Genomic DNA, 288,358 nt, shown 5'->3' with positions numbered 1-288,358 from the left:
TTGTAAAACATGGTTATTCATTGTTGCATTTAGTTACAAACATCAAGAAGCATGTTGTTGAAGCTCGTGCCTCTTAGAGCCCACCATTTGAGAGATGCAAAGGACTTGCTCACCGGTTATTAGCCTAGCTTTGGTGTGACCATCCTCAGCCTTGTAGAGCTCATAGGCTTCAATGGCTACCTTCTTGACCACATTGAGTCTTCTTGCTAGTAGAAGTTGAAGTGCATCACCATATGTACCCTCACGCCAATATCGCACACCATTGATGCGTAACTCCCCCTCCAAAAACTTGTTAATTCCCGATTCTGAGAGTGCTTTCACCACTTGAAGCCGTGGCTCATGAGGGAGTGATTTTACACTAGCCACAAAACACTCAACACAATGCTTTGACCTAGGGACTTGGTGACAGCAGGACTTCTCTTGAAGTAAAGAAGGGTGGATGAAATTAACCTTGGTGACAGCAGGACTTGGTGACAGCAGGACTTCTCTTGAAGTAAAGAAGGGTGGATGAAATTAACCTTCTTAACCCGCATACGTGCTGTTTGTCGATAAAGATGCTTCTTCTCTTGAGCTTCTTGGGGAGACCATAGCGGAAGTCTTGGATGATGAATTTCTTGACAAAAATTTGATGAAGACTCCTCCTTCTTGGTCTCTTGCTTAACAATTGTTGAAGAAGCGGACAATTCCTTCAATGGACCTTCCTTCATAGATTCGATAGAGCGTAGCTTGAGAAAGCCTCAGTGGGGGCACCAAAAATGAGAGCGAAAAAGTAATGCAATCGGGTTGCCTCACTACTCGTGCACTACTACCTCACCGTACTCATAGAACTATTGAAAGGGGCACCACCTAGCCAAGAGATAGGATGGGCTAGGACATCCATTGTCAAGATAACCAAGGAGAAAACCACCATCCTCGAGACATGAGAGAGTTGAAGAGGATGCAACCATTATATATATGTAATTACATAAGCACAGAGAAAGATATAGGATGCCCAAACTAGCATCTACACTAATCATAATTTAATCTACAAGAAAGGGGAAAGAGGGGATTGAGAGGAATGAGTGGGGGAAGCATTACATAGATTTTGGGAAGTAGAGACTTTTATTAAGAGAGTAGAACCATATGTACACATGGATTAATGGAGGGAGTAGAGAATTAGAGTGGTAGATGATGCTCAAGAGTCTCCTCATGTGGAGGGAATAAGGAGGCAATCAAGTGCTCAATGGAGAGAGGGGTGCATGCCATTAACACATGTATGAGTGGCGCATGGTATGCGTGATGGAGAGTGGTGGTGGTGAGGGAAATGGAGGTGTGGATGATTGAGAATTCTAGTGACTCTTGTGACTCTAACTAGCCCCCCCATTGCATGAAAAGGATGGGTGTTTATATAGGGGAATGGGTGATTACATTAGGCTTGGATTAGGCCATAAGCTTGATTAGGCATGGAATATTGGTGACACAGGCAGGCCCTAATAGGGGAGACATAGGAGTCCCACCTTGGGGCCAGCTCATGCTGTAGAAGCTCATGGTGTGGATATCGTAGAATGACAATGAGAGGAGCTAAAGAGGGAGAGAAATAGAAGAATGTGCAGGTTTTTGAATAGGAAAAGTAAGACAAAGGAGGTTATGTACATGGTTTGACACTAATTCACTTGCAGGGTAAGTGCAGTTTCACCTTTTACATTGTTTTTACCATAACTTTTGATCTGTAGATCAAATTGAGGAGCTATAAAAAGCTAAAGTTGATGGTTTTTCATGAACTAAAAGGTCCAAAGGTCAAATAAGGCATTTGGATGAGCTGATGCACGCTTTGGAGTCGAATTATGTGATTCCTTTTTGAAAGTGTCTCCAAAGAGAAAGTCTTCATAAGGGGTCCCTCCAAAAGATGTCATTAGAGATTCTTCCACACCAAACAAGTAAGGTGGATCTCATATGAAGTCATATACACATGGCTCAAGTAATTATAGCTTAATGGGAGCCAATGAAATGAAGCCACATAAAAATACACAAATGATGAATTTTGCATGTTGCATATTAAAATATAGTGAATAGGGAAAACAAAAACTAGTAGAATATATACATGGATATTTGTGATTGGTGTGCATATGTAATAAATATCATAAATATGAAGATAATAAAAGGAGTGCCAATAGGATTTTTTCTTTTTATTTTGTGAAAAGAGATGAGTATATTGACTACATTAAATAGGTATACTCAAGTGCATGATTCTCATATTTTTTAAGTAGTCTTAAATAAAAAAGGAAAATATATAATAAGAGGAAATAGGAGAATGATCTAGAAGCTTGGAAATAATATTTAAAATATGTTCACCCAATGCTATAAAAGTGAATGGTGAGAATAAGGCCCAAAACCCTTGTGTAGAATGGGTGCACACGACCAAGAGAATTCTTGTCGAGATTTATTGTGCAACCTAATGTGAGATCTTAATTGTGCACATAAGTGACTTAGGAAATATATTAAGGGCAAGGGAAGAATAGTATAATATAATAATAATAATAAAATAATGTGCAAGAGAGTGTATTGTGTAAGACTTCACAAAATGTGGGTAGTGAAGTGTGCTTAAAGGCACTTCCCTAATGTGTGGTGGTAGTGGAAAAGACTTGTGCAATGTGAAAGGTAGGTATAATGTACCCATACTAAGTGCATGTGAGTGTTGCAAAAAATCCCCTATCACCGCATCCAAGTGTGGCTTCCTTGGGGTCTGCATAAATTGACTCACCAATCTAATAACATAGCTCAAATCTGGCCTCGTCCTTCTTCACTTGAGGAAGGGCCCCTCTCACACCATGATGACCTCCTTTGAGGTGGCAACCCCACTCAGGTCAGCACTGTGCGAGGGAGCCCCCCCTCGTTTGTTCGGTCATCACGGTGCGAGAGAGGCCCTTCCTCAAAACTAGGCCGTGCACTCCTTGCACTGTGATGATATGTGCTGCAGCTCGGTTAGCACCGTGCGAGAGAGCCCCCCCAGCTTAGTTCAAGCACTTCTCGCACCGTTCTGACCTCGTTTGTGCGATCATCACAGTGCGAGAGAGGCCCTTCCTCAAGTGGGCCGTGCACTCCTTGCACCGTGATGATCTCCATTACTCTAATCTTCCACAATTCTTTGTTCTTATCCCCTCATTTTAACAACTATATTTTTTTCTTATATTTTCTCATAGATGCTGTGACGAAAAGGACAACCATAGTAGAATCGTAATCCATCTTCGGAGGGAGGAGAATCCTCAACACAGGTGCAGGCAAGGAGAAGAAGATACGACGCACACAAAGGTGTGCTCAATGAGCCTCTGCACTTCTTTGCCTTCAAGAGATTTCAGAGGACTTCATGATTGAATTCATGGTGGATGCTTACACCCTTGCTGCACATGCACACAGGGTTACTGTGATGCCAAGGGATTTTGACACAGTATAATGATTGTAATTGTGATTCTTTAGAGAATAATGATATGGATTTATATTCGAATTATGGTATAACTTCTTCAAAATGTCTGTCATCAAATTGTTTGTTTGTTCCCATTGAGAGTTATGTGATTTCTCTATTATGTGACTAGATGTGGTTGTGTTGGTAGTGTGTATCAATGTTCTTGTTTTGAGTAAAGAGTGTTTTTAGTATGAATAATTTCTATAACAAAGTGCATTATAACCTTATCCATTCAAAACCTTTCGCTGAATTAGAGTACAAGAAAGTAAGAGAGAACATTTCAAACAACTTGCTAAATAGATTACAAAACAGGACGTAGGTTACAAGAAAGACTTGATATCATAAAATTTGCAAAAATTTCAATTTCTTCTTAATGCCAATGGGCCAAAGGTTACAAGTTTTGGAGGCAAACATGTAGTAGAAGGGATGGTTTTCTCAACTCTGCTTCTTATAGTAACACCATCTACCTTAAACCTATATGCAGAGGTAGTGTCATTGAGAAACTCAAGTGCTTCTCTTACATCTTTTAAGGTCCAGTTTGCATTCACAATAAGCTTCCTAGGTTCTTCAAATGGACAACCTTGATCTCTAGTTCAAAGTGTGGACAATTCTCCTCTGAGTCAAGGGCCACCCATGTGCCAAGCCTTCTTTTCCATCTCCTATAGTCATACCCTAAAACCAATGATTGGCGGTGGATCTGGTATGAGATAGATAATGAGTTTGGACTGGCTTTACACCTTATAGTGTCACCAAGATGAAAACTTTCTTTTGCTTTCTAGGCATCTCCAAGTACAGAGTCCAAATCATCCTCAATCAACCGTCTGTTCAACCACATTGTCTTTGTCCTTTGCAACTCCATTGACCTAAAACAAGCCACAAAGACATGAATAGGAACAAACCATTGAATCCTTATTCTTCTTGAGATCCTTCTTGGGGTCATTACTTTTTGAATATCGTCTAAAATTTTGGCTTTGAAGCTTGATATTGTAGCTGGATCTGGAACCCGCCAATCTAGTGAATTCAAACATGGAACTGGTAGATCTTTAAGCTCTCCATAATCACCTTCTCTCAATGGAACCTTGTACTCTGCAAAGTACACAAACAAACTAGTTGTACTAAAAAATGATAGTGGTTGACTAGGGTACATTATATTTGCTAGTCCTTTATGAATGGCTTGGAATGTGTCACTCAAGCTCTCCACAGGTTGCCATTCCACAGCAGTTGATGGAAAAACATCTGTTAATCAAGTATTTTTAAAATTTCAATAAGCATTCTTTTAATGAGAGATTATACACATTTTGATAAAAGCACTTACAGTAAGAATGCAGAGGTGTATGTTGAGCAGCATCCAACACCATGTCCTTGGCTGAATAGACATGTTGTACTTTTGCTAGACAACCTTGGTCTGTCACCTTGAATGCAGTGATGCGACCTTTCCAATGGTTCTTCACATCTCCTCGTTTATTTCTCTTCACCTTGTGTGCGCCCTTGCATGATGGAAGCATAGTAAACTTGTCGCATGGAAAGGCTCTTCAAGGTGTTGTAATTCTGCAGCTTCGTGAGAAGAAGAATTAGCTTTAAGAATCTGCAGGTTGCGACAATTGCTGTGTCAGGAATGAAGTTCCAAGCCTCGAGAAGCTTCACAATAGTCGTCTGAAAAGCCGCCAAGGATGTGTGATCTTCATTTGGGAGCTGCGGAAAGTTATAAGATATCCTTGCATCCTTTTTGTTGAGGCTGCACCAATGATTCCAGGACCATCTCCTTGGTGTGGGGTAGAAGAGGGGGTCTTTTCTAATGTCTGGAGAGGCTGATTTGTAGAGCTTGTACATCTCCTCTTTCTACAAATATATCTTGCGCCAAGATGGTTGATGCTTAAGCATATTTTGCCAATCACTGGTCTGAAATAAGGACATATCTTGGGAGCCATCTGTGAGCGGGTCCCTGTGGTTTTTTCGCCAGTGCCTTGCTAGGTATTTGATTTCCTCTATCACCATTCAGATTTCAAGGAAATCTGTAAGATTTTGTGCGGCAAAGGCATCTTGCTTGAATCTGACCCATTCCTAGGTGAACCCTTCTTGCCTCAATTTGCTCTCAAGCCTTGGTTTAAGACCTTGAATGATCGGTATAAGTGGGTAAATCTGAAACCCTTTCTTGGTTGGCCAGTTGGTGTAAGGGATAGGAGCAATCTTTGCCATGCAATCATGGAGAATAAATGGATCGTTGGGAAGGTTCCATTCTTTTGCATAGCACTCCTTGAGCTGCGAAAAACTCTGCTCAAACTTGTCCACTAGGCTATCTCCAAATAGCTCATGAAGATGATTGATATGCTCCACCACCTATGTCTCCGATAAAAGCATTTGTATAGGGAAGTCTTGTCGAAGAAGACTTTTCTTTGGTGTGGGCGGGGTGTCCGAGCATCATGATGGCTTCTACAGCTTGTGGTGTATCATCTTCAATCCCTTCAATATGCGAGGTATCCTACAGTGGGACTTTGTATTCGAGCCCATTCCGGATCTTCAGGGATGTGAGGAAAGGTGCCACTGGGAATGAAATTTGGTGGTATGATTTTGAATCGTGCACTATGGCCCTGTAGTCCTGTTTTGTCATGTGGGAGCTGTGACGTCAGATTCAAAACATCAAAGGCCCTGCTCCCATATTGCTCTTTATATTCCTGTAGGTTGGAGCATATAGGCAGTTTTTCCCAACTATGATTTACTTCCCAATCTGTGCCCTGTTCGGTATGAAGGAGGGTTTCTTGAGGTTGGCTTGAGGGTGCAGCTGGTTGTACCTTCTCTACATACTCTTGTAGCATATCACGGACCTCCTTCATTTGTTTGAAAATTGTTCTATAGACGTTGGGCTCCTTGGAAAGGTGAATATGTGCCAAATTTTCTTCTTCAAACAAGCTGGTGAACCATTCTAAACCTTGGTCGAATACTCCTTGGATTTGTCACCAATCTTCTTCTTTGAGAGAGTACATGCTGAGCTCTACAATGGTGGCCGCCAATGAAGCATTAGAAGTGCAAAGTTCTTGGAGCTCATTTGAATTTGTAGTAGGAGTACTTTGTACCTCATGAGGAGTATTGGTTGTCTTTTGGATTTGGTGGCCTTTAGATCCTCGGGGAGTTGTGGGAAGAGAAGGTTGTCCTTGCTCTGCACCACCTGCAATGCTTGTGGTTGTGGTTGTGGTCTTCTTTTGCTGGAGACTACTTTGATGCCACTCTCTACTATCAGCAGGCTGTTGGTTGCCTCATTTATCTATGCATTTTGAGGCCTGATATTCAGTTTGCAGTCTCACAAATGAGCAGGTTTATGCATAGCCCAGGCACTAAGCATTGGCAGCAGGCAATTAAGCGACTCTTTCGCTACTTGAGTGGTACTAGGCACCTTGGGTTGTTTTATCCCAAGGGGAGATCATTGCCGCTAGATTTACATGCTTTTTTGGATTTTGATTGGGCTGGTTGCTATGACACTCGCGTGTCCACAAGTGGTTTTTGCTTCATGCTTGGCAACTCATGCATATCATGGTTGAGCAAGAAGTAGCCTACTGTGGCCACTTCCAGTTGTGAAGCTGAGTACAGGGCAACTTTCACAGCCAACGGTTGAGTGTGTTTGGCTCAGATGCCTTGTGACGGATTTGGGTGTTAACACCATATTAGTGAATTTGGGAATCTCCCAATTCCCATTTTTGAATACTTAAAAAAGGGTACATGGATAACATGTTTGTAAGTTTCTCAAAACCATATCATGTGACCTATCATTGGAAAGCGCTTGAAAACTAGGGTCTAAAGAGCTATAAAGCGCTCATTTTGGATTAGTGGTATTCAAGTTATGGTTAATCTAAACTTTTGACCATGTGTCCCAAACTTGTGGAAAATTCCCATATTCCCCAAGATGGTGTTTGTTGGACAACCATCTGCCACCACCATCTTCACTGACAGTCCAAGCGCATTGGCAGTGTTTGCGAGGAACCCAGTGTTCCATGCTCACACTAAGCACATTGAGGTTCACTATCATTATGTCAGGGAGAGACTCTCTGCGGGTGAGATCAATTTGGCATATGTGCCAACACAGGACAACCTTGCTGATCTTTTCACAAAGGCAATGCCTCGTGAGAAGTTCAAAGCTTTTCGCATTGCCTCGTGAGAAGTTCAAAGCTTTTCGCAAAGCTTTGGGCTTACTTCCCTTTGTGGATTGATCACAGTCCATATGGCCTAGCACTTCCCTATACATTGAGTGCCAGCTCATGTTCATAGCATCACTCCCAGGGGGGATTTGTTGCCATGTTATGGTAGTGATGTGTGTGAACACACTTAGGACCGCCGGGGCACTTTTTCCCTCACTGGTGTTTTTCCCTGTGCATTGTATATACGCCCAACACTCTAGGGCTACCTTATCTTTGTTCTTGCACACTTAGTAGCACTACTTTTGTGTTGTGTGCTCTTGAGCTTCTTCTTCTCCAAGCTGTGTGTGCATTCCTGCAACCCTAGTTTCAACAGAGTCCTACGGTAGGCAGTGAACTTCAAGAAAGGTAAGAATATGTACATGAAACACCCTGCAAAGTAAAGGACCCATTTACAAAAATTGAGATAGGTGTTAGTATGCATTTTGGAGGCAGTCCATAGTCCAAGTAAAGCATACATGATCATTCAAAGACTCCAAAACACACCCACATATAGCATAGACATACACAAACATAAGCCTTCCCGTGAACATGACACAAGAAAAGACATGCAAACAACATTGCTAAGCCCCGTGGGGGGCATGCACTTTGATCAAAAACCTGGCCCCAATGGGCTCCCATGTACAAGCATTGGCTCTCAAGCCATAGCCATGAGCTTGAAGCGTTATTGGTGGAGAAGAAGATCAAAAAAAGAAGAGCCCCCAAAAATACAAAGGAAAGTGACTTATATAGTCACTTATGGTGTTCACACTTGGGCGTCCGAACACTTATCGATTTTAGGCAACTTCACCGAGTGGAAACCCTCTTGTCTGGCCTCTTCCTGGCATTATCTGGCACCACATTCGGCCTCTCTTTTACTTGATGTTCGGCCTCAGAATAACACACTTACGTGCATTTGGGCATCCTTTTCACCTTCGTTGGGTGTATTTGGCGTGAACCAAATTACATCCCAACATCTAGTGTCCACAAGGGGTCCACAAGGGATAGGTCATCCCGATCGACGAACTCCATGGCCTTTTGCATTGTGTCCAATGGCAACCACTGTGCTACGTGGTCATACGTACATATCCGCATATATGCTAGCATAGGCATTCACACATCTGTACATGCCTGGCATCCTTGCTTCATGCAATTACCCTTCTCTTGGCCGATACCACTTCATCTTTTTTAATCTGGCTTGCATGCTAACGCGTTAGGATTGGATGATAACGTTCGTTATCATAGATCTATGTTAACGCGTTACGATGAATGCTAACGCCCGTTATCATAGCTCTATGTGAACGCGTTAGGATTCAATGATAACTTTCGTTATTATAGGATAATAACGTTCGTGATTTTCTGGCCTATGTGAACGCGTGAGAATCCGATGATAACGTTCGTGATTACAGCTCTATGTTAACGCGTTAGGATCTGATGCTAACGCGTTAGGATCCTATGTTAACGCGTGATGATCAGTGACTGACAGGTACACTGTCAGGGTCCCTTTGTCTAGTCGCACTCGTTCTGGCTCTCATGGTGCCTCTTATGCGTTAGATTGTTATGCATTGGCTGTTTCTTCTAGTATGTGCGATGAAAGTGAGCCTGTTTCATTTGATGAGGCACAAAGTTCAGAAAATTGGATGGCTGCTATGCAAGCAGAATATGATGCTATTATGAAGAATGGTACATGGTCTTTATGTGACTTGCCCCCTGGCAAGAAGGCCATTGGCACTAAATGGGTATACAAGTTGAAGCGTAAGCCTGATGGCATAGTGGATCGCTATAAGGCTAGGCTTGTTGCAAAAGGTTATGCTCAAGAGAAGGGCATTGATTTTGATGAGACTTTTGCTCCCACGTGTCGTATGACCACTGTTCGTAGCATCTGTACATTAGCAGCTCATCATGGTTGGAATGTACATCAGTTGGACATCAAAACTGCGTTTTTGAATGGTGATTTACATGAGGTGTATGTATCACAACCTCGTGGCTTTGTTCAAAAAGGGCAGGAAACCAAGGTATGCAGGTTAAAGAAAGCCTTGTATGGCTTAAAGCAAGCACCTCGTGCTTGGTATGAGAAGATACATGCATACTTGATTGCACATGGTTTCTGCAACAACAGTCCAACTGAGAGCACCCTATATGTAAAACGTGAGGGTGATGTACTTTTGATCATTGTTGTTTATGTGGATGACATGTTGCTCACTGGTCCTAATGAGAGGCATATTGCTGATTTTAAAGTTGAATTGAATTCAGCTTTTGAGATGTCAGATTTGGGCCTATTGCATCATTACTTGGGCATTCAGTTTAAGCAATGTGATGGAGGTGTTGCTTTGTGTCAGACAAAGTACATTGAGGCATTGCTACGTAGATTCGGTCTTGAGGATTGTAAGCCTATTGCTACACCTATGGAGACAGGCTTACATCTTAGCATTCATGATGCTGGAGACTACTTTGATGCCACCCTCTATTAGCAGGCTGTTGGTTGCCTCATATATCTATGCATTTTGAGGCCTGATATTCAGTTTGCAGTCTCTCAGATGAGAAGGTTTATGCATAGCCCAGGCATTAAGCATTGGCAGGCAGTGAAGCGTATCTTTTGCTATTTGAGTGGTACTTGGCATCTTGGGTTGTTTTATTCCAAGGGGGGATCATTGCCGCCAGATTTACATGCTTTTTTGGATTCTGACTGGGCTGGTTGCTATGACACACGCGTGTCCACAAGTGGTTTTTGCTTCATGCTTGGAAGTTCATGCATATCATGGTTGAGCAAGAAGCAGCCTACTGTGGCCACTTCTAGTTGTGAAGCTGAGTACAAGGCAGCTTTCACAGCTACGGTTGAGTGTGTGTGGCTCAGACGCCTTATGGCTGATTTGGGTGTTAGGCAGCCATCTGCCACCACCATCTTCATTGACAGTCAGAGCGCATTGGCAGTTGCGCGGAACCCAGTGTTCCATGCTCGTACGAAGCACATTGAGGTGCACTATCATTATGTCAGGGAGAGACTCTCTGCAGGAGAGATCAGTTTGGCTTATGTGCCAACACAGGACAACCTTGCAGACCTTTCACAAAGGCTCTGCCTCGTGAGAAGTTCGAAGCTTTTCGCAAAGCTTTGGGCTTACTCCCTTTTGTGGACTCGTCCACCTAGCTAGACACTTCCCTATACATGAGTGCTAGCTCTTGTTCACCGCATCACTCCAGGGGGGATTTGTTACCATATTATGGTAGTGATGTGTGTGAACACACTTAGGACCGCTGGGGCACTTTTTCCCTCACTAGGAGGTTTTTTCCCCCGTGCGTTGTATATACGCCCAACACTCTAGGGCTATCTTATCTTTGTTCTTGCCCACTTAGTAATACTACTTTGTGTTGTGTGCTTTTGAGCTTCTTCTTCTCCAAGCTGTGTGTACATTCCTGCAACCCTAACTCCAACAATACTAAGATCATGAACTGTGCATTTGTCATCAATGAACTTCACGACTAGTCCAATCCTAGTCAATGCAGAAACAGACAATAAGTTCTTTCTGATCCTAGGCACATACAATACATCAACAAGTGTGAAAGAGCTGCCGTTAGCTGCGGTCAACACAATCTTTCCAACTCCTCTTACTGGATATTCGGAGATGTTTGCGCATGTAACAAAATTACTCACCACAGGCGCAGACTCGAGGCAAGTAAACATGTCACGCTACGAAGTGATGTGCTTAGTAGCACCACTGTCAAAATACCATACATGTGAATCTGTGAAACAGACATACATGTATCGTGCAAAGATGGGTCATAACTGCACTGCACAGCAATGCCCATTCTGACTCTTACACAACATTAGCAGATTCAACTTTAGATGTGGAGGTATCTGCAAACAGCCATACTAGCCTCTTTCTTCTTTTCCTCCTTTGCAGCCACCTTAGGACATTCCTTAATGACATGACGAGGCTTCTTGCAGTAGTTACACCTGACCTTCTTCTCTTTCTTCTGCTCACCTTTATCAGAATTCTTTGCACCATCTGCACCTGTCCCAGATTTGGCTTAAATTTACCTTCGCCTTTATGGCTAGCAGAAAAAGCTTGATTTGCAACACACATAATATTCCTATTCTGCCTGGACTGTTCTTCCTATAGCAAAACAGAAACCAGCTCCTCAAACAGAAGGGCATTTGGATTACCCTTCATCATCAACCTGAGGGTGGATGCAAAACTCTTGTAAGAATCTGGAAGACCATTAAGAACTGTCTGCACAAGTGTACTATCTGGTAAAATCTCATCTGCAAATCAACTGCTCCTTGAGATCCTTGATCTTTGTCAGGAAACTGTCCATTGAATCACCTTCATTCATATGCTCACTTTCCAACTGCTTACGCAGGTAAGCTACACGAGCTTCATTCCGAACCTGATACAAATGTGCAAGCATATCCCATGCATCCTTCGCAGTCTTACATCCACGAATGTGGGGAATGATGGTACACTTAACAGATAGCACAATCAGGGTATGAGCCTGCGCATCTTTACCATCCCATTTAGTCTGCTCAGGAGTACATCCTGCTTCATCAGATTCTGTAGCAACAGAACCTGCAACATCATCCACTGCACCTTCTTCAACACCAGCAATAATGGTCCTTGCTGAAAGAGGATGATTATAATGACCCTGCATAATATTCCACAAGCCCTTTGCAACCAATACATGGCGCATCATATAAGACCATAGTGGGTAGTTGGTCCCATCCAACTTGTCCTCAGCAGGTAATATACGAAATACATCACTGTTATCAGCCATGGCCAGTGACTGTACTTGATGTAACTGTTGCCTGTATAGAGAGTAATCTGCACAAAACCAACCTGTGCTATCTAGCACAATCCAAAATAGACTAAGAGGCACCTGTCTTGCAGATCTGTACCCTAACAGAAATTCTACACAAAAGGACGAAATTGCCTGCACAGTGCTTGAAATGTAAAAATGGAGGGCGAAACGACCTCAGATTAAAATTCTGAAACAACCAAGTTCTATGAGCTTACCCGCAGAATATACTAACCTGTTGATGCCTGTGAAACCTCATCTCAAACGGAGGAGATAAAGTGGAGGGTCCTGGCGATGCTGCCTCGAAGCTCTTGCCTGCTCTGATACCAAATGTTGGAGCTAGGGTTGCAAGAATGCACACACAGCTTGGAGAAGAAGAAGCTCAAGAGCACACAACACAAAGTAGTATTACTAAGTGTGCAAGAACAAAGATAAGGTAGCCCTAGAGTGTTGGGCGTATATACAATGCACGGGGGAAAAAACCTCCTAGTGAGGGAAAAAGTTCCCCGGCGGTCCTAAGTGTGTTCACACACATCACTACCATAACATGTCAACAAGAGCTTGGTTCAAGCTAAGGGGCTGAGCGGCAACAAGCACGAGAAGAAGAGGAAGCGGTACGAGAGGGTAAGAGCTTCTCCATCTCTTTCCCCTTTGTCTTTAGTACTAAACCCTTGTCGGGAGCTCCTTGGGAGGCATCGACAACGATCTCCGATTGAGGAGCTGTCTTCACTGGCTAGGAGCGGTCGGGGAGTTATGCGACCAAAATCGCGCATTTTGACCTCCGTTTTTGAGTTGGTAGGCGTTCACATGCGTTGCGAGTAAGTTTTAATTTTTGCATATCACTGGTTTTGGTACTGGCATTCAAGGACTGGAACCAAGGTGCAAGAAAGGTGATGTATTGGTTGTCTGTCCACAGTGTTACAGACACTATGATTGGGCACATACATGATGCCCATACGCTAGCAACTGCATGGCAAAATTTGGTGCAAATGTTCCAGACGAACACAAAGGCAAGGAAGCTGCAGTAGCTAAAGCAAAAGCTGCATAATGTGGAGAAGAAAAACATGTCTATCAATTAGTATTCATTGAAGATAAAGGGTATTGTTGAATCCCTTAGATCTATAAATGTATCTGTGGAGGATGACGGCTTGGTAAGCGTCTATCTCAATGGGCTTGGAAAGGAATACAAGCCATTCAAGACATCTATTGCTATCAGGGAGAACGTTCCCAACTTTCAGGATCTTGTATCTATGCTGATAATAGAAGAGAAGACTCTGAGTGAAGACTCTTCTACACAAAGTAGGAACACATCAGAATATCCAGTTCAGGTAGAGGTCAAGGAAGAGGTCATGGTGGTCGAGGCTACGGTGGTGGCCAATTTAAAAATCAAAATTTTGGACAACAGCAGTCCAATGACTCGCAGCAACAACAATTATACACAGGTGGTGGAAGAGGCCAGTCTCAAGGCAGGGGAGTCAAAGAGGATGTGGCAATTGGAACAGACAACACTCTTAGGAGCAGACTCTAGAGACTGTCATTATTGTGGCAAACCGGGTCACTGGGCTAGAGAGTGTAGGAAGAAGCAAAGTGACATGAAGAATGGGAAATTGCAGCAAAATAATTATGTGTCCTCAAGCAAGCAGGCTGAGGAAAGATATAAGCATTTATTTGTTGTGTAGCACATGTTGAATTCAGTGACTGTAGATGTATCCACAGGTGCTGATAATGTATGGTATGTGGATTCGGGAGCCTCTAACCACATGACCTATCATGGTGAGTGGTTTAGATATGTAAAAAACTTGGACATACCATATTATGTAGAGATTAGAGAGATGACAAAGCTCATCCCATTGCTCATATCGGTAATGTGCCATTAGCTATGCAAAATGGCAAGATGAATTACCTGTCTGATGTACTTCATGTGCCCAACATCACAAAGAACTTGGTTTCTATTGGGCAGATGATTGAGCAAGGTTTGCAGGTTTGATTCAACCCTGATGGCTGCTATGTTGAAGACTTCAAGGAAAAATGCCGATTGGTTGCCAAGGGCAAAAGAGTGGGCAGAATGTTTACTTTAGATGTAAGCATGCCTGAGGTTAAAGCTGCTATGTATGCACAAAGTGCAGGTGTTGTGGCCGATATGGACATATGGCATAAGCGTATTGGTCATGTAAATGAGCAGCGAGATTAAAGTCTATGCATAATTCTGAAATTGTTATAGGTTTGCCAAAGCTTAAGGTAGATGGCATGCATAAGGTATGTGAAGCATGTCAATTTGGAAAACAAACAAAGAATGTGTTTCCACATGACAGAAATGTAAGCAAGAGGGCACTTGATGTGGTGCACTCAAATGTATGGGGGCCTACCAAGACGACGTCAATGGGAGGATGTCGCTATCATTCATTGACGACCACACTAGGAAAGTGTGGGTGTACTTCATGAAGGAGAAAAGTAAGGTGTTTACTCACGTTCAAAATTTCAAAATGTTGGCTAAAAAACAAACAAGTTTGCAGGTCAAGTGCCTAAGGTTAGATGGAGGGGGAGAATACTTCTCCAATGAGTTCTCGATGTATCTGAAAAAGCATGGAATTCAGAGGCAATTTACATGCAGGTACACTCCACAGCAAAATGGTGTTGCTGAGAGAAAGAACAGGCACGTTGCAGAGGTTGCTCGCGCATTGATGTGGCTGAAGAGAGCATGCCTCTTCATTATTGGCCTGAATCAATTTCGACTGCAGTTTACATCATGAACAGGACCCCCACAACAACAGTGCATGGTGTGACTCCAGAGGAGAAGTACACTGGTAGGAAACCAGATTTGTCACACTTGAAAGTGTTTGGATGCATTGCATATGTACATGTCCCTGATGAGCTACGTACAAAGCTGGATCCGAAGGCTGAAAAATGTATTTTCATTGGTACTCACTTGAGGAGCAGAAAGGGTACAGATGTTATAACCCTGTCACACGACGTGAGATGAGGGTGAGCAAGGATGTTGTGTTTGATGAGATGAGCAGCTGTGGTATGCTGATGTAAATGTAACACGCGGAAGCTCTGGGTAGTCTTCTTTCAGTCCTAAACACTCTTGGAAACCTTCTGATGCAAAACGCACCATCTAATGCAAAAACGCAGGTAGAGAGAGAGTAGAGAGAGAGAGTGAGAAGTGCTGGAATTTCAGTATATACTATGGTACAAAAAAGGTACAGATCTTTGCAGCCATGGGCTGCCTTCATAAAAAGGTGATAAACCCTAAAATCTGTCCCCTATGGGACCCCTAGTGACTCACACCCCTAGTGGGTGGAATGAATACAACATAGAGCAAAGGTGCCTTTATATAGGCCTTGGAGCATGTGGGCAACTGGCCGACTGCTGGTCGGCCAGTTATGGATTCATAAAATCAATAAAATACAGCCGACTGGTTCTCTTGGATGCGCCTGCTTCCAGCACCCTCTGTCCTGCAACCGACAGCCCCTTTGGTACTGCTGATGTCATCCTCCATGCAGCCGACAGCCCCTTCTGATCCATGCTTTGCTCCAAGTCCTGCTCCATGTCCATCTTCTACTTGTTCATAGTCTTTATCTGCTTGCCCCTTCTGGATTTAGTCTTGAGAAAGTCCATGGCATTGCTGATGCACATGACATCCCCCTCTGCTAAACTTGATGACGGGAATCCAACCTGCTCTTGGATGACTGTCATCATCCCAATCCTGTCCTGGAGTCCCTCTGTCATCATCCATCCCTGGCAAACCTTTTTCTCTGAAAATCCGGTCTGTTCTCCAATCCACTCTGTCTCTGATGAAGATCTATGCATCTGGTCTTCCTCTAGTCCACAATCCATTCCTGCCCTGACTCTGAACACCGTCTTGGTCTTCGTTCCTGGAACTGAGTCTGGCACTCTCACATCACCCTTGGAGGATCAACCTCCCTTGGGACCGTTCCCTTAGAACCTATCTGGCTCACGGAACTACCATCCCCATCTGGCACTGTGGAACACCACCAACAAACCTCCTGGGAGTTCTTCCCGATCTGTGTTCCCGCCTTGGGCTTCGAATCCGTGTACTTTCCTGTACTAAGAGGCAAGACGAGATAGGAGGAAGATTTTTTGGTTATACTCAACAGAAAGAGAGGAGACACTTTATCATCCATTGTAAATGAGAAGTTGGACAAGAATAACTTCCAAGCATGGAAGTTCAAAATGACAAATTTCCTTAATGGAAAAGACTAATGGGAGTTCATTTTAGGTGATGAGAAAGAGCCGGAACTTCCAGAAGAGAATCCCACTCCATAATAGGTGCAAGCCTTTAAAGCATGGCATGAGAGAGCTAGTAAGGTGATGTATTGGTTGTCAATCAGTGTAACAGATGCAATGATTGGACACATACAGGATGCAGAGACACCAAAGGCTGCTTGGGATACCTTGGTAAAGCTATACAACACAAACACCAAGACAAGGAAGATGCAATTGAAACAAGAGCTGCATAATGTAAAAAAGATGCAATTGTCTATGAATGATTACTCATTGAAAGTGAAAGGGCTTGCAAATGCCCTTGCATCTATTGGATCACCTGTGGAGGATGATGACTTGGTTTCAATCACGCTAAATGGTCTAAGCAAGAATATGACCAGTTTTGGACATCTATCCAAACTCGAGAGAATTTCCCAAACTTCCAGGATCTTATATCTCTATTGATTACAGAGGAGATGAATGTTGGGAGCAAGATGGCTTCTAGTAATGTGCAAGAGTAGGCCTTCTACTCAGACACAAGTAGAGGTAGAGGTAGATCGTCATCTAGAGGAGGCGAGGTGGTCGGTTTGGAAACCAAAATCAACAACAATCAAAAAACCAGTCTAGCAGTACAAGTGGAAGAGGCCAATCTCAAGGCAGGGGGAGCCAGAGAGGCCGTGGAGGATGGCAAAGGAATCAACAATAGATAACAACATGTAATGCTATTATTGTGGAAAACTAGGGCATATGGCAAGGAGCTGATATAAGAAATAGAATGACATAAAGAGTGGAAATTGCAGTAGGGCAACTATGCATCTTCAAGCAAATAGGCTGAAGATAGAAGTGAGCAGCTGTTTGTGATGTAGCACATGCTTAGCTCCATGACAGGGGATGTATCACAACCCAGTGATGCAGCACATGCTTAGCTCCATGACAGGGGATGTATCACAACCCAGTGATGCAGCACATGCTTAGCTCCATGACAGGGGATGTATCACAACCCAGTGATGTGTGGTATATGTAGATTCCAGAGCATCTAACCATATGACCAATCATGGTGAGTGGTTTCGAGATATGCAGAAATTGCAAAAACCAAGGTATGTGGAAACATGAGATGATAGTGCGCATCCCATTGCGCATGTTGAAAAAGAGACATTATCTATGCAGGATGGTAAAATGAAGTGCCTTGTAGATGTGCTTGTTCACCAAAACATGTGTCGCCGAGGAAGTTGCCAAACCGCCAAGCTCGAGCCACGCTCAAGAGCTTCACCGTCGCGTGTGGATAGCCGCTCGCGTCAGTTCTTCTCCCGCATCCGTTGTCACGCCGTATGCGGTTGTGATCTCCGATGGGTGGTGCAACCGTTCTCAACCAAGCTCCGTGTGTGAAGCTTGGCAAGAACCGATCGCCGGTGCAATGCCTAGATCTCAAGAGAGAGAGAAGGGAAGAGAAGAGAAGAGGGGAAGCAAGAGGGAACGAGCATCCATGGCAATGCACACCCCAAACCCTAACCCTAAACACATACACACATGCTAGATTAGAGTTGCAAGAGAGAGAGATGAGAGAACACCAAACTCTATTGCACAAATGGGGATTGTTCGTTACAAACATGAGAAATTGGCTTTTATACTTCCAAGCCTTTTCTCACTAGGGCGCCCGGGAGTAAGTGACTTGGGCGCCCGCAGCCTATAACTTGGCAATTACAAAGGAATGGCGTTCTTAGCCCAGTTCCTCATGATGTAACCTCGATGTACATGACCTAGGAGCGTCATACAAGCGCTTACAACGTCAAATGACATGAATTACAATAAAAGTAGAGTCGCTTGTTGAAGTAAAGTGCGGGATTGTCGGTGAAGTCCAAGTGTTAACCAAATGTGGTTAACATTCTCCCCTTCCTAATCGCGATCACGTCCTCGTGATCGGGAGGAAAAGTTGGTCGATCACGTCCTCATGATCGAGAGGAAAAGTTGTCGAGGGGGGGTAAGTTGTCGCACTTGTGAAGGCAGCAGTCGAGATGAAGTTGATTCGTTCCTTGTTCCTCCGAGGGAGATGGGTTGGGGGTGTTAGTGTGATGGAAAGAAGTTAGTGGGGTACCTGTAATTATATATCCCTCTAGTCTTTGTAGGCCTTGTGATTTTTCTTGGTATTTGGGCCTTTAATGTACTCTTTTCTTTTCTTTTCTTTTGCATCCTTTTGGATGTTTTATCCTCTTTTCAAGGAGTTAGAGTACAGTTGACTAGACTGGGACATATAATTACAAGCATCCCATCTCGTTGAGGATGATGATATGAGTTAGTAAAATGATGTTAGTATGAATGAGGCGAGGGTGGTGGCGGAGGAACAAGGACACTAGTGGTTGGCGTGACTGCATGCTCCGTTGTATGCCGAAGTTGATTCATTGGTTGGCATCTTTGTTGTAGTTGAAGATATAAAACTGTATCTTCTGCTCCTGTTGGTGGTCTTTCAGCTTGTTGGTGTTCTCTCCCTTTTTTTCTATTTTTTGCTGTACACTTGGTGTGCACATGTTGACTTCCCTTCTTCAGTTTGCTGTAGATGCTTGCAATGATATCATTGCAGAAAACCTTTGGTTTTTATTAGATGCTGGTAGTTGATGAAGAGGGTAATATGGGTCTAAATACCCACGATGAGGCATGAAGCTCCTTTATTGGTATGGCTGACATGGATGGATACTTCCTGTGAGGACATGTTAGCCGATGGTGAGGTTATCTTTTGTGGACCAGATGTCGATGACGATGGCTTTGGTAGAAGCCGCAATGTGTTCTTGGTCCTTGGATGAGGTTGTCGATGGCGAGGTTGTCGATGTGAGGCTGGGCATTTGGGTTTTTAGGGCAGGGAGTTGGTTTTCTCCAGTGGTGGTTGGGACAAGATCTCCAATCACAGCTTTAGTTTTGAATCTCCAACACATTCCTGCTTTCTTCTATTCTCTGCTTTCTTCATGCTCCAGCACTTTCTGCTTTCTTCGACTCTTATTCTGCTTTCCTCGACATTTTTCTTGTTTAGTATAGGCCTTTTTGGTTGACTTCATTGAGGCCTTTGATGTTGATGCAGCTGTCTCTCAAGCTAAGTGGACATTGGAGAGACTATTGTGGAAGTCCACCACTTGTTGGTGAAGTAGGAAGAAGAATTCTTCCAAGCTGCATGCCATGCTGCCATCTGTGGTATATTCCTGCCTTCTTTGGGATGGCTTGTTGAGGGGCAGGTTCCTGCGGTGCGATGGGTTCATCTTGATTTTGCACCTTTGATGAGGCAGGCTCTTGTGCTTCTGTCTTTGAGGGAAGACTCATGGAGTCTTCTTGCACCTTCTTAGGCCGCCATACCATTTTTTGAGATGGTTGTACAGGAGGTGATGGCTTTGGGGTCGTTTTCTTAGGGACCCAAATGATTGTGTTGCCATCGTAGAAGGCTTGAGCTTCTAATAGATTCTTTGGCAACCAGCATTGGCGTGTGTTACGGGTCCTTTCTTGGCGAGGTTTCTTTGTTGTTCGGGTGGTCCTCCTTGGCCTCTTGTGGGTAGTTTGGCGGTGATGAGGGAGCTTAGGAAGCCACAGCTTTGTGTTGCCTTCATGAAATTGTTGGGCTTCGAGTAGTCGTTTTGGTACCCAACGTCGTTGGCTTTGTTGAGCTTGAGGCTGTCGTATTGGTGGTGGTCGAGCCAACCTTTGACGAGGTTCTTTGGGGATTGGTTGATGAGGGCATGTGGCATGCTTTGGAAGCCAGATGTGAGTGTTACCCTCATAGAAACCTTGGGCTTGAAGCAGTCGATCTGGTACCAGCCATCTTTGCAAGATTGGCTTGTTGTTGACTCTTCTTTGCTTTGACTGCTTCCCTTTTTTCAATGATGGTCTCCGGGGGATCCAGAGTTCTGTGCATCCATCATAGTAGCCTTGGGCGGCTAGTATGTTGCTAGGTACCCACCAATGATTTGCATGGGAGTGGTGAGAAGTGGGGGCACCTGTTTGATGGGGCTTGTGGATAGTGGGCTGCTTTTTGGATGGTGAGGTGGTGGTGGTTGGTGTAGCAGCTTTTAAGTGGGGAGGAGACGTTGATGGCAAGGCATCACCTCTCTTTGGTGAGGTGGGTTGAGGGTTATGGATTGGAACTGCCGCCGATGGAGAAGATGGGAGTTCAATGCGAGTGGCAGTTGGAGGCGAGGGTGTGGATGCAGGCTCTTCTTCATCATCACAAAGGAGAATGGTGACCTCCTTTGTGCCTAGGTGTAAAGCAGCCGTGCGTTCTTGCCAGTCGAGTTGGCATTGAGTGGAGTCAATCCACTCCTTCCCGAGTATTACCATATCTTGGAGTGCACTTGCATCAATTACTTCAAATCGACACTCCACAAGGTTATTGCCAATATAGATCTTATGATTAAAGTATCCAACACTTTTTATCACTATTTCACGAGACATATTAATATAATAGTTTGCAGGAGAAAGTGTGGGTTGGCCAAGCAATTTCCAAGCTTCCAAGAACATAATGTTCGGCTCTGCATGTGGTTGTATGAGAGCTTGCCACCTGAGAAGAGTGTCATGGATTGGAAATCAAAGCCACAATCTCAGGTATATGAACTCTGGTTCTTCATGTCTTGGAGCTGTGCATGTGTTAGGTGACTTACCAGCTACTGTTGTCCTTGAGTCTTCATGTACTGCTGGTGTTGGTGATGCTGAGCTCTCCCCTTCCCATAGCATCATTATTGCTTCACCTCGGGGGAGCTTGAGTGTTGCCGTTTGGTTGTGCGTGTTGATCTTGCATGATTCATTGGTTATCAAAGTCCCACCGAGGATGATTTCCTCATTGGTTACCCCTGGGGAGACTACATGAAACTCACAAAGCAATGGGTTAGTCAATGTATGGATAGTTTGGATAAAAGATCCCAAGCTTTGGACTTTGTGTTGATCCTCCAGTTGGACATGGATCGTAGTTACTCTTAAAGAAGGTTGGCCCATGGATACCCAAGTGTCATGCGGCACGAGGTTATGGCTTGCTTGTGGGCTGAGTAATGCTCGCCTTCTTTGCACGTTTTTGCCATACTTTAAGTCTAGCCAGACTCTTATGGTTGGAGAGTCAGAGGAGGGGCCTTCTGCTACGTTCAAAGCGTAGAGAGTTGCACTACGTCCGTCCTCCCATTTGCCTCGGGGGAGCGGGATAGATATAGTTTTAAGAGCTGACAGCCAATTGTAGTGCTCTATGTCGTCTTCTCCTTCACTCTCACTCTCGCTTCCAATGAGCTTATGGCAAGCCTGACAGATATTGACAGGGACAGGCTTGGTTGGGGAGCAGGGTTCGTCCACGGGGCATATTTCACCCGTCTGGAGGTCAACTTCTTTGGTCTCTTCATCCTTGCGGATGTAGACATGATCGGTACCCCAGTCATGGATTAACTTTGCTTCGCGCAAGTATGGACCACCAAGGATGACATCATATGCATCCAGCTGCTTGTTAAAATCCATGACCATGAAGGTTTGTTGAAATTCAAGCCCTGCAGTCTTGATGTCAAGTGGTTGGGTTAGACCGAAGGGCATTGTGGCCGTGCTGTCAGCCAATTCGGCAATCAATGTAGTGCTGTTTAGGGGTGGCTATCCCCATTTCGTCCAACATTGTTTCGTTAGGACGTTTGCTCCTGCACCGCCATCTAAGATGGCTTTGGTCTTTCGACCTTTGTACTCGATGGGCAAGACAGGATGTGAGTCATCTTTGTCTATGTGATGCCCATGTTCTTTTGTGGGTGCTGTAGTTTTTGGCGCGGTGGCCATTGCAGTTTGTACAGGAGGAGCCGTAGTTTGAATTGCATCCACCATAGGATATTCTGCAAAGGGATTCTCCTCTACAGGTAGAATCCTTGCAAATCCATGGCAGGATTCTTTATGTTTAGGCTTCTGTTTGGGTTTTGGTTTAGTTTCCGTCCCGTTTTTCTTAATGTCTGGCTTGGGTAAGGGTGCAGGACTCATTGGAGCCTTTCCCTTGTCAACTATTACGGGCTTGGAGGGGGTTTCTTTGTGTGCATCACTCTTAGAAGAGGATGGCGTAGAGTCTGTGCTCTTTGCAGAGCTACTCGGTAAGATGACATTGGTGTCACCTTTACTGTCGTGTTTGGATCTTTGTTTCTTTTTGTCTCCTGTGGCAGCGGGCTCTTGCTTGCCTTAAGCAGGCTTGGACGTAGAAGCTTTGGTGGCTTCGTTGGCCGTAGCCTTTCGTTGCTTGTTTTGCAACTGTGTGAGCACAGGCAATGGAACTGTGGTTATTGCACCGCGCTGGACACTGAGCACATTGATGGATGCTTCTGGCAAGCCAGTGATTGTGGACAACCTCATTGCACGCAATGGGCAATCTTTGTAGAAGTGGTCTACTCCACAAGCATGACACGATGGTGTCAATGCTGCATCCGGGTTAGGTTTGTTTGGACATTCGGCCACTCGATGAGGGCCATGGCAGTAGAAGCACTGCAAGGGAGGCTTTCCTCCAGGTGCACCAATGTTGTGCACGAGCGGTGTAGGTTCAATGGGAGGTCTTGGCAATGGTAGATTGCTCTGGATGGGAGCAATGCTTGGATATGTGGTGCGTACGAGGGTGCGTACCTCCATGGTTTGTGCCTGGGGCGGGGTCAATGTTGGCGGAAGCAAGTGAGCTTGTTGAGGGTTAGCCAACAGTTGCATTGAAAATGGCTGCGGTTGAGCCATGTGTGGCCTAGGATTAGGTGCGAACACCATTGGTTCGGGCCATGTTGCAAGGGGCACTTGCTCGGGCTCATGGTGGCAGGACTCTAATTCCCGCAAATTATCTTCCAAGAAGATAGCCCATTTGCAACATTGTTCAAACAAGGCTGGGTCTTTGACCAATAGGTAATCGTGAAGCCTCATGCTGTGGAGTCCTTCTAGGAATCGTCCTAGAAGTTGCTGGTCACTCAACTTCTCATTCGCTTTGCAGCGTGAATCTAAGCACTTAGTGCGGACAATGTAATCGCGCACTGACTCGTTGGGGTGCTGTCGAATGTTATGAAGTTGGAGGGCATGACTCCATTTGGAACCTTGGGGTGCAAAGCCAATAGTAAAAGCCTGCTTGAGGTTCGTGTAGGTTGCTCTATGTTCCACAGGGATGGTGTGGAACCATTGGCTTGCTATGCCTTGGAGGGTCAATCCGAAGGCCTGGATGCGTACAGCATCGTTCAAATCTCCAAAAGCTTCGCAAATTTGCTCAAATAGCTCCAGGTGATGGAAGGGGTCTTCCGATCCAGTGAATTTGGTCATTAGCTTCGAGATTTGAATGGGAACGGGCTTTGTGAATGGCTCTGGTGCTATAGGGCGTATCCCGTGGGCCGCTCCCCTTCCTATAGCTTCAGCCAGGTGGAAGATTGAAGGTGGGGGGTGAAGAGGAGGTGATGTGTGTGGTGCGAACACAGATGGTTCACGTGAGAGAGGGCTATGCATGCGTGCATGATCAAAATGTGCATCCTCTCGCATGTGCATGAAGGGTGAAGCACCACTAGTGGAGGGTTTGACGTGGATAGTCTCACCCATGCGGCCAAGGAACGATTCATCTGGCCGGGGCATGTATGCATTAGATGTGGGCGGAGTCAAGGAAATTGTCCTAGACATCGCACGTGTGGGCATAACATGTATAGATGGAGCAACGACATGAGTCGTGCTCGTTTGGGTGGCCAAATGTGTATTTACGTTGGCCGGTGTGCTCTGGAGTGAAGTAGGCATCTCGGGAACAGTCCACCATGTCTTGAGGGCGTCCATGGTGTGCAGCGTGAAGTGGTTCGGCCTACTTTGGTGCCTATGCATCCAAATGTGCACGAATGTGCTTGGATTGGTCTGCGCGTGAACACACTCTAATAAAGAGTGGGTACCCTTGGCGGGGGTCGGACAAGGTCTCTTGACGTGTATGAACACGACTGTGAAGTCGATTTGTCAGTTCGGTTTGTTTCGGTCCATGATATGACATAGATCACATATTCTAACACCCTTCCTTGATCATGGCATATCATAATGCCCTTCTTTGCTTCAAACATTACATAAAAGAAAAAGCTTAACTCATAAGGAGCATAGCTCTACACTATCTGAAAGAAAATAGCATAGCTCTACTTTGCATGAAAGAAAATAGCATAGCTCATAGGGAGCATAGCTCTACTTTTCATGAAAGAAAACATTCCCATTCACAACATTCCCATTGTCTTCTCCACCCGGATCAAATGAAAATCCCCCATCCTCTTTTTATGAAAGAATGGTCTTTAAGTGACTCTCCATGTGCCTCTTCATTGCAATCTTCAAATTCTTCTCCATCATGAGAGTCATCATTCTCCTCCTCCTCATCCATGAGGATCATAGTGGCCACAACCTTCTTTGACTAGCAAATATGCATTTGAAGCATAGCCCTTTGCTTCTCAACTCCTCCTTTGCATCTTCTTGAAGGGTTGAAAGGGCTTCTTTTTAAAGTCATTACTCTTCTTAGCATCAAAATGCACTCCACTCTTGGGCTGTCCACCCTCATATGTTGTAGGAAATCTAGGACTAGAGGATGGTGGTGTTGAGATAGGGCCTTTCCCAACATTGAAAGAAGTGGTGGATGGCTTGAATGAATCCTTCGTGAATGCCATAGGCTGAAACCTTTTGTACTTTGGCTCATAGAGTTCCGCCAACCTCATAACTTCCTTGAGAGAAATTGGTGTTTGGGCCAAAACATCCGCCTTGATGAAGAGGTCTAGGCCATGCACAAACTTCTTTAACTTCATGTCGTCCTCTAGCTCTTCCACATACATAGATAGTCTCATGAACTTCTTGATGTATTCCCTCACCATCATGTCCTTTTGTAAGAGTTCATACCATTCTTCATAGTATCGAGATCATGCACCAAGGGAGATATGATGGTAGAATTCATTTCCCTTTTCAAATCTTTCCATGAGTGCGGTACCTTTCCATGCTTGACCATGTGTCTCCACCATTGGTGAGCAAAATCCTCCATGTGCAAGAAGCAAATTATACCTTGTCTTGCTCACTCTTAGGGTAGAGCTGAATTTAGGTATCCAACTTGGTAATCCACTCCTCCAATTCATGTAGAGCTGAACCATCTCCCTTAAACTTGGAAAGAGAGATCTTGTCCTTGATATCCTTTGAAGTATTTGAAGATGGATTCCCATGATGGATAGAGGGTTTGCCCTTTTGCATTTTGCGAGTAAGAATTCATGAATTGGGCAAAGTCTTTATACTCCTCTTTTATAAAAGAGGGCAACTCCATCCAATTATCATGTGCCACTCTTTGCCTTTGTGAAAAGAACATATGCTCCCAATCCTCTTCTTCCTCCCCACATACCCCACCAAAGCAAGAATCCATTATGAATGACATTTGTTGTTGTTGCTTACTATTCAATTGAGATGTACCGAGATGGAATGAAGATGGCCTTAGATCCTTCATGATAGGTCTTATACCATCCACCATGAATCCACCAAAGGAATAAGTCTTCATATAAGCTTCCCACCTAGCCTTCATGGGATCTTCATGCATAATTCTTTTGCCTTCCCTATGACCACCATAAGGAGTTTCATACAAAGCTTGCCCATGGGGTTGAGTCAATTTGTCCTTCATCGCTCCCATATTTGTGACCATAAATTCAAACTTGGAATTCAAAGTATGGTTGACGGTATCCAACCTTTACATGAGTGGTTGGAAATCAAGTCTCTGCACAAGTACTTGCAAGAGTGCATCATTGTCGATAGCTTGTGGAGCTTGAGATGCATGCTTGTGAGAACTCTCCACATTGGTTCCGTCTTGCACATTTCTTGAGGATGGGCCTAATGAGTGCGAGACATCCTTGTGAACACTCTCAATAATCACTTGCTCCTCCATATCATACACATGATCCATATTTTCCATATCTTTCAACTCTGGAAGTACCAAGGGTTGCTTTGGCGATCGACCCTTCGCCATGAAAGCTAAAAGTGAAGAATGGGTTGTATAGATGATCCAATACTTCTCAAAATTGAGAGATTTTTGTTTCTATAGGAAGCTAAGGATGTAATCTACCCAACCAAGCAAAAACAGTAAGAAGTGGACATGCCTAAGTACTCTCTATTTTAGGGTTAACAAGCGTATGAATGAAAATGAAGATTTGCTTGTAGAATGCACAAAACTTGTCCAAATTGAAAGATCTTTGGTTCTTTGGAATGATCTAAGGATGCACTAAATGATGGTAAAGGAGGTTTGACCTTGGTGAAAGTGCAACCATTCTTTGTTTTGACTTTTTGGTCAAAGTCAACCTTGGAGATTTGACCATGCAAATGACATTGAAATTGGGTGTACTTTGGCTTGTTAGAAAGCTCTAAAGTTGTAAACACCTTCTATGATATCAAATGTCCCAATTGACTCACTGTTTTTGACTAGGCCCAACTTTGACTTTTGATGAAGATTTGCGGGCGAGTAGGGTGATCAAACGGTGTCGAAAAAAGGTTGTTGACGGCTTGTTGAGCCTTTGGACCACTTGGTTAAGAATGCAAAGTCTACATCCATTTTTGAAGCAATAACCATGGCAAAAGACTTTGCAAAGGCCTTCCCCACCCCAATTGCACATCCAACTCCATCAAACCCTACCTCCTCAAAAAGATTTCTTGCTCCACCAATGAGATCCAAAGCCCCACAACCCAAGCGTAATTGAGGACCAACTCTTAGCTAAGATCAAGAGAAAAGAAACTTTAAGTCAGAAAGGACTCCTTACTCTCAAGCTACGACCTTCTCTACTCCTCCTAAGCTAACTCAAGAACAACACGATAGGCTAAGTAGAGAGAATAGATGTTTTCAATGCTTCTAACCTGGGAATTTAATAAGGGATTGCCCCAACTAGCACTCACTCTCTCATCTCTCCAAGATGTTTGCATAAGTTAACCTTGAATTAGAATGTATGTAAGCCCATGCAAGTAGAGTTAGCCAGTGGGAAACTCCTGTATACCCATCATGAATCCAACCAAGTGAAATTCCTTTTAGATGGCAATACCACACAGTGTACCTTCAAGGTACTACCTTTGGGACTCTACGATGGAATACTTGGCATGGACTGGCTAGTCAAAAACCAAGTGTTAACCACATTTGGTTAACACTTGGACTTCACCAACATTTTTGCACTTTAATTCAACAAACAACTTTAGTTTTAACGTAATTCACGTAATTTGACGTTGTAAGCGCTTGTATGATGCTCCTAGGTCATGTACATCAAGGTTACATCATAAGGAACTAGGCTAGAAATTCCTCTCCATTGTAATTGCCAAGCTATAGGCCATGGATGCCCAAGTCACTTACTCCCGAGCGGCCTAGTGGAAAAAGGCTTGGAAGTATAAAAGCCAATTTCTCATGTTTGTAACACAATTTCTCCATTTATGCAATAGAAGTCTGGTGTTCTCTCCTCTCTCTCTCTTGCAACTCTAATCTAGCATGTGTGTGTGTGCTTAGGGTTAGGGTTTGGGGTGTGCTTTGCCATTGATGCTTGTTCTCTCTTGCTTCCCTTCTTCTCTTCTCTTCCTCCTCTCTCTCTCTTAAGCATCTAGGCATTGTACCGGCGATTGATTCTTGCCAAGCTTTCCACACAAAGCTTGGCTGAGAACGATTGCACCACCCACCATCGAAGATCGCAACCGCATACGGTGTGACAACGGATGCGGAAGAAGAACGGACACGAGCGGCTATCCACAAGTGATGGTGAAGCTCTTGAGCTTGGCAGTTTGGCAAGTTCCTCGTCGACATTGTTGCATGATTTGGTGAACATATTTGGCGCTACTCTACCGGGGAGCACCTTACCACTTCTCGTGGAAGCTCTTCTCATTTCGACCCCTTCGGTGGAGTCTACCATTGCCCAGTATTGCTCAATGGAGTGCCATTCATGATGCTTGGATTTGAGTAAGTGATTTGATGTTTAATTTTGTTGCTTTTATTTAATTTTGTTTGGTTTTTGGTTGCTTTTTTTTTAAGCTTTCCATTAAAGCTTGTATGCATAAATAGGCTTGCATTAGACTTAAATCATTGCATTAGGCATCAAAAAATGAAGAAACATGTTAGCTTTTGTGTATACATTAGCCTAGAAGCATTAGAAATTGCATTAGGTTAGCATTTGTGTGATTTTTGCATCAATTAGTGTATAAAGTTAGTGAAAAAATTTGAGAAAAAACACCAAAATTACATGCTTGGTTGATGCCCCAAACGTGGTCATTTGGCATCATTAGAGAGCTCCATATGTAGCTTTAAGCAAGGACATCCACCCCATCAAAAAATAGTAGGAAAATCAACCCCCTAGCGCCTTCAAAAATTCAAAATTTGGAGCAAGGTGGCAAGACTCTTGAAATTTTAGTTTTTTTATTAAGAAAAAAATTACATTAATTTTGGTTAATCTTACTTAGCAATAATTAAACCAAAATTATTAGAGGGTTGGTCTATGACAAAAATTGATGGGCATTAATCAGGTACAATAAAAAATTCCTTACAAATGACAAAAAAAACGGATGAAAATTAAATTCTAACACTGTCATTCCACACGTATTTTTTGACGATACACACATACATCCTTGTCGTTGAATGCGTACATCCTCATCGTTGAACGCGTACATCCTCGTCGTTGAACGCGTTCATCCTTTTAAAAAAACTTGATACACGCATTCATCCTATAAAAAAAATAAAAAATTAAAAAAAAACTTGATACACGCGTTCATCCTTAGGATGAACGTTCGTGCATCCTTATCGATGAACACATAATTCCTCAGGAATTACGAATGTTCGTTCAAAAAAAAAACTTGATACACGCATTCATCCTCAAGATGAATGTTTGTGCATCCTTGTCATTGAACGTGTAATTCCTTAGGAATTACGAACATTCATCCTTATTAAAAAAAACTTGATACACGTGTTCATCCTCAGGGTGAACGTTCGTGCATCCTTGTCGATGAACGCATAATTTCTCAGGATTTACCAACGTTCATCCTTAAAAAAATATATTTTTTCATAATGTTAATGTTATAGGCCACTACTACCAACAAGTGCACCGCACCTTTTTTCATCGATCCTGACGATGCGATTGCCAATCGGAAGGGGAGAAGTGTGTTCGCACGCCAGTGTTCACACGCCAAGTGGTCTAAAACCAAAAAGGTACCCAAAACGCACACATCCAACAAACCGACTTCATAATTGTGTTCCAACACATCACGAGACCTTGTCCGACCTTCGCCAAGGGTGCCCACTCCTCATTAGAGTGTGAGAGTAGTCTCATGACTCGCACAACAACAACACATAGGTGAAAGAGGCTAGTTCAAAGGTAGAGGGAGTCAAAGAGGTCGTGCAAATCAGCAAAGGTAGTAAATAGATACAAGAGGTTATTTTTACAGTGGTAAGCTTGGGCATATGCAGGCAGATTACTTTAAGAAGCAAAATGATATGAAGAGTGGAAAAGTTCAGCAGAATAACTATGCATCCTCTAGCAAAAACAATGAGGACAATGAAAGGTTATTTGTTATGCAGCATGTGTTGAATTCTATGTCTGTGTTGTATCCACATGCAAAGATGATGTATAGTATATGGATTCAGGTGCTTCAAACCACATGACAAGTCATGGTGGTGAGTGGTTCAAGGAAATGAAAAATACTAAAAAACCAGGTTTTGTTAAAACAAGAGATGATGCAACTCATCCGATTGCCCATATTAGAAATGTGCCATTGTCCATGCAGGATGGTAAGGTGAAGTACCTTGCAGATCTACTTCATGTTTTGAAAATTACAAAGAATTTGGTTTCTATTGGCTAGATGATCGAGCAGGGTTTGTAAGTGCATTTTAACCCTGATGGGGTTGGGTGTTATGTTGAAGACTTCAAAGATAAGTGCAAGTTGGTTGCAAAAGGCAAGAGAGTGGGCAAAATGTTTACATTGGATGTAAACATACTTGAAGTGAAAGCTACAATGTTTGCACATGGTGTAGGAGTTGTTGCAAATACAGACATTTGGAATAAAAGAATTGGACATGTAATGCAAAAGCTATGTAGACTAAAGAGATTGTGATAGGGTTGCCTAAGTTTAAGGTTGATGGCATGCAAAAGCTATGTGAAGCATGTCAATTTGGAAAATAGACAAAGATTGTATTTTTGCATGATAGGAATGTGAGTAAGAATGTACTTGATGTTGTGCATTTAGATGTATGGGATCCTGAAAAAACTATGTCTATGGGTGGCTACAGGTATTATGCAACATTTATTGATCCACACGAGAAAAGTGTGGGTGTATTTCATGAAGGAGAAGAGTGGAGTTTTTAATCATTTTTAGAATTTCAGAATGATGGCTGAAAAACAAACAAGAAAGCATGTGAAGTGTGTAAGGTCAAATGGAGGGGGAGAGTATTTCTCCAATGAGTTCTCTAAATTTTTATGAAAGAATGGCATTTAGAGATAGTTTACATGTAGTACACTCCGTAGCAAAATGGAGTTGTTGAGTGGAAAAATAGGCACATTGCAGAGATAGGATGAGCATTGATGGGCAAAGAAGAATATTCTAATTAGCTAATGGGCTGAGGCTATTTCTATAGCTTTCTATATCATGAACAGGACTCCTACTATAGCCATACACCATGTGATGCTAGAAGAGAGGTTCACTAGCAAGAAACTTGATTTGTATCATTTGAAAGTTTTTGGATGTATAACATATGTGTATGTGCTAGATGATTTGCATACCAAGTTGGATCCAAAATCAAAAAAGTGTGTGTTTATTGGATACTCCCTTGAGCAAAAGGGATACAGGTGTTATAACCCTGCTACACGTGAGTTGAGAACAAGCAATGATGTGGTGTTTGATGAGATGAGCAGTTGGTATGCTGCAAAAAAATATGATGTTGGGGCTGATGTGAGTGATAATGTGGTTGTGCACAATGCAAGTCAACAATCACAAACATTGAGTGGACTTGGAGAGTCCTCTTCTATGAGGCCTATTGAAAGACCATGGAGTGGCAAGCTACGTACACATACCAGTTCTACCAGTAGATCTGGAAGAGTCAAAAATCTGGTGCATAAATTGACGTATGATGGTTATGTGACATGGCACTATACTTATATGGCCAAAGTTGTGTATGTTGTAGAGCCCACATGTGTTGAGAGGCTATTGGAAATGAACCATGGGAGAAAGCTATGGATGAAGAAATGGATGCACTTTATGGAAATGAAACTTGGGATTTGGTGCCATTATCTAAAGACAAAAAGGTAATTGGATGTAAGTGGGTATTCAAGGTGAAACACAATAGTAATGGTAGCATCAGCATTGGTACAAGGCTTGCTTGGTAGCCAAAGGTTATGCGACACAGACACATAGCATTGATTATGAGGAGATGTTTGCTCCTGTGCAAAAATGGTGACAGTGAGAGCTGTGATTGCAGGATGCACAATGAAAGGTTGGTTTTTACATAAAATGGATGTAAAGAATGCATTCTTGCATGGTAATTTTCAAGAAGAAGTGTACATGGTTTACCCACCTAGTTTTGAGGACACATCTCTCACCCTGAGTATGTGTGTAGGCTTTGTAAAGCCTTGTATAGGCTGAAGCAAGCACCACGAGCATGGCATGACAAGATAGTTGAATATCTTGTCACTATTGGTTTTCATATGGTTGATGCAAATCACTCTTTGTATGTGTGCAAGAATGATAAGGGCAAGATAGTTGAATATCTTGTCACTATTGGTTTTCATATGGTTGATGCAAATCACTCTTTGTATGTGTGCAAGAATGATAAGGGCATTGTGATCATTACCATTTATGTGGATGATCTTATTATTGGGGGTGACAATTTGGAAGAGATTGAGCATGTCAAAAACCTTCTCAAACAAAAGTTTGACATGAAAGATTTAAGGAATCTGCACTATTTTTTGGACATTGAGGTTATTCATACAGATGATGGTATTTGGCTCACATAGAGGTAGTATGCATTGGACATGTTGTCCAAATATGGTATGGCTGGTTATAAGCCCATTTCAGTGCCATTAGATTATAATGGCAAGACAAGTGCTGATGTAGGTTATGTGTTAGAGAACCCTACTATGTACGGAAAAATAGTGGGGAGTTTTATCTACATCATGACCAGGCCAGATTTGAGTTCCACTATTGGATTAGAGAGCTAGTTTATGCAGGTTCCATGTAAGCCACATCTTCATGGTTTGTGATGCACACTTTGGTATTTGGGGGCCACCATTATTGATTATGGGTTGTTTTATGAGGCAGGTGTACCATTAGAGTTATATGGTTACATAGATGCATATTGGGCATGTAGCATCTCTAATAGAAGATCTACCAATGGATTCATGTTCTCCTTTGGGAGTGTTGCTAACATTTAGCAGCAAGAAGCAACCAATAGTTGCCTTGTCGAGCATAGAGGCAGAGTATAGAGGAGCTACGGTGGTAGCATGCAAGGTTGCAAGCTACTTGGCTGATTTGGGGTTGCATGTGGAGCACAAGGTTGTCATATACTGTGATAATCTTAGCAACATACAGTTGGCCAGGAACCTAGTCCTGCATGCATGGACAAAACACATTGAGTTACATCACCATTTTATCAGGGAGAGAGTCTTGTCACTCAAGAGGAGACGTAGATTTGGCCTACATCAGCACAGAGGAGCAGATAGATGATATCTTTATGAAGGCATTGGGAACTGAGAAGCTTCACAGATTTTGGACCATGCTTGGAGTTCACGAGATGGAGTTGAGCTTGAGGAGGAGCGTTGAGATGTCAAACTCAACATGAGAGCAGGCACACGATGTGCCCAAGTTATTCGTTATGCATTTACATCACTAGCGTAGTTGGTAGATCTGACACTAGGATCTATGCCAGTGATACGCCAGTGATTCTATAGGTGGACTACACCACCGACTAGTCCACACCCATTACTTTATGTTAGCGTGTTCACATTACGAACCGCTTGTTGTACATACTCTAGTATTTGTATGTTGGTCATTTTTATCTTTTGTAGACCTCTTTTGTGAAGAAGAATAAGAACAATAGATTTTCAGCCTCTCATCTTGTGTGTTCTCTTCTAGGGTTTGTGTATGTGTGTGCTTGCAAGAGCTCAAGATCTTATCCCCCCTACATCTTTTTAGGTACCACTACCGAAGAAGGCCACATGCCCTCGTCTTGAATAAATCCCCTTAAATTCCCACCAAAGGTTGGCTAGACCACCAATAAGATAGCCATAGGGGCTCAACCAAGTCAATGTCATTGGGTGTCCAAATGACTACTCGAAGCCCAATAATTCATCCATGAAGGCAACGCTCAATTGTGGCTTTCTAAGCACCCCACTCAGCCTCATCACCAACAAGCCACAAAGAGGCCAAAGAGAAATCTACACAAGCCAAGGCAACCTCGCCCCAACAAACAATCCCTTGCACATGACAATGCTGGTTGCCAAAAAGTCTCTTAGAAGCTCAAAGCTTCTATGATGGTAACTCTATCATTTGGGTTCCCAAGAGGATAGCCCCAAAGCCATCACCAAGTGCACAAACATCTCAAAAGATGGTATGGTAGCCCAAGAAAGTGCAAAAAAACTCCAAGAGTCTCTCCTCTCCACCATCAAAGCCACAAGAACCTACCTACCCAAGGGTGCAACCTAAAGATGAACCCATAGCATCATAGGAACCTGCCCTTCAACAAGACATTCCAAAGATGGCGGGAGTTTCACCAATGGTAGCATGGCACACAACCTAGAAGAATTCATCATCCTACTTCAGCAAACAAGAAATGGTGGACTTACAAGATAGTACTTAGCTCTAAGAAAAATTGTATCAACATCAAAAGGCCTCAATGAAGTCAACTAAAAATTGTATCAGCATCAAAAGGCCTCAACGAAGTCAACTAAAAGTCCTATCAAAAATAAGAAAAATGTCAAGGAAAGAAGAAGAGAGTCGAAGAAAGCAGAAAGTGCTGGAGCATGAGGAAAGCAAAGAATATAAGAAAGTAGAATGAGTTGGAGAATAAAATCTTAATATTGTGTGTCAGGGATCTAGTCCCAGCCATGTGAAGAAAGCCAACTCCCAACTGCCCAGCCTCGCCACCATCCATCGACAACCTCACCAAGGACCAAGTATACATTGTGGCTTCTTTTGAAGCCACCATCAACAACTGGTCAACCATCATCAACAACTGGTCAACCAAGTATCAACCTCACCACCCCGCTAACATGTCCTCACTATCATTATCAATCCATGTTAGCCATAACAATAATGAAGTCTCAAGCCTCATGATGGGTAATTAGACCCGCATCATCCTCTTCTTCGAATACCAGCCAATCATGAAAACCAAAGGTTTTCTGTAATGAAATCATTACAATGATCTACCCACATGACCGAAGAACAGGAAGTTTTATTCTAGTCTACTGTACTCAAACTTCTCAAAAGAGGATAAAAACATCCAAAAGGATGCAAAAGAAAAAGACAAATGAACAGAAAGGAGTAAACACCATATTAGAGAATTTGGAAAAATATCAATACTTTGGGAATTAGTTTTCAATCTAATTTTTGGTGTATCTTGACCATATCAACTCCAAAGTTGTCAAAGAATGTGCATTTAGAACCTACTCTTCAAGATCTTTCCAATGATATGTCATATGGGGGGTTTTTAACAAAACCTTCAAAGGGCTCACCATGCTCCCCACTTTTATGATCTTGCAAAATGGGAATTGGGATTTTTCCAAATTCTCTAATATAGTGTTAGTACATAAAAGGCCCGACACCAAAGAAAAATCAATCAGGCCTACATATGACTAGAGGGATATATAATTACAAGCACTTCACTAACTTATTTCCATCATACTAATCCCCCCACCCCATCTCTTTTAGAGGAACAAGGGACAACATTAACTACATATCTACTGCTACCTTCAAGTGTAATACCTTACCCCCCTTGACCAACTTCTCCTACCAATTCATGAGGACACGATTGCCACCAAGAAGGGGAGAATGTTAACCACATTTGGTTAACACTAGGCTTCACTGACAAAACCACACTTTAATTCAACAAGTGCCTTTATTTTAAATATAATTCACATCATTTGACGTTGTAGTGCTTGTATGACACTCTAGGATATTGTACTTAATGGTCACAACATGAGAAACTGGCTAGAAAAGCCATGCACATGTAATTGCCAAGTTATGGGCCATGGACACCTCGGGTCACTTACTCCCGGGTGGCCTAGTGGGAAAAGGCTTGGAAGTATAAAGGCCAATTTCTCATGTTTGTAACACAAAATTCCTCATCTGTGCAATAGAATATTGGTGTTCTCTCCCTCTTGTAACTCTAATCTAGCATGTGTGTGTGTGCTTAGGGTTAGGATTTGGGGTGTGCATGTCCATTGATTCTCATTTCCTCTTGCTTCCATCCTCCTCTCTTCCCCCTCTCTCTCTTGAGCGTCTTGGCATTGCACCACAATTGGTTCTCATCGCGCAAAGCTTTCCACACAAATCTTGGCGGAGAACGGCTGCACCACCCATCGGAGATTGCAAAACCGCTTTTGGAGTGACAACGGCGGTGGATGTAAGAGAAGAACAGATGTGCGCAACTATCCACATGCGACGGTGAAGCTCAGCGCAGCTCGAGCTTGGAGGTTTGGTAAGTTCCTCATTTGATGATTGTTGCTCAATTTTGGCATACACCTTTCTCATTGCAGAATTGTGTACCACTAGGCTCCGGAAGTGTATTCAGAGTTTCTAAGATGTGCATCCAATTCTCTTTGTCATCTAAGTCTGGGATAGAGGCTTGTTCCTCTTTGGTTTTCTCCACGGTCTTGAAGAGGTTGAGCTCTTGGCTTGCTATCATGATCTCACTTGCAGTTGAGCATAGAGTCATGTCTGATTTAAGGTTGTCTATGTGGGGATCCTAGCTACCTCTCTAAAAGGATTGGGTTTTGAGGTCCACATTTAGAGTTTTACCTTCATTTTGCAAACATAAATCTTATCACTTCTCTAGTCATCTTGTGAATCATTCTCAAATTCCTCATGAATGGTCTACCCAATATGACATCATAATTGGTGGACCTTCCAAAGTGCATAACCACAATTGGATGTACAAACTCAATTTCATAGGAGGAAACCGTGACCTCCTTGAGAATGGGTCGGTCCAAGTCTCCTTCTGCTAGTTTGATGACTAGATTTGTGGTCTCCAATGGTTTACTTCCCCACATTTTCCACATTTTCTTTATAGCAATGCTCATGCTTACTCCACCATCTAGGATAGCGAGTGTAGAGACTCCATTCATTTACAATGGAATAGTCGTATTCATGTCGTCTCCTTTGAAGTATACTTTCCCATCTTTTTGATTAGTGCATCTCTATATTGCATCTCTATACTTCTTTTTGAGGTTTTCTTCTTCTTCATCTAAGGATTTAGATCCTTCTATTGGGTCTTCCTGAGCTCCTAGCCACTTTTCTAAGTCTGTCCATGCACCAAGGCTTGTTTTTAGATACTCCACCATAGTCATCTACATAGGAGACGATAGAATGGTGGTTAAGGCCATTGAATCAAGTCTCCTGGTCTAGCTAGGTTTACCTCCTTGACCTCTGCAAGTCCATCATAAGGTGCGTTTGGTTGACCCTCTTTGCTGCGTTTTGCTTTTTCGAATCGTACCCATCTCTCTCTTGTTTTGTACTCTTTGTAGTGATCGGGTACCTGTCGAAGATCTTCCTTACGATCTTCTTCGAGTCTCTTTGCCTTGGCTTCGCGCTTGGCTGCTGCCAAGGTTTTGTTTCTCGCTCTTCTGGCAGAGCGTGTCAATTTGGGCTCCATTTGTTCCTTTTCAATGCCCACTAACCTCACAGGAATATCCTCGCCTTGCTCACTCTGCCAATCCTGGAGGAATGTTTCTTTGGAGTTGACCGCTCCAACATACTTGAGCCAATGTTCTTCTTCTCCCAGGGAGAAGATATAGGGCTCGTCTCTCTTCCCTTTTTTTGTTTCTGTTTTTATGCGTTGGTTTTGTCTCTTGGCTCGCTCAAGTCTCTCATCCATGTGTGTGGTCACCTCTTCAGGCAACTCGAGCGCAGTAGCCGTTCTCAACATGTATAAGGATGCGACAGGGTCAGGCTTTCCTTCTAATTGATATCTTGTCCCCTGCCCACGAGGCATTATGTCCATTGTGGCCAAAATATGCATCCAATTCTCAGAGTCATCAGGCTCTGGGAGTGGCGCAACTTCTTGGTCCTCTTCTCTGACAGGAATTGCCTCTTGGCACATCCTTAAGAAGGACTGGCTATCAGTCGTCATGGATCCTTCAGCGAGAGGTTCTCCTATGACTAGGTGGGCTTTACCAGAATCTAGGTCTACCCTCAAGGTTTGATCCTTGTTCCGAAGATAAACTCTGTTGTTTCCCCAGTCATGGATTAACTTGGCTGCTCTCATCAATGGTCTCCCTATAATGCAATCATAAGTATTGGGCTGGTCGTTAAAGTTCATCACGACAAGTGAATGCCGGAAATGTAACCCGCATACTTTAATTCTTACATTATAGAGCAGACCCATGGGTCTTGTTGTGGCTCCATTTGCAAGCCTCACCACTAATGTTGTAGTCTCGAGTTTCGGTTTTCCCCATTTTTCCCAACATTTCCTGGTGATTATGCTCACTCCTGCCCCTCCATCAAGGATGGCGGTGACTTCATGCCCCTCATAGACAATAGGAAGTGTAGCATTGCCTGCGTCATTCTCGACATACTCTCCTAACTTGTTTACAGCTACGTTAGGGAGTTCCTCGTCATCTTCCTCTCTTTCTTCAATGAACTTTGGAAGCACTTCCTCCTCTTGAGGATTAGTTTCTTCCAAGCCCCCTTCCATACTGGTTCTTAGGGTTCCATCCACCCAATCCTTGAGGTCTTTCCAAAGCGCAGGGCAACTTTTTAAAAGCGACCCTATTGGCATTTGGACAGTCGTTGATAGGAAGGTGTGGAGTCCCATAGTGTCCCTAGGATGCTCTCGGTAAGATAGTGGTTCTTCAATCAGTTGTGCTCCCGGCGACACTGTGCATGGTATCTCTTCGACTAGGCTGGCTCGTTGAGTGCGAAATTCATCCCCAATGACTTTGGAGAGAATTGTGTCCATGCCCATGCCTAGTGGTTTAGAACCAGGTTCTGAATCTGGAACATCAGCGATGTCCTGTTTAGGTGTCACTGGTTCCTTGGGTGGGTTATTAATTGCTGGTTTGATTGGAATGTAAGTAGGGCTTAAGGATTCGAGCTCAGCTTGAGTTGCCCTCACAAGGTCTTGTGCGTCCAACACTCTTTGTTTCTCTAAGGGAGGGTTAGGAAACAATACCTGTGGTACCTTTTTTGCGCCTAGGGCATTTGAAACTTCATCCTCGTCTTCCGATCCGGTAGATGGGTTAGAAGATGTGTCTTTGTCCGTCCCATCTTGGATGATAACAGCATGGGCTCCCTTTCCTATTCGCCTAGCGCGTCTTTTTCTATGTTTCTTCCCACTCGTCTCCCCTTGTGAAGGTTCCGATTGTGTCGGTATAGGTTGTTTGGTTTGTGTTTCTTCTGGTTGATCTTTTTTTGCTTTTCTCAAGACGGCATCTGCCGCCCGGTTTTTGCTTTGCAACCTTGTTAACAACTAGCAAGAACGCACGGCTGCTTTACACCTAGGTACAAAGGAGGTCACCATTCTCCTTTGTGATGAAGAAGAGCTTGCATCTAAACCCTCTCCTCCAACTGTCATTCACACTAAACTTCCATCCTCTCCACCGGCAGTTTCAATCCATAAACCTCAACCCACCTTGCCACCAAAGTGAAATAAATCATGGACTCGCATATAAACACCATCTAGAGTTAGAGACATTGAAAAATAGAGCTTTGATGATTGTCTATTAATGTGATGTTGCATTAGCATCTACGGTTTACATAGGTGGAATAAAAAACACAATAAAGTTTTGATGATTGTCTATTAATGTGATGTTGCATTACCAAGTTTTCTATGTTTTGGTGGATGGCCTTTCTATGTGTGTTTTCTATGTTTTCTATACATATGATGTTGTATTACCATGATACCTATGGCTTCTATGTGTGTTTTCTATGTTCTATATGTGTGTTTTCTATGTTTTCTATACATGTATGATGTTGCATTACCATGATATCTATGTTTTCTATGTGTGTTTGTGGACAACATGCAAGAGAGAGAGAGAGAGTTCTCAATTTGTGTGGAGAGAGAGATAAAGAGCTTGCATCTTTACTAAAGAACAATTTTCTATTCAAGCTACAACTACCGTAAGGACCATACATAGAGAAGGTTTTACAATAAACACAATAGCATTTGACCATAAAGGTATTACATCTCATGGACTCACATATACAACACCATCTAGGATTAGAGACATTAAAAATTTATTCCTTTTAATTAATCCACTAACATAACATAATTTCAAAGTTGATGACAATAAATGCACAATGGAATCCAATAATACCAAATTACTTAGAATTAAATCTAAACTTCCTGCTCTTTTCATTAAATATAAGATCATGGTGAATATTACAAAGAAATAATAAGTATTGTACATTTTATGCAATTTCTAATCCTACAAGAAACAAACACAAATAATGCAACAAAACTCATATAAATAACTTTAAATCAATAAATATACATGGAAGCCATGAAGCAACATTATTATTCAAACATATACAATTGAAAACTTGTGAAATAGAAACATAGCAAGATATATAAGTAATTAATGTAAAATTTTCAATGGAAAACTCAAAATGAAATAACAAATAGTATATCATATAGACCACCACAACAAAACAAAAGTATATTCATGAGCCTACTACAAAAGTACCAAATCACTAAAACTATAATGAAGATGTTGATATGTTCAAGCTAAAGATAGAGGCAACAATTGGGTATTAGAGAACTTATGGAGTCATCACCAAAACGACATGTGATAAAAATGTGATGTTGCACTATTGTGATAGGGAGAGTGAGAGAGAGAGAGAAAGAGAAATATACAAAGAGTAAGAGAATGAAGTAAGAAATGAGAGAGAGAGAGAGAGAGTTCTCAATTTGTGTGTGCGTAGACAACATGTAAGAGAGACAGAGAGTTCTCAATTTGTGAGGAGAGAGAGAGATAAAGAGCGAGAGAGAGAGGGAGGGAGGGAAAGATTGGTAGAAAAAGAAGAAGAAGAGAGAGAGAGAGAGAGAGAGAGAGAGAGAGAGAGAGAGAGAGAGAGAGAGAGAGAGAGAGAAAACATTGGTAGAAAAAGAAGAGAGAGAGAGAGAGAGAGAGAGAGAGAGAGAGAGAGAGAGAGAGAGAGAGAGAAGTAATAGAGAGAGAGAGAGGGATAGAGAGACATAACTAATAGAGAGAGAAAGAGAGAGGGATAGAGAGAGAGGGATAGAGAGACATAACTAATAGAGAGAGAGAGAGAGAGAGAGAGAGAGAGAGAGAGAGAGAGAGAGAGAGAGAGAGAAGTAATAGAGAGAGAGAGAGAGAGAGAGAGAGAGAGAGAGAGAGAGAAGTAATAGAGAGAGAGAAAGAGAGGGATAGAGAGACATAACTAATAGAGAGAGAGAGAGAGAGAGGGGGGGGGAGAGAGAGAGAGAGAGAGATAAGGAAGAGATAGAGTAATAGAGAGAGAGAGAGAGATAGAGATAGAGAGAGAGAGAGAGAGAGAGAGAGAGAGAGAGAGAGAGAGAGAGAGAGAGAGAAAAGGAAGAGAGAGAGAGAGATAGAGAGAAAGAAGGAAGAGAGAGAGAGAGAGAGAGAGAGAGAGAGAGAGAGAGAGAGAGAGAGAAGGAGGAGGGAGAGAAAGAAGAGAGAGAGAAGAGAGAGAGGGGGAGGGGGAGGGGGAGGAGGAGGTGGTGGTGGTGGAGGAGGGGGGAGGGGGAGGAGGAGGAGGTGGTGGTGGTGGTGGTGGTGGTGGTGGTGGTGGAGAGGGAGGGGGAGGGGGAGGTGGTGGTGGTGGTGGTGGTGAAGGGGAGGAGCTGGGCCAGGTTGGTGGTGGTGGTGGAGGGGAGGGCTGGAGAGAGAATTTCAATTTTGAAGAGAGAGAGTTAGACACAAGAAGCTCCCTCAGAAAGTTTCCTCCATGATGCTTCCCCAAAAATCACACTCAATATCATACAACAAAGAGATAGAATGGCCACACAATTGGCAGGGTTGAATGACTTGGGGGCATCAAATGTGAAGCTGAAAAATGAACGGAATGTTACCCGCCAAGAAGTCATCAGTTTACAAAGGCAAGTACAAACCCTTGAGAGGGCCATAGAAGAAGCAAAAAGGGCATTTTTAGTCTCTCTGATAACAATTTGGCAAAGGCAGTAGATATATTGCAAAGGGCACAATGTGGTGGTGAATTCTACTATCCCGACTCCTCCGAACACTTGGGGCTAGGTAGTACAATTCATCAATAGTAATCTCAGGAGAGATAGAACACCATTACAACCCTGTATGGGATTGGTTCCTCCATTGGATGTACCACCATTGGATGTACCACCATTGAGTAGCACTGCACCTCTACTGTAGCATAAACTTTTTTCCCCCAATTGTGGGTTCAGTTTTGAATTCATATCCGATCCACCGGATGTGCCAAAGTGTTAATATAAGAACTACCCATGTAATTCTGAGTCAAAAAAACTACCCATGTAATTCTAAGTTTGGTAAAAAAGAACCAATCGTCTTCTGACAGTTAGTTAGGCACCGTCGGCTCTTGCAATATCAATTAGGCACCAGTTCTTGGAACATCATGACAATTACATTGTCTGTATATGTATCATGGTAGTTCGGGTTTTGGTATGGAATATAGAGGCATGCAAATTTTTTAGTTTCATTTGGCAAACTATCTATATGTGTCTCGTCTTGGCTTATACTATTGTTTACTTTAGAGTTACAGATGTGTTGTCTAGGTATTTTTCTATGTTTGTGTTGGCAAGACCACCGACAACCATACACATGAAGGCAACATACTAGCTATTCTCAACCACCCTATGATGATGCTCACATCTTGAAAAATGACTCCTAACATGAAAATGTACAAATGTGTATCTTATGTCAACATTAACAATATACTTACACACTAAGTGAAATGTTAACTCTAGCGTTACTATGTTATTGCAACGTTAACAATATACTTACACACTAAATGCAATGTTAACTCTAGCGTTAATATGTATGTTTACGTTAAGTTTAAATCCCGGAGGAGCTAGCAATATTATGATTGCTAGAAAACCTTGAAGCATTTCTAGACTTAGAAATAATCAAAATGTATGTTCTATGTTCAATTGTCACTTTTAAGCTATATAAATGATAAGATAAAAACTATTAAACACCGTATTAGGTAAAATGGGAAAAATCGCATTCCCAAGTTGGCCCTTTTTTACATTTTTTAGTGCTTCTATGTGCACATGGCTTGGCCCTAGGGCCCAAGCTATACACTTTTGTGTATATACAGGGCCATGCTATACATACATTGTTGAGTGTAGCTTGGCCCTAGGGCCAAGCTATGTGCACAAGAAGAGAAAGCTTCACCCCAAGGCTAAGCTAAACATTTATAAAACTCTTGCTTTTGAGATCTTATACTAAAATTTAAGGCGTATGCTTGGAGATGGGTGCACTTCAACTCAAGAGTCCCCTTAGAGTAGTGTGCACTCTCTTAATTCATAACTTACTCTTGTGGAAGAATGTGATATAAATGCCATACGGCCACTCTAAAGAATTTGATTTAGACATTATAAAGCTCTTAATTTTAAGATCATTGAGAGTAGATTGGCCCTAGGTCCAAGCTTCATGCACAAGAAGAGAAAGCTTGGTGCTAGTGCCAACCTATACTTTGTGCACAATAAATATTGATTTTGAGATCTTATACTCAAATTAAAGGTGTATGGTTGGTTTAGGGTACACTTCAACTCAAGATCAGTCCCTTTAGAGTGTAAGGTGCACGTCAACTCAAGATCAGTCCCTTTAGAGTGTAACTCTCTTCATTCCAAACTTATTCTAGTGAAAGAATGTGATAGAAATGCATACGGCCACTCTTCAAAATTTGAAACTATAAACATCTAAAGAGTCCCCTTAAAGTAGGGTGCACTCTCTTAATTTTGAACAAGAATTGCATAATTTGAAACTTAAACGTAAAGTAAGACATAGAGTATAAAGCTTTAAATATCTCTCAATTGAAGTTATATTTGAGTTACATTATATGAAAACAAACATAATATTGTTAGTTTAATACAGAATATAACAATGTAACAAAACAATCGATTTCTTGGAGAGTTTATAAAACAACAAACATTTTTTGCAAATAGCTTTTGTATGCGAGTGTCAATCACCTAGGGGTGAGAATCTTGACAAGAATAACTTCCATGCTTGGAAGTTCAGGATGACCAATTTCCTGATGGGTAAAGGATTTTGGGAATTTTTGGAAGGTGAGAATGAAGACCCTCCAGAGTTACCTAAGGAGAATGCCACTGCCGCAGCAGCAGAGATAAAGGCATTCAAGGACTAGAATCAAGGTGCAAGAAAGGTTATGTATTGGTTGTCTATCAGTGTTACAAACACTATGATTTGGCACATATAGGATGCTCATACGCTAGCAATTGCATGGCAGAATTTGGTGCAGATGTTCCAGATGAACACAAAGGCAAGGAAGCTGTAGAGCTAAAGCATGTATTTGAAAAAGCATGGAATCCAGAGGTAATTTACATGCAGGTACACTCCGCAGCAAAATGGTTTTGCTGAGAGAAAGAACAGGCACATTGCAGAGGTAGCTCGCACATTGATGGCTGAGAAGAGCATGCCTCATCATTATTGGGATGAAGCAATTTCAACTGCAATTTACATCATGAAAACATAACTATTTTCCTGGTCCTTTGTCAACTCTTCATCTTATGTGAGCATTTACTCATTTTTGGGGGAATTTCTTTTATTTTTCAATTTATCTCCTCCCTACATTTGGATGAATCCTATTGGCCACTCAAAACCTTAATTTAAAATTTTCAGAAAATCTTTACCCCCGGGTTAATGCCTCTAGAACAGATTATACTTAATTTCTAACGCACCTTCGGAAATTCTTTTTGAATTTCTGTTTCAGGGGAACTTATTTTAATAAGATGAGGAATTTTTATATCCAAAAATATTTAATATTTGAATATTATCTCTCTAGAATATTTTCTCTCTCTAGGCTAAAATTGGTAAAAACAAAATCCTTTATATTTCTGAAGAGGGATTTGATTACAAGGGAAGATGCTGGACATCTTAAGAGCCTGGGGAGGTATCTTACATTACCTTCCACCGCTTGTCACCCGCAATGTTTATGTTGATCTCCTTGGACTCCTTATCCTCATAGCTCCATGGCTATGGTGGTGCAACCTAATATCCTACAAGGCACAACTCACACACTCTCTCACTCTCACACACACACTAGCAAGAGGATAGAGAAGGAGAGGTACACAAGAGCTCTCAAATTGCACAAGGGAAGTGTGTGTTCTCATTTCATAAGTTTATATTTATACATAACTTATAAGTGGCCGAGCACCCAGACTTGGGCGGCACCCAGACTTGGCCGAGCACCCAGACTTGGGCGGCCATTATGTAAAAATGAGAAACTGTGTGTCTATTTCTACTAAAATACATGTGAATTTGATGTCGGCATTACACTTAGCTCGGTCATCCCTTGTTTTCACCATGCAAGCTCATTAGAGCAGGGAAAAAATCCATAAGTTATTTCATGAAGTGCGAAAAAACCCGCTCAGGCAGCGTAAAAATTACAAATGACTCAATTGAATTAATGAGTTGAAGCTAGTCACTTGCTATGCTTTAGGTGGCCTTTGAAAAATTAATTGGTGGGCCCGCCTAAGCCAATCGCCCAACTAACCATCGTAAATGTGGTCAACATCTCTCCCTGCCTGAAGTAGGTCCATCCTTGGACCTATGCAATGAAGCACATAATCCCGGGGTTTTGTGGAAGAGAAGTTGTTGAAGAGGCTAGAGATTCGTCGATGTAGAACGTCTTCAGTTTGGTTTGGTCACTGTGCTCTCCTAAGACTCGAATGATTTAGTCGATGTCGAAAGCCAAAGGAGAGCAAGATGCATCTATGAAGAGGTTTGGCCTTGTTTGTAGATACTCTTGTAGTGTTGATGAAGCCCATCTCAAATCCGGAGATTTATAACAATATTTCCAAGGCTTCAACATAATATGTTCCACTGTAGAAAGCCAAAAGAAATGTGTTACAACTATGTTGACTTTGAAAGTCAACTCAGCATGGATGTCATCGTATTGATTTGTTGATGAAGCGCGCAGGTCCAGTGCTATGCATGTGCATGGGTTAGAATAATAAAGAGTGCCTAATGCATGCACCCCAAAAATGCAAGTGCTTAAAATGCTTCATGAAATTCAAAAACATGAGTGCGAGAGAAGCTTTTGCAGGGTAATCCAGGCAATGGGTCGTATCTTGGGCCAAGAATATCTTGCCAAGATTTCGCCATCCAAAATGTACCTGGATGGCATACACAATTGAGGCAACTGTCCTAGAAGTGTGGTGCATTGTGCGTGTACGTAGTTACCATTGTTGTTTTTTAATTTTATGATTTTTTTGATTTTTTTAGTGAGATGATAGGTATGATGAATGCGTATGCATGACTCTCGAAGGACTATGCCCTTGACTAGAAAATCTTAGGTGACTTTTTGGCTCTTATGCCAATACCTAGATTGGCAACCCTTCTAGCATGCGAAAAGATATTTAGTTGAATGATGATGCATGGAGCTGGACTATGACAATGGCCAAAAAAACAGTAGACTCAATGAAAAGACTATGCCAATGTGATCAAAAAACCAATTGGGTGACACTGGACTTGAACTCTTATGCCTTTCATTTTTAGGTTAGGCGACACAAGGACTTACAAACTTACGATCAGCGTGTTGCCAATGCAAATGCCTCAACTCTAATGAGTACTAAGTTCTATTGAAAGCTTTGTAGGGAGGCCAAAATTCAGTATCTACCATCGTCTCAAAGTCATAAAAATCATGTATCCTGGTGAAAACTTGAGACGATAAAAATAAAAGGTCACCACATCTTCATTGGGTCCCTCATTTATATCATACAGCAGAGCTACTCCTTACCCCATCGTGTGCCTGTATGTGGTGCATCCAGTAGTGTTATGATTAGCTGGATGAATTTGACAGTAGCCACAAAAGCTAAATTTGGGACCTGTCTCCAAGCATAATACATTTTCTTTAAGTGGTCTCTCATTGCCTGCACATTACGAAAGCTAGATGGATTGAACCTGGGGTAGTTGAAGACACAGTGGGGATTTAAGTGGTCTCTCTATTACCTAAAAATAGTCCTTCCCGTGTCTCAAACAAGCCATGACCTGGTGTGCTTGTAAACCATTATAAATACTACACACAAACTAGTAGGCACCATAATATTATGAGAGGAAGTCATGTTTTTTGAAAAACGTGGGTATCAATTTAGGGGGTGATTTACCTTGCCTGAAACATGCTATTTTTACCTATTTCGACCCCCGTTGAGTTAGGTAGACCAATCGGATTTGAACCAAAGTTGGTAGGCTTGTTTTCCTTGATGGTTTGGTCAGCCACCAAGGTGCATGGACAAGAATAAGGGCTCCATTTTCCAAAAACATGGGTATCAGGAAACTGGTGCCCGGGACCCAATTTAGCAGTGGTGGAAACAGTGGCCTTCCATATCCTAGATTGGATTGAGACCTGGTATGCCTATAGACCAATATTTGGATAGCATATAGCCCAGAGGGGGAATAAAATTGATGAGGGGAAGACCTAATTTCTTCAAAATGTGGGTATCAATTTAGGGCCTGTTTGCGGAATTGTCCCCGACCTTGGTTTTGCATAGATTTCAATGCCATTTGATCCCCCAACAATCAGTAGGTGTGAGTATAACTTTGTGAGGTTGTAAAGGGACATATGTGAATGATTTGAGAGCATATTTTCAAGAAATTATTAGCATTTAGCCAACTTCTAGGCCTGATTCAGGCTTTTATTGACCCTGGCAGTGCTATGTAACAAACCCTTGTCTGGAAGCAACTTGGAGTGCTTCAAAACTACAATAGACCTTGCCAAAACACCTTGATATTTGATATGCATGTGATCTTTAGGTTTTTTTATGCACATGATAAATCTTGTCAGCATCAAGATGCCAGAAGAAGGAGTTTTTCCAAAACGTGGGTACTTGATAGCCCTTATAGGCTATTGTTGACTAATTTGACTTTTTGAGCAGTTTAGATGCCAGTTGACCTATCTAGGGTTTCTAGAATGTCTTGAAACTTCATAAGCATGTGAATGGGTATGGAATTAAGGTTCCTGCCAAAGCATATCATCTTTGAACAATTACAAGGTCTTCACTTGGTAAAATTACTAGCAAAACCAACTATACATGGCAAATAGGTAATGGCATAATCCGAGACCTGTTTTGAGCATTCAAAAAACATAACAAAACTCTCCGAAACCCCTGGATATTGGACATGCACTTAGTCCATAGTACCATGTTCACATATGCAAGGCCATGAAGGCATTTGACTAGATCTGACTGGAGGAGGGCTCCTTTTTTACCAAATGTGGGCATCGGTTGAGATGCTGCAAATCTTGTCATAAAACAGCTAAAATTTACTATTTCCTATTGCACCAATTATATTAGTCAGAATGCCACCCAAATTTGTAGGCATTGAGTATTGAGTTTATTGCATTTCCAGACAAGAGGACATGGTAAGTAGATGACCAAAAGGGGTGGATTTTACCAAACGTGGGCATCAGAGTAGATGAGGCCTTATCTAGTGTCCGAGACCTTGTTCAACAGCTCTAAACTTGTCCTTTACCTTGTCAATTTGTGTCGAGATGACCTGGTATGCATCTAGAACACCTTATAGGCTACCCGAATACCATAGGGCACTATAAATTGCTAAGGGGAAGGCCCTTTTTCTTCAAAATGTGGGCATCAGAGTAGGAGGTTTGAGCTTGACCAAAAAGCAACAAAAAATTACTATTTTTATCCCCTTTTGAGCTGTTACATTTGTCTGAATGTAAATCCCTTTTGTAGGCATCAAATACAATATGTAAAGCACAAGCACCTAGGAGGGCTAGGCAATCAAATGACCAGAAGGGGCTCATCCTCTCCTATTGCGTATTCTATCTTGCTATACATCTATAAAGCCTAAGATGAAAATGCAGCTCAAGTATTATTTACTAAGATCAAGCTTTGAGATACGTTTAAAAATTAGAGTCCATGACACTACATTTCATGTTGGCATGTGGTTGAACAATGACTGAGCATTCGCTAAGTTAATAAAAGTGATATACATAGAAATAAGAGCAGTTTCAACCACAACATCTGGGTCTAAGTCACTAGTCACAAGAGATGAGTGCAAGTGCTTGCCAAAAATTACAAAATCGTGAGAACAAACTGAAGACATAAGGTTAACAAGGGATGACCCCCTCCATGTGCATTTGCAAGAAAATTCTAAAGGCATCATGAATGCCACGACCACAATATTGGACATGTAAACCTATCACAATGTTCCAGTTTCTTCACGACATGTTAGAGAATAAAGCCCGAGCCTCATGCAAAGCATCGCATTTCCCATACATGTGAATGAGGTGATTTTTTATGAAGACATGCTGGTCAGGTGAACCCCTGGCACAAGGCATTGGCAAGCGCACAATGTTGCAAAAGGGAAGCATACGTTAAAGAGTCTAAATAGAGGTCCAATCACCAGTAGTTCAATAAAAGGAGTGGGAGTAGAATTTGAGTACTAAAGAGGATCTACAGTTGTCATTGTAAAGGTATAGAAGAGCTTGTTCCTAAAATGCTTCCTACTGGCTACTAGATAAGTTTCCTTGAAAGATAAGGGCCATGCCATGGGCTCACGAGTAATACCCTGGGTCCCAAAGAACTAGCACAAAATTTTGTTTACCATCATCACAAGCCCATCGTTGGACAGATGCATAGAGGTTTGCATAACATGTTCACAAAGAACTGCAAACCAAGGATCATCCAAAGCCATGTAAAGGGCTCATGAACCATGGTGTAATGAGCCATCAAACCTTGCTTGGTGAAATTCAAGTCTTACGACGAGAGGGGTCAGGTTGGTCTGATGAGAGTTCTCTCTCTCTCTCTCTCTCTCTTTTGATCAAAACCAGCTAAATTAAGTAATCAGATAAAACCTTAACCATACAGAATTCTGGCAAAATTAGGGCCACATGTACCTTGACAAGCCTAATTCAAAATGACAGTGGTAAGATGCCACATTGAGAATCCAAAATAAGAAAGCTAAGAGTGTCTGCGTTTCTCCATTCAGAAGAATGAAGAAGCAGATAGAGAGCTTAATGGTAGGACTTCTGGAAGCGGGCACGGGCACCTCTACCTTCTGGATGGCCCTGTGGGTAGACCGACCGTGAGCACGCGGGGGACAGCTCCTTGACATGCCGGGGAGGGGGGGGGGTTTGTTGCCTCGACACATGTTAAGGGGCTCAACACGGCATGTTGAGGATCTCAACACACATGTTAAGTAGGGACTCAACATGGCCAGTGAGGGGCACGTCAAGGAGAAGAGTCGACACGGCCATTGCGTGAGTTAGTCAACACACCAGAGTCGACACGGCCAGCAGCCAGCTGACTCAACACACGATCACGCTCAAGTCGACATGGGCGCTACGAGGGGGTTGACACGTCCGTATGGAGTGAACACGCTGTCTTCATAGTCGTCGACACGCCCACTTTTGATGGGGCTGCTCAACATTGCTATGAAGACTGGGTCAACACGCTGCAACTTGTGGACACGTCGGGCATCTCTTTTGTGAACACGCCGATTCCACCTGCGTAAACATGTCGACGAGAGTCTTCAACATGCCGGCTGCTAGCCTTTGATGATGAACACGCCAGCCCTTAATTCCAAAGTCGACATGCCGCCGGATTTTGCTTGATCAACACGCCGACTCTTGCTGAGGTCAACACGGGCACCTCTACCTCCACCTCCACGGCCGCTGTCATCACTGTTGCACCTGGCCGATCACGCACAAGCGCATAGAAAGTTTTAAACCCAAAAAGTACCCAGTTTATTTGCGTTTCGAAACGCAAATAAATTGGGTACTTTTTTTGGGTCTCATGTACCAAAAAAAGTACCCAATTTATTTGCGTTTCAAAACGCAAATAAATTAGGTACTTTTTTGGGAAGGAGATACGTGCGTGCATGGCAAAATTCAAGAGGGTCGAAGGATGCAAGGGTTCTACACACACATATGCGCATCGCACGCACAAATGTAAATTCGAGCTGGTGTGTGTGTGTGCACTCGCGCATAGCCTGGATAGCCCAAAAAAAGTACCAAAATAAGTACCTTACACCCACATTTTCCATTTGCGTTTCGAAACGCAAAAGGAAAAGGTTGGGGGAGAGAGTGGCCTTACACCCACCTTTTCCTTTTGCGTTTCGAAACGCAAAAGGAAAAGGTAGGGGGAGAGAGAGAGACATCACAAGAGAGAGAGAGAGAGAGGGGGGGAGAAAGAGAAGTTACATCTGATGCACTCACCGTTTCCTTTTGCATTTCAAAACGTAGCATGCAAGAGGTGTGGGGGAGAGCAGTCCACACCCTCATTGAGTTATTGCTCCATGACCCGACGTCGATCTAGAGGAGAGGCATCGGCCTGACCTGCTTGATTTTTGTAAGCAAGCATCTATTTTAATGAAGCTTGTGTGGAGAGCAAGGAGCCGAGATTTGAGCCAGCTCTGAGAGTGAGGTCTGCCAGCCCTAGGGGGCGCACGGTGGGCCTACTTGAAAGTAGATGGATCGGTATAGCTACAGACCCTAGGGGAGCATGGTCTACGGAAGCAGTGAGATGAGAGGCAAAGCGCGGAGAGCAGTGCATAACACATCATTGCTAGTAGATGATGAGATGATGGTGCTCGCTGAGATGGCACACAGCTTTATACTTTTGGATAATAAGAAGCAGAAGCGCAAGAAGGGGGGGAGAGGGAAGGTCGGACATCATGGGAGAGGCTCTCTGCAAGCGAGATCAGTTTGGCATATGTGCCAACACAGGACAACCTTGCTAATCTTTTCACAAAGGCATTGCCTCGTGAGAAGTTTGAAGCTTTTCACAAAGCTTTGGGCTTACTTCCCTTTGTGGATTGATCACAATCCATATGGCCTGGCACTTCCCTATACATTGAGTGCCAGCTCATGTTCACAACATCATTCCCAAGGGGGATTTGTTGCCATGTTAAAGTAGTGATGTGTGTGAACACACTTAGGAACATCGGGGCACTTTTTCGCGGAGGTTTTTTTCCACGTGCATTGTATATACGCCCAACACTCTAGGGCTACCTCATCTTTGTTCTCTGCACACTTAGTAATACTACTTTTGCATTGTGTGCTCTTAAGATTCTTCTTCTCCAAGCTGTATGTCGATTCCTACAACCCTAGTTCCAACAAACTCCCCACTATTTTCATGTACATAGTAGGATCCTCTAACACATAACCTACATCAACACTTATCTTGCCATTCAGATCTAATGGCACTGAAATAGTCTTACAACCAGCCATACCATATTTAGACAACATATCCAAGGCATACTGCCTCTGTGCTAGCCAAATACCATCATCTATCCAAATAACCTCAATGCCCAAAAAATAACGTAGATCCCCCAAATCTTTCATGTCAAACTTCTGTTTGAGAAAACTTTTGACATGCTCAAGCTCTTCCAAATTGTCACCCCCAACAATAAGATCGTCCACATAAATGGTAATGATCATAATGCCCTTATCACTCTTGCGTACATATAAAGAGTGATCTACATCAACCATATGAAAACCAATAGTGACAAGATATTCAGCTATCTTGTCATGCCATGCTTGTGGCGCTTGCTTCAACCCATACAAGGCTTTACAAAGCCTACACCATACTCGAGGTGAGATGTATCCTCAAAACCAAGTGGCTGAACCATGTATACTTCTTCTTGCAAATCACCATGTAAGAATGCATTCTTTATATCCATTTGATGTAAAAACCAGCCTGCTATTGCAATCACAGCTCTCACTATTGCCATTTTTATAACAGGAGCAAATGTCTCCTCATAATCAATGCCATGTGTCTACGCATAACCTTTGGCTACCAAGTGAGCTTTGTACCTGCTGCTGCTGATGCTACCCTCACTGTTGTGTTTCACCTTGAACACCCACTCACATCCAATTGCCTTTTTGTCTTTAGGCAATGGCACCAAATCCCAAGTTTCATTTCCATAAAGTGCATCCATTTCTTCATCCATAGCTTTCTTCCATGGTTCATTTCCAATAGCCTCTTCAACACATGTTGTTGAAAATATGGCAAACACCTTCACTAAAATGATGTGTGGGGCACATACCTTGTAACTAGCACTATGCACTAAAGTCATAGATTATGGGCAAATGGATACAAAGGTTATTATGCAACCTTACCATGATGTAAAAGAGTCATTTAGGAGCTCAAAATCAGCCAAAGGGGTCGCGATCCCTTGATTAGGTAGCATTGGTGTGATTAGCAAGATTCTAGGGTTGGTGCTCACTTTTAGGTGCTTGAATCTAGGAGGGAAGGTGGAGATGATTTAGATGATGATTAACACCTAATCTTGAGCTTAATCCTCATGTACTTCAGCCTATATAAAGAGGCTCTCATCTATTGAAATCAACACATTTTATCGCCCCTCACTTATGTTGTCATTATGCTCATCATTATGCTAATTACTTCTTGATTGGTAGCTTAACTTCATCTTCTTTATTTCTATTCAACTATGCAATGGAGCTAGTGTTTGATCCTCCTTGGGATGGTTTCTTAACATGGTATTAGAGCTAGGACTAGCCCATGCATCTAGACTCAAGCCCCATCTTATTTGTTTAGCAAGAGATTAGTGAAAATTAGGGTTTATTAGCTTTTATGGGTTTCCTAGAAAATAGGATCTAGAACAGCAGCTGAGTGGAGGCCTTGGTTCTCACAAACCACATAACCATTGCCAAAATCCTTTTGTGGACACATCACCAGAATTATTGCTAAGGGGCATGGCACCTCAATTGCACCATTCATAGCTCCATGTTGCAGGCAACTTCGTTTTTCCCAAAATAGGCACGTTTTTCACAGGCGACCACCAAAAGTGTTGCTGCAGCTCACACACATCAAATTGGTCTAATTCCTCTGAAGTGTGGCTTTATTGGGACATAAACTTACTCCCCCTAAGAGGGTTTTGCAAATGATTGAGTGTGCTTCACACACCAAGCAAAAAACAAGGGTGCTGACCAAAACTACCATAGCAGAAAAGATACTTTGGTAAATTTGAGATTACTCATTGATTATGTTGCTTAATCAAGTACTTGTGGGCTGTAAAATCATCTAGACATATTGCTATTTAATGCCCTTGAATATTTTTAGCTCATTCTTTGTGTAATTCCTTCAAATATTGGCTCCAAGTGAGCTCATTTCTCTACATAGTGAGCAGAATATTGAACTCCATTAATTAGTGATTAATCTATCCTAATCCTTATCATTTGGTGCAATAAGTGGTTCATACATGTCATTAGGGACTTGCTACATCCCCTTATCACTTCACACTTAATTTTTCCCTTAATTAAGGTGTGTCCTTTGCTTCCCACAAATCCATATATTTTTTGGTTTTATCTTTTTGGAAAGCATATGCTAATAACTTGATTTAGCACTATTCTTCGGTCTTAATCTCTCTTGTAAAAGGGTAGACACTGCCTCAATCATCAGAGGTAAGACCCCCTTCATTCCATATCATAATGGCTACCAAGGATTCTCCATCAATGCGCTTTAAAGGCCATGGGTTTCACACATGGCAAACCCGCATTAAATTGATGCTCATGAAGAAGGGGCTCTTCAACATAGTAAATGGAAATGAGAAGAAGCCAAGGACTCTTGCTAATGTTCCTTGTTGGGAAGTAAGAGATGGCAAAGCTCGTGCCATCATCACATTGGAGCTTGATGACACTTACATTCATTATGTGGATGGATGCGAAACTTCCAAGGAAGTTTGGGACCAACTCACAACTCTATTTGGGGCTCGATCTAAAAGTTCAAAGTTTGGTTTGCTCATTGAATTTTTTAAGCTAGAAATGAAGTCTGGCACATCCCTAGCCTCACATTTGAACTACATGAAAGGTCTATTAACACAACTTGCAGGAATAGCTCTTAAGATGGATGAAGATGTCTCCATTGGTGTATTACTTAAATCTTTACCTGAAGAATATGACCATGTGGTCACAACCTTGACCAATATGCCAATATCAAAGCTTGTGGACATTGAAGCATCTCTTCTTGAGGAGGAAAGAAAACTAAAGACCAAGAAAATGGAGTCTCCATCATCATCAACCTTGTCTATTGAAAATGCTTATTATGTAGGATCTAGCAAGTATGGCAAGAACAAAGGCAACTTCAACAAAGGCTACAACAACAAAATGCTAGTTTGTGACTTTTTTCACAAGCTTGGCCATGAAGAGAAGAATTATTTTGGCAAGAAGAAGATGCAACACATCTACATCATGGAAGAAGTGCAACAGGATGAAGACCAAGAGGAGAACAAAGATGAAGACAAGGGCCACCATCATGAGGCCCTCTCTATGACCAGATCCGATCATTTATTCTAAAGTGCTAAAGCAGGGACATGCCCTATACGCATGGGTGTCTGCTCCATTTATACATGTAGCCACCTCTTGTCACACTCTACTAAAGTCGTCCATACCACTTTTGTACGCATGACTAAAGCCTTTGAGTTCACACTGGGCATAACCTTTGTATGGCATTGCCAGTCACACCACGCTCATGCATGCTATCACTGAGCATTGGGTGGTTAGTTAGGCTCATGAGAGTCAACATGACCAACTGCATCATTGAGTGGATTCAGTGTTTGAGGAGGGGTGTTGAAAATATGGCAAACACCTTCACTAAAATGATGTGTGGGGCACATACCTTGTAACTAGCACTATGCACTAAAGTCATAGATTATGGGCAAATGGGTGCTCAGGCTCAGGTACCAAACTCATTGATCCCTTTTGCCTGGTTACACATCACAAGCTCAGATACCGATTCGTTGACCCTTTTGCCTGGTTACACATCACAGACTCAGATACCGATTCGTTGACCCTTTTGCTCGGCTACGGGTCTCAAAAGTATCACTGGTCCTTTTGTCGGCTCAACCCAGCAATACTGTGATACTTTTGCACGACTCAACCCAAAGTATCAACGGCCATATACCCAGCTCAGGTTACACATGATATATCGCCTTCTTGCCCGGCTACAGACGGCCCTCTGTTCGGCTCAGACACAATCCGGTCACGATTGGGATCACTGGGTAACCGGGAGCCCGTCCATCGTGGGTGACGGCGTAACTACGTTAGTGATGGCGTAACTACGTTAGTGATGGCGTAACTACATCACTATCCCACGGCCGCTTCGACGGCCCTCACACATACCACGTGATGGACGTACACCCCACGTTCCACCCAAGGGGGGTCTCTACCTCGGAACGTCTTCGTGCGGGGCATCCGGTGGATGGCACCCACACGGCAAATAAGCAGGGACGACGCACACTACGTCACCTGCAGGATGGCACATACTACATCCCAATCAATGGATATCCAATTCTCAATGCATGTGGTCATGTATGCAACATAAACACATGCTCTTGTACAAACTAAAGATGCACAAACAGTCTTTTCTCAATCAATGATAATTCCACAACAATTAATGTTTTCACAACAACAATAGCATTTTTCCAATAACAATAGAGTCCTTCCAACCATAACAAAACAGGCATGATCAAAGATCGTATACTGGCATGGGGGAGAGCTTCCCAAGAAGTATTCCCCTCCAACTTTTACCCTTCTTGGGCGACACTTGGCAACTCTAATTTGAACGGAAATTCCTAAGAATTATGAAAATCATTCCGCTAAATCCTTAGCATCTTTTGCTTACTACCGCTTTTCCTTAATTATCCTCTTCCCTTAACACGAGGGTTTTTATGTAATTAAATGCGTTAAATAGTTAAAATTAGCATTAATCGCTTAATATTTAATTAATTTAACTAATTAACATAATAATTTAATTAAAAATTTATGGAATAAGAATTGGAGTTCACTTACTTCACGAATTTGCAAACTCACGTGGAGAGTTGGGGCGGTTTCGCCCGTAGTTTCCCGGCGTGGTTTCCTCTTTGGTTCCCGAGCACCGTCCCGCTTTCCCGCCATGGAAGGGTTTCCAAAAGCTTCTCAAGATGAATTTTTGAGTTGATGAGTTGAAATCGGAGAAGACCTTAGAAGGCGGCACTTTCTCGGGGTCCCATCACTCTATCCTTTGAGTTAAATTTGATTCGGTTCGGTGATGAATTGGTGCCCTCTCCCAATTTCACGAGAAGTTGGTAGCTTTCCGTCATAGCAGCTTCAACATGGTTTCACTCAAGTTGGGAGAAGAGGGCTTGAGGAACTAGACGAGAGGAGAGGATGATCACTATGGCTATAAGCAATGATAAATTTTTAGAATTTTGGAACTTGAGAGTCTACTTGATTGCACAATGATGGGGAGGATTTTTGGGGCAATAATGAGCTTAGAGGAGGCCCATTTCCTACACCAAACGGCTTCTAGACGAAGGGGGATGAGAGGAGAATGGCCATGGCTACAAATTTAGTAGGGAAAAAAATACACAAGACTCATGAGCAAGTTCAAAATGAAGGGGAGATGAGGGAGGTAGCATACAAGCACAAGGAAGGCCAAAACTATATGCTCTAAAAGGCTCACAAACATGGTTTGAGCATAGTGAAAATGAGGAGAATAGATATCTTCCACTAGAAGGGTGCCTCTTTATATAGGCAAATACATAAGTAATTACATTGGGCTAATTTATAATTAGCTAGAAGATTGAGTCTTTTCTCCCATGTGAACATGAGAAATAGTTAGTCAAAAATAGAGGCTACATTAATTACTTGAGGAGGTGCACATGTCTATGTGATCTATTTAGGAGATTCTTTAACTAAGGCTTTTTTGACCAAAAAAAAATGCATAAGCTAGCATTTAATGTTTAGATCCATCCTCTATCCTATGAAAATAATAATATTTTTATGACATTCCTACTCTCATAGGATCTCTCATCCTTAAATGCTAGGGATTTTTTTCCATGTTTTTAATGTATCTCTTCTTACACCATTGAAGACTTTAATATTTCTAATGTATCTCTTCTTACACCATTCTTACACCATTGAAGACTTTAATATTTCTAATTTTCATATGAGGATGAAGTCAATGTTGGGGGCTATGCCCAATTATTTTTATGAAGTTTATAAATGCAGGGAGTCAAATTTGGTGGCTTAGAACATAATTTATATTTTAAAATTTTGTGGGCTCAAGGCAACCCATTTGAATATTTATTTTTGGGCTATACCAATTCACATTGACCATGGCTTTTTTTTTTTACAAGACACACATGGTAAAGCTCTTTTGAAAATTTACTTCTTCGTAATATTTTTATTTTCCAATATAGCCTTTATTTGACTTACTAAGGTTGGGCCCTTTATAAATTTTCCTAAGGTGGCCTTGAGAACCTTTCATTTAAATGTTTATCCTAAAGTTGGATCTCACACAATTTAATATTTGAGGAATCTTACATCCTTATCGATATTTTTCTATGTTTGACCTTTTTGAATATCTCATGTCCCATAAATGCTTGATATGCATAATATTATTTTATTTCACAAATTGAATAAATATTTTTCTTTTCTCACGTGAAATCTTAGAGTTTGATTTAATTCATTTGGGCTAACCTTAGAATCACATTACTTTTTGTGCATAGGATTGGGTGAATTTAACTAGTTTGAACTAGAATTGTTTCCAATTTTGATTGGATTGTTTCTCCAAGGTCTGGGACAATAATTTAATTCTCCAAATATATTCTGGGTCATGTACATAAGCAAGAGTTCTCATTATTAAATTTTATTACTCAATTACAAGGCATGTGTATGTGTAAGGGGACTTCCCTTGAATTTTCTAAGGGTGAAACACATATAATTCAACTAGACTAAAAATTTTATATCATCAATAAGAGGAATCTTACATCCTTCCCCCCTTGAAAAACCCGAGATGTCCTCATCTCGCAAATAGGGGGTAATCTTTTTCCAGGTTTTCCTCTTTCTCCCAAGTGGCAACTTTACACTCTGATAGTCAAACAAACCATATGCTCAAAGAGCCCAACAAACTTAAGCTCTGATACCAGGTGTGAGGTCCCCCGCCCGTCCCGTCCGGTCCTCAGAGGGGCACAGCAGCGGTAGGCTTCGGGACGCGGACGGACGGAGAAACTCCACTCGGGGCTCTTGCCCACACTGTCCCTCGTCGAGTTAACCTCAATGCAGTTTCCCGAACTATTGAGGGAAGGCCTTACGAGGGAAACGTGGACAAGTCCACCGGGGTTTTTACTTATTACTTCTATCCTTCCCCATCTACTTACTCAGAGAAGCAAGGCATCACGATAGCAGCTCCCCAAGGCAAGCTTCCAGTGGAAGTGCCAGGGCCAGACCTCTCGTGGTTACTTCCCTCGAAGGGGTTAACTAAACTTACTAGGGTTGGTCCTTGTAGAACCGGGGATTACTTGCTTCTAAGTCTCTTATCTTGGATTCCAGGAGCCTAACCCCATCCATCCCTTGGGTTAGCCAACCTCTCGACCACTCCATGGAGTCCAAGAATTCAATTTGGTTTTGGGGAAAGGGGGTTGTACCAGGGTGCTGAGGTAATCCTCAAGGTCTCCTAGCCGGTACGTATCGCAAGCAAATACATTCACACAGGCACACCACTCACACACCCGTGCATTACTCACACACCCATTGCCAAAGAAAACAATCCTTCTCAAGCAACACTATGAGTGTTCACAAGAAATTAATGGCCTTATTGCCCGGCTCGGGCGATACACTGGCCGATGGTGCTGGCCCAAAATTCAATTACATACTGGCCGATGAAGTTAGCCCATAGTTCCAAAATCTAGCCGATGAGGTTAGCCCATAGTTCCATCACATGACCCTGGTGCCCGGGCTCAGGTACCGAACTCGTTGATCCCTTTTGCTCGGTTACAGATCACAGGATCAGATACCGATTCGTTGACCCTTTTGCCCGACTAACGGGTCTCAAAAGTATCACTGGTCCTTTTGTCGGCTCAACCCAGCAACACTGCGGTACTTTTGCACGACTCAACCCAAAGTATCAACGGCCATATACCCGGCTCAGGTTACACATAAAATATCGCCTTCTTGCCCGGCTACAGGCGGCCCTCTGTCCGACTTAGACACAATCCGGTCACGATTGAGATCACTGGGTAACCGAGAGCCCGTCCACCATGGGTGACGGCACAACTACGTCAGTGATGGCGCAACTACATCACTATCCCACAGCCGCTTCGACGGCCCTCACACATACCACGTGACGGACGTACACTCCACGTTCCACCCGAGGGGGTCTCTACCTCAGAACGTCTTTGTGCGGGGCATCTGGCGGATGGTACCCACACGGCAAATACGCAGGGATGGCGCATACTATGTCACCTACGGGATGGTGCATACTACATCCCGATCCATGGATATTCAATTCTCAATGCATGTGGTAATGTATGCAACATAAACACATGCTCTTGTACAAACTAAAGATGCACAAACAGTCTTTTCTCAATCAATGATAATTCCACAATAAGTAATGTTTTCACAACAACAATAGCATTTTTCCAATAACAATAGAGTCCTTCCAACCATAACAAAACAGGCATGATCAAAGATCGTATACTGGCATGGGGGGAGAGCTTCCTAGGAAGTCTTCCCCTCTGACTTTTACCCTTCTTGGGCGACACTTGGCAACTCTAATTTGAACGAGAATTCCTAAGAATTATGAAAATCATTCCGCTAATTACTTAGCGTCTTTTGCTTACTACCGCTTTTCCTTAATTATCCTCTTCCCTTAATACGGGGGTTTTTATGTAATTAAATGCGGTAAATAATTAAAATTAGCATTAATCGCTTAATCTTTAATTAATTTAACTAATTAACGTAATAATTTAATTAAAAATTTGCAAAATAAGAATTGGAGTTCACTTACTTCACGAATTTGCAAACTTACGTGGAGAGTTGGGGCGGTTTCGCCCATAGCTTCCCGGCACGGTCTCCTCTTTGGTTCCCGAGCACCGTCCCACTTTCCCGCACGGAAGGGTTTCCAAAAGCTTCTCAAGATGAATTTTTGAGTTGATGAGTTGAATTTGGAGAAGACCTTAGAAGGCGGCACTTTCTTGGGGTCCCACCACTCTATCCTTCGAGTTAAATTTGATGAATTGGTGCCCTCTCCCAATTTCACGGGAAGTTGGTAGCTTTCCATCACAGCAGCTTCAACATGGTTTCACTCAAGTTGGGAGAAGAGGGCTTGAGGAACTAGACGAGAGGAGAGGATGATCACTATGGCTATAAGCAATGATAAATTTTTAGAATTTTGGAACTTGAGAGTCTACTTGATTGCACAATGATGGGGAGGATTTTTGGGGCAATAATGAGCTTAGAGGAGGCCCATTTTCTACACCAAACGGCTTCTAGACGAAGGGGGATGAGAGGAGAATGGCCATGGCTACAAATTTAGTAGGGAAAAAAATACACAAGACTCGTGAGCAAGTTCAAAATGAAGGGGAGATGAGGGAGGTAGCATACAAGCACAAGGAAGGCCAAAACTATATGCTCTAAAAGGCTCACAAACATGGTTTGAGCATAGTGAAAATGAGGAGAATAGATATCTTCCACTAGAAGGGTGCCTCTTTATATAGGCAAATACATAAGTAATTACATTAGGCTAATTTGTAATTAGCTAGAAGATTGAGTCTTTTCTCCCATGTGAACATGAGAAATAGTTAGTCAAAAATAGAGGCTACATTAATTACTTGAGGAGGTGCACATGTCTATGTGCTCTATTTAGGAGATTCTTTAACTAAGGCTTTTTTGACCAATAAAAATGCATAAGCTAGCATTTAATGTTTAGATCCATCCTCTATCCTATGAAAATAATAATATTTTTATGACATTCCTACTCTCATAGGATCTCTCATCCTTAAATGCTAGGGATTTTTTTCCATGTTTTTAATGTATCTCTTCTTACACCATTGAAGACTTTAATATTTCTAATGTATCTCTTCTTACACCATTGAAGACTCAACAAGGCAACTATAGGTTATTTCTTGCTGCTCCAACATACGACATCACTTCCAAAAGAGAAAACAAAATGACCTACGTCCATTCCAAGTCATTCTCTTTAGGGACAATGCCCCTAGGTCCATTCTACCGGCTTAGAATGGCCCTAGGTCCATTCTACCAGGTTAGAATGGCCCCATGTCCATTATAGGGCCATTTTACCTAAAGAGAATGGTCCTAAGTCCATTCTAGGTGTGGTCTAGAATGGCCCTAGGTCCATTCCAGGCATTAGTTAGTTCTTAGGCTTTAATGATGGGCTATAATGGACCTACAGCCATTCTCTTTAGGTAGAATGAACCTATGCTTTTGTGTTTTGGCTTAGAATGGCCCTAGATCCATTCCAAGCCATTCTATTTAGGTAGAATGGCCCTAGGTCTATTCCATGACCATTCGAGGCTTAGAATGGCCCTAGATCCATTCCAAGCCATTCTCATTAGGTAGAATGAAATGACCCTAGAATTGACATGGAGCCATTCTCTTTAGGTAGAGTGGCCCTGGCCTGGAGGTAGAAAGACCCTAGATTTGACATGGAGCCATTTGTAGGGCCATTCTACCTAAAGAGAATGGCTCCATGTCATGGAGCCATTTGTAGGGCCATTCTACCTAAAGAGATTTGACATGGAGCCATTTGTACGGCCATTCTACCTAAAGAGAATGGCTCCATGACATGGAGCCATTTGTAGGGCCATTCTACCTAAAGAGAATGGCTCCATGTCAAATCTAGGCTCATTCTACCTCCAGGCCAGGGCCACTCTGCCTAAAGAGAATGGCTCCATGTCAATTCTAGGGTCATTCTACCTCCAAGCCATTCTATTTAGGTAGAATGGCCCTAGGGCCATTCTACCCAAAGAGAATGGCCTTAGGTACTTTCCAAGCATTATTTAGTTTACTAGGCTTCAATGTTGGGCTTGAATGGACCTAGGGTCATTCTCTTTGGGTAGAATAACCCTAGGCTTTTGTGTTTTGGCTTAGAATGACCCTAGATCCATTCCACGCCATTCTCTTTAGGTAGAATGGCCCTAGGTTCATTCTAGGTCAATTCTAGGCTTAGAATGGCCATAGGTTCATTCGAGGCCATTATCTTTGGGTAGAATGACAGTAGGGCCATTCTAGGTCCATTCACCTAGAATTAACCTAGGGACATTATCTTTAAGTAGAATGGCCCTAGGACCATTCTACCCAAAGAGAATGGCCATAGGTTCATTTGATGCATTAGTTAGTTCCTATGCTTCAATGTTGGGCTAGAATGGAACTAGGGCCATTCTCTTTTTGGGTAGAATGACCCTAGGCTTTTGTGTTTTGGCTTAGAATGGCCCTAGGTACATTCCAGGCCATTCTCTTTAAGTATAATGGCCCCAAGTCCATTCTAGGTTCATTCCAAGCTTAGAATGGCCCTAGGTCCATTGCAAGCCATTCTCTTTAGGTAGAATGGCCCGAGGGCCATTCTACCTAAAGAGAATGGCCCCATATCCATTCTAGGATCATTCTACCTCTAGGCCATTCTCTTTAGGTAGAATGGCCCTAGATCCATTCCAAGTTGAATCCAGGCTTAGAATGGCCCTAGGTCCATTCCAAGCAATTCTCTTTAGGTACAATGGCCCCATGTCCATTCTAGGGTCATTCTACCTCCACACCATTCTCTTTAGGTAGAATGGCCCTAGGTCCATTCTAGGCATGGTCTAGAATGGCCCTAGGTCCATTCCAAGCATTAGTTAGTTTCTAGGCTTCAATGTTAGACTAGAATGGACTTAAGGCCATTTTCTTTGGGTAGAATGACCCTATGCTTTTGTGTTTTGGCTTAGAATGGCCCTAGGTCCATTCCAGGCTTACAATAGCCCTCCAATCTAGGCCGTTATCTTTAGCTAGAATGGCCCCAGGGCCATTCTACCTAAAAAGAATGGCTCCATGTCAATTCTAGGGTCATTCTACCTCCGAGCCATTCTAGGCCTGACCTAGAATGGCCCTAGGTCCATTCAAGGCATTAGTTAGTTCCTAGGATTCAATGTTGGGCTAGAATGGACCTAGGGCCATTCTCTTTGGGTAGAATGACCGTAGGCCTTTGTGTTGGCCCTAGGTCCATTCTAGATCATTCTCTTTAGGTAGAATGGCCCTAGGTCCATTCCATGCTTACAATGCCCCTAGGTCCATTCCAGGCCATTATCTTTGGGTAGAATGGCCCTAGGGCCATTCTAGGTCCATTCTAGGCCACACCTAGAATGGACTTAGGTCCATTCTCTTTAGTTAGAATGGCCATAGGACCATTATACCCAAAGAGAATGGCCCTAGGTCCATTGCAGGCATTACTTAGTTCCTAGGCTTCAATGTTGGGCTAGAATGGACCTAGGGCCATTCGCTTTGGGTAGAATGACCCTAGATTAGAATGGCCATATTTCCATTACAAGCCATTCTCTTTAGGTACAAAGGCCCTAGGTCCATTCTACCGGCTTAGAATGGCCCTAGGTCCATTCTATTGGCTTAGAATGGCCCCATGTCCATTCTAGGGCCATTCTACCCAAAGAGAATGGCCCTAGGTCCATTCTATTGGCTTAGAATGGCCCCATGTCCATTCTAGGGCCATTCTACCCAAAGAGAATGGTCCTAGGTCCATTCTAGGTGTGGTCTAGAATGGCCCTAGGTCCATTTTAGCCATTAGTTAGTTCTTAGGCTTCAATGCTGGGCTAGAATGGACCTAGGGCCATTCTCTTTAAGTAGAATGACCCTATGCTTCTATGTTTTGCCTTAGAATGGCCCTAGGTCCATTCCAAGAAATTATCTTTAGGTAGAATGGCCCTAGGTCCATTCTAGGACCATTCCAGGCTTAGAATGGCCCTAGGTCCATTAGAGGCCATTCTCATTAGGTACAATGGCCCTAGGGCCATTCTACCTAAAGAGAATGGCTTCATGTCAATTCCGGGGTCATTCTACCTCTAAGCCATTCTCTTTAGGTAGAATGGCCCTAGGTCCATTGTAGGCATGGCCTAGAATGGCCCTAGGTCCAATCCGGGCATTAGTTAGTTCCTAGGCTTCAATGTTGGGGTAGAATGGACCTAGGGCCATTCTCTTTGGCTAGAATGATCCTAGTCTTTTGTGTTTTGGCTTAATTTGGCCCTAGGTCCATTCTAGGCCATTCTCTTTAGGTAGAATGACCCTAGGTCCATTCTACGTCCATTCTAGGCTTAAAATGGCCCTATGTCCATTCCAAGCCATTTTGGGTAGAATGGCCCTAGGGCCATTCCAAGCCATTGTCTTTGGGTAGAATGGCCCTAGGGCCATTCTAGGTCCATTCTAGGCCACACCTATAGAATGGACCTAGGGCCATTCTACCTAAAGAGAATGGCTTCATGTCAATTCTGGGGTCATTCTACCTTTAAGCCATTCTCTTTAGGTAGAATGGCCCTAGGTCCATTGTAGGCGTGGCCTAGAATGGCCCTAGGTCCATTTGAGGCATTAGTTAGTTCCTAGGCTTCAATCTTGGGGGGTAGAATGGACCTAGGGCCATTATCTTTGGCTAGAATGATCCTAGTCTTTTGTGTTTTGGCTTAATTTGTCCCTAGGTCCATTCCAGGCCATTCTCTTTAGGTAGAATGGCCCTACATCCATTCCGGGCTTAAAATGGCCCTTTGTCGATTCCAAGCCATTGTCTTTGGGTATAATGGCCCTAGGGCCATTCTAGGTCCATTCTAGGCCACACCTATAGAATGGACCTAGGGCCATTCTCTTTAGGTAGAATGGCCCTAGGACCATTCTACCCAAAGCTAGGTCCATTTGAGGCATTAGATAGTTCCTAGGCTTCAATGTTAGGCTAGAATGGACTTAGGGCCATTTGTTTTTTGGGTAGAAGGACCCTAGGCTTTTGTGTTTTGGCTTAGAATGGCCCTAGGTCCATTCCAAGCCATTCTCTTTAGGTAGAATGGCCCGAGGTCCATTCCACGTCCATTCCAAGATTAGAATGGCCCTAGGTCCAATCTAGGCCATTCTCTTTAGGTAGAATGGCCCTAGGGCCATTCTACCTAAAGAGAAAGGCCCCATGTCTATTCTAGGGTCATTCTACCTCTAGGCCATTCTCTTTAGGTAGAATAGCCCTACGTCCATTTTAGGTCCATTCGAGGCTTAGAATGGCCGTAGGTCCATTCCAGGCCATTTGCTTTAGGTACAATGGTCTTAGGTCCATTCTAGTGGCATAGAATGGCCCCATGTCCATTCTAGGGTCATTCTACCTCCACGCCATTCTCTTTAGGAAGAATGGCCATATGTCCATTCTAGGCGTGGTCTAGAATGGCCCTAGGTCTATTCGAGGCATTAGTTAGTTCCTAGGCTTCAATGTTGGGCTAGAATGGACCTAGGGCCATTCTCTTTGGATAGAATGACCCTATACTTTTGTGTTTTACCTTAGAATGGCACTAGGTCCTATCCACACCATTCTCTTTAGGTAGAATGACCCTAGGTCCATTCCACACCATTCTCTTTAGGTAGAGTGGCCCTATGTCCATTCGAGGCTTAGAATGGCCCTAGGTCCATTCCAGGCCATTCGCTTTAGGTAGAATGGCCCTAGCCATGTCAATTCTAGGTTCATTCTACCTCCAGGTCATTCTAGGCATGGCCTAGAATGGCCCAAGGTCTATTTAAGGCATTAGTTAGCTCCTAGGCTTCAATGTTGGGCTAGAATGGACCTAGGTCCAATCTGTTTGGGTAGAATGGCCCTAGACTTTTGTGTTTTGGGTTGGAATGGCCCTAGGTCCATTCCAGGCCATTCTCTTTAGGTAGAATGGCACTAAGTCCATTCCAGGCTTACAATGGCCCTTTCCAAGCCATTGTCTATGGGTAGAATGTTGACATATCAAGCTCAACTCATGGTCCACCTGGCTGATTCCCCACCGACACTCGTCACTAGCACGTGCGAGGATCTTTGCCAGTGATACTACAGCTGTACTTCACCGACGGGTCTACCTACCGAGAGTGATGGCACACTTATCTTGCCAGCTCACTCACTAGCGGTTTCACATTGACCGTTGTACATATACTACTTATGTTGTAGCTCCTTTATGTTTTTGGTAGACCTATTATGTTATCTTGTATTGTGTGAAGAAGAAGAAGAAGAAGATTTCAGCCTCCATCTTTGTGTACTCTCTTGTGTGAGTGTGTGTGTGCTTGCAAGAGCTCAAGCTCTCTCCTCTCCTTCTCTTTACATGGTATCAGAGCTTGGTTGTGGCCTAGAGGAGCTGTGAGAAGCAAGCACGAGCAGCGGAAGAAGCATTGAGGGTTAGGGTTTCATCATTCTCCTCCCTCTCGTGTGTTGGTACTACACCCCGCAGGCTGTTCGGGAGTCGGCTCAAACGATCTCCGATTGAGGCTATCTTGGAGTCCAGGCGGAGCGGCTCAGGAACCTGCTCAGTCCTTTGGACCAATCCTTTGGACTAAAATTTTGCGGCCAGAAACGCGTTTCGGGCGCGTCTCGACCTCTGTTTTTCAGAAACAGTGCATTTTGGGCACTTCGGGTAAGTGACAATTTTCTGCATATCTACAGGTTTTGTGTTGCAGAAGTTGTACTTGGTTGTGCAGAACAGTGGTTGCTGCACATAGTGATACAGAGGTCATTGGGTGTATGTATGCAAATTGCGGTCACAGGTTGTGACAGATATTGGCTATTTTTAGCTCGCTGCAGATTTGTGCAGATTTTTGATTTTCTGCAAAATGTCTAACAATGATGGAATCAGTGGCATTATCTGTGATAAGCTGAATAAGAACAACTTCCATGCTTGGAAGTTTAGAATGACAAACTTCCTTATGGGTAAAGGCTACTGGGAGTACATAGATGGTGATCAAGAGGAGGCACCGGTTGTACCGGAAGAGAACCCTACAGCTGCAGAAGTAAAGGCACTCAAGGATTGGAACCAGGATGCAAGGAAGGTAATATATTGGCTGTCTGTCAGTGTACATGACACCATGATTGGGCATATTCAGGATGCCACATCACCAAAGGAGGCTTGGGACAGGTTGCTGTCATATGACACAACCAACACAAAGGCAAGAAAGCTGCAGCTAAAGAATGAACTGAACACAGTTGAGAAGAAGAACTTGTCAATGAATGAATATACTTTGAAGATAAAGAGTATATGCGAGTCTCTTGCCTCTATTGGTGTCATCGTTGAGGATGATGACAAGGTTGAGGTATGCTTGCGTGGCTTGACACCAGCATACAAGCAGTTTAAGACTTCCATTCAGACTCGGGAAAATATTCCCACTTTTACAAATCTGATCCCTATGCTGGTTGTTGAGGAGAAGAATCTTGGTGAAGATTCTTCATCATCATCACAGGGCAGAAATAGCTCTGAGCAGGCCTTCTACTCAAACAGAGGTAGAGGTAGAGGTCGTGGTGCAGGCCAAGGACGAGGTCGTGGTCGTGGTAACCAGAATCAAGGCCAGCAGTAGCAGCATCAGTCAAATGATGCACAAGGGTCAAATGCACGTGGAAGAGGAAATTATAGAGGCAGGGGGAGTCAAAGAGGTCGCAAAAATTTCCAAAGAAATAATGCAGGAAATGATAGCAGAGAATGCTGGAATTGTGGAGGAACAGGTCACTTTCAAAGTGAGTGTCCATCAAGAAATCAAGGGGACAGGAGACAGCAAAATAACTATGCGTCTACCAGCAATAATGTCAATGATTCAGAGAGGCTGTTTGTGATGCAGCACATGATAAATACTGTGTCTGAAAATGTATCAAAGTGTGGTGAAAATGAATGGTATGTGGATTCGGGTGCTTCGAATCACATGACCAGCCATGGAGAATGGTTCAAAGAATTGCAGACCTCGCAGAATCCTGGTTTTGTAGAGACTCGGGATGATACTGCGCATCCTATTGCGCATACAGGAAATGTGCCATTGTCATTACAGAATGGCAATGTGAAGTACTTGGCTGATGTACTTCATGTTCCCAACATCACAAAGAATTTAGTTTCTGTTGGGCAGATGGTTGAGCAGGGTTTGCAAGTTAGGTTTAATGCAGATGGGCTGTATGTAGAAGAATACAAGAAGAATGGAAAGCTAGTTGCGCAGGAAAAGAAAGTGGGCAGAATGTTCACTCTTGATGTAAATGTTCCTGAGTTGAATGCTGCAATGTTTGCACAGGGTTCAGGCATTGTTGCAGATATTGAAATCTGGCATAAACGGATTGGGCATGTAAATGTTCAAAGGTTAAAGACAATGCAAAGCAAAGAGATTGTAACAGGTTTGCCAGTGTTTAAAGTTGCTGATATGCAAAAGGTATGTGAAGCATGCCAGTTGGGGAAGCAAGCAAAAAGTGCTTTTCCACATGATAAACATGTAAGCAGGAATGTGTTGGAAGTGGTACACTCGAATGTATGGGGTCCAGCGAAGACTGCGTCTATGGGTGGATGTAGGTTTTATGTCACCTTCATTGATGACCATACTCGCAAAGTATGGGTGTACTTCATGAAGGAGAAGAGTGAGGTGTTTACTCACTTTCAAAATTTCAAAGCTATGGTTGAAAAACAAACAGGGAAGTATGTGCAGTGCCTAAGGTCAGATGGAGGGGGAGAGTACTTCTCCAATGAATTCAGTAATTTTCTGAAACAGCATGGAATTCAGAGGCAATTTTCATGCAGGTACACTCCGCAGCAAAATGGTGTTGCTGAGCGGAAGAACAGGCACATTGCAGAGGTTGCAAGAGCACTAATGGCTGAAAAGAACATGCCTCATTGTTATTGGGCTGAAGCTGTGTCTACAGCTGTATACATTATGAACAGGACCCCTACTACTGCAGTGCATGATGTGACACCCGAGGAGAAGTTTTCTAGCAGAAAACCTGATTTGTCGTACTTGAAAGTATTTGGATGCATTGCTTATGTGCATGTGCCAGATGAGCTGCGAACTAAGCTCGATCCAAAGGCTGAAAAGTGTGTTTTCATTGGGTACTCTCTTGAGCAAAAAGGGTACAAATGTTACAACCCTATCACACGTCAAGTGAGGGTGAGCAGGGATGTGGTTTTTGATGAGATGGCAAGTTGGTATGCTGAAGTAAAGCATGATATTGGGGCTGATGTAAAAGATAATGTGGTGACAGAAAATGCAGGTCCGTCTTCACAGGTTTTGAGTGGACCGCAAGGGTCACCTAGTACAAGTGCTGTTGAGAAGCCTTGGAGTGGCAGGTTGCGTGATAGGGAAAGTCCTGCTAGCTCATCAAATGTATCACGGAAAGGTAAAGAAAAGGTTGATGATGTAGCAAACCTGCCAAATTTGAGTGCAAGTTATGAAGATGTAGATGGAAATTCAAGTGGTTCTGAGCACAGTCTTGATGAGGAGTTTGGGATACCCTCTGTGAAGACACCAGGTGTCAAAAAGGCTTTGCAAGGCATGCATGAAAAGCTAAGAAGATCTGGGAGACATAGAGCTCCAGTTGACAGATTGACATATGATAGCTATGTGGCTCGCCATTATGCATACATGGCGAAGATTGTGCAGGATATAGAACCCACTTGTTTTGATGATGCTATTGGAGATGTAAAATGGGAAAAGGCCATGGATGAGGAGATGGCTGCACTTGATGGAAATGAAACATGGGACTTAGTGCCATTGCCTGAAGACAAGAATGCAATTGGCTGTAAATGGGTGTACAAGGTGAAGCATAACAGTGACGGTACTGTGAGCAGGTACAAGGCTAGATTGGTAGCCAAAGGTTATGCGCAGACGTATGGAATAGATTATGAGGAGACTTTCAGCCCCGTAGCTAAGATGGCTACAGTTCGTACCATTATTGCAGTGGCTGCATCAAAAGGATGGTTGTTGCATCAGATGGATGTGAAGAATGCATTCTTGCATGGTGACTTGCAAGAAGAGGTGTATATGGAGCAGCCACAGGGATGTGAGGATGTGAAGCATCCAAGTTATGTGTGTAAGCTTAAGAAAGCTTTGTATGGGCTGAAGCAAGCACCTAGAGCATGGCATGCAAGGATTGTAGCATGCTTGGTCTCCATTGGTTTCCATATGGCTGATGCCATCATTTTATCCATGGCATATTTCTCCCATTCCTCCATTTCCTTTGCACTAAATTCAAAATATTCTGCTTCTGGATCTATGGTTTGTTCTTGAGTATGGGAATCCTGGAGTAATTGTAGCTCTGCCCTATCCCTACTTGTATCATTCTCAATCCTGGTTATTGTATATTTCTATATATGTGCTTGTTTAGCCAATCGATCCTCATTTCTTTGACTTACTCCTTTGCAGTAAAAAATTTTCATTTCCAAGGGCATGTTTTTATCTTGTTGTGTTAATTGTTGCACATCTTTCAATTTCTTCCTGATTTCTCTACTCTTGCTGCTTAAACCTCTTTCCAATTGGGCATTCTTTGTCTTAATCTCTGACAGCTCTTGTTGCAGAGTGGCAACCCGTCCCTTAGATTTCATTTGTTTGCTGAATAAGCATGCTGCTCATCCTCCTCCTGCATGAATTTTTTTCTTAGCCAAGAGATATTCTAATGCCAATAACATCTATGGGCATTATGATGGTTGTAACTGTATCTGAAAAAGAGCGACATCTGTCACTCTTTCCAGATAGAGTTACAACAGTAGGAACTGATGTAGCATGTACAAACATTGGTATCAATTGAAAGGTAAGGAAAATTGTTACTCGTCCAATTGAGATTGCCAATACTATTGTGATAGTGCTTGTAGACTCTACATGCAACTTCTTGAACTTCTTGAATGGTGTTTTTGAATTGATTCGGATCGCAAAGATCTTGTCTGAGATTTCTTCTCCAAATATTCAAACTGTAGCCCACCTATTGGTGTGGGTGAAGCTGCATATGTGGGGGATGGTGCACTTATAGATAATTTTGTCGGAGTTGAAGAGTGTGTTGTTGTAGTACGTGTTTTCGGAATAGTTGCAGGTGTCATTCTGGCAGGCCAAAAGTCAAATTGGCTAGATTAATATGTTTTTAGTAGATACACCAATAGAAGCTAGGGAAGTTCTAGCACATACAGATGTGGTGGATGGCTGCAAGCCTTTGAACAGTGCTGCCAGTAGAGATGTGCCCCAATCTTTATCTTACCTCCTCCCTGTTTGACTAAATGTTTAATTTATTTTGCCAAATTATTGTATAAAATAATAGCCCTTGCCACTAGCTCTCATGCTGCCTATTTGATAAGACCAAAGGTCTTCTTGCTCATGTATGTGGGCTTATGTGTTAAGGCAAGCATCTCCACTAATACAAACATGTAATGCTTATGTTTAATTTCAATGGTGCAATTGGATATCTTCCACTCCTTACCTTTAGGATGAAAAACTTTATTTATGTTTGCATCTGCCTATTTTGAGACCTGTACACCAGACTGCTGAGCGACCGTCGATGGGGCCGCTCGAGCGGCAGCTTGAAGACTCTACTAGTAGTCGCTTCTTCATTGAAAGGAAGCTCTACACTGGGCTCGCCGGTGGACAACCTTGTGGGTAGTCTGCAGCCTCTGTAAATGCTTATGGGCAAACATGTTTGTTTGTAGAGAATCCCACTAGCATATTGCCTGCAACAATTGGCAACACCGCAACCATGATGCATTGTCAGAATGATTGGCTTGTAAAAATTGAGAGAGTGGTTTAAAATTTGGGATGGTTTGTGATTATGCCATATCTTGTAGAGAGTGAGATAAGAGATTTTGGTGATAGCATAAGAAAGGACACAGTGAGGGAATGTAGATGATGGTGAGTTGTTAAAGTGGGTTACCTCGACCTTTGTGTTTGCGTTATCTCCCTCGAGTTGCGAGCTTGATTGTGCTTCCTCCTCAGATTCTCAATTTGCTTCACTACCCTCAGATTCTTGATTATGGAAAAGCCTCATTTTTTGGAGGAAGTTATTAAAGTATTGATTAACCACAACACCTCAAAATAGAATGATATATTGGAAGTGACTATTTGGGACGTGTTAAATGTCACACATGGCTAAAAAATTAAAGTCTGAACTCCTCCATCATTCTGCATGAAGATTGGATAAATGGACACATCTGCTTCAGGTAAATTATCAAAATAGGGTTTGAGCTGAAAACCATTCACTGGCTTTGGAAATTTCACCCCATCCAGAGTTGTAAGTTCAAAGGTTCTGGATCCTGGTTGTTCAAAAATCTTGTATGGGCCTATCCATCAGAGTTTCAATTTTCCAGGATGTAGGCCCAATTTTGAATTAAATAGAAATATTGGATCAAGAGTACTGGTAGATATGAGCTTTATCTAGTTGAAATAATTATTCTGCCTTGTTCGGATGGAATCTTCTACTGGAGACAATCTTTCCTGCACCGCTATCCTTAAGCTTGAAACTAAAAATTCCATGGAAAAAATTACCTCCAAGCTATAAACTAATGACAATGGAGTTGCCCCACCTTGTATGAAGTTTGAAAAGTCCAGAGTGTGGAATGTAATTTTTAATCCCAATCAATCCGATTTTCATTCACTATCTTTGTCAAGATTCTTTTCAACACCTGATTTGTTGGCTCTACCTGACCATTGGCCTATGGATAATAAACAATAGATTTCTTATGAATAATTAGATGTTGACATAGTTAAAGCTCTTACCACCTTGTTGAATAGTTAAAGCTCTTACCACCTTATTTAGAAAGTGTGTGCCCTAATCACTAACTAACTCAATATTACAACCAAATTTGGTCATGATGTTTTCATATAGGAACTTAGCCCACCACTGACTCTGCATTATTGTTCTTCAGATATTTTGCCTCTACCCATTTGGTGTAGTAATCAGTTGCTAACAAAATATACTTGTAATTCCCCTTTGCTGTTGGTTTGAAGGGTCCCACAAAATCCAAACCCCATTTTTGAAAAGGTTCCAAAGGAAAATTTGGATTAAGTTGCATTCTGTTTGATGCATGGGGTTGATCGATGCTTTGACATGTATCACCTTGCTTCACAAATTTCCACGCATCTTTGGACACTGAAGGCCACCATAATCCTACCTGAAAGTTTTTCTCGTAGGGTCACTTCTCGTCGCACAGGGTGACTTCTCCAAAAAAAATGACCACCACTGATGTGCTTTCACTAAAATAGTGTGATGCTCATGATCCAGAACACATCTACGGATGATATGATTCTATCCCTTTGTCTAGCATGGTCTTTTCCTTGCCCTCTCTATGGCGTTCTAGGTTGACTTTGGGCATGCTCACAATGTGGCTCCCTTGGGCTAGTCATCTTATGAGTCCCCTTGTCACTTGTGTGCTTTCGCTGGTGCGCGTCTCTTTGCTTCATTTAGACCTTTTGTCCTGGGCTTGGTACCATTGCGTCCTTCCTGTCCCCTTTTGCATGGAATCCTTTGTTCTCCCTTGTTCTTTGCTGGTTTCAGCTCCTTGCTTCTACACTTTGCTTTCTATCCTGTTGAGCTCTGTAAACAGGCTATCATTGCCCTTTTCCCTCTTGATGGTTGTCAGGGTCTCATTGATTATGTTGCAACCCTTGTGCCTTAGTCAATCTTCCACACACCGCACTGGCAAGTACTATGTACACAAAATTATTGGTTGCCTTTAGCACCTGTGGCTCAATTTATCCACGAACTTCTTGTGTTCGGCCTAGGCATCCTGCATTCCATGCATTTTCCTTGATGGCTTCCTCTCGGCCTCCCTATGCAGCCTCCCTATTGGCCTCTTTCTTTGGCCATTCATCCTGTAATGCATCCCATTCTAATTGTACATCGTATTCTTTGTGGGATTGCATGTGCACATCCAGTAGCTCAACGTCCGCATCCATTTCTCTTTTGACCCATGTGAGCAACTGGGCATTTAGCTCTTGCGCCTGGCATCTTTGGACTTTGAGACTCCCGCCCTTCTTGTGTGGTGAGCAAGGCATCACCCATGATGTTGATTACATGCTTACTCCCCTCTTCCTTCAGCTCTTTGGGCATTGCTTTCAGCAAACACCCGCTGTTGGCACTTACCTCTTTCTCTATCTTCTCACTCTACCAGTACATTCCTTAAAGTTTATAAGTCTTCATCCTCTAGTAGGCTATCTAACCACTCTACATCTTCTTGCTACTCCTCAGACCTGGGCATGGCCTCTTCCTTGGGCACCTCTATGCAGATTCCTTTGCTCTTACCTCAACCTTTATTGGCTCACCCTTACCACATGTTAGCATGTCACTTGCAAATCTTTGATCTTCCAAGAGATCATCTAGTCAGTTTGGCATCCTCCTCATTGCTTTGATTTAAATGCAAGCATTGCCCTCCACTTTGATGGGATCCTCTTTGTCCATGCAGGGGTCACCTTCTGCTTTGTGTAGCTCTTAAACTTCTTCCCCTCTGCTGCTTACTTGAAGCACTCCATTTCTTTAAATAGGAAGTCCTCCTTCGTTGCCAGACTCTACTACAGACTCTTCCTCTAAGCTCTGGGCATCTATCTTCCATTGCACTGAGCTCCTCCTCACTTGTGCTCACTGGGTCCCTCTCTTTATGGATAGGCACCATCGCTTTGTTTTTTCCCCTTCCCAAGAGCAATCTTCCTTTAGGAAAATCCACTCACAACAGTTGGCCTCCACGATCCATGGGCAGCCCAAAAGAACGTCGAAGTGGTCAGGACTTTGTTGCTTGATGACATAGAAATCTACCAATGTCTTTTGCCTGCCACTTTGACTGGCACATCTATTACCACACCCCTTGGCTTTGCTAGCTTCCCATCTGTCATCCTCAAGGCAATATCAACCTTGGCATCCATGCATAGTCCTAATTCTTTGAATGCTGAGAGGGTCATCACATTCACAGATGATCTTGCATCTACCACGATGTTGTCTCGCAGGCATTCCCATGCACTTTGGCTGAGATCCTTGGTGGATCGTCCTCTGAGCCTACATCCACTACCTGCACCTCTGTTGCACTTCTCTTTCTTGTCAAAGAGCTCCTCAGCTCCTTCACCGCATATGGGTTAGCTCTGCAAGAAACTGTAAGACAGATAAATTTACCTTTAGCTGGCCCAAGTCTTCCACTAGCTTGTAGCTAGGCACGTTTGGGAACAACGGTGTCATCTTCCTTCGATGGGAGCTTCAGGCCCCTGCTCTTTGGCCTTTATAAGTCTTTTTCTTGGTTTTTGCCAGTGGCTTCACCCTGCTTTGAACTTTGAAGGATGTCCCACTTGGCTAGACCCTTTCCTCTACATTCGTGCTTTGATGTGGCACTCTCTTGCCTCTTTCTTTTGGCCCTTGTGACCACATGCACCTCAGCCTCTAGTGACTTTACTATTTCTATCAAAATTCACTACCCCCGAGGATGACATCGCTATGGGTTCACCAAATGTTATCTTCTTTGTATTAAGAAGAATTGTCCCAGGGACCGTGGCTTCTATGCCCTTGGCTTTCATCGTCCTTAGCTTGAGGTATCACCCCTTCTCTAGGTGTCCTCCTCTAGGTATCCCGCCCTTCCATAGTATATGCATTTGTTGATTGTCGGGAAGTCCTTGGCCATGTCCTTAGCCATGTGCCCACTCTCCTTGCATGCCCTGCAGATCACGGCCTTTTCTTAGCTTTCTTGGTCCCCTTGGGTTGTATCATCTTGCCTCTTCAGGTCCACCATCTCGTCAGTGTGAGGGTTCTCACTGCCTCATTCATTTGCTACACATAAAGTCTTTCATTATGTCTTTCATTGTAGAGACATCTCCTTCTGAGGATGGTTCCCATTCTCTCTGCCATTCTGTGTTGCAGGTGGACCATTGTCATTCAACCACTGCCATTTGCAATGGTTGTGGAGCCACTTCTAGACCTCCATATGCTACCACCACTGGCATGTGTCCTTGCATGGTCCCCACTGTTGGGTTCATGGTTGTTGTTGGCCGGAGCCGCTTGTGTAGCTGTTGAACTTGGAGTCCTTATTGGCATTGGATTCATCCCCTATGGGGTACTTGTGTTTTTGGCACATCCTATGGGATCCTGGGCCCTATATTGCATCTCCTGGGATGTTGGGCTTATGCTAGTTCGGCCCATGAGAATGGGATTCAACCCATCAATGAATAGCTCAATCCAAAAGACATCTGGGAGTTATACCCCCCGCTTCGTCCATCTTTTCAACACATTGCTGGAGCTTGTAAGCATAGTCCCAGATGAGTTACTCCCCCGACTCCTACCTTAGGTCTCTAAGTTGCATTGCAAATGCCCCCACACCCTGTGTTGGGCAAAATTCCTCTAGGAACACCCTTACCATGGCATTTCATGTCTGTATCAAATTCATTGGCTACTTCATCAGCCATGTCTTTGTTATCCTATAGAGGGATGTTGGAAAGAGGTTGGAAAGAGGGCCGGCTTTACAAGAGGGTCTCCCATGCCCTGCAGTGTGCATACGTACAAATATTTGTTGTTCACAAGAGGAAACTCCTACCTTGCAAAGAAAGCTAACTAATGAGAGGGAAGGAAGAAGGGTTGCAAGGGTTGTTACCTAGGATTAGAGTATGGCATCCACAATGGATAGCTCGTCTTTAGGACGTCACGAGCTACTACACCATTCCTATCCTCTTCTTGTGTCACTCAAGAAAGGGTTGAAAAAGCTATGGAGGTGTGAAGCTTTGATGGAGGTGAAGCTAGAAAGCTTCTCTCAACACCAAGCCTAGCATGTGTGATATGGCCTAAGCAATGAGAAGAGGGGAAGGAAAAAAGGGGAAGGAGCAAGCCAGGACACATACACCCACAAGGTATCAAAGCAAGAAGGCAAGCAAGCATGCAAGCATACTCAAGCTCAAGCTCTCTCACTCTATATCTCACTCAACACAAGCAATTATGGAATGGGAATACCTCCCTTTCATATTTCCTCAAATGACTTGTATACATGGACTCATATTTAAAATGTCCGGCCGCCCATGGCATGTCCAAGGGGCTCTAACTTACTAGTCTTGCTAGGTCATTGGCAATGCACATGTTGCAAGCTCAATGGTCAATGTTTTATTATCCTCTCATCACGGCTTTACACAAGTCGTAAGCTCGATGGTATTCCACTTAAAAAAAAGCTTGCTTAGGTATAAAAGTTGTTAAATTAGTGACTTAGCAGGTGTGTTAACCAAAAGTGGTTAACATTCCCCCCTTTCTGATGGTGGTTCCATCCTCGAAATCATGAGCGAGGGGCAAAGCAGGGAAATGGTGTGGGGATTCCATAGGCTTGCCATCCTTTGATGAAGCAGTAGTGGCCTTGTGCTGATGAGTATTCTCGGCTTTGAAGCTGCCCCAGAATCTTATGGTGAACATTTCTTTGAAGTCCAGAATCCTATGTCCTGGAAACCATTATATCCTTGGGAAGTAGCCGATGGTTTGTGCAAGTGTTGGCCCTTGGTTGATGTGAAAAGCTAACCCTTTGACCGGATCCGAGTGTGTGGTCCACTCTGGGAATGCGAGCAACATGTCGATGATGAGCTTGAAAAATTTGCGAGTGGCTAGTCTAGAACCTGTAGGTATTCTTGGTTGAAGCTTTCCATGACTTTGATCATCCATTGCTCTGTTACGAGTTGTTGATTTGGTGGGAGAGCAAAAGATGGGAAGTTGTAGAGCATGCTTTGGCATTTGGTTCTTCTGAGCTTCCAAAATTCCTCCCAGCTCTAGCGACAAGGGATGGAGAAGTATAATCCTGTGATCCGTATTTGCATTGGGTTTTGCAGTAGACCTCCCAGTATCGCCTTTGAAATAGCCATGGCTTGCGCCATTTTGGTCGGCCCTTGAGTTCTGCTCTGGTGCGTGGTACCTTTGCTTCCTTCAGGCGATGGTATCCTGCTCTTGTGGAATGGGTGGGGTGCTTGCGCGGGAGTATGTGTTGCGGTTGACTCTGAGAAGGTATAGCCGAAGCAGGCGGATATCCAGCTTTTGTGTGTTTTCTGGGTCTGTGTTGATGAAGAAGATGTCGGCGAGGGTATCCAGGACCTTATTGAACATACAAATGTTCAATGGGTCCTCCCATTGTGCTGTAGTTGTGGGCGGTAGTACTTCTGCTTCATTGGGAAGAAGCGAGAATCTTTGCGGAGCACGTGTCGGGAGTTGGGCCTTCTTCTGGTGGTGAGGCAGCCTCAGTGGGTGACGCGAGTGTAGGGGTTGGTGGTTGAGGTTGAGAGAGCAACAAGGAAGGTATGTCCACAGTTTGCGGGACATCCTTGGGTGGGATGATGATAGGGGGCGGTAAAGTGGTTCCAAGGCGGGCGAGGGTAAAGGTTAATGGTGAAGAGGGTAAGGGGTGGTTAGGAGATGATTGGGATGGTAGAGGAATGGGCTGTGGGGCGGTTGTGGTGCCTGTAGGGAAGATTTTTAGGGTTGCGGGCAACCACGAGAGGATTTTATGTTGTCAATAGGTGGTGCACTACCTTGGCGATTTAGGGGGGGTTGTGGGCTGTGTTGGCCATGCTGCTCCTCCGCTGGATCTGATTCTTCTCCAGCACCTGTTGAGTCCTCCGGGGTATCAGGGTCGTCAAAACCCTCAGCTTCCTCTTCATTCTAATCAAAGGTTGAGGGTGGAAAGAGTTCGGTGGCTTGTAGAAAATCATCTTCGCTCGGGTCTGGGTAGGCCACTTCCTTTGTTGTGAACTCAAGGATCCTGTGTTGGGTCTTCGCTGTATGGATGTCACCACTCTGTAGTAGAGGATGACAATCCCTTGTGCATGGTATGTCGGGCGGGGGAAATCAACGAGCCTGTTGTATGTGGAGATGACAACATCCTTCCCTTCAGGCTCCAGCCAATGCACTGTCTCCTGTAGGTCTTGCGTTGTAAGGAGGACAAGTGGCAGCTCTGCCGGCTTCTCGAGGTTAATGTAATCCTCGTCTACTTGGGTGGTGGCATCTAAGAGGACGTTGCACCAGGACTGGAGGTTAATGGCTATGGGGTGCCAAGGTAGCTTGTAGATTTCATCAAGATGTTGTAGCTCGACCTGGCCTTGAAAAATCCCCATAGCCATGGTGGCGAGAGCTGGTTCTCCTCGCTACTTCTCAAAGAGTGTGGTGATGGCTACCGTTGAGAGGGGTTTGTCGAGTTTGAAGTCAAATTGCAACATGATGATGGAGTTATGGACCGTGGCTCAGGAGGGGTAGGCCGGTTGCGGCGTCCATCAAGACATCGAGTTTGTCTTGGACCTTGTCGGAATGGTGGGGTGCTAGCGATGTCCCAGCTTTCTCTCTATTTTGTGCTGCTCGGAGTAGCTGTAGCTGGCGGTCTTGTTCTTTGAGCATGCTTCTCAGTTTCTTGATTTTATTGTCCTTGGCGGTGGCTAAGCTTCTGGCCACTTGCAGTGCGTGGGTGTTGGCTGCTTGTTCTTGTGCATGTAGCGTTGTGCTCCTTTTCAGCTCCTGCCTCATCTTTGTGATTTCTCGCTTGGCAGAATCCACCTAGTTTTGGGTCTCAAGCGTAAGGGTTCTCAACCTGGTTGCCTCAGCTTTGCTGGCCTGGCGTGCTTATTGGAGCTTTGTTAGTTCTGACTTGTGCTGTGTCAATTGGTCCACATAGTCCTCTGTTTGTATAGTGAGAGCTGTAATTGTCTGGTGGTGGGCCTTGTTCTTTGTCCACATAGTGAGAGCTGTAATTGTCTGGTGGTGGGCCTTGTTCTTTGTTGTGCTGGCCTCGAGTTGATTTAGCACATGTGTGTGTGTCCATTATAAATTCTCGTGATGTTGTTGGACTTCTTGAAGCTGTTTATGATCCTCAAATAACTGTTCGACGCGGCGCTCCATCAATAATTGGATGTTGCTAATGTTGCTCTGGAGGAGGCCAAGGATCCCTGTTTCCAAATCAGGCATCACTCCTTGTGACTGCTTGATGCCCTCTAAGAAGGCCTCTTTCAAGTAGAGCCTGTCGTCTTTTACCCACTGCATGCAAGCCATGGAGTTGGCTTGGCTGGTGGCGAGTTGATCCAGAGTTTGCTGGATATTCCTTGCAGTTGCCGAAGATGATGCTTCTCCTCACTGGGTTCCTGTGGCTCCAAAGAGATACTGCATATAATCTGGTGTGCCTGTTGAGGCCTCTGGTTGCTGTAACTGCTATGGGGTAGGGATTTCTGATGGTATCTCTATTGGGTCTTGCGAGAGGCTGCTTTTTGGTGTATTCACCTCCTGGTGCTCCTCCTCTGACTGTGTGCCTTGTACCTATTGCGGGTCAATGTGGTGCCTCTTCTGAGGTGGTTCCCTTGTACTTGTAGGTCCCCCATCTGCTTTTGTTGCCAGCTGTTCAATGTGGACGCTTGGCAGGATCTTGGCAAGGCCCTCTACTGGTGGTAGCATCCATCCAACTGATTGGTAAATCACCTTGGTTACCAAGTAGGGTGCCGCAAACCGCATCCTTGGATTTTTACATATTCCCTAGAGCTCAGTGTGCAAGTAGGACCCCCAGTTGACCGGTTTGCCTGATGCCCTCTAGGAAGGCCTCTTTCTTGTGAGTGAGTTGCATAGTGAGTGGCGCCAAAGATGTTCACAAAAAGGGAACTTCTACCTTGCAAAGAAAGCTAACTAATGAGAGGGAAGGAAGAAGGGTTGCAAGGGTTGTTACCTAGGATTAGAGTATGGCATCCACAATGGATAGCTCGTCTTTAGGACGTCACGAGCTACTACACCATTCCTATCCTCTTCTTGTGTCACTCAAGAAGGGGTTGAAGAAGCTATGGAGGTGTGAAGCTTTGATGGAGGTGAAGCTAGAGAGCTTCTCTCAACACCAAGCCTAGCATGTGTGATATGGCCTAAGCAATGAGAAGAGGGGAAGGAAGAAAGGGGAAGGAGCAAGCCAAGACACACACACCCACAAGATATCAAAGCAAGAAGGCAAGCAAGCATGCAAGCATACTCAAGCTCTGTCACTCTCTCTCTCACACACACCCACAAGATATCAAAGCAAGAAGGCAAGCAAGCATACTCAAGCTCAAGCTCTGTCACTCTCTCTCTCACTTACAAGAAATTGTGAAATGGGAATACCTCCTTTTCATATTTCCTCAAATGACTTATATACATTGACTCATATTTACAATGTCCGGCCACCCATGGCATGTCCAGGGGGCTCTAACTTACTAGACTTGCTGGCAATGCACATGTTGCAGGCTCAATGGTCAATGTTTTATTATCCTCTCACCGGCTTTACACAAGTTGTAAGCTCGGTGGTATTCCACTTACAAAAAAGCTTGCTTAGTTATAAAAGTTATTAAATTAGTGACTAAACAAGTGTGTTAACCAAAAGTGGTTAACATTCCTCCCTTTTTGATGGTCGTTTTGTCCTCGGAATCACGAGCGAGGGGCATGTTTGATTTGAGTGGATTAGATAAGGCTATGGAGGATCAAAAAGAACTAATGCCATGATTAAGGGCAAGAGAAATGCTAAGTAAAGAGAGGTTAATTAAGCATAGTTTAGGCTAATCATAAAAATTCGTACTCTTCTTCATTATGAGTGGCCTCTTATATAGGCAAAGAGTACAAGATGTCAATGACATCATCAGTGATGTAGCACAGGCATAATATGACATCTCCCCCATGTGGGCTTCTCATCAGTGATGTCAATGACATCATCAGTGATGTAGCACAGGCATAAGATGCCATCTCCCCCATGTGGGCTTCTCATAAATGACCTAGATGCCCTCCTAGACCTCTTGAAAATAGGCACCTCTTGGAAGATTCTCTTTGAGTAAATTCATCAAGGTAACACAGCCCCTTTTAACCTTAGAATGGTTTTGGGTGATGTTTCCAACAAACCCTCCTTCAACCAAATCCATGACAATACTACCTTTATGATGGCAATTCTAGGCTCTAGTTACAACTTACAAAAACTAGTTATGATGACCATGGTGGTGCCCGTAGGTCTTACTCCAGTTAGGTTTACAATGCTAGCAATGATGGATGATGCTAGAATACCATAGTAAAGCTTACAATGAGTAGTTATGTTTAGGATGGAGAGATTTCAAACATGGTAGGGGCTATCCCTTGATTTTACTCAAAAGGCCCATTCTTCTTGGATAAAATTGGCCTCGTCGGAGGCCTCTTCTTGAAGCTCTTCTTTGCCTTGACTTGCGAGGAGTGCCTTTTGTGCCTTTTGTTTGAAGAAACAATTTTCTTCAATGTGATTGTCCTTGCCGCAGAATCCACAAGCCTTCTTCTTTCCTTTGGTGTCGATGAAGTTCTTTTTCTTGAAGTGTGACTTGTTGTTGGAGAAGAATGCCCCTTCAATTATCCCTGTCATCTCTTGCTTCTTCTTGTACTCTTCAAGGAGTGCAGCTTCAATGATTTCTAAAGTAGGGTCCGGAAGATTCATAAGAGTTGACACTAAATGTCCATATTCATCATAAGGCATGCTTTTCAACAAAACTGCAATGGCATCTTCCTCATCTATTGGTGCTCCTATTGTTGCAAGTTGTGACATTAGGCTTTTCATTTGATTAAGATGAGAAGGTAGAGACTCAGAGGCTTTCATTTCAAGTTTGAAAAATTGGATTTTTAGCCCTATCTTGGAATGCTTCCCTTTTGCCCCAAATAATTTCTCTAAGATTTCCCATGCTTCTGCAGAGTTAGTTGCATTAGAGATATGATGAATGTAGTTATCGCTTAGACCTAATGCAATAATGGTAAAAGCCTTCTCATCCCTAGGTACCCATCCTTGCTCACCATCTATAGTGGTAGGTTTTTTCTCCTTTCCACTAGCAACTCCCCAAAGACCCTTTTTCATGAGAATAAATCTTACTCTAACTTGCCAGGTATGAAAGCCTACCCCATTAAACTTATCAACATGAAATGAGGATGTAGACATGATATAACGAAGCAAGGTCTTACCTCTTGAGTATCCCTCAAGGGCAGTGTCTAATGCTTTTACAATATTAGATACCTTCACCAAATAGATGAAGATTATTTATGAAAAATTCAGACCAGTCATATCCTCTTGATACATTGTTTGCTCTTGGGTTGTAGACATTGTTTCTAACCCATCTCCTTGGCTTCCTGCTCTTCCTCTTAGGCTTCAAATGTTGAATATTTGATGATTCAGCATCAGATGGTTCAGTCATTGTGATTAAACAATGATGTAAATTACAACATCATCAACATATAGAAATATCACCACATACATGAAGCTCAACAATTTCTGAAAAATTGTGTCACTAGATGTCCTTGAATGAGATAGAAGCCTAAGTCTAAACACCAAATGCCTTTAGCACCTTCAATAGCAATGACTTGAGGCCAGATTAAGCACTAATTACTAGTGATTAAGTGAGTTAATCATTCATGCTTTAACTGTTATCAAATGAGCTTTCTGAGATTATGTCAGACCTGAAGCCACCAAACCACTAAACCATTCAAGAAAATGACTGCACAGGCGTGTTTGCAGCTATTGAAAACCCCCAAAGCCAAGGCAAATTAGTGAATCTTGCACTGGTTCAATCGGTGGACTGATTTCCCCCAAAAAAATTGGCGCCGGTTTCGTCTGCAATGCTGGCGTCTTTGCGCAAGATCCGCCTAATTCCACCAAGCTGCAGCTTCTTTATGATGTTGAGAATGCATAGCTTGAATCCCGTACGAATTCGTGGAGGCGAGTGTGAGCTGTGGATGCTCCAAGGCAACCCTATATTTCAGGCTATGAAATAGGAAGGGATAAGCTTATGATTAAGCTAATTAAACACTAATGATGAGGCAAATTATGGCTTAATGAGAGGGATGAGGTTGTATTAACGTAGCTCTGATACCAAATGTTTGATTTGAGTGGATTAGATAAGGCTATGGAGGATCAAAAAGAACTAATGCCATGATTATGACATGATTAAGGGCAAGAGAAATGCTAAGTAAAGAGAGGTTAATTAAGCATAGTTTAGGCTAATCATAAAAATTCGTATTCTTCTTCATTATGAGTGGCCTCTTATATAGGCAAAGAGTACAAGATGTCAATGACATCATCAGTGATGTAGCACAGGCATAAGATGCCATCTCCCCCATGTGGGCTTCTCATAAATGACCTAGATGCCCTCCTAGACCTCTTGAAAATAGGCACCTCTTGGAAGATTCTCTTTGAGTAAATTCATCAAGGTAACACAGCCCCTTTTAACCTTAGAATGGTTCTGGGTGATGTTTCCAATAGGGCAAAGTGGGGAAATGGTGTGGGGATTCCATAGGCTCGCCATCCTTTGATGAAGTGGTAGCGGCCTTGTGTTGATGAGTACTCTCAGCTGAGAACTTTGTAGCTGCCCCAAAATCTTATAATGAACATTTCTTCGAAGTCCAGAATCCTGTGTCTTGGAAACCATTGTATCCTTTGGAAGTAGCCGATGGTTTGTGCAAGTGTTGGCCCTTGGTCGATGTGGAAAGCTAGCCCTTTGATCGGATCTGAGTGTGTGGTCCACTCTAGGAATGCCAGCAACATGTCGATGATGAGCTTGAAAAATCTGTGAGTGGCTACTATGGTAGGGTCTGGAACATGTATGTATTCTTGGTTGAAGCTTTCCATGACTTTGATCATCCATTGCTCTGTTACGGGTTGTTGATTTGGTGGGGGAGCAAAAGATGGGAAGTTGCAGAGCATGCTTTGGCATTTGGTTCTTCTGAGCTTCCAAAATTCCTCCCAGCTCTAGCGATGGGGGATGGAGAAGTATAATCCTATGATCCATATTTGCATCGGGGCTCTGTAGTAGACCTCCTAGTACCGCCTTTGAAATAGCCATGGCTTGTGCCATTTCGGTTGGCCCTTGAGTTCTGCTCTCGTGTGTGGTACCTTTGCTTCGTTCGGGCGATGGTATCCTGCTCTTGTGGAATGGGTGGGGTGCTTGCAGGAGTATGTGTTGCGGTTGACTCTGAGAAGGTATAGCCGAAGCAGGCGGATATCCAGCTTTTACGTGTTTTTTAGCTCCGTGTTGATGAAGAGTATGTCGATGGCGAGGGTATCCAGCACCTCATTAAACGTACAAATGTTCAATGGATCCTCCCATTGTGCTGTAGTTCTGCTTTGTTGGGAAGAAGCAGGAATCTTTGCGAAGTATCTGTTGGGATTTGGCCTTCTTCTGGTGGTGAGGCAGCCTTGGTGGGTGACGTGGGTGTAGGGGTTGGTGGTTAAGGTTAAGAGAGCAACAAGGAAGGTATGTCCGCGGTGTGTGGGAGACATCCTTGGGTGGGATGATGGTAGGGGGCAGTAAAGTGGTTCTAGGGGGGCGAGGGTAAAGATTAATGGTGGTGAAGAGGGTGGGGGTTGGTTAGGAGATGATTGGGATGGTAGAGGAATGGACTGTGGGGTGGTTGTGGTGCCTGTAGGGAAGAGTTTTAGGGTTTCGGGCACTTGCAGTGCGTGGGTGTTGGCTGCTTGTTCTTGTGCATGTAGCGTTGTGCTCCTTTTCAACTCTTGCCTCATCTTTGTGATTTCTTGCTTGGCGGAATCCACTTGGCTTTGGGTCTCAAGCGTAAGGGTTCTCCATCTGGTTGCCTCAGCTTTACTGGCCTGGCGTGCTTGTTGGAGCTTTGTCAATTCTGACTTGTGCTGTGTCAGTTGGTCCACATAGTCTTCTGTTTGTGTAGTGAGAGCTACAATTGTCTAGTGGTGGGCCCTGTTCTCTATTGTTCTAGCCTTGAGTTGATTTAGCACATGTGTGTGTGTCTGTTGTAAATCCCCATGCTGTTGTTGGACTTCTTGAAGCTATTTGTGATCCTCGAATAGCTGTTTGGTGCGGCGCTCCATCAATAATTGGATGTTGCTAATGTTGCTCTGGAGGAGGCCGAGGATCCTTGTTTCCAAATCAGGCATCACTCCTGGTGACTGCCTGATGCCCTCTAGGAAGGCCTCTTTCGATTAGAGCCTGCCGTCTTTTACCCACTGCATGCAAGCCATGGAGTTTGCTTGGCTAGTGGCGAGTTGATCCAGAGTTTGCTGGATATTCCTTGCAGTTGCCGAAGATGATGCTTCTCCTCGCTGGGTTTGTGTGGCTCCAAAGAGATACTGCATATAATTTGGTGTGCCTGTTGAGGCCTCTGGTTGCTGTAAGTGCTGCAGGGTAGGGATTTCTGATGGTATCTCTATTGGGTCTTGCGGGATGCTGCTTTCTGGTGTATTCACCTCCTGGTGCTCCTCCTCTGGCTGTGTGCCTTGTCCCTGCTGTTGCAGGTCAATGTGGTGCCTCTTCTGAGGTGGTTCCCCTGTACCTGTAGGTCCCCCAGCTGCTTTTGTTGCCAACTCTTCAATGTGGACGCTTGGCAAGGCTCTCTACTGGTGGTAGCATCCATCTGGCTGATTGGTAAATCACCCTGGTTAGCAAGTAGGGTGCCGCAAAACGCATCCTTGGGTTCTCGCATATTCCTTGGAGCTCAGTGTGCAAGTAGGACCCCCAGTTGACCGGTTTGCACTCAACTATCTGTCCTAGGATGGTGGTTTTGCATGTGTTGAATCTGTCTGGGTAGTGCTGGTGTGTGACCAAGGTCAAAACCTGTGCTGGTAGCACTAGCTCTGGTTGTTGAATGTCTTTCCACCACTGTACAAAAGCACCTTTGAGCCTTCTGATATCCACCACATTTTGGATGATGGGATGGACGTTCCTGTATTCTTTGTACTTCTCCTCCAGGAATGGTAAGTGTAGAGCTTTGCAGACATTCTGTTGTGACAGCTGAATGTGCACCTCCTCGTCCCCTTCTCCTTGTACCTTCTTGCACACCATGGTCCTGGAGTTGTAGGAGCTAATGAATTGGATGCAGCGTGGGATATCCATACCCCAGGGGGGCAGCTGTTCAAAAGCTCCCAAGCCTATGCTCTGCATGTAGGGAAGGACTCTGTAGTCCTATAGCAACCTGTGGCATTGGGGAGGGTGGCAACAATTTCTGAAGGTTGTGCCCATGGCGTTCTCCATACTGCTGTGGGTGACCATGCCGTCCACTAGCTCTAAGTCTTCCTTGCTGATCCACGACTTGTCCTTTTTGTCAAAGGAGTGTTTGACATATGGGGGAACAGTGGCTTTGCTCTTATAGGGAGATGGATGAGTCATGATTGTTGTGCGATAAGAGAACGTGAGAATGAAAGTTTGAAGAAGGCTCTATTGCATAAGGATCAAAATCTAGCAAAATTTTGCAAGAGTTTGGCTCCAGAGCAATAGAAAAGTAAGAAAATGAGTGTGGGACAGGGGTTTTTATAGTTGTTGAGGATGCACACGTACATCGGTGGAGGATGAGCGCATACATCATCAAGATGTGAACGATCGTAATTCATCAGGATGAGTGCATACATCGTCAAGATGAGTGCTTGTAATTCGTCAGGATGAGCACATACATCGTCAGGATGAATGGTCGTAATTTGTCAGGATGAGCGCGTACATCTTAAGATGAACGCTCATAATTTATCAGAATGAGCGTGTACATCGTCTGGATGAGCGCATACATCGTCAGGATGAACGGTCATAATTTGTCAGGATGAGCATGTACATTGTCAGGATGAACGGTCATAATTTGTCAGGATGAGAGCGTACATCGTTAGGATGAACACGTTCATCCTTACTTGTGGAAAAAATGAGATTTGCCTATTTTTTATTTTCTTTGATTTTTTGGTGCATACTGTGCTCTCATCTTGCCTGAAAGGATGCTTATGTACTCATTGATGCAACCTGGCGATGGGTTGTATTCTAGGCCAAGTCGAAACTCGCTAGAATCCCCCCATCTGAAAATGTACCAAGCCTAGCCTATGTGAGTGCTTAATGCAGTTTGGACAAAATATGCAAAGGGTAAATGTACTGAGGAGTTCACCTGCTCACCAATCTCCCTGCTTTCTTCAACATTTTTCTTGTCTGCTTTCTTCGACTCTCTTTGACCATTCCTTCACAATTTTGTGAGGGTGGCCGGTGAGGTTATTGATGTTTTTTGGCAAAGAGGTTTAACTTCTTCCATGCTGACATGAGTGTATTGCCTGCCTGTTCAAAGTTTGAAGGCACCAAGGATGGCTTGATGGAAGTGGAAGCATCATAGGGCGATTGTAGGGTTTTCACCTCTATGGTCATGTTCTTTGCCTTGGTATTCCTTTTGACCACCAAATCTTTTCCTTTTGCTATGCCTTTTTTTGAAGTTTCCAAGAGTACTTGTCTCGGAACAAAGCGTAGGGATGTTGCAAGTTTGGGTTCCTTGTTGAGGGACTTGGGAATCCATTTTTGTGTTTGTTTGGTAGCCTTTGGTGCCTTTGGTCGTGGTGTTGGTGGTTTGGACATTTTCGGGGGTGCGGCTTGCTATAGGTCGACTGGTGATGATTTTGGTTGCTTTGGCAGCCATATTTGTGTTCTGCCTTCGTAGTAGCCTTGAGCATTAAGGATAGCCTTGTGTACATGACGCTGGGTTATCAACCTGGTGGGTGCTGGCGTAGGCTGTCTAGCAGTTGTCTTCATCGCCTCCTTGGCTGGTCTCTTCCTTGGCATGGGTGGCTAGGGTACTTTTGGCCTCCGTGGAATCCATAGCTTGGTACACTTTCCTGTGTAACCTTATGACTTTAGAAGGTCCTTCTGTTAACCACATTTAGTTAACGCTTGGACTTCACCAACATTCCCGCACTTTAATTCAATAAGCAACTTTAGTTTTAACGTAATTCACATCATTTGATGTTGTTAACCACATTTGGTTAACGCTTGGACTTCACTGACATTCTCGCACTTTAATTCAACAAGCGACTTTAGTTTTAATGTGATTCACGTCATTTGACGTTGTAAGCACTTGTATGACGCTCCTAGGTCATGTACATCAAGGTTACATCATGAGGAACTGGGCTAGAAATGCCATTCCATTGTATAACCAACGAATCATCTTTGGCATAGAACGGGACCTTTCAGTCGTGCCAACACACTGGTGTCCTTGTTCCTCCACCACCACCGTCGCCTCATTCATTCTAACATCATTTCACTAAATAGGATGGGATGCTTGTAATTATATGTCTCAGTCTAGTCTACTATACTCAAACTCTTTGAAAAGAGGATAAAACATCCAAAAGGATGTAGAAGAAAAAGAAAAATGAAAAGAAAGGAGTACATCAATGGCCCCAATCCCAAGAAAAATCACCAGGCCTACATAGACTAGAGAGATCTATAATTACAAGTACCCCACTAACTTCTTTTCATCACACTAGCACACCCATCCCATCTCCCTCTCGGAGGAACAAGGGATAAAATCAACTACATCTCAACTGCCACCTTCAAGTGCAACACCTTACCCCCCTCAACCAACTTTTTCGCCCGATCACAAGGACGTGATCACCAACGGAAGGGGAGAATGTTAACCACATTTGGTTAACGCTTGGACTTCACCGTCTACATTCCCGCACTTTAATTCAACATACGACTTTAGTTTTAACGTAATTCATGTCATTTGACATTTTAAGCGCTTGTATGATGCTCCTAGGTCATGTACGTTAAGGTTACATCATGAGGAACTAGGCTAGAAATGTCATTCCATTGTAATTGCCAAGTTATAGGCCATGGGCGCCTAAGTCACTTACTCTCGGGCGGGCTAGTGGAAAAAGGCTTGGAAGTATAAAGGCCAATTTCTCATGTTTGTAACAAACAATCCCCCATTTGTGCAATAGAAGTTTGGTGTTCTCTCCTCTCTCTCTCTTGCAACTCTAATCTAGCATGTGTGTGTGTGTGTTTAGGGTTAGGGTTTAGGGTTTGGGGTGTGCTTTGCCATTGAAGCTCGTTCTCTCTTGCTTCCCTCCTTCTCCTCTCTTTCCCCTCTCTCTCTTGAGTGTCTAGGCATTGCACTGACAATCGATTTTTGTCAAGCTTTACACGCAAGGCTTGGTTGAGAAAGGTTGCACTACCCATCAGAGATCGCAACCGCATACGGCATGACAACAATGGATGCGGGAGAAGAATAGACACGAGCGGCTATCCACACGCGACGGTGAAGCTCTTGAGCTTGGCTTGAGCTTGGCGGTTTGGCAAGTTCCTCGTTTTGACAATTTTTACACACGATTTCGGTGAACACTTGCGGACCCACCATTGGTTTCCTTGGTGATGATAGACTGCTTTGCGGCTTTGGGGTTGAGTTCTTTCTCTTGACTCAACTGTTGGTACTTGTGGTGAAGACTTATCACCTTGAGGTTTGTGCAGTGGTTGGGGGACAGAGTTCATGTTGTTTTTTCCCTGTACCTTTGGGGTTTCATCTATCATGAGGATAGTGACTTTTCCCATGGCTAGTTGGAGGGTAGCCATTCTTGTTTCCCAATCGATTTGGCATTTGTTGTGGCCCATCCAATTCCTTCCTAAGAGTAATTCCTCTGTCATGGTACCTGCACTCATAACATAGAACTTCCTTTCCAAGGGATTATTTCCAATGTGAAATAGTACTGTGCAAGTGTCCAAACACGGTGTGGTGGTGGCATTTACTACTTGTACAAAGGCCTGCGTAGGGCACAATGTCGGTTTTCCCAGTGTTACCCATGTTTCGTATGACATTAAGTTATGACTTGCACCTATATCTAGCAATGCTAACTTTTAAATTAAGTGCTTAGGGTGTGGTGCAGGACTTCTTGATCAGGGGATTGAACTTGGTGGTTTGTGCTCCACCAAAGTTGAAAGTCCTCTTTTTCCCAGCTATAGTGGGCTTTGAGTCAGGCACCACTTCTGGGGGATCCATTATTGCCCCTTGTGTTGCTGTCTAGTACAGCTAGTTCAAGTGAGCTGCTATCTTCAATTTACCGCCTTTTCCTTATGTTTTCTTCAAAATTTTGTTGAGATTATTGTATAAAATTGATCCCCAGACCACCTGGTGACCTTGCTAGACTTCTTGAATTAGCCCATATGTGGAGCAGCCCATGTAATTGGACTTGACCAGCAGCATCACATTCTCTACCAGGAACCTGTACGGGTCCTTCTTGGCATCGTCTGGGCAAGTTCCGATGTTGAACTCCTTGTTCTTCTTTTCTTTGAATACCTTGAGCATCTCTTGCTCGGATGTCATTTTCACCTCAGTGACTCCCTCCAGAGGCAGGTTGAAAGCTTTTGCAACTAGCTCCTTGTTGAATGGAACAATGGTCCCATTTGGTCCTTCAAAGCCTTGCTTCTGTGCAAGCTCCTGTAGCATCAAGTCGGACCTCAAATTGTCCTGGAGCTTCTGCCATGGTAAAGCAGCTAGTCCTGTGAGTTTTGTCTTTCTCAACCAGGACCTGTGAGGGGATACATCAGATGGTAGGAGGTGTTGCTGTGGCTCAAAGCTAATCTCCTTAGCCATTTCAGTGGGTAAGATTGTGTGAGTAGAGGGCTTGTGAGAGCAAATGAGTAGGGCGATAGAAGTTGTGTGACAAAAGAGATAAGCAAAAGTGAGGTGATCTGGGCTGTGCTTCCTCTTTTGGCTTACGGGTTTCCCATTGGCATGATTTGACACCCTAGATTTGGGTGAATTGTGATGAGTGCATGGCGTAAAGCATGGCGGGCAATTGCAAATGAGTGGCCTGTGGTATTCAAAAAATGTGCTGAGTGTGGTATAAATGCCCACGTGACGTTCAAATTTTCCCGCCTCCCAGAATAGACAATGAGGATATATTAGGATATGCATAAATCTGGTAGTAGATTGTAATACAGAGCTTATTTTATATAAGTCATGTGCATTACTACGTGCTGACGGATCTAAGCCTACATGTAATGCATTTACCTCAATAGTCAAATGCTTCGTGTCGGATGACTAATGTCAGATTTGGTTGGATCAAACACTAGCAACATTGCCTTGTATGGATGTAGCTGGAAACCATTCATGGCTTTTTCCACGGTTTCTCCAGACAAGGTTTCCAGCCTAAATGTTCCTGTACCAATCTTTTCTGTGATCCTATATGGTCCGATCCATCAGAGTTTGAGCTTTTCGGAGTGAGGACCTATCTTGGAGTTAAACATTAGGATGTAATCTCCACTCCTGAAATTTTTGAACTTGGCGTCTCTGTCCAGCCACTTTTTCCTCCTTTTCTGCACTGCTTCTGCCATCCAAGCTGCTCGGATCCTTTGCTCATCCAGTTCCAATAGTTTTTGCATCCAATTATTAATGGATTCTTCCCAATTGAGTCTTTCAGATATTGCAATCTGTAGACTTGGCACTACAAACTCCATGGGTACTATTGCCTCTAACCTATAAACAAGTGAGAAGGGGGTTTGACCTATTGTTGCCTTATAAGCTGTCCGGAATGCCCACAAAGCTAAGTTCAACTTTTGGTCCCAATCCATTTGATTCTCACTAATGATCTTCTTTAGAATTTTTTGGGTCACCTGGTTAGTAGCTTCTGTTTGTCCATTGGCCTATGGATAATACACCGTGGATTTCTTGTGTATTATCATATGCCTCTGTGTGAGTTGTTGGACCACTTCATTGATGAAATGTTTGCCTTGGTCACTGACCAGCTCTATCGGACAGCCAAATCTTGTCATTACATTTTCATATGAGAACTTAGCCTCTGAATTGGCTGAATTATCCCTTAAAGCTTTGGCTTCTACCCACTTGGTGCAAAAATCTATTGCTACCAAGATATACTTGTTACCTATGTTCCTAGCACTTGGCTTAATTGGTCCAACAAATTCAAGACCCCATTTCTAAAATGGTTCTAGTGCTAGTATAGGTGTGTGTGGCATTCTATCCTTTGCTACAGGCTATCCTAGCCTTTGGCACACATCACATTTACCTGCAAAGTCATGCGCATCCTTCAACACAATCGGCCACCATAATCCGGCCTGTAGAATTTTCCTTCCAAGAATGTCGCCCCGAAAGTAGAATTTTCCTTCCAAGTGTCCTCCCGAGATGTTGTGATGTGCTTCTGTTAGCACTGCATTTTGCTCATGGTCTAGTACACACCTCCTCAGGATGTGATCAATCCCTTGTATGTACAATTGCTAGGCTATCTCCACAAACTTCTTGCTTTGTAGGGCCATCTTCTTCCTCTCGTCTCTTTTTATGTCCGTCAAAAAGACACCCTACATAATGAAATTACCAGTTGCCTTCCGATTTCAGACTTGTGATTACAGAGATATTTGCATCCGGTAGTTCATCGGACACACCCATTGGCTTCTCGCCATGTTCTATCCGAGATAGAAAGTCAGCAATTGCATGCTCATTACCTGGTGTGTGCACCACTGTGAAGTCAAACTCTTATAGGATTAGCATCCATCTTGCTAGCTTACTTCTCAGATTGGGCTTGTTCACTATGTATAGTAATGCTTGGTGATCTACATGAAACACAAACTTGTTACCTAAGAGATAGTGTCGGAACTTAGTTACAGAGTAAATGAGTCCCAAAGCTTCTCTTTCTGTGGTGTGGTAATTCCTTTCTATTGTGGACAGCATCCTACTGGCATAATAGATTGGTTGGAACCATCCTTCTATTTCCTGCATCAAAGCACTTTTGATGGCTAGATCGGATGCATCCATAAACACATGGAATTCCTTTTCCTAGTCCGATTCTTGTAGCACAGGTGCTACTGATAGTATCAGCTTCAAAGCTTGGAAAGCTTTGGCACATTGGTCGGACCACCTATACACTACTTCCTTTTTGGTTAATGCATATAATGGCTAAGCAATATGTGACAAATACCTCATGAATCGGGTATGCCACTTGATCTGACCAAGGAATCTGCTCAATTCCTTTATGTTGGTTGGTGATCTGAGCTTTCAGATCACTTCCACTTTCCTGGGGTCAACTACTAATCCATCCTTAGACACTATGTGTCTGAGTAGCACTCCACTAGTCACTGTAAATGCACACTTTGCCAATTGAGCTTTAGCTTTGTTTGTCTTCTGCACTTGTCCAAGCACAACATGCGTTGATGCAGGTGATTGGCTTGTTTTCCGAAGACACTGAAATCATCTACAAACACCCTCATGAAGGTTGTCAAATATTCATAGAATATCTCTTGAACCATCCTTTGGAATGTTGCAGGTGCATTATTCAAGCCAAGAATCATCACATTGGAGGTAAAGGCTCCCCATTCAGTGATAAAGGCTATTTTCTCCCTGTCTTCAGGTGCCATTCTTACCTGATTGTAGCCACTGAACCCGTCCAAGAATGAATACATCTCATGTCCTACAATAAATGCATCAAGCATCATGTCAGTGAATGGTGTCGAAAAAGGATCAGACACTGTTACTGCATTTAACTTCCGATAATCCACACAGACTCTGAGCTTCCCATTCTTCTTTGGCACGATTACGATTGGAGACAACCAATTTGCCTTCTCAATCGGATAGATGAATCCAACCACCAGCAGCTTATCGATTTCTTCTTTGACTTGCGCCTAGAATAGTTTGGATTCATCTAATACCTCTGTTGTTGGATCGGAGCTGCATCATCCTTAAGGTTGATCCAATGCTGGTAGAAGCTTGGATCTATACCTTCCATGTCCAAGTAGCTCCATGCAAACACATCTTTGTATGCCTTTAGCAGACTATGCAATTCTTCTCGGATCTTTCCTTTTAGCTTTGCACTCACCTTTAGTATTCTTGGATCATCAGTTGTTCCGATGTCCATGTCTGATAGCTCGTCTTCTTTGACTCTAATGCTATTTTTTGATAGCATCTATTTAGCCTCTCCAGATTCAATCCATCTTTGAAATTCTTGGAGGGATTGCTCTCCATAGCTTGGATCATCTGACTCTGTTTTTTGATGCTCTTCTTCCTTCACTGGCTGGATGTTCAGCATCATAGCTGGCACATACCTGGACATGATACTGTCCACATTCACCTCAAATAGAGGTACTAGGTCAGGGTTTTCTCTGAGGATTCTTTCTTCCTCATCCTCTTCTATGCCCTCCAGTAGGTTAAGTCCTTCTACGTATAGTGACCTATCCATCTATTTGACCTTTGTTGTCGGTTTAACAGAGATTCAAATTTTCTTCTTACCCTTTTGGATGGTGATCTCATCCGTTTGCCAATTTTGCTTGATTTTGCCATGTCTCATCCGTGGTCTTCCTAGCAGCATTTTGTATGCTCCAGCTATCTGTTCCATTTTGAGTACCACACAAAAGCCAGAAGGAACTTGCATCCTTCGATGCTAACTTTCTCCCATCGAACTATTCCTAGTGGTTTGACTCTTCTCTGATCAACCATCTTCACTGCAAATGGTGTTGGTTGCAATTCTGTGATGCCCAGCTCCTTGGCTATTGTCTCGGAGATAATACTTACTCCAGATCCTCCATCCAACAGTACACCTGGTACTCTGTGTCCTCTGATCTCCACTGTCACTTTTGTGACTATAGTGTCGACTTCCGATGCTGTCTCGCCCTTAACTGTCTGACACTCTACTTCCTTCACCTTGCTTGGCAGATTTTCCTTTGCCTCTTGATCTGATCTTGAAAGCTTTTGAATTAGTTGTTGCCTATAGTTTGGTACTAAGTTAAGCAACTGGTCTACAATTATGCTCAGCTTCAGATTGATCAACTCTTCCCACAAATCATATTCGAAAACTTTTGTGTTTCCTGATGAGCTTGTTGATGTTTATGGATCAAGCTCTCCATGGCTACAGAGCGGAAGAAGAAAGCCTAATCTACACTAATCCTATAGGTTTATGTTAAACACAAATTAACTTAACTAACCTACGGTGTGGATGGTGCCTAAGTGTGCTCATGATGTGTGTTACTCAAGTCAATTAGGTTTCAAGATGAGATTAGCTTGAACTCATAAAAAGACTCTTGAGTTGTGGAATTGTGTGTATTTTTCATTGATTGGAATGGCCCCCTTTTATATGAGGCAAGTACACTGTTTCCATGTTCCCTCATGTGGGATAGATACAACTAGGTGCTCCTGGCACTCTAGCATCACATTTTCAAAACTCCCCCTTGATGCTACATTAGGTACAATTTTAGAGATTTTGATTCTTTCCACTCTTCCTCTCTCCCCCTTTGTGCTAGGCTATTTTTTTGGCCCTTCCTATGCTACTTTGGCATGCTAGCTACTTTGGCTCTTCAGCTTGGGTACATCATTGGTCCCAGAGGCTAGATTACAAAACTTTTTATGAAGACGAGAGGGGTGAACACATACATTTCATACTCCTTTAGAAGAGTTGATCTTTGTCAAGCTCCGAGATGTCTTTGGCCTTGGTGTAGTTTGCTTGTTGGTTCCTTTTGTGGTAACATTGATCTTCTAGATGATCGACCTTTTGGCAATATCACATACAAGTTTTGGCTTGTCTTTGTTACGGCATTCATTCTTTGTATGCCCAAGTTTTCCACAATGAAAACATATTGGAGTTTGTTGACTTTGTTGTTTGTTCCTTTGAAATCTCCCACTTTTTGTGAATAGTGCTTGCTCCCCAAATTGTGAAGCGAAAGACCCTTTTTCCTTAATCTTTGACTCATGCTCAAGCAATGATGATTCTATGTCTTGAAGCTTGATATTAGGTACATTTTTAAGATTTGCCATAATAGATTCATATGGTTCCTTATCCACACTCTTAAGTAAAATTGCTAAAGACTCATCTTCTTCAATAACCTTTTTTAGTGCACTGAGTTGTTGCTTTATACCTTTGAATTTGTTGATGTGTTGAACCATGGTCTCTGTATCCTTCTTGTCAAGTTTGTAGAACTGCATGAGGAGGTTGATTTTGGAGCTCTTGGATTTGATGCCGAACACTCTATTTAGCTCAGTTTAGGCCTCCTTGGCATCCATGATGCCAGCAATGTGACTGATCACATCATCACTAAGACTTTGAGCTATTAGCCCCAACGCTTTGTGATTGTCGAGTGGTTCCATCTTCATATCATCATCTTCAATGAGATGCCACAAACCCTTTCGCATGACAAGTGGGAGCAAAGGTCTCATCAAATCAATGCTCTTTCGTTGAGCATAATCCTTTGCTACAAGCCTGGCCTTATAGCGATCAACGCTACCATCACGGTTACGCTTTAGCTTATACATCCACTTATACACCCACTTAGTGCCAATTGCCTTTTTACCACTTACGCTTTAGCTTATACACCCACTTAGTGCCAATTGCCTTTTTACCAGTAGGTAAATCACATAAAGACCATGTGCCATTCTTGACAATAGCATCATATTCCACACGCATTGCAGCCATCCAATTTTTTGAATTTTGTGCCTCTTCAAACAAAACAGGCTCTTCTTCATCATACATACTTGCAACAGCCAATGCAAAACAATCTGTTGCATATGATGCATGGTGAGAACCAAAACGAGTACGACTAGGCAAAGGTGCATCCAATTTGCTGTCATGCAAAGTTTGCACCAGCCATTTAGGCATTGACCTAGACTCCTCAATTTCTAATCTCTCCCCATTAAGTGCATCATGAACATCTGCATCAGAAATGGGCTGATCTGTAGACTCATTAGAAACTTGTATAGGCTGAATATTCGCCTCATTTGTTGGTACATGTGATTGACCAGCACTACCAAACAAAGGCAACAATGTCTCATACACATCTTGTGAGCGAACGTTGACGTCTCTGGTACATGAAAGCAAAGGTTGAACTGCATCTTCAACAAAAACAACATCTCAACTGACCAAGATATGTTTGGACTGTGGATGATACAAACGGTAGCCTTTACTTTCTGCATTGTACCCAACAAAAATGCATTTAACAACCTTGTCATCCAATTTCCTGCGATGTTGCTCTGGCACTAGAGCATAAGCTAGGCAACCAAAAACACGCAAATGAGCCACAGATGGCTTGCGACCATGCCAAGACTCATATGGAGTGACAGACTTCAACGCTTTAGTGGGACACCTGTTAAGTACATATGCAGCACACATTACAGCTTTCAACCAAAATGAATGTGGCAGGGCTTGGCTCTTAACCATACATCTTGCCATCTCCATAAGAGAACGATTCTTTCTCTCAGCAACGCCATTCTGTTGTGGTGTATAAGGCACTGTACATTGATGTTTTATCCCACGATCCGCCAAGAATGCATTGAACTCTTTAGACATATACTCCCCCCCTCGATCAGAACGGAGGGTGCCCACTTTACAGCTTGAAACATTTTCAGTCATAGAGACAAACTGTTTGAAGCACATAAACACTTCGGACTTTGCTTTCATAGGATACACCCATGCATGCCTGGAAAAGTCATCAATGAAAGTCACGAAGTACAAATGATTTCCAAATGATGGTGATTGCATTGGACCACATACATCACTATGTATAAGCTGCAATTTACCAACAGCTCGCACAGAACCATCCTTTGGAAATGAAGCATGCTGCATTTTGCCAAGAATACAGCCTTCACAAACATGCTTTGATGGCGCTTGCAAAGTAGGTAATGAAGAAACCATCTCAGATTTCTGCAAACGCATCAAACTAGCAAAATTCAGATGTCCAAAACGTGCATGTCACAGTTTTGCATCTGATACAGCCTGTGTATCCACAAGTGCACATGCCACATCTTCCACACATATGTCATAAGCATTGAGCTTATACAATCTACAACATAATGTACCTGATGCTACAATTGTATCACCTGTACTAAGATCATGAATTGTGCACTTGTCATCAATGAACTTCACGACTAGTCCAATCCTAGTCAATGTTGAAATAGACAATAAGTTCTTTCTGATCCCAGGCACATACAATACATCAACAAATGTGAAAGAGCTGCCATTAGCTGCGGTCAACACAATCTTTCCAACTCCTCTTACTGGATATTCGGAGTTGTTTGCGCATGTAACAAAGTTACCAATAGGCGCAGACTCGAGGCAAGTAAACATGTCACGCTGCGAAGTGATGTGCTTAGTAGCACCACTGTCAAAATACCATACATGTGAATCTGGAACAGACATACATGCATCGTGCAAAGATGGGTCATAACTGCACTGCACAACAAATGCCCATTCTGACTCCTGCACAACATTAGCAGATTCAACTTTGGATGTGGAGGTATCTGCAACAGCCATACGAGTCTCTTTCTTCTTTGCCTCCTTCGCAGCCACCTTAGGACATTCCTTAATCACATGACCAGGTTCCTTGCAGTAATTACACCTGATCTTCTTCTCTTTCTTCTGATCACCCTTATCTTGATTCTTTGCACCATCTGCACCTGTCGTTGATTTAGGCTTAAATTTGCCCTTGCCTTTATGGCTAGCAGCAAAAGCTTGATCTGCAACACGCATAATATTCCTGTTCTGCTTGGATTGTTCTTCCTGCAGAGCAAAACAGAAACCAGCTCCTCAAACAGAAGGGCATTTGGATTACCCTTCATCATCAACCTGAGGGTAGATGCAAAACTCTGGTAAGAATCTGGGAGACCATCAAAAACGGTCTGCACAAGTGTACTATCTGGCAAAATCTCATCTGCAGCTATTAACTACTCCTTGAGATCCTTGATCTTTGTGAGGAAACTGTTCATCGAATCACCTTCATTCATATGCTCACTTTCCAACTGCTTACGCAGGTAAGCTACACGAGCTTCATTCCGAACCTGATACAAACGTGCAAGCATATCCCATGCATCCTTCACAGTCTTACATCCACGAATGTGGGGAATGATGGTACGCTTAACAGATAGCGCAATCAAGGCATGAGCCTGCGCATCTTTACCATCCCATTTAACCTGCTCAGGAGTAGATCCTGCATCCTCAGAATCTGTAGCAACAGAACCTGCAGCATCATCCACTGCACCTTCTTCAACACCAGCAATAATAGTCCTTGCTGAAGTAGGACGAGTATAATGACCCTGCACAATATTTCATAAGCCTTTTGCAACCAATACATGGCGCATCATATAAGACCATAGTGGATAGTTGGTCCCATCCAACTTGTCCTCAGCAGGTAACATACGAAATACATCACTGTTATCAGCCATGGCCAGTGACTGTAATTGATGTAACTATTGCTTGTATAGAGAGTAAATCTGCACAAAACCAACCTGTGCTATCTAGCACAACCCAAAATAGACAAAGAGGCACCTGTCCTGCAGATCTGAACCTTAACAGAAAATCTGCTGATGCCTGTGAAACCTCGTCTCAAACGGAGGAGATGAAGCGGAGGGTGCCGGTGATGCTGCCTCGAAGCTCTTGCCTGCTCTGATACCAAATGTTGGAGCTAGGGTTGCAGGAATGCACACACAGCTTGTAGAAGAAGAAGCTCAAGAGCACACAACACAAAAGTAGTATTACTGAGTGTGCAAGAACAAAGATAAGGTAGCCTAGAGTGTTGGGCGTATATACAACGCACGGGGGAAAAAACCTCCTAGTGAGGGAAAAAGTGCCCCGGCGGTCCTAAGTGTGTTCACACACATCACTACCATAACATGTCAACACATGCTCTCATCATCCTTAGCCTGTCTTTGTAAGAAATTGGTAATGGGCTACTAGCGAGGTCCAAGGGGTGCTCTTGGGCAAAGCTCTTTAAGAAGGGACTCTTTGTGTCTGCGGAGCTCAAATAGAAAAAAACCCAAGCAGCGCTGGTCGGGATAATCAATGATCCGAGTCAATAGACCGAATCCCTCTTTAAAAAGGCAGTGAAATCTCTCGTATCTCATAATAGACTAGACAATGGCAGATGTAGTGCTTCGCAGCTTTACTCCTGTGCGGCAGAGTTTGCAAATCCGGCTCTCCTTGGGTATGTCCTTTGCTTTTTAGTCTCTAACTTTGAGGTGGTGGGAAGAGACACGTAGCTGGCTAATTGCTATCCTTAGCACGTGACATATGGACATCAAGGTAGCTTGCTCTCTACATAAACCCGTCGTGTGTCTCAAGAAGTGATCTCTGTAGAAGTGCATCTTCGTAGGTGGTCCATTTAGCATGAGTGTGCAAGCTGAGGATATCTATCTTGATAACCCGGTTCGTCTTCTCATGGGTGAGACAAGGTGATGGTGCATCGAGACTATACTTGCATAGTGAAGAGTGGGCCAATGAAGATGACCCCCCATGTAAGTGTAGGAACAAACAATGTCCAATGGATCACCCATGTACATAAAGCTCTCTATAGCAGCTACAATATGTGAGGTATTAAAGATCATTACCTTGGTCTTACCAAGGTTAACTAAGAGGCCTCGCTGTGAACAGGACTGTTGCAATGCATTCAAATGTCTATGGAGCCTCTCCATTGAGTAAAAAAGAACAATATCATCAGCATAAAGAAGGATATGATTCAAAATATTTGCTAGGGAATACCAATCCCACCTATTTGTAATATCCACACAAGAAATCCCCTAATACACAAGCCAAACAAGATTAGTACAAACAACGCAGAAGAGTGCAAGCAAGCTCATCGCACCACTTCTACCTAGGATAGACCTAGATGCTCTGATATCAATGTAACATAACTTCTATTTAAATGATGATTAATGCAAACCAACAAAGATTAACGCTAATCACATGCTCATGACATAGAGAAGTAGAGAGAAGAGAAAGAGAGAGACTCTTTTACCTAACCTACTCCTACTATATATCAATGAATGAATGAGTAATTACAATGATTGTCATATATCCAATGTAGATCTAGATCATGAATGCTATGCATGAACTAATGCTTACTGTCCTTCTCTCTGCGTTAATGGGAAACATTGATTTGAAAATGTACTTGGCTGATCCAAATTGTTAGATTACATGTCCTTGGTCTTGGCTTACTTGCCGTTGTCTTTGGCTTTGCAATCTCCGTCTTTGAATGCTTAGAAATGACCCATGACTTGCCTTTATATAGGGATTTGGTAGCAAGTCGTATAATCAAAGATCATGTAGGATGGGTGAGAGCTGAGGCACTTCCTATGAAATCGAAGACAGGCTCCTTATGTGGTGGTGTTATGTATAAGATTTTACAAAGTGTCATGCACGTGCTTCTTGTGAATATGTTACTTCAAAAAACTCGACAAGAGTGAATGTACACTCTTTTCAAAGTATGCTTATTAGGATTCCCATGTTCTGGCAGTATTATGACAAATGTTTGTCATATGGTGTCTAAAGAAAGGTTTGTAGATGTAGTTTGAAATTTAGGAACGTGTCCTTAGCGTGTGTTGTTTTGTCATGTATCATATGTCCTATATTGAAATGTCATATGCCACATGCTTCTTGTGGCATGTGTTTATTAGAAGTTTGAGAAATTGTTGTCAGCAAGCATGTGGTTATTTTGTGTGATGTCATGTTAGTTGAGTTGATATGCAATGCGTATTGTTATGTTTCATTTGTTGACGTGTGTTGTATCATGGCCGCCAAGGATGAGCACATCAAAAGGCTACTCACCACCCATGCAGAGGAGCTCCAACAAGCACAGGAATTAAGTTCCAAAAAGGATGAGGAGATAGCCCAGCTCAAGGAGAATCTGAAAGCCAAGGAAGCAGAGCTGCGGAAGCTACAAGAAGAGAAAGTGATTCGAAGGCCAAGCACATCCAGAGGAGCGCCACTGACAGACAAGCTACAGGACAAGTTGGATGTCCTGATGGACGCAGCCACAGGTCTCCCCCTCCTGAGCCATGGACCATACACGCCATCCTCATTGCTGGAGCTCAGGAGGAAGACTGTGATGCTGCACATGCTTCAATTTGATCATGAATTAAACCAGCCAATGGCCACTGCCACCATGGAGGCGCTATGTGAGAAGCAAAGAGAGCCAGCTTTGGCCACCATGGCTATGGGGATCTTTCAGGGACAGGTCGAGCTGGAGCAAATGGAGGATATCTACAAGCTGCCTCGTCACCCCATAGCCATGAACTTTCAATCATGGTGCAGCGTGCTCTCTGACGCCAACTCCCAGCTCGATGAAGACTTCATCGAGTTGGAGAAGCCCTCTACACTCCTGGCCACTACTCTCACAACAGAATTGGAGGAGACAATTCACTGGCTCGAAACTGAAGGGAAGGATGGGGTGATCGGCACTTACAGCCACCTCATCAATTTCAACAACCCCACTTACCATCCAAAAGGCATCGTCATCTTGTATTACAGGGTGCTCTCCTCCCTCCAGCAACAAACTACAACAAAGGTCTTGGATTTCACAATAGCGGAGGTGGCTTACCCAGGCTTCATTAGTCGCACAAGATACATGGATGTGCACATGTCTTTTAGGATGCACTGCACTATAGGTCAGATATGGACCTTGTCACACCAGCTTAGAGTTGAGATCGGGAGATATACCAGAGAGGCTTGGGAGTCAAAGATGCTAGAAGGAGGTGGAAATAGAGGAGCATTATATATGTAGATGCCCAGCCTACTATGAGATATTGGGGTGGTACCACTGCCTATTCAGAGAGGGGTTTGGCCACTGCCTATTCAGAGAGGGATTTGGCCCTTTAAGGTGGATCATGATGTACCCAGATCAGAGATGCTTGGGGCTCTTCCTCCTTGAGCTCCACACACTAAGACTCCTTTGCCAGATCCCAGATGAGACTAGCCCTGATACATAGGATAGGACACAATGGCTACTTACACATTTCTTTAGAGCTATACCCATGACACCAGCCCTACCACAACCACGGCACATGATATCATTAGGGGACCACCTGGAGTGACCATTGCCAGGGCCATGATGATTTGTAGAGCCAGGAGACCTCGGCCTTCTGGTGCTAGGAGATGCCCACGTGATTATATGAGGATCTAGGCTCTCATCTCTCATCACCCATAGGACATTCTCACATGGAGACCCACCTTAGACATCCGAGGGATGATGAGATCTAAACCCCATGCTGGATATTTTAGGGATTTAGGAGAACCACAGGTTCCTTGTATTGTTCTCTTTCTATATTTGTATCAGTTTGTTTCGTTTTTCTCTTTATCCATGATGAGGCATACCATGGATTAGTTGTATTCACATTTGGTCTCATAGGTCATTTTGGCCTTTAGTAGATGTTAATATAACTTTCTTTCTTTCTTTCTTTCTCTCTCTCCCTCCCTCTATCCTCTCACTAACTCTCTCTCTGTCTCTCTCCTCTTTGACAACCCCCCTCTCTCTCTCCCTCTTTATCTCTCCCGCTGTTTCCCTTTCCCTCTATCTCTCACTCTCTCACCCCGTCACTCTCTCTCTCCATCCCTCTTTCGTCTCTCCTGCTCCCTCTCTCTCTCTCCCTCTATCCTCTCACTCTCTCTCCTTCTCTATCTCTCTATCTCTATCTTCCCCCCCTCTCTGTCTCTCCAACCTCTCTCTCTACTCTCCCCCTCTCTCTCTCTCTCTCTCTCTCTCTCTCTCTCTCTCTTCCCATCTCCTTCTCTCTCTGTATGACTCTCTCTCTAGAATCTTTATCAACCTCTCTCTTTCTCTTTCTCTATCTTTTTCTCTCTTTCTCTTCTTTCTCTTTCTCTTCTTTCTCTTTCTCTTCTTTCTCTATCTCTGTGTCCCCTTGGTAAGTCCCCCCCCCTCTCTCTCTCTCCCCCCTCTCCCTCTCCCTCTCTCCTCTTGGGATGCTCCCCCCTCTCTCTCTCTCTCAATAGAGAAAAACACTCTTTGTCAACCTCTCTCTCTCTCTCCACCCTCTCTCCCTCTCCCTCTCCCTCTGTCTCTCTCTCTCTCCACCCTCTCTCCCTCTCCCTCTCCCTCTGTCTCTCTCTCTCTCTCTCTCTCTCTCTCTCTCTCTCTCTCTCTGTCTCCTCTTGGGATGCTCCCTCTCTCTCTTGAGAGATAGAGACAACGGCTCTTTGTCAACCTCTCTCTCTCTCTCTCTCTCTCTCTCTCTCTCTCTTCTTTGTCATCAATTCATGCTCCAATGGATGATGATGATTTGGTTGCACTCACATTGCGTGGTTTAGGCAAGGAACACAAATCCTTTGACACTTCTATCTCAGTAAGATTGGGAGGAATGCCCGATTTTAATGAGCTTGTCTCTTTGCTCATTGTGGAAGAATTGAAGCTTGGTCTTGGTGGTATGAGTATTACAGGTGGTGCATCCTCGTCGAGCAATGATGAGCATGCAAGAAATCAGGCTTTTTACTCATCTAGAGGTTCTCGAGGTAGGGGGAGATTTGCCCCTTGAGGCCGTGGAGGACGTGGTTGGAATGACAGGTTTAGTCAACCACCATCAAATCAGAATTTTCAGAATTCACGCGGTGGTCGTGGATTTCAATCCCATAGGGGGAGAAGTGGAACACGTGTTCGTGGGTAGAGGACGATGGCAAGGTCCTCAACAAAACTTGAATGGGATTGAATGCCATTATTGTGGCAAACTCGGTCATATGGCAAAAGATTGTTACAAAAAGCGGAATGATGTAAGGAGTGGAAGACCACAACATGGAAATTATGCATCTACTAGCAATAATGATGGAAGCTCGAATCATCTTTTTGACATGAAGCACGTTATGGGGACCATGTACTCTCAAAATGCAGGTGATGAGTCATGGTATATGGATTCGGGTGCCTCAAATCACATGACATGCCATGGAGAGTGGTTTGAGAAGATGCAACCATTGGGTACGAATGGTTATGTGGTCACTGGAGATGATACTCAGCATCCTATAACTCATGTTGGCAGTGTGCCATTGAGGATGCATGATGGAAATGTGAAAAATATGTCTGAAGTGCTTTATGTACCATCCATCACAAAGAATTTGGCATCAGTGGGCCAAATGGTTGAGCAGGGACTACAAGTAAGATTCAATGAGAATGGGTGTTTTGTAGAAGACTTTAAGCATGGATGTAGATTGATTGCCAAAGGTAAAAAGGAAGGAAGGTTATTCAAACTAGATGCAGGCATACCAGAATTGAGCTCAGCCATGTTTTCAAAGAGCAATGGGATTGTGCAGGACATTGATATGTGGCACAAGAGGATTGGTCACGTGAACATACAAAGATTGAAGAATATGCAGGTAAAAGGCATTGTTGGGGGACTACCAAGATTCAAATATGATGGTAGTTACCATGTAGTTTGGAAAGCAAGCAAGGTTGCCATTCCCTAAGGAAGGGAACATGAGCAGGAGACCTTTGGAGATTATACATAGTGATATTTGGGGGCCAGCTCAAACCCCAACTATTAATGGCAACAAGTATTATATCACCTTCATTGATGATTATACGAGGTTCATTTGGGTGTATTTTCTCAAGGAGAAAAGTGAAGCCCTTGGAAAGTTCATGGAATTCAAAACATTTGTGGAAAAGCAATATGGAAATTGGGTTAAATGCTTGAGGACAGATGGAGGTGGAGAGTATGTGTCTCATGCATTTGAAGATTACTTGAGGAAGCATGGCATTCGAAGGCAACTTACTTGCAGGTATACTCCTCAACAAAATGAAGTTGCTGAGAGAAAGAACAGGGTTATTTGTGAAGTTGCGAGAGCCATGTTAAATGAAAAGAACATGCCAAATCATTATTGGGCCGAAGCTTGTGCTACTGCAGTGTATGTCTTGAATAAGACACCAACGGCGGCAGCCATACACGAGAGCACACCAGAGATGAAGTTGACAGGTTATAGGCCAGACATTGGCCATCTCAAAGTTTTTGGAAGCATTGCCTATGTTCATGTCCCAGATGAAAAGAGAAGGAAGCTTGACCCAAAGGCAGAAAAGTGCATTTTCATTGGTTATGCACAAGAGAGAAAGGCATATAAATGTTTCAACCAAGTCACTAGGCAGGTACTCATCTCACAAGATGTGGTTTTTGATGAGTTGGCAAGTTGGTATAAAGACAAAGTGGATGTCATGGTGGATGACATAGATGCAGATGTGCATGTAAACTTGCCAAATGAGGTTTCTACTTCTTTGTCAGGACCTGCAAGTACTTCTAGTGACACAGGTAATGTGAGTCCATGGTCAGGGAGACTCAAAAATGAGAGTGCAAGCACTAGTAGTAGTGCTGTGGACAAAGGAAAGAAGAAGGTTGAAGGAATTGGGATTACAGGTTATGAGTCCTCTAGTTCCGAAAGTCTTGATTGAGGAACTTGGGATTCCAGATATTCGTACTCCAGGTGTTGACAGGCATGAGAGGTATGTTCCACCTCATGCTAGAAGAGTTCATAGTGAACCACAGGTTGTCAGGAGATCACAAAGGGTAAGGTACCCTGTGGAGAGGTTGACATATAAGGGTAAGGTACCCTGTGGAGAGGTTGACATATAGGGGTTATGCAATGCACTATGCATACATGACCTCAATGTTGGCACATGAGGAACCAACATGCTTTGAAGAAGCACATGGAAAGCAGGTTTGGGAGACAGCCATGGATGAAGAAATGGATGCTTTAGACAAGAATGATACATGGGAATTGGTTGAGTTACCGCAAGGAAAGAATGCAATTGGATGCAATTGGATGCAAATGGGTGCAAATGGGTGTATAAGGTGAAGTGCAAGTCAGACGGCAGCCTAGAGAGACATAAAGCAAATGGATGCAAATGGGTGTATAAGGTGAAGTGCAAGTCAGACGGCAGCCTAGAGAGACATAAAGCAAGGCTGGTCGCTAAGGGATATGCACAAAATTATGGTTTAGACTATGATGAAACATTCAGCCCAGTGGCTAAGATGGCTACTGTGAGGTCGATCATTGCACTAGCAGCACAAAAAGGTTGGGCTTTACATCAAATGGATGTAAAGAATGCTTTCTTAAATAGTGAACTACAAGAAGAGGTGTACATGGAGCAGCCAGAAGGATATGTACATCCAGAATATCCTACTTTTATTTGCAGGTTAAAGAAAGCATTGTATGGTTTGAAGCAAGCACCTCGTGCTTGGAGTGACAAGATAAGCAGATATCTTGTCAGCATTGGATTTGTGGTTGGAAATGCAGACTCTTCACTGTATGTGAAGAAAACACAGGATGGTATTGTGATGATAGTCATCTATGTTGATGATTTGATTATCACACGTGATTGTGGGAAAGGCATTGATGAAGTTAAAGCCTCTTTATGCAAGGAATTTGATATGAAAGACCTTGGTGACTTAAGGTTCTTTCTTGGCATTGAAGTGATTAGAACAAGCAAAGGTATATGGTTGGTGCAAAGGCAATATGCACTAGACATGCTAGCAAAGTATGGGATGACAGCATGCAAACCCATGTTGACACCACTAGAGCAAAACATGAAACTAAGGGCTGATTTGGGTGATGAGCTTGAAGATATCACCATGTACAGGAAGATGGTTGGTAGCCTAATCTACATGACTATTACAAGGCCAGATCTCAGCTATGCAGTTGGTTTGGTTAGTCAATTTATGCAGAGTCCTCGTAAACCTCACTTAGATGCTGTGAGACGTATTATGAGATACGTCAAAACTACCATGCATTATGGTCTTTTCTATGAGGCAGGAAAAGACATGCAAGTCTATGGTTACACAGATGCAGATTGGGCAGGTAGTGCATATGACAGGAGGTCTACCAGTGGCTATATATTCAGCCTTGATAGTGGAGCAGTGAGTTGGAGTAGTAAAAAGCAACCTACAGTTGCTTTGTCTACCACAGAAGCCGAGTATCGTGGAGCAGCCACCATAGCTGCATGTGAGGCTATGTGGTTAAAGAAGTTGCTAGATGATGTCAGATTACAGAGTGATATGAGAGTTGTCATTCATTGTGACAACATGAGCAGTATTCAACTTGCTAGCAACCCAGTCTATCATGCCAGGACCAAACATATTGAGGTCCACTATCATTTCATCAAAGAGAAAGTGTTAGATGGGCATGTGGATTTGAGATATGTACAGACAGATGAGCAAGTTGCAGATATCTTTACCAAAGCACTTGGTAAGGATAAGTTCGAGTATTTCCGTACTAGATTGGGAGTCCTAGAGATGGACATGTCGAGCTTGAGGGGGAGTGTTGAAATGTCAAGCTCGTATACAGCTGGAGGATAGCACATGGGTGCTGACAGAGTGACAGTATGGTAGATGGATATCGTGTGGTGTGTTTATGACCGCGTCCAGGTCATGTGTGGTGTGAGGACATTACATTAGGTTTACATTGTAGTGTGGACATAACACTATGTTGTGTTCTCTCTTTTGTGTGTGTGAGAGATGATGACTATGGCTTCTCTCCTTTCTTATGGTTAATGAATATGGATTAGGGTTTGCTTCTCTTCGTGTGTGCTCCCTCCTTCTTCTGTTTTTTATCAGCTAAAAGCATAGCCATTGGTAGACCTCCTGTCATAAGCACTACCGACCCAATCCGCATCGTATAACCATTGATATGCATGTCTTTTCCTATCTCATAGAAAAGACCATAGTGCGCGGTAGTCTTGACATATCTCATGATACGTCTCACTACATCCAAATGAGGCTTGCGGGGACTCTACATAAACTGACTCACTAGTCCAACCGCATAATTGAGATCCGGCCTCATAATGGTTATGTAGATAAGGCTTCCGACCATTTTCGTGTACATGGTGATATCATCAACCTCATCACCCAAATCATCCCTAAGCTTCATGTTTTGCTCTAAGGATGTCAACATCGGCTTGCATGCCGTCATACCATACTTTGCCAGCATATCAAGTGCATACTGCCTTTGCACTAGCCATATACCCTGGCTTGTTCTAATCACCTCAATACTAAGAAAGAACCTTAAATCTCCAAGGTCTTTCATGCCAAACTCTTTGCATAAAGAGGCTTTGACCTCATCAATGTCTTTCCCACAATCACCAGTGTGATGATCAAATCATTGACATAAATAACTATCACCACAATGCCATCATGTGTTTTCTTCACATAAAGTGAAGAGTCTACATTTCCAACCACAAAACCAATATTGACAAGATATCTGTTGATCTTGTCACTCCAAGCACGTGCTGCTTGCTTCAAGCCATATAATGCTTTCTTCAACTTGCATACGAGTGTGAGATACTCTAGATGTACATACCCTTCTGGTTGTTCCATGTACACCTCTTCTTGAAGTTCACCATTCAAGAAAGCATTCTTGACATCCATTTGATGCAAATTCCAACATTTTTGTGCTGCCAATGCAATGATAGACCTCACGATGGCCATCTTAGCCACTGGGTTGAAAGTTTCATCATAATCAAGCCCATAGGTCTACGCATATCCTTTGGCGACCACCCTTGCCTTGTGTCTTTCTAGACTGCCATCTGATTTGCACTTTACTTTTGTACACCCATTGCCACTGGGTTGAAAGTTTCATCATAATCAAGCCCATAGGTCTACGCATATCCTTTGGCGACGACCACCCTTGCCTTGTGTCTTTCTAGACTGCCATCTGATTTGCACTTTACTTTTGTACACCCATTTGCAACCAATCACATTCTTTCCCTGTGGTAGCTCAACCAATTCCCATGTATCATTTTTGTCCAAGGCATTCATCTCATCGTCCATTGCCTTGCCCCAATCACTCTTTCCAACTACTCCTTTAAAACCTGTTGGCTCCATTGGTGAGACCAATCGAGGGGAAAAGGAACTCACATAAGGTCTATAAAGATGTACCAATCAGTGCTGATTGGTGAGACTGATCGAGGGAAAAAGAAAAACTCACAAAATGTCTATAAAGATGTACCAATCAGTGCAGTAGGCAAGTACTATGAAGGTGATGACATGAATGCCACTATTTCCATTGAATTGGATGGTGTGACCATGAGTGCTATCCTTGATGGAGGAGTAGGAGTGAGCATAAGCCGTTGGAATGTTGCAGGTGCATTGGTGAGGCCAAATGGCATGACTCTATAAGCATACACCCCCAAGGTGTAATAAATGAAGTTTTCTTCTGATCTTCAGCCCGGATCTTGACTTGAAAGTACCCAACCTTAAGATCCAACTAATTTTGGGGTTCCTTATAGTTTGGTGTACCCAATAGATTCCTGGGATAAAGATCCCTTATATGGAACTCATCATCAGATAACAATTCACTCAAATCATAACATTAAAATCCTTATCACAATAATGGTCCATTAGACCGAACTTTCTATCTGAACAGTCCTCCATGGGAATTTTCAATTATACAAATTTTTAATTTGACATTCCTTAACTTGATCCACTGGGTCAAGTGTTAACAGTAGCAATTTGTCAGTACAATCCACTAATCTCATAGTGATTTGTTGAAGTCATTAATATCATTCCAGTTATGAACATCATCATAGGGACTCATCCCATTCATCCTCATTGAGGTTTTGCTCAGCTTATTACATTTCAACCAAAATTCATCCTCATTGAGGTTTTGCTCAGCTTATTACATTTTAACCAAAATTCAGGAATCATCATTTTTCAATCGGAATCCAAATCAACTCATCAGTTCTCAACCAGAATTTAAAAATCATATCAACCACATTTGAATTCATCATCTGGATAGCATTTATGCTTATAATTTCAAGTCTTAGATTTACTCGTATATACTGCCAGTAAAGAGTTGCAGTTATACCCTCGGTATATACGGGTAGTCATGGTCCTTGGAACTATAAGGTAAATACCATCATGTCTAGGTCTCAAGCAAGTCAGGGATTCTATGCAATTACGGTACTTCTATCTGAAGACCCAATTAATAAGTTATGAATTTCAGTCTGAATAACAATTTGTATGAATTTTATCACATAATTATAACCTTTTACTGCTTCTTCATAAATTTTTGACATTTTTGGCTTCTCAGTTGATCCACATTAGCCAATTTCACTCTGATACCAGCTGTAAGATCCTTGTCCCCCCTGCGCAATGAATTCAGGGGTGCTAGCAGCGGAAGTAGCACTTCTTTCGCGGGGCAGGGTCCCACACTCGGGGCCTCGCCCACGGATATCCAGACAAGAGACTAATCAATCGGTTCTTCCAAAACCAAACTCAGAGAAACTTCCCTTGCCCGAAAAGCACGGGCAATTCCTCCAGGATAACTTTTCTCTAACGTAGTCAAAAGCCTTAACTAACTGAACTGATCTGACTGAACCCGTAAGTCCCATAGTCAGATCAGGGAAAAGATTGCACTTGGATCATAGAGACCAACGCCTTTTTTCTCATTGAGAGACAGAGTGTTGATTCTTTTCCATAGAACAATTTTTGTCCGGGATTTACTTCATCTATCGTACCATAACAGAATTGAGTCTCAATTTAGAGATCCATCAGTCCAGCCACCCCATCCACCAATCCCGTGGGTTAGCCAACCGCTCAACCACTGTAGTGATGGGATCCAATTAAGAATTTGGTTAGGTTTTGTCCTAGGTACTAGGAAAAGGAGTTCCCAGGTCCCCCTAGCTGGATATTCATGCAAACTTAAAACTAATCACACCACTTACACACCCAATATGAAATTGCCTTTTTCTTAGCATTGGCTATCTTTAAAAACAATCATTTCATGAAACCATTGTGTCACTGATCATAATCCTCAAAATCTCTGGTTGAATTCTTATTTTCAATCATTCCTTCATCGAGGTACCTATGGCATCATTGGCAACCAGCACGCTCACCACCTATCCACTCAGGGGCCTTTTCGATAGTTCCTAGCTCATAGTAACTGGCAATATATATCAAATTGAATCTTCGTTGAAGATCAGAAAGATCAACTGATGGATCCGTATAAAAGAGCAATGGACTCATCCGTTGAGAACCAGCAAGGTCAATCAACCAGATCCATGCCCGAATTCAGAAAACAACTCTTACTCCTTGTTCCAATATCTTCCAGGACACATGTGTGGGTATCGTCGGTGACCCAGAGCCCGAGCACCGTATGGTCAGCACCCTCTAGGATCCTTTGCAAGTGACCTAGCGCTTCACCCGCTTCCTTGGTCCCTCATCCACCGTATCGAAAGCTCAAGACCTCGGTCGACCTTGCTACGAGATGTCCTCCATTGACTTTCCGTCTCAGCTGTTGCAACTTTATCAAATTAGGTCTCCACGATCTCATTCACAAGATGGTCAAAATGCTTCTCCAGCATTCTTGACATAAAACAAAAACAGTTCAAAAATATAATTTCTATAACGAACTCTCGTCTTTCCACATAGCTCCACATCAAACCGCATTATTTAATTCCACAATCAATTCACAAGTATTGCTATTCTCATCCAATCACATCATTTTCATCCAATCACATCATTTTCATCTCATCACATCTTTCCTCAATTTATCCTCATCAGATCTCATCCACTCATATCTACCCATATTCACATCTCATCACATCACATTCATTCACATCTCATCCATTCAGACCACATCACATTCACTCACATCACATCTCGTCCATTTTACCTCACATCTCATTCATTCACATCTATCCTGATTCACATCCCATCACATCACATTCATTCATATCCATCATATTCACATTCATTCATATCCATCACATTCATTCTCATCACCATTATATCACATCACTTCTATCCACATCATATCTCATTCATACACACTTCATCTCATTCATCCACATCCATCCAATCATTCACATGTACGACTACTCATATCTATCCATACATTCATATCTATCACTTCACATCCACATATATTCATGTCACATCACATCACATTCTTTCACATACATATCTATATCCATTCTTTCATATACATCCACATCCATTCTTTCACATACTCATTCACATCCATTCTTCACATACACATTCACATCCATTCTTCTCATACACATCCTTATCCATTCTTTCACATACTCATTCACATCCATTCCTCACATACACATTCACATCCATTCTTCTCATACACATTCACATCCATTCTTTCACATACTCATTCATATCCATTCCTCATATACACATTCACATTCATTATCATTATATACATTCACTCACATCCCATATCATTCATTTACATTCTGATTTACATCCATTTCTCACATACACATTCACATTCATTATCATCACATACATTCACTCACATCCCATATCATTTACATTCTGATTTACATGACATCACATCTCATCTATTCACTTCACATTCTCATCACCTCTATTCACATTCTCATCACCTCTATTCACATCACATCCATCCATCCATTACATTCCCATCTATCTGATTCAAATCACATCTCATCACCTCTATTCACATCACATCCATCCATCCATTCACATCTATCTGATTCACATCACATCCATCCATCCATTCACATCTATCTGATTCACATCACATCTATTCACCTCACATCTCATCACTTCTATTCACATCACACCCATCCATCCAAGCATCTATCTGATTCAGATCTTATCTCACCACATCTATTCACCTCACATCTCATCACCTCTATTCACATCACACCCATCCATCCAATCATCTATATGATTCACATCTATTCACCTCACATCTCATCACCTCTATTCACATCACACCCATCCATCCAAGCATCTATCTGATTCACATTATGGATTCTCCATCTCATTTTCTTTCTTGTAGCATTATGTCTTCCAATATGGGTGCCTATTTAGAAAAAGTTGATTAATTTGGTGGAACTAGATATCATACTTGGTCAATGAAGATGCAAATGGCTCTCTTTGATAGAAAGATGTGGGGTTGGTAATAGGAGAACTAGTGGTAGGAATCCAACTGCTTTGTAGGAGCCAAACGGGTCACAAATGGATATAAATGCCTTTTTGTTTGTCATCCATGGCTTAGCTAATAATCAGATACATCAAGTATCTAGTGCTAAGGCCTCAAGTGAAGCATAGATTTGGTTGAAATCTATCTTTGGGAAAATAAATGCATCTGCCAAGATGCCTAATTAACCAATTAAGTGGCACATGGGTAGGTATTGAAGAAGAAGAAGCTTTCTTTATCTTCTTAGCATCTATGCCACTTGCTTATAAACATTGTGTCAATTTAATTGCTACTTAACCAAACTTAACTTTAACGCTAGTAGCATCCTTTTTATTTTGGAAGAAACTAGGTTGGATGCCACAAAGGCTTCAACATCATCTTCCATTAGCATTACCATCAGCATCTCCATTGGCTTCTACTTAATCAGATGGGCAAGAATAGGCATGAGAAGAAGAAGGTGTCTAAATGCTACCACTCCAAGAAAAAGGAGCATCTTATAAAGGACTACCTATATACGAGGAAGAAAGATGAAGAGAATGAGGATAAAGGCAAAAGAAAATAAATGGAGGAGGGCTAATCTCCTAACAAACTGACTAATGTTGCTTCTAGTATTGAACCTTAGAGATGCAATCTTGTAATAGTAGCCAAAATGTGAATTTTTGCTTTTCAATGTGTGTGTGTGTGTGTTTATTGGTCAAACATGCCTTGGGGGGTTAATTTCTTGATCAAATCAGAGTGTTAAAAGGGTGATCAAGAATCCTTAGAGTGTGAGTCATTTCAGTACCTTAGTGGAGTCGTTACATTATTTTCCTAGGTGGAATAAACTAAGTTTGAGTACCAAAGGTGTGTAGAGAGGGCTAGAATCATGACAACCCACCTATGAGTTAAACAACTCATAGGTGAGTACCAAAGGTGTGTAGAGAGGGCTAGAATCATGACAACCCACCTATGAGTTAAACAACTCATAGGTGAGTTGTGAACCAATGTATAATGTAGAGGTATGGGTTCATTTATGGAAGGCAAATGATGGGTGCATCTTATGCCGTTGGAGAGCTCAAATGTAGAGGCATGGGTTCATTTATGGAAGGCAAGTGATGGATGCATATTATATTGTTGGAGAGATCACATATAGAGGTGTGGGTTTATTTATGGAAGCCAAGCCAAGTGATGGGTGCATATTATATTGTTGGAGAGATCACATATAGAGGTGTGGGTTTATTTATGGAAGCCAAGTGATGGGTGCATATGATATTGTTGGAGAGCTCACATGTAGAGGCGTGGGTTCATTTATGGAAGGCAAGTGATGGGGGTGAAAGGCATCTTGGCACCCTCCTCAAGGGGTGAGGTTATAATGGCCATTCCCCCACTCACTTGAGTATGTGAGTGATATGATTTCTTGGTGATAAATATTAGCATAGTGGATATTTTATGGACAATATCTTGTGCCTCTCATGCTTAGTAGATTGTAATCTTGCTTTGTGCTCAATTTTATGTGTTATGAATCTATCATGTGCAAGCTCACAAGCTCATTATATATAGCAAAAATGACTAGTTAAACTCATTATATACAATGATTTAATGTAATCAATATGAGTCTTAATTTATGTGTGTTAAGGTCTCCTCAATTCCAACACCCTCGTAACCTATGTTGCTTAATCAAGATGAGCCTTAATCTATGTGTGTTTGAGGTCTCCTAATTCCAACACCCTCCACCTACACCAATCCTCATGCCACATCAGTAGGAGGCTTGTCACTCTTACAATAGTGATGGAAATAGTGAGGGGAGCTACAAGGATTGTGCCCCAACATCTACGAGGGGGTAGCTATAGGCTATAGGGATACCTATAGATATCACCCGCAACAATGACTACCGAAGGTAGCTATAGGGATACCTATAGTATTGTGACACCCTTAGGCGGTCTATATATATATATATATATATTCCAACAACCTGAAACTCCAGCTCGTATGCTTTCCTTCTCTATTCCCATAAGTGATAAGTTTTTGGTTACTTGTACAAAATACAAGGTAACTTTGCGAAATACAAAATTACTAGGGCCAAATTGAGAATTTTGGCATAATGAGTCGAATTGGTTATTTTCTCTTCTAAATATTTGTGTAACGTGCACCTCTATGGTGGTGAAGGGTGCTTTGGTGAAGACAAGTAAAAGGCTTTTTGTTTTCTTTGGTTCAATAATGATGTATATAGTGTGGTGTAAAAGAAATTTGTAAAATCCTACAAGTATAATGGATCCTCCATCTCATTTGCTCTCTTGTGGCATTATATCTTCTCGTATGATTTCCTTCTCCCTTCAATGGATGCTTCTTGGGCTATAGCTATTCCCATAAGTGATGAGTTTTTGGTTACTTTTACAAAATACAAGGCCACTCTGGGAAATACAAAATTACTAGGGCCAAATTGAGAATTTCGGCATTATGAAGAGTCCAATTGGTAATTTTCTCTTCTAAATATTTGTGTAACATGCATCTCTATTGTGAAGGGTGCTTTGGTAAAGACAAGTAAAAGGTTTTTTGTTTTGTTTAGTTCAACAATGATGTATATAGTGTGGTATAAAAGAAATTTGTAAAATCCTGCAAGTACAATGGGTTCTCCATCTCCTTTTATCTCGTGGCATTATATCTTCTCGTACGCTTTCCTTCTCCCTTCAATGGATGTTTCTTGGGTTATAGCTATTCCATGAGTTTTTGGTTACTTGAACAAAATACAAGGCTACTCTAGGAAATACAAAATTACTAGGGTCAATTTGAGCTTTCAGCATAATGAAGAGTCGAATTGGTAATTTTCTCTTCTAAATATTTGTGTAACATGCATCTCTATGGTGACGGGTGCTTTGGTGAAGAGACGAGTAAAAGGTTTTTAGTTTTGTTTGGTTCAACAATGATGTATATATTGTGGTGTAAAAGAAATTTGTAAAATCCTACAAGTACAATGGGTTCTCCATCTCATTTTCTCTCTTGTGGCATTATATCTTCTCGTACGCTTTCCTTCTCCCTTCAATGGATGTTCCTTGGGTTATAGCTATTCACATAAGTGATGTGTTTTTAATTACTTGTACAAAATACAATGCTATTGTCGGAAATACAAAATTACTAGGGTTAAATTGAGAATTTTGGCATAATGAAGAGTCGAATTGGTCATTTTCTCTTCTCTATGGTGAAGGGTGCTTTGGTGAAAATAAGTAAAAGGTTTTTGGTTTTGTTCTGTTCAACAATGATGTATATAGTGTGGTGTAAAAGAAATTTGTAAAATCCTTCAAGCACAATGGGTTTTCCATCTCATTTTCTCTCTTGTGGTATTATATCTTCTCGTACGCTTTCCTTCTCCCTTCAATGGATGTTTCTTGGGTTATAGCTATTCCCATAAGTGATGAGTTTTTGGTTACTTGTACAAAATACAAGGCTACTCTCGGAAATACAAAATCACTAGGGTTAAATTAAGAATTTCGGCATAATGAAGAGTCGAATTGGTAATTTTCTCCTCTAAATATTTGTGTAACTTGCATCTCTATGGCAAAGGGTGCTTTTGTAAAGACAAGTAAAAGGTGTTTTGTTTTGTTTGGTTCAACAATGATGTATATAGTGTGGTGTAAAAGAAATTTGTGAAATCCTACAAGTACAATGGGTTCTCCATCTCATTTTCTCTCTTGTGGCATTATATCTTCTCGTACACTTTGCTTATCCCTTCAATGGATGTTTCTTGGGTTATAGCTATTCCCATAAGTGATGCGTTTTTGGTTACTTGTACAAAATACAAGGCTACTCTAGGAAATACAAAATTACTAGGGTCAATTTGAGAATTTCAACATAATGAAGAGTCGAATTGGTAATTTTCTCTTCTAAATATTTGTGTAACATGCATCTCTATGGTGAAGGCTGCTTTGGTGAAGAGACAAGTAAAAGGTTTTTAGTTTTGTTTGGTTCAACAATTATGTATATATTGTGGTGTAAAAGAAATTTGTAAAATCCTACAAGTACAATGGGTTCTCCATCTCATTTTCTCTCTTGTGGCATTATATCTTCTCGTACGCTTTCCTTTTCCCTTCAATGGATGTTACTTGGGTTATAGCTATTCCCATAACTGATGAGTTTTTGGTTACTTGTACAAAATACAACAGTTTTTTAGGAAATACAAAATTACTAGGGTCAAATTGCAAATTTTGGCATAATGAAGAGTCGAATTGGTAATTTTTGCCTCTAAATATTTGTGTAACATGCATCTCTATGGTGAAGGGTGCTTTGGTGAAGACAAGTAAAAGGTTTTTTGATTTGTTTAGTTCAACAATGATGTATATAGTGTGGTGTAGAAGAAATTTGTAAAATCTTACAAGTTTAATGAGTTCTCCATCTTATTTTCTCTCTTGTGGCATTATATCTTTCAATATGGCTGCCTATTTAAGCAAAGCTGATAAATTTGGTGAAACTAGATCATATTTGGTCAATAAATATGCAAATGGATCTTGATGGGGGGTGGTAATAGGAGAAGGGAGAAAAACAAGTGGTGGAGATCCAGTTGCTATAGTCACGCCAAATGTGTCACAATAGATATAAATGCCTTCTTGTTTGTCATCCATAGCTTAGCTAATATTTATGGAACTTATATGGTTATACTTTTGTGAAAGTGAGTTTCTTTGTAAGTTTTATGTGCACACATTTCTTCATCTTTTTTTGTAAGAGAGAGACCCCATGAGCTTGTGTGTGTGCTTGTGTGTGTGAGACAAGAGAAGGTCTTTGTAAGGGTAAAAGATAGAGAAAGAAAAATCTCCTGTGTATACGGATAGTCTTTTTCGAAGAAAGAGAGAAGCCTCTTTGTTTGAGGAAAGCAAAAGAACACTTGCTTCTAATTCTTGTAGGTGAATGAGTAACATCAAGAGTGTCTGTGTGAGCAGCCAAAGGGCAGGCGCATGTCTGTGTATGTGGAGTGGAGACCAGTGGTGGGTAGAACTCTATGTGAAATCTCTCAAGAGTAGGCTTAAATTCCTAAATAATGCTAAAACTCGTGTGGTAAACATAGCTCGGTGTGATCATGCCATGAAAACTCTACGTGGTGACTCGCCAAATGACTTGTATGCATCTGCTTCACAGAACTCAGCTACTAGGACCCTTCAAAGGTGAAGGGGAGAACTTGGGTGAAGCTATAGAGAAATGGGTTGAAGCAATGAAGGAGTATTTTGATTTCCCCGGTTACAATGAGAGGAGCAAAATGGCTCTTTCCAGGTTGAAAATTATGGAAACAGCTAGGGTGGCATGGAGAAACCATTGTGACACCAACCATCTGGACAGAAATACCCAATCCTGGAATGATCTTAAAGCCTATTTAAGGAAGAGATTTTGTCCCCCGGGTTTTTAGAAACCAAGATGAATGAATTTTTAGAGCTAAACCAGGGGAGCAAAACCATCAAAGAATATCACCAGGCATTTGCTCTTTTACTCAAGTATTCACCACCTCTAGACGAAGAGCAACTTATGGCCAGGTTCATTCGGGGAATGAACGAACCCTTAGACACACTGGTCATCACGAATACCAAGCCAGTGTCCATGGCAGAAGCTATCAGAATGGTGAAGGACTTTGCCAAAGCCTTCATTGTGAAAGTCCCGCCAAAGCGAGCTCCCACATCCTTCAAAAGATTCTAGACACCAGGAAGTTCTTCCAACTTTCTGCCTCCAAAGAGACAATAAGGTCCCAACTAGAATCCGTGATCTGAAGCCAGTAGGAGTACATGTGCAGCCATTCCCTAACCTTTGTCTTATCATTTGGCATACCCTCAAGTGATCGCACTGCAGCCTGAGAGTTGTCCAATAGCTTGACAATGTGAGCCTTATCTGTGTCTCTGATGCAAGCAGAACCTATCATATTGAGCTTTTCCTCTGTGGCCACATGATTGGTTGATGCGTGCCATGGGAGGGAGAGCACCGCACACCAAAAGGCCTCACCGTTGGAGGGATCAGCAATCCTTGCATATTTTGATGTTTTTCCTCTGTAGAGAACTTCTACCTTTCGAGTCACATTCTCCCTAGCAGACTCGGCAAGTGGTCCATTCGATGCCTCATCAATTTTTTGCTCCATCTCGTCCTTGAACAAGAGCCAAGTCATAATCTGGATTGGCAAATGAAGCCAACTAGGCCTTCCTCTGGCAGATGCACTCTGCATCTCTCTCTCAACCCACAGCTTGTCCTCATTGTCCAAATGTGCCATGAGAGTTGTTAGGTCGGACTCTCCCAATCTTCTTAGTTGAAATAGACGATCACCAAATGTGGTTGGCACAAATGCATAATCATGCGTCCTACAAAACAAAGAAAAAATATGTTAATATTCTTGAGTACAAACAACTTACTTGACATAGAAGGAGACTCTGATAACAAATTAACTTACTTGTTCAACCTGGACAATGAAAACAAAAGCTCACCCACATCCCTCCGCTCGAACAAATAAAATTTACAGAGAACACAACAATGCATGGACAAATCCCCTTGAAACCCTGTAATAAAACACAAAGTTAGGAAGGACAAAGAAGCATAAGAAACTATAACATCCCAATGAGAACTCACCTGTAGAAATGCAGTCCATCCAAGCATTGTGTCGATTATTACCATCAAGAATATGCACCATTTTTCGGCTCAAGTACGGACCCCAATCGGGGTCAAGTGCAAGAGTTTCCTCAAATTGTTGATTCACAGTCCTCCAATGCTCATCCCAAGATTCCTCCCTCTCGTGTGTCAATGGTGTCTCCTCCCCTTCCAAGTCCATAATTGATACTGTGAAAGCTCCCATGCTCTCAATGTACCCACCTAGTTTTTTGAAGCTTCGAGTAAGAGACTTATCTGTTGAGGGAGAAACCTTTCGGATTGCCTCCGTCTGGATCATCCTACAGAGAGGAACACATGGAGGTGGAGACCTAAATTTGACTCCTATCCTATCTAAAAAGGCTTGTGGAGTAGATGTCTCAAGAATCTTCCCAAAAATATCAACCTTATTTTTTTTCTGCTTGCTTCCTTCAGTTTGGGTTGTGACAACTGTTTCTTCTTGATCCTCTAGTGGATGTGTGTTCTCTTCCCCCTCTATCTCTCTCCCAGTATCCTCAGTATTCTCACCTTCATCCTCATTATCACCACCTTGAGTATTCTCACCCTCATTTTGATCACCTTTATTTTCCTCAATTGCCCCCACTACATTTTGTCCATCCTCCTCATTTCTTTCATCACTATGTAGATGCTGTCTATCCATATCCACCTCCAGGTTAGTGTCATCTATGATATGTACCGCATGCTCCGTAGTAGGGTTTGAGGAGGCAGCTTGCTCCAAAGTGCTGGAAAAATCAGCTTGCCTCCTTGTGTGTCTCGATGAGCTCTCACCTGGGCCAACCTGCACACTCTTTTTCCGCTTAGCAAGAGGTAACTCATCCATTTTTGCACAACAAGAACCTTTCAAGCAAGATGCTCTAGTGAAATGACTCGAACTCATTTGAAAACCAGATAGCCATGCAAAAATACAAGAACAAATCTTCAAATAGTATTCTACTCGTATTGTATAATTAATTGATTATTTTAACAGCAAATTCAGTAATACGACACAAACTTAAAGAAAAGGTGGCACATTCACTAAAGAGATTAAATTCAGTACTGTAACACAATCATCAAACAAAGGTGGCACATTCACTATCCAACAAAACGGCCAACTCATTAACGAACAAAATATCTTTGAGATTATCATATGGAGTGCTTTGGCCCAAATTCCAAGGCATTCAAAGCCGTATTGAATATTTAAAAAAAATCTTCATTGGAAAATATTTACGGAGCTCTTTTCAGGTGTTCAATTCAAGGCATTCAAATTTATTGGAAAATATATAAAGATTCGGTAGCCCAAATCTGAAGGCATTCAATATTGAGTACTAATAAACTTTAGAAGTGATATTTCGCAATCCAACACTTTTTTAAGGACAAACTTTTTTCTTTTTGTGCTATTGTTCTTTAGATGCACATGTTTGCTGGTCTCCTCTCTCGACTGTGTGAGCCATTTCTCAACCAAGAAGACATCAAATGTGAGTTTTTTGAGCTTCTTGTATACACAAAGTCTGCATAATATAGACAGTAGTAAGAGAGACAGTCTATGCAATGTGTTTGAGACAGCACCATATAGATAGCATGTTCTTACACTACTCTCTCCAAATTTCTGCCGCCGGGGGGATCCAAGGGGGGCTGGCGGGCAGCCATTTAGGCCCCCCTTGGCGGGGGAGTTCGAGGGCAGCGCCCCTGAAGCTTGAAACGAACTCAAAATCATGATGATTTTTTCAATGCTCGGCAGCAAAACATCCTATTATTTTGTGCGCTGAGCGCACAAATTAATTCAAGAAAAATAGCAAGAAGTAACGCCGCACATCTCATACTGTGTGTGGAGTGTGGCGGTAGCAAAACATCCTATTATTTTGTGCGCTGAGCGCACAAATTCATTCAAGAAAAATAGCAAGAAGTAACGCCGCACATCTCATACTACTGTGTGTGGAGTGTGGCGGCAGCAAAACATCCTATTATTTTGTGCGCTAAGCGCACAAATTCATTCAGGCAAAATAGCACAAATTCATGGATGATGATACCTTTCTGTGTCTCTTTGTTGGGGAGAAAGATTGGACTGGGGAGAGGGCCCTGCCCATGAGATCAGTGTTTCTTTGCTGGGGAGACGTATGATGCTTCATGATCGCTTCTCTGCGTGTGTGTTCAAGGGAAGATGGTTCTGTGCGGAGGACGACTAAAAGCCTTAAGTAATTGCTTCATAAGAAGTAGCCGACTACTAAAAACCCTAAGTTAGGCACTGGACAAATTTTTTTATCCTAACACTAATGAATTTCAACACTAAAATTTAAGGGTTTGGTCAATATTTTTTTGATTTTTTTAAATCTATAGCACAGTTATGCTATGGCATCCAACTGGTAGAGTTTTTGAAATCTAACAGGAGATTATGAAAAAGCGCAAGAACTAACACAAAGTGTGTGTGTGCGTGTGTGTGTGTATACATACACACACACACACAAACATATATACATATATACATGTACTCTTTTTGATACCCTTCATTATGACTATTTTTGCAATAAATATTTTTATTTGCTTCTACCCATAGTCTTAAAATGAGCCTGGTAAAATTGTATTATGGCTAGTATATGCTATTGATTAGAGCAAGAGCATCTAGTATTAAAATATTTTTGGCTAGTATTCAATGTAAATTCCTTAATTGTTGTTGTGATTGCATTATGCAGGGAGGCTCGTGTTTTCCTCCAATCTACAATGGGTGCATGCATCCGAGTCCCCTTCTCGAATGGCAAATGTATTGTGTCAATCAACATGATCTGAGGGAAGCTTGGAACTATTGGTGGGATAAATGTGGAGGCCTTACTTGAAATTGGAGGAGAGTATGAGCCCATTTGTCCTTTACACTTGTATGCAGGGATTGGAGACGAGGCATATTTTATCCTGGAGCATTCATTGTCCTCTGTATATATTGCCAAATCAGAGAATTATTTTGAGACCCCAGAACAAGACCCCTCAACTATATTTCCTCCCGGTTCTCGAAAGAGTACTCCAATGTAAGTGGCATTAACTTTGACTTTGACATTTTCTGTTTTGCATTGTGCATTGAATTAGAGAGCATTGTGCTTTGCAGTGACTTGGACACTGAAGAGATAGAAGAAATCAATGTCCAAGCACATGGGTCATTTCAAGAGGAGATAGAGGTCTCTCCTGTGGAAAAGTGCTTTCAACATTTGGAAGAGGAAGATGTTCAGTTTGATACTGCGGTCTCTTGCTTTCAAATAATCCGCATGTTACCTCCTACTGATGTCTTGCACACTTTAATCCATGATTGTGATTACAATGGCAAGGTAAAAGAGCTTCCCAAGGTGTACCCAGAGTTCAGTACATATGAGCTTGAAGGTGGGAAAGGTATGGAAGGGATGGAGCAAAAATACGAGGGCAACATTTGGACAAAGCCACAAACGCAAACTAGGGCCAATAAAACTTTTGTTCTTAGGAAGAGCTTCTGCGGGGGAACCTTCCAGTGCATGAATGAGCACTGCTCCTTTAGGACACGTATGAATCAACCAAACAAACTCCATTGGAATGGGCAGCTGATAAAATCTCCAAAATATGGGAATTTAGCAATTGGGAGCTTCGGGAACCTTGAGTGTTTTTTCTGCAAGCATGTGCCAATGTGTCTTAAAGAATGTCCTTCTTGTGTCTATTATTTTATGCCAAAAGAATCAATGCACAGCAGACTATTTATTCATTATGGCAAACATACACACATGGTTTCCAAGGGAATGTGCCGAGCATCGATACAAAATATCAAGGCCTTTGTAGCACGTGCAGTGGGCATCGACCACAACGCTGGGCCCAGAAAGGTACCAATGATTGTGGCAAGGGAGGTGGTTCTAAGAGCATTCACTGATGATGACAAGGCACAGGGAGAATTCATGACAGAGAGGGAGCTACAAGAGATGTCGCAAGAGTTGCAAAGTTTGATAAATGTCAAAAAGTACGTAGGAAGTGCAATTTAGCAAAGAATAGTATGCAATTATCATCTTTAATACACTAAGTATGCTTTATGAATGCAGGGTGAAGCAGATGGTAATGCAAACACGAAAAACAACACGGCCTCTGGGTGAAGGATATGAAGCCATTCTTAATCTAAAAAGAACATGCCATTTTGAGTTCTTCCATGGTTCTCGATTTCCATTGCAAGCCACCACTACTACTGAGCGTTGCTTTATCTTTAAGATGTCTACTACTGGACCTGGTTCTGGGATTGACATTGTTCGGCGAATGGACAAGGATGGTAATGGGGATCTTAATCAAGCATGGGTCTGCTTTGATCATGTGCATCGAGTGGATACTGGTTGGATGGCATACAATGGGAGCACATGTTTATGACCACATGTAAGTTACAAGCGGTAGAGAGCATTACTTAATTTGTGTCTTTAATATAACTCTGTTTCCATTTGTGGCATGCAGGATTGGTGAGCTATTGACAATAGCAACTTGTGAATTTAGAGAAGAGGATGAGGATGCTCAAGTCATGTTTTGGGAAAATATGAATTTGGTAATGGTGGAGCACACAGGGAAGGTAGCAAATTTTTTTGGGTTTATGGCGGATGAGGCTGGCGCTAACTGGAATGCAGTGAGGTGTCTTCAACGACGGAAAGGAGATGATTGAAAGGGAAAGGTCATGTTTATGGCATTGGGAAGACAACCTTCGTGTCCACACGCAGAGGTACATCTGTAGCCCACATCAAGAAAAGCACAGGGAGATGTGTGAGAAGTGGAGGACTGCCCCAAACAAAGAAAGTGCCCTTCAGCAATTTCGCAGGATACGAGCATGGTGGGCAACTGGCAAGGCAGCTGATAGAAACATCCCTAAGCTTCTTAGCTGTTGAGTTGGTGGCACTATAGGGTTAGTCGATGGGGTCATTTCATTTTAAAGGTAATGTTTGTAAGAGATTATTCATTGTATTATTGTGTGCCTCCTACTTATGTGCACTGCATTGTTTTTAATCAATTTCTACCACTCTCTTGTAGGATGGAGAGCCTATTGTCAATGCTCTTGTCCCAAGGACAAATATGTCAGAGACCAAGCATGCAAGCTGGTTGGCAGGGGAGGGGTATAGGCAAAAGATTAGTCTTTATGATGCTTGTGTGACAGATCTAATCAATGCTTACTTCCAATGTGCCAGACAACTGGCTTTCTTGGAAGGAAAATACACAGGTTGTGGGCCTACATTGGAGCTTTTGGTTGAGAGAGCTCTTTCTCGACAGAAAGCAAGTCCATCCCCAATAGCTACCTCACGAGCAGTGGATGATGCAGTGGCGGGAACCCCTATGTTTTCAAATAGGGTAAAATTCAAGGGTGAGAATAAAACTATTCGAGCCAAAAGGCCACTACACGACTCGACAGAAGAAAACTTTGGCAACTCTAGCCATAGGCCTGAGTTTAACTATGTGACAAGAGAGAGGTTAGAGCCTGCAATAGAGGTCGATGAGCAATGCAAAGTTTTAGAGAGCCTTGAAAGTGATGTGCATGATACAAAGTGGGCCTTGCGGAGGATACCAACAGTGAATCGAGTTGAGTGCAACCACTGGGCATCGGGGAAAAAGTGTAGCTCAAGGTTGCGAGGGGGTGATGTCAGTCCTTGTTTTTGGAGTGATTGTCAACTATCCTCCTGGAAAAAGGAGAAGTATTGCTATTTTTGTAATACAGATGTTCGGCACACTTGGAAAATTACAAAGACAATATTACATCCACCAGAGGATGTCCCTTGTGTTTGGCCCATTGCTAAAGGTACCAAGTTACAAGTGAAAGAAGCCTGCAAGCTTATTAGAGCAGGATATGACATTGGTATTCCTCTTGAGTTTTTTCTAGAAAAGGAGCTTGCAAAAGGCACTAGCGAGACAAACAAGGAGGTGAAACAATTTCCATATCGACGAGGAATTTCAAAGGCTGCATTTGGTCAAATCACTGCGGCCTTAGATATGCATGCAGAAGTTGTAGGCAGCCATATACATATAGAAGGGGTAAAGGAAACATTTAGTATTAATCCATTGACCAATGGGAGCCAAGACACACCTCTGATAGAGGTCACTATTCAGAAGAATCCAATGTGTTCATGTGTGGAGTTCAGAGATAGAGTGGCCAAGAAAAGACCATATCTTGCATGCAAGCACATATACTTTGTGTTCTTAATGATTCTTGGACAGGATGTGAACAACAATATGCATATTCATCAAGTTTGTATTTCTGAGAGAATTGTAAAAGACATGCTAACTAAGTCTATTAGAAGTCATCCTCAACAGCTTTAGGAACCTGCAACCCACTTTAGTTGAAATATGTATGGGGGTCATGTCATACCAGCTGAACCGTAGTACGAGTTTATTAGTTATTGTTTTGGAAATGTTTTGGTTATTTTATAAATTTTCCTGTCTATTGTCTTTTGTTTGCTAATGGCTCTCCAACATTGTGAATACTATAGATTCAACATCTTTTTAGCGAGCCAAGCAATATGGGTTTAATAGTGATTTTTTGTATCTGCACCATTGGTTCGAAAAAAAAATTATTGCAATGGTCATTTTAGAACATTTCATGTCTTCTTTGTTTGATTGCTACAGAATTGCACTGTGGTTCCACTCTTCTCTTTAACATTTCATGCTCGCTTAACATCATACCATGCCCCTACCTGCTCACTTTCACAAGAACATGAGCTCTACTCATTGCTTTGTGCTCGCTGCTCTTGGCTCGCTTTTTGACCACCCCCGTGAGAAGGCAATGTATCATTGTCACATCACTGACTGGTCCGCAAGTTTCACATGTGGACTCAAAAATCTCTACATGTTGGGACGGTCGGGATTCTAGAACAGTGCCTAGTTCTCTAACAATCCCTCGGCCCATCTCTACCGTAAATTAAATTTATTAGATCAAATTTGTATAAAAAGAAATTTTATTTCCTTAGACAATGCAGTAGTCCCATGTAAGAGTTTCATCAAATTATATTGGGTCTAAAAGTAACATCAATTTTACCACCTCTATCAGTTTGTAAAATAACATGCTACGTATAACACGTAGTCTAGAAACATGTATTGGTACAAAACTTATCTGTTCTCAAGGGAGAATATGATCTAGAGATGCTTAAACAAAGAAAAAAAGGAAAGAAAAGTGGAATTCGTCAACGTGTGTATACATTTTTCATGACTCTCTGTTCTTCCTAGAGTATCGTTGTGTTGCCTTCTCACAAACCCTGCAATCCACGAATGATCCACATGAATGAGGATTGGATCAAAGGGTTTTATAAAAAGCATTGAAGAGAGCACTTACTAGATAACAATGGTGACATTCATTGTCTCGGAGAGTTCCCATGCAAAGAGCCCATTCCATTCGATTATCATTGGAGTACAGTTGGCCTCAAACTTTCACGGTCCGTTGGGGAGTTTGATATGCTACTAGAGCTGACAGAGAAATGGTAACACATGGCAAAGATGATGTTTGTTGTCTGGGATGGCAACCATTGTCTCAAATCTTGGCAAGAATGGGCAAGAACTACATGAGCTGATAGAGACATGGTTCCAAGGGTCAATTGTAGGGTGGTCCGATTCCTACAGGAGGAGAAGGTGGAGTTCCTATGGTTCTCTACATAATAAATAAGTAAGTGGACTTTAATCTCTACATGAATGATCCGCATGGATGAGGATTGCATCGAAGGGTTGATAAAAAGCATTGAAGAGAGTACTTATCGGATAACAATAGTGACATTCATTGTCTCGAAGAGTTCCCAGGCAAAGAGCCCATTCCATTCGATTGTCATTGCAGTACAGTTGGCCTCAAATTTTCACGGTCCTCGTCCGGGAGTTTGATATGCTACTAGAGCAAAAACAGAGGAATGGAAACACATGGCCAAGATGATGTTTGTTGTCTGGGATGGCAACCATTGTCACAAAGCTTGGAAAGAATGTGCAAGAACCACATGAGCTCACAGAGACATGTTTCCAAGGGTCAATTGTAGGGTGGTCTGATTCCTATAGGAGGAGGAGGCGGAGTTCCTATGGTTCTCTACATAATAAATAAGTAAGTGGACTTTAATCTTATTATTCGTGTGTTTAAAATAAACAAAGAAGGTATATGTGATCATTCTACTAAAAACTTTTTCTTATGCATGCAAGGGTGACTAGTATTTATGTGCCAACGCAATGGCATATGACATATTCCTAATGTAGTGTGTGGGGCTAGCCTATCCACATTCGCTCTGTTGTTGATGTTTAGCAACAAGGATTGTGCATGGGCAGATAAAGCTCTAATACATAGGGGGCCTAATAGATCTAAATAACTAAAGCTTTTGATGGCACTCCTCTCTTAATTGGTTTTCAAGGTATGACCTCACCTCCAAAACTCTCCTCTTAATTGGTTTTCAAGTTATATCCTCTCTTAATTGGTTTTCAAGGTAAAAAGTTCACAATGTAGGAAATGAGGCTCGTGGATATATTGGTAGGACGAGAGTTTCCAATGAGAGATGCCTTGATTCCTTCTTCGAATAGAGCATTCTTCACATGGATACATTGCCATGTGTATTATCTCCAATTGACAGAGTACATGCTACAACCAAATGCAAGGTTAGATGAGAACTCACTTGCCATAATAGGCATACATGAGAGAGTGACACATGACTTCGGGGTGGGTATCGTGGATGCTTTGAAGGCTTCTAGGAAAACACACTTTGAGAACGCATTCCTTAGGTGGAAAGGGCGAATGCGAGACACCCTTAATCTTGAACACCAACCACACATGCTATGCACAACACGACTATTGTATAGGTACATAGTAGCATAATTGGTTGTGTGTCTCATTTTATTTTTAGTCTCTCTTAACAAAGGAGTAATTGAATATGTTCATTAGGTGGTGGAGAAATGGTGTATTTCATCGAGTATGTATTCCTAAAGCACCCGTTAGATGCATGGATAGAGTCCAAGAGAGAGGAGATAGGCTTGTATCCTAAAGATTGGATAGACAAATTATGGGGCAAGTAGATATAGACATCTTGCCCATTGTGGCTAGACTACCCCAAGGGAGAGTTTCCTTAAAGCGAAGCTGAGGAGTTTTAGAGTAAGTGACATTATATGTAGTAGCATTTCTGTATGACTTTTGAAGTTTGTATTAGGAGTTTGTTTAGTTACTATATGGGTTGGATACACAGTAGCAAAGAAGGGCAAGAAGCCAAGCACTGTGCACCAACCCAAGGAGAAGGGCAAGAAGGCTCTCCAAACCATATAAAGGTGTACATGTCTTGAAGAATTAAATATGCACAAGGGAGCTTTCAAATACCCCAAATAATATATACATCATTTATAAATATGAATGGCGCCCAAAATGAATTAATGGCACTTCTGGTCACAAAATCAAATATTATTTGTCGACACTCAAAATTGGTTATCCCAAAATATTCCTGACCACCACCAGCTCGCCTCTATTATCCAATCCAATCATTTACACTTACATTAGCTAAGACAATCAATTAATAAATTAATTGATTAAAAATATAAACAACCATACAAAACTTCAAATCATAAAGATGATGCAACCAATACTCCCATGCATGTATGGATTCACTCATGTATGGATTCACTCATGTATGGATTCACGCACGATCCGGGTGGCTACTTGTGCTTGAGGAGGTTTGATCATTGGTCTCCCGGTTTGCCTTTTGATCCAAGAGGTTAAAGATTTTGATAAGTTGTCCTTAGACTAACTACCTTTAAGGAGTCAATCGTTGATATATTAAAACAGTGATTATGTGTTGTTGGAATTTCTGAAAATCACTATTCGGACAGTCCTATACCTTTTTGGTTTTTGATGCGTAATGCATGGAAGCTTGATGAAGTGCATATACCATGATGGAGTACATGATATGGCTTGATTTGAGGGCATTGGAGATAGTTTATAGCCATACATTTCTTTTTGGCTCCAACATACATGGTTCATGCATGAGCATGCTACTTGACATGAGTCCTTGATGTTATTCTCCATGCATGCAAGTTTGTACATGTATATCTAAGGTTTCAAGAGGAAGAAACATCTTGGGTGGGGATGGTTTATAAAAAAATTAAAAAGGGACTTAAGTCAATTTGGGCCCAAGTCCAAGGGATGAAGGGCATGTGAAAGGCAGCAAGGGTTAGGGCTACAATTTTAAGTGTCGTGTGAAAGGGTGGCCTAGTATATAAGTGAATATGGGCCCTGATTTCTTGTTAACTTTGATAATCACTTTCCCAATAGAAATTACCATTTTTTCCTTCATCATAGGATAATCTCTTTCATCTTTGCTAATCCATGTTTTCTAGGCTAATCTAGGCTAATGAGGCCAGCTACTTTCTTTCATTTTTATAGGTGGTTTTGAAAATGAAAAAGTGGTTTTTCACCTTGTACCTAAAGTTCACCATGTAGTGAACTTTAGGTAAAAGAGTTTTGGGTTTTTATTGCCCTAATGAACAAAAGAATTCTTTTCTTTGAAACCATATTCTCTTTATGCTTTACACCTCTTTGTCCACTAGCTCTTCATCGCTTTCACTCTTGGCTCTGATACCACTATTGTGGGAGGTTGACATGAACCCAAATACTTGATTGAAAAAATATTAAATACCAAGCATAAATAGAATAAACAATTGCAAAAATATTAAATACCAAGCATAAATAGAATAAACAATTGCTCAAGGCACAAGATTGGGTCCAATTTTTCCCCACACAAGAGTGAGTCCATGCTTCCTCTTGGTGTACTTAAACATATATCTTGAGATAGATTTTGGGGCTTAAAATAATGTGCTTTATAAATATGTCGACTTCTTCAAGCATAGCTTGCTTTAAAAGTAGCTTGCTTTGAAAATATCTTGCTTGAGAGTGCAAGCTAAACTACTTCAAAAATAGATGTGAGTTTAAAACCATATAAGGTGTACATGTCTTGAAGAATTAAATATGCACAAGAGAGCTTTCACATGTTCCAAATAATATATACATCGTTTATAAATATGGATGGCATCCAAAATGAATTAATGGCACTTATTGTCACAAAATCGAATATTATTTATCCACACTCAAAATCAATTATCTCAAAATATTCTTGACCACCACCAGCTCACCTCCATTATCCAATCTAATCATTTGCACTTACATCAGCAAAGCCAATCAATTAATTGACTAAAAATATAAACAACCATTCGAAACTTCATATCATCAAGACGATGCAACCACTACTCCCATGCATGTATGGATTCACCCACATACGCGTAAAGTTAGCTATGATCTCCCCAAGATTTAGAAGGCATCCCAATCTAAACCCATCTAGGAGAATTTATAAAATGGGAAACATGGGAATAATATTCCAACCACTACCAACTCACCTCCATTATCTAATCGAATGATCTATACTAACATCAACTAATCCAATCAATTAATAAAGTGATTGATTAAAAATATAAACAACCATACTAAACTTTATATCATCAGGATGATGTAACCAATACTCCCATGCATGTACGGATTCACCCATATACACATAAAGTAAGCTACACTTGAATTTAGAAAGGCATCCCAATCTAAACCCATTTAGAAGAATTCATAAAAATAAAAAACGTGAGAATATGTATTCCATGGATTAACTCCAATCCATAAATAATAGAAACATGGGAATATATATTCCATGAATTTACTCTGCATAATAAAACCATCAGTGCCACATGAGATTGTGAGAGCAGAGTTTGCTGCACCATTGATGAAGGTTACATACTTCTATTGAGACCATCTCCTCTAACTCTCTTTGAATATCCCTTCATCAGGATGTCCACGTGTCACATGCCATGAGAATTACCATAGGCCAAATCAGAGTATTATCCCATCTCCTACACATAGAGGCTAGGAGAGCCACACGAGTAAAGAGAGAACATGATTTGTATATTATGCCATATAGAGGTAGAGACAAAGGAGCGCTATATCTACCGGTGCCTAATATACTATAAGATTCGGGGGAGATTCCATTGTCTCTTCCGAGAGGGTCCACTCTCCAAGATTATGGACTTCCCATAGCATGGTGCCTTTTAATCACTTTACCGCTTTCCAAGAGGTGAGGCTATCTATATGAAATCTACATGTGGATTTAATGGCACCATATTTGCGAAAAAAATGTTCGGTGGAAAATCCATGTGGGTATATCACTTTTTTTGGGGAGGCGGGTGCACTTATGATTGTTGTAAACATGTTTTCACAATGTGGAGTCATAATACATAGTAAGGGATTATTTATGCCTAGAAAGTGATGCTAAAGTGAACTAGTAGCATTGTTCTATTGTTTTAGAGCTCATCTTTTACCAAGGTATTGATATCCCCTTTCTTATGGTTTTCTAAACAAGAGGTTTCTCTCTTATTGGGAGCCTTACTTAAACATTGCTTTTCATCTCTGAGTCTACCACTTCCTCAACCTTGTTGTTTATACTATGCTACTCTCTTATAGCTCACTTTTTTTGGGGAGGCGGGTGCACTTATGATTGTTGTAAACATGTTTTCACAATGTGGAGTCATAATACATAGTAAGGGATTATTTATGCCTAGAAAGTGATGCTAAAGTGAACTAGTAGCATTGTTCTATTGTTTTAGAGCTCATCTTTTACCAAGGTATTGACATCCCCTTTCTTATGGTTTTCTAAACAAGAGGTTTCTCTCTTATTGGGAGCCTTACTTAAACATTGCTTTTCATCTCTGAGTCTACCACTTCCTCAACCTTGTTGTTTATACTATGCTACTCTCTTATAGCTCACTTTTTTTGGGGAGGCGGGTGCACTTATGATTGTTGTAAACATGTTTTCACAATGTGGAGTCATAATACATAGTAAGGGATTATTTATGCCTAGAAAGTGATGCTAAAGTGAACTAGTAGCATTGTTCTATTGTTTTAGAGCTCATCTTTTACCAAGGTATTGACATCCCCTTTCTTATGGTTTTCTAAACAAGAGGTTTCTCTCTTATTGGGAGCCTTACTTAAACATTGCTTTTCATCTCTGAGTCTACCACTTCCTCAACCTTGTTGTTTATACTATGCTACTCTCTTATTGGGAGCCTTACTTAAACATTGCTTTTCATCTCTGAGTCTACCACTTCCTCAACCTTGTTGTTTATACTATGCTACTCTCCTATAGCTCACTAACACCAAAACCTTCTTAGCCCTAGATTCCTTCCACTCAATGCAATGGATTTTTACCAAGAGGGTTTTCTCTTAGCTCAAAGACAAGCATTGTTTATCTTGTTCAACACCACATGGTGTCCTCTCTCTCTCTCTCTCTCTCTCTCTCTCTCTCTCTCTCTCTCTCTCTCTCTCTCTCTCTCTGTCTCTCTCTCTCTCTCTCTGACGTATTTTATTGGCGAGAAATTTTTAGCGAGTGCTTTTTGGATTTAAGGCAAGCAGTTTCTCTCTCTACTCTCTTTTCACTCGATACTCTCTCTCTCTCTCTCTTTTCACTCACTCACTCTCTCTCTCTCTCTCCCTCTCTCTCTCTCTCTCTCTCTCTACCAAAGAAATGATGAATTTGATGATTGCTTTAATCTCAATTAAGTATAATTTCATACCATTTTTAGTTATGTTATACTTAATAAACACCATAGAAAGATATAGCGACACACAAAGACAGCATACATGTCTTTTTCTCTAATAAATCAAAGTTGAAACTTTCATTATATTTTAATAAAGAAATTTATAAGAGTTTTGCATATTATGACATCCACCAAGCAATAATACAAGAAATCATTTGAGACCTTATAATACTATTGGGCCATAACTATCACCACGTTGAACACAAGCAACAATAGAAGAAAACATTTAAGTCCTTATGATATTAATGGGCCTCAACTATCATCATTGACTACTCCAACTACCCCAAATTCATGATGAAGGTGGTAACTTTTCCTCGAAGAGTAGCCTCTTTTACCTCTTCAATAATTCCAAAGGCTTTCCACAACCCAATGGTTGTTGTTGCTTTCATCTTTAGCATGTTCTTGTTTGCAAGGTCTTTGTGAGCTCGTGCACTTCTAACATGGTTGTCCATGCCTCCCAAAGGCCATCTGATCTTGGTTCTTTTTCTTTGAGGTGCATGAAAGTTGTAAGAGCTTTAATTAAGATGTTTGCAAATGTTGTGTTATTGGAGGGATTGGTCAATGAAGCCATAAGTACTTGGGGTTAAAAATAGAAAGAAATAAGGGTTGGGTTGGGTTGGTGGGATGTATCCCTCAAATAAGAGTGGTGATTAATTACAAATTCCTCTCTATTTATAGGCTACGAATGACAAAGTTCTCTCTATTTATAGGCTACAAAAATATCATATAAAAATAATTTTTGAAAGCATATAAAAATATTTATTGTTTATGAGGATAACTTATGGAATATCTAATAAAACGAGTACACATTAGATGTTGACAATTAGTTATGCTTATGGGAATCATATTTCACTCCTTTCTAATTCATGAACAAGTATTTATCAACACACAAATGGATAGAGGCACACAAAAACATAACAATTTCTCTCTCTCTCTCTCTCTCTCTCTCTCTCTCTCTATAAAAGAAATGGGAACGTGAAGATTGTTGTAATCTCAATTAACTATGTCATAGCAACTTCAACTACATTTTCATAATAGCAACAAAAAATAAAGAAATGAGGTTTAGGGTAGGACAAGTTAAGTGTACAAAACATAACATTTTTGGCATTACAAAAGATGGATTACACCAAAGGGGGTGGCACACCTAAGGATGGAAGTAAGGGGGATGCAAATGGGGAGCTCTAGAAAATGGTGTAGGTGGTAATAGCGACCTCGCTAGTTCGAGATGTTGTGCCCATGATGAGGGCATCCTTTGAGGATGTAGGGGTGACATATGAGGCATTACAGGTCGAAATGGGGCCTCCAATGTAACACTGGGCAGCCATGAGGAAAGCACTCGACCTTGTTGGGCTGGGCTCATTGGGAAATGGGATGGGTGGAGGAAAGTGGTGGTGTGATCATGTGGAGATGAGGTCCACATACATCTCTATTGCTCTTGTCGAGCATAATCAGTGATGTCTCCCTTGAAAAAATATTTCCCTAAATCATCGAGATGGTGCAAAAGACATCATATGCAAGAACCAAAGCACACCTCATCCCACTCCATGTTGACGCAATGCCAATATAGTGCCTTGTATGCTCTAGCAAGGGTCCTAGTTTCGAAAAAGCAATCTAGAACGACATCTCCTCCCTCGGTGAACATCTCAAGTAACCACCTTCCATACACATTTCTTGGATTTACAAGGCCATTGAATGTAAAACAATACAAAAGATAATGAATATGGAACAATTCCACTACCTGAAATGAATGAATGGCATATACAAAGCTAGTTTAACCTTGCAAAAGCCTCACTATGCTCCGTAGTGTGTACCGAATGGGATTCCCATATACATCCAATGTGTATGGGTGGGTTCCCTCTCTAGGTTTAGGCCTATGAAGACATCATCATCCACCTCGAAACCTGGGTGATTAGCAGCTACCTCGCTACCCTCCCTATCATATTTCACGTGATGAGGGTGCGTAAAGATGGCAATGACCAAAATAGACACCTGCGTGCACACATTTAGAGAATTCATAGTGGTTCACTTCAAATCTAAAATGACTACAATACACTCTTACACTCACACCTCTTCTTGTACATCTTCTGGCGTGACATATACATATCGGGGGAGATGCATAAACAAAGGCATATAGAAGGTTAAATTGTAGCTTTTTGCCTCTCGCAATGAAATCCCCAAGTACTCTATACATAAAGTGCACACCATAATGCCATCGACAATGGCAAGGAGAAACTCTGTTTGCTGCAAGTATAAAGGCAGACTTCACAAGCACCTCTCTAAACACATTCCATCGCGATACATGATGCTCCTACCTAGAGAGAGCAAGATTTGTAGGAAAATCTGCCCACACCAAGCATAGACCTCCAAGGCTATCTAGGCATCTATGGTTCCCTTCCTTGTCAATGATCCCATGAATTGTTGTTGCAATAGTGCAAGATTCTTGGAACAACACATATAAGCTTTTTGCACTATCTAGCCTTGACAAATGGGTTTTGTAACTAGCATAGGGGAGAGATCATACTCGTGTTTTCTCTTTCCCAATAGCACGAGACAAATGTGACCAATAAGAGAGAGAGAGAGAGAGAGAGAGAGAGAGAGAGAGAGAGAGAGAGAGAGAGTTATATTAACTTCCATGCAAGGCCAACATGACCATTGAGACCTAACACATAACATAAAGACCATGGAGGTCTCAAGCCAAGTCTTTAAAAATATTTTAATGAAAAAATGATAAACTTATTTTGTATTGCAAATAATAACAAATAGCACGGCTTCTCAATGGCAAAAACAAGAATTTTTGTCTGATGGTTTGAAATTATCATTTTGACATAAGGAAATGCTTTAGTGAAGATTACAAAGTAAGTGATGTACCTCTATGTAAAAAAGACCATAAAAGATATGGACTTTTTTACATAGTCCATAAGTGATGTACCTCTATGTAAAAAAGGCTATAAAACATATGGCTTTGAGTATTAAAAAGTGTATGAATATCTGCAAAAGAAAACGTAAACGTACAACTACAAAGGTTTATAAAAGTTGGACATTTGGATCTCGTAGAGGACTCACGCACTCCGACCTTAAGAAATTCACACAAAGCTTTAGATTTGAGGATGATTTTACACAAGTTTATTGTTGGCTTGCTGATAAATTGGAGGGGGGGGGTGAGTAATGTTAATCATAATTTGTTGGCGAATCTTTGAAGGGTTGAAAGCAATTCACTCACAAAACCACATCGACAACTTGTTCAATTTTGCAATGGTTGTTTCTTATGAGACTTATGTTGTTTGGAGTACAAACACAAGTTTGGTACACTAGGGCAGTTAAGTCTTAGGCCGTTTACATAACCATACACAAGCTTGATACACTAGGGTAGTTAAGTCTTAGGCTATTTATACAAACATACATGCAATCTCAAGGATGGTCAATCAACATTGTCTGTCCAAGTCCACCCATTGTAACATCGCAAAGGCTAGGAAGCTCCTTTAGGTTGGTAACTTGGTTATAATGTAGGAGTGCCAATATAAGAGCACTTCAAAAAAAAGATAATTGACCCATTTAAAATTTATTACATCTTTCTGATATAGGATTGAGTAATAGTTTAAGCCAATTTGATTTTGGTCAGAGGAGCTAGTTTAATGACATAAGGAGTGCAAGAAAATGGGCATTTTCCAACCAATGAAAGTTGGTAGTGCTTGAAATGTTTTTGGCAAATGCACATGGGATACTCTCATTTGTCTTGTTTATTGGCCCTTTAGACCCTACACAAATTGAATGACCTTTTGTGTGTATATATAATTTGAGGGTTATATATATATGTGTGTGTGTGTATCTTATTAGAGGGTTAGAGTTAGAGTTAGAGCTAGAGAGAGAGAGAGAGAGAGAGAGAGAGAGAGAGAGAGAGAGAGAGAGAGAGAGTTTTAAGAAGGTATTTTGTTTTATTAACTAGCCTTATTTAAGGGGGGAAATGAGAGGAGAAGAGAGAGAAAAAGAGGGGAGAGAGAGAGAGAGAGAGTAGAATTAGTATAAACAAAATGTTTTTGTTTTGTTTTAAAGGGAAAAAATAAAGAGAATAAGTAGTCAAAACACTTTTTGTGTGAATAAATAATTAATGGATTTGATAGAAGTTTAGTTGCCGTCGACTAAAGTGGAGTGGAGTTTTTTATTTGCATGTTTGGTCACGTGTTGTTTTCTCATGTTAGTGGGTTGTTTTTTCATGCTGGTGGTGGTAGGCTTGTTTTTTCATGTTGGTGGTAGGCTTGTTTTTTTTTTGTTTCGTTTGTGACAATCGCATGGCAATCTTGCCGCCTCCTATATCAAGGGATCGTCCTTGTTGCTGATCTGTCGTCTCCATTTACGGACGTGCTTATCTTCGTTGTTGTTTTTTTGTGACGGTGGTGCTCCTTTGGCTTTATGTGTCATCAGCTTCTGTGTACAAGAGATGCCAGATCTCAAGGTAACATTTGGTTATTCTATGCCATTTACGCTTCCTCTTCATGCTTGAAAAAAAACTGCTTTGGTTCATTAAAAACACACCTCTCTTCACTTTCTAAAAATAAAAAGTAGCCAGCACGGACGTCTCGTCTAGCGCGAATATCTTTGCATTTGATTATTGAAATTTTTGCTCTTTTTCTTTCAGGGTCTTCTGAAATGAAGAAGTGTTAGAAATCTCCATAGGTGTTGGTAATGGCGACATTGGCTTGTCAAACATTGAGGCAGTGGAAGAATTCGTATGGATGGAATGTGTCAAAGGCCTCTTTGTGTTGGAGAAAGGCGGCACTCTCAATCATCTACACTTCCACCATAGGTGTTGGTAATGGTGACATTAACTTGTCGAACTGGGAGGTACTGGAAGAATTCCTATGGATGGAATGTGTCAAAGGCCTCTTTGTGCTGGAGAAAGGCGGAACTCTCAATCATCTGCACTTCCAAATGGTTGTTACAATTATGGCCCTTTGATAAGTATTGGGAAGCTTATTAAGAGGTATATGCAGTGGGATTTATTTAAACCACAATGTGGTCTGGTCATGTGTAGAGCACTTCGGCAAGTATGTATGCATGCCTTTGAAGGTATGGTCGGGTATTGTATGAAAGATCCACACAGAATCATTTTAAGTTCTTCTTACACAATGTATCATCCGAAGAAATTACTCATTGCCGTGAACTGTATGCTTTGTATAGGCAAGGTGACCCCAAGAATAAAGTTTCATTACACCAATTAATATGTTTGAGCGCGCCTATGTATACATGGAAAATTCCATCCCTAATAAATTAGGTGTGACAGTGGAGAATACATTGCTGCGGATGATATAAGGTGGAAAGTATTATCCGGCTGCGTCATGGGTAATACCAAAGACGAGGAACGGTATGGAGAGGAAGAGAGCGACAGTTGTTTTGAAAGTCATGAAAACTCCACACCTCACAGAATGTCTCGATGTATAGACTATTTTCTAAATAGATATGGGTGCGAGAAGATACTTCTTTGGAAGTGATGGGCAAGTTAACAATTCTGTGAGGAATTATCGTGGTCAACACGCGACGAGGGAACGAGTCAGCAACATCCGATCATGCTGCTCACTTCTTGGTCCTAAAGAAAACAACAAGATTCAAGCAAGCGATAGCTAATGGAGATAACTTTGTGCCTCTCTCGCCTACTACTCGAAGGTTGCGAAAAGAAGATGCTTGCTTCTTGTAAATTTCTCCATGTCAGAGTTGGGTTCGTGTTGCTTTGGGGTTGGGTCGTGTTATGCTTGTAATTTCCCGTTGCTGTTGAATGTATGGTTTCTGAGTAAAATGGTGCCAGGATGGTTGTAAATTTCTATGAACAAGAATGTAATGTGTGCACATGTGTCTCCATTTACCATCTTTTGCAATGCAATTCACATTTGATTTGGGTTGAACGTTACTTCCCCGTGCCACTGGAAGTGCGAATAAATACGATGGATGTACTCTTAATTAATGCCACATAAGCGGCATTAATTGGCCTGCCAGTCGGCAAAGGCCTTAATGTTTGGTTTCATAGTTTTCCTCATATTTTTCCCTAAGGAAAAAACATGATGCCTTGTCATGGGTTCAGTTATTCTCTAGGGGAACTCCCAAGGGTAGGGGATTATTGAGGGTCAATTATTTATGTCCCATCTCTCTCTCTCTCTCTCTCTCTCTCTCTCTCTCGTTTCATTTCGTCATTTCATTTAGTTATTTAATTACTTTCTTTTCATTTCTCTCTCTCTAGTTATTTAGGTACTTTCTTTTCCTTTCTCTTTCTCTCTTTTCTTCATAAACTAATATTAATACTTTCTTTCTTTTCATTGCTTTTTATGGCAGGCCATCTTAAAATTTTTAATTATTTTAATTTTCTCAAAGAGAGCGGTTATTTCATTTAGTTATTTATTTATGTCCCATCTCTCTCTCTCTCTCTCTCTCTCTCTCTTTTCATTTAGTTATTTAACTACTTTCTTTTCATTTCTTGCTCTCTAGTTATTTAGGTACTTTCTTTTCCTTTCTCTTTCTCTCTTTTCTTCATAAACTAATATTAATACTTTCTTTCTTTTCATTGCTTTTTATGGCAGGCCATCTTAAAATTTTTAATTATTTTAATTTTCTCAAAGAGAGCAGTTATTTCATTTAGTTATTTATTTATGTCCCATCTCTCTCTTTTCATTTAGTTATTTAATTACTTTCTTTTCATTTCTCTCTCTCTAGTTATTTAGGTACTTTCTTTTCCTTTCTCTCTCTCTTTTCTTCATAAACTAATATTAATACTTTCTTTCTTTTCATTGCTTTTTATAGCAGGCCATCTTAAAATTTTTAATTATTTTAATTTTCTCCAAGAGAGCAGTTATTGCATTTAGTTATTTATTTATGTCCCATCTCTCTTTTCATTTAGTTATTTATTTATGTCCCATCTCTCTCTCTCTCTCTTTTTATTTCGTCATTTCATTTAGTTATTTAATTACTTTCTTTTCATTTCTCTCTCTTTAGTTATTTAGTTAGTTTCTTTTCATTTCTCTCTTTAGTTATTTAGTTAGTTTCTTTTCCTTTCACTCTTTTCTTGATAAACTAATATTAATACTTTTTTTCTTTTCATTTCTTTTTATGGCAGGCCATCCTAAAATTTTTAATTTTAATTTTAATTTTCTCAAAGAACCGGGTCTGGGCCTCACGTAGAGGTGACACGTGTCAAGCACACACAGGCAGCGACGAAAATGTGATTTTGTAGCGCCACCCATTCTTCGCCCAAAAAGCGCACCCCTTTTAGCGAGCCGGATTCCTCTTCTTTTCGCCATTCGTACATCCTTCTTTCTGCACGGAGAAAACTGAACTTCTGCATCTAGAATTTCTGCACAGGATAGACCCTGATTCTAGGTGGCCCTTCTTCCCCTGCATCTTTCTGAATCTGTGTAGTCTCAGCCATTTCAGAGCGAAGTGGCATTCAGAGGATCTCCCCATGGCCTCTTTCACAGCATCAAGTATATGTTTCTCTTTCCAAGCTGTAGAAGCCAGCAATGGGGCACAGCATAGGCCGATGATCAGTAAAGCTGCCAGTAGCCTCCTAATACCATGTGGAGACAGCTCCATCCCTGGACTTAAGAGCAACCAACCGAAACAGGAAGTTCGGTTTTGCGGCGGAAGCGAGCAGCTGCACAAGAAATGTATGGCGCAGCAGACTGTTTCACCGCTGTTAGAATTCTCCGAGCGGGCTGACAGTGGCTTGACAACCCCCACCTTGGCCTCCTCGCCCACTTTGGTAGAATCAGGTATGCGTATGTTCAACGCCATTGGTTCTGTTTGATGTCATTGTTTGATCTAGCAGAGAATGGCTGTTCTCGGTACATCTATAAATACATGTTGGGTTTTTTAAAAACCATACCAATACATGTTGGTTTTTTTTCGAGAGAGTAATCATATCGTATTCCATGTCAGGGTTCGACTTTGCGCTTCCCAGCTGGGAACTGGGAAATGTGCCACTTGGGCAAGGGCCTGCTGACATGTACATGTTGGATCTTATAAATTCTGGTGTTTAGAAGACTTAATTGAGGGCTAACACTTAATTAAATATAGTGAATGAAGTAAACAAGTAACATCTACTTCTTTTTTATGACATAAACTATATTATATGGGTGCTAGTTAAACAGACTAAAGATAGCTTTGTGCATGCCATTATCATTAGTATGTTGCATCCTACACAATAAAGGAAGTAGATGCTGGCCAGCATGCTCTAGCCTGGTTGGTTTACACCTGGGGTAGCCACGAACATATACCAGGATCAATCCCTGATGTAGATAAAGAGTTGCCCCCTCGAGCCACGGCATGTTATATCAGAGTCAATGAGTTGTTGCAATCTGTGATGGCATGCTTCAGTACTTGGGAAATCTTTAGGTCAAGCTGTTAATCAGCTACAGTGTATGCTCACAAGCAAGTCATATTTTTGAGGTTATAACTAAAGTTGTGGAGCTTGATCGAAACAAAACTTTCTTGCTCTTGTAAGCGTGTGCACATCTTTTCAATCCTATGAACTTGACTGTGCGGATAATTCCTCTGGTGTGCTAATCAGTGAACTACTGGAGTAATCCTACTGGTGTGGAATTGGCGAGTGTTGCCTCTCCTCGAGACCAAGCACACTTTCAAGGAGAGGTGTCTGTTGCCTCTCTCATGGAGCCTGTTGCTGAAGATCTACAGATTCTGAACAGAAATCTCCATACCGTATGAGTTTTGTTTCCTATTCACAAATTTGCTGATTTTGGAGCTTAGAAACTTGCCATGGAACCTGGGGTAAGAGGGAGGGGGAAGGGCATGGGGGATGGATGGTGTTGGAAATAATGTTTCTTCACTGTCTGCATGTCACTAGACTTTTTACATGTTGCTTATTGCTTATTGTCATTTTTGTTTTGCAGGTTGTGGGCTCTGAGAATCCCTTGCTCATGGCAGCTGCCGAGCAAATTTTTAGCGCAGGTGGCAAAAGGATGAGACCAGCACTGGTTCTTTTAGCTTCTAGGGCTACTGCTCAGCTGGCTGGCCTTAAGTACATTCAGCCCCTTCCCCTTTTGACTGACCAACATTGAAGTTGATGCTATATTTAATCATTTTCATGTTGTCTACTGATTGTGTAGTTTTTTTCATTGCAGGGACCTGACCCCACAACATCGTCGGTTGGCAGAAGTTATAGAGATGATTCACACGGCAAGTTTGATACATGATGATGTCCTGGATGAGAGTAGTGTGAGACGAGGTATGCTTTTACTCCATGGAACATGACCTAAGGTGTTCCGTTATGATAACCCCTAGCAACTCTTTGTCATATACCGAATAATTTTTTTCTGCATCATTCAACTTTCTGCTGTAATATGCCATTGGTCTACCTTATTGTTGCAAAACTACTTCTATGGCGAGATTACTGGCATTGGTGATTACCTCAAAAGGGTCATCCCATGATGCAAGTTTAAGAACTGGTGCTTCGGAAGCTGTCTTTTGTAAAGCAAAGAAAGCCTTACCTTTGATTGAAACTTTTTGTCTTCTAGTCTTCACTCCCTTGAGCAGATCTGTCAATGGTGTTGCAAGGTTAGAAAACCAATCCATATGCGAGGTATATGCCTGGCACAAGCCCAAGAAGGAACGTATCTCTTGGGTTGTCTTTGGGACATCCCGATCGAGGATTGCCTTTATCTTTTTGGGATCAAGGCGAATGCCATCGGAACCGATCACATAGCCCACTTCTCGAACTCCGAATATGCTCTTGTTTGCATTAATGTAGAGTTCATTGTCTCGCAAAAGTTGCAAGACCTTCTGCACATCTTTCATGTGGTGGTCTGCAGTGGCAAAGAAAATAAGAATGTCATCCAAAAAAATAAATAGACATATACCGATGAGTATGGCGAAAGACTCGTGAAATTATCTTGTTGAATGTCACCGGTGCATTGGTCAAACCAAAAGGCATGACCACAAACTCATAATGCCCTCGTTCTGTTCGAAAGACAGTCTTTGGGATATCGGCCTCGAAAATTCTGACTTGATGATAGCCACTTTTGAGGTCAATCTTTGTAAAGTACTGTGCACTGTTGAGCCTTTCAAGTATGTATTCTATCCTTGGCATGGGGAACTTATTCTTGATTGTCAACTTGTTCAAGGCTCAGTAATCCACATAGAGACGTGCGGTCTTATCCTTCTTCTGCACAAATAGAATCGGTCCAACAAATGGAGAGGAAGAAGGTCTGATGAAACTAGACCTCAGCAACTGTGCTAGTTGTGTCTCCAACTCAGCTTTCAACGCCTTGGAAAGACGATACGGAAACTTACTAGGTGGCTCAGCTCCAGGTATCAATTCGATACAATGGTCCTTAGGACAAGAGGGTGGGAGTCTTGGTGGAAGATCATCCCTCAACATGATGTCTTGAAATTGATGGAGGAGGCCGGTCAGTTGGGGTTCTAATGGAGTTGCGGTGGATGTCGCTATCTGCCGTGGGCGGACATAGATCATCACACACTCAGCTCCCTTTCTAATAGCTCTATTGGCTTGAAGGTGGGAAATAAGTGGGATACCTTGAATACTAAGATCCCCGCGAATGATAGTAGGCTCAAGCAAACCTTTGACGATTGTGAAGGTGTCCAGTCTCCAATGAGGAATGGGTGCATACTGGCGGAACCACTGAATCCCAAGGATCATGTCGCACCCAAGAAGGAGTGAGACAATGAAGTCCCTCTGAAACTGGGCCTTCTGAACTGTGAAGGCAAACTCTTTAGCTTTTTGAGAAATATGAGTACGTAGGCCGGGAGTGAACCCGTCCACGTCCAAATAGTACGGCACAAGGGCACGTTTCATCTTGGCCGCCAACTGCGGAGAGATGGCATCTTTTGAACTATCCATGTCGAAGAGGACAACAAATTGTTGCCCCTTCGCGGTGCCATAAGCTCTGATAAGACCTTTTTGCTGACTCTCTTCAACTCCGCCCTCCTGCTTATCATCGAATACCATTGCGGATACCGCATTCAAAGCGGACAAAAGATGAACAACATTGGTGGTTGAGGGCAGGGGTGGAGGGGGTGGTGCAGTTGGGGTGGCAGCCATTGTAGAGGCTAGTTGTTTGCTCTTTTCCGCTTGTCATTCGGTACAATCCTTCTTGGCATGTCCCGTGTGGTGGCAGAAAAATCAACGGTTCTCTTTGAAGTGCCGTTCCTTCTCATCTGACTGTAGGAATCCTCCAGTTAGGCCCTCCTTGATCTTTTCTTTAGGGGTCTTCTTAGATCTATCTTGTCGCTCCTTCCTGGAGCTATTCTGGCCCTTCTTCTTTTGATCCTTGTTGTTCTTCTTGTTGTTGTTGGGAGCCTCCTTACCTGACGCCTGGTTTTGCTAGTTGGTTTGCATCTGGTGTTGAGGTTTGGGGGTGACTGGAGTGGTCTTGGGCTTGCCTCCATTGAGCATCATCTCATGATTCTGTGCAAGAGTCAAAGCCGTGTCATGAGTCTGAGGTTCAAAATTTCGAACAAGGAACCGAATCTTTGGATCCAATCCCCGAATGTACTCCTTGAACTTCTCCTCCCCGCTGGCTGCTAGCCTATCAATGCTTGGAACACCATGTCATCATTGTGACATGAGGAAGCTCTAGGCAGTCTTCTTTCAACCCTTAACATTGCATAGGAACACTTGATGCAAGAACAATCAGCATAGGCAAAGAATAGAGAGAGAGAGAGAGATGGCTGTGTATTTAGTATATTCATATAGTACAAAAAGTGTCACATGCACCCTGTACTGTAGTGCATGATGACAAGATGTCTCATTATTAGTGCATCATTGTACAACAGTAGGATATGATATTATTGTATTCCGTGGCCCCATTGTAATCCCAAGTCCAGGATGTGTCAGGCACGAGATACATAGGTCATTCCTTTACCTTAGAGTGTCAGCAGTCAGTAAGTCAAGTCTCTTAACCCACTTGAGCACTTCTCATGAAGCTTCTCCAACTCTTGGAGGCTACCACAACAAAACCCACACCAACTACCCCCGACTTCATCTCCCTCTTCTTTCAGATGGAACAACAAAGACGAGAGAATGAGGGCAAACGACGGGAAGAAAAAGCCGAAGAAGCAATAAGAAAAAGCAGATAGACGGGACTATGAGGAAGCTCAACGCAGGCTTGAAGAAGATCGGCGTTAGGCTGACCTCGCAGCTCGGGAGCACCAACAAGAGCTCGATCCAAAGCAAATGATACTCGAACACAAGCGAGAAAGGGAGGCCATGCATCTACAATTTCAACACACCCTCTCTTCAGTTTCTCCACCCATAGGTGTCGCCAGCCAAACTCCCTCGACATCAACAACCGTCATCCGTACTCAGCCCAATTTTAGTAAGTATGATGGTAAGTGTGATCATTTAGCTGTCAATCAATTTATTCATCAATTTAATGCATATTTTCCTTTGGCAAAGCTAATAGATCCTCAAGATAAAGTCCATGTAGTAGCTCCCCACCTTACGGGTGAGGCAGTCACTTGGTGGCAGCATTAGTCTAGTTTACATACAGACCGGACCACATGTGTCACAACTTTTCGTTGGGAAACCTTCGTCCATGACCTAAAGACTAGATTTCTCCCTCCCCATTATCTGACCAACCTGGCAGATGAGTTCTATAGACTCAAACAACTGGGTTCTCCAGCCGCCTCAGGGCTACCTCCCAAGCCACAGAAAAAATGGGAAAAATAGGGGAAAAATGCAGAGAGTGGGGAAAAATGATAAAACACCTCATAAGGGCGGGCACACCCACAACAAAGGCCCTGGTGTATAAAACTAGACAGGAGATGACTTCTAACAAACTTTGTGTGACAGGATTCTACATCTACGTATAATTCCGTTGCATGTTACGAAAAGGTACACTTTCTATATGGTCTTTGGCGTTCCCAAAAAGGACAACAAAAGCCTAAATCTAGATCTACTCCACCTTGGGAGAAGATACCTAACCATGATTCTTATTATGCCTTATATAGGCTCTTGGCAACCAAGCCTGCTGTTGTTGGCCAACTCTCATGGACAAATAAATCATAAAAATATTGCCGACTCTTGTTCACCTGGCCGTTGTGTCCAACTTGAACCTTTTTCTGAGCAAGTTTGAGCTTGGTTAGAGCCCTAAACGTAAAATCTGCTGTAAATTAGGGATTAGCCTGAGATTAAGCATGTCCATGTGCATACACATGACAATCATTCGAGAGGGTGACTTAACCAAGACAATGTATAAGACTTGTACACCTGGCCTTGGACGCGTAGAGTGGAACCCTGGTTGACTCGTCTCGAACTAGGGTTCACAAGGGACTCTAGGTCTTGCACCTGCTCTACAGATATGTCCACATGGTGTCCAAGTGTAGGTTGCAGGTGACATGCCGCCCTTATGCTCTCCTAGATTTGGCCTTTGAGTGTCCATCACTAGATCCCCTCATGTGTCTTCTTTCACTCCTATCAGGCTGTGTTTGAAGCACCAACATGCCGCCTTGCTTACTTGCTCTCTGTCTGCCATCTACTTGGTGCTTTTGGTCCTCTTTCTTACCCTTTGGTCGAGTGTGAGATTCCTCTACCTCCTCTGCGCACTGGACTCCCGGTAGCTGAACAGCGGAAGCAGCCCCCTCATGCGCGGGCAGGGTTTCTCACTCGGGGCCTCGTTCTCGAATGTCCGGGCACGAGACTAGGCTGGTGGTCACTCCAAAAACCGAAACCGGGAAAAATTCCCATGCCCGGAAAGCGGGGACGATTCCACCTTTATGAATTTTTTTAACGAATTTTTCTAACGTGATCAATTCTAAGCTATCCTTCAATTGAATAAACCAGATAGAAGGACTATCACTGATATAATTTGATCATTTTGGTAAATTCAACGCTTTTTTCTTGATCTAGGTCAGGCACAGCCGTTGATCCACTTATTGAAAAATTTATCAGGGAATTGTCTAACTACTCGAATCGTAGCGTAATCCTAAGATTTTGCAGTTTGATTATTAAAACTCCACTGATTCCAGCCTAACTCCATCCGGCCCATGGGTTAGCCACCACCCTACCACTGGAATCGGTGGAACCAAAGAAGTACTCACCCACCCATAATTGAATTGCCTTTCTTAACTTTAGCTTTAGAAAACAGATACACACACACTCCTCTTTATTAAAACTTTAATAAAAACAATTCTTGATAAACGATTTACGGGTTATACATGTCATACTTCAAAATTTCCATTGAGTTTTTGTTTCTCAACAAAACAGTATCACTCTGGACTCTCCGTTGAGGCCAGCGAGTCAACAACGAGATCCAGTGATAGATTACAAAAAACATAGGTCCATCATATAATATCTTCCTCGATATACGCATGGATGTCCTCGGCACCGCGAGCCCGTGCATCGCCTAGTCAGAACCCTCCAGGATCCTCCTTAGGTGTCCTGGCACTTCACTCAGGGACCGCTTCGTCGGTCCTCGTTCATCGTATCGGAAGCGTACCATTTTAGCCATACCGAGGCTGGTCAAGACCTCGGCAGGTTTTGCCGCGTGAGCTGTCCCTCGAACACTCCCCGTCAGCTGCTGCAACCGAACTTCCCTTAGATAAACATATATGGCAAATGCTCCCTCCAACATTCTGGCGTAAGATAGTCTTTTCAGAAGGCAGGGTTTCTATGCAAGTTTACAGTTTTGATTTTCGTTTGAATACCATGAGTATATCGTAAATCTGTATCTCAATACTTCTAGATTCAGTTTTCAATTCTAAACAGAATTCTTCGAATTCTGTTAACTTGATCTTCAGATCGAAATCACAAGTCTTAATTTAGTTTCAGATTCGGTGGGTGATTTGAGTACATTTTTCCTGAACTGGGCACATCGTCATTGATTGAAACTGACGAAGGAATTAAGTCTTGGTTAATAGTCTGAGTCAGAGTTTAGGTCTGGAAAGGTTCTTCCTAAAATTATCTTTCTCGAAAGGTACTATCTCAGTTTCTCTTTTTCGAAAATTTCTTTCGACGAGTATTTGTTTACAGATTTCAAAAACATGGATTTCTTGAGGAATATTCATTTACGTCGATCTTCGATTAAAATTTATCTTTTAGGCATACTTCTATGCATTAAAATTAAATATGATAAAAGTAACACTTTTATAATAAAAATTTATCTTTTATGCATACTTCTATGCATTAAAATCAAATATGATAAAAGTAACACTTTTATAATAAAAATTTATCCTTTATGAATACTTCTATGCATGAAAATAAAAAATGATAAAAGTAACACTTTTGATATAAAAATTTATCCTTTATGCATACTTCTATGCATGAAAATAAAAAATGATAAAAGTAACACTTTTGATATACAAAATTTATCCTTTATGCATACTTCTATGCATGAAAATAAAAATGATAAAAGTAACACTTTTGATATAAAAATTTATCCTTTATGCATACTTCTATGCATGAAAATAAAAAATGATAAAAGTAACACTTTTGATATAAAAATTTATCCTTTATGCATACTTCTATGCATGAAAATAAAAAATGATAAAAATAACACTTTTGATATAAAAATTTATCCTTTATGCATACTTCTATGCATGAAAATAAAAAAAATGATAAAAATAACACTTTTGATATAAAAATTTATCCTTTATGCATACTTCTATGCATGAAAATAAAAAATGATAAAAGTAACACTTTCGATATAAAAATTTATCCTTTATGCATACTTCTATGTATGAAAATAAAAATGATAAAAGTAACACTTTTGATATAAAAATTTATCCTTTATGCATACTTCTATGCATGAAAAAAAAAATGATAAAAGTAACACTTTTGATATAAAAATTTTATCTTTTATACACATAATCAAAATGCATCTTCTATGTATGAAAATGATACTTTAGAATATAGAAACCATAAGGATTACTCTTTTAGAATAATAAAAGATAAATTTTATTTCACTAATTTCTAAAAATTTCGCCATAACCTCCTTTGTATGGCTAACCATTTTTCAAATTTCTAAGTCTTAAAAACTAGTTAAAAGTATACTAAAGTATTGAAATTATCCTAAAGTAAACATTTTTTTACTTACTTGAGATAAACATTATAAAAACTTGGCATTAATCAATTAACCATTCACCTATGATAGAGAATGGTTAGTTTTGCTAGAGAAGAGAGGGGAATGTCTTTTTGTAATGAGACCTAACATTTTTAGAGAAGACATAAAACATAAAAACCATTTAGAACCATAAAAATCCATAAAATAAGTGAAAAAAAAGAGAATCAGCAACTTACTAATGACTTTAATAGCCTTCCTTTGGCTTGATGGTTTGAGGGTTCAACTCTTGATTGAACAAGAGTGGCCACCAATCTTTGGAAGAGGAAAATGTAAAAAAACTAGTGAATTATTAATGAATTCACAGTTCTTGAGTTGGGTGGAATAGAATAACAGTGCATAAACACTATTGAGTTTCAACAAAGGGGAAGACCTCTATTTATAGGAAAAAGTGAGCTTCTAACCAAACAAACTGATTCTAGAATTTTTCAATTCAGTTTGGTCAATTTTTGACCATTTTTAGGTGAGTTAAGCTAACTTTTTGGAACTGGACTTGAATTAGGAGAGAGGAGAGATAAAATATCACATTATTTATGAGTTTAAAACTCATTCAAGTATGTGAAGTAGGCACCTCATTAAAGGGCCTCCCCTTCCTTATATATGTGTAAAAAATGGAATCATTATATCCAAAATATCTCATAATTTTTATATTGCTCATAGTTTCTTACTAATAAACCTTGTACACATATTCAACTCTTCATCTTATGTGAGCATTGAAGGGACTCTCCTTCCTTACATATGTGTCAAAATGGAATCATTATATCCAAAATATCTCATATTTTTAATATTGCTCATAGTTTCTTACTAATAAACTTTGTACATAGTCAACTCTTCATCTTATGTGAGCATTTACTCATTTTTGGGTATCTTCTTTTACGAAATTGAATTTATCTCCTCCCCACACATGGATTGATCTTATTGGCCCATAGAAATCTTAATTGGACCATAATCCAAAAATTTCTGAAAATCTAGACCTTTAGGCTAGTCCTTTATACATTAGAAATTAAGTATTCTATTCAAGAGGCATTATCTTAGGGGTGAAGATTTTTTTGAAAATTTAAATTAAGGTTCTTATGGACCAATAAGATTCATCCAAATGTAAGGAGGAGATAAATGAAGTAATAAAAAAAAAACCTCCCAAAAATGAGTAAATACTCATATAAGATGAAGAGTTGAATAAGGACAAGGCTAATAGTTAAAAAGGGGAGATATTTAGAAGTAAATACTTACATAAGATGAAGAGTTGAATAAGGACAAGGCTAATAGTTAAAAAGGGGAGATATTTAGAAGTACTGATGCATTTTTGACACCTCTGCATGGGGATTTCTCCCTCATGAATGAGGCGCCTACTTCACATGTGCAATTGAGTTTTAAATCTTCAAAAATTGAGATATTTCATCTCTCCTCTCTCCTAATTCAAGTCTAGTCGCAAAAAGTTAGCTCAACTGACCTAAAAATGGTCAAAAATTGACCAAATTGAATTGAAAAATTCTAGAATCAGTTTGTTTGGTTAGGAGCTCACTTTTTCCTATAAATAGATGTGACCTGATGTAAATGGATGTGGATGTGGATGAGATGTGATATGATGTAAAGGGATGTGGATGTGAATGTGAGGAAGATATTATATGATGGACCTATGTTTATTGTAATCTATCACACTGGATCTTGTTGTTGACTCGCTGGTCTCAACGGAGAGTCCAGAGTGACGCAGTTTTGTGAGAAACAAAGATTCATTGAAAATTTTGAAGTATGACATGTATAACCAGTAAATTGTTTGTCAATGGATGATTGTTTTTATTAAAGTTTTAATAAAGAGGAGTGTGTGCGTATCTGTTTTCTAAAGCTAAAGTTAAGAAAGACAATTCTGGGTGAGTACTTGTTTGGTTCTACCGATTCCAGTGGTAGGGTGGTGGCTAACCCATGGGCCGGATGGGGTTAGGCTGGAATCATGGAGTTTTTAATAATCAAACTGAAAAATCTTAGGATTACGCTAAGATTCGAGTAGTTAGTCAATTTCCTGATAAATTTTTCAAATAAGTGGATCAACGGCTGTGTCTGATCTTAATAAAAAAAAGCATTAAATTTACTAAAATGATCAAATTATATCAGCGATAGTTTCCTTCTATCTGGTTTTATCAGATGAAGGTTAGTTTAACACCTTGACCTCGTTTAGAAAAACTCGTTAAATAAAAATAAAAAAAATAAAAAAGGTGGAATCGTCCTCGCTTTTCGGACATGGGAATTTTTCTCGGTTTCGGTTTTAGGAGTGACCACCAGCTTAGTCGCATACCTGGACATTCGAGGGCGAGACCTCGAGTGAGAAACCTTGCTCCGCGCATGAGGGGATTGCTTCCGCATCTGTCAGCTACCGGAAGTCCGCGGTGCGCGGAGGGGGCAGAGGGATCTCACAGTTGGTATCAGAGCCAAGTTGAAAGCTAATAAGGATAAATAAATTCTTATCTGAAATTGATAATAAGAACTCAGAAAAAGCATTTTCATAATGTATTTTCATTCCGTAAGCTTCTTTAATGAAGAAATTTTAATCAAAGAAATTATTTTTATAGATGGAAGTTCTCTATTTATCTGGTATTCTCGACCTCACCCAGTCTCAAGATATGATTGCGTTTGCCTTCGAGCATCTCATCTCTTCCACTTCAACTCGAACAAGCTGAGCAAGACTCGCACGCCATTTCGAGGATTTATATTTTCCTAACCCAGCAGAGAGAATACAAGTGGTTTGCAGGACAATATGTCCACGCCCCTTGCGACTGCCGTGCAATGCTGTGTGGCAGAATCTCTCATTGGCTATGATCCTGTTAAAGCTGAAAATGGTGTGTGGCGTCATTCTATATCATTCGACGCCTCGGAATTTCAGACTTTCATGTCGAATTTATAGACTCCTTAGTTGATTTATCCCTAAGGAGAAAATAATAGCTCCCTTCGCAGTTAGAGAACTTATGTAACAGGGCATGACTATGGTCCAGTACGATTTTGAACTCAGAGCCGAGCTGCTCTATGTACATATTGTAACTTTTATATAAATAAAGAAATGTTTTTCGAAGAAAAATTTCTTGTTGTATAAATGATTGTTTACGGACGATCTGATAAAGAAAAATCTGTTATCGGACATATGTCATAGATCTCCAATAAGATCATTGTCTTGTTTAAGAAATTGTTTTCCAAAACTCTTAAGTCTTAGGATCTCGTGGATAATATCTAAATAAAAATTTAATAATATATAAACTTTTGACAGAATCACGAGACGAGGAAACTGTGGTCGTCAGCTTGACCCTGTCTCTGAAGATGAGGAGCTTGACCTTGATGTTCGCAAGGCTCTTTATAGGACTCAGCCAGGACTCTTCAAAGGAGAAGGGGAGAACCTAGGCGAGACTGTGGAGAAATGGGTGGAAGCCATGGAAGAGTATTTTGACGTCACAGGCTACAATGTGCGGAGCAAAATGGCTCTTGCCCGGTTGAAAATAGTGGAAACAGCCAGGGTAGCATGGAGGAACCACTGTGACACCAACCGTCTGGACAGAAATACTCAATCCTGGAATGATCTAAAAATCTATCTAAGAAAGAAATTTTGTCCTCTTGGATTTTTGGAAACCAAAATGAACGAATTCTTAGAGCTAAAGCAGGAGAGCAAAACCATCGAGGAATATCACCAGGCCTTTGCTCTTCTACTCAAATATTCACCACCTCTAGATGAAGAGCAACTCATGGCCAGGTTCATTCGGGGAATGAACGAACCCTTAGACACACTGGTTAAAAATGCCAAGACAGTGTCCATGGTTGAAGCAATAAGAATGGCAAAAGATTTTGCCAAAGCCTTTGTAGTAAAGGTCCCGCCAAAACCTGCACCCTCTAACTTTAAAAGATTCCAAGCCCAGGGAAGTACTTCAAACTTTCCACCCCCAAAGAGGCAACAAGGCCCGAATCAGAATCAGGATTCAGGAAGATTCAGAAGTGAAGGGAGACCCTTCTCCCAGAGTACTTTTTCAGGAACCCCACCTCTTTCAAGAAATCAGAAGGATGAGCTCAGAACTGAAAAGCGATGTTTTGGATGCTAGGGTTTTGGTCACCAGTTAAAAGACTGCCCGACTCCTGCCATGTCAAGGGGACAAGGAAGTCAAGGACCCCGAATTCAGAAACCAACCCCTTCATACCAGTCTAATTAGGGTCCGTCTCGCCCAAGCCAGGGAAACTCCAGAAGAACTCCAGCTCAGCCATCTGCCTCTATCCAGAGTAATCTCAGAACTCCTTCCCAGAACTGGGGCAACCAAAGAGAAAGAGTTCTACCTCAGACTGCAGTAGCCAGAGCAGTCACAATTTCAGATCTAGTAGAAGAGGAAAAAGGGCAGATCTATGCTGCAATTGAAAATCAAGGACCTAACTAGCAGTTCTCCGTCATCCATACTCCAGCAGAGTATCAGGGTAAGCCTTTTAAGCTTTTAATTGATTCAGGCAGTTCTCATTCATTCATTTCCCCTGGATGTTTGCGTAAGCTAGTCTTAGAACAGAAATCAGGGAAACCTATGCAAGTTGAATTGGCCAGTGGGAAGACTCTTTTCACTCACCATGAGACAGATCTTATCCAGTTCAATCTAGATGGTAATGTAACCGACTGTCAGTTCAAAGTTTTACCTCTAGGGATTTTTGACGAGATCCTTGGAATGGATTGGCTCCACAAAAATCAAGCTGACATACACTGTCACAATGGAACCATTTCCTTCTATGACCTTCACGGGAACAAAGTCCATGGAACTGGAGTTTCCGGATCCCCAGACCTCCAGTTAGTAAAAGCTTCCAGGTTACTGAAAGGACTTAGGAAGAAGCAGCAAATTTATGTTGTCAAAATGAACCTAGTAGACTCAAAGCTTAAAGCTAAAGAACCAGAATGGTTAAGTGAATTTGATGATCTATTCCCAGCAGAACTAACTGAAATGCCTCTAATTCGGGAAGTAGATCATGTGATTGAATTGACCCCCGGAGCTTAACCAGTAGCCTTACGCTCGTACAAAATGCCAGTTCCTGAAGCCATCGATCTTAAGGAACAGCTTAGGCAGCTGTTAGAACAAGGGTTTGTAAGACCCAGTGTTTCACCTTGGGGTGCACCGGTTCTCTTTCAGAAAAAAAAAGATGGAACGCTTAGATTTTGTGTAGACTACAGAGGTCTAAATCAGCTGACAGTTAAGAATAAGTATCCTATCCCAAGAATTGATGAGCTTTTGGACAGGCTAAATGGAGCCCAGATCTTCACAAAAATAGATCTCAAATCCGGGTACTACCAGATCAGGATCAATGATCCAGATATACCAAAAAACAGCCATCAATACTCGCTATGGGCATTATGAATTTACTGTCATGCCGTTCGGATTAACTAATGCCCCAGCTTCATTTAATCGCCTAATGCAGGACATCCTCAGAGAATACTTGGATGATTTTGTTCTAGTTTTCTTTGATGACATTCTGATTTACTCAAGGAATGCAGCTGACCATGAGACTCATGTCCGAAAAGTTCTTGAGATTCTAAGGATGTCCAAAAAGAGCAAATGCACTTTCTCTGCCGACCACGTTGAATACTTGGGCTTTCTGGTATCCAAAGATGGAATTTCTCCAGATTTCGTAAAAATCCAAGCTGTCATAGATTGGCCCGAACCAAAGACAGTGAAAGAAGTCAGAGGATTCTTGGGATTGACTGGTTGGTATAGAATTTTTATACCAAAGTATGCTCTCATAGCTTCCCTCCTGACTAACCTTCTCAAAAAGAATACCCCATTTCAATGGTCTGCCAAGTGCCAAAGTGCTTTCGATAAGCTGAAGATCGCCTTGGTAACCAGTCCCGTTCTGAAGCTGCCAGATTTCTCTCTACCCTTTGAGGTAGTAACTGATGCAAGTGGTTTTGCCCTAGGAGGTGCACTCATGCAGGAAGGTCATGCAGTGGCCTATGAATCCCGAAAGCTCAGAACGCATGAGAGGAACTATGCTGTCCACGACCTGGAATTGCTTTCAGTAGTCTATGCCTTCAAGTTGTGGAGACATTACCTACTGGGAAAAAGATTCACTTTGATGACAGATCATCAGAGCTTAAAGTGGATCTTTACTCAGAAGGACCTCAACATGCGCCAAAGAAGGTGGATGCAGACCTTGCAGGAATTTGATTTTGAAATCAAGTATCGCCCAGGCAAAGAGAATGTGGAAGCAGATGCCCTCAGCAGAAAAGCCTCCTTGCTTGCAATTACTGTAATATCAAATCCTTTGATTATTCAAGCAAGTGAGAAGATCATGCAGGATAGATTCTTTGGCCCTATTGCTACCTTACTTATGCAGGAAAGCAAAACTCCTCAGGAGTTGAACAGAGTTCAAGGGTACAGTTTGGATAATGGCATTATGTATTATAATCGCAGGCTATGCATTCCCAATGATGAGGGAACCAAGGACCAAATTCTGAATGAAGCTCATGACAACCTTATTGTAGGACATCCAGGTTTCATCAAGACCTACATGTCCGTAAAGAAAAGCTTCTTTTGGCCTGGTTTGAAAAAGGATGTGCTGAATCATGTACGTCAATGTTTGACATGCCAGAAAGTCAAAGCTGAGAGAGTAAAGATGCCTGGGAAGTTACATCCCCAGATGAAGTGGGAATGTATCAGTATGGATTTCATTACTGGATTACCTTCAGTGCAATCAGGTTACAACTCCATCTTCGTGGTAGTCGACAGACTAACCAAAGTTGCCCATCTGATTCCAGTAAAAGAAACCTACACTGCAGTGGATGTGTCCAGAGTGTTCCTCAAAGAAATCTTCAGATTGCATGGCCTTCCCAGGAGAATAGTGAGTGACCAAGATCCCAAATTTTACTTCAAGGTTTTGGACTGCATTTTTCGAAGCAGTGGGAACTTTCTTGGATCTCAGCACAGCCTATCACCCTGAGACCGATGGTCAAACTGAAAGAGTAAACCAAGTAATTGAAGATATACTTCGGTCATGCTGTGTGGCAGGGAACCCAAGAAGTGACTAAGCTATCTGCACCTAGTCGAGTTTGCCTACAATGCTTCTTATCACCGAAGTATCGGGATGAGCCCTTTTAAAGCTCTGTATGGACAAGATTGCTTAACTCCATTAACTTGGTCCGACCCATTGATTAGGGTCGAGATGTCCAGACAGATGCTTGACGACATGGAGCAACAGATGCAGGCAATTCGTAAAGATATAAAAGCTCAGGATAGACAGAAGCAATATGCAGATAAGAAGAGGACAGATAGAGAATTCAAAGAAGCAGATATGGTCTTCATTCGAGTACGGCCCAAAAGAAGTTCCTTATCTCTTGGGAAGTACAAGAAATTATCCCCCAGATATTGTGGGTCATATCTGATTACAAAGAAAGTAGTTGACTTAGCCTATGAGCTTCTTCTGCCTCCTCATCTCAAAGTTCATAATGTATTTCATGTAAGCCTTCTAAAGAAATATGTGCCAAGTCCAACTCATGTGCTTGATGATGAAATCCTAACCTCTTCAACCCAAGAACAGATGGAGCTCCAACCTGAAGAAATTCTCGATGTTCGAGAAAAGATTCTCAGGAACAGAATTCTCAGAGAATTATTAGTAAAATGGAAGTTCTATCCTTTTGAAGATGCCACCTGGGAGAATGAAGCCGATCTGTTGCGGGATTACTCCTAGTTTGCGAGATGAGGACATCTCGCATTTTTCAAGTGGGAGAGAATGTAAGATTTCTGCCCAGCCTCTCAAAATGTCTAGCATCTGTTCGTGTAATTAAATCCCTCTTCAGAAATATAAAAGATCTTGTTTCTAACTGTTTTAGCCTAGAGAAAATATTCTAGAGAGAGAATATTCAGATTTTGAATATTTTTGGATAGAAAACTATCTCATCTTATTAAAATAAGTTCTCCCTGAAACAGAAGTTCAAAAAGATTTTCAGAAGGTGCATTAGAAATTAAGTATAATCTGTTCAAGAGGCATTATCTTAGGGGTGAAGATTTTTTCGAAAATTTAAATTAAGGTTCCTATGGACCAATAAGATTCATCCAAATGTAAGGAGGAGATAAATGAAGTAATAAAAGAAAAACCCCCAAAAATGAGTAAATACTCACATAAGATGAAGAGTTGAATAAGGACAAGGCTAATAGTTAAAAAGAGAAGATATTTAGAAGTAAATACTCACATAAGATGAAGAGTTGAATAAGGACAAGGCTAGTAGTTAAAAAGGGGAGATATTTAAAAGTAATGATGCATTTTTGACACCTCTGCATGGGGATTTCTCCCTCATGAATGAGGCGCCTACTTTACATGTGCAATTGAGTTTTAAATCTTCAAAAATTGAGATATTTCATCTCTCCTCTCTCCTAATTCAAGTCTAGTTGCAAAAAGTTAGCTCAACTGACCTAAAAATGGTCAAAAATTGACCAAATTGAATTGGAAAATTCTAGAATCAGTTTGTTTGGTTAGGAGCTCACTTTTTCCTATAAATAGAGGTCTTCCCCTTCGTTAAAACTCAATAGTGTTTTATGCACTGTTACTCTACTCCTCCCAAGCCAAGAACTGTGAATTTATTAATAATTCACTAGTTTTTGACATTTTCCTCTTTCAAAGATTGGTGGCCACTCTTGTCCAAATAAGAGTTGAATCCTCAAACCATCAAGCCAAAGGAAAGCTATCAAAGTTATTAGTAAGTTGGTGATTCTTCTTTTTCTTACTTATTTTTATGGTTTTAAATGGTTTTTATGCTTTATGTCTTCTGTAAAAATGTTATGCCTCATTATAAAAAGGCATTCCCCTTTCTTCTCTAGCAAAACCAACCATTCTCTATCTTAGGTGAATGGTTAATGATTAAAGTGAAGTTTTTATAATGTTTGTCTTAATTAAGTGAAAAAATATTTACTTTAGGATAATTTTAATACTCTTGGTGTACTTTTAATTAGTCTTAAAGATTTAAAAATTTAAAAAATGGTCAGCCATACAAAGAAGGTTATAGCAAAATTTTTAGAAATTAGTGAGATAAAATTCATCTTTCATTATTCTAAAAGAGTAATCCTGAGGATTTCTATATTCTAAAATATCATTTTCATGCATAAAAGATGTATTTTTATTATATGCATAAAAGATAAATTTTTATTATAAAAGTGTTACTTTTATCATATTTGATTTTAATGCATAGAAGTATGCATAAAAGATAATTTTTTATTATAAAAGTGTTATTTTCATCATATTTGATTTTAATGCATAGAAGTATGCATAAAAGATAAATTTTTATTATAAAAGTGTTACTTTTATCATATTTGATTTTAATGCATAAAAGTATACATAAAAGATAATTTTTTCATTATAAAAGTGTTACTTCTATCATATTTGATTTTAATGCATAGAAGTATGCATAAAAGATAAATTTTCATTATAAAAGTGTTACTTTTATCATATTTGATTTTAATGCATAGAAGTATGTATAAAAGATAATTTTTTCATTATAAAAATGTTACTTTTATCATATTTGATTTTAATGCATAGAAGTATGCATAAAAGATAAATTTTTATTATAAAAGTGTTACTTTTATCATATTTCATTTTAATGCATAGAAGTATGCATAAAAGATAAATTTTTATTATAAAAGTATTACTTTTATCATATTTGATTTTAATGCATAGAAGTATGCATAAAAGATAAATTTTTATTATAAAAGTGTTACTTTTATCATATTTGATTTTAATACATAGAAGTATGCATAAAAGATAATTTTTTATTATAAAAGTGTTACTTTTATCATATTTGATTTTCATGCGTAGAAGTATGCATAAAAGATAAAATTTTATTATAAAAGTGTTACTTTTATCATAATTGATTTTAATGCATAGAAAAATGCATAAAAGATAAATTTTTATTATAAAAGTGTTACTTTTATCATAATTGATTTTCATGCATAAAAGTATGCATAAAAGATAATTTTTAATCGGAGATCGAGGTAAATCAATATTCCTCAAGAAATCCATGTTTTTGAAATCTGTAAATAAATATTCGTTCGAAAGAAATTTTAGAAAAAGAGAAATTAAGATAATATCTTCGAGAAAGATAATTTTAGGAAGAGCTTTTCCAGACCTAAACTCTGACTCAGACTATTGACCAAGACTTAATTCCTTCGTCGGTTTTAATCAATGACGATGTGCCCAGTTCAGGGAAAATGTACTCAAATCACCCACCGAATCTGAAACTAAGTTAAGACATATGATTTTGATCTGAGGATCGAGTTAACAGAATTCGAGGAATTCTGTTTGGAATTGAAACCTGGATCTAGAAGTATTGAGATATGGATTTAAGATATACTCATAGTATTCAAACAAAATCAAAACTGTAAACTTGCATAGAAACCCTACCTTCGTAAAAGACTGTCTTACGTCAGAATACTGGAGCGAGCATTTGGCATATATATTTATCTAAGGGAAGTTCGGTTGTAACAGCTGGTGGGGAGTGTTCGAGGGACAGCTCACGCGGCAAAGCCTGTCGAGGTCTTGACCAGCCTCGGTATGGTTAAAATGGTGCGCTTCCGGTACGATGGACGAGGACCGACGAAGCGGTCCCTGAGTGAAGTGCCAGGACATCTAAGGAGGATCCTGGAGTGTTCTGACCAGGCGATGCACGGGCTCGCGGTGCCGAGGACATCCATGTGTATGTCGAGGAAGATATTATACGATGGACCTATGTTTATTATAATCTATCACACTGGATCTTGTTGTTGACTCGGTCTCAACGGAGAGTCTAGAGTGACGCAATTTTGTGAGAAACAAAGACTCAATGGAAATTTTGAAGTATGACATGTATAACCAGTAAATTGTTTGTCAATGGATTATTTTAATTAAAGTTTTAATAAAGAGGAGTGTGTGCGTATCTGTTTTCTAAAGCTAAAGTTAAGAAAGGCAATTCAATTATGGGTGGGTAAGTACTTGTTTGGTTCCACCGATTCCAGTGGTAGGGTGGTGGCTAACCCATGGGCTGGATGGGGTTAGACTGGAATCATGGAGTTTTTAATAATCAAACTGAAAAATCTTAGGATTACGCTAAGATTCGAGTAGTTAGTCAATTCCCTGATAAATTTTTCAAATAAGTGGATCAACGGCGGCTGTGCCTGATCTTAATCAGGAAAAAAGCGTTGAATTTACTAAAATGATCAAATTATATTAGCGATAGTTTTCTTCTATCTGGTTTTATCAGATGAAGGTTAGTTTAACACCTTGACCTCGTTTAGAAAAACTCGTTAAATAAAATTATAAAAAAATAAAAAAATAAAAAAATTCAAAAAGGTTGAATCGTCTCCGCTTTCCGAGCATAGGAATTTTTCCCGGTTTCGGTTTTAGGAGTGACCACCAGCTTAGTCTCGTAGTCGGACATTCGAGGGCGAGGCCCCGAGTGAGAAACCCTGCCCCTGCATGAGGGGGCTGCTTCCGCTGTCAGCTACCGGAAGTCCGGTGCGCGGAGAGGGCAGAGGGATCTCACAATTGGAGCCAAACAAGGTTTTCTGCAAATACAGGTGAGTTTTTGGAGGACCCCACTAATCTTGATGCAAGAATGGTGATTCAAACCAAAATTGATGAAATCATTCTATGAAGTAACCAATCAAGAGCAAAGTGTTAATAAGCAATTTCATTAAGCATTGCCTAATTTCTTCAAGAAAATCCTTTAAAAAAATAACGTAGCTTGTTTATCCTTAATATGGACCAAAATCATGCTAATCAACAAACATATTATGCATTGTGTGCCTTATGTCATGAAGAAAGATAAGAGAAGTTTGATTGCAAAGGGAGCAGACGCTGCAGCTCGTTATCTTCTTTTGAGTAAGGAGTGCCAAACAAATGTGTAGAAAGCACATAATATAATATCAAGAATATTCAACACAAGAAACATGGATTATGGTGGTTAGGATTAGCAAGAACGCACCATACGCAAAACGCGAGCAGGATGTGGAGGGAAAAGCAACGATTTGACCATTGAAGCATCAAAATTCTTCACAAGAACTCCACGATGTCTTTCCATGCCTCATTGATGATCAATCTTGCTTCCAATTACCATAGCTTTCAAAAATGTGAAGAGGAAAGATAGGGGAGAAGATATGTAGGTCCACACCACACAAATCTTGTCCATTATACACCCACTTTGGCCAAAACTTGTCCGCGTGTCAAAAATTGGTTTAAATGGCTTAAATTTGAGAACAAATCATGTCCTAATGCCATGGCCAACACTCAAGATCATCATTGCGTTGATTTTTTTGTCATCAACTGGAATGATTTTTCCATGTTTGCACCAAATTCTTCAAGAAAATCCTAGAAAAATCAAGAAACTCAAGCAAGATCAAGAAAATTAAGAAATCCAAGAATTTTTTAATTTTTCTTGAAACAATGATGAAGATGGATCAAAACTAAGCTCTGATATCAATGAAAGAAAGCAACAATTAGATTATCTTAGAATTAGCATGGATTAACTTTGGGTTAGTTTAAATTAAAAAGATTAGCTTACGTTTAAAGAGAAGAAAGAGTAATTTCTCATATTTAAGTGATTAGTGGGCATGGTCTATTGCCCTTGGGCATATGAGACCATACTTGTTATATCTGCGAGGCATTGTGTATCTTTGCAATTCATTAACATCTTCTTGTAGAGTCTATGCTATCAAAGCTCCTTGTTAGACACACACAATAATATAATTTAGTATTATTCTCTCTCTCTCTCTCTCTCTCTCTCTCAGATTCTCCAGAGGGGATGCAGCGTCATTTGGATGCATTGCACACATTTGCACAGGACAATGGATTGTCTGTTAACCTTGGTAAAACCAAGGTGATGGTGTTTAACACCACAGCACAGTGGGTTAGGAGGTCAGTACCCACCTTTACATATGGTCAGGAGACAGTGGAGTATACAGATGCATATACTTACCTTGGTGTGGTTATCAGTGGCCCACTATTTTCCTTGAGGAGAGCAGCGGAGACCAGATTGACCAGAGCTTATGCAGCATTGGGGAGACTAGAGAGGATGTATTCGCAGGTTCAGTTTCAGGAACCTCGAACAAAGCTCTGGCTCTTTGACACTTTGGTCACTTCAGCCATGCTGTATGGAGTGGAGATATGGGGACCCTCAGTGGATCACCACAGCCGAGCTGTCATAAACATGCATAAATCAGGCATAAACTCAACCACCCAACCACCCCCGAGCCCAAGGGATGCACACATGAATCATAAATGAAATACATCATACCTCTACCTTGATGTCCCATACCATCAAGAGGTATAACTCCAATCCAATAGCATGTAGCTATAGTGTGAAATGGTAGATGAGTAGGTATGGATCTCTACACAAGAGACCATAGCATAAGCCCAAGCTCCCAAAGCTTCCAAGCCTCCAAGCCCCCAAGCTCCCTTGAGTGTGCCCCATGCCCCTATTATATAGGAGGGCCCTCAAGTGACTCTTGACTTTCCATTTCGCATGTGTGACCCTTGGATGCCTGACCCTAACCTTAACCCTTAAGATTAGTCCTAACCCATGCTCCACTAGAGCTTGTTCCCATGCTCCCATGCTCACAAGCCTAATGTGGGTTAGCCTCCTAGTATATGCACACATAATGTGTATATAACATAGCACACATAATGTACATATAACATACTTCCCCTCTCTCAAAACATTGCACTCTTGCAATGAAAAGAAGAAGAACTGCGTTGAACAATCTCAACCGACTCCCAAGTCGAATTCTCAATTTTCCTATCTTTCCACCTAATTTTAACCTCAGGGATTAATCAACTACAAAGTTTCCTTTCCCTGAATTCAAGTACCTTATCAGGTTCATGTGGAATATAGGATAATTCATCAACTTCAACGAATTCTTGAGGAGTAATTGTGTTATCCTCACCTCCCAGTTTCCCTTTCAATCTATGGATATGAAAGACTGGATGAACTCTAACAATTGGAGATAGTTTTAGTTCATACGCAATCGTGCCAATCCGATGTATAACTCGAAATGGACCACAATATCTAGGAGATAAATTCGAGCATTTTTCCATTGACAAAGTCTGAGAATCTTTAGGAACATTAAAATAAACCAACACTCCTAGTTCAAAAGACCGAGATGAGCGTCCCCTATCAGCATAAAACCGTGCCGTATCATGTGCACTCCTGATAGAATCCCGAGCTTCGGTCAGAATTTCCTGCATATCTCGCAAGAAATCCCTCGATGCATCAAGCTCGATGTCCTTAAGACTGACATCAATAGGTGCCCTGGGTTAGTACCCATACATAAGTATACACGGACTAAAAAATAATAGCCGTAAATTTAAAACTGTTATAGGCAAATTCCATCATTGGAAGATATTTCCCAATATGATGATTTTCTAGAGACATGCACGAAGCATATACTCCACAATCTGATTCATACACTCTGTTTGCCCATCAGACTGCGGATGATCAGAGCAATTCACATTCAAAGTAACTTCCTCGTTGTAAACCTTTCGGAATAAAGTAGGAAAGCATGGCATTATAACAGCAGAAACCAGGGATTCATCGGTGCCACGACATACCCACATCTGCATATGGAATAATCGACGTCTCGAGTTACCCATATCAACATAGAGAGTCATCAATGTCTCGATGAGACACATATGTCCATCCGTAAACCTATCAAGTTGATTGTGTAAATCACCTAAAGTACGGAACTAGAGAAAGAAATGCCAACAACAGAAGAATCCAAATTTCCTTATCCGAACACAACAAGATAAACTTGTTTAAACTCTAAAGAAAGAGATTTCAACAAGTGAAAATGCCGACGAGATTACACTCATCAAAACATGTAGGCTATAGATAAAAGATGTTTATCTAGAGAATGCCCACACTATAACTTCTAGTGAATTTAGAAAATAAGATTGTCTTTGAATGTTGAGATCAACATGCTAAGTGATGTAAGCAAAGCAACAATCTTGAGTCCAAATTATCCCATAAGATAATATATGTGAGGGATCACTAGCGTCCCATACCACCATGATACCACCCATACATACCTTAACAATTTGAAACTCCCTAGTATGCCGTCTAGGAAAATATGAATAAAATCCTGTATAAAAGGAATAAGATGGCCTTATCCAGACTTTCACATACTAAACCTGTCTCTATATACTTGAGACTACATCAAGGAATAACTCCTTCTGAGTATATCATTTAGAAAAGAAATTGAATTATTGGCACCTTTCTAATGATAACTACCCAAAAACACAATAAAGTTAGGGTAGAAAAATAACTCACCTAGATATATAAGCAACTAGGTATCCGAGTTGGAATATATACAATAGTATAAGAAATATACTCCAAAATTATGTGCAAAAAACGAAGGCAAATGCTACCTTCAAAGCACATGTAAATATTCAAAAGATCAAAAGATCCTTATAAAACCATGGATAAAAGCATAGAAGCCCCTCGAATCCATAAACACCATAGTTGATCATAAAAATCAATGCATACCATCTAATGGACATAAATCATGCCAAAAGAAGCATTAAAATTGGTGGCCAACTCATCAATCCGGAGTATATGAACATTGTGTTGTTCAAATAAAACTCCAAATTAAGAAAGTGAAACACATGTGTGTAACACTCAATAAAAAACCCCTAGACACAAGTGAACTAGGCAGTACCTGATGAGTCCATATAAACTTGGAAAACATCCAATAAAATCCACCAAAACAAACCGATCAACTAACCCATGATATAATTTGTCTTAGGCTTAAGAAATTAAGCACAATCCACACTTTAATAAGTGCCAAAATAAATTATCATGGAAAAGTGTCAAAGGTGAAACACACTTTGAACGAAAATTATAGCCATCAAAAGAAATTAAGGAACACGTCCAAAAAGAATGGCTAAACAATGGTAAAAAATCATGAATACATCGTTTAGAATTAATCCAAACATAAATATCCATTAATACGAGGTATAATCGTATTAATAAAATATGCGAATAACCCGCATCTATCTAATGTCAGCACGAGAAAACGTACTTCAACATTAAATAACTCTCGAAAATATTAAATTCTCGAGAAAAAGAATTATCATGATTTTTTTCTAATTTTTCCAAATTTATAGGGCCTCAAAATATAATAATTTTGAATTCCACCAAACCTATCTCATGGCATTCCAAACCTATATTTTTTCAAAAAATTTTTAGCAATTTAATTTGCCAAAATACCATTGATATTTTAAAAATACCAATTTTTAGGATTTCTAAAAATAATTTCAGAATATTCCTAATTTTTCTTGAGAATCCCATCGTTCACGAAATTTCCAATTCCGTTCGACAATTCTCAAATCCAATGAAAATTTTCAATTTTAATGGATTTTTCTAAATTTTTGGATCAAAAAATATAATTTAAAAAGAATTTGAATGGTCACGGGCGCCCGAATGGACACACCACGTGCCAAACATCAACCCCACATTTTTCCAAAATTTAAAATAACTTTTGTCTAATTTTCCACTAATTTTCAAGAATTTTTTAAAATTTTTAAATTATCCCAAACGCATTTAGAATACGAACGGTCAAAAAATTTCGGAATTCCAACGGTTTTCCCGGAATACGGAAAGCCAAAAGTTTTGGGAAAATGAAAAGACAAAAAAAATTCGGAATGTGAAAGGTCAAAGGTTTCCGGAATACGGAAGGTCAAAAGTTTTTCCGGAATTCGAAAAGCCAAAAGGTTTCGGGAAAACGGAAAGCCAAAGGTTTTCCGGAAGATGAAAAGCCAAAAATTTTCAGAGATTTTTCAGAGAATTTTTTCCTCAAATCCCAAATTTTTCAGTATTTTTCAGGTTTTTTCAAGCTTTTTTCTAAAATATTATCAAAAAGCTATTTTTTAAAATAAAAAACTCATTTTTAAAAAAAAATGAAAAAAATAAAATAAAAAAATAAGCTTTTATTAGCTTATATACTGGAATTTGATTTTTTAAGGGGGGGGGGGCGATTTTTTTCGCCCGGCTGCAGCGCAGCTCCCCCCCCCCCCCCCCCCCCCCCCGATCGCCTGCGCGTAGGATTGTGAGAGAGAGAGGAATCTCTTCTCTCCACCCTCTCCACCCTCTCCTCTCCCTTTCTAACTTTCTACTCCCATCTCTTCTCTCTCTCTCTCTCTCTGTTAATCAGAGAGATTAGCTTAATCTTTGATTAAGATTTTTAATTAAACTCCTAATCATAATTAACATTAATTATGATTAATGTTTAATTTAAAAATTTCCTTTTTAAGAGAAATTTCACGGAAAAATGAAGGAAATATCAGATTTGAGAGGCGGAGAGGACCCCACGCACACGGGAGAACAATTTCTGCATCAACACGCTGTCCCCTACTGAATTTCAGTAGAAAATTGACAGAAATTTGATCGCATTCTCGCGGAAAAAACCCGCAAAAAATGTATAAAAATACATTTTTAATCATAAAAATGCTCAAAAAATTCCTAAAAAATTAGGAAAAATTTCTAAAAATTCTAGAAATTCAGGGAATCCATTCTACAAAAATATCCATCATAAACTTTATGGTATTTTTGTAAAAAAATCCATTAATGCTCGATTTTAACCATAAAAAATAGGAAGAAATAGCATTAACTCACGGTATTCCCGCGCAACGTCGATTCGTCCATTGAATTGTAGTTACACACGTTTCAATCACCATATCGATGATCCACGTGCAATTCATCAACACAAATCAACAAAAGATAACATTTTATTAGTAAATATTAAAATTTACTAAAAAAAAATCAACAATTAAATAGAGATTGCTCTGATACCACTGTTAAAACCCTAAGATCTCTCTAGATAATTGTTATGCATAAACATGCATAAATCAGGCATAAACTCAACCACCCAACCACCCCCGAGCCCAAGGGATGCACACATGAATCATAAATGAAATACATCATACCTCTACCTTGATGTCCCATACCATCAAGAGGTATAACTCCAATCCAATAGCATGTAGCTATAGTGTGAAATGGTAGATGAGTAGGTATGGATCTCTACACAAGAGACCATAGCATAAGCCCAAGCTCTCAAAGCTTCCAAGCCTCCAAGCCCCCAAGCTCCCTTGAGTGTGCCCCATGCCCCTATTATATAGGAGGGCCCTCAAGTGACTCTTGACTTTCCATTTCGCATGTGTGACCCTTGGATGCCTGACCCTAACCTTAACCCTTAAGGTTAGTCCTAACCCATGCTCCACTAGAGCTTGTTCCCATGCTCCCATGCTCACAAGCCTAATGTGGGTTAGCCTCCTAGTATATGCACACATAATGTGTATATAACATAGCACACATAATGTACATATAACACGAGCTGGTAGCACTGATGGATGGAGACATATGGAGAGGCCCTTGGTTTCTATGATTTCCCGGATGATTAGGGCCAAGGCCTCTGTACCACATGATATTATCCGTGCAGAGATGGCTGCCTCCCCATTGGTGGTAGAGGCACTCACTCGATCAGTCTCCTTTATACATAGCACTTGGGCTCTCCCTAGAGACAGATATGCTCGCTTAGCCCTGGAGTCTTCACGACAGTTGGCATCACAGGGAGACGGATCATGTTGGTATGCACAGATGACAGCTTGGTTCCAGTTGCATGGCTTTAGTATGGAAAGGCTACCTCCATTTCAGTACTTCCTGGATGCACCCTCCCTCTCTCTCACACGGGCAGAGATTACCAGACTTATCAGGCAGGACTTGATTCAGCTGGACACCAGGAGGACATGGATACAGCCGACACAGGAGCTTGGTACGAAGATGGCTTTCTATAGAGATCATCTTCTCCAGCTCACGCAGGATGGGTTTGTGATTAGACCCAGCTACATGGATACTCATCTTTCTCATGGGGTACGGTGTGTTATTGGTCAGATGCGCACATCCTCACACTAGTTAGAGATTGAGACTGGCAGATTCAGAGGAGTACCAGCTGAGGCCAGGATTTGTCAGCTATGCCAGATGGAGCCAGAGACAGAGTTACATTACATATGTCACTGTCCAGTATATTATGAGATACGAGGCCGTTTTCACTGCCTGTTTAGAGAGGGTTTCGGACCACTTTCTAGAGTCATGAGATACCAGGATCAGAGATGCCTCGGATTATACTTGCTGGAGCTTCGTAGACATAGAGAGGGTCTCTCGAGAGAGACGGGATCAGAGAGGGAGACACACCTACAGAGGCAGATTACAGACTTCTTTCGACCAGAGATTGAGCAGTCAGGCCAGCAGGCATTGCAGCTAGCCCCAGAGTATAGCCGCACTAGAGGTACACTGATTGATCGGGCTATAGAGCTGGGGCGGTCCAGGCGCCCCAAGATGAGAGGCCCATCTAGACACCGGCGGAGACTACAACAGAGGATCAGGACCATACTAGCACGGCATGGGAGACGTCCAGTCAGAGTACTCACCATGGAGGACATTGAGGATATCTGCCATCGACCGATGAGAGACATCTTTGGATAGTGATGTGTATGATGCTTACCTTTGTTGCTAGAGTTTTCCTCCCAGATGTTATCCATTAGGAGCTCCTAGTACCGTACTTTTCCTCACAGTTATTTCAGTTTCAGTTAGTTGTTTTTAGCTTTTCTTGCACAGACATTGTATCAGATCCACCAATTGTTGTAACCTTTTTGGTCTCATAGGTCATTTTGGCCTTTTGAAGACGTTAATATATCATTTCATTTCATTTCATTTCATTTCTCTCTCTCTCTCTCTCTCTCTCTCTCTCTCTCTCTAGGCCGAGTTCGGTCTTTTGGAAGACGTTAATAAAATCTCTCTCTCTCTCTCTCTCTCTCTCTCTCTCTCTCTCTCTCTCTCGTGCGCGCGCATCAAGTTCTTTATGTTGTGAAGTGCAAGTCCTAGTTTTCTTATATAATGTGCCATTTGCGATCATTGTTGAAACCCAATATCCAAGGTGTGATGGGGAGCTCATCCAAGGTGTGATGGGGAGGCTGAGGCCTTGAACTCGTGTGTAAGGTGAGCACAAAAACTGCTCATGGCCTTCTCAACAAAGAGGAAGAAGAGGGGGCCAGGGGGAAGCTCTCTCCCACTAGTGAGCAAGAAATAACGAAGCGCTCACCTCTGAAGGGAGCTAAAGAAGCTCAGCTGAAACAGTTAGGGTTTCATGTGGGAGACACACAAAGAGAAGAAGGGAGAGAGAGAGAGAGACATGTGGGGATAAGTCAACTCACAAAAGTATGAGTGTGTGACTCCCCTATCACACATGTATATTTGCTCTAGTACACATAGTGCACTTAGTACATTAAAAGTACTAAGTGTACTATGTACTATAAAACTTATGGGCTTGTACACACTATAAGGGTGGGCATAATGCCTTTACCCCAACAACCTCCCACTTAAAGGCAAAGTGTCCTTAAATGAAGAAAAAGAAAAAATCAGCATGTACATGATAATATACAAGGCCATATCAAGGCTGAAACTGGCCTCATCCAATGCCCGTCAAGTGTCTGCAATGAGCAAACCGCTCTGGAGGCAAACTCTGTCAACAGATCAGCCGGGTTGTCATCCGTATGAATCTTGACAAGCTGAATCAGCTTGTTCTCTATCACCTCTCTGATAAAGTGATACTTCACATCCACATGCTTCGTCTTTGCATGAAAGACAGGGTACTTTGCCAACTGGATGGCACTCTGACTGTCACAATGCAACAATGGAATATCCCCTGTATAACCCAAATCAACCACTAACCAAGATAGCCATAATGCCTCCTTGCAAGCCTCTGTGGGGCTGCAATATACTCGGTCTCTGTAGTAGATAAGGCAGTGCACTTCTGCATCCTGGATATCCATGACACAGCACCTCCTGTGAATGTAAACACATAATCGGTAGTAGGCTTCCGGTTATCAGGATGACCGGATAATCCGAATCCGTGTAACCATGCACTAATGCATCTTGTTTGCCAAAGCAGATGCACATATCCTGTGTGCCCTTCAGGTATCTCATGACACCTTTCACTGCTTCCCAATGCTTCTTGCCAGGGTTGGCCATGTATCTAGTAACCACTCCCACTGCAAATGCAATGTCCGGCCTGGTAGCAACCATGGCATACATGGGACTGCCACAAGCTGAAGCATACGGAATCTTGGCCATATCAGCCCTGTCACTATCCGACTGTGGGCTGTCCATAGCACTGATTTTCACATATGGAGGCAAAGGAGTACTAGTCTTCTTCCCCCCTTCCATATTGAACCTTTGCAAAACTTTGCCAATGTATTCCTTCTGAGACAAATACAAAACATGCTAATTTCTCTCCCGAAGTATCCACATACCCAAAATGTGATTTGCATCACCTAAATCCTTCATATCAAAGGTCTGATGCAGCCTCTTCTTTAAGGCATCCATCTCTTTACGAGATTTCCCGGCAATCAACATATCATCAACATACAAGATGAGGATTAATAGACTGCCATCGAAAGCTTTCTTGGTGTATAAGCAGTGATCCATGTCACTCCTCCTGAAATCCTGGGATTTCATGAATGTATCAAGTTTATGATACCATTTCCTTGGTGCCTGTTTAAGCCCATAAAGACTCTTTTTCAGCTTGCATACAAGCTTCTCCTTTCCATTCACTGCATAACCCTCTGGCTGTTGCATATATATCTCCTCATGGAGATCACCATGAAGAAAAGCAGTCTTCACATCCATCTGAATCAAATCCAGATCATCATGAGCAACCAAAGCTAATACAGCTCTAAGTGTGGTCATTTTGACCACTGGAGAGAAGATCTCATCAAAGTCCACACCATATTCCTGCTTGAAGCCCTTAGCCACTAACCTGGCTTTATATCTTGGCTTTGCATCAGGTGCGACTTTGAGCTTGTAAACCCACTTGCATGGCAAAACCTTCTTGCCTGTAGACAAATGCACCAACTTCCATGCTCCATTTTTGTGCAGGGAATCCATCTCTGACTTCATAGCACGCTCCCAAAGAGCCTTGTCTGCCCTCTATAAAGCCTCCTTATAACAAGAGGGCTCCCCACAGACAGTGAGCATCAAGTAGTCAACCCCTGGAACAAACCTGTCAGGGGGTCTGGAGGGTCTTGTGGACCTCCGTACCCAATGACCATCATTTGCAGGTTGCTGTCCAGCCTGCATAAAACCTATTGGTGGCTCCTGTTCCATGCCATAAGGTTGAAAGATCATGCCCGGTATCTCCTCTAACTGTCTGATATCCATAGGGATATCTTCTGCCATCTCTGGCTGTCCATTTGGACCATTTTCAGCACCATTTAAGGGCTGGTTTTGTTGCTGTAATGGCTGATTTACAGCCCTTGGTTGTTGTCCATGATGTCCATCATCATCAAAGATGACTCTGCCAGGCTCCTGTTGCCTTGCAGGCTCCTTATACATGCATGTTTACAGCCCTTGGTTGTTGTCCATGATGCCCATCATCATCAAAGATGACTCTGCCAGGCTCCTGTTGCCTTGCAGGCTCCTTATACATGCATGTTTCATAAAAAATGACATCATTGCTGCGTATAATCTTTCTATTCACTGGATCCCAAAGTCTATACCCCATTTCACCTCTGTCACCATATCCTAGGAATATGCATTTGTGAGACTTAGGATCAAGTTTGGTGCGTATTTCCCTGCGTATGTGCACGTACGCAACGCAACCAAACACTCTCAAGTGCTTGTAGGACGGAGGCTTCCCTGTCCATACTTCCTCTGGCACTTTCCCACTAAGCCTCGTGTTAGGTGACCTGTTTATAAGATGAACGGCTGTCATAATAGCTTCAGCCCAAAAACCATGAGGTAACGCAGCATGTGACAACATAGAACGGACCTTCTCCTGAATGGTCCTGTTCATCCTCTCTGCTGTCCCGTTTTGTGGAGGATCATAAGGAGCAGAGAGCTCCCTCTTGATGCCTTTAGCATCACAAAAGTCCTGAAACTGTTTGGACATATACTCTCCACCATTGTCGGACCGCAAAGCCTTCAGTGTTTTGCCAGTTTGATTCTCAACATGAGCAACAAACTTCTCAAACACTGAGAATGTATCAATCTTCAAACGAAGAGGATAAACCCACACCTTGCGTGTGGCATCATCAATAAAAGACACAAAATATTTTGCCCCTCCCAAAGAAAGCTGAGGCATTTCACATACATCTGTATGCACAAGCTCTAACTGAGCATCTTTCTGTCCAAGAGCTTTCTTGTGGGGGCACTGGAGTTGCCTGCCATATATACAATGCTCACAAAACTGAAAACTTGAGAACTTTAGAGAAGGCAAGTAACCAAAACGAGACAATTGCTCCATTCCTTTGACACTCATGTGTCCCAACCGGCTATGCCACACAGAGATTTCCGGCAGCTCGGTTGCATTTACATTAGCATGGTGACAAACACCAGCATGCATGAAGTAAAGAGTGCCCACCTTAGAGCCTCTGGCAACAACCAGTGAGCCCTTACTAATCTTCCACTTTCCACTACCAAATGTGGTAATAGAACCAACATCATCAAGCTGTCCAGTAGAAAACAAGTTCTTCTTGATCTCAGGCACATGCCTGACATCATGGAGCATAAGCTGTGAGCCATCTGAAAACACAACCTCACATCACCTCTGCCAAGAATCTGGCATGCATGGTTGTCACCCAAATAAACTACTCCTTCATTGCCGGAAGTATACTTGACAAACAAGTCTCTGCGACCTGTGACATGAAAGGAGGCACCTGAATCAATGATCCATGAGTGCATACCATGACCATCTCCTGCATGGAGTGAATGGGCATCAAGTGAAGACATGAATAGGACTTCATTCTCACTGTCACCTGCATGTGACACATTGACTTCTTCAATCTTGACTCCACTTTTGCCCTTTGGCTTTGCATCTTTGGCTTCATCTTTGTCTTTGTCTTTTCCTTTACCCTTTTCCTTTTGATCATTCTTCCATTTGCAGCATTGCTTTTTGAAATGTTCCTTCTTGCCACAATAATGGCATTCCAAGTTCTTTTTGGAGCGGGACTTGCTCCTTCCCCGTTCTTGGCTTTTACCCCTTTGCTGCTGGGATCTCCCATGGGCATTCATTGCATTGGACTTTCCAACAGAGTTGTTCTTCCTGTTCATCTCCTCTTGAAGGAAAGCACTCTCCACATCTGCATATGACAGCATAGCATTTGAATTGCTAGTGGCTGTCCTGAATGTGTCCCAACTCTCTGGCAAAGTGCATAAGAGAAAGGTGGCTTTGAACTCATCGTCCATTGCCAACTTTTGATTGATGACCTGGCTGACAACACCATTAAACTCATTTAGATGGGCTGTCATAGACGTCCCTTCCTTCATTTGAAGACCTATGAGTTTCTTCAACCAATACACTTTGCTTGAGGTTTTTTGCTGGGCATACAAGTCCTGCAATCTTTGCCACATTCCCCAAGCTGTCTTCTCTTCACGGAAAAGTAAAGAGTCTGACACAGACAATATGATGGTGGATCTTGCTAGCTCATCCATATCTTCCCATTCTTCAGCAGTAAGAGAAGCGGGCATTACACCCCTTTCTTTGATGGGCTTGTGCTGCTTCTTCTGGAGCAACACATTATAGCACTGGGTTTGCCAAATGTCATAATTATGTGAGCCTTCAAGCTTTTTGATGTGAAGCAATGAAGAGCTCTCACCTGTGGTTGCCATAGCAATATGTAACCTTTGACACAGTCAATGCCTGACTCCCTGCAAGATGTGCAAACACTGCACCAAAAGCACACAAAGTGCTCACAGTTGTTCTCCCAAAGTTTATCTCCCACTACGGAAGCACGAATGCAACTCTCCTCCCACTGAATGTGATAAAATCACCAAAATCTGGTTGCTGCAGATTTATGACAGCACCTTAGATGTGCTCTGTTCCCCTTCCAAAATACTGTACAACAGTACTAAGTGCTCACCAATGATGTACCAAACCTGTACCGGCAAGTACAGCAGTTGAAAAATGAGCCTTTTCCTCACTCAAATCAATGTACAGTCATGCCAAAACTTGTACAAAGTTGTACCAAATCTGTACCAATAAGTACAGTAGCAATAAATGCTCTCCTGGCTGTCCAAATGAGTGAAAATCAGACCTTGACAGTCCCCACCATTGCATACAACAGTCCCGGACAGAAATTGGGCAAAAGCCCCTTGACTGCAAGTGTATTTCTGAGTGTTCAAGGCATAAAAGTCTTCCCTGCTACTTTGCCAAGCTCAACAAGCACAGAATCTTGAAAAGCCCCTTGATTCAAGATCAATTTCTGATCATGAATGGTACATTAATGCACATGAAGGCATCCAGAGTCTTCACAATGCTTCCCCCTGGCCACATATACATCCAATACATAAAAGCCCCTTGATTTACTGGCACATTGAGTGCTTGACAGGCATCAACACATTGCCCAAAGCATCAAATGCCAGTGCCTGCATGCAAATCAACCCAATTGGCACAAAAGCCCTTTGATTTGTACTCCAATTTCCTGCAATTTAGCCCCGAATGTGAAATTACTCACATCATACAGCATGTATGAATGCCCAATGGCACAATTATATCAAAAGCCCCAAATGTTAACACCCAATTTCCTGCCAATTGACCCGGAATGTGACCAATGTCACCCAATGTTGCCAATTGTGCTCAAATCTGAGCCATTAGGACTTGTACCTGCTCAATTGATGATAATGGACATGCAAATCCCAAATTTGATGATAATGGACATGCAAATCTCAAAATTGATGATAATGGACATGCAAATCGCAAAATTGAACCTCTGAAAATTTCTGATTTTTGTTGCAGGAAAGGGGGGGGGGGGGCGTCGTATTTGCTGACTTGTGTAGCCGAGTTCACAGGCTGCAATGAGCGAACTTTGAGCTACGCATGCGGGAGCTAATGACGAAGAGGTGGTTACCGGACTGAGTCGTAGACGGCAGGCTGCAAACGCAGGCGGCGTGGGAGAACCGGCAACGTGCAGACGAGTAGGGCGACTATACCTTGGAGCCGGCAGCGGCGACTGTGCAGCAGACGGGCAAGGGCTGATGTTGGGAAGTCACAGACAGCGGAGTGGAGTGGTGGATGAGGAGGAGCTGAGCCTGCATGAGGCGAGTTGCACTATCGAGGTCGGCGACGATGGAACAGAGCCTCTCCCGTACGGCGCCCGACTCCTCCAGCTGCGCGCGAAACTCCTCAAACTGCCGGTCCATAGACACTACAGACTGTACATGATGGGCTTGTTTGCCAGCGTACACAGTAGTACAATGTGCCCTTCTTCCCCCCACAGAGCAGTAGTAGAAACACCCACACAGCCGATGTCGCTTTGAGTAGTTGGAGAGAAATGCCCACCTTCCCTTCGTGCTAGCTCTGATACCAGTTGAAGGGAGCTAAAGAAGCTCAGCTGAAACAGTTAGGGTTTCATGTGGGAGACACACACAGAGAAGAAGGGAGAGAGAGAGAGAGACATGTGGGGATAAGTCAACTCACAAAAGTATGAGTGTGTGACTCCCCTATCACACATGTATATTTGCTCTAGTACACATAGTGCACTTAGTACATTAAAAGTACTAAGTGTACTATGTACTATAAAACTTATGGGCTTGTACACACTATAAGGGTGGGCATAATGTCTTTACCCCAACAACCTCTTGCCTCTGAATAAGGTTTGTGTGATCAAGAGAAGGGAGTTCTTCAAGGTAGCGGGTGGTCGGAGGTGCACGCGCTTTCTCTAGTATAGGTTCCTTGTATATATGAGAGGCAGCAAAAGAAGAAAAAAATACGCTTCTTGTGTATAACTTTGATGAGGAGTTATTATTAACATCATTTATCCACTTCTTTAGTAAACTCTCCTTTAAGTGAGAGACAATGGAGAAGTTATGTTCATGTTCTTGTTTCTTCTTCTTTTTCAACGTTTCTCTCTTGAAGTCATATTTTTTAATAGAAAAGTACTATAGTATAAGTAGGACAAGGAGTATTAATTTGGTCGAGGTTTGCAATCACTAACAATGTAGGTGGGTTTTATTCATGTGATGGGTGGGACAAGAAAAAGGTGACCCACACCATGTTGAGTTGACTTGTTCCTCTTGCTAGTACCAAACCAATAGTTTGATGACCACATCACAAATCTACTTACACTTCTATTTTTGTTTTCCCTTTTTCTCTACTTATTACGTGCTCCAATTGATGGTGGCTAATCTATCTTCTTTAAGTTTTTTAAGCTCAAGTACTCACTATCAAGCATGGTTGTTTCTCGTACCGGTACGAACCTATCCGTACTGTACGGTACGACCCTCCCAAACTTGAGAAAAAAATTCCAAATGCTAAAAAAAAATATAAATCATGCTCAATGAAGATCCCAAATGCCTGCAATACTTTGCAACTTTCGTGTCCACTCAATATACCTAAAAACTCTGGCAAGGTAGACTGGTAGTGTACACTTGATTAGTAGGACGAGAGAATCTTGCTACATCACTTGGAGATCCCTGGTATAGGTAGGCTAGATAGTCAGATCCTCAAGTTATGCACGAGGGAGGATATTAGGACAGGGCCATTTTGATCTATAGAGGAGTTCCTAAACCTATCACCCTAGATGCACTGTCCGTATTTGTGCAAGGACGGTCCCTTAGTCATAAACGCTACACTGGGAGACCTTTGGTATTGCATTATCCATGCATGCTCTTTTTTGGAGACAATTGGGAGATCCAATTAGGAGAGACACATCTCCATGTTCTAGTTTCTCAAGCACTATAGACTCCTTCCTCCCTCCCCCCCCCTCTCCAACCTTTTCTCATATTCAAACTTGAAGCTCCATAGTTTGTAAATGTTAAAAAAAATGTATTTTATCGTACGGTATCCCAAAATTTCATATCGTAACAAAAATTTCCGTATGGTTTGTATCATATGGTATGGTATTTTCGTATCGTGACAACTATGCTATCAAGATGCAAGCTGTATATAGACTTTACTATTCCTTGCTTGAAAACTTGAGTATATGGATGGAGAAGAGATGAATTTTTTTGTGGCATGAAGATGACATGGTGATGAAAATGAGGTGGTGATGAAGTGAAGTGAAGATGACCATGCAGTAAAGTCAAATGAAATGAGCTGATTTGAGGTGAGGTGAGGTGAAGTAAGATAAATTGAAGTGAAGTGACATAAAATAAAGTGAAGGGTGCTTAAACAAGCTATGACTACTCTACTCGTGCTTTTCTTTTCTTCTCTTACAAAAGGCATTCTTCCTTGTCCCTATATCTTCTCCACACATGGAAGAACTCAATGGGAGATCTTTCTACCATTCAACATCTACAAGAGATTGTACAACCCCACTTTTTTTATTTAGCACACCCCCAAGGTATCTCCTCATTCCTCATGCTTATCTTCATGTCATCTTCCTATCTTCACTTGCACTAAAGGAGGATTATTGAGTAGCAATAGTTTACATTTCCAATTCCTTGCTATAAGTCTCACTCTTGTCCTGTTCCTATTTCCTTGTAAAAAATATCACAAAAATCCTTTCTTTAATGGTTGCTATTACCCTTGCAATTACAATCCAAAAGCCTCACAAAAAGCGTTTGTATGATCTTATTTAAAAAAAAAAAGAATGATGAATTGTAGCTATTCCATTCCTCCCAAAATTTTCATGTTCACAAGTAAAAGAAAAACAAAGAGGGAGGAGAAAAACCCTTTTTTTTTTCTTTAATCATGTGTCATGCCATCCTAAACAAGAAGAACATTAAAACAAACATACAACCCACAATCACTAATGTCAAAAGTTTAAGTCGTGAGATTTAGAAAATAAACAAGAAGATAAAACTCATTACAAGGAGAAGCTTCCGCCCCCCCCCTCCTCGCGCTGCAGCCTGCACGCCCTTCCCCCTTCCCGCCCTCGCGTCTGTTCCCTGCCTGCCCTGTGTTTCTGCCGCCCTCGTGTATGCTCTCTCCCCTGCCTGCTCTTCTTGCGCCCCCCCGTCCCAGCGCTGTAGCGCCCGCCGCCCCCTGCTCCTCTCCTTCGTGCTCCCCTCCCTTCTTTAGCGCCCCGCCCCCCTCCGCCAGCCTCCGCCCTCTCTTCCTCCCCACCCCCTTTCGCGTTGCTTCCACCCTTCCCTGTCCTTTTTTTTTCGCCGCCGCCTTACTCCCCCTCCCCTTCTTTCTGCTTCTTTCCGTTCCTTGGGTTTTTTTTTCTCTGCCTTCCGCCTTTCCCCCTCCGCCTTTTGTGCAGCTCGGTTCTTGCAGGACTCTCCACATTCGCTCTGCCTTCGACATAGCTTCAGGCACTGATGGAGGCTCCTCCCGCCCCACCTCAGAGGGACTCTTCCGCAGCCCCCTCGCCCGCCCCTGAGGATACCCCTATCAGGCTTTCTCTTTCGCCAGAAGAGGAAGCCAGCCTCGCCGCAGAGGTGGAACGCCTCCAGGCACATTCCACCATCTGTCGTATAGTCGGCACTCGCTTCAGCAGAGGGGAGATCCGGGATCTTCTCCAAGCCCGCCTTCTTGCAGATGTGGGCAAGATCCTGGACGTTCAGTTACTGGGCCATGGACACTACCAGATTGAGTTCAAGACAGCCCAGAGCGTTGCCTAGATCTAGCCATGAGTCCCCTTGACATCAGGGGTGCTTAGGCATTCTTCAGACCTTGGCAGCATGGCTTTGACCCAGTAGCGGCCGAGCAGGGAGAGCGCCTATTCCATGTTACAGTTTGCTTCCCTGGACTCCGTCGTGTGAGTACCTTCCGCTCCTTTCTAGGCTAGGAGCATTGGTGGACTTGGTGCTTGAGACTGGCCCCACAGCAGCTTCAGTGGTCGCTAGAGCAGCTGGGCTACCTTCGGTCAGAGTTTTGGTTCCTGACATCTCCTCCCTTTCGAAGGTCATTCAGCTACCTAGGATAGGGGGGGATGGATTGATCAGAGAGTGGAGTTCTCGGGGCTTCCGAACCAGTGTTTTATCTGCGGTCGGCCACATGGCCAAGGCCTGCCCTCACAGGAGACCCTGACCTTCACCGCAGCAGTAGGCCCCCGATGGCCCGTCCACAGATGCGGCTCAGCCTCCGGGACACCTGCTCAGCCCACAGAGACCTCGGAGTGGCAGCCTGGACAAGGGTGGCAGGCCTTCTGCAGTCTCCCAGAGGAGATCCAGGTGGAGAGGCTGAGTCACTTTAGAGGGGGGCTGATTATGAGGGATGACATTCAGGAGGCACTCACAGAGGAGTGGTTCACGCCTCTCGAGCCAGTGGCCCCATGGTGGATGGGAGCCTTTACACAGTTGGAGATCCTGATTGCTGTCAGAGCTTGGACTGAGGATGGTAGATGCCTCTACTATGAGATCCAGGATGAGGGCAGACTTTAGAGAGTGGAGGCAGAGTCGCCTTTGGTTGCAGAGTGCATCTTGGAGAGGATACGGGTAGTGGCCGCCGCTTCCCGGAAGTGGCATATTGATCCAGACCCTGCAGATGTGGACTCTGATTGGCGCATATGGGCATATGCAGCGCGTCCCTTGGCCCGGTTCCAGTGGGACCCTGGTGAGTACGAGTGGCATGATCCTTATGCATCCCCCGCCGAGGCCACAGAGATCACCTTTTTCCAGTACACTGTTCGGTTGGGGAGACATTTTTTGACGGCGAGGAGGATGGTCTCTCCAGCTGCATCGGAGCATTGGCGGCTACAGGGACTCTCAGAGGAGTTCTTGGAGGATTTTTGGACTAGGCTCTGGGCTAGTCGATAGGCACGCAGGATCTCGACTTTCCAGTGGCTGGTCGCCCACATGGGCTCTGTAGTTGGCACTTGGCTTGTCTACAGTGGTCTTCCGGCGACCTGCGTCCGATGCGGCCACCCTTTGGAGACACAGAGACATTGCCTATGGGACTGTCCTCAGGCGCAGCAGATTTGGCTGCGGATGCTGCGCATTCTGGCTCCCCTCTCTCCAGAGGGCATGTACACGTGGGGTGCCGCTGCTTGGTCGACTTCGTCAGGGCCTGCTCTGGGATATGAGACGGAGCAGGACAGCTAGGCCATCAGATTCATTAGGGGCCAGCCTATGCCTATCAACTTTTTTTTTTCCTTGAGAAAAGATCCTTTCATTAGTTATATAAAAAACGCCCGTAGGGCTACAAAAGATCCTCTCCTGCTCATAAGAAAACAGAGCAGAGAGCCAAGCAAGGTAGCCTGGGAGACTCTCCCTAAGTGCTGAAAAGTACAAGTATCAGTGCAAAGAACTGAGGGACTATATCATACAATAGGAGGGGGGAAAAGCCAAACAGGTGGCCTGTAGTGCCAGCGGGGGGACCCCGCGTGTAGGGTATAGAACGGGCCGCCGCGCCAAGTGGTGTGAAAGGCCTAGCGCCGCAAGATCGCCTCATCCGCCGAGTCGCCCCGGATACGGTCATACTGTCCTCGCGGGGTGTGGATCAACTCCTGCCAAATCCCCCGAACAGTCTCTAATGGTGGCTCCAATCTCCCCTCAAAGGCCCTGAAACACTGGGCCCTCCAGGTGAACCAGATGGTGAGGCTGCTGAGGAGCTCCCATCGTAGATCCCTCTCCTGTGTCCAGCCGCCGGCGGACGAGAAATCCGGTGAAGGAACAAGGCGAGGCTGGCCCCTAATGAATATGATGGCCTGGCTGTCCTGCTCCGTCTCATAGCCCATAGCAGGCCCTGATGAAGTCGACCAAGCAGCGGCACCCCACGTATACATACCCTCTGGAGAGAGGGGGGCCAGAATACGCAGCATCCGCAGTCAAATCTGCTGTGCTTGAGGGCAGTCCCATAGGCAATGTCTCTGTGTCTCCATAGGTGGCCGCATCGGACACAGGTCGCCCGGAAGACCGCTGTAGACAAGCTAGGTGCCAACTGCAGAGCCCCTGTGGTGAGCGACCAGCCACTGGAAAGTTGAGATCCTGCGTGCCTGTCGACTAGCCCAGAGCCTGGTCCAAAAATCCTCCAGGAACTCCTGTGACAGTCCCTGTAGCCGCCAGTGCCCCAATGCAGCTGGAGAGATCATCCTCCTCGCCGTCAAAATATGTCACCCCAACCGAACAGTATACTGGAAAAAGGTGATCTCTGTGGCCTCAAGGGATGCATAAGGATCATGCCACTCGTACTCGCCAGGGTCCTACTGGAGCCGGGCCAAGGGGCGCGCTGCATATGCCCATATGCGCCAATCAGAGTCCACATCTGCAGGGTCTGGGTCAATATGCCACTTCTGAGAAGCGGCGGCCACTACCCGTATCCTCTGAAAGATGCACTCTGCAACCAAAGGTGACTCCACCTCCACTCTCTAAAGTCTGCCCTCATCCTGGATCTCATAGTAGAGGCATTTGCCGTCCTCAGTGCAAGCTCTGACAGCAATCAGGATCTCCAACTGTGTAAAGGCTCCCATCCACCGTGGGGCCACTGGCTCGAGAGGCGTGAACCACTCCTCTGTGAGTGCCTCCTGAATGTCATCCCTCATAATCAGCCCTCCTCTAAAGTGACTCAGCCTCTCCACCTGGATCTCCTCTGGGAGACTGCAGAAGGTCTGCCAGTCTCCAAAACTACGTGCTCGGCTTGCCACCAATGCTCGGCCTGCCACCAATGGTCCCCAGGCTAGACGAGGCCGAGAACCCAGTATATGACCCTGCTCTATGCGAACTGCTGGGCTCCAAATGAGCGGCTGTCTGACCCGCTCCTCATCACAAGGTCTCTGAGAGAGTCCCGGTCTCAGCAACTCCCAAACTCTCAGGATGCTCAAGGCAAATCTGTCCTCCCATCCTCTACTGAGGCCTGTCCTCCTCATCTCTATGAAGATCCATCGCATCTCTGGTGCCCAAGTGTCCCTTGCTGGGGAAGCCCGAGCCTACTGCCGTTGAAAAAGAAGCTCTTTCCAAGGCTCAGCGCCTGGAAGCAGCCCCCGAACAATAAGCTTCCCCAATAGGCCTCTACTATGATCAACTGGATCTATAATGCCCAAGCCTCCGTGGGCCAACGGAAGTGTAATAACTGCCCAAGCACCTTAGCCCGGGCTGGCTGACCATCCCGCCTAGACCCAAGTAAGTTCCTGATCAGCCTCTGTACCTGGCTGATGCAAGAGCTCGAGAAGATCCAGCAAGACGTGATGTACCACATGGTCGCTAAAAGCACCTGATTTGCCACCACCACCCTCCCAGCCAAGGATAGCCGAGCTGTACTCCAATACAAAAGCTTCTTCCGAATGCTCAGAAGAAGCGGGGCAATTTACTGCTCAGGTGACAAATCTAGTCCAATCTGGCATCCCAAATACCGCACTGCTGTGCCAGGAGGAATCCATCTAAAACCCGGGGCCGGAGTGGGAGCGCTACTGATCCAAAAGGCCACTGTCTTGCGCCAATTGATCAATGCTCTCGAAGCTGCACTAAAAACCTGGAGCGACTGCTCTGCCCGCTGAAGATTGGCCTCCTGGCCATGCAAAAATAAACCCGTGTCATCAGCAAACTCAGCATCGAGCAGGTTCTCCCCCCGACTGGGAGCTGGAGTCCTCTCAAACCAACCTCCTCTGCCGTCAGATACATGCTCATAGCCTCAGCAAAGAAGAGAAAAAGAAACGGGGCGAGAGGACACCCCTGACGGACTGATCTGGTCAACTCAAAACTCGGCTTCCGTCCTCCTGAAATCAGCACCTAGCTACGAGTTGTGGAATATAGAGCACTCCTCGAATCCAAACTGGCTCCCAGGCGAAGCATAGTGCCCTCTAAGAAATCCCAATCGACTCTATCGTATGCCTTCTCAAAATCGAGAAGCATCACGACCAAGTCCTCACCGAGAAATCTAGCTCGGGCCGTCGCCTCCCAGAAGGTGAAAATGTTGTCAAGGATACTACGCTCCTTGACGAATCCTGTCTGGGTAGCATGAATCAACTCCCCCAAAGGGCTGGATCCTCAAACTCAAGGCCTTTGCTAAGACCTTGTAGACAGTATTGAGGATCGTAATAGGTCTCCAATGCCGAATATCATCTGAAACTCCCTCCCCCTTGGGGATAAGAAAGATCAAGCCCTCTGAAAAGCTCTGTGGCATCACCCCAGTGTCCAAAACATACTGAAAGCCCCTGCGGAGGCCTGGTCCCAAAAGGTCCCAATAGTGCATAAAAAAGGTAGGCGTCAATCCGTTCTCCCCGGGGAAACTATGGTGCGGAAGGGCCCTCAAGGCCTCAGCAAGCTCAACCTCTGAAAGAGGCTCACCCAGAACTGTACGCATACGATTTGTGACCCTCCTCTGCACATGGGCCCACACAGTCTGTCTGCAAGCATCCCGAGCCTCAGTGTCTGGCTCCGTTGAAAGCGGGTCTCTATAGAACTCAGTGGCAATGGCTCTGATCTCCCCGGGCTCAATGGCTATCGATCCGTCCGGCCTCCCAAGCTGGCGGACTCCTGCGCGAGCATGGCGGGGTCCATTAATCTCAAAAAACTCCCCAGTCACTCTATCACCAAGCTGCGTCCATCGAGAGGCCTGGCGACGATAGTAAAACTCATCTCTCTGCTCCTCTGCCTCTCTAACCTCCTGGCGTGCGTGGCTCAGCTGGGACGCCACACATGTAGGCTGTTGCTCCTGAAGGCGCTGAAGCGAAGGAAGGCTACGTCTCAACCGACGCTCCTGCTCGCGAGTCTCTCCCAGCCGTGTCAAGGCTGCAGCGTGCAAAAAAGAGCTGAGCTCGATGAGTCCCTGGGCACACTGGCCTGTTGCATCCTGGTCAGAGCTCTGACTATCATGCCATATTCTCTCAATGTCCTCAGCGAGACTAGGATCTGTAAGTACCCTCTCTGGGATCCTCAACTGCAAGCTGGTCTCCCGTGTCCTCTCCTCAAGTGTCAAAATAACTGGCGCATGGTCTGAAAAAGAGGTGCCAGCGAGAATGCCAACGGAGCCCCCTCGCTTCCCTAACCAGTCGCCCACATAGAAGCGAGCAATCTGTGATAGATTAGTCCCTCCCTGCCGGCGATCCGACTGAGAGAAACTAAGACTGTCCTGAGAGCGGGAGAAGGCCTCATGCTGCTATGCATTAGTGATCCTCAATGTCATGTAAAATCGCTCCCAAGCTGCAAGCTCCGTGCCGTGGACTGTAACATGACTGCCTCCCACCCTATCAGCCGGGTCCTCAAGCATGTTGAAGTCTCCCCCGACACACCAGTGTGCGGCCTCTGGCAATGCATCCGTAACCTGGGTCTAGAACTCTGCTCTGGCACTAGCATGGTTGGGCGCATAGACATTGAGCACGCCAAAGAGCTCATCATGCGTCCTCAGAATGACATACTGTGCTCTACCAGGCACAATGATCCCGCGATCCACAATGGCCTGCCGCCATACATCCGCAATGACCATACATACTCCTCCCTTGCCCACCCAAGGGGCCAAACCCTGCAGACCAAAATGTGTCCCATCTACCAGGCATCACGGAACCGTATCTCTGGATCCTGCTCTCACCCAAATGGTGCTCCTGCATCATCAAAATATCAATACTGTCCCTAACCAGGCATCTCTGAAGCTCTTGCCTCAAGCAACCACGATAATGTATATAATGTGCGCCGCCAAGGCCCTGTACATTCCATGAGATGATCCTCATGGATGGCCTGTTGAGGTGGATGCTGCCATCCTGCATAGATAATGGTACTTTATCAATATGTATAATGGGATGCACAATATCATCACCTATTTCTACATAACTTGGTTTTTCTATTTTCTGTATGTCTCTAAACCACTCACCATGACTAATCATATGGTTAGAGGCACCAGAATCCATATACCATATATCTTTAGATCCTGACATATCTCCTCTTTAGAATTGAGCATGTGTTGCATCACAAATAGCTGCTCACTTCTGTCATCACTACCTTGTTTACTAGATGATGCATAGTTGCCTTACTGTAACTTTTCACTTTTAATGTCATTTTGCTTTTTAAAGTATTCCTTTGCCATGTGCCCTGGTTAGCCATAATAATAGAACTCTATGACATTTGCACTCTGATTTCTTTGCCAACCACCTCGGTCCCTCTGCCTCCCCCTACCTCTACACTAGCCTCTTCCACCTTTGTATGATTGTTGCTATTGCTACGAATCATTATATTGTTGTTGCTGTCCCTAATTCTGGTTTCCATTTTAGTTATTACCTTGGCCTCGACCATGACCTCTACCTCTACTTGAATTGGAGTAGAAGGCCAATCCTGATGTGTTTTTGCTTTGTGAAGAAGAGTTCTCACCCAAAGACTTTTCTTCTATGATCAGCATAGACACACTAAGTCCCAAAAGTTGGGAACATTCTCCTTGACTACATTGGAGGTCTTGAATGGCTTGTACTCTTTACTAAGCCCATTCAGACAGACACTCACTAAATTATCATCTTTCATCGATACATTGATAAATCCAAGGGATTCAACAATCCCTTTGATCTTTAAAGCATACTTATTGATAAATACGTTTTTCTTCTCCACAGTATGCCGCTCTTGTTTTACCTATAGTTTCCTTGTCTTTGTATTGATCTGGAACATCTGCATTAGGTTCTGCCATGCAATTGTTGGAGTGTTGGCATCTTATATATGTCTTATCATTGTGTCTGTGATATTGATTAAAAGACAATACATGACTTTCCTTGTATCCTGGTTCCAGTCCTTGAATGCCTTTACATTTGCTAGAGTGGCATTCTCTTCAGACAACTTTGGAGGCTCCTCATTGTCTCCGACATAGTTCCAAAATCCTTTACCCATCAGAAAATTGGTCATTTTGAACTTCTAAGCATGGAAGTTGTTCTTGTCTAGTTTCTCACTAACAATTTGTTTGAGTCCATCAGACATGTTTGCCAGTAACCATAAACCTGCAAATAGATAGTTTCTGTATGCAATCTGTAACACAACAGTATCTTTTGTGATTGTTGCAGTGGTACTTCAGCACAACTTGTATGTCACCAGATGTGACTAGAGTACATGTACATCCACCTAAAATTAACAATACATGTGCAAACACTGTCTGTACTCCCAAAATGCACTGTTGCATTGCAATAACTAGATTTTGACCAGACATAGTTCTTAACTAGAACTTTTCAAAACTACCAAAAACACCTTATAGAGTGATCAAATGGAGATCGAAACGCACACGAAACACCTTACAAGCACCTCCAAGCCTACAAAGACACCTCCTCAATGGGAGATGTGTAGCTCCTAGAGCTACTAGGAGATGTCATACCTAAATAAGAAGAGAAAGAGATGATGATGCTCTTACTTGTGTACTGCTTCCTTGCTTGCTTTGTTCTTGCCTCTTACTTGCCTCCTTAGCTCTCACACGAACTAGAGCTTTGATACCAGAAAGAGAATGCGGGGGAGAGGAAGAGCTTGAGTTCCTTGGAAGCAAAAACACACACACAAAAGAGAGAGCAAGACACATTAGAGAGATCGATGGCTGCATTTTGTTCCGTCTTCTTCTCTTCTCTATAATTATATAACTAAAAGATAAGAGTATATACTATAAGGGAAAGTACTCTCCTACAATAACATATAATGGTCCGTCTATAGTGTGATAACTCTAGTACTCCAAAGTGACTGTCACACAGCCTGTCATCCACTGGCATCATATCAACCATAATCTCACTGTTAACTCTTATTGGAGACCTCTATGGCGTCGATGCCGGTCACCACATCATTTTCACCACCTTTGAGCCGCAGGTGCCAGAATGTACGGAATTCACTTCAAAACCATGTTTTGTATATTTTACGTGTGTGCTCGTTGCTTGTATATTAAAGGTGCACCATGGGATTTTAGGTGGAGAGTGCTAGCTTCAGAATAGGTGTTTACACTAGCTAGAGTGGCCAAATGAGTCGGAGGACCAGACTTTTAACTTTGGTTGCCCAAGAGTGTGAACCCTAGAGGTCACCTAAAAAACCTAAAATGTAACTTTCATGACTCATTCTTATATGCTAATTCAATAGAGTGTTCTTCTTCTCTATTTACTATCTTATGCTATTGCTTGCTTGTGTGAGTTCTTACGTGTGCTTCCCTGCTTGCATGTGAGAGAGAGAGAGTGTGAGAGAGTAAGCTGTGAGGAGGGTCAAACATTCTTTAAAGTGCGACGGTGGCGACGAAGTGGAGCTTTGGAGTGCAGCTATGTGACAACATCGTCTTCTACGAGAATCTCAAGCACAAGCATTCACAAGGTGAGTGAAACACCTTGCTCATGCAATTGTGAGCTAGGTCATGGGATATTGGCTTCCGGTTGAGCAGTTTTATGCTCATGAGTGTAGTTGGGCAAAGCCCCACGACATTGGTTTGTTCAAAAATTTCAAAAAAAAGCATCAAAAAACCAATAATAATAATAATAATAATAATAAAATGAAAAAGTTTTCAAAAATTCTTAAACTTGTCAAGGGCATCTTTAGGACCTTCCAATACCCTATATTCACATGCGCCTACAATTTGGGCGTGCTTCTGGCTGGGGCTTCATGTTTTGTTGTAGCTTCTTTTATTTTCTTCTCTTTCTTCTGATGAATGGCCTTCAAGGCATTCGTCAAAAGTTGGGCCATAGAAGTGTCTAAGTCTGCTACTATTGAAGAATCCTTTCATTTTCACACTATCAAGTGTTTCAATGCGTGCAGACCCTTACAAGTAATTTCGTGCATAAGAAATAGTCCCATCCCTTCTTTCTATTAGCCTAAAGAGCAGCTGATAACTTCTGTTCCTAGTCATTACGTGAGGCTTTCATTGTCTTGGTCAAGATTGTTGGAAGTAGGAAATCCAAATATTAGTAGTGTGGTGGATTTAATCATTTTAGACTAAGGTAGAGTGGAGTGCCTAGCATCGTGACACATGACTCACATGCATGAGTCTTGTATTTGTATAAAGGTGTGTTTTCCTTTGTTGTATGGTGTGAGAGAGCCCATCATTTGGTGAGATATTATCTAGCTCATGATTTGGGTGCCAAATGTTGTCTTCTCTCTCTCTCCCTCCTCATGCCATTGCGTTGAGTCTATTCTTTGTGTGTGTGCAAGAGCTTGTGAGCTCTATTTTGGTTTCTCCTCGAATTTTGTCATGGTATCAGAGCAGCTTTCCTAGGGGCTATGAGGTTATGGTTATCCCTTTCCTTATTTTGGGAGGAAGAGTACAAATCTCGCTAGTCTATGTCGTGGGGATTTGTAGTGGTGTATGCTACAAGCAGTGTAGCATTCTTTTTAGCAACAAGAAGTGTGGCAAGTCAACATCGAAAGCTTGGAGGAGAAGTCTTCAACAACTTTCATCAAATTGAATCTAGAATTATGGTTTGGGAGCTCGTTCGGTTATGCATTATTTGCAGTTTCTGGTTATGCCATTGTACGCCTTGGAAGTAGGCAGTGTGTTAAAATTTTGTGGGGAGTTTGTTGCCTTGGTAAGAGAAGGCAAGGACTAGTTTTATGCCATGCTATGTGCAGATTTTGCAAAGAAAGCCTTGTGTGCCTAATAGTAGGCAATTAAAATGGTGACAGTTGTGAGTAGAGTTCATGGAATCATGTGTGTAAACAAGCTCTGCCCTGTGAAGTGAGTTTGTTGCTTTCCCGTTATATTAAGACATTGTTGACGATGATGGAGAGTTGATGACAAAGGTGTGAAGAGTTTAGAGTCTGAATGTTTGGAAGTTGTGATGCAATGAAAGTATAACATATGTAGAGCCCTGTGAAAGCCTATGTGGATGATTGCTTGAAGATTGCAAAGGTGACTGTTTGCTGAGAAGAAGGACCCAATTCTTGTGGAAGACTTTCCAAAGGAGGTTCTGCACAGGAGGCAGACCCAAAGAATCCCGCTCAACACAACAAAGCAAGCACAGCTCCATAAAACAAGTGGTGCTTTGAGAAGTATCAATTATAGTAGTTGGGAATCAAAGAAAATCTAGGCGAATTCTTTGTAGCCAAATTAGAGAGTAATGCAAAGAACATTGAGACAATGACAAAGATCTGTGCTTAATTTCTCGACTACTGTTGCGATGACATAAACTTGAGAAGGAGAGTAGTGGTTATAGAGCCTGGATCCTCTTTGCAACAAAAGTGTGTTGGGTGCTATCCTGTTTGTTGAGGTGACAAGTTCGTCAGGAGGCAGTGAGTAGGCATAACACTGCCCAACAACAAACACAATTAGAGTTGCGAAGGAGAAGCAAAGGTCATGGAATCCTTGAACAGTGCATAACAAGGAAGAAAGGCCACATCTAGGAAGAGCTTGTGGTAGACTATGCTACCAATGCTGCTTGTGGGGGACAAGAAGACTTGGGCAAGGCCAACCAGACTGCGGCATTGTTCGAAGACCTGCATGGTAAAGAGATGATGGCGTTAGAATCTTTTCTTGTGGATCTAAGAAGCCCTAAGGTTAAACCCTTCGTCTCATCAAATTTTTTTTTTTTGATGTACTTACATTGGGGCTATTCACATAGATTTGTTTGAGGAGGATGTTTGTATGTGATGCACATGTTTTGGGTAAGATAATGTGATACAAATGCATGCTTTGGAAAAACAAGAAGCAAATGTTGCATGTATGAATGATGATGATACATATTTTTCTGATGATGGGCATTATGATGACCCATATTGGCTTGATGTTGAAGAGTTGATGTATGCATTGATGATCAATTTGCATTCGATGATGCACCCAAGTTGACAAAAGAGCAAATTTTGGAAATTCGCCTAAAGCCACTTAAAAAATTGAAAGAAATGGTCATGCAAATTGATTGGGAAATTACACAAGATGGTGAGATACAAATCATTAAAGAGTATGACATTCTCTTTGATGAGAGCGATGTGTGTGATGATAGCAATGCATCTATAGCATTTGTTGATGGTCTAGATGATGACCATAAAACTGGCACAAATATGATGCAAAATAATGCATGTGACATTGTAATTTTTAATGATGTATTGGATGATGTTGGATCATGTAATGGCAAGATGGAATGTCTGGATAGCATTCACAAATTGGAGTATGAGCTTATCTTAAAACTCACTACTTGGATTGATTACAAGCTTGAGTACTCAATTGTCTCAACATGGATGCATGGTGTATTTGAATACACCAAGTTTGGACGAAGACCCATGAGGGGGGGGAATACCCTCAATCTTTGGTGCTTCATCCACATATTGCTCGGCATTGACCTTGTCTTCACCGCACTCGTCATCCACCCTCATCTTGATGTTGCATTGCACTTTCATCTCTTGTTGTCTAAGAGAGTCATTTTCATGATACCCATATTTATAACCCATCCATTTGGATATGTATTTGAGAGATCAGGCATAGGTTAAGGGGGGGACCCAGATTCCAAGAATAAGGAATACTTGTATTTCAAGGAGGATGTTGAAAAAGTAGGAAATCCAAGTATTAGTAGTGTGGTGTATTTAATCATTTTAGACTAAGGTAGAGTGAAGTGTCTAGCATGCTGACACATGGTTCACATGCATGAGCCTTGTCTTTGTATAAAGGTGTGCTATCCTTTGTTATATGGTGTGAGAGAGCTCATCATTTGGTGAGATATTATCTAGCTCATGATTTGGGTGCCACATGTCTTCTCTCTCTCCCTCCTCACGCCATTGCGTTGAGTCTATTCTTTGTGTGTGTGAAAGAGCTTGTGAGCTCTAGTTTGGTCTCTCCTCGAATTTTATCAAAGATAGCACATATGATCTTGTTGGTGCTCTTAGCTTGGCCATTGACTTGGGGGTAGTAGGGTGAGGATTTGTAGTGCACTACCATAAATTCACTTAACTAGTAGGAACTTGATTACATCATTGATGAATTGAGTCCCTCTATCACTTACTAGTTCGAGTGGATACCCAAATCTGGTAATTATATTTTTGTAAAGCCTTTTTGGTAACATGATCCTCAACCCATTTGGTATAGTTGTCCCTTAGTAGCATGATAAATTATGCTTAAGTTTCTTAAATTGTTGGGCTAATCATTCTTGTAAAGTTAGTGCCCCAATTCTTAAATGATTATAGAGACAGTACAAGGTGCAGGGAAAATTTGTCACGATTGTGAACTCCAATGAATCACTAACATTCATCGCATCCTTTTATAAATTCAGATGTGTCTCTAAACAAAGTAGGCCACTATAAGCCCGCTAATAGAACTTTGTTTGCTATCCTCAAGCCACATTGGAGTGGGCTTATTGAAGGACATCGAGTTTGAATTTTTGTGGACAACGCCACATAATCTCATGTTGGCCTAAATTGTAGAATTGCCTTGCCAATCAATTGGTAAGAGACTGCCTTTCCCATGAGGCACTATGCTCTATGAGGAGACTATCTTGGGGAAAACCATCAGCAAAATAATTGGAAATCTCTTTCGCCCATTTTGGAACAATGCAGAGTTTAAATATATATTAGGACATCAGGTAGTGGGACAGTTTGAATAATGGAAAATCAGGTAGTTTGTCCTCCACTTCGACTGGTAGTTCTCCATTGGTTCCATTAGGGATGTGCAACAAGTAATCCACATACACATACCGTGAGTTGAAAACACCTCTTTTAATCAAGTATTTCATTTTTTGCAAAACAAAAAGAGTTGCGATTTAAAAACTTACTTCAATACCGAAATCTTTCAAAGCAAACAAAAGACTCCAAAAATTTTATGTATGAAAATATAACTTTTTAATTCTAACTTCACTTCTACATTAAAATAATAAAAAATAATATTTTTTTAAAGTACTTTCAAAGAAAAACGTAAAGACCACTAGAACCAACCTTCAAATTTGCATGTGTTTACAACCACGAGTACTTGCCACAAAAATGGCTTACTTACAAGATTTGAGAAAAAAGACAACGTCAAAATCCAAAAACTAAAGTTCTCAAAACATGATATCCCATTAAACAAAAGACTCGAACTAGCTAAGAGACTAAGGGATGCTCCTCTTCCACATGCGCCGTCTCACTGTGATGATCCTCTTCATGAGATGTAGTACAAGGTGGAGAATGGTGGCCATCTCCACAATCTGCCTCTACTCTATCAATGTCTTCGTATGGCGCTAGATCAACAAGCTGCATGCTCTCCTCTTGGGACCAAAGGGAGGTTGGGGCTCTCCATAAGAATCAACAACTTGAGGGTTTGCACCCATGTTCTTCATCCAAACCTCTTGAAACTCATCACATCAGGAAGCTCTTTTAGAGCAACAACCCTTTGCTTGATGAATTTTACTTGCACAGGATCAAGCTCCACTATAGCAACACTATGAACTCTCTTCAATGCACTGACCATGTTTGTACTTATACTAACAAAAAAAATCCAAGATCCATTCTTTTTCAAAGAAAGCATGTCAATGAAGTCCCATCACATCAATGTAACCATGAAACCTTTCAGCCTCGAAATGTCTCACCTCGAAATGGGGCAAGAAACATCAAAATGTTTCACCCCATGACAAGTTCTTATTGAAATGCTAGACTGAAATGGCTATTTACGAACACACATTTATATAGCGTGATATATATATATATATATATATATATATATATATATATATATATATATATATATATATATATATATATATATATATATATATATATATATATATATATATATATATATATATATATAATTGTAAAACTGAGAACACAAAATGGCATTTCAAGAATGACGTTTCAAGGTTTCACGAAATGTGAAATGTGTTTCAACGTTTCAGGGTTTCAATGCTACCAAAATGCGTTTCATGGTGACCATGATCACATGAGAAGTTGAGGCTTTTGATATGGGTCCATGAGTTCATTGGTGGTGCCACTAAACTCTTTAAGCTTTCTAAAGACCCCTGGCCTTTAAAAATGATTTGTGCAAATAGGCTTTATAGGAAAATTAAAACTCCCTCTAGCAATGAGTCCAGAAGGAGAGTGAAAATTGATGTAGTAAACTCAATAGCAAAGGAAATCCTATCAAGTTTGTAACCTCGAATGTTAGGCTTAGTCCTTAAAAAAAAAGACAAAGATAAGTAACTAAGATAGAAACAAAGTCAAAGTCAATGAAGTAAAATGGAGAGTTCTCTAAAAGAGAAGTTGCTTACCAGATGTAGAGTTGGTGAACCATTTGGTTATCAATGAAAGCTTTCTCTGCTGGGCATGAAAGAAGACCATTGCCCAAGACTCACAAGAATTAACCTTTCTAAGCTTCAATTACTTTTTGGTAAGTAGAAACACCATATTTAACATCATCATTCACAGAGTGGTGGTGCTTTAAAACCATATGGTGCATCAACAAGAATGGCTAGAACATAAGGATGATCTGTGAAAAAGCTCTCCATGTTCTCTGAAAGGTTAGGTTGATAAGTTTAGAATGTTCCCAAATTTTGAGACTCTTCTAACCTTTTGCTTTCATTTTGAGCTTGTGCTAAGTGTTGTTCATAATGTTTTTGAGAGGAGCACGTGGGCTTTTATTCTACAAAAAAATCAAGAACAAAGTGTAATAGAAAACAATATTTGGATTCTAGAATCTAGGGACCTAAAGTAAAGTTAACTTGGTGACTTAACAAAACAACAGAATAAGGTTGTTCCACAAAACCTAGTACATGGCTACTTAAGAAAAAGAAACACTTGAGAAAAACAACCGAAAAAGTGTCTAAGTTACGAACATTCCAATAATGTAAAGAAAATGAGTAAAGAAGAAAATAATCTTACATGTGGCTTGAAGAGGTAGATGAAACGTTCAAGTGAGCTTGAAGAGGTAGATGAAACGTTCAAGTGAGCTTGATTAACTTCTATAAGGAGGGCATGTCTGTACTTCAGCCCAATGTTTGCGATTGAGCTTCTTAATTGTGATTCTTTACATGTGCAGAAAAGTTTTTTGCCTAAGAATAAGTAATGTGAAATGAGCATGCAAGAAACAAAAAAACTTCACTATGACAGTAAAAACAAAAAAGGATAAACTTACTTATCAAACTCCTTTCCCATGTCATCTAAAGAGAAACTCCCAGCTTTTGATGATTATGTTCTTCTCACAAATTCCTTGCAAAGAATGCCAATTTGTTATCTTCATTTTCTTTGGAATGGGCTTAAGAGCATCTTCATGGCTACTACCTCTCCCTCTTTGAGTTATAGATAGAAGCTTCACTTTCTTTTCCTTCTTCCCATAACATAAAGATTTCCTCTTGAAGGTCCCAAATCTCACCATCATGGAAGGCAAGATGGAAGAAGTTGTCGTGCCCTTTAGTATTGGCTTTACTTGATCTCTCACTTCTTCTAGGTTTCTTGGTGCTAAGTACAACTTGCTCACAAAGCTTGATCTTGAAAGCCTCGTCGGCTTCCTTCTTTGATATGGTTGACCCATTTGTTATGAAAGAAACATTTTTTTTTTTGAAGAAACGATGTGGACCTCATTTCTGAATCAAGGTTATGGTCCAAAGCTAAAAGCTTTGCTTCATGATTAGTCAAATCAATGTAGATGCAACACAAAGCAGTTTTATAACTTTCAACATGAGGATAGTTTGTACACAACTCTTTTTTATAAGCAAAGAATGAATTCCATCCAAAACAAAGTACCTGTATTGATCAACTTTTAATGTTTGGAAGCTCTTGTTACTAGCATAAGTTTCCTTGTCCAAAAGCACAAGAAGTGGCAAGCACATTTGAAATGTGCTTATCTTTTATTAGGAGTTTGAGATTGCGAACATGACTATCAACAATGCTACAAACCTCAAGCCTTCTTTGATTTGTAGAAGGATTAATTGGAGGATGATCAATGTTCTCCACTCAAAGAAATAATGGCCTCTCGTCTACCATGTTTTGCTACTACTGAGCCTTCTCTTAGAAGGTTCCACTCATAGTGCTAGATCACCTCCAAGTGGGGCTCAAGGACCTAATGGGAAAATCTCTACCTCACAAAGCTCAGTAGTTTGTGTTCCCTTATCGCTTCTTGGATGCTTTCTTCATGCAGCACCACTTGTGATAGCTTCAGAAAGATTGGCTTCTTCATCCTAACTTTGGCTTTTAAAATCACTTTCTTGTGAAGAGATTTCTATTTCTTGGTTCTCCTCATCATCCCTGAGGTTTTTTAAAGGTTAAACATGATGTCCATTAATTCGTGAAAGACATTACTAAATCTATCCAAACACAAACAAGAAGAAGACATTAGGGTAATGTAGCAAATGAAAACCACCAAGATAACTAAGAAAGAGATTGCAAGATCAGCCATGAAAACAATGTAAACAGATACTTGTATTTTAGAATACAAAAAGTGTTGATGTGTCCTCTTAAGTATATTCTAGAATTTAAAAAAAAGTTAAATTGCCTAGTATGTTATATTTCAGAACACATTTGCAATGAAAAGTTTAGAAGGAAGAGTAAAAAAGTATAAAGTTGAGATGTAAGAACTTCAAAGAGTATTCCAGAATACAATTTAAGATAATTCTTTACAAAAGTCAAAAGTCCTTACAAGAAAGACACAAAGAAAAAACTCAACACTTGCATTTTAAAATATTGTTAACTAATAGAAGTTGCGAAGAGACTTACATAACTATATTCTACAATACTTCTTTAAGACAAAGATAACTTGATTTAAACAACAAAAAGTTCAAAGAAATGGATGATTGCATGAACAAAAAGAAAAAGAGACAACATGAGATGAAAAGGGTAGTACCAGTGCACGCGTTTGCATGGCATCTTAGATGGTAAACCTGATTTCTTCTTGGTTAATGAAAGCACTTTTGAAGTCTTTCAAACTAAGGACAAATGTGTTTTTCTTGTTATCTTGTCCTTCCACAAGAATAAAAAATTGATTCGTGGTTCTTCTCTCTTTAAATTTTTTTAATACGTCCACATAAATAAAATTCTTTGGTTTTATTCATAGGGACCCTTCTTCTTTGCCACCTGAAGGGAACGGGGTAGTGTTTTCCACAATCAGCCAATTCTGACCAAGTGTATCCATTATGAAAGTCTAGACATGGCCCATTCTCTCCTTTGCATGAGCATTACTCCAAGACCATTTCATAGACTTTGCCTATTGAGATGGAATCTTCCTACTTTCTTGTGTCTCTCTTCTTGTAGGATCTCTTAGAAATTGGTGAGTTGCCAAGTAATTGCCTCCTTGGTTCTTGTTGACCTAGTGTTAGTTTTATTCTTGAACTCTGAAAAGTGCAGACTCATAGAAGCCCCTAAAGAATGTGATGACATTAAGTCCCTAGAGATGCCCCCATGATAAGTAGGACAATGCCAGGACTAGCATTAGCATTGGATTAATGATTACATAATGGCCGCACCCATTTTGGCAGTGCAGCCATTACTCTTGGAAGTCCATCACCCATATACTTTTTGTAGTATTTTATATAGTCTTAAACTTTATCGTTTTGAGTTTGTTTTTTAAATTCTTGGTAGTTGACTTTTATGACCTTGCCAAGTTGCCCTATTGTCAAGATTAACTACTTAGCTGACATAGATCAGTCAGATTCTACCTGTATACCTGCTTTTGAATGCTTACGTAGGCCCTAGTTCAGAGATGAGTCCTCCAGGCTTCTCTACTATCCTCTAGCTTCAGTTGACTAAAATTCACAACCCCAGAACCTTCTAGGTCCCTTTGCTGACCCTCAATCGACATTCTACAACTGTCTGTCTGTTTTGACTGAACTAGACTCGGATGACAAATAGAATCAATTGACTCAAAAATCCTCCTCAATTAGATTAAGGACCTTTTGCTTCCTTATCCGTGAACTCTTTAAATCTCTCCAAGATTTAACTCCTTACATTCACAACCTACAGGTGACACTCCTCTGACTTTGGAACACCATTCCCTTCTACTCTACATGATTGTTAATAGCTGCCTATTAGAACTAAACCCAAAAGTTTCCCCTTCCACCCAAGAGACCAAAACCTCTCCCTGATGAGTACCCATGCGACTGACTCCCTTCTGACCTACATAGTCCTTATCTGACACCCAGACCACTAATAGTACCCAACCTATCAGACTGGGCTTCAAAAGTGTTTAACAAACAAAGAGCTGTACCCCAGCAATGTCGCCTAACCTATCCTGACTCACAGCTATCCCCAGCTGCCCCTATCAGAACTTGCTGACTCAAACACAAGCTTATTGACATAACCCAAACTTAATCAAAGTTAGCTCTTCACTTAATATTTGTTAACCCATGACGGACATGGCGACGTACTATATTTTACGTCATTAATTTAAATATTCTAAGTCATGGGCCGGACTTGTCGACACCATATGTTAAGGATGAAGGGATTGGGTGATCGCCGATGAGAGGCGCACCTTGGATATCAGTAGGATAAGGGTTAGGGTCGGCCGGCCATGTATGGGCGCCCAAGTGTGAACGGCCAAGTCACCTATATGAGTCAAATGTAACCCTAAAATCCTCATTCTCATGTGTTGTGAATAGAAGAGTGCTCTTGCCTTATCTCTTTGGTTTCCTTCTCCTGCGTGTGTGTGAGAGAGAGAGAGAGAGAGCGTGAGAGAGCGATCGAGCGCACTATGTAGCGGCACGGCGGCGGCGGTGAGGCGGTAGAGCGGCGACGGCGGCTCCTCCTTCACGGCTGCGACGCGGGAATCCTTCAAGGCGGCGGTTGAGCGGTGAGTGACACACCCTTTGGCATTCTGTTTGAGCTTCCTTCCCTGGTTGTATGCTTGTAGCCATTCGTGGCTCGCATACGGTGTCTGGCAAGTCCCCAGCTACGACCTGTGCGGCAAAAGCGCACATTTTTGGCATTGCTGCCGGGGAGTTGCCCTGCACCAAGCTCCAGTTTGCAGCTCGGCTGTGTTGCGTGAAGTTTAATATACACTGTAGGAAAGCGACTGTGTGTTGTTGAGTTGTTTCCGTTTTTTGCAATCTATTTCTGTAATTTGTCTTCTGCATTTCTGTTATTTTTCTGCTCCGCGTGTGGGCGTGTGATCTGTTATCTGGTTTTCTGCGTGTGAGGGAGGATTTTTGAATCCCCAGACCCGTGCTGTGTGCGAACTGCGTCGTGGCCAAGGCTGAACCCAAGGAAACCCTAGAAAACTTATCTCACAAAAAAAAACAGAAAATAAAAAATAAAAAATTATAAAAAAGAAAAAAGAAAAAATTAAATTTTATTTTCAAAGAAAGAACCGAACGTGTGGAGAGGAAAGATTTTCTAATTGGAGAAAAAAATTTTGAAAAGAAAGAACCCCAATTGACCCACGACCCACGACCCACGACCCCGGCCTCGGTCTCGGTCTTTTGATATATATATATAGGAGAGTGAGCCTCCATAGCTTTCTTTCAAGTGAGAGCTTATGGGAAGTCGTGCCCTATATGTAGCCCACTCCCCAAGGAGTAAAGTGAGCATGTGGGATAAAGCCCTCACCCTTTCCTCCACAAGCAAATAGGCTTTTGCCCCTTCCCCCCAAGGGAAACGGACTGTTTTGAGGACTACAGGAGCTCTAGATAGGCAAACACGGTGCTGTAAAGCACACTAGGACCCTTTGAACGATACGCTCATTTCGAGCTATCACACGCCCTAGTCCAAGTTCGACCGTAAGTAAGGGGGTCAAAAACGGGTTAAAAACAACACAAAAACAAGTAAAAACGGGGTGCGAAACACCTAAGAAACCACTTGTGTGAGTTTCAAGGGTAGTTACCAACGCACGTAGGGTACCCACGTCACATGCATCTACGCTCTGGTCGGGTGCTGGAGTCCGAGCCACTAGAAAGCGTTTCAGTCTACGCAGGCTCACATCATCCCTCCACGTTGGCATCTTGGCCTTCGTCGGCTGGAACCCAAGGGAGTGCAACCCAAGATCCACGAATAGTGGATAGTGACTCATCTTCTGACTCAGAAGCCATGGAAGGACACCCTACCAAGAACCCTGAGGAGACAAGCCAAAACATGCCAGTGCGGGCCCCACAACCCGGATCTAGCATGTTTAGTCGTCTAATAGAGACCTTTAGTAGAGCTACACGCTCTGAGCATGCGCCAGGCGATCCAGAAGTGCCTCCACCAGTTATGCCTGCTCACCTAGGTGATCTTGCAGCGTTTGCTCAGACGATCGGACGATCCATTGCGGAAAACATGCGGGGCATGCCTGAGAGAGAACCTAGAAGCAAGGCCGTACAAGTGGCTAAGCTCACTCAAAACTTCAGTGGTAACGAGGATGTTAGGAAGCACATTGAAGTCTTTGAACACGTGTGTGATTCCTTGGAAGAGCACAATGAGTTGCATAAGTGTAAAGCCTTAGGCTTAACCTTGAGTGGGAAGGCCGGAGATTGGTATCGAACCTTAAGGGTTGAAGAGCGCACTCACTACCCCACTCTCAAGAGATTATTCTTGAAAGAATACATACGTGAGGGTGTGCTTTGGGCAGTAGCATCTCAACTCCAAAAAGCTGAACGTGAGGAAGGGGAGTCAGTGAGAGACTTTATAAGTCGATTGAAGCATCTAAATTCTCGCTGCACTCCCGATGAACGCTTCAATAACAACCAACTCCTCGATAGATTCATCCGAGGATTGCGCCACGAGGACATTTACAATGGCCTAGTCATTAGAGGTCTTACAACGTGGGAAGCAGTCACTGCCAATGCAATCCAGTTAGAAGACAACTTGATGATTGCAGGTAAAAAGGTGTCTTCAGAAACAAAATCCGTTAGTTCGCAAGTATCTGGGCACGAGCCAATGACGGTAAAACCAATTGCCAAGGAGCCCAAGATATCTGAAATGTCTGTGACCGACCTTACTAAGGCTCTCCAAGAATACTTTAGGGGTAATCGAGCTCCTCAGAATAGCCATATGTACCCAAGGAGAGAGCAACAATGGTGTTCGGTGTGCTTAGGACCACATAGCACGAGTGAATGTCCCACATTCAGAGTCAAATTCAATGGGAATTGCAATGCATGTGGTAAGTATGGTCATCAATCTAAAGATTGCCTAGTACTTAAGCGAATGTTGGCAAATCTGGCACCACTAGCCTGGTCAAACACACCTCAAGTACCCGCGCTAATGCCTGCACAACCTGTCGAGCAACCGTCATAGCACATAGTTCCAAGGAATCCGAATGTAGTCCAGTCTGTGCCGTTACCACCGCCAGTGCTAGGACCACAACCTCCAAATCCAAGGATTACTCCAATAAACGAGATGGGTTGTGAGTCACATAGTGCATGTGGGGATTATGAAGAGGAGATAGACCCTACTGCTCCATACGGGATTGATACGTTTGAAATGATTCCCCAGTACTACATGGAGGATCATTTCGGGCAAGTCAAGCCTGTATATCAAGCGGCTACTCTTGCCACAAGAGGGCAAAACCTTAATACCATGGCGAGGAGACCACCTCTTCAATGTTACGAGTGTGGTGGACCGCATCGTGTAGCGGAGTGCCCTAATAGGTTACAAAAGATCGCTACTCAGATGCAACCAAATCAAGGGAGCACATCGGGAATGCCGGTACTTACATGTAATCGTTGTGGCATAGATCATTTGATCGCTCAATGTCCACATAATCCTAATGCACCCAAGATTACGCCATTGAATTTGGTTGAGGTCACCAACCAAGCACGAAGAACCACACCCGTTGTACCCGTGAATGTAGTTACACGGTCAATGCTTCAAAATCAAAACTACATTCTTGAAGAGAGGGATACTGCGTCAATCGCTCAGGCAAAGAAAAAGAAAACACGACAAAAGAGATCGCTTAATGCCACGAGCTCCAAGCCCAGTTCAAAGACTAACATAGGGACAGGAGACGACCCCGTGTATATGAATGATCCTGAAGATGATTCTGATTCAATAGAAACCATGGGGACCAAAGCCACTACCTTAAGGGAGGAACCCACTCGGGAGCTCAATAAAGGAGAATCAAGCGAGTACATAAATAAGGGAAAATAGAAGGAAATTTCCTCGGCCCCACAACCAAGTCAGTTAATGCCCTCTCGACCACCCAAACTGACTGAGACTCCCCAAGACAAGCCACGTGGGCCAAAAACCCTCAAGAAAAAGATTGGTACTTACCCAAACCCAGCTGAGGAGATTGAACAAGTGCAACACTTAAGGGGTTTGGTGGAAGAAACACAAAGAGAACTGGAGCCAAACCCGAGAAAAATCAAAATTCCAGACACAGTGTTTCCTACGCAAGTTCAGCCTCACCGAAACCATAAACCGTTAGCTATACCGAGTATCATTCGGGAAGAAAGTGAGGATAGGACATTCGGAAGTGGGCAAACACCCTTCTTGCTGGAAAGAATGTTTAGTGAGGGAATGCCTGACCCCATCGAAGAGGAAGTGATTCCATCTTCACCAGTCCCTAGTCAAGGGGCGATGTCTCGAAAAGTACCGTTGAATGTGTCCAAGCTAATGGATTTCATGTCCTCCGAGATCAGAACCACGATCATATCCAAATTATACGGAGATCCTGAGCTATTCTTAGCTCTTCGGGCATTTCTCAATGGAGAACTAAAGGCGGGGTTACCACAATTTGCAAATATGGATAGACCCAACACGCTTCAAGATGAAGGGGAGCATTGGGATCTACAACCCAACTTTGATGAAGATTCGGTCGTGGAAATACCTGTGAACAAGTTGGGACAGTACTTTGCAGGTGACGAATCTAATGCCACCCTCCCCATTACTACCAAGGGATTAACTCTAAAGGGAATCCTTGATGGTGGTGCTGGAGTGAGCATTGTGACTAAAAACTGTTGGGAATCCATGGGAAGACCTCACCTCGAAGTCACAAACATAGTGGTTAAGATGGCAAATGGAACTATTGCTAAACCTATTGGAATGTTAAGGGACCTTAAGATCAAGGTTTTGGGATACAAGGTAAGACATACCTTCATTGTAATGGATTTCTCCAAGCATCCTATGTCATATCAAATGATCTTAGGACGTCCTTTCATGAGGGAAGCACAAATGGTGCATGACTGGTCGAAAAACCATGTCTATCTACAATTCCAGGACTCTGTCATTCGAGTTGATCTTGAGAATGGTCGTGCACATCCTTTAGGAAACAAGGTTATCATTGATAATCGATCGGATACCACTATTCACTCCGCCCCATTAAGGTATTGCTATACATGCAAAAAAGAGACTGATGATGGTAAAGATTCTCCTTATATGGATGTCCTACCGGGTATGACTGAGTCGGATAACGTGGATTGGGTACACCTAGCGGCAACCATAGACACATGGGAAAATAGAGGCACAAGTTGGGTAACACCTGAGGGGCAAGATATGCCACCGTTAGTGCCAATAAACATGATAGGTGTTATGCACTTGGCTCCTGATGGCGAGAACGTGGCAAACTCCACCGACACTGAAAGTAGCGAAGACTCTGACCAATGCAACTCTGAGTATGAATCTCAAGAAGAAACTGACCCTGAGACTCATGGAGAAAACGAATCAAATATTCACCCAAATGTGGAAGCAATGTGCTCAAGGCCTAGGACAGTGACCTCCTGCAGTTCATCCGAAAGTGAGGTGGACACAAGTGAAGATCGACCAAGTGAGTCTTAATCTGATATAAACAAAAATCAAAAACTTGGTAAGAAGAAAACGAGACATAAGCGCCAACGCTATCGAGCTAATGTACGCACTGCAATAAACAAGGAAAGATCCACTGCAGAATGGCTCAGTTATGTAGGAGCCATTGATGCTCATCGAAAGATAGCTAATAATTGGGGACAATATCTCCAAAGTGTCATGTGGTGTATTCCGCAACCTCATGACGTCGCCCAATTAGAAATTGATGAGAAGCCAAAACTAAGTCGTACTGCAAGAAGGCGGCAAAACCAAGAGTTGGCTCAACAACAAAAGGAAGCGGAATTGAAAGAAAAAAGCCTGGCACGACAAGAACCAGTAGACTTACACCCCGCACCCGAGCATTTCAAATCATTCACTACAGGGGAACGTAAAGTGGTTTACACAAAAGCCCAACGAACACCTACCAATGGGAGTAGCGGTGTCTACGATGGCCCTGTGGTAGTTAAGGAGATAGACTTAGCAGATCCGGGTGAGGAGTCTAAACCAGTTTTTATTGCTCAAGACCTCACCAAGGTGGAAGAAGCTGCACTTACGAAGCTTCTTAAAGAATTCAAGGACATATTTGCCTGGACATATCATGATATGAAGGGTGTTCCACCCTCGGTGGTGCAACACACGATTCCAATGATTAGCACTGCTAAACCAGTCCAGCAACGTCCCTACCCAATGAATCCTAAGTACGCAAAGATTGTACAAGAGGAAATTGAAAAGCTTGTAAAATGTGGATTCATATACCCAATTGAGCACTTAGAATGGGTTTCTCCGATAGTCATCGTGCCAAAGAAGAATGGGAAACTCAGAGTGTGTGTTGATCTCAAAAAGGTTAATGCAGCCACCAGAAGGGATCACTACCCCTTGCCATATTCTGAACATGTGCTTGAAAGAGTGGCAGGCAAGGAGGCATATAGCTTTTTAGATGGGTACTCGGGTTACAATCAGATCACAATTGCAGTCGAGGACCAAGCTAAAACAGCATTTATCACGGAGTTTGGAGTGTTTGCCTTTCGCGTCATGGCTTTTGGCTTGACCAATGCACCTGCAACATTCCAACGATTGATAAACACGGCCTTTAAGGAATATCTAAGGGACTTCTGTGAAGCTTTCTTAGATGATCTTTGTGTTCATTCCTCTTGGGACGAGCACTTGATGTGTTTACGAAAAATATTTGAAAGGTGTAGATTATATCGCATCTCATTGAATCCTTTCAAATGCCAATTCTGGGTTAAACACGGAGTTATCTTAGGGCATATAGTGTCCAAAAATGGGATCTCCACCGACGAGAGTAAAATCAAGGTCATTCTGGAATTGCCTCCACCCACCAACTATAAGGGAGTCCAACGCTTTATGGGCCATGTTGGTTATTATCGAAGATTTATTCTATTCTTCGCCGAGATAGCTCGACCATTGTATAAGCTTCTCATCGAGTTTATTTGGACCGAAGAATGTGACCGTGCCTATGAGCTATTAAAGAAGGCCTTGGCGAGTGCTCCAATCTTGAGAATGCCTAACTGGGATTTACTCTTCCATGTGCATATTGATGCATCAAACTTTGCTATTGGGTGTGTGTTAACTCAACCTGGAGAACACAAACTAGACTACCCCATTAGCTTTGCCAGTCGCTAGTTGAACGATGCTGAGATGAACTACACCACTACGGAGCGAGAAGGGTTGGCAATGATATATGCAGTAAGGAAATTTCGTTATTACCTCCTTGCCACCAAGTTTGTTTTCTATGTGGATCATCAAGCATTGTTGTATCTGGTAAACAAACCATGCTCCACAGGAAGAATCACACGATGGCTATTGATTCTTCTTGAGTTTGATTTCACTGTTGTTGTGAGACCTGGCAAAAAACATGTTATGGCTGATCATTTGTCTCGCATACCTAATGGTGAGGCTCCTACGGGGGTTGATGATGACTTACCGGACACTTCCCTGTTCATGGTGGAGACAATGCCTGAATGGAGTGAGAAGATTGTTAACTTTTTGGTTAATGGCTTCCCACCCAAGGAGCTTCGTAAAGATCTAGCTCGAAAGCTAATCAAAGAATGCGAACCCTATTGCCTGATAGCCGGGACTCTTTATAAAAGAGGAAAGGATGACGTTCTTAGGCATTGTGCCCGAGAGGATGAGTATCTATACATTTTGCAAGAGGCACATATGGGCGTAGCCGGTGGTCACTTCTTAGGAGACTTAACTGTGCGAAAGATCTTACAATCAGGGTATTGGTGGCCCACTATGTTCCAAGATGCATCACTCTTTGTGAAGGGTTGCGATGAATGCCAACGATATAAGAAACCCCAGAGGAAAGATCAGATGCCCCTACATCCAATCAAAGTAAACCAACCATTTGAAAAGTGGGGTTTAGACTTTGTAGGTCCAATTAGTCCAGCGGCCCGAAACACACAATCTCGCTATATTATTGTGGCCACTGACTATATGACCAAATGGGCTGAAGCGAAAGCAACACGTAAGGCAGATGCGAGGACAACAGCCAAGTTCCTCTTTGAAAATATAATCACACGATTCTTACACTTCATATGCAGACACAATAAAAGACAACAATATGTCTCTACTTTTTGTCTGTTCACCAGATCATAATTTCACAAAAAGGGAGGTTTAGTACACTTTATATGCAGACACAATAAAAGATAGCAATATGTCTCCACTTTCTCTCTATTCATTTTTGAGGATTTGGAGACAACACTTTTCTCATGTCAAAATTCCAAAGAAGACTAGAATGGGTGTTCATTAGATTTGTGGTGAGTTGAAAGAAAAATGAGATAATGGAAAGACCAAAGAAGACAAAGGTACATGTCCTATTTCTTTTCTCCACCAACTATCAATTTTTTCCTCCTTTAACATCTTGGATCTAATGGTCATTGTTCCTTTTGTAGTCCCCGTTCAACAAGTTTTGAAAATCTATAGAGAACAACAAAGCACATAGTACTAAAAACTAGCAAATCATAGGAAGAAATGTTTGGAACAAAAAGAATACTTGGGGTTCGTCATGAATGGAATGGATGAGAAGAAAACCATGCTGCCTCACTTCACGCATTCTTTAGAGAATCTGATGGAAGATAATTTTTTACAGTTGTATATTGTTGGTGCATTGATTTTCAATGGTATAATGTCATATAGAGTGTTCACATAAATTTTCCTAACATTCACAATGATCTAAATTTAATAGTCACTATCATGCAAAAGATTATCTTTGAGTGGTAAGAATCTCAAGTATTCTCTATGTGCAGTTAGATAACACCGCTAAAGGAGAATAAAAATCAATTGTTACTAGCTTACTTGAATATGTTGGTGCAAAAAGTCCTAACTTGATTTTTTGTTGGTGGATCATACACGATCAAATTGATAAGATGTTTTTAGCAAGTTTTCAATGAAATTGGCAAAGAAAAGTGCTTTTGTTCTTCCAAAAATTTGCTTTATTCTCAAAAGGAAGCATATGTTCCTCAACTAGAGGTAGAAATTATCAAAGAGACTTATGATTTTAGAAATTTTATAACCCAGGGAGACTCAAGATTCTCATCTCAATGTTAGTCACAAAAAGAACACAAAGCTATTTCTAAACATGCTATGCTGAGAAGAATGCTGGTTGCTATGCCGAGAATTTGTCAAAGAATGCTGGTTGTTGTACCAAAAGGTGTACCAGACAGCCCTCGACAATGGTGAGCTACCAACAAAGTTTGTGAGGTGCTTTGTGTATGAGCGATGTCCTGCAGACCGAGAAAATCTAGATGAACATACAATAGCGAGGGCACTGTTTGGAGGGAATGTTTGGAGGAATGTGAGCTCATCATGCGGAGGGATTGATCAAAAAATTGACAACAACTGGAGGAAGGTCAATGGCCCTCCGTGTGCTTCTACGAGTGCAGCATCAGAGAAGGATGCTTTGAAGGTCAATGGCCCTCCACATGGTGCTAAGAGTGGATCCTTAAAGAAGGGTATTTGGGGGGGGGAGGGACCTTCTAAGAGTGTAGACATCAAACCGCTTCAGGCATTGGCTACTTCTGAGATAGGCAAACATGATCCACCACAGAGAAAAAGAAACTATGCTAGAGAAAGCACAAATTTTGAGCCTTCCAAAAAGCTGATTATGAGAGCAAGCAAGACAACATGTTGAGCCAAGAAGGAGTCTCGGCTGCGGCACAAATGTTCATGCTGAGTTGGACAACTTGAGGAAATAAGAGCAACGCCTTCTCTGGACAGTGTACAAATAGGGCACGTGCAAGGGCAGATTTAAGCATGCAAGAAAGGGTTGTCCTTCTGTGGCCTGGATCCACATACATTATCTAGCAACAAAGACACGTTTCAAGAATTACAAAGCTAACCAAATTATAAGTTTCTCACTGAAAAGCTTTGTCTACGTTAATAAGTACTTTCAAAGTGTTTTAAAGCACTCTAGAAGTTTGATAAAAGAAATTTGAAGTTACTAAAAGCAATTCACTATGTCTCAGAAGCACGTTATAGAGCCCAAAGCACTTTTGTAGTGCCTAGAAGTATTTTTGTAGTGCCCAAAACACTTTTATTGTACTTAGGATCCTGGAAAGCACTTTTGGATAGACCAGAAGTACTTTTTATTGTGTTTAAGATGTTGAAAAGCGCTTTTCACTTTTGGGGAGGCCAAAAGCACTTTTTATTGTGTTTAGGATGATGGAAAGCACTTTTTATTGTGTTTAGGATGATGGAAAGCACTTTTCATTTTTGGGGAGCCCAAAAGTACTTTTTATTATCTGTAGGATCTTGAGAAGCACTTTTGTAGAGCCCAAAAGTCCTTTTGTAGTGCCCAAAGCACTTTTTTAATCTTTAGGATATTGGAAAGCACTTTTGTAGTGCCCAAAGCACTTCTTATTCTATTTAAAATTTTGGAAAGCACTTTTGTGTAGAGTCGAAAAGTCCTTTTGTTTGTTCCCAAAGCACCTTTTTATTTTTAGGATATTGGAAAGCACTTTAGTAGTGTCCAAAGCACTTTTTATTATCTTTAGGATATTAGAAAGCACTTGTAGTGCCCAAAGCACTTTTTATTCTATTTAAGACCTTGGAAAGTACTTTTGCTGAGCCCATAGCACTTTTGTAGGATCTAAAGAACTTTTGTAGTGATTAAAGCACTTAAGATCTTTTAAAAGGTGTCTAAAACTGCCTAGCAAGTGGTTACTTTGTGGTCTTGTATTTCTTGGTACTTATTCTTTTAATAATAATGATGATGTTTTTGAAAATATTGATTTTAGTAACTAATGTTCTCCTTGTAGAGATAAGATACGAAAAGGCATTGACTGAAGAGAAACTGGTAGTTTGCCACTTTGAATTTACGGAGGCCTTAGTTTAACAGCTTCATTAGGACATTTTGGAGATCATTTGTAGGGCCTTCTAAGAAATTCACGAATTCCTATTTTCTCTTTCTAGAAAAAATGTACAAATATAAAACAACTGAATTTTAAGATGTGATTATTCTACTCTTGCATTTATGAACAGATGCAAGCTTTTGATAAATTCGAATCCTAATATAATCTTATTCTAATATAATTCTTGTCAGCTTGTCATAAAGTGGTTATTTTCGTATCTTATACACCAAGATAGGGCTCTTTAATGAAGCATTTCGCGCTTAGAATTGAAATTCTAATAAACCCCTTGATAGTATAAGCAAGATATTATCACCCTATCTTCATCCTTACACGTAGTCCATGGAGAGCAATAGTGTAAGCAACCATTCTACTAACGTGCTTTTAATAAAGTAGATAATAAAATAGAAAATATCATCTCCACATTGATCTTGATAGTGAGTATGAGCCCATTCAAAAGCGTAGAAAACAATCTGCAACGCTCTCATCAAATGATAAGGCAAACATGAGAGGGTTTGGTTTGGAGCACATAGATCTTTGGTGTGATGGATCAATCTATTCTATCAACCCTACAACCGCTTCCCATCCTCCATTCTCTAATCCCACAACTCTATTACGTTTTACAGGAGATGGAGTCAATGGATTGCTAGGAGACTGTCAATCCATTGCTGCCTATGCAAATAGTGAAAGGCAATACTCTCAATACCAAGCAGCTCAACTTCTTTGTTCAACAGAAGAATGCAAGGAACTAAAATTGAGAATGGAGAAAAATGATATTGAACTTGTAAGACTACGGAAATAGTTGAGGCAAAAGGAAACAAGTGTTGGACTACAGCAAAGGAAGAGAAAGCTCAAGAACTTTGAGAACCTAAAGCTTGGATCGGGCGGGCTAAAGAAAAGAATCCAAGCAATAAGGTAAGAGATGTATTTAAAGCTCTATTTATTTTGTGTTCTTGATGTTAGAACTTATCATTAGGTGGCTTAAAGAAAAGAGTCCAAGCAATAAGGTATGACTGTGTTAGAAATTATCATTGACTATGTTCTTAATGTTAGATATTATCATTGTTGTAACTACAGGGTTGTACTGAGTCTTGACAAGGAAAATATTAATCCGAATATCCATCCAGCAAAGCAATTTAAACCTCTGCTTACATCAAGAATGGCAAAGAAAATGTTGCAGGAAAAGAAGTTCAAGGTGATTAAAAGAGATATAATAGAACAAATTGTCAGTAATGGAGTCTCTGTTGAGATATCGAGCTCATCTCTAGTGAGGCGGTGGACACTGATGACCCGCCTCGAGGATAGGCCCCACACTTACACCACTAGCATGGTTGGTGAGATCATGGGTGATATGCGGCCAGTGGGATGACAGGCTGTGTGACAGCCATTTTAGAGACTGGTATAGTTATAGCGCCAGCTCATTTAGTTGGGTTCACACTATAGAGAACCCTAGTATGTATCATGGTTGAGTACCTTTTTCATATGTGTGTACTCTTATCTTTGTATATGGTGTGTTGAGTGTTGTGTGAAGAAGAAGAAGATCTTCAGCAGCCTCTCGCCTTGTGTGTCTCTTTTAGGGGTTTGTGTGTGTATGTGTGTGCTTACAAGAGCTCAAGCTCTCTTCTCCCCTGCATCTTTTCATGGTATCAGAGCCTAGTTCATGCTAAGAGATGAGCTGCAAGCAAGAGAAGCATAGGAAGCGGTACGAGGGTAAGAGCTTCAACTACTCTTTCCTATTTGTGTTGGAGACTACACCCTTGTCGGGAGCTCTATGGGAGGCACCGACAAATATCTGATTAAGGAGCCTTCTTCGCGGGAGCAAAGCTATAGGGCAACTATATTGTCCTATTGGACCGAATTTTTTGGGTCGAAAACGCGTTTCAGGCACGTCAGGACCTCTGTTTTTCAGAAAGTAGGCGATTTCGAGCACTACGGGTAAGTCATCGATTCTTTGTAGAACTCTGTTTTAAGAACTGCAGGAAGACAGATTGGCTGTGCAGACACTGTGTGTACTGCAAGGAGGTCAACAGTTGCCATTGGATGTATGTATACACATTGAGGTCACTGGTTGTGACATTTGAGTGTTCTACAGTACCGCTGTAGAAAATACAGCAATTTGTGCAAGACAAACCAGAGTGCTATTTTCTGGTAAATTTGTGTATCTGGCAAGATGTCAAATGATGGCATAAATGAGATTGTTGCTGAGAAGCTTGATAAGAACAACTTCCATGCTTGGAGGTTCAGGTTGACGAATTTCCTGATAGGAAAGGGTTATTAGGACTACATAAAAGGTGAGCATGAAGAGGCACCGAAGATACCGGGGATCAATCCGACTACTGCAGATGTAAAAGAGTTTAAGGATTGAAACCAAGGAGCCAGAAAAGTTATGTATTGGCTCTCTATCAGTATACAAGACACCATGATTGGGCATATACAGGATGCCAAGTCCCCCAAGGAGGCGTGGGACACCTTGGTAAAACTCTATGAAACGAATACCAAGGCGCAAAAGATATAGTTGAAGAATGAACTTCATACTGTGGAGAAAAAGAGTATGTCTGTGAATGACTATGCATTGAAGATCAAGGGTATTGTGGAATCCCTTGCATCTATTGGTGTTTCAGTAGATGATGATGACAAGGTGAAAGTTTGTCTACGTGGTCTCGAGTCACAATACAAGGCATTCAAGACGTCTATTCAGACTCAGGAAAACATTCTCAATTTCACAGATTTGGTGTTTATGTTGATTATAGAAGAGAAGAGCTTGGGTGAAGACCAATAGTCTTCACAAAACAAAAACAGTTCAGAGCAACAAGTCTTCTACATAAGTTCAGGAAGAGGACGAGGTAGAGGAGGCCGTGGATACGGTCAAGGAGGTGGCCTAACAGGTAATCAGAATTATGACCAGCAGAGTAGCAATAACAACAGTCCCAGAATTCACATAACAACAATAACACGCAAGTGAAAGAGGCCAATTCAGAGGCAGGGGGAGTCAAAGAGGTCATGGAAATTGGCAAAGGCAGTATAATGATACATGTGGATGCTTTTATTGTGGTAAGCCTGTACATGTGCAGGCAAATTGTTATAAGAAGCAGACTGACATGCAAAATGGAAAATTGCAGCAAAACAACTATGCATCCTCGAGCAGAAACAATGAGGATAATGAAAGGTTGTTTGTTATGCAGCATATCGTTAATGCCATGTCTGAAAATGTTGAAGCAGCACATAAAGATGATGTATGGTACATTGATTCAGGTGCTTCGAACCACATGACAAGTCATGGGGAGTGGTTCAAGAGATGAAAAACCTTGAAAGACCAGGTTTTGTGGAAACACGGGATGACACTGCTCATCCGATTGCCCATGTTGGAGATGCGCCATTGTCTATGCAGGATGGCAAAGTGAAGTACCTTGTAGATGTACTTCATGTTCCAAATATAATAAAGAATCTAGTTTTAGTTGGCCAGATGATTGAGCAAGGTTTGCAGGTTTGGTTTAACCCTGATGGTTGTTATGTTGAAGACTTTAAAGACAAGTGCATGTTGGTTTTGCAAAAGGCAACAGAGTGGGTAGAATGTTTTCATTGAATGTAAACATGCCTGAAGTGAGTGCTGCGATGTTTGCAAATGGTTCAGGGATTGTTGCAGACGCAGATATTTGGCATAAAAGAATTGGACATGTGAATGTGCAGAGAATGAAGTCTATGCAGACTAAAGGAATTGTGACAGGGCTCCAAAATTTAAAGTGAAAGGTATGCAGAGAATATGTGAAGGATGCCAATTTAAAGTGAAAGGTATGCAGAGAATATGTGAAGCATGCCAATTTGGAAAGCAAACGAAGCATGTATTTCCACGTAATAGAAATGTGAGCAGAAATGCACTAGATGTTGTGCATTCAGATGTATGGGGTCCTATGAAGACCATGTCTATGGGAGGCTGCAAGTATTATGTGTTGTGACATTTATTGATGACCACACAAGAAAAGTGTGGGTATACTTCATGAAGGAGAAGGTATCTCAACCTTGTTTATGTCAGCACACACAGGATCAGGTAGCTGACATCTTCACCAAAGCATTGGGTACAAAGAAGCTCCGCAGATTCAGGGCTTCGCTTGGTGTACATGAGATGGAGTTGAGCTCAAGGGGGAGTGTAGAGATATCGAGCTCATCTAGTGAGGCGGTGGACACTGATCACCCGCCTGGGGGATAGGCCCCACACTTACACCATTGGCATGGTTGGTGAGATCATGGGTGATATGCGGCCAATGGGATGACAGGCTGTGTGACAGCCATTCTCTAGAGACTAGCATAGTTATAGTGCCAACTCATTTAGTTGGATTCACACTATAGAGAACCCTAGTATATATTTGGTTGAGTTCCTTTTCATATGTGTGTACTCTTATCTTTGTATATGGTGTGTTAAGTGTTGTGTGAAGAAGAAGAAGATCTTAAGCCTCTCACCTTGTGTGTTCTCTTTTAGGGGTTTGTGAGTGTGTGTGTGCTTATTGCAAGATCTCAAGCTCTCTTCTCCCCTGCATCTCTTCAGTCTCCCACAACAGAAATATAGGATGCTATGGACAGTAATGGATACAGTCGAAGAGGTTACAATGCTATTCAGAAGTCACTATCTTCAGTTCTTGATGCCAAGGGAATCAAAGGGAAACTACTTCCAACTCCTATAGATGTCTGGATATAGGAATGCCAAGGGAATCAAAGGGAAACTACTTCCAACTCCTATAGATGTCTGGATATAGGAGGGCCCTCAAGTGACTCTTGACTCTCCATTTCCCATGTGTGACCCTTGGATGCCTGACCCTAACCTTAATCCTTAAGGTTAGTCCTAACCCATGCTCCACTAGAGCTTGTTCCCATGCTCCCATGCTCACAAGCCTAGCCTCCTAGTATGCACACATAATGTGCATATAACAATACACCCATTCCTAAATTGATTAGCGAACAGGTGAAGGGAAACAGAATCATTAGCGTCGACAACAAGCACCAAGATAGGAAAAGTATATAGATCAAACTACATTAGAAGAATCAAGTACGAACAATGGAAAAATCTCCATAATGTAGTGAAAGATCAAGAGAGTGAATCAAGGCATGCAAAGGTAGAGGTTTGGTGGCGATCAATTGATGTTCTTTTTAGAATGTGTGACAAAGTTAACTGGACACAAAATATGTCCAGATTGCTGGTAGGTTCTTTTGATAAGCATGCTCATAGCCTAAGAACATAGGGATTTTAAAGAACATCCTAGTGTCTTGGCACATCTCTTAGCTCATCACATACTTGAATTTTATATGATGTTTTGGAAGACATAAATTGAGGATGCGAAGAATACAATCTAATTTGAATCTACTCCAAATCCAAACCTTGAAGCATTTAAAGCAAAAGTCTAAGAAATTGTCTGCATCCAAATGCACAACATGGTACAATTCATTGCTTTCTTGAACTATTCGCATATGCTTAGTCCAATATGGCATCTCTGTTGTTGAAGGCCATAGCCCTCAACAAGATTACACACACTCACACGACTCTCATGGAAACATTACACACAGAGATTCAAAGAGAGAGAGAGAGAGATTCATGTTTAGGCTAGACCTTAGGAGGAATTACTTTTCTCATATGTGTGGTCTTTAGTCTATTTTTGACGTTTGTCTATTTTGATGACTTTTGGGATCTTTGAAGTTAGAAGTCGTGGGAGTCTTTATATATGGGATAGTTCTTGGCAGTTATATACGAAGATGGTTCTGGGCAGAATTTCTGTGTAGCTATGGCGGATTTTTGAATGCAAGATGCAGTTTTGCGATGTCTATCTGTCTTATGGTCTGTTTCTCTTATTGTGTGTGTTCTCTCTTGAGAGTATTTGAAATGCAGCAGTGGCTGTATAGGAAATGTGTGCGATGTTTGCAGTGAAGCCAATGACGGCTCAGCTGATTAATTTGGCAGAAGAAGTTGAGGATGATGAGGAAGACTATTTTTTGAGGATGATGAGGAAGACTATTTTTTGGCAGACCCAACAATAGTTCCAGTTTTTGAAGTAGATGTGGAATGGATTCTCCATAAGTATGTCGTCCATAAGACACAGGAGGAAGTTTTGTCAATTAGCGAAAAGTAGTTCTGGACGGGTTTCACAGTTGAAGTCAGCACAACATGATGGAGATGAAAAGGTGGATGTAGCTGATGAGGATGCAGATATTGCACCAAAGGAAGCAATTCTTAGAGCAGAGTTTCTGTATGACAAATTGATGGACAAAGTTTCTAGAGTTAAGGAGGATGACTTACAAGATCTAAACTTAGGATCAGCAGAAAATCCGAAGGTTGTCAAAGTCAGTGTCAATTTGGATGAGGAGTTCAAAGATGATCTAAAGAAATTGTTGCAGGAGTTTATGGATGTGTTTGCTTGGGAATATTCTGATTTGTATGGATCCTCAGGTGTACAAACATCAGATTAATCTCAAGGAGGATGTGGTGCCAGTTATTCAGCAAAGGTATCGAATGAATCCAAATTATGCCAAATAGGTCAAGCAAGAGTTGGATAAACTTCTGAATGTGGGTTTCATTCATACCAGTAGATAAAGCAGAGTGGTTATCACCAATTGTGGTGGTGCTAAAGAAGTCGGGCAAAATCCGTGTGTGTGGATTACATAAAATTGAATGCGGCAACCATTGCAGATCCATTTCCATTGCCATTTATTGATTCTGTTTTGGATGATGTTGCAGGGCATGAAATGTATACTTTTCTTGACGGATTTTTTTGGGTATAATAAAATTCCAATGGCAGATGAGGATATTCATAAGACAGCATTTATCTCACTGAATGGGGAGAATTTGCTTACACAGTGATGAGTTTTGGTCTAAAAATTGGACCACCTTCATTTTCAAAAGCAGCTTTTAAAACATTTGAGCCATACTTGATAGAGTTCATGCGGATTTTTATGGATGATTTTTTAGTCTTTGGAGAAAAGGTTAAGCATCTGGAATATTTGAGGAAGTGTTTTGAAAGGTGCAGGATGTTTAGAATATCTTTGAATCCGCACAAGTGTGCAATTGCAGTTCAAAAAGAAAAGTTATTGGGTCACATTATTTCGCAGGATGGGATGTCAATTGATGCTGACAAAATAGGTGCAATTCAAAAGGCAGCAGCACCAGATAATTTGAAGGTGGTGATGCAGTTTGTTGGTCAAATTAAATGGCATAACCATTATCTGAGATATTTGGCAAATGTAAGTGCACCTTTGAGTCATTTGACAAAGAAGGATGTGGATTTTGTGTGGGGTGAAGCTCAAGAAAAAGCTTTTCAGATCATTAAGAAGATGTTGGTAGTATCACCTATTCTTCAACCACCAAATTGGGAGTTGCCTTTTCATGTTTATGTGGATGCATCGGATATAGCAGTTGGAGCTGTTTTGATGCAAGAGAAGGTTAAGGGATGGTTTAGACTAGTGTAATATGCAAGCAGGATGCTGAAGCCAGCTGAAAGGAATTACACTGTCATAGAGTGTGAAGCTAGGGGGATGATTTTTGCATTGGAAAAATTCAGACATTATTTGTTGGGGAATAAGGTTGTCTTTCATGTTGACCATCAAGCTCTGTTGTTTCTGGTAAAGAAGCCAAAGTTGGAAGGGAGGCTTGCAAGATGGATGCTTTTGTTGCAGGAATTCGATTATACAGTGGTACATAGTCCAAGAAATCAACATGCAATGGTGGATTATTTGAGTAGGCTGGAAAATGTGTTGGAGACACCAAGAGTGTCAGATGAATTGCTAGATGCAGAATTGTTTCAGGTGGAAGGACATTCATATGACAACTGGTATGATCAAATGTTTCAGTTTTTGACAGATGGGGTGTTACCTTTTAACATGACAGTGGATCAGAGGAAGAAATTCGCCTTAGGAAGTAGGCCATTTTTTTGACAACTGGTATGATCAAATGTTTCAGTTTTTGACAGATGGGGTGTTACCTTTTAACATGACAGTGGATCAGAGGAAGAAATTCGCCTTAAGAAGTAGGCCATTTTTTTATAATTGCCAGAGCTTTATATAGAAGAGGAGCGGATCAAATCATTCGCAGATGTGTTCCAGATGAAGAGCAGAAGGCGGTTTTACAAGAAGCTCACTTTGGAGTAGCTGGAGGTCATTTTTCAGGAGAGATTACGGGGCAAAAAATTATGCAAGCAGGTCTTTGGTGGCCATTACTGTTGAGGGATGCTCATACATTTGCTAGAGAATGTGTCCACTGTCAAAGAATGGGGCAACCAACATCGATGGATCGGATGCAAGATCATCTAGTATTACCTCTTGAACCATTTCAAAAGTGGGGCCTTGATTTTGTTGGGCCAATAAAGCCAAAATCTAGGAGGACAGGAGCAAGGGACATTTTGGTTGCAAACTGATTATGCCACAAAATGGGTAGAAGCAGTGGCTTTTTGAGGGATAATAAAGCAGCAAGTGTGGCCAGATTTTTGTACAAGATCATGACTAGGTTTGGATGCCTAATCATTAGGAAAAATTTGGACTCAAAAAGGGGCCTTGTAAGAGATCCCTTGGGATGGTGATGTGGACAAAGCAAGCCAATAAACCCACATATAATATTGGAGGGTAGGTGTATCATTTTTGAGTTCTTTATTCCATTAACTGACATGTGGGGTGTTGTTTGATTCAAAACAATGCCTCTTAAGTATAGTTTTTTATTCCCACTATGGTGCCTTATTTTATTGAAAAAAGTCACCACTCTCTTTCTTCATTACACTTTTGAATGGATCCAAGCCAACTTTGCTTACCGAACTTGAACCAAACTTCGTCCTTGCAACCCATCATCTTGGATTGTCTCCCTCATTGTCTTCCCGACTCCACAACCACAACCACTCCCACTCCAAATCCGAATTGTTTTGAGCGGGAAGTTTTTGATTTTCTCTTCTTCTTAAGGCGGCAAGTTTTGAAAAAGGATGGAAAAGAATTTGTTCTTCATGCGCCATACCTGCTTGTGCATGAATAACAATCCCATTTCTTACCTTTTTCAAGTGAGGGTTGTGCTTACAAGTATTGTGTACATTTTGGTGCATCCAGGATACCAACAAGTTTGTTTGATGGACAAGGAGGTATTATTTAGTGATGTCTTTTGGTTTTAATGAAGCAATCTTCTTCACGGGAGATAAGTGTAATATCTTTGGTTTCTTTTGGTTAAAGTGTGAGTTCATGATGCTTTTTGGTATTGTTAAAGCACATAACAATGCAATGGAACCTGTGAAACAAAAGAAGAAAAAGGTGGACATCCACTTAGAAGCCGATTATGCTCCCTATTGTAAGAGAAATTGGTCTAGGCCAGCATGCGATGCCCACATTATTGAGCTTCGAAATGAAGGAAAGAAAAATATGGACCTATGGTTGGATGGTAGTATTTACCCCCACCAGATCCAACGTCCTCTCAATCTCCATTATTCTTTGGGTTGACAAGTTTCTTCAAGTTTTTGTGTGAGGGTGAAAATGGATTGCTTGGATATTGCAAAAGATTGTTTGGCCAATGTCAAAGTATCTTTGAAAGACATTTGAGTTATAGAGATGCTAGAATAAAAATGCTTGAAGGTGCGAATTTTTACTTGGCATCGATCACAACAGCTTTGCAAGCTTCATATAAGGACAAAGCAAAAGTTTGTTTTGGGTTACAAAAAGAGATTGATCATTTGTAGTAGACTATTCGTAAGATGCAGGACACTATTAAAGAGAAGAATGAAATTTTGGCAGTTCGAGAAATCAATAATTTCACTTTGGAGAGTGAGAATGCACACCTTACAAAACAACTTGAAAAGTTCAACAAAAAATTACAATATTTGAAAGACACGCCATTGGGTGCTCGATTACGCAAGAGACAGTTCAAACCATTGGAAGAACTCAATGTTGGAGGGGGCCAATGGAAGCGTCGTGTAAAAGCTTGTAGGTATTGGGATCTATAATTTCTTTGAGCACTCATTTTTCATTTTCATCTTTAGTTCCTTTTTTGGAGATGGGGGATTGGGTGTGGCGGTGGTATAGTTAGATGAATGATGGACTGAAATAGCTATTGTTGTTGCTTCAGGATGGTCATAGATGTTGTGGATCCAAAAGAGCAAGGTTTTGATATATTTGGCAAAGTTCTGACAAAAGACATCCTGGAGTCAGCAATACATCATCCTAAGTTTGCAAGACTTTGATCAGACATAGCAAAGCAATCCTTGCAAAAGGTGAGTGAAGCATTCACTCCTGCAGATGCACAAGGTATATGTGAGATGGCTGGCATAAGCACAAAGTCTTACAAGATGTTGTTTAATAAAGTTAAAGAAGGTTTCAATTCTAAGCTTGGAAAAAAAATAGTAATTCTCATTCCAAAACCATTTCACGTGAACAAAGCTCGAAATATTCTCAACTTGGGAATGGTCAAACTTGTTGGAGAGCCTTGTCACATGTCTAGTACATTGACAGTGACTAAAAAGAGCGGGGAACAGAAAATCATAGAGCTTACAGAGTTCATGAATTTCATTATGGATGTTCGAAAATTACAAATGGCTATGGTGAAACTTTATGACATCAGTGTACATGAGTGTAACGGAAGGCTGAAATTTGTTTTAAAACTTGATGAGAGTGAGGTGATCAAAGGACAGAAGCTAGAAAGGGTTAGCTTGACTTTAATGAATAGAGCTTTGGATGCAAGTATCAATAATGCTGATGAGAGGCACTTTAGTGTACAATCCGAAAATGAGATTCGGTGGCTCGCTGCATTTGAGGTGACGTGCTATCCATTTTAAAAAAAAGTATATTATGTTGCTATCCATTACATGTAGACAATTTAATTGGCCTCTTGTTAATAGGTTCCAACAGAGACCCATGAAATTCTAAAGTGATACTTTAACCAGAATGGCGAAAAGCTTTATGTAGAAGGATATGGTGAATATGAGGTTGAATGGCACCTGGCTACAGATCTTAAAACCTTGAAATGCATGTTTGGTATTTCCCAAGGAGCAATGGCCAAGTATCCTTGCTTGTATTGCATGGCCGAACGAGGTGTCTCCAAAGGAGGAAAAGAGAGAATGGAAATGCCTAAATGCAATCAGTATTAGGCATGAAGCCCCAAATCGTGATGCTCCAGGAGTGGATCCTAATTGGGATTCAATTCTTGCTATCCCTTTGATCAGAGTTCATATTTGTGTTTTACATGCGCTGGTTAGAATAATTGAGAAACTAGTCTACATGTACATCGAATTTGCATGGAATATGAAACCAATATTAGAGAGTGAAAGAACTATTAAAAAAATAGAGCAAGTGCTTTCAGATGCAGGTTTACATTGTGGTCAAGTGAAGATTGAGAAGGACTTGAGAAGATCAGGGAAGACAGGAAATGTTCCTAGCAAACCATGTTTTGGAGGTGCAAAAGCCAGAAAGTTTTTTTATCAAATCATACCCAGAGAGGTCATCTGGGTACAGATTTTGAGGTGTGGAGGAGCTTCATGCAGCTGTTACCTGATCGAGGCTCTTCAGGACAAGCAAGGGTGGCAAAGGCCAAAGCGTGGTTGGCACTTGATCGCCTAGCACCTTTGTTGCAAAAAGCAAGGTTTGAAGATGGCGATGTTGAGAAATTTGAGGCCGTTGTGACAGAGTTCTACACTAGCTATGAAAAGGCAGGGGGTGCGACAAACTTGACACAATACATGGTTATTACTTGAATACCTACAGCTTTGAGTTTCTATTGTTGTTCAAAATATATTGTACAATACTAACTGTCTTGTTGTTGTTGAGCATTTGTAGCACATTTTGCATGCACATGGACCCTTTTTTGCGGAAGAGTGTGGAAGCCTTAGGATTTGGTCTACCCAAGGCATGGAAAGATCTCATTGGCAAGCACGTTGTGCCTATCAACAAAGGGCCACTCAACATGGAGGAGGAGTGAAGAAAAATCCCATGAAGCAACTATGTCAGTGGTGGTATAGGCGGATTCAAGTGAGGTCTCGTGTGAAGATCAAATAGTCTAAATCAGCCGTGTCATGTGCAATAAGAGAGATGCAGGCTGAACGGAGACAATCAATATATGTCTTCTCACAGGGAAGGCAGAATCATGCTGAATGGCTAAGACAATGACAAAGATAGGGCAGAGTGTGGAAGAAAATTGATCATTGAAATATATATTATAAAATAATGATGTAACTTTAAAAGATTTCAAAACAACAAGAGCTTTCGTCTATGTCCCATATAAATGTTTTCAATATATATACATTTCATAGTTTTTTAATGGTAAGCAAGAAGAGTATCGAGAAATTTGAAGAAACTTCTTAACAATTGGAACAATCTAAATCTATTGTTGTGGAGAAGAGACATCCCCCAGCCGAGCCCTTTTTGATGAAGTTTCTATAACATCTTCTTCATCCTCTATCAATGGCACAACAAGGACCATTGGCCTTGCTGTTCTAAGAAGATGCTTCTTCCTGCAATCACTCAACAGATTAGGATCTATGATTCCACATGCCAAGCCGTAATAAGCAGCATATGTTAAATAATATTTACATCTAAATGAATATACTCTTGGTCCCTCCCCAAAAATTTGAACAGCTGCTTTGCCGCTCCAGAAGTATTGCCTTGTTTGCATTCAGCCTTAAGTGATAGCAACCTAAATACCTGGATAGAGTCTTTATCGCCACCATCAGAGGAAAACTTGCATTGTCCTTGGAGAAGCTAGCGTGAAATATCACAATTTGAGGGAATTTTAGGCGATGTATATATGTTCCTAGTGTCGAATTGTAGCCCAATCCCACCATACGCTTGCCTGAAGCACGTTTGAAAAATGTGTCTTCATATATTTTCAACTGAAAAAATAAAGGAGCATTAGCCCAGAAACATCACCAAACAATTCAGGACAAAGTTGATAAAGCCAAATCCGCAACAAAAGAAAATAACCTCTTGGTTCTCATCTGCTTCAAGCAAGGCGTCTTGCCATAAATCAGTGCTCGAACTAGGAACGGTTTCTGCTGTCTTAAACTCTCCCATGTTGGTAATATTCATCAGTCTTTCCCTTGCTTCTTGTAGCTCTTCCTCTCTGGCATCTTTTCCTTCATATTTAAGGGCATCAGCATAGATCATCTTTAGTGTTGCTGCAGTAGCAGATAGGAACTCGGTGTCTTTCACATGGCTATCCACCAGTAAGTACTTATCTATCCCATCATCATCTACAAAATTGTCATCAACCTCCAGATTTTGGGCTATGAAAGCTATGCAATGGTCCTCCCTTAAGTTAAATACATGTTGTATGTCTGTCAGGCTTCAGCAATATATACTCTGAATCTCCTACTTGGTAGGAGGGGAGCAATGGCATTGGAATGGGGGAGAACTCATCTGATTCAATCACAGGCTGGCCTACATCAGTGTTTTGTTCTCTCACTGCCTCAATATCAACCGCCGCCGCACTGAGCTTCCTCTCTTCTTCAACATTGAACTCAATCACATGAGGAGTGTCCTCCTCTTCAGCAACATCCTCAACAGTGGGACTAGCCTGACGAGAAACCGTGTCTTCACTTTCATTTGTCGCATGCGGCTCTATACATTCTTCATCTATTAATTGCATGTTCATGTGCAAGAAGCATAAGAAGGCATAAGAGTATTCCATCAAGTGGCATTTTCTTTTGTGAAAAGGGCATGGCAAAGCTCTCTTCTTATCACATGGTATCTTGTGCCAATCCCTGTTTAACCTCTGCTTCTTCTCTGACGACACCTTGAGATTAAAATGAATGTGGTTTTTCCCATCAATCATCACTGTATTTTCATTTGTGAGCTCATCAAACTCTTGCTTTGCCTCTTCAAAGTATCCGAGATGGCTAGAAAGTGTATCCTCCAGAGAAAAATTGCAATTGAACATCAACAAAATCGAAGGGTGTGAATCATGACGTCCACATTTGTAGAGGAAGTCATACAACAGAGTTGTAGGTGTTTCTTTAATCTCTTCGTCCACATCAAACTCGACTTGAACTTGCACCATGGCTAAATTCAAGGGTGTAGATAAGACATGGAAATTATTAGTTCAAGCAATGAATCAAGAGACAGTCGGGGTCTTAAACACCAAATCTCTGTGTGGTGAATGGATTCAACATAACATGAGAGGAGATGCCAGGTATTCCTCCTCGCGTTGTAGTGAATCTATTTTCCCTAATGCAAATAAAATTGTAGCTTCGTCAAGGACCTCTTCTCGCGTTGTCGTGACGTGGGCGGTGTCGCTGGGGTGTCTGGCTGTGAGAGTTACATCCAAAATCCCAGCAAAGAAAGCATATAACTCTTCAAGGGAAATCACCAGCAGAAATTGGAACCATCATATTTACATACTAATCTCAGCAATATGAGTTACACCAAAAACCATCATAGGCATCATGGCTCAAACCAAAAACCAAGGTAGATAACATTATAACCCACTCTTTTGATCCACAATCCACAGAAAAGACAGCCTCAAACGGCTCACAAATCTCTCCTCGTTATCGTCAGAAGAATTGAACCTGCTGATACTCGTCGTTTCTCTCAAAGCAATTTAGCATTCTTGTCATTGAGCTCTATGAAGGCCCTCCCTGGTTTCTTTTGACCAATTGAATGTTTTCTTAGTTCATCTGGATCAGCACCCTCTAATATTTGAGCATTGGCATAAATGTTTGACATGAGCACATGTCCAGCAGAATCACGGGGGCTCAACTCGACAACATGCCGAAAGCATCGTTTCCGAGAACCAAGGCACCATGGGTTTTACAGTTAGAAAGCAATGATATCCATGTAACAGTATCGGGTAATATTGGCATGGTTTTGATTAAATATTCAGCTTCATCCAAGTTTCCTACTCGACCAAGAAGGTCAATCATGCAACTGTAGTGCTGGATATTGGGTGTGATACCATAGTCCTCTATCATAGAATTTAAGTAACAACACCCTTCGCTCAGCAGCCCAGCATGGCTGCATGCAGCAAGGATACCAGAAAATGTTGGGTCAACTGGCTCCAGACCTTTGAACTTGCATACAGCATCTTGGTCCTCACACGGGACACATCAGGAGACCAGGCGATGAAGAAGATCTTGCTCTTCTGGCAGTTATCTTCTGTAACGAAGTCGAAGTCGTAAACAGCATATCTGCAATCCTTCTCGGGAAGAGAGATTATATACAGAGAAAGGCCCCTTCCCCGAGGCCCCCCCCCCATCCACACACAGCTACTCTCTGTCCCTTCTACAGAGAGCCCCCTCTCCAATATATTTTCTCAGAATAGCACGCCTCCTGGATATCCAGAATTTCCCGCAAATAAGGCGGGGATTTCCTCTTTTGCAGCAAAATTTCTGGGTTTTCCCATTTTGGCATTGCACGCCCTCCATTTTCCTTGCATTTTTCAAAGAGTTGATAAGCATCAACACTTAAGGCTCTTTACACCTCATTCTTCCCAAGGGGCTGTTCCCACACAAAGCATCCCCAAGCTCGACAACATTGTATAGCCTCCCTTCTGACAGCTTGTTTAGGGTCATCCAGTGCATCCATTAAGCTCGTAAAACCCGACTCTCCGAAGAGGAAATACACGTGCATATGGTAGCCCTACAACTGCACCTGGATTTGTATTTTATGGCCTCACTTCCATGGTTTCACACCATAGACGTGCCATAGCACGACATCGACCCCCTCTAAACCTGCACATCCTCCGGTATGTGCCACCAAGTTGCTATATAGGCTAATCTTCATTCAAATTTATACTGATTTGCCTTCATCTTTATCAAATTTTGGCACGTTATCTTCAGCTTTTTCATCCTCTGAACCCACATTCTCATCAAGGCTTTTCTGACTGGTTGAATTTCCTGTATTGATCATCCTGCTCAAAGGCACTTCCCATGATGCAAGCGTGCATCTTCTTGCCTGTGGCTATGGCCACAGCACTGGCACATGCATCATAAGTGCTTACAAATGTGACCTTATTAGGTAATGTGCCTTCTTGTAGCATTTGCTCAAAGACTTGGAGGGCATCCTGGCTCCTCCCATTTTGTGAATGTAATCCAATCAATGCATTCCAAGATACCACATTTCGCTTGTGCATCTTATAGAACATCTTACGTGCATCCACTAGACTGCCACATTTTCAATACAAGTTGACAAGAGCACTCTCGACAACAATGCTCCCTTCAAAACTGCAGCTCAAGATATGGGTATGTATTTGCTTACCTTTAGCTGGTGATCCATGGCCAGCACATACATCAAGGGCACTAACAAAGGTGACCAGATCTGGCATCAATCCATGCAACATCATGAGATCAAACAGGAAAAGTGCATGACTACCTTTCCCACATTGAGCATATGTAGCAATCATAGCAGTCCAAGAGACGGAATCATGGTGAGACATGCTGTTAGATTCTCTTTGAGCATACTCTAGCTGCCCACAATTGCCATACATGGTGATAAGAGCCGTACCCATTGCAACATCCATTTCAAATTCACTGCCATACATGCAAGCATGCATCCACATCATAACCACTTTCGACAACATATCCATGAATGAAATTACCCCTATGATCAGCTGATGTACTGGCGCAAGCTTTCAAAGCACTAACAAAAATGGTATCCTTTGGCTCCATCCCTTCCCGCAACATTTGCTCAAAAAGATGGAGAGTCTCCTCACCCCTCCCATGCTGAACATACCCTGTAACCATTGCACTCCATGTCACCCGGTCATGTTTTGGTAGCTTTTCAAACACACTCTGTACATCTGCAGGCCTTCCACATCTGGCATACATGCTGATAAGGATACTCCCTACAAATACATCAGTTTCAAATCCACTCTCAGCTACATAGGCATGAGTAAGCTTGCCCTGCCCTAAACTTGCCATATAGGAACATGCTTTCAAAGCACACACAAACGTAATCGCATTGGCTTCATGCCATGTTGTTGCATTTCCTGAAAGAGAAGGAAAACCTGGTGACCATGCCCATGCTGTGCATATCCTGTGATAAGTGCATTCCAAGTCACAGTGTCCGGCTTCTTTCCCGCCTGCTTCATTTGTGTAAAAAGCTGAACAGCAATCTGGTCAAAGTGTTGTTGGGCATATGCTGAAATGATTGCATTCCATGTCACCACATCTCGAGTGGGCAACTTGTCAAACACATCACCTGCTTCCTCAAGTTGTCCACACTTGGCATACATATCAATAAGAGTGTTGCCAACAAATACATCCAGCTCAGAACCACACTTGATTATGTAATCATGAACTAATTTCCCATAATCTAGGTCTGTTAAGCTGGAACACGCTTTTAAAACACTGATGAAGGTTATAGAGTCAGGTGGCTCTCTTCCATCCTTTTGTAGTTGCTGATAAAGTTCAAGTGCCTCATTACCACATGCTTGTTGGACATACCCTGCAATCATTGCATTCCATGCCACCAAGTTCTTATTGGGCAATGCATCAAACACTCTGCGTGCAAGAAATGGGTGCCCACATTTAGAATACATGTCAATGAGGGCACTTCCGATATGCACATCAAGTGCAAAACCATTCTCAAGAACACTAATATGAATTATTTTTCCTTGATAAAAGGCTTGCATGGTGGAACACGCCTTCAAGATGCTTACTAGAGTAAATGTGTCTGGCTGTATACTTTGATGCTGCATTTTCCAAAAGAGACAAAACACATCCAGCCCGAAACCATTCCGAGAATATCCTCCAATCATTGCATTCCAAGTCACCACATCGTGCTTTGGAAGCTTGTCAAAGACACTCCGCCCATCTACGACACTTCCACATTTTGCATACATGTCAACAAGAGTGTTGCCAATGACAACATCCAGCCCTAAAGTGCTTTTAATAACATGAGCATGAATCACCTTGCCTTGTTTGAGCTCTGTGAGGGTGATACATGCTTTTAGGACGGCCACAAAGGTATGCCCATCTGGTTTCCTCCCCGACTGTTGCATTTGAAAATACAGTTCAATACCTCTATCAGGTTTTCCATGGTTGACATGTGCCGAAATGATTGCACTCCATGTGTAGCAATTGTGTTCCCACAATTTGTTGAAGACTTCATTGGCTTCCAACAAACTACCACACGCATCAAACATGCGGATAAGGTAGCTCCCCACATATGCATTTGACTGCAACCTACCCCTGGTCATAAAGGCATGCACTTCCCTTTCCACCGATGCCCTGTACTGCTTCAAATCACCATGAGCTTCTTTTCAAAGACTTTAACTGGTTGCAGCCATTAACTGGCACATAGTTTATTCATGTATTACAAATGAGCATTCCATGTGTACATATAATGCCATCATATATGGCTTTCCTGAACAACGAGTAGAGCTTTAATCTCCATGTTCATACACTCAATTCTACAGCATTCTGCATTGGCATTCCTTTTATCCTTCTGATGTTTTGGGCTTTCTCTATGTCGAACCATTCATTCAGATTATCATTGCATACATTTAGCCCTGTTTTTCAAAGAGTTTCTTTCAGATATCCTGACAATCAGAGTACAAAGAAGTGTCCACCTTTCCGGCATTCATGAGTTCTTGAGCATTCTATCTGTTTTGCAACTTGTAGGGAAGACCTCAAGTCAATACAAGCTCCTCACCTTCCTCAGCTATCAGAAAGGTCGAGTGTCGTAAGCCCTTGAGACAAAGGGTTAGCTTCAAGTCACTACAAGCTCCTCTCTATCCTTGGTTATTGGAATAGATGAGTGTCATAGGCCCTTGAAGTGGCAAGAATGGATCAAGTCATTGCAAGCTCCTCTCCTTCCTCAGCTGTCGAGAAGGATGAGTGTCACAAGCCCTTGTTGCCATTCTACAGTTCTGAGCGAGAACTACAAGTCTATACAAGCTCCTTGCCACCCCCTTCTCCTGAGGTGAACAAGTGTCATAAGCCCTTGTAATCCTTCTTCTTCCCTAATAGTTTTATTATGGAAGACTACAAGTCCTATAAGCTCCTGGCTCTCTCTTTTCGAGAAATGCATCAGTGTCATAGGCCCCTATAGCCTTCTTTGCTTTGTCTGCCATTATTTTTACCTCCTTTGCATCCTTGTCATGCTTTAGAAGTTCTCCAAGCAGCTAAGATATAGCATCATTATAGTATATTTCCTTCATTTTTGTACCTGCCTTTCAGAAAGCCCTGATTGTGTATCTATTTGCTCTAATTTTCCTCAAGCATCATCTTGATTTGTATGTCATTTTGCATGTATCCATACATTCCAGATATCATATCGTTTTTCATCCAGCATTCAAATCAGATAACATTACCTTTGTTTTCCCACTTCACCCAGCCTTCTTTCGACTGCCTGTTGCTGTTGCATGTAGAGCACAAACGCCTGAAACATCTGCATGGTGTTGACGTCCGGACGAAATCCTTGCTGCTCCTGTTGATCACCCATGATTCCCTTTCTACTCTCACCCCAGCTGTTTCACGTCGGGTTCACCAAAAATGTCGTGACGTGGGCGGTGTCGCTAGGAACACACTGGGTGTCTGGCTGTGAGAGTTACATCCAAAATCCCAGCAAAGAAAGCATATAACTCTTCAAGGGAAATCACCAGCAGAAATTGGAACCATCATATTTACATACTAATCTCAGCAATATGAGTTACACCAAAAACCATCATAGGCATCATGGCTCAAACCAAAAACCAAGGTAGATAACATTATAACCCACTCTTTTGATCCACAATCCACAGAAAAGACAGCCTCAAACGGCTCACAAATCTCTCCTCGTTATCGTCAGAAGAATTGAACCTGCTGATACTCGTCGTTGCTCTCAAAGCAATTTAGCATTCTTGTCATTGAGCTCTATGAAGGCCCTCCCTGGTTTCTTTTGACCAACTGAATGTTTTCTTAGTTCATTTGGATCAGCACCCTCTAATATTTGAGCATTGGCATAAATGTTTGACATGAGCACATGTCCAGCAGAATCACGGGGGCTCAACTCGACAACATGCCGAAAGCATCGTTTCCGAGAACCAAGGCACCATGGGTTTTACAGTTAGAAAGCAATGATATCCATGTAACAGTATCGGGTAATATTGGCATGGTTTTGATTAAATATTCAGCTTCATCCAAGTTTCCTACTCGACCAAGAAGGTCAATCATGCAACTGTAGTGCTGGATATTGGGTGTGATACCATAGTCCTCTATCATAGAATTTAAGTAACAACACCCTTCGCTCAGCAGCCCAGCATGGCTGCATGCAGCAAGGATACCAAAAAATGTTGGGTCAACTGGCTCCAGACCTTTGAACTTGCATACAGCATCTTGGTCCTCACACGGGACACATCAGGAGACCAGGCGATGAAGAAGATCTTGCTCTTCTGGCAGTTATCTTCTGCAACGAAGTCGAAGTCGTAAACAGCATATCTGCAATCCTTCTCGGGAAGAGAGATTATATACAGAGAAAGGCCCCTTCCCCGAGGCCCCCCCCCCATCCACACACAGCTACTCTCTGTCCCTTCTACAGAGAGCCCCCTCTCCAATATATTTTCTCAGAATAGCACGCCTCCTGGATATCCAGAATTTCCCGCAAATAAGGCGGGGATTTCCTCTTTTGCAGCAAAATTTCTGGGTTTTCCCATTTTGGCATTACACGCCCTCCATTTTCCTTGCATTTTTCAAAGAGTTGATAAGCATCAACACTTAAGGCTCTTTACACCTCATTCTTCCCAAGGGGCTGTTCCCACACAAAGCATCCCAAGCTCGACAACATTGTATAGCCTCCCTTCTGACAGCTTGTTTAGGGTCATCCAGTGCATCCATTAAGCTCGTAAAACCCGACTCTCCGAAGAGGAAATACACGTGCATATGGTAGCCCTACAACTGCACCTGGATTTGTATTTTATGGCCTCACTTCCATGGTTTCACACCATAGACGTGCCATAGCACGACAGTGTTATGGTGAATCGATTCACCATAATGTGAGGAGGAATATTATGCTTCCTATGGGACCTTCGCTCGCGTTATGGTGAATTGATTCACCGCAACATGAGGACTTTTTCATCCTTTGGCGCCGCCTCTCACGTTATGGTGAATTAAAAATAAAGATGCTTCTCAAGTACCCATACTGAGAGAGGAGGTGCCAAACGAATTAAAATAGTCTTCCTCGCATTGTGGTGAGTCAATTAACCATAATGCGAGGAGTCATAGGTTTTCAATTCACCTTAACGTGATGAAAAAACAAAGCAAGGAGTTCTACAAGAATGAAACTAAAAGAACGAAATAACAAAAGAAGAAGGAAGCACAAAAGAGATAAAAATACCAGGAAAACGAATCGTATACAAACGTCGCAGGAGATGGAGATGAAGGAGGTTGTCGTTATCTTTGATGGAGATGAAGGAGGTTGGAGGTTTGTCTTTGTTGTTTGATACAGGACGATGAAGGAGGATGATTGATGAAGGAGGGTTGGAGAAGATAGTCGTTGATGGAGATGAAGGCCGTTGGTGGGGAGATAAATGAGAATACGTCCTCCAAGAGAGGTAATAAATGAGATGGGTATCCAAGAGAGGCAATTAAAAACCGTTTTTAATGCTATGCGACACGTCAGTGCCGTGTTTTCACTCTCCATTCCATGAATGCCACGTGGCAGCTCGCCATGTACCTAACACGTGTACACGCTATAAAGACTAATCAAAACAAGAGAGGCAATTAAAAATTATTTTTAATGCTATGCGACACGTCAGCGTCGTCTTTTCACCCGCCATTCCAAGAATACCATGTGGCAGCCCGCCATGTACCTAGCACGTGTGTCCGCTCTAAAGACTATTCAAAGCCGTTAATCACGCCATCTTTTCATCCTCTTATCGATTTTGCCTTGTTCGTCCTCTTATCGATTTTGCCTTGTTCGTCCTCCTGTTTGCCTCCTTCCAACTTTCAACTACCCCCACTACTGAACCGATATTCCACCTCCTACACGACAGTCTCCATCCATTTCCACACATGAAATGTGAGTTTTTGTATATTACTTGATTGTTTTGTGAGTTTCTTGTATATTCCTTGATTGTTTTGTTTTTTCTTTGACTGTTTGCCCTCTGCCATTGAATCTTTCTTTATGGTGATTCGATTCACCTTAAAGCAGACGACGAGCCATTAGAATCTCAATACGGCTCCATGTGTTATGGTGAATCGAATCACCAAAATGCAAGATGGAATGGTAAGAGATTCGTGATAATCCTCCTCCCATTGTAGTAAATCGATTCACTATAACGCGAGGAGGATTGTTTCGCTTTGACTGGCCCTTAGTCTCATGTTATGGTGAATCAATTCACTATAACGCAAGATCAAAGGGCAAAGGATTCACGATAATCCACCTCTTATTGGTGTCAATTAATTCACCATAATGCGAGGAGGATTATTGTGCTTTCAGTGGACCTTCATCTCGCGTTATGGTGAATGGATTCAACATAACGTGAGGAAGTGCATATTACTTTCTTGGCCACCCTCTCTCGCATTATAGTGAATTGTTAATCACGTACTACTGAATAGCTAAGTTTTCTGCACTTGCTTGCATTTTCAGATGGCTCGTGTAAGGCAAACAGCTAGACCCAAGGACAATGCAGGTCCCTCATTTGGTGGGAAGAAGATGGGCACTCTGAATGCCTCAAGATCGAGGAAATCAAGCAGTCCTTCTCGATTATCCAAAATGCAGCCTAGACAAAGGCGTTTCGCAGAGCATTCATCAGTGTTGTGAGAAATCACATGATTTATGAAGCACTTGATTGTGCTGCTATTCCAAGATTACCTTTCCAGAGGCTTGTCAGGAGAATTTACGAGCGAAATGGAATTTTGTTAAGGTGGAAGGCATCGGCCCTGTTTTGCTTGCAAGAGGCCTCAGAGGATTGGATGATTGAATTTTTTTTGGATAGTTACGTTCTTGCGGCCCATGCACACAGGGTCACAGTGATTAAAAAAGGATTTGTCAGCCTAGTAGCCCTTCGTTTTAGATATGATAAGTTACTTAGGCCAGTTACATTTACTGATACATGAATGGTGCAAATTTTGGATGTCCGTCCCATTCAAAAAGTGAGAATTGAAGAGGTGACGGAGGGAGTTTCAGAACATGAACATGAGACTCGGGTAAATTTTCGCACAAGCACTCAAAGGGAACATCATGTGGCAATGCTTGCATTGCAAACAAAAAGAGAAAATGTTCACGCACTCCACGCTATGAATCGGGAGGCGCTTCAATTTTTGTTGTCGGAGTTCTATGTACCCTATCATATTAGAGGGCAAAGATGTTATTTTCCAATTCATGCTGAGGAGATCAACATTTTGTTTGATCCTAAAATTGAAGTTAACGACAAAGTGCTCAGATGTGTTTTAAGGTATACTCTTTTCTCTGTCCTCCCACAATTTTTCATTCTTGGCTCTTAAAAGTTTATGCCTAACTCTTGATATGTTTTCTTGTGAAGTTTTGTTATTTTGCAATTGCCCGAGGATGTACAGCATCGAGTGTTCCAGATTGATTCCCTAGTATCAACACTTTTGCTAGTAGAGTCAGTTCCCTACCTTGATGTGCTGAACTAGTTTCGGGAGGTCCAGTTGGACGATGCTCGAGTAATTTTTTTGGCATATCATGAAAAGTGAGTTTGTCTCTGTATCTCTCTTGCATGATGTTTATACGAATCACCATACATGAGTTATATAGTGCTTCCTTTGGCACGTGCTCTTGCTTCACAGTGAATCGATTCGCCACAATGTGAGGAGGCATTTTGTTTTTCATCTGGCTCTTGAAACTAATAGAAATCTATTTGGATGTGATGCAGTGCCCATTGGAGTCTTGTTCTAGTTGATGTGCAAGACAACGTTATTTACCTTGCAAATTCGACATCTAGTGTCCATGGCAATGTTTTGCTGTAAGTTAAAATCATTACGATACATATTATTGTTTAAGTTAGAAGTCCGGATTGATCAGAATATTGATTGGTCTTTGTTTGCAGTGGTGTCAGGAAACTAATGGCCGCTTATGAGAGCCTGAGCATGGACATCGACACCCTGGGAGCGAGCGACCATTCGAAGGGTTAGTGTGCCCAAACAAGATGATGGTTATAGCTGTGGGTGGAGGGTTGCTCTGGATGCATTGTTGCTGCTACTACTACGGAGCATGTTTCAGCTCCCTTCAGAGGATGTAAGCATTTTTCAGCTCCCATACGCATGCGTACTCTTGTTTATCTTCTTGTATATTGTCATGTTGATCTTATGCCTTGATGAATTGTGATGGCAGTTTCCATCCATGTCTTGTTACGTGGACCTAGACGTCCAAACGTTTAGGGAGGAAACGATTGCGAAAATGATCGAGGTCGCAGAAGTAATGCCTCCAGACGGCCCCGTGGACTTCATCTCGCCCAATCCACGAGGGGGGATAGGCCCCCCTGAGCCTCTTACATGGGCTCCGTACTTGGGAGAAGAGCCATGGCTCCATCCTGAAGCCCAATCCTATGGGTTCCAGTAATAAATAGTTTTTTCCTTATGGATGTGTTGTTGGATTGCTTCTTCCAACAAATGTACTCCACTCTGTAACATGCTGTTTGTAAATATGTAACTACACATGTACATTTATATTTTTTTGCATATATTTAGTGTTATTGGAGAGAGAACATTAATTGTAAATGCACTTTTAATTTGAAAATCAGAGGATCAAAATTGCTACTGTGTTCCTTCACTGCTTGTTTTCTTACTTTAGGCCTTTTTGTGTACCTAAAAATTCAATTGGAAAATTTTTACCTTCAATACATTATTTTAACCAATAAAGCATTACAAAAGCAATGTTCTGAATAGATAAGTTTATTGCATATGGAAAATACATTATCACCGTATACATATACATGGTCACATCATATATCTTCTAGTGCCTCCAATTCATGTGGGGCTGCGACATCTTTACAAATGATCTGATGCTCTCTTCTTCTACTTACCTTCCGACCATCGAGCTTGAAGCAAAATTGATCTGGAGGATTCTGAATAGCTACTTCTAATTCCTTCCTAACATATTCGAGAGTCCAATTCTCTTCCACTTCCAATGTCAATGATGGGTGACCCTGTCGAATCATAACTATATCTATCAAGCAAGAGTGGCTGCCATCTCTTGTATCTTGGTCCATGCTTTCTCAGTTGTTGTTGATCCATCGCCACCTTCTATAAGTAAATGACATGCACAGATGTTGCCTGGCAATATAGTATCTGATTCTAAAATATCATTAGGATAATTTTTCGAGTATAATCAAATAAGCTTTGTAACTCTTTCACAAAAAGACATTTGAATGTTATGACACTCACCGAAATGCAATGTCGGAGGTGTTCAATCGACATTCGATCAAATCATCTCCCTTTGATGATTTCACTCTCCACAAACAAATGATCAAGCAAGGCTTCATCTATGTCTTTGCACACAAAAGTTGTTCTAGTTTTTCTCAATTGTTTACAATCAGAAAATAAATCAACAAAGCATGCAATTGGAACAAACAAACTTAAGTGGACATTTCTTGCACCAATGCTAGGCTTCATAGCACATTTAATATCATTAAACATTTTGGTCTTTTATGACTCTATCACTTCTGTATCAAGCAATGGCCACTCAGGACTATCAAGTGCAGGCAAAGGAATACGTTCCAACTTTCCATGTCGACTCGATTGTGGGCAAGGTATAAAATGAGTCATAGAAATATGTTCTACTTCTTACGAGATCACTTGGTGCACGACCTTCATATTGAAGTTCCCCCACCTCACCATGTACGACATTCAAGAATCCCGTCAAGCATTGTGCAGGCTCCCACTCCTGAAGATTGGATGGGTACAAATCTGCGCAAGGCAAAAAAATGTATATCAATCACCTTATTTGCAACATTGAAATACAAAACACAAGCATTACAATGTGGTCTGTGTCTTGGAAGTCCTTCCAATGGTCCCACGTTGATCTCTTTTTGCATGAATACATGCTGGATCAACACTTCTTTGACAATTTTCCCTCCTAGTGCCATCTTGAAGTCAAGGATCCTTCCTTTCCAATGTTTGGCCAAGTCTTCAGATGCCTTTCCCTTCACTTGGTAGTGGCCACGTTTTCCTGGCTGCATAGTGACCCAAGAGCACTTCCTGTATACTTGGGGAATCCATTCTTCGTTCTCGTCTTTTATGTTATACAACACAATAGATGAGATACTGCTCCTTGCTCATTTCAGTCCACTTTCGGGTGCCATGAGAGATTAACAGACGTATGAGAAAGAAGAAGTAGCAGAAAGTGGATGACTGAGCTAACCACTTTTGTGGATCAAGGAAAGAAGAAGAAATGAGGGACGGTGTGTTCTTTTGGGCGCTAAAGATGTTTCGAGTTTTAAAAGTGGAACCAAGTTGAGGGAATAACCAGGAGATTGTGTATCTATCTATTCCAAGCATTCAAAATCATCAGTTCTAGGGTTGGTGGAAACAATTTTTTAGTGCTCCATGTCTAACACAGGAATGTGGAAAACATTCTTTTATTATGTTAGGTGCTGACAAAAAAACGGTTTAAAATATTTTAAGACAAGGTGATGATTTTTTTAATATTTCATGAAGATAAGAGTTTCTCCACATTTTAGGTCGGTTTGTACAGAGGTCCCACCACCGGTGAATATCGTTGGTAGATTTCATGTCACTCAATCTATGTGTCTATTATTATATTATTATTGAAACAGCCCTCTTTTGAGTCCAAAATTTTCCTAATGAGAATTGGTGTCGGATCAGGGTGTGCATTTTTTGAATTCAGTCATCAAGGAATTGACATCCAAGCATATGATTCTTCAGAAGAAGTCTACTCCATATCACCCACAAGCAAATGGGCAGGCGGAAAGCATAAATAAGATGCTGGTGAGGATTTTAAAGAAAATTGTCTCAAAAAATAGAGTGGATTGGGATGACAAGCTAGATTCAGCATTATGGTCATTCCGGACAGCATACAAAGTGGCAACAGTTATAACACCATTCAAACTGGTTTATGGAATTGAAGCAATCGTTCCTATGGAATATGTGATACCTAGTTTGAGGCTAGAAGTTCAGTATAGATTGAGCGTAGAGGATTCAGTATTTCACAGGCAAACGACATTATTGAAATTGGAGGAGGATAGAATTCACAGTGCATATGTGGTAGAAGTAAGTCAACATAGAAGACAAGCATGGATGACAAGACAGGTGAAGTTCAAGATTTTTCAGAAGGGTGATTGGGTAATGATGTATAATTCAAAGTTGGGACCACACCCAGGAAAGTTGAAGCTCAGATATTTTGGGCCATATCAGATTGTGGAGGAATTAGGCCAAGGAACTTTCAGATTGAGGGATGTTTTTGGAACTTTGATTCTCAAACCAGTGAATGGATTTCGACTGAAGAAATTTTATGGCAAGATTCCTGAAATTTGAGAATGGATGATTAACAGGGCTAAAGATATTGCTGTGAGACATGTGGCAGTTGATTTTGGATCTATAGCGGAATCGGTGGTGACAAATGCAATATGTCAGTCAAATTGGGATGTCGGATTTTCGGAATACCGAAGCAAAAGCGGAAAAAAGTCTTCAGTGGAGCAAAAGCGGAAAGAAGTCTTCAGTGGAGCAGTTTGTTGGTCAAAGCCAATGTCAAAAGTTTTTCCAAACTGGAAATCAGTTAGGTGGAAATGTTCTTTTTCAAGAGAATCTTGGACCTCAAATCGAGGCAAAATCTTTGGCACGTGTGAAGCTGCTATTGGATGGTACGTGTTTGGAAACGATTGCATGGGGTGCGCTTTTCGTAGGCAAGTGTCATGATAACAAAGAGAGGGGCAAATTTGATCACTCAGTTCAGTTCCAAGTGTGTGACCTTTTTGCATGTTTGAGTTTCTTGCAAGCGCTCGCAGGGATGTTTTTAGACAGCTTAAGGAAGAAGCTCCTCATGCCAGCACACGAAGTCCTGAGTGAGTCCATGACGAAGACGCGCTCGATGAAGACGGCCTTGGAAGAATTAAGGGCGCTGAGAGTCATCATGCAGACCATTGATGATGATGATGAAGTTGAGTCTGCAGATGAAGGCCAACCGGAGGAGATGGAGAAGATAGATGAGGGGTTTGATGCACAAGAGGAAGAAACCAAGGTTTGGTTGAAGCAGATAGGTCTGTACGATTTTGCAAACTTGCCGTGGGTGGCATGGGAGCAGAACTCTTTTGCTGAGCAGCAGTTATACCACTTGAACCGTAGGTACATTACAGAAGGGAAAGAGGTTACGCCGAAACTGGGGCTGAAGTGTTTAAGGTACCAAATGTGCAAGGGCCAAAATTGAAGAAGATTTTGGATTCTGTCATGAAAGGCGAGTTTGGGCCGCTAGAAGGAACCAGGTCCTACTACATGGTGAGGAATGCAGATAAGGTAAGAAGCACGCATTTTTCTTGGTATTTGGATAAGGTCTGTCTATTGGCCAAGAGTTCATACATGTCCAAGGAAGCTTTTGCGCCTCTGTGGAATGCCGAAAGAGGTGTTCGCATGGATTGGGCATCATTTTTACATGAGAGGTTGCAGTTTACTGAGACCAGAGACAAGAGAAGATCACCATCTATTGGGAAGTTAGTCCCATATTTGGCAGGGAGTCATGTGTTGCAGGTGCCTGTGGGGCCTATGGTGATGCTGATGTGGTGTTGCTCCAGTGACACAGGCTAATAGCAATAGTAAGCTCTCCTTACTCCCTAGATTGGCAAATGTGCAACAAGCAGAGGCAAGGGCCAAGACTATTACTTTTATTCCAAACAAGCTTGGGGAGATGGTAGCGGATAAGAAATTTCTTCCAGTAATATAGAAGCAAACTACACAGACCTGGGCAGGAAAAAGTCTGGCTGGAGTGTTCTCTGTGCAAGATGCTATTGAAAGTTTGGTGGATCTGACCAAGTTTATCAACAACCAGGAAGCAATGATTGCAACTTTGGAGGCTAGGAAGATTGATCTGGAGCAGCTTGCCGTTTTGGAAAGGGAAGTGCAGGGTCTGTAGGACCAGTTAGATACAGCATGCAAAGAAAAGATAGACTTGGAGGATAATTTGTCAAAGATTGGTGCTGAGATGCAGATGAAGATGGAGGAATTACTTCAAACAGCCTTGGAATTTGGAACTTAGGCTGACGGCTTAAAGTTGGCTATGGATGATCAGTTCAAAGTGTTTGAGGGCGTATCACACAATTGATTTCAGATAATAATTTTTTGATGAACAGGTTAACACCTTTGGTGAGCCTGGAGAAGGCGGCTCTCGATAGACAAGCAATCACAGGAGTACTAGTAGTCGAAGCGGATTTGGAAATTTTGAAGCAAGAGGTGTATCAGTACACACAGAACTGTGGAGTAGAGCTACTAGGTTGTTTGAAGAGCATCTGGAGGAACCTATTGATAAGTTCAGGATCTGGTTCGAAGCAGCATGAGCAGAGAATGTTCGGAAAGAAAATGAGGAGTTGAAGCGAACTGTTTTGCGGATTTGAAGAAGCAGTTGGAAATAGAGCGGAATGTTGCCTTAACACAGTTGGAAATTGCGTGGAGAAATCAAGGGCAATGATGAAAGAAGCAGTAAAGGGAAAGCACGATGAGTCTCAGGAAAATCTTATTGTCAATTTAGAGTCAGAGCCGGAAGCAGTTAAGACAAAGGAGGTGGAAGATGAAGTGACAGTACAAGATGAAAGTGCAGGGATGGATAAGGCGGAAATTAATCCGGAGCAAGGGATTGTGGATCCGATGTCAGCCTGCGGCTCAAGCCGCCGAGCTATGCCAGGTGTTTAGGCTAGACCTTAGGAGGAATTACTTTTATCATATGTATGGTCTTTAGTCTATTTTTGACGTTTGTCTATTTTGATGACTTTTGGGATCTTGGAAGTTAGAAGTTGTGGGAGTCTTTATATATGGGGTAGTTCTTGGCGGTTATATACGAGCTGTATAGGAAATGTGTGCGCTGTTGCAGTGAAGCCTGATGTGTAGGTGAAGCTTTCTTGTATTTGTTTGAGTAGCCTTCATAAAAAATTGTCAGAGTTAGTTTAGGAAAAAAACTACTTCGCAATGCACCAATAAACAATCTCATCAACATGGTCTAGCTCAAATGATTTAATAAGTATTCCAATCATATCAAGAATGAGAACCATTCCTTGATCTTTAAGTGAAGGCACACATGTGAACATTGGTTGTCGTGGTACCAAAGGTAATGAAACATGCCAACATAGCATCAACGGATTTGACAGCTCACAAACATTTTAATTTTACAAGATTTCTCCTATGCTATCATCTGAAATAGGAACACACATAATTAGCCAAATTCCTTCATTCATTATACAAGACAAGGAAAGAATAAAAACCCTTTATGTCTAGGCTCAAATAAGGGCTTACTAGTGGTATAGTGATCTTGGGGCCATTTCAAAGAGAAATAGTACAAAAGTGTGTATAGGAGGTTGGCCCTAGGATCATTATGTACCCCTTCTTACACAACAATATATTACCACAATATAATAGTCCTAGTAAGGCATGCTAATCTAGACCTTGAGAAAACTTACAGACAAAGGACTTGAGGACTTGTGGTCATGCAAAAATGACCTTAGGGCCATTCTTACGCTTGTTCTACATGAAAAGAATGGCCCTAGGGCCATTCTTGGATGCCCCAAGGCCACTATTGAATGCTCTTTGAGGCCTTTAAGGCTTAACAAGGGCCTTATTTGCCATGAAAATGAAAGGTCCCGAGACCATTCTTACACCTGTTTTTGTGCATGAAAAGAATGGCCCCCTAAGGCCATTCTTTGATGCTGAGGAGGATGCAAGAAAGTTGGATGATCCAAGAATGGTCTTAGGGCCATTCTTTGATGCCTAGAAGGATGCATGAAAGTTTGGTGATCCACGAAGCAAATGCTAGAATGGCCCGAGGTCTTGCCTGAGGTCTATTCTTGGATGCCCCATGGCTATCTCCAACAAGACCTTGAGGACTTGCGGTCATGCAAGAATGGCCTAGGCCATTATTACTCTTGTTGTACATGAAGATGTCCCATGGCCACTTATGCATGCTCTTTGAGACCTTCAAGAAAAAACAATGGCCTTATTTACCATAAAAGAATGGCCCCAGGTGCAAGTTATAGAATGGTCCTAGGGCCATTCAAAACTCCTTGTGTAAGGCTATTAGTACAAGGTGCTAATCAAACCTTGAGCAAGGGGCTTTAAATTATAGAAGGACAAAAGAGAAGATACTAAATAATAGATTGTAGAATGGTTTTTAGGTACATTATAAGAAACAAGTGTGGTATATAAACTTTATGTTGTGAACACACTTATGAACAAGCCTCAAGAGGGTGCACTCCGACGAAGAAATTGTCTGACAAAATATGAGAAAAATTGCAATAAAGGAGCCTCTTATTAGAATAGGATGCACTCCCACTATAGGCTAACACTAGAAAAAATGCAACAAAGTTCAAGGCCCTAAAGACTGAAATAATCCATCAAAACTTAAATAAAGAGAATAAACATGTACATTAAGAGAATAGAGATATCTCCATAAAACTTGAATAGATTTATCAAGAGAATAAACATGTACATCATTGTGAATATTTCTAAACTTCCAAGTTATATCTTGATTTAAAGTTCTTGATCCATTCCATTACATGAATAGATCTTTTGGAAATTCTACAACCAAGAAAAACCTGCACACAAAAGGGCATGATAAAAGTTAGAATGTTACAGTACACAGTTTCTGAATATATCTATAATATAGTGAGAAATTCTAGATAGGATAATACCTTTGCTCTACTTATTGATATTTAGAAGACCATGCTCGTTTAGTAATTTATTGATAAATGCCTTTGCCGACTGAGAACTCAAGTTACTCCCTCCTTTGCAACCCAATCTTTTAGCTAGAGAAATCAATTTTGATGGCTTCATGCTTGAAATTTGAGGACCTTCTTTGATTATAATATCCTTTATCTCATCTCCCATGATGTGAGACGAGCTACCACTAAGGCTTTGCATGCTTCTTGCACCAATCGATTCTCCCTTATCACCTCTCTTTCCACCTGTGCCCTTCACCTTAGAAGAGTCTTATAATTGACTTGCAAGAGGAAGAGTACTAGTCTTGAACCTTGTCACCTCTCTTTCCACCTGTGCCCTTCACCTTAGAAGAGTCTTATAATTGACTTGCAAGAGTCTTATAATTGACTTGCAAGAGGAAGAGTACTAGTCTTGAACCTTGTTTGTGACCAAATCACATTATACTCCTGCAATTTGTCAATAACATCACCAAAAGGTTATATAAATCATGGCCATTCGATGCTGGGAGCTGACCATATCGATTATTTTCAATGGCAATACGTATATCTTTTGCATCATCAAGAAGCATTAAGTATGGTAGTAGCTCTCCCATGAGAACATTGTCATCTTTCTTATCTAAATGAAACTTGTTTGGAAAGATAACACAAGCTTTATATGGAGAGTCATCAATAAGAACTATCCTCCCTGGATCACATTGAAAGGCTTTTGACATTCTTGTAAGTGGTTTAAACATTGCCTCAACACCTTGGTTATCTGGCCTCTGAACACTTTTCTCTTCTCAAAACTATAACATGTATTCTGACTCCAAATAGCAAAGAAAGGAAGTATTCTCCCAGCTTTCTCTTGCAAAGCTCTCACCATTTGGAGAACATTCTCCTGTGTTACAGTTGACCAGATACCAACATTGAATTTTTATAAAACATTTTGCAAAAATGATATACACCATGGACGAAGTATAAGGTATCTATTTGGAGCATACATAATGGATTGGTGTAGAGAACATGGCTGGAAGCAATGCTTCAAGAGTAATCCATTTAAATCCAATACCATAGTCAACATTGCTCTGTTAGATGTGGTTTGTATTGAACAAATCTCCTTCTCAAGTGGAATTGACTCCTCTACAACTTCAATGGCAATTTCATTCGTTCCTAGTATCCCGCGACGCTTGATGTTATAGTTATTTCATACGAATCATAAGAGGCTCCTGCGCAAAATAACTCTAATGATAACATTTTTAAGCATGATATGGCCTAGACAATGGTGTATCCATATACATAGTAAACAAATAGGTTATTTTTTAAGCAAATATTTTCTCAAGGAAATATATATCTACTTACAGTAATAAAGCTCCTAGATAGAACTTTTGATATATTTGTTGTCGTAGCAGAATGGCTTCAATTCTACTACATTAGAACTTTGTAACGATTTGATAGCATCCAGTTCATCATGAAAATTTCAACAAACTAAAATGATGCACAAAACTTAACTACAAGTAAACAGTTCTCAAACAAAAAGACGTGGTAGCCAATTTAATTCTCTAACACAATTTAAAATATGATAACCTTGCTCTAGGGGCATTCTATCCATGCACAATAGCATTAGGAATGGCCTTAGGAGCATTCTTGCATGACCCCAAGGTCATCATTGTATGCTCTAATGGCTTGATTGCCATGTTAGAGTGGCCTTGGGCATCAAAAAATGGCCCTAGGGCCATTCTTCTCATGCACAACAATTGCAAGAATGGTCCTAGGGCCATTCTTACATGCTCTAATGGCCTCAAGGTCATGTTGGAATGGCCCTAGGTCATCTATGAACAGCCCATAGAGTGGTGCTCATATAAACAAGAAGAGAAAGAATGACCCTAGGTCCATTCTTTTCATGCACAACCATTCCAAGAATAGACCATTATTCCATGCACAAGGGCTATTCTATGATGCCCCAAGGCCATTCCAACATGATCTCTAGGGCCATTCTTCTAATGCACAAATAATTATGGGAATGGCACTAGGGAGATTCTTGCATGCTCTAATGCAAGCCCATGTTGGAGTGACCTTGGGCATCTAAGAATGGCCCTAGGAGATTCTTGCATGCTCTAATGCAAGCCCATGTTGGAGTGACCTTGGGCATCTAAGAATGTCCCAAGGTTTTTTCTTCTCATGCACAACAATTGCAATGATGGTCCTAGGGCCATTCTTACATGCCCTAATGACCTGAAGGTCATGTTGAAAAGGCCCTGGCGCATCTAATAATAGTCTTGGAGTCATTCTCACATGAACAAGAGGAGAAAGAATGGCCCTAGGCCATTCTTGCTTCACTCCAAGGCCACACTAAAGTTGTCACGAGGCATCAAAGAATGGTCCTTAACCATTCTTAGTTAGCCTCGAGGCCATGTTGGAGTGTCTTGGGGCATTCAAGAATGGCCTGGGGCCATTCTTTCCATGCACGACAATTACACAAATAGACTATGTACAACAATTATGATGTTTACACTAAAACTATGAAAGAGATTAACTTGGAAAAATAATTAAACATGACAATGTAAACGATTAATATTTCTGTCGTCAATCATCAAGAATGTACATAGAATGAAAGAAAGCTATATTAACTAGCTAACAACTCTTCACCATCATGAATATTGCATAAGGTTTCCACATATATGTAGCCATACTCTATTGAATTAATATTCTTATCTGATGTACACCAACTGATGTACACCAAGGGGGTAATTCTAGGCTTGGGGGGGTCACTATATGTAAATCCTCTATATCACGTGCGTTCAAGGCCTATTTAAAAAGTCCCTTATCTATGAATTTTTTAGTGAATATAATGTATCCTTTCCTATTCAAATCTGTAAATTTTTTTTTAAAATACAATAAATAAATCCCCTCTGTAAATATATTTCTGTAAGTTTTAAATATTTAAAATGTCCTTTTGTTGAACCCACGTGATACTTACATATTTATACGAGTGACCCCCCCGAGATTCTAGGTGAAGAGTAAAACATACATTTGATCTCATGTTTGTGCCTTGACAACTGTTTATGTATCCTGCTATATTTCCATACTCTACATCACCAATGATGTACACTCTATCTTCTGGACTATTTACCTTGGGATTCTCTTCAAATGAGTATCTCAAAGCTCTTGGATTCAACTTGCATAACTCCTGCCAATCATGGAGATAGTACTTGTCTCCACCATAATGAAGAATAGTCACACCTCTTGGAAGAGAAGATGTGAGACCCCTGCCCCCTCCGCACACCGGAATCGGGGGAGACAGCAGCGGAAGTAGCAACCTTACATGTAGGGTAGAGTTTCCCACTTGGGGCCTCGCCCACGAATGTCCGATCAAGAGGTTAATCCCTTGGTTCATCCAAAACCGAACCCGAAAAAACTTCCCTCGCCCAGAAAGCATAGGCTATTCCTTAAGGAGAATTATTCTAGTGTAGTCAAGGGCCTTAACTTCCCTTTTTCATTCCGACCGAACCCGCGGATCACAGGGCCGGATCAAGGGAGGAACTTGCACTTGGATCATAGAGACCAACGCTTTTTTCCTTGTCAAAGCAACACAGTTGTTGATTCTTCTCCGTAGAACAAGGATTATCCGTGATTTACTTCAACTATCGTAACTTGAACAGAATTGAATTTTAATTATAGGGATCCATCAGTCTAGCCTAACCCCATCCAATCCCATGGGTTAGCCAACCGCCCAAAAGTCAATATTAGGTAATTTGGGAAAAATCTCACATTTTGGGATCCATCAGTCTAGCCTAACCCCATCCAATCCCATGGGTTAGCCAACCGCCCAAAAGTCAATATTAGGTAATTTGGGAAAAATCTCACATTTTGGGAATCAATTACTCCATATAGTTTTGGACATATCTTAAACATACTAACTCCAAATTTGTCGGAGATCATAGATTTAGATTCTACTCTTCAAGATCTTTCCGATGATATGTCACATGAGGGGGTTTTGACAAACTTTTGGACAAGTTCACCATGCTCCCATTTTTCAAATGGAAATGGGATTTTTCCCAAATTATCTAATATGGTGTTCCAACCACTGTATTGATAGGATCCATTATGAAAATTTGGTTATGTTTTGTCCCGAGTACAAGGGGAAAGAGTTCCCATTTCCCCTAGCCGACACTCGTGTAAAATACAATTTAGACACACCACTTACGCACCCAATATGAAATTGCCTTTTACAGATTCAGCTATCTTTAAAGGCAGACTTGAAATGAAACCATAGTATTTCAAATCATAATCCTCCAAAATATCTAGATCTAATTTCTAACTTTTTCACTTTCCAACCACAAAATCCGCAGCGTACCTATGGCATTATCGGCAACCAGAACGCTCATCACCTGCTCACTCTTCAGGGGCCTTTTCAATAGTTCCTAGCCCATAGTACCTAGGAGTTTAATCACATAAAAACCATATGGATGCTTAGTTGGAGATCAGCAAGATCAACCAACAAGATCCATGTAAAAAGCGATGAACTCATCCCCGTTGAAGACCAGCAAGGCCAATCAACTAGATCCATGCCTGTGTTCAGAAAACAACAACTAATTTTCTTCCTCGACACACGCATCGAGCACTGTATGGCTAGCACCCTCTAGGTTCCTTATAGCAGGTGACCTAGTGCTTCACTCATAGGCCGCTTCCTTGGTCCCTCATCCACCGTATACCGGAAGCTCACCATTTTGATCGAGCCGAGGCTTGTCAAGACCTTGACCGACCTTGCCACATAAGACGTCCTTCATTGAATCTCCATCAGCTGTTGTAACTTTTTCACTTAGGTCACACGACCTCATTCACAAGATGGTCAAAATTCTTCCCCAACATTCTTGACATAAAACAATATTTAAAAAAAGAGGTTTTTTCTACAAATACAGTTCCAAATAGAATTCCCATCTTTTCTCATCATCCCACATTCTTTCACATTATTCCTTATCATATCTCACCATTTCACATCATTTCTCATCGTCCCATTCCACGTCATTTCTCATTATTCCACGTCATTTCTCATCATCCCATTCCACGTCATTTCTCATTATTCCACATTTTCTGCATTAACTCACATCCAATCACATCATTCCTATATCGTTCACACCGTTTCTACATCCCCTCACATCCATTCTCATCCATTCATATCATTCTTACATCATTCCTACATCCACTCACATCCATTCTCATTCATTCACTCACATCCATTCTCATTCATTCACATCATTCTTACATTCTTTCACATCCACTCATATCTATTCACATCATTCCTACATCCGTTCACATCATTTCTATATCCAATCACATTCATTCATATCATTCCTATATCCATTCACATCCATTCATATCCATTCTCATTATTCCTATATCTATTCACATCCACTCATATCCATTCTCATCATTCCTATATCTATTCACATCTACTCATATCCATTCTCATTCATTCATATCATTCTTATATTCATTTACATCCACTTATATCTATTCACATCATTCCTACATCCGTTCACATCATTCCTATATCCATTCACATTCATTTATATCATTCCTATATTCATCATTTATATCCATCATTTATATCATTCCTATATTCATTCATATCCATTGAATGATTCTATAAAATTTGTGCATAACCTTCTTTATTTTTCTGACTACTGAATAATGCATAAAAATATCTATGCCTAGAATATGATGGGAATTCCTCTTTTTGCTTTATTAAAAATATGCATAAGAATAAGATTTATCTTTTTTCTGGAAAATTTTACCATAGCCTCGTTGTAATTACTGAGAATGTTCAATTATCTATTTTAAAATGAATACTTGTAATGAAAATATGATATGAACTCTTGTTTTAGACTAAAATTAAATTATGCATACATAACATAATTATAATCATAATTTTAAGCATAATTATGAATAAATCTCTTGATTATTCTAAAATAACCATTCCTCTTTTCTAAAAATGTTAGCATAACCCTCTTTCAATTTAGAATGAGTTAGTATGATTTTTCTTACTCATAATCAAGTTAAAAAGAATTAACTATCATTTTTACTAGATTAAAAATCATGAAAATATCTAATCTCTTCCTCTAGCTTATCAAGCCTAGAGTTTTGATTAAAATAAAGAGATTATCATTGAGAATCATCCTTCTAACAAGGATCTAATCATAAAGATGACTAATCTTTCCAAAAGAGAGAATACCAGTTCAAACAAGTAAATAAAAGACAGGTAATCGGCAAACCATCAGTGACTGTGTATATTACTACTTTTGAATAAATGAAAGAATGAATACATAAGCAGTGCGCTTTGCATCTTAAGATGCTAATAGGTGTGGTACAAAGTGTCACATACATTCAGTATATTGGTTGGATCCTCATAGCTATTCACCGAATAAGCATTGAATGACTAAGAATAAAACTATGGGTTAACATTGAGTTCTATGCAAGTCACTAAAGCAATCATACTATCGTTAACAAAACCTACTCACTTCAAAACATTAGAAATAACATCTCTCATTATAACTTTGTGGAGAAGACACTCTCAAATTTCTTGTATGGAATAGTGCCGAAATTGTGATTTTTTTTCCAAAATTGCTCTTTATTTATATCTTTAAGTATATGAGTTGTAGCTTCCAACTTAGCTTCGCATAATGTGCATACAATGGCTCCAATGAACCTTCACATGCCAACATCGCCACATAATTATTTGTGCCTTTGGCATGTTCACACTTGAATCCGGCAAACAAGCAAACCATCGTGCTCACACCGGAGAAGTCAACCATTGCCAATTTTATTTATATTTTTCCAGGAAAGGAAGCCCATGAAATTGTTAAGGTCTATTTTAATGTGAATTCCATTGAAAGGATAAATAGCCTAAAATTTTTAAAACATCTCTTGGTAGACATAACTTCTTTGAGGATGGAGGGGTAATTTAATTCTACATTATGCAATCTTCCTGCAACATATCTATAAATTTTCTCTTTGCCATCCTTTATTTATGTAAGAATGCTACCCCAATATTTATCATAGGTGTTATAATATATAGTAAGATGTCCACTTGTGGTGGGAAGATGCATTTTTGCAAGGGAGAGGCATTTTTATTTGATTTTCTTGATTGCTTCTCTTTGTTTATTGGTCTATTCAAATTTTCCAGTCAAGAACTTCCAAAGAGGTTGGGCCAATGTTTGGGGAGGTTGAGAGGGTAAATCCAAGAAACAAAATTCATACACCCAAGAAACCTTTGGCTTACTTTGATATCTGGAAACTTTTTAAGAAAACCATAGATCTTCTACAATATATGTCCCTAAAGCATAGTTTGTCCCACATAGATTGTTACTCCCCAAAAATTAATAAGTTTTAAAAAATATATGTAACTTTGTTTTAAAATCCATAAATCTAAACATCTGAATCTCATCATAGGCTACATGAGGTGCTCTCCGAGACATTTAAAGAGCTATAAACTTTTTGAACTCTTTAAGGACTAAATCAATGCATCTTTGAAACGCTGAGTGTATACTCTTCAGACCAAATGAAATCGCCTTCCATTGATGGAACTACAAAAGCCATTAATCTTTTAAAGAAATATATGTAACTTTGTTTTAAAATCCATAAATCTAAACTTTGAAACTCTGAGGGTATACTCTTCAGACTAAATGAAATCACCTTCCATTGATGGAACTACAAAAGCCATTATATCTTTATCCTTTTTGGCAATCTTGATTTGATGAAAGAAAATTTTCATATCCATCTGAGAGAACCATTTTGCAGAGAAGAGGTTAACTTGATCAGATCATCTTTATCGAGAATATGATATTTTTTATCTATCACATATTGATGAAGTTTTTTGTCGTCAATCACCATTCGTTTTTTCCCTCTCTTGATCTCATTATAATTGTTAATGAACAAGGCAAGAGAGGACTATTCTGTATCAACTTCTTTAATTAGTCTATTTTTTTGTTAATGTGAAGAAGGCAAGAGAGGACCAATCTAAGTCGACTTCCTTAATTAGTCCCTTTTTTAGCATCTCTTGGATGAGATCTCTAAATTCTTCAAGTTCATCAAGATTCATAGCAACATGAGAGGCTTTGGTCAGAGTGGGAGAGGCTTTGGTTAGAGTGGCTCTTTCTTTGAGTGGCAGCTCTACTTCAAATTTAGATTTCTCCCATCTAGCAAGATAGTCTTCAAAGCAAATTGTTAGGTATTTTGTATACATTGCTTTGATTTTTATAGCATACCTTTACCTTTTTGTGTTGAAGGAAGCTTCAGTAGAACCCTCTTTATTGGGTAGTTTGACCACCTTCTTGATAGGATTGATGATGAGGGAAGCTCCTCCTTTAATATTTAGATATTTATAATGACCCTTTTTTATCTAAGTGATCCTGGAGATATTATCTTCAGAATAGACCGCATACATTTCGAAGGTATGTAGGAAGTTTGTGTTGATCAAGGTACTAATCAAGAGATCAAGGTTATCTTTCTTATGGACATACAATCTGACTCGAGGAGATTGCATGCTTCATGTATGGAAGGATTATTGCTTGTTTGGATACCCGAAGGAGATAGTGTCTAATCAAGGTAAGAATATTCTTAATGATGTATTGGCAGCTTTGACTAATAGCTTTTCTATTAAGCATCGTGTCACCACATCGATGCTTCCTCACATGCCATCTTATCTTTTTCAGTGACCCCTCCTCCAAAAAACTTAGTTAACTCTAAAAGAAAAGAAAGATCTCCAAGTCTTAGAAGAGAAAAGTCACCAAGGACATAAAGAAAATAAGAACACAACACTAGTGCTATAGATCAAGGATAGAGGAGGATTGGCTTAATAAAGAATCTCAATCCAAAAAATAAATAAATCAAGTTTTCAATGTCAATAAAAGTCAATTACTGATCCATAGAACCAAGGAACCCTACGAAAGAAAAGGAGTTGGTGTAATTTCTAAAAGCCTGAGCTACATAAGAGAAATTCAAATGTACAAAGTTATATATAATCAGTAGAACTATATAATCTAGAATTCAAATGTATGAAGTGATATATAACCATTGGTTAGCTATTAGAAGTAGAACTATATGATCTAGAATTCTTGAGGCATCATGATGAAGGAAAGTAATCAAACTAACCAAAAGAATTTATAAAAACAACAGGTTGTGCAATCCCAAGACATTCGAGCCTCAATCTTACTTAAAAGAGACACGAGTTCTACCTTAATACCTCATGCAAGTAAAAGTTTGCAGGTAGAATTAGGAGAAAAAGGATGAGACATAATTTCTTAAAATTCTCTCTTATGAGTCTCATCTCACATGTGCCACACACAATATTAACTCTTCCTCTTAAGTTCAGTTTCCTCTCTAAATAGCTTGCCCAAGAAAACGAGTGAAAAGAAAGATGAAAAATCTAGGCAAGCTAGAAAACAAGTGAGAAAACATAGACATAATTTTCGAGAAGTTAAAGCTTTCATGCTTTGCTAATCTTGTGCTTATACCATGGTGTTGCTTTGATTTTATGCTTATACTATGATACTTGTAAACATGTAAGCTAACATCATGCCCCTGCCCCTCTTCTCTCTCTCTCTCTCTCTCTCTCATACCCACATATCAGTAGTTCTCGTAAATTTCTTATTTTAATTATGTGATTTCTTGTTGTTAATCCTAGTATGATGGTTGTGGTCCCCAAGGTGGTAGTCTTGTGGATAAGGCATTAAACTTTCTACTACAGGTCCTAGGTTTAAATCCAGGAGATACCTCATACTAAGTGTGTGTTCATATGTAGGTGGGCATGTAGGCTACCATCCACATACCTTACTTTATCATTGTTCAATCTTCTTGCTGCTTGCTTCCAGCCTCCTCTTCGATGATCTTGTAGGCGACAACTTTGTGCAATGCTTTTCCTTCAAGCTCATGCTATGGATCAGGGATGATTGTTGCCATGGACATCAAAGATTGTGACTCTACTTGCAATATTCGGTTCTATCAAAGCTGTGCAGAGGGTGTTCACTCCAATCAGCCGATTGACTAATGCGTAGGGTTCATCCTATGGCTTATTCACTACTTAACGAAAGTGGCCAATATTTGGAAAGGTGGTACCTCCTTATGATACTCGAGTGTGCGTGTGTAATAAGTAGTATGGTATATATGTGTATAGCTGGGTGAAATTCCCTTGTGTGACTAGCAATGGAATAAGACCTCATGAAAAAAAAAAGTATGATGGTTTTGATGAACTTTTAAGCAAAAGATGATGAACTTATAAGCAGAAGATGGTGCACATACCCACAAGAGAGAGAAAAAAGAGAACACTCGGACCTAGATAGATCCCAAAACCATATGTTCAGCTTTAGTCACACATCCCCCACATAATTAATTGGAATATAAAGTGGATTGCCAGAGCTTTAGTCTGATATAGTATATTTGCACCCTTACATTACCATAGTATATTTGCACCCTTACATTACCATACACGCACCCCTACGACTACTAGAAGGGAGCAAAGTACTCCCTGAGCCTGAGGACCCCTCATATCCTCTACAAAGTGAGGGCAAGGTAAGTATCAGGTGTCCAACCCGGTACCTCCAGGTTACAAGCGCCCCTACGAGGTTGCATACTTTGAAAAAATTCTAAATAAATGGGCTTGGAAAATGTGTGGATAGGGAGGCGCGGAGTGTAAGAGCACACGAAGATATTGCAACGCGCCCCTTCAAAACTGCACGGCGGCGGACGGGGACCCTCACTAAAGCCAAAAGCTCCCCCGCCCTCCCGGCCCGATCTCTCTCTCTCTCTCTCTCTCTCTCTCACACACGCACACACACACAGTCTATCGGAAAGTTCGCTTTGAGTTTACCAGACAATTTGGAAGACACAATCAAAGCAATAAACGGAGATCAAAGACTACCTCCGTTGCCCATGAAATCCATCCATCCCCTTACGCTCTGATGAGCTCGTTATTTATAACTGCAAAAGAGCCGCTCAGTATTCATAAACAAAAGTTATAACAGATAATCTGATGATAATTATTTGTTTAATTACAAAATAAGGATTATGTGATCAAGGCTTTCTTTCCGGGTGCGTCTGCAGCCTTCATGGTTTCTGCAATGATCTTCTGTGCGAGCCTGCTGCTGGCCTCCACTCTCATGCTATTGGTTGCATCAACCTTCTTGTAAAGCTTCTTGAGCTTGATCTTCTGGTATCTAGCCTTGAAATACTGCGCGAGCCCCATAATTAACACAGTTGTAATAGAGTGATATATTTAACTAGGGAATTAATGCCTGTTTTCTCGTATTGGAGTAATGGGGTTCAACAAAGGAGGAAGAGGAGGAGGAGCATTCCAGAAAATGAAGGCATAAGAGCGTGTGGGTAGAGGGGCTTTCATCAATCAAGATAGAGGAGAGTGGGCCGGTGTGTGGGTGGACACTGGAGGGTTTCAAAAGTAGTGTAGATAAAATTGCCATCGTGCGAGTGCCACTTTCTAAAGCACTTGAATACTCTCTACCTCTCATCTTCCTACACCTGCCTCACCCACTCAATGGAGAGCTTACCAACCTTTTTTTCCACTCCATTGTTTTTCTAAGCTTGAGTTGTCCCACTTTACCTTGAGTTCTACATAGTCCAAACAATTATATCCTTTCTTTCTTTTTGACTTTATGCCATGATTTTTTTCCACTTGAGTGACTTTTGAAAGTTTTTCCTACTTTCATGTGAACATCAAGTGATGTGATGTTCAAAACTTCTAGAGAAGGCTTCTTATTAGAAAATAGGTTTGCAATCCATCTATTAATGCCCAATCCATCTATTCATGCCCATGGAAGAGAGACTTAACTGAGCTAATAACTTTGATCAGATTCATTGGCTTGTGAAAAATTTGGACATCTAGGAACAGTAGAGTTTTTAACCCTGCAGGGGTAGATTTTGATCAGATCAAAGTGTTTTGTAAAATCACTTGTTTTTCATTTATAAGGGTTAATTATTATTATAACTCTGATATTGTTGATCTACTGCCCAAATTACATTAGTTCTGAGGAGAAAGTAGGAAACTTTGATAGGAGGTATATCCTCTAAGTTGGTTTTCTTTCTCTAGCATCCCAGTCTAAAGCTCCAAAGCATAGCTGCCAGCTCATGAGTTTGCTAGTCGAAAGCAAAGCACCAAAATTTGGACTTAAGACCCAAAGGTGGCTCAAGAAAACCAAAGGACCTATCTACACATTCTTCTCTCTGATGAAATATCTTACGGATAGTAACATGCTTGATGTCATAATATCCTGTGGATTAACAAGCCTGATGTCATAATATCATGTGGGTGGCTAATAGGCTTGATGTCATAATATGGGTAAAGGATGAGATATTGACATTTAAGTATTACAAGGGTACTTAGATTGATATCAGCCAAGCCTCACTGGGGGTAACTTTAGCAATACCTGATAAAACAAACAAACTAATGATATTATTGATTGATTGATCTTAAGTCACATCTAAGGTTGAAATTTGAAGGCCATAAACTAACTTGACGTTAAAAAATTAGCTAAATTTAGATTTTTTCCAAAATAGTGGCCTTCTTTTGCAACCCTATTGGCTTTTTTTGGAATAAATAATATATATACATATATATCAAAAATTACGTCAATAGATACATCCACGATTACACCATAATCTAATCACTATTTCTGTTACATTATCTAAAGAGACAAATCCAGCCACTATGTGGAGTTTAACAATTCACATTTTATCCCACCTAAGATGATAACCTACGTCCATGCCAACTTTCAATAATGTTTTTGTAGTAGAACCTTTAAGAGAGTACTCCTCTCACTTTTTTTTTCTCAAAGTGAGAAATGAATTTGAGAGGATGCATCTCTTTTAATACCCTAGATATGAGATTACATATAAGTTGAGAGTAACTACTTTTAGGATTCTTATGGCTATCTATGAATACCCTAAATATGAGCTTATCTATAACTAGAGAGTAACTACTTTTAGGATTCTTATGGCTGTTGAGTGTAACTTGGAAATCTAGTCAATAATCTTAAAGTTTATTAATCAAATTCTTTATTTCTTGACGCATAGTATGTGTTACCATATTATAGTAGTGATGTGTGTGAACACACTTAGGACCGCCGGGGCACTTTTTCCCTCACTAGGAGGTTTTTTCCCCCGTGCATTGTATATACGCCCATTATCTTTTAGGGTTGGTAATCTTTTATTTTTGGCACTCATAATACACTACAGTGTTGTGCTCAAGCTTCCTCATCTTCTTGAAGTTGTGTGTGCATTCCTGCAACCCTAATTCCAACAATTGGTATCAGAGCAGGCTTCCTCCTCCCGGGCAGCATCACCGGCACCTGCCGCTTCATCTCCTCCGATTGCAACGAGGTTTCACGAGCGTCTGCAGGTTAGTATATGCCGTGGGATAGCCCATAGGGCTAGTTCGTTTCAGAATTTTGATCTGAAGTCATTTCGCCCTCCGTTTTTGCATTCCAAGTACTGCGCAGGCAAAATCGTCCTACTGTGCAGATTTTCTGTCAAGATTAAAATCTGCAGGACAGGTGCCCATTCGTCTGTTTTGGGCTGTGCTACATAGCACAGGTCGATTTTATACAGGTTTACCTCTTACAGACAGCATTTACATCTAGTAGTACAGTCATTGGCCATGGCTGACAACAATGATGTATTCCGCATGTTGGCTACTACTGAGGATAAGTTGGATGGCACCAACTATCCATTGTGGGCATATATGATGCGACATGTATTGGTAGCAAAGGGGTTATGGAACATTGTGCAGGGTATTGATGCACGTCCTATTGTGGCTGGGAATGCTGCAAACACATCAGAAACAGGTACTGTTGATGATGGTGCAGGCACAAGTGCTGTAGCAGCTGTTCGAGAACCACCACTTTCAGCAGAGCAGATTTGTTGGGATGGTAGAGATGCGCAGGCTCATGCCTTGATTGCGCTGTCTGTCAAACGTACCATTATCCCACATATTCGCTCCTGCAGGACTTCTAAGGATGCTTGGGATGTACTTGCCACATTGTATCAGGCAAGAAATGAGGCTCGTGTTGCTTATCTCCGAAAACAGTTGGAGAGTGAGCATATGAATGAAGGTGATTCTATGGATAGCTTTTTGACAAAGATCAAGGATTTCAAAGAGCAGCTCATTTCTGCAGATGAAATCCTGTCAAACAGTTCACTTGTGCAGACTGTTTTGAATGGTCTACCAGATTCTTATCAGGGTTTTGCTTCCACTCTTCGCTTGATGATGAAAGGCAATCCCAATGCCTTATCATTTGAGGAGTTAGTTTCTGTTTTGCTGCAAGAAGACCAGTCAAGGCAAAACAGGAATATTATGCGTGTCGCAGATCAAGCTTTCGTTGCTAGTCAGAGAAGCGGGAAAGGTAAAGCTGGCTTTTCTTCTAGTAAGCAGAAATCTGCAAATGCTGCGCAACCAAAGAAGGAAGACAAAGATGAGAAGAAGGGTGACAAACAGAAGACATTTTGCAAGTACTGTAAGGGAAATGATCATGTCATCAAAGCGTGTCCTAAGCTGGCTGCGAAAGAGGCTAAGAAGAAAGAGGCTGGTATGGCTGTTGCAGATGCCTCTCCTTCTAACAATGAATCTGCTAATGTTGTGCTAGATACAGAATGGGCATTCAATGCGCAGTGCAGTTATGACCCATCTTTGCATGACACATGTATGTCTGCAGTAGATTCAGATGTATGGTACTTTGACAGTGGTGCCACTAAGCATATCACCTCGCAGCGCAGTTTATTCACTTTCCTTGAGTCTGCTCCCACAGGGAATACTGTCACTTGTGCCAATAACTCCTCTTATCCCGTTGAAGGAGTTGGACAGATTGTGCTGAATGTTGCAAATGGCAACACCTTTACACTTTTTGATGCATTGTATGTGCCAGGGATCAAAAAGAATCTGCTGTCAGTCTCCGCATTTGCCAAAACAGGTTTGGTTGTAAAATTTGTGGATGACAGATGTACTGTTCATGATCTCTCTTGTGGTGACATCATTGTAGCATCTGGTTCACTATGTCGAGGGCTGTATAAGCTCAATATGGATGGCAAATGTGTAGAGGATTCAGCATGTGCTATTATGGATACGCAGGCTATTTCAGATGCAAAACTGTGGCATGCACGTTTTGGTCATCTGAATTTTGCAAGTTTGCTGCGCCTGCAGAAATCTGAAATGGTGTCTTCTTTGCCTAAGCTTGAGGCACCTGTCAAGCATGTTTGTGAGGGCTGCATATTGGGTAAAATGCAGCGTGCTTCCTTTCCCAAAGATGGATCAGTGAGAGCTGAACGCAGATTGCAGCTTGTTCACAGTGATGTTTGTGGTCCCATGCAAACTCCATCATTTGGAAACTACCTTTACTTCGTGACTTTCATTGATGATTTTACCAGGCATGCATGGGTATATCCTTTGAAGGCAAAGTCCGAAGTGTTTTTGTGCTTCAAACAGTTTTTGGTTATGGCTGAAAATGTGTCAGAAAGTAAGATGGGCACCCTCCGTTCAGATCGAGGGGGGGAGTATATGTCTTCAGAATTTAATGCATTTCTGGCTGAGCGTGGGATAAAACACCAATGTACAGTGCCGTATACACCACAGCAAAATGGTGTGGCTGAGAGAAAAAACAGGTCTCTCATGGAAATGGCAAGATGTATGGTTAAGAGTCAAAGTCTACCACATGGTTTTTGGCTTGAGGCTGTCATGTGTGCCACTTATGTACTAAATAGGTGTCCCACCAAAGCATTACAGGTTGTCACTCCATATGAGGCTTGGCATAGCCGCAAGCCATCTGTTGGCCATTTACGTGTTTTTGGTTGCCTGGCATATGCATTAGTGCCTGTGCAACATCGCAGAAAATTGGATGACAAAGCTGTCAAATGTATTTTTGTTGGATATAGTGCTGAGAGCAAAGGCTATCGTTTGTATCATCCACAGACAAAGCGCATTTTGGTTAGCCGTGATGTTGTATTTGTGGAAGATGCAGTTCAGCTCTTGGTTTCATGTACTAAGGAGACAGATATCAGCTCACGTGATGTCTATGATACATTGTTGCCTCTTTTCAGTGGTGCACAGTCAAGTGCAATACCTCATGAGGCAGTTTTTCAGCCTATGCAGGTTTTAAATGATGGCACAGATCAGCCTATATCTGATGCAGATGTGCATGATGCACTTGAGGATGAGAGACAAGAGATTGAGGGCTCTAGGAATATGCCTAGATGGCTGGTGCAGACTTTGCGTGACAGCAAGTTGGATGCCCCTTTGTCTAGTCGCACTCGTTCTGGCTCTCATGGTGCCTCTTATGCGTCAGATTGTTATGCATTGGCTGTTTCTAGTATGTGCGATGAAAGTGAGCCTGTTTCATTTGATGAGGCACAAAGTTCAGAAAATTGGATGGCTGCTATGCAAGCAGAATACGATGCTATTATGAAGAATGGTACATGGTCTTTATGTGACTTGCCCCCTGGCAAGAAGGCCATTGGCACTAAGTGGGTATACAAATTGAAGCGTAAGCCTGATGGCACAGTGGATCGCCATAAGGCTAGGCTTGTTGCAAAAGGTTATGCTCAAGAGAAGGGCATTGATTTTGATGAGACTTTTGCTCCCACATGTCGTATGACCACTGTTCGTAGCATCTGTGCATTAGCAGCTCATAATGGTTGGAATGTACATCAGCTGGACATAAAGACTGCGTTCTTAAATGGAGATTTGCATGAGGAGGTGTATGTATCGCAGCCTCGTGGTTTTGTTCAAAGAGGGCAGGAAAACAAAGTGTGCAGGTTAAAAAAGGCTTTATATGGTTTAAAGCAAGCTCCACGAGCTTGGTATGAAAAAATACATGCATATTTGACTGCACATGGGTTTCAGAATAGTCCAACAGAAAGCAGTTTGTATGTTAAACGTGTGGATGCTGTACATCTAATCATTGCTCTCTATGTCGATGACATGCTGCTCACAGGACCAAATGAGAGTCATATTGCTGATTTTAAGGCTGATTTGAATGCCTCTTTTGAGATGTCAGATTTGGGGCATTTGCATCATTATTTGGGGATACAATTTAAGCAGTGTGATGGAGGTATTGCTTTGTGTCAGACAAAGTATATTGAAACATTGTTGCGGAGATTTGGCCTTGAAGACTGCAAGCCTATTGCTACTCCAATGGAGACAGGTTTGAAGTTGAGTCTTCATGATGCTGGAGATCACTTTGATGTCACACTCTATTAGACAGCTGTTGGTTGCCTCATTTATGTATGCATTACGAGGCCAGACATTCAGTTTGCAGTCTCACAGGTGAGCAGATTTATGCATAGCCCAGGCATTAAGCATTGGCAGGCAGTGAAGCGTATCTTTCGCTATTTGAGTGGTACTCGGCATCTTGGGTTGTTTTATCCCAAGGGGGGATCATTGCCGCCAGATTTACATGTTTTTTCAGATTCTGACTGGGCTGGTTGTTATGACACACGCGTGTCCACGAGTGTTTTTTGCTTCATGCTTGGAAGCTCATGCATATCATGGTTGAGCAAGAAGCAGCCTACTGTGGCCACTTCTAGTTGTGAAGCTGAGTACAGGGCAGCTTTCACAGCTACGGTTGAGTGTGTGTGGCTCAGACGCCTTATGGCTGATTTGGGTGTTGGGCAGCCATCTGCCACCACCATCTTCACTGACAGTCAGAGCGCATTGGCAGTTGCGCAGAACCCAGTGTTCCATGCTCGTACGAAGCACATTGAGGTGCACTACCATTATGTCAGGGAGAGACTCTCTGCAGGAGAGATCAGTTTGGCTTATGTGCCAACACAGGATAACCTTGCAGACCTTTTCACAAAGGCTCTGCCTCGTGAAAAGTTCGAAGCTTTTCGCAAAGCTTTGGGCTTACTCCCTTTTGTGGATTCGTCCACATAGCTAGACACTTCCCTATACATGAGTGCTAGCTCTTGTTCACCGCATCACTCCAGGGGGGATTTGTTACCATATTATAGTAGTGATGTGTGTGAACACACTTAGGACCGCCGGGGCACTTTTTCCCTCACTAGGAGGTTTTTTCCCCCGTGCATTGTATATACGCCCATTATCTTTTAGGGTTGGTAATCTTTTATTTTTGGCACTCATAATACACTACAGTGTTGTGCTCAAGCTTCCTCATCTTCTTGAAGTTGTGTGTGCATTCCTGCAACCCTAATTCCAACAGTATGGTCATCAATAGTAAATTTTGCATTATAAATTCACAAAGTTTCACACCATCGAACACCTTATGAAAATGATGTTCCACATAAACTTGCTATTTTTTGTTGGGTGCCCCTTCGGCACTATGCAAAAAAATAGCATGGGTGAAAATAGTGCGGTTCGCAACAACACGTAGTCCTATCCATCCAGATGGTGGTGAAAGTTTTCGAGCGGAGGAGTAGGAGCCCCAAGGAGCCACTCGCAAAGTTTCACCACCATCGAACAGCGTATGATGATGATGCCCCACCCAAACATGAGAGTAAATATGAGCTTATCTATATTAACTAGAGAGTAACTACTTTTAGGATTCTTATGGCTGTTGAGTGTAACTTGGAAATCTAGTCAATAATCTTAAAGTTTATTAATCAAATTCTTTATTTCTTGACGCATAGTATGGTCATCAATAGTAAATTTTGCATTATAAATTCACAAAGTTTCACACCATCGAACACCTTATGAAAATGATGTTCCACATAAACTTGCTATTTTTTGTTGGGTACCCCTTCGGCACTATGCAAAAAAAGTAGCATGGGTGAAAATAGTGCGGTTCGCAACAACACGTAGTCCTATCCACGATGGTGGTGAAAGTTTTCGAGCGGAGGAGTAGGAGCCCCAAGGATCCACTCGCAAAGTTTCACCACCATCGGACAGCGTATGATGATGATGCCCCACCCAAACATGCTATTTTTTGCTTAGGGTACTCCTTGGACATTATGCAAAAAATAGCGGGTGGAAACACCCCGTCCCGCCCATCTATCGTCGCTCGTCGCTGGTGGTGGTGAAAATTTGGAAGCCAAGAGGTGGGAGCCCCATGGACCCGATCACAAAGTTTCACCACCATTGGACACCGTATGATAATGTTTTCCCACCCAGGCCGGCTATTTTTGCATATGGGACCCTTTGGGCACTATGCAAAAAAAATAGTAGGTGGTAACACACCCTCCCGGCATCTAATGGTGGTGAAAATTTCCGAGCGGAGGGAAAGGAGTCTCATGGACCCGCTCGCAAAGTTTCACCACCATTAGACATTGCATAATAATGATGCCCACCCAAACTGACTATTTTTTGCATAGGGGACCCAAGAGTCCCCACTTCTGTTTTGAGGGAACTTATTTTAATAAGAAGAGATATTTTTCCATCCAAAAATATTTAAAAATTGAATTACCACTCTCTAGAAGATTTTCTCTCTCTAGGCCAAAATTGGTAGAAACAAGATCTTTTATATTTCTGAAGAGGGATTTGACTACAGGGGAAGATACTGGACATCTTGAGAGGCTGGGGAGGAATCTTACACCAGCTCATTTAGTTGGGTTCCAACCGCCCAACCATTGTAGTGATGGGATCCAATTAGGAATTTGGTTAGGTTTTGTCTCGGGTACCAGGGAAAAGAGTTCCCAGGCCCCCTATGCAAACATAAAACTAGTCACACCAATTACACACCCAATATGAAATTGCCTTTTTTTAAAACAATCCTTTAATGAAACAATTGTCACCGATCACAATCCTCAAAATCTCTTGTTGAATCCTTATTTCCAATCATTCCTTCATCGGTGTAATTATGGCGTCATTGGCAACTAGAACGCTCACCGCCTATTCACACAGGGGCCTTTTCGATAGTTCCTAGCTCATAGTAACCGGCAATATATTCACATAACAAAATGGAATCTCCGTGGAAGATCAGCAAGATCAACCAACAGATCCATATAAAAGAGTCATGGACTCATCCGCTTGAGGACCAGCAAGGTCAATCAACCAGATCCATGCCCAGTTTCAGAAAACAACTCTTACTCCTTGATTCAATATCTTTCACGATGCATGTGTGGGTATCTTCGGCGACCCAAAGCCCGAGCACCGTATGGTCAACACCCTCTAGGATCCTTCGCATGTCACCTAGCGCTTCACTCATAGGCCGCTTCCTTGGTCCCTCATCCACCGTACTGGAAGCTCACCATTTAAATCGAACTGAGGCTGGTTAAGACCTCGGTCGACCATGCTACGCGAGACGTCCTCCTTTGACTCTTCGTCAGCTGTGGCAACTTTATCAGTTAGGTCTCCATGACCTTAATCACAAGACGGTCAAAATGCTTCCTCAGCATTCTTGACATAAAAGAGTCATTTACAAACAGGTCACAATTACAGTTTCTATAATGAACTCTCGTCTTTCCACATTATCCCTCATCAGTCCACATTACTTATTCCACATTCAATTCATATGTGTACCCATTCTCATCCAATCACATCAATTTCCATCTCATCACATCAGATTCATTCATATCATCGTCACATCATTTCACATACACACTCGCATTCATTATTCCACATACACATCCACATTCGTACATCCACATCCATACATCCACATCCATATCCGCATTCCATACACATCCACATTCGTACATCCACATCCATACATCCACATCCATATCCGCATTCATACATACACATCCACATCCATATTGGAATTCAAATATTTAAATGAGGAAAGTGTAATTTTTAGCGTATTAAAATTATTGGGTATTTTATCTAAATTCAAAGATTAATTTTAGATAAATTTATTTTATCTATGAGAAATATTTAAATTGTAAAAGAGGAATTCCTATGACATTTGGAATTCCATCATTGAGATGGGAAAAGAGAAATTCCTAGTATATTGGAATTAATGATTATTTTAATTAAATTCAAAGATAAAATTTAGATAAATTTATTTTATCCATGAGAAATATTTAAATGGTAAAAGAGGAATTCCTATGACATTTGGAATTCCATCATTGAGATGGGAAAAGAGAAATTCCTAGTACATTGGAATTAATGAGTATTTTAATTAAATTCAGAGATAAAATTTAGATAAATTTATTTTATCTATGAGAAATATTTAAATGTTAAAAGAGAAGTTCCTATGAAATTTGGAATTCCATCATTTAGATGGGAAAAGAGAAATTCCTAGCATATTGAATTAATGGGTATTTTATTTTAGATAAAATTACTTTATGAGAAATATTTGATGATAAAAGAGGAATACCCATGACATTGGAATGCAATTAATTAAATGTAAAAAGAGGAATTCCCATGGTAATTGAGATCCAAGAAATTAGATGAGAAGAAGAGAAATTTTTAGTATAATTCAATTTATGATTATTTATCAAAAGTGAAGATATGGGTAGAATTGATTTATGTAAATCCCATGAATCCTTTTATTCAAAAGAGGAATATTGAATATAATTCATTTGAGAAATTGGAAAAATTATTTAACTACACTCCATTCTTTAATTTGTACTTGGGAAAGTTTGTCATTGTTCCTTATGGACTTCTCTTGTGTTTTGCTTAGGCAAAATACTTTGTTTTTTATAATTATTCAACTATATTACACCCTTAAATTTGCACTTACGAAAGTATGTCTTTTTGCCTTGTAGATTTTCTTGTGTTTCACCATAAAATTTACACTTGTGAAAGTTTGTCATTGTGCCTTTTGGACTTCTCTTGTGTTTCATTAGGCAGAAAACGTTTTTTGGATAATTATTTAACTACATTACATTACACCTTTAAATTTGCACTTGTGAAAGTATGTCTTTTTACCTTTTATACGTTTCTTGTGTTTCACTTATGCAAAGCTTTCCACTTCTTTGATTTGCACTCAAGAAAGTACATCTTTGTATCTTATGGATTCCTCTTGTGTTTCACTTAAGAAAAATTTTATATATTTTTAAAAAAATTATTTTAACTACACCAATTCTTTAATTTGAACTTGTGGAAGTACATCTCTGTGCCTTATGGATTTGTCTTGTGTTTCACTTAGGGAAAATTATGCCTTATGATTTGTCTTGTGTTTCACTTAGAAAAAATTATACCTTATGGATTTGTCTTGTATTTCACTTAGGAAACATTATGTAAACTTATTTTTGGATAATTATTTAACAACAATCCATCCTCTTATTTGCACTCTTAAAAGTTTGTCTTTGTGTCTTATGAATTTTCTTGTTCACTTAAGAAAAAAATTGTATACTGATTTTTTAAGATAATTTTTTAATTGCGTTCCACCCTGTAATTTGTATCCATGAAAGTATATCTTTGTGCCTAATGGATTTATCTTGTGTTTCACTTATGAAAAATTTTGTATACTTATTTTATAGTTAATGAAGTCAATTTATGGTTCTTGTACATTATGTATAAGGGTATAAGGATAATAAGAGTATACATATGGTATTTGACCTTACATGTTTTATGACATTTTGTTTCATTAGGGATATTTGGTGATGGAATATTTGAGAGGTGTTGAGTTGCCTCATATCTTCAACAAATGATGACACAAACTCTTGAAGAAGTAATAAAAATGCTTCATCAATTAAGAGATACGAGTAGAGTATCAAGCACCTCCAATGATAGAATTACTTCTAAAGAGAGTGAACCTCTTTACATGAGTCCTCTTAGCATGACTTATAGCACTTTGGATACCCCAACATATGACCAAATATTTTGTGCTCCTATTCCAGAGAGACAATGAGAAGTTATATGGAAGATCTTACCTTAAAAAGTTATATCCTGATCAACATCAATTATTAAAAGCCAATTATCGCCTTGTGCATAGTTGGTTTAAAGATATGCAAGGTATTTCTAATTTACGACACAACAAAGAGGGAAAAGCCTTAATACTTTCAACTATTAAGGATAATTATCATGAGATAAAGCTGTTGGATTTTCGAGGTGCATCTTACTCATGGAAGATAGAAGATGTGTATGCATGGTATCTAAAGTCATTACAGTACAGGGGAAAAAATATAAAGAAAATAATAGCTTAATCGAAATCCTTCTCAACCATGGATGAGGTATGCTCCCTAAAGTGTTATTTAATTCAATGTTTTGTGTCTACTTTAGTAAATTTAAAGTCATTCTAATAATAATAAAATTACAGGTTAGGATAATATGAAACAAACAAAGGATGATCATATGAATGAGGAGAATACCAATGGTATTGATATATTGCAAATAATATAATTTAAAAATACTTCTTTCATGTTTTGTTCGAAAAAAGATTTAATATTATTTATTATGAAAAAATAATAATGTTAATATTATTGACTTGTTCATTTATATTTATGATCTTAGAGTGACAATGCAAGCTCAATTTCTACTCCAAAGATGCTCTTGAAGAAGGTTACAAACATTGATGAGGTAGGTATGTTTCAAGTTGTACAAATATTATTTCATCCTTGGATCAGTTTATAAAGCCGTATGTGTATTTGATACTTTCACCTTGGTATCATTGATCATTTTTAACTACAGAGAATTTTATGGAGCCATACTTGTATTTGATACTTTAACCTTGGTTTCAGTGATCATTTTTTAACCATAGAATGAAAATATAAGTGCTTATATTCTGGACATGACACTTCTTAACAATACCAATTTAGAGAAGGTTAGTAATATATTCGATACATTAATTTTCATTTTTATGTTCATCTCTACTGCTTTCAAAGTATTCTTTTTGTTTTAATTATAGATTATGAAAGTATTTTGTTTGATGATAGGTACTTAATGAGGACGACTATTTGGATAATGATGCTTGGAACATAGAGGAAGATGTTGGCGGTCATTCAAATACTGAGTTGCTTAATATCGCATGCCATACTCAGGAGGTCCAATTATCACCTTTTTATTATTTTTTTATAAATTTGTCGAGTAGATTTAGATATTGTCACGTAGGCTGTAATGCCTGTGACCGACGGCAGACCGGATGGCCATATCCGGGGTTCAGTGGGAGAGGACGCCCATGCGTAGTCATGGGCGGCCAGGCTAGTGTGGACGGCAGGCCACACACTATATAGCCTGGGGGATGAGGGGCAATCCTCATTCTTCCTCTATGGCTGGGTGGTGAGCCAGAGGCCGTCCCCTCTCGTGGTAACGCCCGTAGCGGCGTTACGGATATCTAACACTGGTATCAGAGCATGGTTCGAAGGGATCGTGAGAGTCCGCGCGTGAACGGGGGACCGGAGCCCACTCGGTGGTTTTCATCCACAATCTCCTTACCCTTATCTACACAAGGGAATGTGTGGAGGAAGGAGGACCAAGACTTTTGAAGGGAAGAACTCTTTCTCTCTCTCTCTCATTCTCTCTCCCCGTCACACAGCATCGAGGTAAGCAAAATGTATTTGTTTTCATTTTTTTCTGCGTTGAATCGATTTGAAAAACTGTGCGTTGAAGGTTTTTTTTTAAAAAAACGCCTGTGTGTTGAGGTGGGGGGGGCGCAGACCAACCCCACGAAACCTCTGTGTGTGGGGGGTGGGGCGGCGAAAACCAGCCAGCCCCAGCAAACCTTGAATTGTGCGTTGATAGCTACAAATGCTGCGCAAAACTGTGTTGACTGCGTTGAATGGCTGGGCGGCGAAACCCATGCACGCGTGGGGTGGGGCGGCGAAAACCAGTCACACACTGTGTGTGGGGGGAAGGGAAAACCAGCCAGCCCCCAGCAAACAAGGCAACGGCGGGACGGTCATCAAGGCGCAGGGCGGACGGCGAAACCCACGGCGAAACACGTATCTAGTCGTGTAGAGGGGGGGGAGGCGCTGGCTTGCGTGAGCGTTGAGGCGTACCCGTTGAAGGGGGACGTGTGAAGGTAACCGGCGCCTAGGCCAGCCAGGCCCAGGCGGCCAGCCATGGGCGGCGGCGCCGGCCAACCAGCGGCGGCCAGTCATTGCGGCCACCCAGGCGGCGGCGCTGGCCAGCTAACGGCGCCAGCCAGCCAACGGCGGCGGCCGGCCAGGAATGGCGCCAGCCAACCCACCAAGCAGCCGGCGACCAGCGCCCAGCACACGCCAGACGCCCACCAGCGGCCAGGGACAAGCCCAAAAAAAAAAAACCATTTCTTTTATATATATATATATTTTTTTCATTATTCAATTTGAAAAAATTAAAAATCAAAAAATTCAAAGACCCTTTCTCTCTCGGCTGGGAAGGAGAATCATTCCCGTAAGAAATAATCCCGACAAGGGATAAGTGTTTCCGGAGTTAATTTTTGTTATGAGTTGCAGGCATATTTTCTCGTGGATCGAAGCATCCCGGAAGCGTCCTTGTAGAGGCTCGCAACGCAACAAATCGACAGGCGACCGTAAAGGGGGGTGACTATTATTCTCTCTCCACCATTGCTCATTTTTATTAGCATTTTTTTTAGTAATTTCCGAGTTCTCGCATTATTTTTGCAAGAATTAAAATGTCTGCTAGGCGTAGTGTGTCTCCACCGCCTTCTACTTCTCTAGGTTTTTCCAGTCTCTTGTCCTCGGTCGCGGGTTTGACCCCGATCGAATTGTCAGGCCGTACACGCCCGACCGTTGTTTGGTCCGGAGCGCGCTTATCGATCACTCGTGATCCGCCAGCGCCCTCCTCGTCTATTGACCCTGCCTTAGGACCCAGCGAGCCCGCAGCGGCGGCCGCATTGGCTGATGACCCCTTTCTGGCCGATGAGCCAGAGGACATGAACACTGACATCACCGAGGGGACCGAGGAGGACCTCTTGGATTATGACGACGATGACTATGACCTACTAGACCCTGCTGATGTCCTGACAGAGACGGAGCTCTCTAGTGGACTGTTTAAATATCTTAATGCCAAATTGAACACTATGGGTAAAGTCCAGGCTGATTTAGTCACGATGTTACAGAGCATCTCCACACGGTTAGATGCACTGACAGCCGCCTCGGCTAGTACTCCGACTCCTCGTAGTAGCCGAGCTCCTATAGCACGGGTGAGCGTAGCCTCGCCAGTGGTTGCAGGAGTACAGGCCGATGCACCTGCGGGGCCATCCGTAGCGACAGCTTCGTCGTTGTTAAAAGACTTAAAGCCGCCTAGTTTTGGTGGCGAGGAAAAGGAGAGAAACAAGGACTTAGTCAATATGTTTCTAGCGAAGTGGTCAGATTTGCACGCGCTGCGACAGCAGCCTAGCCGTATACAGCCCGTAGAGGCTAGCCTCTCTTTAACCGGCAAAGCGTACAAGTGGTGGATGAGTCTGACAACTCGCCCTGCCACTTGGACGGAATTTGAAACAATGTTTCGAAAAGAATTTTTGCCTGTTAATGAGGCAGAGAGAAGCTGGGAGTTATGGGACAAGTGCTCGATGGAGAACAAATCCCTAACTCAGTACATCTCAAACTACAGGGAGATAGTACTCAAGTTAAAAGGAATCGATGCATTCCGAACATTGCGGGGCTTTAAGAGAGGCCTCAAAGATGATTACCTTGAGTACGTAGAACCCCTACAGCCTAAGGACTTAGCAGAGGCAATTCAATATGCACAGATATTCGATGACATCAAGCGCCGTAGTGCGCGTGGTGGTTCTAGCAGGGCCGAGGGTAGTGAAAAGAGGAGGTCAGGCCTCAAAAGAAAAGGGTTCCGCAGTGAGAAACAAGGGGATAGGACGGACCAGGAAGGACAGGATGGTCATTGGTCTAAAAAACCGCGACCATCCAGAAAAAAAAGAGACACCGAAAACCAAAAGAAAGAGCAATATATTAAAGCGCGAAAGGAAAATCGCTGCTTTAATTGCAATGAAGTAGGACACACGAAGGCTGAGTGTCCAAAGCCTAAAGCCAGCACGAGTGGCAACGAGCCCAAAAAAGATGGTAAATCTTCTAGGCAGTTGCATACAGTGCAGAGACTCCCTCTCAGTTCCGCAGAGTTCAGAGAGGTGACAGTGTGTCATTGTGATGAGCATCACGCTTGTTCAGTGACACCAGCGATGTGGCAGCCTACTGTAGGTCCGCATGACATGGTGCGCATGTATGGCACCATAGGTGGCCGTAGAGTCACAGTTTTTATTGATGATGGAGCTAGTCACAACTTCTTGAACTACTCGTTAGTCAAGAAATTGGGATTGACTGAGACCCGGAGTGATCATGAATATACTGTTGGCCTAGCCAACAGATATGACAAAACGGTATGGAATACCGTAGTATTGGGGGTCCCATTATCTATGCAGGACTACAAGGCTCCGCTTGACTTTCAGGTCATGCACTTAGCCAGAGCAGACGTATATCTAGGCAGGGAGTGGCTGTATGGCTTGGGCCCTAGTCTAGCTCGGAATTACTTACATAATACGCTATGTTTTGAGCATGGAGGTAGAGTCATCACCCTGCAGGGCGACTGTACTGTCCCTGCCACACCACTTATTTCCTCCATGGAGCTGTGTACAGCGGTCCGCAGAGACCAGATAGCAGAGGTATATGCTTGTTACCCTCTTTTGAATTCTGTTTCCGTAGATGAAACGATAAATGATGTTTGCGTAGACAAACAAGAAAAACAAAATAACCTTGGACGAGACCCACTGTTTGAAAACCCTGTTTGGCATGCATGTGATTCAAACAAGAAAAAATCCAAGGTGAATGAGACATTAAAGAAAAAGTACGTAGATACTTTAACGAATTTATTAGAGGAATTTCAGGATGTTTTTCCTGATGATTTACCAGATGGTTTACCACCATCTAGGGAAGTAGACCATGGCATCGAAGTTATGCCAGGATCAAAACCTATAAGCAAACCTGCTTATAGATTAAGCCACTCCGAGGCACAGGAGGTGGAAAAACAATTAACGGAACATTTGAACAAAGGCTTTATTCGGCCTAGTTCAAGTCCGTGGGCATCGCCTATTCTTCTGGTAAAGAAGAAAGACAGATCTATGCGGATGTGCATAGACTATAGAGCTCTTAATCAGATAACGATTAAGAACAAGTATCCGATGCCACGCATGGATGAGTTGTTCGATCAACTCTATGGATCGAGATACTTCACAAAAATAGACCTGAGATCTGGGTATTATCAGGTTAGAATAAAAGCAGAAGATGTTGCGAAGACAGCATTTAGGACCCGTTTCAGGCATTTTGAGTTTTTGGTTATGCCATTTGGGCTAACCAATGCTCCAGCGACGTTTATGACGCTGATGGACAGTATTTTACGTCCATATCTGGGAAAATTCGTAGTAGTTTTCCTAGATGATATTCTTGTGTACAGTAAGACACAGAAAGAACACATAGAGCATTTGCGTCTAGTGTTCAAGTTGTTGCGAGAGCACAAATTATTTGCAAAGAAAAGCAAATGTGAATTTTTTGAAACAGAAATTCACTACCTTGGCCATATTATATCCGCCGATGGTACGCGGATGGAGCCAGAAAAAGTAGAGGCTATTCTTAAATGGCCAGCGCCGAAGAATCTCGAGGAACTGCAGATTTTCCTTGGCATGTCGGGGTTCTACCGACAGTATGTGAAGGACTACGCGAAGATCGCAGTCCCGTTGACTGACCAGTTACGGTCAAAAACAAAAAACATTAGTTAGGGGGACGCCCAACAGAAAAGCTTTGATAAGCTCAAGGTGACCGTAGCAGCTGCACCTGTTTTGACAATTGTCGATCCAAATGAGCCGTTTGTTTTAGAAACAGACGCTAGTAATGAGGCCATTGGGGCCGTACTTATGCAAAGGGGACGCCCAATTGCATTTGAAAGTAAAAAGTTAGATCGTGCCTAGCGTAACTACTCGGCTTACGAGCGAGAGTTACTAGCGATAGTTCATGCACTAAAAAAATGGAGACACTATTTATATGGTGCCACTTTTGAGGTCCGGACGGACCATGAAAGTCTGAAATGGCTTTCAAGTCAAAATGAACTGAAGGGTAGAAAAGCTCGGTGGGCGGAGATTCTACAGGAGTTTGACCTTCAGATACGTTACCAGAAAGGTAAGTATAACGTGGTGGCAGATGCACTTAGTCGCATGCCACCAGGGATTTCATTAACGTCTTCACAATTTCGTGATCACGTTAACAAAACCTATTGTTAACATATTAAAACTTGTGATCACATTGTATATTCACATGACCTGAGAAATGACCTGCCGGAACCCACTATTCCAGTAACACCTCCGGGCTTCTACTATTCCCGGCGGGCCCGCCGGGGTATGAGGTTTTCCCGGCGGGCCCGCCGGGAAAGGTAAAAGCCCGGCGGGCCCGCCGGGAAAAAGAAAGAACACCGGCGGGGTATTATTCTGTATATAAATACTGCCCGACACCCGTCGTACAACTTTTGGGAAGATAGTCCTTGTTTTGGGGGCGTGATATCTCTCCTCAAAGTACTTGTGGAGCTCTCGAGTTGCTAGAAGTGTCCTCTTGGGAAGAACGTCCTTATTTTAGGGGCTGTCGTCTTTCCTTGTAGGCACTCCTAAGGCTATTGGGCCACTCGTCCTTAGTTCTTTGAACTGGGGGCAGGGTGTGGTTCGTAGCTAATACTTGCGGAGATTTAGGGACAAATTTGGAGTCATTCAGCTTTGCATTTGAGCCACGTACGTAATCTACCTCATTCTGCTTTATGAATGGTTTGATGGAGCCAAGAGTCCTGCTTAGGGGCTTGTATTGGTTCTTGATACTTGATATAGTTTAGAGTAGACAAGGGTCTATTGTCCTATACTAGAGTATTGGGCAAGCATAGATCTTTGATTTTTTTTGTGAATGTTAGAGAAGGTCTATTGTCCTATACTAGAGTATTGGGCAAGCATAGATCTTTGATTGTGTAAAGTATCCTTAATTGGGTACAAAAGGCAGCCTTCATTGGGGGTGCAATGTGCATGATAGTTTCGAAGTAGTTTTGTAGTAAGACCTTGCAAGATAGTTTGAAATAGTTTTGTGTTATGTGATGATCTTTTGTATTTGTCAAGATAGTTTCGAAGTACTTTGTCTGCAGATGTATGTTTTGTTATACGTGAGTGATTTGTTGTTTTTTCATTTGTGTATTCATTGTTATATGCTTGGTTGAATAGGTTATTTGTTGAGATGGAGGACAATGTTGGATCCAGTGGTACCTCCAATAGAGTCCAAATTTCAAATAGCAGGAAAAAAAAGGCACCTGGGATAGAGTGGCAATATGCAATTAACGTTGGTGATCGATTCATAGATTGGGAGTGTAAGCTATGCCATGCAGTAAAATCAGGTGGGGCGCCTCGACTAAGAGAACACTTTTTAGGCGGACCGAAGAAAAAGTCATGTACCCACCCCTCTGCACCTATAGTGGCCAAACGCATAAGAGAAGAAATTCAAAAGAAAGATTCAAGAAAACATGACACTCCTCCCGTTAATGTATCAAGGCAGCAAGAACACTGTTCTTCTAATCATCAAACTCCCGCTACATCGCCTACTTGTACCCCGAACGGCAATATGCAGCCAGAAAGTAATCTACCCAGTGCATCTTCTTGCAAGCAAAACTTTGACGTAGGAAATATACCCATGCGTCAAACTTCATTGCAAGAAAGCCTACGTCAAGGTCGACTCGATGATGCACAACTCGTCCTTGCTGAAGCGATTTACTTTTCTGGGAGTGCTATGATGATGGTGGACAGTGAGCATTGGAAGAGAGCATGGAAGAAAATTGGTGAGTTTGGACCAGGGTTTTCATCGCCTACGTACCATGCTATGCGAAATGATCTATTAGAGAAATGTTATGCGCAGGTAAAAGAACGTGTACAAAGAATAATTCTTAGCAATATAGAGCTTTCTGGATGTAGTATAGTAAGTGATGGATGGTCTAATGTGCAAAGAAAACCATTAATTAATGTAATGGTTATTTCACCTAGAGGTGAGACTTTCATCCGTGCCGTGGATTCAGCTGGTTCAATCAAAACTGGGGCTTACATTGCTCAAGTTATTAGCACTGTGATAGAGGAAGTGGGTGCCAAAAATGTAGTCCAAGTCGTCATGGACAATGCAAAAAATTATAAAAATGCATCCAGAATCCTACAGCGACAATATCCACATATTTTTCCGGTAGGCTGTAATACTCATAGTTTGAATCTTGTATTAAAAGATTGGTATAAATCTGATGATACCAAATGGTTTGCCTCAATCGTCGACACTGCTCGCCAGCTTGTGAAATTCATGCTCAAGAGACAGAGAGTTTTGGATATGTTTCGACCTCGCATGTCAGTTATGTTAAAGCTTCCAGCGGAGACTAGATTTTGCACTCACTTTTACACTTTTGAGTCTCTTCTTAGAAATAAAGATGCAGTTTGTGAAACATTTACATGCATGGCATTTCATGACTGGGAGAGCACTCAACTTGAAAAAGTGAAAGAGAAAATCAAAGTCTTGAAGGCAGCGCTTACGAGAAGAAGTTGGTGGAACAGTGTGATGGATGCATACCATGTAATGATGCCTGTTATGTATGCTGTACGAAGCCTTGATCAAAGAGCGCCTAATCTCGGAAAAGCATGGATGCAATGGTGGACTGTCCAGCGGAGTTTGGAGTGTCCTGAGAAATTAGAGCATTCAGTGGTGGAGAAGCAATGGCGTGTACCATTCTCTAGTAGACAAAGAAAAGTTCTGTTGAAGTACTTTCATGCTAGATGGATTGGAGCGCATTCACCACTGCACAGTGTTGCTTACATGTTAGATCCTGAATATTGGAATATGGATTTGATGTCCAACGTTGAGGTGGTGCAAGATTTTTATAAAGTGGTAAACACTTTCTATAATAATGATGATGATCGTGTACAGTGCATAAAGGAGATGACCTCATTTCGGTTGAAAGAGGGTTTATTTTCCAACTCCCTTGTTCAACAAATGGCTAAAGAGCAACCTGCATGGAAGTGGTGGATGATGAATGGTGGTGAGCATTATGCTTTATTGCGCAACCTTGCGATGAAGGTTCTAAGTCAGTGCTCTTCAAACTCAGGCTCAGAAAGAAACTGGAGCATGTATAAATATATTCATAGTACTATTCGCAATCGACTTCTTGCAGATCGAGCAGATAAACTTGTTTACATGTACTGCAATGAAAAGATCTTGCGAGACATCGAAAGCGAAGAGTATGAAGAAGATATGCCCAGATGGATGTACAATTGTGAAGATGTAGACGAGAACTTTGATGTTGGACGTACGTTGTGCACCACCCTTGAGATAGAAGACAATTTAGACATTGACTTAGATGAGCTTAATTTAGCAGACGAGAGAGTAAACGGTGAAAGAATTTTGGAGCAAGATACTGACATAGAGGAAGAAGTCACTTCATTAATTTAATAAAAAGTACTTGTACAAATGATCATATTTGGAGAAATTATCAATACAAAAGTAGAATTTGTTTTTCTTAGCTCTCATCTTGAAATAAATTGCGAATTGCACTAGGAGTTGCATCTAAAGGTCCTGGTGGTTTATATTCGCTAGCCATGCCGAACACTGTATAAATACCTTGATTTATTGGGACACTGCACAATGCACATGTGGAAGTATTTTGCATTTGTCTCACTAAACATATTAAGTGGTAGTAGTGTCCACATGGTAGAATATACTGGCCGCTCCACCCATCGAATACTTTGTAACATACAGGACATTGGGGGGTGGAGGAACTTGTAGCCTCAGCAGAAACTCCCACAAGATCAGGATGTATCAAAAAATGAGAGATGTGGTTTCCTTGGCGCACAGGAGCAATACGTGAAGAGATGCTCTGCACGTCTTGGCTGATCTTTGTTAGCTGCTCTTGAATTCCTCTATTGGCCGGGGGAGGAGTTGACGCTTGAGTTAATCGGTCAGCTTCTTTCTCCTTCTCTGCTAGCTGTGCCCCTAAGCTTTCTTTGACCTGGTTTAACTCCAGTCCGGCGCCCTCCACCATAAGAGCAAGTTCTTCTCTTGTGAATGTAACTGTCTCTTCACGTATGTCGTGGGTGTTGACAGTGGCCTCTCTGGAGGCGAAGTCCACTGGAGTTTCCAGTACAAAGTGAGCATATAGCATTTTAGCAAAATACAGTGGAGCGTCGGCGTTATGGAGAGGACGACCGTACACCTCCAAGAAAATACGCTCGGCATTAGTTTTGATATCATTGTGAGTGCAACGAGAAATCTTCCATCTTCCCTTCTTTATCTCGCCATCTGGACATGGCCATATTGCCTTTATCATCTCTGTGGTTACCCGTTTGTTTATGTCTTTCCATTGGGCATATGTTGGATTTGTCCATTTCGATAATCTGCACGCTGTTCTTGTAGCTTCGCGGGCTGTCAGGCCATGTGCAAGGGCCTTCATTCTCTCGTATGCCTTCTTGGCTAACTCCTGATGCTCGTTCGCTTGCACTTGCTCCATATCTGCATGAACGTAAACGACATTAGGATTTTAATGAACTGTAAAGATCAACGTAAGATAAATTGACCATTGCTCTCAAAATCTTGAAGTCAAACACAACGAGAGGAGATATGTATTGCAAAGACTCGATGAGAAATATCCACTTGACTCCAAAAACACTTCAAACAATGCTCGCACATCAAATTTTAAAGAGAAAACATAAACTTAAACACCAGAAGAGGAGAGAGATATTGCAAAGACCCAATGAAGAGAGAAACAAAATTTTGAAACATTGGACACATCAAATTTTGAAGAGAAACAAAATTTTGAAACATTGGACACATCAAATTCTCAAATTCCTGAAACTTCATCTCTTGATACTGTATCATTACAAAGTCGGGGTGAATGCCACCGATAGCTCTACAAGAGGACGTTGTGCCCTCGTAGGGTCAGTATTTAGTGACCTAAAAAATTCAACTACTTGCAAAATTGATTTTCGCTCATCGCGATTAGGCAGAAACATCCAATTTTTGACTCTATGAATAATAGTATCCATGGTAACTTTGTCATGGGAACTATTATCCATCCACAACTCTTGCACTTTCTTCCAAAAGTCATATAAAGTTTGTAATAAATATCCCAAGGCAAAAACATCAGATGCAGGAGTGTATGCATCTGCCAAAAATGGATCATAAAGCTCTGGGGCTATCCACGGCCGTTTATTTCGCTCTCTGTCTGCGTGGGAGACTGCCTGTGCCACCTTCTCGGGGTTCTTGTCTGCTTCATAAACAAAATTGAGAGACACCCGTTTTTTGGGCGCTCTCAGCAGCAATCCCCAATCGATAATACCTATGCGTGGCTTTAGCTCTTTTGTATAATCCAACACTACATTAAAAGGATGTAGGTCGGTATGTACAATACCTGCCATATGCGCTGCCGCTACACCTTCCACTAGGGCATGCATAATATGTGGCATGTTTATTACTACCTCTTTTATTTTTGAAAGTTCTAGATGACCTAAAGGGATATTATCAGGCGGCGGTTGTCTCCATCCTCGATCCAAACGAAAAATGGCTCTGGTGAACTCACTGAATCTGAAGGGAACCTTCAGTAGAGTATCACCAAGAGCGCCGCCATTAAAGTACGGGAAAATTGTGATCCAAGGAGCCTCTTTTGTAAAGGCAATGCATCAGACAATCGATGGATGTAGCACTTGCATACCCTGCTCTGCCTGGAAGCTCTCGAACTTCGCGCTGCCTTCTCCTTTGTAGTGCTTTCCGCAAAAAGTGATGTGCTCCGGTAAAAATGATATACCTTTAATTGCATACTCTTTTACTGTTCCAAACACACCGGAGCCTATTGTTCGTCCTTCGTGAAGAGCTTCGTGCGGGATGCCAATAAGATGTGTGCACATAGAATTGTAGATGGTACGATTAATGACACCTGTACCACTTGCATCTGCCTGACTGGACGTTGCAGCGACGTCTTGGGCAATTCGCACTCTTTTGGGGAGGGACTCTGCATCCAACGCCTTCATGCGCTTGCTCTTGGCCCTTTGCTCGCTCCATACAACGTCCCATAACTGTAGACGTTGCACGTTGGCTTCAGGCGGGGCAGCATCTCGAAGATCACTGCACGCTACTCGCATGCTCCCCAAAATGGTTCGTGTTATGTGCTGATGGTTGAAATCTGCTATCTTCTGTCTATCCAGCAGCTCAGCGTTGCCTCCGCTTCGAAGCCGCCGCTGTGCATTTTCCCATATTTGGTCTATGAGATCTCGCATGAGTATCTCAGACTCGTTGATCTTCTTGATGACATCATCAGTACATTGTGATACTGTGATGACTGCTTCAACGCGAATTGCTCGCAGAACAATTTTGCGCTCTTCGGGAGTAAGCATGTTGATCGTCTTCGTAAATCTAGCAAATAACACTAAACATAAAAAAACAAAATATCAAACATTACTGAAATAAACATCAAGCAGACGTGAGAGAACAGCAACAAGTATATCAATATCGTCAATGTTCATACAAAAACGGAATATCAAATAATTTTAATGAACTCAATATCATCCAATACATCATCAAACGTGAGAAAACAGCAATAAGTGTATCATTACTTATCAATGAACAAACAAAAACAGAATATATCAAATATTACTGAACTCAACATCATGCAATACATTATCGAACGTGAGACAACCGCAACAAGCGCATTATTACTTACGAAGTGTATACATTATCGAATGAGAGAGAGAGAGAGAGGGGGAGGAAGAGAGAGAGGTGTGACAGATAGAGAGAGGAAACATTAAATGATATTTTTTATAGTTTTGTGAGTTCCTAAAGAGAGAAAAATAATGTTTTGTAATCCTAAAGCACTCCTCATCTACATACCTATCGTGATAGTGAGAGATGTGAAGTGTATCATGAGAGAGAGAGAGAAAGAGTTGTGAAGTGTATCATTGCGAGAGAGAGAGAGAGAATTGTGAAGTGTATCATGAGAGAGAGAGAGAGAGGAGAGGAAGAGAGAGTTGTGACAGATAGAGAGAAGAAACATTAAATCACATTTTTAATGTTTTTGGGAGTTCCTAAAGAGAAAAATAATGTATTGTTTTAATTTTTAAGTAAATAGAGGGAGAAAAAAGAAATTATTAAGAAGTATGTATATTTTAAGAGAGAAAAAAAAACATTATCTACACATCTATCGTGTTGTGAAGTGAATCATGAGAGAGATAGAGAAAGAGTTGTGAAGTGTATCATGAGAGAGAGGGGGGTAAGAAGAGAGAGATTCATATTTTTCGAGTTACGAATCACGATATTATAAAATAAAACGGTTAGACAATATGATGTAAACTTTGATCCATGAAATACTAATGCCGCGTTAGCAACCAAGTATCGCATGGATCAAACACAATAAAAACAATACAAGTCAAATCAAACAAATTTACGACATTTATTCGACCGCGTTAACGATCATATGCCGAAATACACAAGCAAATTTACGACACTTTTTCGACCGCGTTAACGATCAAATGCCGCAATATGCAAAAAACATTTTATGCACTAGCGGACGACACCAACTTGCCGTGTTAACGACAAAATGCCGCCCGATTCTATGGGAATACCAATAGGATACGAACATACACTGGCCGCGTTACCGACCATATGTCCGCATTTGACAAAGGGAAGGGAAGGGAAGGTGACATCGCCATAACGATACTATACTTGCCGCGTTACCGACTAGCACCGCTACGGCGTGCCATACTTACCATAGGACACAGACTAGCCGCGTTACCGACTAAGTGCCCCAGGGTAAGCACCATTCCGAAGAATGGCCTTACACACACACACCAGTCGTGTGGCGGGCCACCCAAATCCTGCCGCGCATTGCGACAATGGGCGGCTGCCCGCACGAACTCACCCACACACACATCCCTCGTGTGGCGGACCACCCACATCTTGCCGCGCATTGCGACAGTGGGCGGCTGCCCGCACGAACACACCCACATACACAAACACACACACACACAAGTTTTTATTACCTGTGTATGCTGTCAGCAATGAAATCCCAAAGGGCCCCCCGGGCCCATATATATAGAAAAATGTACCCCGCCGGGATATGTGACGACCCCGCCGGGACCCGCCGGGTAAAGCATAAGCCCGGCGGGCCCGCCGGGGTATATCAAAAGCCCGGCGGGATTTTTTCCGGTTACCAGGTCGCTTGCCACCGGCTTTTTTGTGAACATGTTAACATGTGAACATGTTAATAACATGTTCACACATGTTATTAACAAGAAAAATTTTGTGATCACGTGAATATAAAATCCCTGCATGCCACAGATTAATGAACTTAGTTTCACAGTCTTCAAGAATGATTTCTTGGAGTCCCTACGTGGTTTATGTGAGCACGATCCATCTTTTACAGAGGTCTGGCGCGCTGTACGCGTACGCACTTCTTCACAGACGCGACCACCTCCCTCGTTGGCACGTATTGCTAGTCCGGAGAGACTGGCCGAAGGTGCAACGGGAAGGGAAGCGAGAGTTAGTCCGGAGAGACTAGCCGTGTCTTCTGGGTATAGTTTGGAACCGGAGAGTTCTGACGTAGGCCCTTCATCACCTTTGACTGCCACGGCTTCAAAGGGGAGTGATAAACTTCGTCGGGGGGAGAAATATGCTAATTACTCCATTGACGATGGGTACTTACTCTACAAGGGTAGAATATGTGTACCAACTATTGGTGACTTTCGGGCCCAAATTCTTAAAGAAAGTCATGATAGTCCAAGTGCGGGTCATCCCGGGATTCAGAAGACCTATGCACTAGTAAAAAGACAGTTTTATTGGCCTAGTTTGTTTAAGGACGTCCAGACTTATGTGCTGAAATGCAATAAGTGCCAGGTCAATAAACATGAACGTCTTAAGGTTGGAGGACTACTCCATCCGCTAGAGATTCCTCAAGGGAAATGGGAAAGCATTTCCATGGATTTCATTATTGGTTTACCCAAGACGAGTCGAGGGAATGACTCGATGTGGGTGGTAGTGGACAGGTTAACTAAAATGGCAAAGTTTATTGCCACGAAGAAAACTGTTAAAACGCCAGAGTTGGCAAAACTCTTTATTGAACATCTCTACAAGCTATATGGCCTGCCCGCAGATATAGTGTCGGATAGAGATAGAAAGTTCAACAGTCATTTTTGGAGGGAAGTCTTCAAAAAGCTGGATACTACTCTGAGTATGAGTACGACAGATCATCCGGAGTCTGATGGTCAAACTGAAAGAGTTAACCAAATTCTAGAGGATATGTTGCGTTCTTATGTTAGTAAGAAGCAATCTAATTGGGAAGAGTACTTACCCTTACTGGAGTTTGCCTATAACAGCTCCAAACACTCAGCGACTGGATTTACACCATTCATGTTAATGTATGGATTCCAGCCGAGATCTCCAATGGCTGTAGGCCTAGAAAAGGAGAAGATTCAATCTGTCAAGGATTTTCTTGAAGATATGAATGATATGCTCAGAGCCGCACGTGAGAGCATTCGTAGCGCTCAGGATCGCGCTAAAACTTATGCGGATAAAGGACGAAGAAAGGTGACCTTTGCAGAAGGTGACTTTGTATTCCTCAAGGTTCCTGCGCAGTCAGAAACCATGAAAACGGGAAAGTGTGATAAACTTTCTCCGAGATATTGTGGTCCTTTTAAAATCCTTAAGAAGATTGGAGACGTAGCATATAAACTTGAGTTACCGGAGAGTTCTCACGTCCATCCTGTCTTCCATGTCAGTAAACTGAAGAAATCAGTTCACGGGTTAGAGAACGCAGTTTCTCCAGAGATTTTGGTGGACTTGATAGAGCCACCAAAGATACCATATGAACCTGAAAAGATTCTACAGTATCGTGATAGACAGACCCGACACAAAGTGTACCAGGAGGTACTTGTTAAATGGACAGATAGGGATGAGGAGGTAGCTACCTGGGAACGCCGTAGTGCAATTTCCAAAAGGTTTCCCCAGTTTGTTTTCGAGGACGAAAACTCTTCTTAAGGGGGGGGTAATGTCACGTAGGCTGTAATGCCTGTGATGACCGACGGCAGACCGGATGGCCATATCCGGGGTTCAGTGGGAGAGGACGCCCATGCGTAGTCATGGGCGGCCAGGCTAGTGTGGACGGCAGGCCACACACTATATAGCCTGGGGGATGAGGGGCAATCCTCATTCTTCCTCTATGGCTGGGTGGTGAGCCAGAGGCCGTCCCCTCTCGTGGTAACGCCCGTAGCGGCGTTACGGATATCTAACAGATATACTAACGAACGTTACTTTTTATATAAAGATTGTTGGAGATAAAAGTGCCTCACCAATGCATGAAGCAAATACAAGAAAAAGCTCACGAGCACGAAAGGTAATATTTCTACCATATTTACTTTCTTTATGATGATTAAAAGCATAGAGATTTTTTTAATATATTTTTTGGTATTGGTGTAGATAAGTACCAGGTTTTACAGACACACTTGGAGGATAAACAAACCTTGGCTTCTTCTACCTTCAAATTAAAAAAGCTCAAGGTAGTTAGATATATAATGTTAATAGCATTTTTTCCTTAATGATTAATTGTTTTAACTTATATTAAATGATTGAAATGCTAGATATATGATGTTAATAGGATTTCTTCTTAAATGATTAAAAAATTTACTTATATTAAATTTTTAAACTCGTTTTTTTCTTATCTATATTTTTCAAAAGTTGTCTCTCTTGTGTAACACTTATGATTCTCACTTAGTGTACTACTTCTCTCAAGAGGGTAATTCTTCTATGGATGATACACCATCTTTTCTCGAAGCTACTCAACCTCGAAAAGTAATGTTTTTAGTGTATATTATTTTAATCTCTTTATTTAAAGTATGACGTACATGTAGGTTCTTCTATACTTCTTATTTTGAAGCCTAAGATCGTTTCTGGTTTTATGCTTTAGGAAGCAAGTGAATATACCACAAATGACCAAGAAACGATTTTGATGAAGTTTCTAGGTGTGCGAAGAATATAGAGGACATGTACATGTCAATGAAGTTGACATATGCCATGATGAGAAAGGCTCAAGTATTCTCCACTAACAAAAATAGTGAACAAAGTTCTAAATCAATGAGAGAAGACCTTGTAGTTTGGTTATTACAAGAAGGACGGCCAAGAAGAGAAATGGCTCTTTATCTTTAGATGATGTTAACTTAAGTGATGTTTAAACTATAGAAAACTTCATTTCTTAAACTATTGATGTACAATTAAGATCTCACAGTAATGTTTTATTTTTATCTATTTTTAATTTTTTTAATCTCAAGCTATTGTGAATTTTTTATCTCAAACTATTATAATGTTTTTTTATCTAAAATTATTTAGAAGTTTTAGCTATTTAGAAATATTATTTTGGAGTACGTTATTTAGTTATAAAGTGTAAAAGAAGCTTTTTGTTTTAAAATATTATGACGTAGGTGTTGATGATGAAATTTATGAAGTTTTACTTTATAAGAATTCTTAAAAATGCTCCAAATCTATTTCTCTCTCTCTCTTTCTCTCTTACACACACATACACACACATAAAAACGAAATGTGGGTGTCTTTAGGTGTCTACATAATAGTGCAATATTCTCTACTACATATAGTAAAAAATACTTTGAATCTCTCTCTCAAAGTTAACGTGTGTCTTTAGCTATCTACATAATTGTACAATATTCTCTCTGATATATAGAAATCATTTGAATAACAACACTTAGTAAAATAAAAAACCTAATTTTCAATGTATTTCTCTTTTAAAAAACTAATCTTCAACTTAAAAAAATAATATATAACCATTATTATATAGTGATTTTTTACATATTAATTTGTTATATAGTAATATTTTATTAGATAAATTACTATATAGTAATATTTAACTATATAAATCACTATATAGTAATTTTTTATTACTGATTACTATATAGCAATATTTTTCTATATAAATTACTATATAGAAAAGTTTTCCTATATCGATTACTATATAGTGAATGCTTTCATGACTTTTGCTATATAGCAACTTTTTATTACATAGTTTACGATATAGAGATTTTTTACTAATTTATTTGCTATATAGCAAGCGTTTTCTTGGATGGAAGAAGTAGGAAGTGTTCCACATTTCCTAGATCTGGACTTTTACTAGATATGTTCATTTGATATAGAGATTTTTTGCTAATTTATTTGATATATAGCAAGCGTTTTCCTAGATGGAAGAAGTAGGAAGTGTTCCACATTTCCTAGATCTGGACTTTTAATAGATACGTTCATTTTTTTTTAGTAAACTATCTAGCAAAATGTTTCTTTTTTCTAAAGCAAAAGCACATGGATTATTTTTAACCGAGAAAGTCGGGATCGAGAAAGCGTCATCTGCTTTTTGCGCGCTTTTGCAATTTTGTAGACTATAAAACTATAACTGCAGGTTGTTTGCCGTAGAGGTACAATTTGTTCTCACCATGACGACTTCAGATCCTGCGCCTGCGGCGAAGCTCACACCATACGTGATCTTTGCTTGCCTCTTGGCAGGCAGCGGAGGGTTGATGTATGGCTACGATCTCGTGGTTGTGGGGGGAGTGTCGATCATGGATGATTTTCTGGAGAAGTTCTACCCAAGCGTGTTGAAGAGCGAGCACAGTGTGACGCAAGGCAACTACTGCAAGTATAACAACCAGTTGTTCCAGCTCTTCAGCTCCTGCCTCTACATCGCTGCCCTCTTTGCAACCTTCCTTGCGGGCGCAGTGACCAGGAAGTACGGCCACAGGATGACCATGCTCTGCGCGGGCATCCTCTTCATGGCCGGAACAGTACTTGGGGCCGCCGCCCAAAACTTAGCCATGCTCATAGCCGGGCGTGTCCTGTTGGGCTGTGGCCTCGGCTTTTCTAACCAGGCAGTGCCGTTGTATTTGTCGGAGATTGCTCCGCCCAACTTTAGAGGAGGGTTGAATATGCTTTTCTCTATCAACGTAGCCACCGGTATATTCACAGGCAACCTTGTTAATTATCTCGCCGCCCGGGTTCACCCTTGGGGCTGGCGCTTGTCTCTTGCTCTGGCTGGCGTGCCCTCCGTTTTGCTCCTCCTCGCCCGCCTCGTGCTACTGGACTCCCCTAGCCACTTGATCCAGAAAGGCAAGCGCGAAGAGGCGAAATCAGTTCTCGCCAGAATACGAGGCAGTCACGCCACCATCATCCCCGAGTTCGAGGAGCTCGTAAGAGCAAGCGAAGATGCAGAATGGAATGATCAGCCCAAGAGGCCCTTCCGAAACCTCTTCAAGAAGTGCAATGCACCGCAGGTGGTGATGGCCGTGGCGCTGCCCTTCTTCCAGCAAGTCTCTGGCAACGACGCGATATTGTTTTACGGGCCCTTTCTCTTCAAGGCTGCAGGTTTAGGGAGCCAGGCGTCTCTCTACTCCACCGTCATCACAGGCGTGGTGGCCTTAGTCGGCACGGTGATCTCCGTCTTCATAGTAGACAGGGCCGGCAGGCGGAAAATCCTGCTTACGGCCTCACTCGTCATGTTCGTTTGCATGGCGGTGATCGGGATAATATTCGGGGTTGAGTTACGCGGCACAGCTCAGCGTCTGTCTCGCAATGCCAGCGGCCTAGAACTAGCCCTAGTGTGCTTGTTTGTGGGCGTGTACAAGGGTTCATGGGGGCCCTTAGCATGGCTCATCCCAAGCGAGATTTTCCCACAGGACATCCGCTCCGCCGCGCAGAGCGTCACCGTCTTCACCAACATGCTCTTCAAGTTCATCATCGCGCAGACGTTTCTGTCCATGCTGTGCGCCTTCAAGTTCGGCATTTTCTTCTTCTTCGCCGGCTGGCTGGCGGTCATGGGCACCTTCACGCTGCTCTTCCTGCCCGAGACCAAAGGCATCGCCATCGACAAGATGGGGGAGGTGTGGAAGAGGCATTGGTTCTGGAGTTTTTTTGTCGGGAAACAGGAGGACTCCGACATCCCGTGAATCAAAAAGCCAGGCTGACGTGGCAATGCCAACCGGATGTCCGTCAGCGTTTGTATATTTGAATCCGCGTCACGCATCTGCGTTTGTATATCTGAAGTTGAAGTTGAAATAGAAAAAGTTTTTTTTAACCCTTGAAAAAATCATACAAATGTTAGGATTTATAACTAAAATGTACAAATTTCATCTTTATAATTAAAGGCAACTTCAGATTCCAACTAAGATTTCTGAATTTCAGTCGGGAAAATTACACTATGAACTTGGTTATGTGAGCACTTATTTGAACTAGCGTTTTCTTTATATTTTAGTCGTATCATAATCATAATCATAATCATGTCTTAAAATTTCTTGGTATTTTTTAAACTTACTTTCGTTTCAGATCTATTTGACAACTAGAGAATCATAGTAGAGATACCCGAACAATGTGTCTTCTAAATCATTAAGTCTAGAACGATGTTGGATTTAAAAAAGGAATCATTGTATGTGTAGAACTAGAGAATGCATACCTGTAGAATTGAAGGAAAAAAAGGGTTTGCTTTTAACTTTGGGTCGATTCATTTTGGAGAAATCCATCTCCAATCTTTATATTATATTATATAAAGGAAGAGTTTCACGAAGCTCATGTGACAATAATTTGGAGGTTTGGAAAGCAATTTGGAGGTTAGGTAGGCTCTTGAAATTTAAAAATACTAAATTGGGAATTATGTACATGGGAAGCACGGGTCGGCCCACTAGTGCCTATAATGGACGAAAAGGATCTTTAAAAGTGTACACAAAAGGAGTTTGTCCTTAAATGAAATAGATGTGGATTTGGGACCCACTATGCACGCGCACAAATATATACAAATGTTTTGGATGAAAGAATATTCCATGGCTCATAAAGCCAAATTTCCAAATGGATTTTAACAACACTAGGGAAACTTCATTAAAGCTTCGAAAATGGAAATAAATGGTATTAAGAAATTAAATTGAAAATTTGGATTTTCAAATTATTATGATAGGATTATCAGTAGTTACCACCATGAGTGACCCCATCGTCCACGGTGACCCTCAGCACTATCTACCACGCGGTCTTGAAGACCCTTGTCAGGTGAGATCAATGGATGGCATTGATCTAAATCGTGACGCCTTTTTGGACCATTGGATGAAGTAAACTACATCGGATAAGTAAACTACGTCGAGGAAACTACAAAGTCAAGTGAGAAAAATATATCTTAGTTTACTTTGTAATTTACTAAGTAATCATAGTTTACTTTGTAGTTTACTAACTGGGCATAGTTTACTTTCTAGTTTACTCAGTGAATCATAGTTTACTTTGTAGTTTACATCATGGGATGAAGGTCAATTTGGGTTTGGGACTTAGAAAAATTCGAAGCAAGATGTTCTTTGTAAAAGAGGACTTGAACTTGAGCGCCGGGGTCATCATTGGGAACATCTTACCACTACCCCTATACCTTCAAGCAGCAATGGAACCATGTGGTTTCATGCCATTATACTACTTCGTGATATACCGACATTGTTTTCTTATATGAGTTTACTCTATCCAATGACCAAAAATGGCGTTGCGATTTAGATCAATGCCATCCATTGATCTCACTTGACACGGGTCTTTAAAACCCCATGGTAGATAGTGCCGAGGCACGTTGTCAAACACGTGGCGGCCTAGGCTTGATTGAGGAGTCAAGGACTCTTGAGTTGAGACTCTACTGTGTTAGGGTTAACTGCAACTTCCAAGCTGCAAACATCTACTATTGTAGTGTGTAATGGCTAATGCCCGCATATGTGTGAAGGGCTACCACCTGGCACATCTGAATGGGCATGCAAACGACTATTGTAATGGAGTCTATTCATATTAAACTAAGAATTCAGTTATGCGCGTACTTTGTGTCTGTGCGACTCTGAGAGAGAACCTGGATTTCTACATGGCATCAAGCGGGCCTTCTTGCTGGCTTGTGGGGGGCCATGTTTGCCCTTGTTAACATTGCTTTTGTCCCACCAAGACAACTTTCGACCCTGCTGATGGAGGAAATCACCCTTAAATCGAAGAACCAACCCCTCTGCTTGTACAGACAAGGAGCGAGGGAGAAAGCCTAATTGCAAAAGACAACATGTACAATTTCCAACAAGATCCTCTGCTTGCATGGAGCGAGGGCAATTTTGAAGCAGACGATGACCTGCAAATTTCAAGAGACTACTACGACATAGAATCGGGCGATGGCGATGGAGCCAACCAACCGGTTCCCAATCTGTTCGTGCTACTACAAGAGTCGGACATGGTCAAAGAAGAAGAATTCCTGCTCACTACAGCAAAAGCTCATCAAATCATGCTCAAGATAGAGAACCTGGGCAAATGAAATCTTAAGTGCCCAAGAGAGCAACCTGGGCTCTAATCAACAAGATGTTTTGTCTCGACCTGAACAAGGGACTAAAGATGGCAACCATCGGATAAAACATCAGAGGGCGACCTTACCGGACCCTCTCACCTTTCAACTGTGTTCATGCTCTGCAAGAACGTGGAATCACTGATCATTTTTTTAATCTCCTCCAATCACTGATCATTTTTTTAATCTCCTCTCTCGTGTAGAGTCGAACCTCTCCTCCTACAGAAGTCCTAGGCTGATTGTCTACTTCTTCTGGTGCTTCGAGGTTTTCTCCTGCCTTGGGTTTCTCATGTATGGGTTCCAGGGCTGTTATCCCCCCTTCCATCAAACCCATCTTCATGTTATTCGTGGCTTCTCTAGATGTTTCTATCTCCTTGCCGCGTGGCCATAACAGATTCAAACTACCCATTTCTCTCTATTCCGCCATCATTCAACACGTATCAAGCTCTTACCGCAGTTAATGCTTAGCTTCTGCCATCATTATGTCAATGTCTACTTCCTCATATGTGGGGAAGAAGATTTGACCTGTCTTGGTAGCTTGTTCCTTGTCCCGTCAAACCCTCCGAGTCATTCCACTAAGCCTCAAGGTGTTATTGTTTCTAGGACTAGTGCTAGGATTATTGGTGTTGTTAAGTCTCCTTTCGGACTATACCTTGTGCTTGTTGATGGGCTCGTGCCTGCTGCTGCAGATTGTGCTTCATCTTCGGTGCCGTGTTGGAGACCAAAAAATCCCCCTGGCCATATCAAAGATTCCGCTGGACTTCCCATCCTCTCCATTTATTGCTACTAGTTTCTGCAAGGTCAAATTTCTCCAAGCTGCAACACTCAATTGAGTGCTCGCCGAGCAACTTGAACCAGCACTTCTTTGGTAGGAAGAATCAGGGTGATTTGATGCACTGTCTTCTCTAGGGTCAAGTTGTCTCCAATAAGTTTCCCTGACCTCAAGTGCATGAGAATATGATTCAACTGTCTAACTCACTACTCTGCTGTTATGCTCGGATTTATATCGAGCTAACCTTTTCTGTAGTGAAATAGCAGGTTCTATTTCACGTTGTGAAAGGGAGTGCAATTCACGCCATGAAAGACTTGTGTTTCACGTCCTGAATTTTTAGTCTAAATAGCATCAATCTTACTCGAAGAGACTCTTCCTGTGCATGTATGACTCCTTAATACCGCTGGTCGGACAATTCTTTACTCTGCGAACAAATTTTTTAACCCTGTGAAATAGCAGGACTTCGTAAAACAGCAGAATGCATTTCATGTCATGAAATGTTAGGCTATGTTTCACGCCGTGAAGAAATAGAATATGTTTCACGTCGTGAAATGGAATATCGTGTAGGGGTCTTATGCAATACATGGGCCATGTTTGTTCTTAGCATAAGTTCGAGAGAGGCTTTTGTGCGGATGTCTACTTCCTCATATGTGGGGA

The 288,358-nt window shown here is 41.7% G+C and overlaps 4 protein-coding genes, 1 long non-coding RNA gene and 2 pseudogenes across 7 annotated transcripts in view; 4 read left to right on the top strand and 3 right to left on the bottom strand.

Moving 5' to 3' along the window:
• The window catches only part of LOC147609279 (uncharacterized), an 11,209-nt gene extending 10,305 nt beyond the window's left edge, over window positions 1-904 (bottom strand). The window contains exon 1 of the mRNA XM_086787579.1: window positions 519-904. The gene's annotated coding sequence lies outside the window, so the exon portion shown is untranslated. The remainder of the gene's footprint in view (window positions 1-518) is intronic.
• Window positions 905-84,659: 83,755 nt separating this feature from the next.
• Window positions 84,660-103,863, top strand: LOC147609278 (uncharacterized). Its single transcript, XM_086787670.1, has 2 exons — window positions 84,660-85,206; window positions 102,883-103,863. Exons 1-2 carry the CDS (start codon window positions 85,204-85,206, stop codon window positions 103,861-103,863), a joined length of 984 nt encoding a protein of 327 aa, XP_086643796.1. The 5' UTR covers window positions 84,660-85,203.
• Window positions 103,864-142,467: 38,604 nt separating this feature from the next.
• On the top strand, window positions 142,468-281,748 carry LOC147609274 (solanesyl diphosphate synthase 2, chloroplastic-like). Of its 3 annotated transcripts, XR_015264247.1 has the most exons (12): window positions 142,468-142,951; window positions 143,749-143,897; window positions 144,089-144,216; window positions 144,320-144,423; window positions 264,902-264,958; window positions 265,096-265,161; window positions 265,323-265,405; window positions 265,518-265,625; window positions 280,882-280,950; window positions 281,034-281,113; window positions 281,329-281,405; window positions 281,521-281,748. XR_015264247.1 is itself a non-coding variant. In XM_086787737.1 (6 exons), exons 2-6 carry the CDS (start codon window positions 143,154-143,156, stop codon window positions 264,266-264,268), a joined length of 447 nt encoding a protein of 148 aa, XP_086643863.1. In that variant the 5' UTR covers window positions 142,859-142,951; window positions 143,118-143,153; the 3' UTR covers window positions 264,269-264,889. The 3 variants fall into 3 exon arrangements, 2 of the variants coding, with proteins under 2 accessions (XP_086643862.1, XP_086643863.1); XM_086787737.1 differs by lacking the exons at window positions 264,902-264,958; window positions 265,096-265,161; window positions 265,323-265,405; ... (3 more) ...; window positions 281,329-281,405; window positions 281,521-281,748 and adding exons at window positions 143,118-143,184; window positions 264,234-264,889 and having other exon boundaries at window positions 142,859-142,951; XM_086787736.1 differs by lacking the exons at window positions 264,902-264,958; window positions 265,096-265,161; window positions 265,323-265,405; ... (3 more) ...; window positions 281,329-281,405; window positions 281,521-281,748 and adding an exon at window positions 264,234-264,883.
• Window positions 174,926-184,030, bottom strand: LOC147609277 (uncharacterized; annotated as a pseudogene).
• LOC147609276 (pentatricopeptide repeat-containing protein At1g15510, chloroplastic-like) lies at window positions 224,562-229,399 on the bottom strand. Its single transcript, XM_086787640.1, has 5 exons — window positions 229,307-229,399; window positions 226,898-228,188; window positions 226,685-226,796; window positions 226,211-226,482; window positions 224,562-225,017 (listed from the first exon to the last, which is right to left on the bottom strand). The coding sequence occupies exons 1-5, from the start codon at window positions 229,397-229,399 to the stop codon at window positions 224,710-224,712; spliced, it is 2,076 nt and encodes a 691-aa protein (XP_086643766.1). The 3' UTR covers window positions 224,562-224,709.
• Window positions 233,778-234,479, top strand: LOC147609275 (uncharacterized). Its single transcript, XR_015264260.1, has 3 exons — window positions 233,778-233,861; window positions 233,946-234,133; window positions 234,230-234,479. It is a non-coding gene; the product is annotated as an uncharacterized LOC147609275 (long non-coding RNA).
• Window positions 281,749-283,045: 1,297 nt separating the features above from the next.
• Window positions 283,046-284,554, top strand: LOC147609273 (sugar transport protein MST4 pseudogene; annotated as a pseudogene).
• The last annotated feature ends 3,804 nt before the right edge of the window (window positions 284,555-288,358 follow it).

The sequence above is a fragment of the Cibotium barometz genome, chromosome 51, assembly GCF_041138505.1.
Source record: "Cibotium barometz isolate CiBa-2024 chromosome 51, ASM4113850v1, whole genome shotgun sequence".
Taxonomy (NCBI): domain Eukaryota; kingdom Viridiplantae; phylum Streptophyta; class Polypodiopsida; order Cyatheales; family Cibotiaceae; genus Cibotium; species Cibotium barometz.
Note: the sequence above shows the minus strand (reverse complement) of the source record. Positions and strands in the feature narration are given on the sequence as shown.

What these genes read in the sequence shown, in the direction of transcription:
- LOC147609276 (XM_086787640.1), bottom strand. Translation starts at nt 229,399, where the DNA reads ATGGGTGATCAACAGGAGCAGCAAGGATTTCGTCCGGACGTCAACACC. An exon ending in TCTACATGCAACAGCAACAG is followed by an intron (nt 228,189 to 229,306) that starts GCAGTCGAAAGA and finishes GATTTGAAGCAG; the next exon opens with TACAGGGCATCGGTGGAAAG. An exon ending in TGGAGTGCAATGGTTACAGG is followed by an intron (nt 226,483 to 226,684) that starts GTATGTTCAGCA and finishes CATGTATGGCAG; the next exon opens with TGAATTTGAAATGGATGTTG.
- LOC147609274 (XM_086787736.1), top strand. Translation starts at nt 142,642, where the DNA reads ATGGCCTCTTTCACAGCATCAAGTATATGTTTCTCTTTCCAAGCTGTA. An exon ending in TGAACAGAAATCTCCATACC is followed by an intron (nt 143,898 to 144,088) that starts GTATGAGTTTTG and finishes TTTGTTTTGCAG; the next exon opens with GTTGTGGGCTCTGAGAATCC. An exon ending in TGAGAGTAGTGTGAGACGAG is followed by an intron (nt 144,424 to 264,233) that starts GTATGCTTTTAC and finishes TTGTTTCATTAG; the next exon opens with GGATATTTGGTGATGGAATA.